The 276,213-nt window shown below is 50.8% G+C and overlaps 2 protein-coding genes across 15 annotated transcripts in view; one reads left to right on the forward strand and one right to left on the reverse strand.

The window, feature by feature from the left end:
• Positions 1-31,522: 31,522 nt before the first annotated feature.
• On the forward strand, positions 31,523-240,447 carry LOC119957119 (ELAV-like protein 2). 14 transcript variants are annotated; one of them, XM_038784827.1, is made up of 9 exons: positions 31,975-31,992; positions 162,382-162,471; positions 168,317-168,560; positions 185,374-185,477; positions 195,976-196,129; positions 202,466-202,691; positions 207,415-207,453; positions 223,081-223,188; positions 239,900-240,447. In XM_038784827.1, the coding sequence occupies exons 2-9, from the start codon at positions 162,451-162,453 to the stop codon at positions 240,225-240,227; spliced, it is 1,224 nt and encodes a 407-aa protein (XP_038640755.1). In that variant the 5' UTR covers positions 31,975-31,992; positions 162,382-162,450; the 3' UTR covers positions 240,228-240,447. The 14 variants fall into 14 exon arrangements, with proteins under 14 accessions (XP_038640749.1, XP_038640763.1, XP_038640762.1 ...); XM_038784825.1 differs by lacking the exon at positions 31,975-31,992 and adding an exon at positions 113,425-113,821; XM_038784828.1 differs by lacking the exon at positions 31,975-31,992 and adding an exon at positions 113,425-113,821 and having other exon boundaries at positions 168,320-168,560.
• Positions 240,448-263,982: 23,535 nt separating this feature from the next.
• Positions 263,983-276,213, reverse strand: part of prkcsh (protein kinase C substrate 80K-H) — a 71,598-nt gene continuing 59,367 nt past the window's right edge. The window contains exons 13-16 of the mRNA XM_038784587.1: positions 270,747-270,821; positions 265,919-266,018; positions 264,739-264,904; positions 263,983-264,330 (exon numbers count right to left, since the gene is read on the reverse strand). Of these exons, the coding sequence (XP_038640515.1) occupies positions 264,764-264,904; positions 265,919-266,018; positions 270,747-270,821 (316 nt within the window). The 3' untranslated portion in view covers positions 263,983-264,330; positions 264,739-264,763. The remainder of the gene's footprint in view (positions 264,331-264,738; positions 264,905-265,918; positions 266,019-270,746; positions 270,822-276,213) is intronic.

Consider the following 276,213-nt stretch of genomic DNA (forward strand, 5'->3'; position numbering starts at 1 on the left):
TACAAATCACTGCGGGTAAAAATGTATCCTATTGAATACCAGCATTAAACACACGCGCGGGCTTGTGCTCAGTGGAGAAAGAGTCATTCTGGGGTGACCAGGGATGCGATGCTGATTTAATTTTACCCCTCGGATTCCCAAAGGCACTTGAGGTCAATTTTCACGATGCAACCATGACGGAGGCTCACCTGAACGTAACCATTTGCTCACCCCGTTATTTCCCAAGGGTTTTGTGAGTCTCATTGCCACCATGTGTGGGGGTCTTTGCCCATTAAGCAATCAAACGGTGGGGGAAAGAGATACTTGAATAATATCTGTGCGCGAGTGACCATAAAGATTTGGCGGGGGTGTGGGGGTGGAGAAGATTCTTTCAATGGTAAACTTGCGCCGTGCTGGTACCAGAGGTCACATCACTGTGCCTGTGTCAATGCTCAAGTCGTGTTTTTCTATCTTGTAAGATAAGGATCATCTCTGGGGAAATGTTTCTCTAAGAGGAGTGAAAACAAAACGGATCTGCGCTGCTATTATACGCTTCACACACACACAATGTCTTAAGACTATAAGACCATAAGACATAGAAGCAGAGGTAGGCCATTCGGCCCATCGGGTCTGCTCTGTCATTCAATGGGATCATGACTGATCTGCTGTGACAATCCTCAACTCCACTTTCCCGCCTTATCCTCACAACCCTGGATTCCCTCACTGATTAAAAACCCGTCTCTCTCAGCCTTGAACATACTTAATGATCCGGCCTCTACAGCTCTCTGCGGTAGAATTCCACAGATTCACAGCCCTCTGGGAGAAGAAATTCCTCCTCCTCTCTGTCTGAAACAGGCGACCCCCTTACTCTGAGATTATGCCCTCTGGTCCCAGACACTCCCACATGGGGAAAGGACACAGAGCTCCACCCCAAATAAATCAAGTTTAAAATGTAGCCACCATTGTTATGTCAACAAATGCAGCAGCCATTTTGCACAGAAGGATCCACCAACAGCAGCGAAGCTATTTTTTTGGAGATCGTTAAGGGGGGAATATTGGCCAAGACGTCAACAGGAAAACTACCCCGTTCTTCTCTAAATAATGTCGTGCGATCTTTGATGTCCGTCTGAAGGGACAGCATCTCAATTTGCCACTCGAAAAACAGCACCTCTGACTGTTCAGCGGTCTCTCAAGGCCGCACCGAGGCATCAGCGTTGCCCATGCTTCTCTAACTCCCTGCAATCGCTCTATTCTTTGAGTAATCCTGATGACCCAAGGCCAGTGAGCACAATTGGCTGGACGGGAAGGGCATGGTCCAGGATAACGCCAAGAATGGGAGTTTGCTTCCCATTCTGGCTGAGGTAGATTTGGGATCTGCCTCCATACCTTCCCCATGCAGAGTAGTGCCCCTCAAGTTGTTAATAGAGAGATATATACCCATGGACGTGTGTTGACCATAGCTAATTAGAATATAGAACTTAGAACATTACAGCGCAGTACAGGCCCTTCGGCCCTCAATATTGCGCCGACCTGTGAAACCACTCTAAAGCCCATCTACACTATTCCCTTATCGTCCATATGCCTATCCAATGACCATTTAAATGCCCTTAATGTTGGCGCGTCCACTACTGTTGCAGGCAGGGCATTCCACGCCCCTACTACTCTCTGAGTAAAGAACCTACCTCTGACATCTGTCCTATATCTATCTCCCCTCAATTTGTGTGCTGCACCAGGGGCTGGTTTAGCACACTGGGCTAAATCGCTGGCTTTTAAAGCAGACCAAGGCAGGTCAGCAGCACGGTTCAATTCCTGCACCAGCCTCCCCAAACAGGCGCCGGAATGTGGCGACTAGGGGTTTTTCACAGTAACTTCATTGAAGCCTACTCGTGACAATAAGCGATTTTCGTTTTTTTTCATTTCATTTAAAGCTATGTCCCCTCGTGCCAGACATCACCATCCGAGGAAAAGGGCTCTCACTGTCCACCCTATCTAATCCTCTCATCATCTTGTATGCCTCGATTAAGTCACCTCTTAACCTTCTTCTCTCTAACAAAAATAGCCTTAAGTCCCTCAGCCTTTCCTCATAAGATCTTCCCTCCATACCAGACAACATCCTGGTAAATCTCCTCTGCACCCTTTCCAATGCTTCCACATCCTTCCTATAATGCGGCGACCAGAACTGCACGCAAAGGGCAGCACGGTGGCCTAGTGGTTAGCACAACCGCCTCACGGCGCTGAGGTCCCAGGTTCGATCCCGGCTCTGGGTCACTGTCCGTGTGGAGTTTGCACGTTCTCCCCGTGTCTGCGTGGGTTTCGCCCCCACAACCCAAAAATGTGCAGAGTAGGTGGATTGGCCACGCTAAATTGCCCCTTAATTGGAAAAAATAATTGGCTAATCTAAATTTATAAAAAAAAAAAAGAACTGCACGCAATACTCCAAATGCGGCCGCACCAGAGTTTTGTACAGCTGCAACATGACCTCATGGCTCCGACACTCAATCCCTCTACAAATAAAAACTAACACACCGTACGCCTTCTTAACAACCCTATCAACCTGGGTGGCAACTTTCAGGGATCTATTTACATGGACACCGAGATCTCTCTGCTCATCCACACTACCAAGAATCTTACCATTAGCCCAGTACTCTGTATTCCTGTTACTCCTTCCAAAATGAATCACTTCACACTTTTCTGCATTAAACTCCATTTGCCACCTCTCAGCCCAGCTCTGCAGCTTATCTATGTCCCTCTGTAACCTGCAACATCCTTCTGCACTGTCCACAACTTCACTGACTTTAGTGTCATCTGCAAATTTACTCACCCATCCTTCTACGCCCTCCTCCAGGTCATTTATAAAAATGACAACTAGCAGTGGCCCCAAAACAGATCCTTGTGGTACACCACTGGTAACTAAACTCCAGGCTGAACATTTCCTATCAACCACCGCCCTCTGTATTCTTACAGCTAGCCAATTTCTGATCCAAACTGCTAAATCACCCTGAATCCGATGCCTCCGTATTTTCTGCAATAGCCTACCATGGGGGACCTTATCAAACGCTTTACTGAAATCCATATACACCACATCAACCACTTTACCCTCATCCACCTGTTTGGTCACCTTCTCAAAGAACTCAATAAGGTTTGTGAGGCACGACCTACCCTTCACAAAACCGTGTTGACTATCCTTAATCAAATTATTCCTTTCTAGATGGTTATACATCCTATCTCTTATAAACCTTTCCAAGACTTTGCCCACAAAAGAAGTAAGGCTCACTGGTCTATAGTTACCGGGGTTGTCGCTACTCCCCTTCTTAAACAACAGGACAATATTTGCTATCCTCCAGTCTTCTGGCACTATTCCTGTAGACAATGATGATATAAAGATCAAAGCCAAAGGCTCAGCAATCTCCTCCCTAGCTTCCCAAAGAATCCTAGGATAAATCCCATCCGGCCCAGGGGTCTTATCTATTTTCAAACTTTCCAGAATTGCTAACACCTTCTCCTTATCTAAAGTACTCGAACTATAGCGTTTCCAGTCAATATTTGGAAAGTTAAAGTCCCCCATAACAACTACCCTGTTACTTTTGATCCTATCCAGAATCATCATTGCAATCCTTTCCTCTACATCTCTGGAACTTTTCGGAGGCCTATTGAAAACTCCCAACAGGGTGACCTCTCCTTTCCTGTTTCTAACCTCAGCCCATACTACCTCAGTAGACGAGTCCTCATCAAACGTCCTTTCTGCCACCGTAATACTTTCCTTGACTAACAATGCCACCCCTCCCCCTCTTTTACCACCCTCCCTGAGCTTACTGAAACATCTAAACCCCGGAGCCTGCAACAACCATTCCTGTCCCTGCTCTAGCCATGCCTCCGAAATGGCCACAACATCGAAGTCCCAGGTACCAACCCATGCTGCAAGTTCACCCACCTTATTCCGGATGCTCCTGGCGTTGAAGTAGACACACTTTAAACCACCTTCCTGCCTGTCGGTACACTGCTGCAACCTTGAAACCTTACTCATGACCTCACTACTCTCAACCTCCTGTATACTGGAGCTACAATTCAGGTTCCCAACCCCCTGCTGAATTAGTTTAAACCGCCCCCCGAAGAGCATGAGCAAATTTCCCCCTGCTTGCTCACCTGCTTATTACAGAAAATGTATCAATGCCGGTGAAATAATATTAGGCCTGGTGCGTTGGACTCCAGCCTCTGAATCATTAGGCTATGTGTTCAAGGTCAACTCCAGAGATTTCGGCATCAACCTCTAAGCTGAAATGCCTCTGCAGTACCAGCAGTGTACCACGCTGACCAGATGCCATCTTTCAGATTAAACAAAGGCCCCAGCTGACCCCTTAGCACATCAAAGATTCTCGTCCACTATATCAAAGAGTTACCCACACTAGTCCTGGCCAACAATTATCCCCACAGTGAAAACAGATTAACTGGGCCGTTAGCAAATTTGTAGGCGGTTGCGATCTAAAATATAGGCGAGGTGGTGGTCGAGCGATATTGCCACTAGACTTGTATTCCAGAAACCCAGGGTAATGCTCCGCGGTTCAGGGTTCAAATCCCACCAGGGCAGATGCTGAAATTTGAACTCGATAAAAATCTGGAATTAAAAGTCTAATGATAACCATGAAACCATTGCCGATTGTCGTAAAAACCCATCTGGTTCACTAATGTCCTTTAGGGAAGGAATTCTGCCGTCCTTACCCACCATAATACTTTCCTTGACTAACAATGCCACCCATCCCCCTCTTGTACCACCTTCTCTGAGCTTACTGAAATATCTAAACCCCGGAACCTGCAACAACCATTCCTGTCCCTGCTCTATCCAGAGCCACACAGCAAATGGGGTTGATTCTTAACTGTCTCCCTCTGAAATGGTCTAGCGAGCCACTCAGTTCAAGGGCAATTAGGGATGGGCAGCAAATGCTGGCCCAGCCCAACGATGCCCACAGCCCAAGAACGAAGTAAAACATTTTTTTAAACTAAATGAATAAAAATGGTTGTGATATTACACAGCAATTGTTACACATTAAAGGTGCTCCTGGCAGTAAAGGGCATTGGGATGTCATGAGGTTGCGAAAGGTGCTATTTAAATGCAAGTGTTTCTTTAAGTGTGAGACAGGACGATATATAACAACAACTTCCGCTTCAATTCCTACAGCGCCTTTCACATAGTTGCGATAACCTTCATGAGGACCAGGGGGCAAATTGCTGATTGACCTCCGCTTGGGCTTCATAGAATACCGAGTCCCCCATGGCGAGCAGGCTTCCGGCTGGGGCCTGTTAGCGGGACCTTTACATGCAGCTCCCAGACCCGCACCGACATTCCCAATAGTCCTGAGCTGGGATGTTTGTTTTGTGTGTGGCGATAGCGGCTTTATTTTCAGTTTAAAATAAGCCAGTTTGGCCTTTAACCCCCCCTTGAATTATTACAATAGTCAAGGTGCGAAACACAACGGGCAGATTTGACATTTTAGGGAGGAATGGCACATTCCGCAGAATATTTGGCGTTGGGTTAATAAAACTGGTTAATTGGTACAAAGTGCTGCATTCATCCAGGCCCTACACAGAGGTGAAGCAGAACAGAAATATAATTTTGGCTTTCTAAAAAAAAAAATGTAAACATGGGATGCGGGTGTCGCTGGCATTTGGGACCCCATCCCTAATTGCCCTTGAGCTGCGTGGCTTGCTAGGCCATTTCGGAGGGCAGTTCAGTCAACTGCACTGCAGTAAGGACAGCAGACTTCCTTCCCTCAAGGACATTAGTGAATCGGATGACAGTCAGCAACGGGTTTCATGGTGATCATTCGGCCTTTTAATACCAGATTTTGGCTGAAGTCAAATTTCACCATCTGCCGCCATGGTGGGGTTCGAATCCGGGCCCCCAGAGCATTACCCTGGGACCCTGGAGTGCGGCACTCTTGGCACAGTGGTTAGCACTGCTGCCTCACAGAGGGACCCGGGACAGATTCCAGCCTTGGTGGCTGTCTGTGGAGTTTGTACTTCAACCCCGTGTCTCTGCGGAGTTTCCTCCCATTTCCTCCCACAGTCCAAAGATGTGCAGGTTGGGTGGATTGGCCGCGATAAATTGCCGCTTAGTGTCCAGGGATGTGCAGGTTAGGTGGGGTTATGGGGATAGGGTGGGGTGCTGTTTCGCAGTGTCGAATGGCCTCCTGCCCTGTGTGGATTCTATAACATCACTACGTCACCACCTCCCCTCATGCTCATACTAACAAACAAACTAGGAGCTGGAGTAGGCCAGTCAGCCCTTCAAATCTGCATCACGCCTTCCCCAATAACCTTCCACCGCCCCCCTCCCCCATTGCTCACCAAGAATCTATCCACCTCTGCCTTAAAAATATCGGAAGACTCTGCTTCCACCGCCTTCTCAGGAAGAGAGTTCCAAAGACTAACCACCCTCTGAGAGGGAAAATCCGCCTCGTCTGCCTTTTAAGAGGACGAGCCCTTAATTTTGGACAGTGACCCTTCGTCCTGGTTTCAGTCGAGACTTTAAGCAAAGGCCCCGTGTGACCCCCCTCAGTCGTATAAAAGATTCTAACGCAATTACGTTAAAGGGAAACCAATGAGGCACTATCCTGCCCAATAATTGTCCGTGAGGAAAATGAACAAAAGCGGACGCTGGAATTCTGAAATAATAAGAAAATAAAATGTTGGGAACACTCAGCTGGCCAGACAGCGCCTGTGGAGAAATGAAAATGAAAATCCCTTATTGTCACGAGTAGACTTAATTGAAGTTACTGTGAAAAGCCCCCAGTCGCCACATTCCGGCGCCTGTTCGGGGAGGCTGGTATGGGAATCGAACCGTGCTGCTGGCCTGCCTTGGTCTGTTTTAAAAGCCAGCTATTTAGCCCAGTGTGCTAAACCAGCCCTTAAGCAAGAAACAACTATGGCGATGAAAGGTCATCGGACCCGCACCATTAACCCTGTTCTTCTCTCTCTCTCTCTCTCCTCAGATCCTGACTTTCAGCATTTCTTTTTGTGTGTGGTAAATCTATTTTCCATCGAACTTGAAACTTTCAGCACCAAGGACAATTCCTGACCAGCCTCTGAAGCCAGTTCAACTGCAAATTCACGTGAAAGACACTGAGCCAGCAGTCTGTAATGTTTACAGGCAAAGGCTGCGTTTAACAACATCAGCTTCTCCCTCCCTCCATCGCTGTCAATATTGTGGGGTTGGCAAGATGCCTGTGTTGGTGATTGAGATATAAACATTGGCCAGGAAGCTTTCCCGCCCTTCCTCAAAATAGCGCCGTGAGATCTTTTACGGTTCGCTGAGAGGGCAGACGGGCTCTCGGTGTAAGCTCCCATCCAAACACTCACACTTTCGGCAAAGCAGCACTCCATCAACGCTGAAATGGAGAGTGGGCCAAAATTAGGAGTGGAGTCTCTGAATCTGCTGTCTCCTCAGTGAGAGTGTGGCCGTCTAGCCACGCCGACCCCTTAGAAACATAGAAAATAGGAGCAGGAGTGGGGCCATTTGGCCCTTCGAGCCTGCTCCGCCGTTCGCTGTGATCATGGCCGCTAGATCTCAACGCCACACTCCCCACACCCCTTCCCGCCTTTAGAGTCTAGAATTGGGCAGCAGGGTAGCATGGTGGTTAGCATAAATGCTTCACAGCTCCAGGGTCCCAGGTTCGATTCCCGGCTGGGTCACTGTCTGTGTGGAGTCTGCACGTCCTCCCCCTGTGTGCGTGGGTTTCCTCCGTGTGCTCCGGTTTCCTCCCACAGTCCAAAGATGTGCGGGTTAGGTGGATTGGCCATGCTAAATTGCCCGTAGTGTCCTAATAAAAGTAAGGTTAAGGGGGGGGGGTTGTTGGGTTACGGGTATAGGGTGGATACGTGGGTTTGAGTAGGGTGATCATGGCTCGGCACAACATTGAGGGCCGAAGGGCCTGTTCTGTGCTGTACTGTTCTATGTACTCTAATTCTATTTTTTTTGCCTTCTTAAATATATTCAGCGATTCAACCTCCATGGCTTCCGTGGTTGAGAATTCCACAGGTCCACCACTCCCCGAGTTAAAGAATTTCTCTTAAACTACAAGGAACCTTAATGTGGAGATAGTGGTCACTTTCCTTTACTTGACAAGATTATTTTCTTTTGTCATTATGGTTCTACTTGCTGACCCTTGATAGGGGGTAACTCGTATCGGCATTTAGTTCCACGTTGCCCATTGCTCAGGTGTGAGGCACAGCTCGTGGGTTCTCAGAGGCTAGTCGACCTGGAAGTGCGGCAGCCAAGTGCCGTTCTGACTTTTACAGAGTGCACTCTCTAAGGCATTGATCCTTAGATTAACAGGCACCGGAAGCTGCAACCCTAGCTTTGTGTGAGAGCAGATTTACTACCTCAATGTTGTTGATAATAAGCTATTTAGCAAACAGAGGCACATTTGTCCATTGGAAATTTCAATCAGCTTTGATTTGCATTTAGACAGGGCCAAAATTGAAGGTAGCCTTTCGTGACCTACTGTTTTTTTTTGGATTGTTCTCATGCAGCCCTTCTTTAGGAATATAGGACAGAATAGAATAAAGCTTTATTATCCAGGCAGAACTGAACATTTGTCTGTCGTGAGTCAAAAACAGTAAATATTTAATGTATACCGACACTCGTAATTGTGCATTTATGACATACGTCCATACCATAAAACATACACCAGCTTTTCATTCCTATAGCACCTTTTGCATCCCCAAGGCACCCCCACACAGCCAATAAAGGACTTTGGAGGTGGAGCCACTGCGGCAACGCGGCAACCGATTTGTGCACAGCAAGCTCCCACAAACAGCAAGGGGGTCCTGATCAGATAACAATGTGTTTCAGCTACGTTTCCTGAGGGATCAGGCGTTGGCCTGGGCCAGACCGGGGCAGAACTCGCCTGCTCGTCTGTGTGGGATCTTCCTGTGCTCAGACAGCCAGCCCCGTTTCCCCACGTGGCAATGTTTTCTTCAGCTGATGATTGGCGAGGAAGCATTTTGGCATTAACGTGAAGCCCTGGGTGAGTCCAAACGCTGACTTTCTTTGTTAATAAGAGGCAACACAATGCACTGATTATGATCCCGAATACTATGGCACTGTACCTTTAATAGTGCATCATTTTGCCACATACTTAATTCATTGCCACATGAGTGTACGTCTTTCCATATTTATCTCTCATCCAATACTGTGAGACACTCGTCACTGCATTCCCTCCATGAGCTCACTTCCTCCTAACCCTATAACTACTTCCTTCCCTATAGCCTTGTACGTACTCTGGGTTCCTCCAACTCCACCGCCTTGCGCTACCTCAATTTTAATCGCTCTTCCTGCCAAGGCTCTGCGGTTGGACGTTCCTCCATAAACCTCGCTCCTTTAAGATATTCCTTGAAACCAACCCTTCTTGGCCAATATTTGGTCACCTGTCCTCGAACACCAGACACAGGAGCAGGGATAGATCATCCGGCCCATCGAGCCTGATCTACCATTCAATCCCAACATGGCCGACCTTGGGTCTCAACTCCACTTACCCGCCCATTCCCCGTAATCCCCTTCATTCCCCGAGAGACCAAAAATACGTCTAACCCGGCCTCAGATGTATCTCAATGATGGAGCGCACACAATCCTCTGTGGTGGAGAATTCTAATGACTCACAAACCTTTGAGTGAAATAATTCCTCCTGTTCAGGTACACAGAGGTACACTTTTGTGACTTATGGGGGGAAACCGGAGGAAACCCACACAGACACGGGGAGAACGTGCAGACTCTGCACAGACAGTGACCCAAACTGGGAATCGAACCTGGGACCCTGGCGCTGTGAAGCCACAGTGCTAACCACTGTGCTACTGTGCTTCTTGGAATGGATTACGATATTAGAACATAGAACATAGAACAGTACAGAACAGGCCCTTCGGCCCTCGATGTTGCGCCGAGCCATGATCACCCTACTCAAACCCACGTATCCACCCTATACCCCCAACAACCCCCCCCTTAACCTTACTTTTTAGGACACTACGGGCAATTTAGCATGGCCAATCCACCTAACCCGCACATCTTTGGACTGTGGGAGGAAACCGGAGCACCCGGAGGAAACCCACGCACACACGGGGAGGATGTGCAGACTCCGCACAGACAGTGACCCAGCCGGGAATCGAACCTGGGACCCTGGAGCTGTGAAGCATTTATGCTAACCACCATGCTACCGTGCTGCTCCGAAGTGCAAAGTGCAAAATAAGCGCAAGTTTCCGTTAATGCTGTTAGAGCCAGGAGGCTGTCCCTCCTCCCATATGGCAATGACCACAATGTGTGTCTTCTTGCTCAAGGACAAATCTATGATTCAAAGCCCAGGAACAGGGGAAGCTGCAGTATTATGTGACCATCAATTATAACCCAGCCCGTTGAAGATCAAATTGCCATTAAATTATCTTCCTCCCCAACCCCACCCCCGCCTTCACCACACCTGAGACCTGGAGTAACAAGAGACGCGTCTAGCAACCAGCGGGCGGGAAACTATTTGGGGATTTTCGTTTTTGTGCGAGTGGACGTGGTCTGTCAACAGGATGGATTCAGGCAGATCATTCTCTGGGGAACAGTGATAGGGGACAGTGTGTGGATGTGACAGAAGCATGCAGGAGTGAGACAGAGAAGTTTGTGAATATTCTCTGGTGTGCCTTTGTAAAAATTATATCTCACAGGACAACAATATTGGAAATCCTTGTGCTGAAGGGAGACTTTTTGCCCAAGGTTTATTACTTGTTCTGTCTTCACATTATTGTAATCTAGGCTGTTTAATGCATTGCAGCCCAGGAAACAATTAATACGATTCTTCAACGTATTGGGGCCCCATCGAAGTCGCACTTCTCGACTAGATTTCTTCACTGGCCACACAGGGACTGTGACAATTCAGGGAGCTTTTAGATGTGTTCTGTTCGTGTGTGAGCTGCTGACTTGCTGGGGGGAGTTGATGGGCAGCACAGTAGCTCTCAGTGGTTAGCAGGGTCCCAGGTTCGATTCCCGGCTTGGGTCACTGTCTGTGCGGCGTCTGCACCTTCTCCCCGTGTCTGTGTGGGTTTCCTCCGGGTGCTCCAGTTTCCTCCCACAGGTCCCGAAAGACGTGCTTGTTAAGTGAATTGGACATTCTGAATTCTCCCTCCGTGTACCCGAACAGGCGCCGGAGTGTGGCGAGGAGGAGATTTTTTCACAGTAACTTCATTGCAGTGTTAATGTAAGCCTACTTGTGTCACTAATAAAGATTATTATTATTATAGTGTAGTTGTATTTAACTAGACTGGCAATGCTCCGGGGTCCCAGGTTCGAATCCTGCCCTAGCAGTTGGTGAAATTAAAAACCCATCTGGTTCACTAGTGAATGAAGATCGCTTATTGTCACGAGTAGTCTTCAATGAAGTTACTGCGAAAAGCCCCTAGTCGACACATTCCGGCACCTGTTCGGGGAGGATGGTATGGGAATTGAACCGTGCTGCTGGCCTGCCTCGGTCTGCTTTGAAAGCCAGCGATTTAGCCCAGTGTGCTAAACCAGCCCCTCTGGGGAAGGAAATCTGCTGTGACATTCTTGGTGCTCCCAGTTTTTGTGCGTGAATGGCGACAGGATTGGATTTGCCTGTTGATGCCAACTGCAGACAGCAGTCACCCCCTTGACTCAGGCACAACAAATGGGTGTGGACTAGATTCACTGGAATAATACCAGAAATAACCGTGGGAGACGGCATCCGGGTTGAGGACATTTCAACACCGAGTCAGCACAGGGTTTGGGTTAATTTACAAAGAAACTCCGCATAAACCTGGCTGGCAATCCTTTGGGTTGAAAAGATTGGGAGATGACCTGCTTGAGGTGCTCAAAATGTGAAAAGCATTTAATAGGGCCAATGTAGAGAAACTATGTTCATCAAAATACTGTGGATGCTGGGAACTCTCAGCAGGTCTGGCAGCATCTATTAGGAGAGCAAAAGCGGGTTAACAATTCGAGTCCTTTGGCTATTTGTCAGAACTGAAGAGAGTTTGGGCAGCACGGTACCATGGTGGTTAGCATAAAATGTTTCACAGCTCCAGGGTCCCAGGTTCGATTCCCGGCTGGGTCACTGTCTGTGCGGAGTCTGCACGTCCTCCCCGTGTGTGCGTGGGTTTCCTCCGGGTGCTCCGGTTTCCTCCCACAGTCCAAAGATGTGCGGGTTAGGTGGATTGGCCATGCTAAATTGCCCGTAGTGTCCTAAAAAGTAAGGTTAAGGAGGGGGTTGTTCGGTTACGGGTATAGGGTGGATATGTGGGTTTGAGTAGGGTGATCATTGCTCGGCACAACATCGAGGGCCGAAGGGCCTGTTCTGTGCTGTACTGTTCTATGTTCTATGTTCTAGAGGGAGAATGAGAAACTATTTTCACCTAGTGATGTTGTCAGGAGCAATGGGCCAGTTTGAAAGGGGCCCTTTAATCAGATGAGGCCTTCACGTAGAAGGCAGCAGGAATCTGGAACGCTCCTCTACCAAAGGGCTTTAGTTTCTGGGGGAGTTTTCAAGACTGCACAGATATTTTATTGGTTAAGGGTGGCCAGGATTGAGGTGCAGAGTTCCGCCACGTGGAGGAATATACGGAAGGCCCGGAATGACGTCCTTCTGTTCCTAATGTTCCTGAATGCAGAATGCCCTGATCTGCCTGGGGAGGGTCTAGTCAGGAACTCAACAAGACCCGGGGAGCTACAGCAGAGCAAAATGGGTGGGGTTGGATTGGGGGAGGGTGGGCGGGGGTACCGTGAAAGAGGAAAGCAACAGGAGAGGCTCTGTTCCTAACATCTGAGGACTTGCGACTTTGCTTTTGTACGTGTCAGATGAACCTTAAATCGTCCGCAACAAAAGGTTGGACAGCTGCTTTGCAGTGCTGAGGGGTGGCCGGCTTCTCAGCCACGTGCAGACAGACGCACAGTGAGGAGGGAACTCAGTTACGGTCCTGCACTCACAGAATGAAGCAGATTTGAACGTCTCGTGTGAAAGCCCGGGCGGCCGCAACCTGCAGCGTCGCGCGCCAGGGCTTCGGGCCCAGCCCCTCCGTTGCCACGGACCGTCTAGACAGAATCTGGTGCTTGGGTGTATTCAGAGTCGCATTCAGAGATTTCCCCGGCTGTCAGCCGGTCCTCTGCAGCAGTGAGGCAAGGACAAGGTGACTGAACAACAGGAAGGGTATTTAGTATTCATGAGCTGCTGCAATGCCTATAAAAGAGGGCCGAACAGCACGTCAGACGACAGGGAAACAGGGCCAGGGAGCCTTGTATAATCAGTGCAGTAAACAGCACTTGATATGCATGTGTACCTACTCTGTTCAGGAGCACAAGGCAGCCTGATCAAACCACGCACTATAAACACTGGCAATTGACGGGTAAATATGACTCTATATACACACAGCTAATGGGTAAAGATTGTCTGCTCGAGCACGCGCTCCCCTGTGTCTCCGTCAATCCTCTAGTTCTCTGCAGTCATCAGTAAACTTCGGCGTGCCTGCTCGCAAGGCAAGTCTGCCTTTATTATTTTCAGCCCCTGCTGGATGGGCCAGGCTCACTCTGGCCCCCAGCCAAAACGAAAACTTGACAATGGAAGCGCGGAGGATCTTAGCACAATGTGCAGCCTGGCAGCAGTCAACCGCACCCCTCGCGACTCAGACACCAGGGACAACAGGCGTTGGGGGCGGGGCGGGGGGGGTGGTGACGGGGTGTGGCTGGAGGAGGGGAGGGGGTGGGGATTGAGCTCTTTTAGCGAAAGGTATATTTGCAAAGAAGCTGCACATTTCTCCCACGTCTGCTCCTCCCCAGCGTGTCAGCCAGGGTTCAGGGGTCAGTGCACTCGCCTCTGGGTCATGAAGTTCCTGGTTCAAGTCCCACTCCAGGATCCGAATGCAAAAAGAAAAAAATGTAACGTTGACGCTACAGAGCAGTACTAAGGGCGATCTGCACCGTTGGACATGTTGACCTTTAGACAAGATAGTGAACCAAGGTCTGGGCTGTTAAGGGTTAACATCTGAAGTGCCTGATACTGATGTAAATCTGAGGTAATGACCCCCGACTCGGTAACAAATCTTTGAAGGGAGGCAAAGACCAAACTCATTCAGAGTTCGAGTGTGCGCCTGGCTATAAATAAATAACAATCTTGTTAACAAACAGCAGTCTTGAGTAACTTACTTGAAATGAAAAATGAAAATGAAAATCGTTTATTGACACAAGTAGGCTTCAAATGAAGTTACTGTGAAAAGCCCCTGGTCGCCACATTCCGGCGCCTGTTCGGGGAGGCTAGTATGGGAATTGAACGGTGCTGCTGGCCTGCTTTTACAGCCAGCGATTTAGCCCAGTGTGCTAAACCAATCAGGAAAGTTGACCAACTACAAAGAAACCTGAAGACATGACAAAATATGCATGCTGTACGCTTTTTTAAAATTCATTCAAGGGATGTGGGTGTCACTGGCTAACAGCCAGCACTGGGGAGGTGGTGGTGTTGTGGTATTGTCACTGGACTAGTAAGCCAAATGATGCTTCTGGTGACCCAGGTTCAAATCCCGTCACAGCAGCTGGTGAAATTTGGTATTAAATATAAATCTGGAATTAAAATCTGGGCAGCACGGTAGCATTGTGGATAGCACAAATGCTTCACAGCTCTAAGGTCCCAGGTTCGATTCCGGCTTGGGTCACTGTCTGTGCGGAGTCTGCACATCCTCCTCGTGTGTGCGTGGGTTTCCTCCGGGTGCTCCGGTTTCCTCCCACAGTCCAAAGATGTGCAGGTTAGGTGGATTGGTCATGATAAATTGCCCATAGTGTCCAAGATTGCCCTTAGTGTTGGGTGGGGTTACTGGGTTATGGGAATAGGGTGGAGTTGTTCACCTTGGGTGGGGTGCTCTTTCCAAGAGCCGGTGCAGACTCGATGGGCCGAATGGCCTCCTTCTGCACTGTAAATTCTATAATTCTATGAAAAGTCTAATGGTGACCATTTTTAATTGTCATAAAAACCCATCTGGTTCACTAATGTCCCTTTAAAGAAGGAAATCTGCCACCCTTACCCAGTCTGGCCTGCATGTGACTCCAAACCCACAGCAATGTGGTTGATTCTTAACTCCCCCTCAAGGGCAATGAGGGATGGACAAATAAAGAAAAAAATTATTGCCCATCCCTAATTGCCCTTGAGAAGGTGGTGGTGAGCCGCCTTCTTGAACCGCTGCAGTCCATTTGGTGTAGGTTCACCCACTGTGCTGTTAGGGAGGGAGTTGCAGGATTTTGACCCAGCGACAGTGAAGGAACGGCCGATACATTTCCAATTCTGGATGGTGCGTGGCTTGGAGGGGGAACTTCCAGCTGGTGGTGGTGATCCCATGTGTCTGCTGCCCTTGTCTTCCTAGATGGTACTGGTTGTGGATTTTGAGGAGTGCCACACTGTTGTCTCTCAGGTAAGGTGAAGCCGAGGGCTGGCCTTCTCCCCCCCCCTCAGGTGGATGCAGAGCACCCCATGGCACTTGGTAGTATTTTGAAGTGGAGCAAGGGAGGTCCCTCCATTGCCCTGACCAACATTCATCCCTCAATCAACAGCACACTAAAAAGCAGATGAGCTGGTCATTATCACATTGCTCTGTATGGGAGCTGGCTCTCCGCAGATTCACTGCGGCACCCCCCCTGCCCTAAATTACAACAGAGGCCTTGGGATCCCTGCTTCCCAGCTGTGAAGTGAGACAAATCTCAGTTTAACGTCTTGTCTGAAAGACAACACGCCCGACAGTGCAGCACTTCCCGGGGGCAGCAATGGGAGTGTCAACCCTGCCTTGCTGATCAGGTCTCTGGAGTGGCACCAGAACCCTGGACCTCAATCTTCACCATTTCCCCCAGGTTGGCCAACCTACACACCAATGGTTCTAGAGGAGCGTCCGTCAGGATGTAGGATTGGTAACGTCAAGAGCGGAACCTGCCTCACAAACACATCTCCTCTGATCAGACAAGGTTAACGTAAAAAAACAACTTGAATGGGGTACTGTAAGAACCATCAATGGAATGGTGTCTTTTTCCATCCATGTCAGGGCCATCATTTGTTGCCCATTCCTTGACCTGAGTGGCTCACTGAACCATTTCAGTAGGGGGCAGTCAAGAGTCAACCACATTGCTGCAGGGTCTGGAGTCACATGTAGGCCAGATCGGGTAAGGACGGCAGATTTCCTTCCCTCAAGGGGGCGTTAGTGAACCAGATGGGTTTTTACAACAAACAATGACAGTTTCAAGTCCACCATTCCTGACACGAGTCAGTAAATTCCGTATTTATTAACAGAAATTAAATTCCCCCCATGCTGGGATTTGAACCTATGACCTCAGGGCATTTCAGGCCTCTGGATTACTGCTGCAGCGACATGACCATCTTTCCACCATCTCTCCTGAGTGGCTCGTGAAGAAGAGAAGACAAAAGGAAGTATAAATATTCAGCTTTGCTTGGGAAGACACCTTTTATGGTTTCTCTCACATAATATTTCATATCTATATATAATTCCCCCAATCCCTCACCGCTTTGAGCAGCTCAAAGCGCCTCAGACATGAATTACTTTTGCATCATTATCTTGGGAGAGATTCCAGTAAGTGCCACTAACGAGACGAAGGGCCAGTTAATCTGCTTCTTTTTGCTGGTGCGTTGGGTAAGGGGGAAATACTAGCCAGGGCACAAGAGCAAATTCCATGTTCCTCTTCAAAGAGAGCCAAGAGATCTACAATATATGGGACAGGAGTGCTGAGCCGTTGTGGTTAAAGAAGAGCTGAAGGAAGGCACATCATTCTGACATGACTGTAGTGAAGAGAGCTCCCCACTTGCAGAATTTCAGGACATCATACATTTGATACCAGCTTTGGCCACCTATCGGGCATATTCCCTGTGGAATACTTTACAAGTTACCAAGCAAGAAGGCCCTAAAATGTAAATCATCGGATCCCTTTTCCATTATGTAAAATAGTGCATTACTTTCCAGGCGCGTGGATTGGGAATGTAGGGAGCAGATGGGGTCCAGCCGATCCCTTGGGCCTGCTCTGCCATTCAGCTAGTGGTTAGCACAGTTGCTTCACAGCTCCAGGGTCCCGAGTTCAATTCCCGGCTTGGGTCACTGTCTGTGCGCAGTCTGCACGTTCTCCCCGTGGGTGTCCTCTGGTTTCCTCCCACAGTCCAAAGATGTGCGGGTGAGGTGGATTGGCCAACCTAAATTGCCCTCAGTGTCCAAAAAATGTTGGGTGGGGGTTGCTGGGTTACGGGGATGGGGCGGATACGTGGGCTTCAGTGCTCTTTGTGAGGGTCGTTGCAGATTCAATGGGCCGAATGGCCTCCTTCTGCACTGTAAATTCTATATCCCTTGGTATCATCAATATCGAGAAATCTACCCGTCTTCGCCTTGAACATGTTCACGGGGCCTCACGGTAGCATGGTGGTTAGCATCAATGCTTCACAGCTCCAGGGTCCCAGGTTCGATTCCCGGCTGGGGCACTGTCTGTGTGGAGTCTGCACGTCCTCCCCGTGTGTGCGTGGGTTTCCTCCGGGTGCTCCGGTTTCCTCCCACAGTCCAAAGATGTGCGGGTTAGGTGGATTGGCCATGCTAAATTGCCCGTAGTGTAAGGTTAATGGGGGGATTGTTGGGTTACGGGTATACGGGTTACGTGGGTTTAAGTAGGGTGATCATTGCTCGGCACAACATCGAGGGCCGAAGGGCCTGTTCTGTGCTGTACTGTTCTATGTTCTATGTTCAATGACTGGGCGTTCGCACACAGCTCTCTGGGGTAGAGAAGTCCAAAGATCCACCAGGATGTGGATGCAGTGACAGTGAAGGAACGGAGATCTATCTTACACTCCAATTCCCGTGCAAGAAAGGTCAGCGTCTATTTGCCTTCCCGCGTTCTTGCTGCACCAGCTCGCTAACTTGCTGCGTTCCCGGTATGCGGTAAGGCACTGTTGGGTCAGGCGATGTCAGAAGGAAATTTAAATTGGCAGAATAGGACTCAGCAGAGCTCAATTCTAGGCAAGGTCCAATGAAAAGTGGCCGTGCCTTCAGGTAGCAAGTGAGTGTGAGAGGTGTGGGCGGGGGCCAGCGAATCACGCGCACATGTTTTGGGGGTTGTGAAAAATTGGGAAGATTCTGGGCGGGAGTGTTCGCGGTCTTAGCCAGGATAGTGGAGGAGGAGATTTCATAGAATTTACAGTGCAGAAGGAGGCCATTCGGCCCATTGAGTCTGCACCGGCACTTGGAAAGAGCACCCCACCCAAGCCCATACCTCCACCCTATCCCCATAACCCAGCAACTCCACCAAACACTAAGGGCAATTTGGACCCTACGGGCAATTTAGCATGGCCAAACCACCTAACGTGCACATCTTTGGACTGTGGGAGGAAACCGGAGCACCCGGAGGAAACCCACGCACACACGGGGAGAACGTGCAGACTCCACACAGACAGTGACCCAAGCTGGGATTCGAACCTGGGACCCTGGAGCTGTGAAGTATTTGTGCTAACCACAATGCTACCGTGCATATTGGTGGCGATATTTGGGGTCTCAGCGAAGTCAGAGCTCATGGAGAGGAGGAAGGCCGATTGCGTGGCCTTCGCCTCTCTGATTGCGAGGAGCCGAATTTTACTGGAGTGGCGGTCGGCATCGCCACCGGGGGTAGCAGCCTGGTTGGGTGACCTGTATGACTTCCTACGGATGGAGAATATAAAGTATAAGTTAAGGGGCTCTGCAGAGTGTTGGGTGGGGTTACTGGGTTATGGGGATAGAGGGGAGGTGTGGGCCTGGGTAGGGTGCTCTTTCCAAGAGGCGGTGCAGACTCGATGGGCCGAATGGCCTCCTTCTGCACTGTAAATTCTATGAATAATGTCCTGTGAAACAAGAAAACAAACCTTCCAAACACACGGCCTCTGACATCTAGAAGGCACATAGGAATTAGGAGCAGAATTAGGCCATTCAGCCCTTCTAGCCTGCTCCGCCATTCAGTCAGATCATGGCTGATCTCTTCCTGGTATCAAATCCACATCCCCGCCTGTTCCCCATATCCATTTAACCTGTGTTTATTATAAGAAATATATCTATCTCCTTCTTGAAACCATTTAATGACTCCGACTCCGCCGTACGATGGGGCAGTGAGTTCCACAAATTCACCCCCCTCTGCGAGAAGTAGTTCCTCCTCATCTCAGTTCTACATCAACTGTCTCTCAACCTATATCCTTGGCCTCTAGCTCCAGGTTGCCCCAAGGACAAGGGCAGCAGACACATGGGGAACACCACCACCTGCCGGACTCCTCCATCATCACACGCCATCCTGATTTGGAAATATATCACCGACCATTCACTGTGGCTGGACCAAATTCCTGGAACTTTCTCCCTAACAGCAGTGTGGGAGTACCTACACCACTGGGTACTGCAGGGGTTCAAGAAGGCGGCTCACCACCACCTTCTCGAGGGCAGCTAGGGATGGGCAGCAAATGTTGGCCTAGCCAGTGATGTCCACATCCCAGGAACAGATGAACAAAAAAGGTCATAGGAAGAGAAGTGGTCTTTGGTCGATGGGCTGAATGGCTTATTTCTGTGGTGTAATGGTTCTGTGACTCATTTAACCCCTCACAGATTCACCACCCTCAAGCCTGTACTGCCATTCAATTAGATCATGGCTAATCTATATCTTAACTCTATCTTTTTTTAAAGTATATTTAGAGTGCCCAATTCATTTTTTCCAATTCAGGGGTAATTTAGTGTGGCCAATCCACCTACCCTGCACATCTTTGAGTTGTGGGGGGCGAAACGCAGGCAAACACGGGGAGAATGTGCAAACTCCACACGGATACTGACCCAGAGCCGGGATCGAACCTGGGACCTCGGCGCCGCGAGGCAGCAGTGCTAACCACTGCTCCACCGTGTTGCCTAACTCTATCTTAAACAACCCAAACAATATCCCAAGAGTCTAGCCAGCACCGTTGCGAAGAATGCCGAGTGGATGGACTTGGCTGTTCTTAAAGCATTCTGTAATTATATTATTCGGAAAATGTGCCGAAGTATCGAACAGGAGTGGGAAATAAGTAATCAAATTGGCAAGGGCAGACTCAAGGGGGAATTAATTGAACACATTGAAGATTTCTTCTTGGAGTATGATGTTTTGGAACCAACCAGGTTGCAGGCTGTTTTGCATTTGGTATTGTGCAATGAGGAGGGATTAACTAATGACCTCCTAGTTAAGGATGCTCTAGGGAAGAGTGATCATAGCATGATAGAATTTTAAATTCAGTTTGAGGGTGAGAACGTGCAGTCCCACGCTAGTGTTAAACAAAGCTAATTGACAGATTTGGCCCTAGTGGACAGGGCAGGAATACTAAAAGGTCGGGAAATCGATGAGCAGCGGCAGTCGTTTAAGGAGATATTAAATTCCTCCCAACCAAAATATATTCCAGAGAGGAAGAACGATTGGAAGAGAGGGAGAAAACATCCATGACTAAGCAAGGAAGTTAAAGATAGCATTAAGACAAGAACTAAAGTGTACCATATTGCAAAGGCCAGTGGCAGGCTGGAGATCTGGGAAACTTTTAAAGATCAACAAAGTAGATGTGGAGCGGATACTTCCTCTTGTGGAACAATCTAGAACAAGAGGTCATAGTTTTAGGATAAGGGTTAACAGATTTAAAACAGAGACGAGGAGAAATTATTTCTCGCAAAGGGTCAGTGGAACTCACTACGCGAGGGTGTGGTGGATGCCGGGACATTTAGCAAATTTAAGGTGGAAATAGACAGATTTTTAATTAGGAATGGGTTGAAAGGTTATGGAGAACGGACAGGAAAGTGAAGCAGCGGGTAAGAGGAAATCAGCCATGATCGTATTGAATGGAAGAGTGGGCTCGAGGGGCTGAATTGCCTAATCCTGCTCCTGGTTCTTATGTTCTTATGTATGATCCTCTTACACTACATAAATAAAGATTCGCGGGTTGGGGGTTGTGTATGCCTATGCATTGAGACTTGTGGTAAGGGAAGGAGAGATAAGGCTTAACTATGGAGGTCTTCGCATTCAAATAACCTGCCACCGCCCCTTACCCATCCCAGCTTCGCAACCTGTTCTGGGGAAGGGGGAGTGCCTACAACAGGGAGCAAAGGTACATACGCACCCGTGTGCAGAATTGGAGCAAGGAACAGGGAGGGGAGTTAGCTCGCGCTAACCGTTGGCTGCCACTATTGGCCGCTCTGCAGTTCAGCGGGGACATTGGTTGACGCTACCTAAGCAAACCTCCTGCATTTATTCCACGGCAAAACACGGGTTTTCAGAAGCTCAAGGCCTCGCTTTCTTTCTCAAGCCAACAAGAGCGTTCAACCCTGCCGCGCCATGGGCAGATACTCAGACCAGAAAGTGTTATCATTTATCAACAAGATAATTAAATGGAATATTTGGAGCTGGAGCGTATTCAGCAGGTTGAGCAGCCAAGATGCTGAGCTTGTTGCTAAAGGAGCTCCCTGGATCATTTACATTGCATCAGGGCCATCAGTACAAGCATCAACAGCCCTGGTCATCAACAAAGGTTTTGTTTAGGCTTCCGGCTCTCTTAATGGTAATGTCAGCATTGTTTGATGCACCAGCATAAATCTCCTGGTCAAATATTCGCCAGGGCCTGACCTTGCGGCACGGTAGCACAGCGGTTAGCATCGTCGCTTCACAGCTCCAGGGTCACAGGTTCGATTCCCGGCTTGGGTCACTGCCTGTGCGGAGTCTGCACGTCCTCCCCGTGTCTGCGTGGGTTTCCTCCGGGGGCTCCGGTTTCCTCCCACAGTCCAAAGATGTGCAGGTTAGGTGGATTGGCCGTGCTAAATTGCCCTGAGTGTCCAAAGTGGTTGAGTGGGGTTACTGGGTTGCGGGTATGGGGCGGAGTTGTGGGGTGCTCTTTCCGTGGGCCTTTGCAGGCTCGATGGGCCGAATGGTCTCCTTCTGCACTGCATGTTCTCAGGGTCCCTGAAAGACCTCCATCAGTGTTTCTCTTTTTTGGTTCAGTTGCGACCACTGTCCGCCTCTCATTCAGAAGGCCCACCCCAGGACTTTGGTGCCAAACCTGGGCAGTTGCTTCAGTGCGGTGCTGAGGGAGTGCTGTCAAACCAGTCCGTCCAGGTGGGTGTCAGCGACCCCGTGACCTTATCTGAAGGGTCTACGCCTAATATGTATCTCACAGCCAGTGCCATTAAAACCAGACATCTTTGGGGTTTATCTAACTGCTGATTGCCATGCTTTCCACAAACCCACGATGGCCACACTTCAGGAGTAATTTATTGGCCGTGGAATTCTGCAGCCCAGGAAAAGCGCCGGAGAAATGCTGAGTCATCCTTTCAAGGAGGAACAGAAACGGTCAACCATGTAAAATGGTTGCCACCTGGCAACCATCCAGAACTGAACAGGGCTATGAGGGTAGACCTATCAGGAAGGTTGTGCCGTCTTGAACTCCGTTGCATGTCTTCCGCGAGTTTATAAACCATCCATTTGAGGGGCAGCACAGTGGCACAGTGGTTAGCACGGTTGCCTCCCGGCGCCGAGGTCCCAGGTTCGATCCCGGCTCTGGGTCACTGTCCGTGTGGAGTTTGCACATTCTCCCCGTGACTGCGTGGGTTTCGCCCCCACGACCCAAAAATGTGCAGAGTAGGTGGATTGGCCACGCTAAATTGCCCCTTACTTGGAAAGAAAATGAATTGGATATTCTAAATTTATTAAAAATAAATAAATAAATAATCCATTTGTGGCTTCAATAGCTATTGCTTACACCAATCAAATGCCCCTTGGGCTTTTGCCATCTGCCCCTCGGGCGTTTGCAGGAAGTGTGAGGGGGAGGGGTCTCGCAGGTGGAAGGGTTGGTCCTCCACAACGCAGCCAGCACTGTCATCAGCTGTCCTGTGTACAAGCCAGGAGGGAGCACATTGGCTGCTGCACCTGTCCCTCAGCCAATCCAGCATAACCACTTCAGCCAATGACGAAGCTTCAAGGTACAGGAGCAGAACGATTACGTCGCCGGACTAATAACTCTGAGGATTAGCGGCTTGCAGACATGAGTTCAAATCCCACCAGAGGAACTGGGGATTTTGATTTCAATCAATTAGATAAAACTTGAAGAAAAGAGCGAAGCCAGTAATGGCGACCCATGGTAGGGTGCTTTCTCAGATGGGCTGAATGGCCTTCCTCCTCCACTGTAGGGATTCTATGGATTCTATGGTCCATGTCTTCCTTCCCTCTGGCTTCTTCCCTGTCCGAAGAAGGAGAGCGAATTGGCATTGCGAGCGACGCGTGTCGGGATGGGAGAAGCCTGGGCCTTCTCCTGCCCCTTCTGGGCCCTTTGCAACTCAGACCGTCCAGATCATGGAGAACATCCGACGGCTAATTACCGATACCACAGCTCCGGTGTCGAGCCCCGTGTCAATGTGGTGTTCATTCACATTCAATGCCATCTGTAATAGCGCAGTCCTGGGGGGCTGTAACACAATGCAACACCTGGTATCTACCCTCCTGGTGCTCGACCCTATATGTTTGGCCTCTAGGGCTGCAGTTATGCCTGGGGGGTTGGTGGGGAATGGCGCCTTCACGGGTGGCCGTCATCCGGGTGCTCCGGCTCAGAGGAGTTGCCTCGGCTGCTCCCGGGTGCGTCATGGCTGCTGCCTTGATTCCTGCGGTCGGCCCTGCTTTGCGAGGACTCACGTCTCTCGGGCCTGGTCGTGGCTGGTCAGCGGTGGCTTCTGTGACTGATGTTCAGGGCCGCCAGGCCCTTGCAACGCGTGGACTCCACGCTCTACACTCTCCTGGGAAATGGCAATGTCTACCGCCCATTGGAGGGTTAAGTGGGCCTCCGTAAGGAGTTTACTCTGGGCGTCGGAGTCTCGGAGTCCACAGGCGGAACAGGTCCCATAGTGATTTGGACAGTGCGGCTCTGAACTCAAATAAGGCAGCCAGCGTTCTCAAGCGCGCCAAAAATCTGACAGTGCAGCACTCCCTCGGTACTGACCCTCCGACAGTGCAGCGCTCCCTCAGTACTGACCCTCTGACAGTGCGGCGCTCCCTCAGTACTGACCCTCTGACTGTGCAGCACTCCCTCAGTACTGACCCTCTGACAGTCCGGCACTCCCTCAGTACTGACACTCTGACAGTGCAGCACTCCCTCAGTACTGACCCTCTGACAGTGCCGCACTCCCTCAGTACTGACCCTCTGACACTGCAGCACTGCCTCAGTATTGACCCTCTAACAGGCAGCACTCCCTCAGTACTAACCCTCTGACAGTGCAGCACTCCCTCAGTACCGACCCTCTGACACTGCAGCACTCCCTCAGTACTGACCATCTGACAGTGCAGCACTCCCTCAGTACTGACCCTCCAACAGTGCAGCACTCCCTCAGTATTGACCCTCTAACAGTGCAGCACTCCCTCAGTACTGACCCTCTGACAGTGCAGCACTCTCTCAGTACTGACCCTCTGACAGTGCAGCACTCCCTCAGTACTGACCCGCTGACAGTGCAGCACTCCCTCGGTACTGACCCTCCGTCAGTGCAGTGCTCCCTCAGTACTGACCCGCTGACAGTGCCGCACTCCCTCAGTACTGACCCTCTTACAGTGCAGCATTCCCTCAGTACTGACCCTCTGACAGTGCAGCACTCCCTCGGTACTGACCCTCTGACAGTGCAGCACTCCCTCGGTACTGACCCTCCGACAGTGCAGCGCTCCCTCAGCACTGACCCGCTGACAGTTCAGCACTCCCTCAGTACTGACCCTCCGACAGTGCGGCACTCCCTCAGTACTGACCCTCTGACAGTGCAGCACTCCTGAATCCTGTTGCCTCGAGAATTAATTTGCTGCATAATCCTGGCTTGAGTTCTCGAGTAAACTCCCTTGAGTTTATCACTTTGATGAGTGATCTGATTGAGGTGTTGTACGGAGCCAATAGGTTGATATGGCCAAAGTATTCCCTCAGGGGGGGAAAGTCCAGGACAAGGGGATGCACTCTACCCAAATTATAGCTCCATTGTTCGAGAACAAAACCAGGAAATATTTCATCCCTCGAAGTGTAGTCAAAATCTATGGGTGTGATTCAACAAAAAATTCTATTTTCAAGCTCTCAAGTGGAAACCTCTCTACCCGTAGCCAAGTAAAACTCTCGACCATCGCGAGAGCCTCAATCCGATCACCTCACAATCATCTCCTGGCTCGGGAAGAGTCGTCCGGCCTGTTTAATGTTCCCTTCACGCCGCTCCGGTAGCAGAAATCCCGGGGGATTTCGGACACGTTACAATCCTGCATGATGTCCGCACGGTCTTGAGGCAGGGAGCTGAAGCGTTCAGCTTGAGATTGCCGATGACTGCAAGACGCTCGGTGTGTACAGTCAATACCCTGCCTCTGAAGTGCACACGGGGCACAAAGGATTGTCTGATCGCTGTGCAATCAACATCGATTGATTGTCACTCTCTCCAGACGTCGCGGCCTCTGTCAGTAGACAGAGCAGTAAACTGAACCACTATTCAACTCCACCACACGTTAATGCAGGCCAGCTCTAAGCCGTGGCCTGGCATTTGGTACCTTGTGCGCTCAAAAGTGCCTACTTGCTCAGGATGATCGCCGCATAACCAACCGACCTGGACAATCCGATATAATAAAACAACTGAAGAAACGTAGAAATATAGAAAATAGGAACAGGAGGAGGCCATTCAGCCCTTCAAGCCTGCTCCGCCATTCTTCATGATCGTGGCTGATCATCCAACTCAATACGGGCAGCACGGTAGCATGGTGGTTAGCATAAATGCTTCACAGCTCCAGGGTCCCAGGTTCGATTCCCGGCTGGGTCACTGTCTGTGCGGAGTCTGCACGTCCTCCCCGTGTGTGCGTGGGTTTCCTCCGGGTGCTCCGGTTTCCTCCCACAGTCCAAAGATGTGCAGGTTAGGTGGATTGGCCATGCTAAATTGCCCGGTGTCCTAAAAAGTAGGGTTTGGGGGGGGGGGGGGGGGGGGGGTTGTTGGGTTACGGGTATAGGGTGGATACGTGGGTTTGAGTGTGGTGATCATCGCTCGGCACAACATCGAGGGCCGAAGGGCCTGTTCTGTGCTGTACTGTTCTATGTTCTATGTAATAGCCTGTCCTGCCTCCCCCCCCCCACCCCATGTCTTTCGATCTTCTTTGTATCTAACTCCTTCTTGAAGACATAGATTGAGCCCGTTAGGATTGTTCTCACTGGAGTTTAGAAGAATGAGGGGGGGGATCTCATAGAAACCTATAAAAGCCTAACAGGCCGAGACAGGGTAGATGCAGGAAGGATGTTCCCGATGGCGGGGGCTGCCCAGAATCTGTGGTCACAGTCTGAGGATACAGGATAGACCATCTCGGACTGAGATGAGGAGAAATTTATTCACCCAGAGAATGGCTGTGGAATTCGTTACCACAGGACGTAGTTGAGCCCAAAACATTGTATGTTTTCAAGAAGGTGTCCGATATAGCACTGAGGGCGAAGGGGATCAAAGGATATGGGGGGAAAGTGGAAACAGGTTCCTGAGTTGCATGATCAGCCATGATAGTAACGAATGATGGAGCCGGCTCGAAGGGCCGAATGGCCTCCCCCTGCTCCTATTTCCTATCTTTATGCACTCTAATATTCCGTACAGATGTTACATGAAACAAGTATCAATTTATACCAAAAACACAGTGCGTAATCTTCCCAAGTGTTCCTCAGCAAGCTCTTGTGAGGACCCCATCTCTGATTAGGTATGTCAGTAAGCCCCTCTAACGGATTTCAATCCATGCCCACGGTGCCCACGCCAACTGATCATAGTACAAACTGATGAATAGCTACCAGAAAATATCCAGCAGGTCAACCGCTGGAGTGTATTGAAAATTGCATTGTGCATTTTTTTCCACTTGGGGCTACCATACATGCATGTACCAGCAGAGGGAGTCTGCTGGGAAGAGCTAATAAAGAATCAGCTAATGTATTTCTAATTCTAACTGTTCCTGGTTGAATATGTACCCGTTTCTATCTTTGGAGAGAACAGGGAATTTAACTTATGAGTTCATACTCGGTTCCAAACCGAAAGAGGGCGACTCTGATTAATTGCCGTAAGGGGCATGACATGGTTGACGAAAGAGAAAATGCTGGAAACTCTCAGGCAGCATCTGTAGGGAGAGAAAAGAGCTAACGGTTCGAGTCCAATGACTCTTTGTCAAAGCTCTCCTTTATGACATGGTTGATGCCGAGATAGTGAGGATGAATTTTACCCATCCTCGGGAGGCAGGCTGTGAGGTGAATTGGTGAGGGAAGAGCGAGGGTAGGAGAGTCTATTGTCTTCATGCCAAGATACCTTCTGGACAGCGAGCATGGTAGGTTGCACTCTCGCCCAGAGGTCAACTGAATAACCTAAGTGACCAATCAAGGGGCTCCACCCACCACCACTGGTATTTTGCCTCCAGTTGGCTGAACCAATTAGCTGCTACTGGCGAATTGTGGCCCTGCTTCCCACAGAGCACCCCGCTCCCCCCCCCAATTCAGAGCAGTCGACGCGCACACTCTGTCACACACGGAATGAAACACACAGCGCTGCAGCCCCGGCCAATGGCAGGGCCCCATCTACAGGGGTGACTGTCCTGGCGGGGACAACAGTCAGAGCTCTGATTGGTGGACTCCCCCTTCGAGCGGGAGAACAGTTTGCCAGGCGCTGAGAGGAGGTGGAGACTTGAAGAGATTCAGACGTTCCTGAATTGGTGTGAAGTTCCTGGACTTTCGCTGGGTAAAGGTGCAAAGCAGCAGCCAGGTTTCCGGCATTCGACCTGGCGGGCAGCCTGAGGGGAATGTGAGGTCGCTCCGACCTGACCTCGGGGTGTGAACCTGCGAAGCCTTCAGCGAGTCGAGGAGGAGGCGCTGGCCATCGGCCGTTGAGGGGAGCAGTGGGGCGAGTCTTGGCCCAGCTCAGTTGGCTGGACGGCTGGTTTGTAATGCGGAGAGAGGCCAGCAGAGCGGGTTCGATTCCCGTACGGGCTGAGGTTATTTATGAAGGCCCCACCTTCTCAACCTTCCCTCTCGCCTGAGGTGTGGTGACCCTCAGGTTAAATCAGCACCAGTCAGATCTCCCCCCTCAAAGGGGAAGGCAGCCTATGGTCATCTGGGACTATGGTGACTTTATTTCACTTTACATTCGTTCCGGTTCTTGGTCTTTGGTGACACTTTCCTACTCGTTCCTATTCTCCCATGATTCTCCAAGACAGCAAAAATCTGTCCATCCTGGTCTTAAATATAATCAGCAGTGGAGCATCCACCACCCCTTGGGGAAGTGAATTCCAAAGATTCACAACCCTTTGATGAAATTTCTCCTCACCTCAGTCCTAAATGATTGGCCCCAATATTCTGGAAGTGTGGCCCTGTGTCCTACATTTACAAAGAAACATCGAAAATAGAAGCAGGTGGAGGCCATTCGGCCCTGCTCTGTCATTCCTTCTGATCATGACTGATCAGCAAGTTCAATACCCTGATTCTGCCTTGCCCCCATATCGCTTGATCCCATTAGCCCCAAGAGCTATATCTAATTCCTTCTTGAAATTCCACGACGCTTTGTCCTCAACTACTTTCTGTCGTTGTGAATTTCACAGATTCACCACTGTCTGGGTGAAGAAATTTCTCCTCACCTCAGTCCTCAGGGTTACGCTTTATCCTCAAACTATGACCCCTAGTTCTGGACTCCCCCACCGTCGGGAACGTTCTTTGTGAATCCACCTTGTCTAATCCTGTTAGAATTTTATAAGTTGCTATGAGATCCCTCCCTCTCACTCTTCTAAATTTCCTGGTCCAGGGGAGACCGTCCAACCTGTCAAGCCTCCTTCCCAACCTTGTATGGTTCACTGAGATCTCCTCGCAAACTCCGGACAGCGTAAACCAGCGGTGGGTAACCTGCGGCCCATCAGGGTTCCGAGTGCGGCCCCACCAGACGTTTGGTTGACCGTTGCCCAGGCGCAGGGTCGCCGCATTCCGCTGATTACCGCCCGTGTAGTTTTTTTCCTACCGGTCTGACTGAAGTGATTCACACGTGAAGCGAGGGCGAGTGGAGTGAGGAGCGAGCTGATTGCTCACAACATCGACTGTGAGAGCTTTGTGCGCTCTCTGCGTCCAATGTCTAAATAATTATATTTTTTTTCCCAGTTGAAGTTGATGGCAATTCTATTAATATAAAAATAATTAAGTGTTTTTGATGATTCGTTATGAAATATTCAGCGTGTATTAAATGTATTTAATCTTATTCACGGGGTCATGGTTAGTGAACTAGCCCGCCTCCAGCGAACGGCGCTCGGGCATGAAACATGCGGCTGGGGGCCCGGACAATCCAGCTCCTTGCAATGAGGACCGACAAGCCTTTCACCCTCTTAATGTTTTGCTGAGAGTTTGCCAGAGGTTCGGCCTATATTCTTCGCTTGTAGCTGCAGAGACAGAGGATGCGCCAGTGATGAATTTCCCAAATCCTCCAGATTCTAGAGCAGTCCCAGCAGATCGGAATTCGGTTATTCCAGAAAGGTGAGGAAAAATCAGGGAAATAATTGCATCCCTTTGTGGCCCCCTTCAGGAGGCTCAAACAAGGGAAGCCAATCAGAGGGTGAAGCCCATCCCTCTTCCCCACCCAGCCTGGCCAGAGTCACCTAGGCAGCCGAGAACCGGAGATCCGAAGCAGGCCTCCCACAGCTGGGATGTTAGATGTTTTAAGGGAACGTGCGCCTCTTATCCAAATGAGTTGAGAAGGGATGCAAGCGTCTGAGAGAAGCTTAGTGCCCTTCTTGAGCACAGCATTGTCCCTCGTACTTCCTGCTGCAGGTGCCCCTGACTCACCGAGATCATTGTTCAACTCGATGGTTAGTTCAAGAAGGGATAGGCTCACGTCCACCGCCATTTTGTGGCGGTTTCACCCTTCTGTTCAGTTCGGCTCCCCTTTTTATTCAATGGGGGATTTGCATTTATATAACACCTTTCGCAGCCTGGGGACGTCCCAAAGTGCTTTGGGCCAGCCAGATGCTTTTTGAAGGGCAGCCACGATTGCAAGGCAGGAAACGTAGCAGCCAACTGGCGCGCACCAAGATCCCACACGCAGCGACACAGCAAACGGGCAGATCATCTCCACACGTTCCGGATCGCAAGGAGCTTTCGCGAATGGGCCTTCTCGATTTTCGTTAACCGGGGTCATCCGCCACACGGCAGGGATATTTGGCCTTGTCCAGGCGAGCGGGAAATAACTACCCCTGGCTCTGTTTGGAAATCGTGGGATCCTGGAACCCCTGCCGTGCGGAAAGAGGTCATTCGGCCCATTGAGTTTGCACGACCCTCTGAAAGAGCGCCCTGCCTAGGCCCGCGCCTCCACCTTATCCCCGTAACCCAGTAACCCCCTAACCTAACCTTTTTTGGACACTACGGAACAATTGATCATGGCCAATCCGCCTAACCTGCGCATCTTTGGACTATGGGAGGAAACCGGGGCACCCGGAGGAAACCCACGCAGACACGGGGAGAACGTGCAGACTCCGCACCGACAGTGACCCGAGGCCGGAATCGAACCCGGGTCCCTGGCGCCGTGTGGCCGCAGTGCTAACCGCTATGCCGCTCAGGTAGCTGGGGATCTTCTACTGCGGGGTACAGAAGGGCGGAGTGGGGGAGCTTTAGTTTAAATTGCCTCCCGAAAGCCTGCACCTGCGGTAATGCGGCACTCTGTCAGTACCGCGCTGGACAATCAGCCCCGATTCGGAGGCGCAAACTACAAGGACCTTGTGGGGGGAGGGGGTGACAATTGCAGGCAATTGCTGGTTCAAATGCATCGTACTGGAGAAAACCAGTAAATCCTATCACCCATCTGCCCATTATATCAACCTGCCAGCTCCCAGCTGTGCATGCGGCTGGGCCCGGGGAGGGGCAGGGTTGGAAGTGAAACGAAAAGAGTAGCACTTGAGGAAAGGTCAAAATGTCATTGGTTTGCGAGGCAGTTCGGCATCTCTTGGAGCAACGCGAAAAAAGAGCGATTCACATCGGGAGCTAGAGGGAGAAAAAGAAGCTGTCGAGCGAACATTCCCTTTGTGCACTGCACTGTGCGAGATTGTGCGGGGAAGTGTGGGGGGGGGGGGGGCTGCTGGGGGCAAGAAACCATTCTCGCTGACCTTAGCTGAAGGAAATCTCCCCGGCTTTGTGTTACTTAGCGAGGGCTGAGTACCAGGAGGGCTCCTCCGAATGCCTGCCGAAGCATCCTGCTGTTCAAGCTCACAAACGGCAGGGCAACATTTTGAGAATATCTATAGCCTGATTCTGAACACTGAACGGTCAAATGGCTTGCTGAAGGAAATCTGCAGTGATTTCCACCAGCCCCCCCCCCCCCCCCACACACCCCCCTCCACCCTTCCTCCTTCTCCTCCCCGACCGGCCACCCCATCCCTCCTTTGCCCCTGCATCTCTTTGTCTTTCTCGCTGCATCTCTCGCCTATTTTCTTCCTGTGTGTCTCTCTCTCTCTCTCTCTCTCTCTATCTCACTCTCTCTCTCTCTCTGCTTCTCTCAATCTCCCGTTCCCGGGGGTATTGCTGCAACTCTCTCTCTCTCTCTCTCCCTCTATCAGAATAGCGTCTGCCGTGAAAATGAACAGATGCTCACACCCGAGAGAAGAATTTCCTCTTGGTGCATACAAGGTACAATTCGAGATTTTTGCTCTGCGATCCAAGAGCTCCGGGCGGGCGAGTATTTTGGAACGTGGCAGCCACCCACCGCCACGGGTAGAACCGGGGCACGTTTTCTTAGAGGGGGTTATTTTTTTTTTTTCTTTTACACGCACGGGCCGGGAAGGGGGAGGATCGGGTTGGGCTGAGGTTGTGCGTGACTGCACAGCAAACCAGCTGACAGTCGAGAGCCCCTTGATAAATTGTCAACTTGGGACCTGGGAGGTTGAAGCAAGGTGTTCCTGCGAGCACTGAGCTCATTGCTTTGCGAGCTATGACGTTGGCACAGTTTGATCGGAGGGAGAAAGCTCTGGTAGGTGAACGGCAACTAGATTATTTTCTGTCGTTTGTCTGGCGTTGGCTGGGGGGTGGGGGAGGGGGGGGGTGCGCGGTGCTGATGGTTAAGGGGGCCGGCTGGGTGGGGGGGGGGGGGGGAGGGCGCGGGTGGCTAAATCTCTTTCCTCGCTGCCTTCGGCCGGGAAAATTGCGGCCTGTCTCGCGGGCGGGCGACGGGGCAGCCCCCCCCCCCCCCCTCCCCACCCTGGACAAAGGCTTTCAATCTCGCCTTATTTTTTTTTTTGTTTCTCTCAACTACACGCGCTCTGCGGAGCAGCGTCCTTCAGGATTTGGCGGCAAGGGCTGAAAGGTGCCATCTAGTTTCCTCGGGGAGGGGGGGGGGGGGGGGGGGATGGGGAGAGGGCAAGGTTTTGCCGCACTCGGAAAGGATCGGCAATTTTTCAGCATCGACGAGACAAAAAAAATCGGCTCGTTCTCAGTCGCTGGAGGTGATTTGTGTTCCTCTTCCTCCCCCCCCCCCCCAGCTCGTTAATGTAGATATGATGTTCGAGCAGTCGCAATGTTGAATTGGGGGCTCCCTCAAAATGGTAGGAGGCGATGTGATTGGTGGGGCTCTAATGGGGGGGGGGGGGGGGTGCACAGCCAGGAATGATATTCGACAGCTCTTGACAGACCCGGCTGAAATCACTGCAGTATCTTATCTTCTGCTGACGAATTGTCAGAAATCAGTAATCTTGTATTGTGCCCGTCTCCTTTTATTAGTCGGTTGTCCTAACCCCCCCCCCCCCCCCAACCCGCCTCCCTTCTTTGCCACCCACCACCCCACCTAACCCCCCTTCACCCAGGGACACGATTTTCCTTTTTAATTAGCAATGCTTTTCCGGAGCCGGTCAGGAATCTCCGGCTTGCCGGCAGAAACGCCCCGGGGCAGGGATGAATCCCCCCCCCCCCCCCAACACACATTTCTCGGCTGTCTCCAAGCGTTCCGGCGTGCCGCAGCCTTTCCGAACGAGCTCTTTCCTCGGGATGAATAATTCAAAGCCTCAAAGGTCTCCGCCCTCCCCCTCCCCGGTCCCCGAAGGACAAGAGGAGAAAAATAAAAACAAACCGGCATTGTGGAAAGGCTCCGGGTGGAAGAGCACGGGGTCGCCACGTTAGATACCGTTACCCCTGGCAACGCTGAACCGTTCTCTCCCGCCTCCCTCCCCTAACCCCCGCCGAATCAAGAGGATTATCCCTCAGCACGCCTGCAACGTCTCGTTATCACTAGTCTTTCCTACGTTGAGGTGATGTCGCAACACGGTGAACGAGGACATTAGTCTTTACAAAGAGTCACCCGGACCCGGAACGTTAAGCTCCCTCCTCGCTCCGCAGATGCTGTCAGACCTGCCGAGATTGTCAGGCATTTTCTGCTTTTGTGACGAGGATTGACCTGGGCGACCCGAAGTTCCATCCAGCCCAGGAGGATAGTGGGTCTGACTGCGAGCGACCCCCAGTGAAGTGAGTTCGCACCTCCTTAAACCCATAACTCCCCCCCCCCCCCCCCCCCCCCCCCCCCCCCCCCCCCCCCCCAACGACGGAGGCCAGGAGCCATTGGCCCCTATGCCGGCGGTCCGCGGGAGCAAATACCAAATTGGCGTCAATCCCTCTCTCTCCGAATTCCACCCACCGCCCCCCTCCCACCCCCATCATCAATGCGCCGACCGCTGCCTGGACTGCCCCTCCCCCCCCCCCGCTCCCTCCCTCAGGCAAAGCGGGCGCCAATGGCACTCGCTGGCCAGATCTTGTGGGTAGGTCCAAGGATGTCGAAAATGGAAGCCCCTCCCCCATTAATGCAGTTGACACTGAGGCACGTTGTTGGGACCTAAAAACACAGAAATGTAGAAAATAGGAGCCGGAGTAGGCCGTTCGGCCCTTCGAGCCTGCTCCGCCATTCAGCATGATCATGGCTGACCCTCGACCTCAATCAAATGAAATGAAAATCGCTTATTGTCACCAGTAGGCTTCAACGAAGTTACTGTGAAAAGCCCCCAGTCGCCACATTCCAACGCCATACTCCCGCAATCTCCCCAGACCACTTGACCCCTTTAGAGTATAGAAATCTATCTATTTCCTTCTTAAATACATTCAGTGACTCGGCCTCCGTATCCTCTGTGGTAGAGAATTCCACAGGTTCACTGCCATCTTAGTGAAGACATTTCTCCCCATCTCAGCATTAAATGGCCTATCCCTGTGTCCTGAAACCGTGACCCCCCATGTTCTAGACCCTCCAGCCACAAGAAACAAAGTCCCCGCATCCAGTCAGTCCAGCTCTGTCAGAACGTCAGACCTTTCAAGCAGTTAACAGAATCATCGCACCCCTACAGTGCAGAAGGAGGCCATTTGGCCCATCGAGTCAGAACCGGGCTCTTCGAAAGAGCACCCTCACCTCGGCCCACGCCCTCGCCCTATCCCAGTCACCCATTGATCACGGCCAACCCACCTAACCGGCACATCTTTGGACACTAAGGGGCAATTTAGCATGGCCAATCCACCTAACTTGCATTCTTAATGAGTAGAGGGGGCGCTGTACCCCACCTGAGCCAAAACTCAAACTGCAATCCTTTTATAAATAAAATACGTGTACTAAGTTGTGGCTTGCATTTATCTAGTGCCAGCCGTGACTTCAGGACAGCTGCGAGCATTTTACAGCCAATGACGTACAGAGGTAGTTTAGGCATGGTGAAACCTGGCAGCCAATTTGCGCACAGCATAATCCCGCATAATGGCCAGATATTATTCACGTTGGTCAGCGGATAGATATTGACCAGAACACCCGGGAGATCTCCACAACGCCAGCCCCCACCCCACCCCCCTGAAGAGTGCTGTCGATTGAGGCAAGGCCGGCAGGTCAATAGGGCGATGTTATGAAATGTTCGCGTCCATAATCGTGGTACCACTCGATTAGGGGCGGGTTTAGCACAATGGGCTAAACAGCTGGCTTGTAATGCAGAACAAGGCCAGCAGCGCGGGTTCAATTCCCGTACCGGCCTCCCCGAACAGGCGGCAGAATGTGAATGTGGCTTTTCACAATAACTTCATTGAAGCCTACTTGTGACAATAAGTGATTATTATTTTTTTTTAAACTTTTTCACATGTATTTCCCCCAGAGATGCTGTGTTAGTTATTGGGGCAGACACACAACACCACCAGGACCCCCAAGCACCATATCTATTCCCTTGATCCGTGAGCCTAGCCAAGTGACGTATGGAGGACATTCAACGTCAGAAGGCTTCGCAGCCTAATAATAATCTGGAGTGGGGGTTCTGGGCGGGTGGGGGCACTGCTCAGACCAGAGATAGGGTTGCCAACTGTGACAAAAGGTTTCATCGCATGATTTGGCCCACCCACCCTCCAGCCATTATAATAATAATGATAATCGCTTGTTGTCACAAGTAGGCTTCAATGAAGTTCCTGTGAAAAGCCCCTAGTCGCCACATTCTGGTGCCTGTTCGGGGAGGCCGGTACGGGAATTGAACCCGCGCTGCTGGCCTTGTTCTGCATTACAAGCCAGCTGTTTTGCCCACTGTGCTAAACCAGCCCCTTTAACCTGTACTAATACCATGTTATGGTGCAAAGTCCCGTGGATGCTTTGGAGAGGATGCAGAGGAGATTTACCAGGATTCTGCCTGGACTGGAGGGCATGTCTTATGAAGAAAGGTTGAGGAAGCCAGGGCTTTTCTCACTGGAGCGAAGAAGGCAGAGGGGTGACTTAATAGAGGTGATGAGAGGCATGGATAGAGTGGATAGCCAGAGACTTTTCCCCAGGTTGGAAATGGGCTGTCACGAGGAGATATAATTTAAAGATGATTGGAGGAAGGTATAGGGGAGATGTCAAAGGTAAGTTCTTTACACAGAGAGTGGTGAAGTCTGAGTCATTAGGGACATTTATGCGACTCTTGGGACAGGCACATGGACAGCGGTAAATTGAAGGGGTGTAGGTTGGGTTGATCTTAGATTGGTATAAATGGTCGGCACAACATTGTGGGCCGAAGGGCCTGTACTGTGCCGTACTGTTCTATGTTCTATGTTCCCCCAGCCGCATATTTCTTGGAGATGCGCCATTCGCTGGCGGCAGGGATCCATATTCCCATTGCTTGTGAATGGGATTTCCCAATGAAACAAACCCACGCCGCTGGGAAACACGTGGGCGGGGTTACATTTCCGGGAGGAAACAGGGATCCCAACGGTCGGAGAATTCTGGCCAATAATGATTTGTGCAGTCTCAATAAAAATCTGTAAACTCCCAGTCTTCCGCCCGATACTGGAGAGTCGTAGGACACTGGTAGCTCCTGATCTCGCAAGGTGGTGGTGACCAGCTCTATTGGGGCCGGTTTAACTTGCTGGGCGAGACAGCTGGCTTGTAATGCCGAACCAGGCCAGCAGCGCGGGTTCAATTCCAGTACCAGCTTACCCGAATGTGGCGACTAGGGGCTTTTCACAGTAACTTCATACTTGTGAGAATAAAAGATTATTATTATTCTTTCACTCTGCGGGAAGGGTCAGAGCTGACCCTCCTCCACAGGGGACAACCAAGACTTAATGCCCTCTTGTTCCAGGGAAGTAGAGAACCATGGGTGACTGCACTCAACCCTTAAAAGAACAAGGATGAAGATAACGTTTGTCAAAGCTCCGACATCCCGGCTCAAAACATTCGCTCCCATCCCTCCCCGCAGATGCTGTCAGACCTGCTGCGATTGTCCAGCACTTCCTGTTTTTGAATCAAATTCTGTCCTTGCTTTATTGAGGAATGTTATCCGGGCCTCGAGGGCCTATTTCCATGACCCTATCCGGTTAGCGGGAGTCCCGTATCCAATCTGGCTACCACACTCTCGAAAGGGTGCCAAGGCCTTGGTGAGGGTTCAGAACTGCCTGAAGTGGCTCATTCTGGGGGGGCACGCTTGTCTCCGAATCTTCAGGCTGTGAGATTAAAGCCCCACTCTCGGGTTTGAGCAGGGAAATCTAGGCCCGCACTCCAGCGCAGTACTGAGTGAGTGCTGCCCTGCTGGAGGAGCCGCCTCTGGGATGAGAAATTAAATCCAAGGCCCGACTATCATTACTTCGACAGGATCCAAAAGATCCCACGGCACGATTTTGAAGAGGTGCAAGGGGGGGGGGGGCGTTATCCCTCAATCAACACCACAAAAAAACGATGGGTGTTATTTATCACATGAATGTTTCTAGGAGCTTGTTCGCAACATGCCTGCTACCTGGCAACAGTGACCACACCCCATTGGCTACGAAGCAGTCTGGGATTTTGGGAGATCTGATGGTCATGGAAGGCGCTATATAAATGCAAGTCTTTCTTTCTGAGGAGATTTACCGGGGGGGTGTAAGAGGTTCGTTCTGCAGTAGGGTGTGGGGGGTCCTGGGTAGGATGCTCTTTCAGATTGTCGGTACAGACCTCATGGGCTGATTTGGCCTCCTCCTGCACTTCAGGGATCCTATATTCAACAAAATTCTCAGATGGGGGTGGGTACTGTATTTAACTGTACTCGTGGAGGTTAGTAACACTTGAGTGCAACTTCCGTGGCCTGAGGGTCAGCTGCCTCCCCTTTTGTCGGGCAGTATGGTAGCATAATGGTTAGCACTATGGCTTCACAGCGCCAGGGTCCCGGGTTCGATTCCCGGCTTGGGTCACTGTCTGTGCGGAGTCTGCACGTTCTCCCCGTGTCTGTGTGGGTTTCCTCCGGGCGCTCTGCTTTCCTCCCACAAGTCCCAAAAGACGTCCTTGTTAGGTAATTTGGACATTCTGAATTCTCCCTCTGTGTACCCTAACAGGTGCCGGAGTGTGGCGACTAGGGGCTTTTCACAGTAACTTCATTGCAGTGTTAATGTAAGCCTACTTGTGACAATAATAAAGATTATTCTGATTTGTTCGAACCAGGGAGGTGGTTCTGGCGATGTTGGATTAGAAACACATCAACAATTCCGGAATGGTTAGCTTTATCGGGTTAATGCGCGGAATGTTACCTCACGTGGCTTCGGGAAATTTCTGCTCAGCACATAATTAGTGCTTTAGTCACCAGCAGCGGCTGGATAAATAGATCTATGTAAACAATTGTTTGTTCTGAACTTGTAAATATTACATGACGGAGGCAATGTTGTTCTGGCTCCGCCTGGTTCTCTCAGCGTGACACACTTCCTGAAGTAAAAAAAATAATAATAAATCATTTTTATTGACACACCTGCCCAATTTGTGATCCATTTATATTCAAACCGTTTACTTCTTCTTTGGGGGGGAAAAATAAATGGTGGAACTTAAGAAATTAAAAGCAGAATCAAGGGTCGATCTTGAGGGCAGAACTTCCCCTTTCTTTGTTCTGCTTGAGTGCTTGGGCCACGGCGAGAAAAGCGGCGTCTCTATCGCCAGGCCGCACAGACTGGCTTTTCTCGCCACGTTGTCCAACACTTAGAAGAAGACGATTGCTGGAGGCCCCGTCCGACGCCATCATGCAGGTGGGGCGCGGTCTGAGAAAGATGGCAACCTCGGGGGTTCCAGAGATTGAGGTGCCCCCAATCTCCAGTTTAAAAAACAAGAGGAACCCCCCAGGACGCCCCCCCCCCCCCCACACACACACACGTGGAAACCCCCCCCCCCCCACACAGACACACAAAAATACACAGCAACACCCCCCCACCATTTACACACATAGATGGTCAATTCCCGACCTCAACACCCACAGGGCCCCTCCCACGTACATTGAAACCCCCCCTCCCACATACACTGCAGAACCCCTCACACCCAAAGTTCTCCCCAGAGGAAGCTCCTCCCGCCATTGCCCCCGAGCTCCTGGCATTGACCTTCCCCCCAGCACTACCCCTGGCATTCTGGCACTGCTCCCCGGCACTTCACCCTGGCACAGCTCCCAGCATTGCCTCTGGCATTCTGCACTGCCCCCCGGCACTTCACCCTGGCACTGCTCCCAGCATTGCCTCTGGCATTCAGGCACTGCCCCCCGCCACCACCCTGGAATTGTTCCCCAGCACTGCCCCCCTGGTGCTGCCCCGGCATCTTGGCACTGCGCCACGGCATTACCCCCAGTGCTGCGCCTTGGCACTGCCCCCTGGTACAGCCCTCCCCCCTGCACTGGCCACCTGGCATTGCACCTGGCATTCAGGCACTGCCCCCCAGCACTGTCTCCGGCACTGCCCCCTGGCATTGCCCCTAGCATTGCCTCTGGCATTCTAGCACAGTCCCGGCGCTGGACCCTGGCACTGCCACCTGGCATTCTGACCCGTCCCCAGCACTACCCCTTGCAATGTGTATAAATAGTTCCACATATTTCACTCAAGAGACAGGCAATAAAGGGCAGCACGGTGGCACAGTGGTTAGCACAGCTGCCTCACGGCGCTGAGGTCCCAGGTTCGATCCCGGCTCTGGGTCACTGTCCCTGTGGAGTTTGCACATTCTCCCCGTGTCTGTGTGGGTTTCACCCCCACAACCCAAAGATGTGCAGAGTAGGTGGATTGGGCAAACTAAATTGCCCCTTAATTGGAAAAAAATAATTGGGTAATCTAAATTTTAAAATAAATAAATAAATAAAAAGAGACAGGCAGTATAAATAACTTCGTCAAAATACTGTTCTTACAAAAATCTCAGAATTTGTCTTTATCACATTTGGAAGAAATGAATATTTGAGACAGTTACCAGGTAGGCTGACAGCTCGTGCACAATGGAAATCTGTACTCAACTTGCTCGACCTGCCCTTATAAGCTATAGCTTATTGAGTATCAGCTCCAGGTAAAAAAAAAAATCAAGCCCAGGCTTGTGGGGCCTTGAAGTAAAAATGTTCACTAAGTTAAAATAGAACTTCAGACTTACATTTAATTAAGGTATTATGTGCCAACCATACATTTTTAATGCCTTGTCAGTGTTACTGACAAATTAGTTCATGTCTAGCTCTCAGGTTTCTGAGTTCAAGTCCCGCTCTGGCACTTGAGCACAAAAATCAAGGCCGGCACTCGAGGGAGTCTGAATTGTTGGAGGTGCCATCTTTTAGATGGGGATGTTGGAGCAAAGTTCTGTCTGACGCCTTGTTCAGATGTGCACGATAACATGGCGCCATTTCGAAGAAGACCAGGGGTGTACTCCTCAGAGTCCTGGCTTTGAGATATATGACGATCGCGAAAAACACTACAGCAATGCAAATCTTCTATTTTTCTTTATTTTGGACATTGGCAATTTCAGTTACTGAAAAAAAAAAATGATGGGCAAGCATATGTTCAACAGATGATTTGAGTGATTTGACTCGTTCACTGTACAATATCCCACACGGGACTTGCGGATTGGGAACGATTATCTTCCCTGTGGTATTCAGGGAGTACGAGCTCCCTGCCGAGGGGCGGGAGGCGGGGGGGGGAAACTCCATTTGGCTTTGTACAAAAGGTCGGCCAGCAAGGCACCGACGAACGGGAGACTCGGTATGGATCTACCAGGAGTTGTACATAACATAACTGTAAAGTAAGCAAAGTTCTTCCTTCCTCTTATTGAGAGCCTCATCTACCTCCTCTTTCGAGGTTGGCTGTTTCAAAAGTTATAATATAGCATTCTTCATTTTTGGATCTATTTTCCTCACCTTCAGGCCACGTTTTAGTTCTGAATTGGTGTTTTATTCTCAGCATCTGCGCTGTAATGTTCTATAATGTTCTATATTCTATAAGAGCGAGTGTGGCAGGAGAACTGAAACCAAAATTGTGATGTTGCATGCTTTACGGTGACATAACAGAAAGTGCTTGCAGATGCAACGCTCTTAGTAAATCGCAGATATGTGGGGAGGCAGTGGCGTAGTGGACTAATAATCCAGAGATCCAGGGTAATCTCTGGGGACCCAGTTCGAATACCACCAGGGCAGATGGTGGAATTTGAATTCAATAAAGAAAGACCGGGTATTAAAAGTCCAATGGTGACCATTGTCGATTGTCAGAAAAACCCATCTGGTTCACTAAGCTGTTCCAGTACAGCTCCAACACTGGCATCTACCCAGCAAAGTGGAAAATTGCCCAGGTGTGTCCTGTACACAAGAAACATTACAAATCCAACCCAGCCAATTACCGCCCTATCAGTCTACTCTCCATCATCAGCAAAGTGATGGAAGGTGTTATCAACAGTGGTATCAAGTGGCACTGACTCAGCAATAAACTGCTCATGGACACTCAGTTTGAGTTCCGCCAGGGTCACTCAGCTCCTGACCTCATTACAGGCTTGGTACAAACATGGACAACAGAGCTGAACTCCAGAGGTGAGGTGAGAGTGACTGCCCTTTGACATCAAGGCAGCATTTGACCGAATATGGCATCAAGGAGCCCGGGCTAAACTGGAGTCAATGGGAATCAGGAGGGAAACTCTCTGCTGGTTAGAGGCATACCTGGTACAAAGGAAAATAGTTGTGGTTGGAGATCAATTATTTCAGTTCCAGGGACGCCATGTGGCGCAGTGGTTAGCACTGGGACTGCGGCGTTGATGTTCCGGGTTCGAATCCCAGCCCTGGGTCACTTTCCTTATTGAGTTTGCATATTCTCCCCATGCCTGCATGGGTTTCACCCCCACAACCCAAAGTCGTGTTGGTTAGTTAAATTGCCCCTTAATTGGAAAAGAAAAATAATTGGCTACTCTAAATTTATAAAAAGAAAACAAAAACGATCTCAGCTCCAGGACATCACTGCAGGAGATCCTCAGGGTAGTGTCCCAGGCACAACCATCTTCAGCTGCTTCATCAATGATCTACCTTCCATCATAAGGTCAGAAGTGGGGATGTTTGCGGATGACCGCACAATGTTCAGCACCGTTTGCGACTCTTCAGATAACGAAGCAGCCCACGTCCAAATGCAGCAAGACCTGGACAATATCCAGGCTTGGGCTGACAAGTGGCAAGTTACATCCATGCCACACAAGTGCCCCCTCCAGGAGAGGATCTAACCATCACCCCTTGACATTCAATGGCATTACCATCACTGAATCCCTCACATCCTGAGGGTTACCATTGATCAGAACCTGAACTAGACTAGTCATATAAATACTGTGGCTACCAGGGCAGGTCAAAGGCTGGGAATCCTATGGTGAGTAACTCACCTCCTGACTCCCCAAAGTCTGTCCACTATCTACAAGGCACAAGTCAGGAGTGTATTGGAATACTCTCCACTTGCCTGGATGAGTGCAGCTCCAACAACACTCAAGAAGTTCGACACCATCCAGGATAAAGCAGCCCATTAGATTGCTCCTCCCTCCACAAACATTCAAACCCTCCACCACTGACGAAAAGTGGCAGCTATGTTTACCATCTACAAGATGCACTGCAACTAGGGGATTTTCACAGTAACTTCATTGCAGTGTTAATGTAAGCCTACTTGTGACAGTAATAAAGATTATTATTAGATACTCACCAAGTTTCCTTGGACAGCATCTTCCAAACCCACGGCCACTACCATCTAGAAGGACAAGAGCAGCAGATACCTGGGAACCCCACCACCTGGAGGTTCCCCCTCCAAGTCACTCACCACCCTGACTTGGAAATATATCGGCCATTCCTTCACTGTCACTCAAACTCCCTCCCTAACAGCACAGTGGATGTACCTACACCTCAACGACTGCAGTGGTTCAAGAAGGCAGCTCACCACCACCTTCTGAAGGACAACTAGAAGTAAATGCTGGTCTAACCACATTCCGCAAAATGAATTTTTAAAATAATGTTCTTTGTGGAAGGAAATCTGCCGTCTTGACATGATCTGTCCCACATGTGACTCCAGACCCCACAGCAATGTTGTTGACTCTTAAATGCCCTCAGGGATGGGCAATAAATGCTGGCCCAGCCAGCGACGCCCACATCCCATGAATGAATAAATAAAAAGATATATATGTAACTGCGGCGTGCAATCATTTTAGGGTTTGGATGAGTTAACCGAGTTACTTTTAATGCACAATTGTCTCTTCACATGGACACTAATTCCATCCGCAAATCGTGAACTGAGGGCTGGGATTGGATCTGCTTGGAATTCCAGCCACTGAGCCCTCAACATGCTGTAGTTCCAATGGATAAACTAGAATAAAGACTTTTTTTAAAAGCCTTATATCAATTATTCAGAGCATGGAGATAGATTAAACCCTTGGTGACAGGGGGCTCCTGATTTACATTGACGACTGGGGAAAGTGTCTTGTCATCCAGTAGCAGAAGAACCTTGAGGGCTTTTTGTTTTTCAGAAAGGAAGGTAGTTTTCATGAAAGCGGAGCTCCAGTTAAACTCGTTCAGCCAATGTTTCACTGCAAGCACAGTACGGGCAATTGTTTTTTTTTTAACCATTGGGAATTATTCTTTGGCTGTTTAGCTGGAAGGAAGGTGTCCGTGGTCTATGCAATTGTCCACACGCTTGTACCAGCAATGATGGGGGACTCGTCCACCGTTTTGTTTTCTTAGTAACTGAAATTGCCAATGTCCAAAATGAAGATGGAATAATTAAGGATTTGCCTTAATGTAGTCCTTTTCAGGATCAGCGGGCGTCTCAAAACACTTTAAAGCCAACAAACTATTTTGACATGTAGTTTTTTTTTTTAAACATTCATTCATAGGACGTGGGTGTTGCTGGCCAGGCCGACATTTATTGTCCATCCCTAATTGCCCTTCAGCAGATAGCGGTGAGCCGCCTACTTGAGCCGCTGCCGTCCCTGAAGTGTAGGTACTCCCTCAGTGCGGTTAGCGAGGGAGTGCCTGTGTTTTGAGCCAGCGACTTTCCAAGTCAGGGTGGTCTACGGCTCAGAGGGGAACAACGCAGGCGATGAGGTTTCCATGTCCTTGTCATTCTAGATGGCAGTGGTCGTGGGTTTGGAAGGTGTTGTCCCAGGAGGCTTGCTGAATTCCTGCAGTGCATCCTGCAGATGGTACACACGGTCGTCACTGTGCATCGGACGGAGTGCATATTTGTAGACGCTGTGTGAATCGGGCGGGCTGCTTTGTCCTGGATGGTGTCGAGCTTCTTGAGTGTTGTTGGAGCTGCACTAATCCAGCCAAGTGGAGAGTATTCCTGACTTGATGCCTTGTAAATGGTGGACAGGCTTTAAGGGCAGCACGGTAGCATTATGGATAGCACAATCGCTTCACAGCTCCAGGGTCCCAGGTTCGATTCCGGCTTGGGTCACCGTCTGTGCGGAGTCTGCACATCCTCCCCGTGTCTGCATGGGTTTCCTCCGGGTGCTCCGGTTTCCTCCCACAGTCCAAAGATGTGCAGGTTATGTGGATTGGACATGATAAACTGCCCTTAGTGTCCAAAATTGCCCTTAGTGTTGGGTGGGGTTACTGGGTTATGGGAATAGGGTGGAGGTGTTAACCTTGGGTAGGGTGCTCTTTCCAGGAGCCGGTGCAGACTCGATGGGCCGAATGGCCTTCTTCTGCACTGTAAATTCTATGAGAATTCTATGAGAGTCAGGAGGTGAGTTACTCGCTGCAGGATTCCTACCCTCTGACCTGTCCTGGTAACCACAGTATTAATAAGGCTGGGTCCAGTTCAGTTTCTGATCAATTGTAACCCTCAGGATGTTGATAGTGGGGGGATCCAGCGACGGTAATGCCATTGAATGTTAAGGGCCGACGGTTAGATCCTCTCTTATGGAAGATGGTCATCGTTTGGCACTTGTGTGGCACGAATATTATTTGGTGCACAGTCACTTAGTAGCGACTGTTGCAATGTAGGAAATGCAACAGCTGACAAGTGTTCAGCATAGCCACTCAAAACAGCAAGGATAATAATAACCAGATAATCTGTATTTTGGGGCGTTAATTTCCCAAGTTTAAAAAAAAAAAATTTAGAGTACCCAATTATTTTTTCCAATTAAGGGGCAATTTAGTGTGGCCAATCCACCTACCCTGCACATCTTTGGGTTGTGGGGGCGAAACCCACGCAGACACGGGGAGAATGTGCAAAATCCACACGGACAGTGACCCAGAGCCGGGATCGAACCTGGGACCTCAGCGCCGTGAGGCGGTTGTGCTAACCACTAGGCCACCGTGCTGCCCAGAAATCCAAGTATGAGGAGGCAGCACATGGGATAATCTCAACAAACCTGGCATCTGTGTTCGAGTGGTGCAGAGTGTGCGGCGAGGGGGCAAAATGAGGGATGGGGCTAGGGATGTACCGAAGGACAGTTGCGCGCACAAACCTCAGGCTGCTCAATGCACTGCACAGAATTTCCAATACAGAAACAGGCCGTCCGACCGTGGGTGTTTAAGCTCCACTTTCTTTATTCTCCGAAGGTCCTGGGTCCGAGCCCCACGCTGGAGATTTGAGCTGGCACGGAAGGAATGGAATGCTGCCCTGTTGGAAGTGCCGCCCGTTAGGTGGGATATATAAGATCCCGCAGCACTACTCTCCTGGTGTCCCGGACAACATTCCTCCCCCAAACAGTGTTGCAGGACGAACGCTGTGAGGAGTCAGCTGAAATCAGAATGTGTTTATGGCAAGCATGCGGAGGGTTGGGGGGGGGGGGGGTCTTCAACGAACAGAAGACCCTCAAAAAAATTTACTTGCAGCAGATTAATTGATGCAGCAGTTATAATCGCATTTATTTTTTATTATTCTTTCATGGGATATGGGCGTCGCTGGGCGGGACCAGCATTTCTTGCCCGTCCCTAATTGCCCTTGAAACTGAGTGGCAGGCTGGGCCACTTAAGTTAAGAGTCAGCCACATTACTGTGGGTCTGGAGTCGCATGTAGGCCAGACCGGGTAAGGACAGCGCCGGCTCTAGGGTTGCTGGCGCCCCGGGCAAGCTGAACTTCATCGCATCTTGGGGAGGGGGGGGGCGGGGCCGAGGGGGGGGGGGTGGGGCCGGGGGGGCGGGGCGGACACGCGGGGGGGGCGGACCCGAAATGGGGGCGGACCCGAGGGCGGGGCGGGGGGGCGGACCCGAGAGGGGGGCGGACCCGAAGGGGGGGCGGACCCGAGGGCGGGGCGGGGGGGCGGACACGCCGGGGGGCGGACCCGAGGGCGGGGCGGGGGGGCGGACCCGAGGGCGGGGCGGGGGGGCGGACACGCCGGGGGGCGGACCCGAGGGCGGGGCGGGGGGGCGGACCTGAGGGCGGGGCGGGGCGGGGGGGCGGACCCGAGGGGGGGCGGGGGGGACTGAGCGGGGGGGGGGGCGGACCGAGCCGGGGGGCCGCCCTGGGGGCGGGCGGCCACCGCGCATGCGCTGGTTGGCACCGGCTCAACTGCGCATGCGCGGGTCCCAAGTCTCTGGCGCCCCCGAGCACATGGCGCCCCGGGCGACGGCCCGAGTTGCCGGTGCCTTGAGCCGGCCCTGGGTAAGGACGGCAGATTCCCTTCCCCAAAGGCCAACCAAATGAGTTTTTAACGACAATGGGTGATTTCATAGTCCGGGTTCCAGATCGGTATGCCGTGGTGGGATTCGAACCCGGGTTCCCAGAGGAAAACCCTGGGTCTCGAGAAAACGAATCCAGCCCAGAAGCAAAAAAAAAACCCAGTAAAAACAGGGAAGTAAGAATACTGACCTGACCTGTTTTGTTTTTTTTCCTTCTGGAAGCGGCAATACCACTGTGCCACCGCCTCCACATGGCCCTCTCCCACTCCATCAACATATCCCATCATTCTTTACTGTCCCGCTTGTTTGCCTGAAGTCCCTTCAAATGCGTCAGTTCGACACCATGAATGTCACTGCCCACATCTGACGTGGTTTCAACGTTTGCAGGTAAGCGAACGTCGGCAATTGATGAGGTTGTTGGTCAGCGGCTTCAATTGTCGCTAAATGATGGTTTAAAATCGTTTGCGGGTGTAGGGTGTCGCACCCGAGCACAAGTTAACACTGCCGCACCCCAGAAGTCTGTCAACATAGTGAGGTACTCACCCATCCCACGTCCTCGATGGGCTGAATGGCCTCCTTCTGCACTGTAAATTCTATGTCTATGTCCTGGTGACAATTCTCCCCTGTCGGGATTCTCCGTTGCGCCCCCACGCCCGGGGATATCCCAACGGCCTGGGGCTGCCCACAATGGGAAAACACCATTGGCCGGCTGGAGGGACGGACAATCCCGCCCCCTATCTCGACCCCGTCAAGCCCCTTCCTCTCCTCTTTTCCTGAGGAAAGAGCCCGGCCTGTTCCGGCTTTCCGGATAATTCATCCCTCTCACTCTTGGAAACCCTAGCAAGGCTTTTTCTCTTGCCTTTTCTCCAGAAACTCCGCGTTGTCTTTGTGATGCCAACGTGCATTTCTGTAGCGCCATTAACCTAGTAAAAGGCCCCAGTTAAGGCACTTCACAGGGGTGTTACCAAACACAAGTGTGACGCTGTGCCAGAGAACGAGGTTTTCGAGCAGGTGACCAAAAGAAGGTTCTCGGAGCTTCCAAAAGAAAGAGCAAAGAGACTTGCATTTATATAGCACCTTTCACCGCCTCAGGATTACTCCAAGCTTGACACCCAGCGAGGTGCCACTGTTGTAATATTGGCTTGGCAGCCAAATCTCTGACAGAAATCGCCCACAAACCATGGAATCCCTCCAATGGAGAAGGAGGCCACCCGGCTCATTGAGTCCACACCAACCCGCCCCCCCCCCCCCCCCCCCCCCCCCCCAAAGAGCACCCTGGTCCACTCCCCCACCCTATCCCCGCAACACCGTAACCCCACTTAACCTGTTCATGTTTGGACACCAAGGGGCAATGGATCATGGCCATTCCACCTAACCTGCACATCTTTGGACTATGGCAGGAGACCGGAGGAAACCCACGCAGACACGGGGAGAACGTGCAGACTCCGCACAGTCACCCAAGGCTGGAATTGAACCCAAGTCCCCGGTGCTGTGGGGGAAGCAGTGCTGACCACTGTGCCATACCAAACGGTAACATGATATTGACCATACAATTGTGATGTCAACTGATGGATGAAAATTGGCAAGGGATAGTGGAGTTCGCACGTTCTCCCCGTGTCTGCGTGGGTTTCCTCCGGGTGCTCCGGTTTCCTCCCCACAGTCCAAAGATTTGCAGGTCTGGTGGATTGGCCAGCTTATCTTCAATCTTTCACTCTTGAATCTTTTACCCAAAAGAGCCTAATTTTCACGTCACATCTGAAAGGTTCCATCTCCGACAGCGCAGCGCTCCCTGAGTACTGCACTGGAGTGTCAACTTCGATTGTGGTGCTCCAAGTTATCAGAGAGGGATTTGAACCCACGATCTCCTGATTCTGGAGGTGAGAGTGCCACTAATTGAGTCGCAGCTGACAGGATGGAGGGATGGAGCGATGAACATTGATACATAGTATAAGCTGACTATTTTATTAATGTTTCCCACTGTATGTCTTGTATATATTATATATAAATCTAGGTGGTGTTATGTTCCAAGTAACTAGTCACTTGGTGGTACAGAATTTGAGTATTGCTGAAAAGAGACATGCTGTCGAAGCTTTTGATCTTGCACTCATCAGGACAGATGCACGAGTACCAAATTTCAAACGGAGCAACAATTTAGACCGCGTGAAAAAAGGACGATGTTTGGGTGGAAAGTAGACCTGATTGGTTGAGGCATTGCCAGGGAGTTTTGACCAAGGAACCATGAGGGGGCAGGTTTAGCTCAGTGGGCTAGACAGCTGGTTTGCAATGCAGAACAAGGCCAGCAGCGCGGGTTCAATTCCCGTACCAGCTGAGAATTCTGAATTCTCCCTCCGTATACCCAAACAGGTGCCGGAATGTGGTAACTAGGGGATTTTCACAGTAACTTCATTGCAGTGTTAATGTAAGCCTACTTGTGACAATAAAAGAATATTTATTTATTTTGTCCCTCCGACTCTTGTTTAATTCAAACAGGGTGGAAAGTTAAATTCCCAAGTAAGATAAGTTGAATAGACATGCCACTTTTGAGAGAAAGTTGTCGGTAACAGGGTTAGACAGTTACCAGGGGCTATGTAAATCTGAAATACTGCTTCCATATTAATGGCCAGCAGGTCCCAGCAGTGAAGAATGAAACATGTATCAGTGTCAGTTTTGCGTGCCTTATAATGTTATTGGTGCAAGATGATAGAGTGATAAGCTGGGTATATCAGATTCATTAGCGAGCTGGGCGAAATTCTAGTACCCATAACCTTCCCCCGCATAGACGACTAACACGTTATTCATATTTCTTCATCCCTACACCAGAGCTCATCTGTCAGAGCAGATCCTTACTAGGAGGCGGAGAAAGCTTAGAGTCATTCTGCTCATTTTTACTCTTCACCTTCCTGCTGCCCTCCCACACAATCACAATAATTTCAAAGACTACAAGAATCTCTAATCCATTAGGCAGTTAAAAGTCAACTGCATTGTTGTTGGTCAACAATGTAGACCAGTGTTCGGAAAACAAAGATAGTTTTAAGGGATTCATACTTGTATTAGTAAATATTAGAAATAAGGTATGGATTTAAGTGGATTTAATTTAATGTTTCTTTGCTTAGAAAGGTAAAACCTATAGTTAGGTTCATGCTTGACAAAGGTGTTTGTATGTGTGGGGGTTGGTTAAGTTCCAACTGTGTTTCTATTGTGCTTAGAGAGGGCTACGGCGTGAAGAATAAATAGGTCAATAGAGATATGCAGGCGTTGCTCAGCAACTGAGGCCTTATATGGTAGAGAAACTTTAAAGTTTTTGTTCAGCTAATTTGATTGCTAGAAACAGTTGGTTTTAGATGGCTAGAAAGACAACATGTCTCTCAGCCTTGCTAGATGAAAACCCATACTATGGAGTAATGGTTAAGAAAACAGATGCCGGAAATCTAAAGTCCAACTAGTTAAGGAAACTAAAGAAACGAAGAGAAGTTTCCAAGAAGTTGGGAGTTAACGGAACAGAGGAAACTGGGAACCTAAACAGATTACTGTTCAATAAAGTCACAGAGAGTTGAAGCGTCATTGGATCGTGAGAGGCCAGAAAGAAAGGTTTATGATAAATTACTACGGTTTGGGAGGCATTTGAAATTACTGTGGAATTCAGTGGCTGGACCTCAGAGTTTGTATAAAAGTCTTTAAGACAAAGGAAACCGGAAGGGTGGTGTGTCAAACCGGAAAGCGAAACATTGATGGAAGCAGCGGAGGGAGAGCATCATTTAAAAAGAAGATTTGAAAGTGTGACTTTTGAAAGCGTAATTTTAAATTGTCTGTGTGGAAGGGTAGTTCAGTGTGACAAGATTTGTCTGTGCGGAGTCTGCACATCCTCCCCGTGTGTGCGTGGGTTTCCTCCGGGTGCTCCGGTTTCCTCTCACAGTCCAAAGACGTGCAGGTTAGGTGGATTGGCCGTGGATAAATTGCCCTTAGTGTCCAAAATTGCCCTTAGTGTTGGGTGGGGTTACTGGGTTGTGGGGATAGGGTAGAGGTGTGGACCTTGGGTAGGGTGCTCTTTCCAAGAGCCGGTGCAGACTCGATGGGCCGAATGGCCTCCTTCTGCATTGTAAATTCTATGAAGATGGCTCCTGGTATGAGAATCATCCGGGGGGGGGGGGTTGAGGAGAAATTCGCAGACATTCACTTGGGTTCAGGGAAGAGTGCCACAGACATCTTGTGTGTTTAAAAGGGGCTTTGTGTGTTGCTGAGACCATTGTAGCTTAAGATATGCTTTGTAATCCATGTTAGTCTGTGTGTATTTGTTAAGGTGGACATAAAGGAGTATTGTATTATAATCCAATTTTTCGTGTTTAATAAATATTTTTTTCTTGTTGTTTAAATCTCATTAGCGTTCCTGTGATTCTGTTCCTCCGTGTTTTTTTTTTAAGTTAACATTACGGTTAGGGTACCATTCTGGAATCTTCTCATCCTGTTATTTATTTATTTTATTTTTCCAATTAAGGGGCAATTTTAGCGCGGCCAATCTGCCTACCGTGAGCAAATTTGGGTTGTGGGGGTGAGACCCACGCAGACACGGGGAGAATGTGTGTTTCCCGTCCCCTTGGACCATCAGCTGGGAGCGTGACACCAGCCCTGGGTTCGACAGCAGAGTTCCATTAGTGAACCAGGTGGATTTTTTTTTTACAGCAAATGGTAGTTTCAAGGTCACCACGACTGAGATTGGCTTTATAGTTGCTGATTTTATTGACTGAATTCAAACTCCATGGCAGGATTTGAACCCGTGTCCCCAGCGCGTTAGCTTCTGGACTACTAGTCCAGCGACTGTCACCACTACGCCACCCTCACCCCCGACCCGTCAACCTTTTTGGTCCAGCGAAGCTATCGTTCTGGTGAAGCTGCGTTGGATCCTCTCCCATGCTGTACATCTTCCCTGAGATGAGCTGCCAGAACTGAACGCAATACTCCACAGAAAGGGTGGCGCAGTAGTTAGCACTGCTGCCTCACAGCTCCAGGGTCCCGGGTTCAATTCCGGCCTCGGGTGACTGTCTGTGTGGAGTTTGCACGTTCTCCCCCATGTCTGTGTGGGTTTCCTCCGGGTGCTCCGGTGTCCTCCCGCAGTTCAAAGATGTGCAGGTCAGGTGGATTGGCCGTGATGAAATGCCCCTTAGTGTCCAAAAGGTGAGTCAGCATTTCCCTTCGAAGCCTGTCAGCGTTCAGACACGATGGCCTTCCTTTGTGTTCTCGGATTCCACGATACATTCCCTGCTCCCCAGGCTCCACTATACCATAAATAAGTACTTGGACACTGAAACTGAGCGACGGTGTGTTGCATTATAGTGCGCACCCTTAGAAACCGAGTTAAGATAAATTGATCTAATCAGGAGCCCAGCCATTGAGATAAGAGTTTTAAATTAGCTCAATAAAACAACAATGAGACAGGGGACTGATTGGGTGGCTCAGTACGTTAATACGCCATCCTATCACCTCACAGACTTTGGCGTATATTTAGCCAAGATTGGCAGGTTGAGTGCTTCGTTGTTGGCTTTAAGTGCTTGTGTTCAAATTAAATGGGTCGCCTCCACTCCGTTCCAAATGAATGTGTGCCCCAGTGCACACTGGGGGCAAGTAACGGCACTGTTTCTTTGACTATCCTTACATATTAATAAGCTAACATAAGCAAATGACTATTTTCACCAGTAAATAATTCAGGACTGTCGGAGGTTACAGCAGGGTGTTAATCGGCTGGAAACTTGGGCGGGGAGATGGCAGATGGAGTTTAATGCCCCAGAAATGTGAGGTCATGCCTTTTTGGAAGGTCTAATACAGGTGGGAAATATACAGTAAATGGCAGAACCCTTAAGAGTATTGACAGGCAGAGAGATCTGGGTGGTACAGGTCATCGTGCCACTGAAAGTGGCAACGTAGGTGGAGAAGGTAGTCAAGAAGGCATATGGCATGCTTGCCGTCATCGGTCAGGGCATTGAATATAAAAATTGGCGAGTCATGGTGCAGCTGTATAGGACCTTAGTTAGGCCACATTTGGAATATAGGGCGGGATTCTCCCGTACCCGGAGGGGCGGGGGGGGTCCCGGCGGGACGGAGTGGCGGGAACCACTCCGGCGTCGGCCCGCCCCAAAAGTGCGGAATCCTCCGCACCTTCAGGAGCTAGGCTGGCGCCGGAGTGGTTTGCGCCCCGCAAGGCCTTTGGCGCCATGCCAGCCGGGGCCGAAGGGATTCTGCCATCCGGCGTGGGTCTGCGCATGCACGGGAGTGTCAGCGGCTGCTGATGTCATCCCCGCGCATGCGCGGGGGGGGGGGGGGGGTTCGCCTATGCGTTGGCCATCGCGGAGGCTGACACGGCTGACACGTGGGAAAAGACTGCCCCCACGGATCAGTGGGCCCGATGGTGGGCCAGGCCACCGTGGGGGCATCCCCCAGGGCCAGGTTGCCCCATGCCCCCCCCCCCCCCCCCCCAGGACCTGCAGAGCCCACCCGTGCCGCCAGGTCCCGCCGGTAAGGGACCTAGTTTAATTTACGCCGGCGAGACTGGCAAAGAACCAGCGGGACTTCGACCCATCGCAGGTCGGAGAATCACCGGGGGAGGGGGGCCGCTGTGAGCGGCCGCCGACCGGCGCGATTCCCACCCCCGCCGAATCTCTGGTGCCGGAGAATTTGGCGGCCGGCGGGGGCGGGATTCACACTGCCCCCCGGCAATTCTCCGACCCGGCGGGGGGGGCGGCGTGAATCCCACCTATAGCGTTCAATTCTGGTCGCCACACTACCAGAACGTTGTGGAGGCTTTGGAGATGGTGCAGAAGAGGTTTACCATGGTGTTGCCTGGTATGGAGGGAATTAGCTATGAGGAGAGGTTGAATAAACTCGGTTTGTTCCCACTGGAATGATGGAAGTTGAGGAACGATCCGATAGAAGTCTGCAAAATTATGAGGGGCATGGACAGAGAGGATAGTGGGAGGCCTTTTCCCATTCCCAGGGTGGAAGAGTCAATTAGTAGGGGACATAGGGGCGAGGGGAAAAGTTTAGAGGAGATGTGCGAGGGAAATGTTTTTACACATAGGGTAGCGGGTGCCTAGAACTCGCTTCTGGAGGAGGTGATGGAAGCAGGGACGATAGTGACATTAAGGGGCGTCTTGACAAATCCGTGAATAGGATGGGAATAGAGGGATATGGATTCCGGAACTGTAGAAGGTTTTAGGTTAGACAGGCAGCATGGTCGGCACGGGCTTGGAGGGCCGAAGGGCCTGTTCCTGTGCTGTCCCTTTCTTTGTTCTTTGTTCTTTGACTAAAGGCTAGTAGTGGAGCACAATTACCAAATGAATGAAAGGAGAGGTTCATATATATTTTACGTAGAGAGTTGTTAGGGTAGGGATTGCCCTACCAGAGTCAGTCTTGGAAGTAAATTCCATAACGGCAGATCAAATTGGGTAATTATTTACAAAAGCAACATTCAAAGGGGTATTGGAAGAGGGCTGGGAAATGAAACTCATTGGATCGCTCTTTTAGGGTTACCCTGCACGCAATGGGCCAAATGGTCTTCTGTGCTGTAAAATTCTCGGATTGGATAAATTGTTCTCCAATAATTCAGATATTTAATGAGCGACCCCTTATTTTTAAACAGTGATTCCTCATTTTCGATTTGTTACCTCTAGACTTGACTATTCCAATTCCCCCTTGGGCGGCCTCCCATCTTCCACCCTCCAGAAACTAGAGAGCATCCATAATCCACCACCATTGTCCTAACTCGCACACGTCATGTCCTTCTGCAACCCGCAACCCCTGTGCTTGCTGGTCCGCTAGGCACAGGACTCAGGAGGCTAGAGTAGGCCATTCAGCCCTTCGAAGCTGCTCTACCAGTCATAAGAGGGTTCATCTAGTTGTGCCTCATTTTCCTGTCTGTTCCCACCCCCACCACAAACCTTGACTCCTCGTCTATTAAAGATCTGTTTGACCCATGCCTTGCATAAATTCGATGACCAGCCTCCACTGCGCTCTGAGTTAGAGAATTCCACAGTCGAATGACTCGCAGAGAAAACAAAATCTCCTCATGTCCGCCTTCAAGCGGAGCGGGCTCATGTTTTTAAACTGTGTCCCTGGGTTCTGGACTCCCCCAACAGAGGAAACACCCTCTTATTATTTACCATAATCAAGTCCCCTTGGGCTCATCTGTACTTCAATCAACACGCCTCTCATTCCTCTCACCTTTAGCATCGGCCCCCAGTCCACCAATGCCTCAGATTAACCTTCGCATCCTTGTTTTCCAAACCCTCCGGGGCCTTGCCCCACCCCATCGCCGTAACTCTCTGAGATCTCTGTGCTACAATTCCGGCCTCATCCGTGGTTTCCGTCGCCCCATCATTGGTGGCCGTGCCTTCCGTTGCCAAGGCTTAACGCTCTTGAATTCATCGAAACATAGCAACGTCGAAAATAGAAGCAGGAGGAGGCCATTCAGCCCTTCGAGCCTGCTCCGCCATTCATTATGATCACGCCTGATCATCCACTCAGTGACCTGTTCCACTTCCCGCCTCATATCCCCTTCGGCCCAAGTGCTATATCGAAAACTTCTTGAAAACAGACAAAACGTTTTGACCTCAACTGCTTTCTGTGGTAACAAATTCCCCATTCACTCTTTGGGTGAAGAAATTTCTCCTCACTCAATCCTAGATGGTCTACCCCGTGTCCTCAGAACCCCTGTGACTCCCCCAACCATCGGGAACATCCTTGCTGCATCTACCCTGTCTAGTCCTGTTAGAAGTTTGTACATTTCTCTGAGATCCCTCCTCCATTCTTCTCAACCCCTGCGACTATAATCCCAATCGGCTCAATCTCGCCTCATATTCCCTCTGTAGACCTCACTACCCTCTTTCCTAAAAGCCTATCTCTTCGGTCAGCCTGGCCCCCACTATTGCCCTATGAGGCTCAGTATCAATACGATTCGCTCCTGTGAAGTGTTTCGGGGTGTCCACTGCAGTAAAGAGGCTAGGTACATACAAGCCATTGTTCTGTCACATAGGGCATAGATTGAAAGAATCTCAACAGTTTTGCAGTCAGCCTGCAGGTTCGACACTTTGGGAGCTGGCTCGCTAACCCGCGTCTGATACACGATAAAAATGGCCTCATGTGATCCGCAAGGCCAGATCTTCACCTTGAATCAAGGAAACGCGGGTCGATTGCACTGTGGCAGCTAAATAGCGCAATTTAAGTTTCTATGCATTTCTGCTACAAAATTGTCCGCCAGGATTGAATGCCGGAGAGAGGAGTGGGATGGATATTCTGGCTTCTAGTCAGATATAATTACAGTTCACAGAGCTTTCCCTTGGCAAGTTAAGTATGTGAGCTAGGAAGGACAAAAATCTAGAATGTTACAATATATATATGATACAGGATATAACAGTTTAGATTTAGGCACTTCCAATTCAAAGGTTTTTGATAATTATTTATATTTTGACACTTTGAGTGAGTGTTTTGTATATTACCAGCAGTGATCCCATTGTCCCCTCTGATTGTTAGGAGTTAGCAGCTGGTGGAACACTATCATGCGGGACAGGCTCGAGGGGCTGAATGGCCTACTCCCGTCCTATGTCCAACACACCAACCTCTTTGGTGTACGGCTAGCTGTAATATGGGTTCTTGTGTTTAAATCCTCCTGTACATTTTGCCTCTCCCTACCGCTGCAAACCCCCTCCAGCCCTCCCTCAACCTTGCCATGAAGCGCCGAGCGGTTACAAGACGGGAAAGGGCCATTCGGCCCGTCTGCTCTCTGTGCCCCCTCCCCCGCCTTCTCCCTGTAACCCTGCACGCTCTTCCTTTTCGGATAATCGTCAAATGCCCTGCTGAAGGCCTCGGATGCAACCATGCTCCTCCGCCCTCGGACAGCGCATGCCAGACCATAACCGCCCGCTAGAACCCCCTTGCGTCTCGTCCATCTTCCCTTCCTAGTTAACACTGTTGCGGAAGTCACCCTTGTCTTAATCTGAAAGGCCGACGCATTCCAATACACCATCTGATACAATCACAACCACTAATGGCTTCTTCTTCCTCAGAAACATGTAGCAAATATCCTTGCCTGTAACATATACCCTCAACAATGTAGCTAACATTTCACACCTGTGCAGTCACTGTTGCCATCCAACAAGACCGTATCTAGAAAACATTACAAAGATCCTCACTGTAATGCAGTTCTTGTTAAAGCTCTCTTAATTAAAGACACACTGCTTTCAACTTCCTCTTTTTTTTTAAATGTTAGAGTACCCAATTATTTTTTCCAATTAAGGGGGCAATTAGCATGGCCAATCCGCCTACCCTGCACATCTTTGGTTGTGGGGGTGAAACCCACGCAACACGGGGAGAATGTGCAAAACTCCACACGGACAGTGACCCAGGGCCGGGATTCGAACCCAGGTCCTCAGCGCCGTAGGCAGCAATGCTAACCACTGTGCCACCGTGCTGCCCTTTCAACTTCCTCTTTGACTGTAAACATAAAACACTGGCCACCACGGAGCATACACCACACACGAGAGAATGACTTTCACTGTGACATTGCTGGACATAATCATGTAAGTAAATGTCGCTGTACTCCCAGATGACCATAGGCTGCTTTCCCCTTTTGAGAAGGAGAGCTGGCTGGTGGCGATTTAACCTGAGGGTCACTACACTTCAGGCTAGGTGTAAGGTTGAGAAGGCAGGGCCTTCATGAATAACCGTGGACATATATCTATTGTAAACCTCAGGTACACACTACAACAAAGGATATATTTATCTGTGTTACTGAGTCCTGTTGACAGAAGAGAAGTCATTTATTATGCTCCCTACCTTTCTCTGTTAAGACACCCATAAACAAGCAACAACCTGCATTTATATAGCATCTTTAAAACTTTGCAAGTTGCTTCACTGGAGCAGTCCCCTCCAAATATTAACATCATCTTCTTCCATCGAGCAAAAGTCTGAGAACATGCACGAACAGATGCAAAAGCAGCTTCTTCCCCGCTACAACCAGACTCCTAAACAACCCTCTTATGGACTGACCTCATTAACACAACACCCCTGTATGCTTCATCCGATGTCGGTGTTTATGTAGTTATCTTGTGTGCCCTATTATGTATTTTCTTTTACTTCCTTTTCTTTTCATGAACTTAATGATCTGTTGAGCTGCTCGTAGAAAAATACTTTTCACTGTACCTCGGTACACGTGACAATAAACCAATCCAATCCAATCCCTACCAAATTAGGAGGTAGCAGGTCAGAGGAGCAAACGCATGGTTAAACAGGCAGGGATTGAGGGGCGGCTCAATGGGGGAGAGAGAGCTAGTGAGGGGGAGAGGATGGATACGTAGACGTCTTGAGCATAGAAGGAGGCCATTCGGCCCATTGTGTTCGCGTACTTGGAGGGTCACGATGTTGGAAAGCTGGAGTGAACTTGTCTGGCTTTCAAATGCAGCGTTATAGACGATTTGGTGGGATATAAAGTTCTAGCTATGTGTGAGCTACTGTTTATTCTCTGTTGAGTTGAAGAGAACGTGTAGATGGAATAAACGTTGGCATTTTGTCAGGAAAGATGAGAAAAAGATGTTTCAAGGGGGCACAATGAAGGGATATCTAATTGTAAACAATAAAAATATATAGCAAATTCTGTTGTGAATATTGGCCCCTCATCTAAAGTATATCAAGAGGAAGCATTGTGAGAAGGTGCTTTTGAGGAGGCGGTGGGTGTCGTGATATTGTTGCTGGACTAATAATCCACACGACCTGGGAATCCAATGAACTGGGGATCCATGGCAAATGGTGAAATTTGACTTCAATTTTTTTTTCAATATCTAGAATTAAAAGTCTGTTGATGACCGTGAACCCATTGCTGATTGTTGCAAAAACCCATCTGGTTCGCCAGCGTTCTTGAGGGAAGGGAATCAGCCATCCTTACCTCAGTCTGGCCTACATGGCACTCCAGATTCACAGCAAATGCCCTCTAAAATAGCATAGCAAAGCATACAGTTAAGGGCACGCAGGGATGGCCCACATCCCAGGAACGAATAAAAGCAAAGGTTCACTGTCGCGCATGTAGTGTGGAACGTCTTCCCAACACACTACAGGGAGGCTTAATAAAAGACGGCTGAGCCAGAGAATGAAAAGTTTGCTAATTCACGTTGAGTTATGTCAGACAAATTGCCATAGCTTTGGGGGGAGCCATTGGCTTCATCCTGCGTCTTCTGTGGCTTTGTTTAAGCCTCCATCAGTCCACATCTCATTGTCGTCCATCCTTCTTATATTTCTTCTTCCTCTCCTGTGCTTGCCCTCAATTTCTCCTTCAATTGTTGCCAGGGCAAGGCTATCCAGGTCTTCGTTTCCCATGTCCGTACTTGGTTATATCTCTCTAACTATACTTTGCAACCCAAAAGAATTCCTGAACTTCCCCTCTTCAGCTGACCCCGCTCATATGTCTCTCTCTGTCCATCCAGCTGATTTGGAGCATCCTCCAACATACCCACATTTCAGAAACTGCTCCCCTCCTGTCATCAGAGGGCGGCGCGGTGGTGCAGTGGTTAGCACTGCTGCCTCACAGTTCCAGGGAACCAAGTTCAATTCCGGCCTGGGGTGACTGTCTGTGTGGAGTTTGCAATTTCTCGCCGTGTCTGTGGGGGTTTCCTCTGGGTGCTCCGGTTTCCTCCCACAGTCCAAAGATGGGCAGTGTTAGGTGGATTGGCAGCGCTAAATTGCCCCTTAGCGTCCAAAACTTAGTACCCAAAGGGTTACGGAGATAGGGTGGAGGCACGGGCTTCAGTAGGGTGCTCTTCCCAAGGGCCGGTGCAGATTCGATGGACCGAATGGCCTCCTTCTGCACTGTGGGGACTCTATGGTCCTATTCTATGATCCCTTTCCTCTGCCTTCAAAGTCCAACTCTCACATCCATGGAGGGCAACACTCCGCACTAATGATTATAATGGATGTCTTCCAATGCTTTGTGTGGATGCTTTTAAACTTCCAGGCACGTCCATGATGTCTCTTATCGTAGAAGTTCTAACCTGCGTTTCATTCTTGGATGTAAATTCGGTCATAGAGTTTACAGCACGGAAAGAGGCCCTTCAGCCCATCGTGACTGCAAGGGCCATTATTGAGCCTGGGGATTTGAATTTACCCCCGCCTCTATCGCGCTGCCCTCCAACTTAGCTTTTCCATTGCTCTTTAGAGCTATACGTTGGTCTTCGCCTCCAATATTTACAGACAAATGCTTATTGTTATTACTACTGAGGGGCCTAAGTCGTAGGGAGGGAATTGTTGTTCAAATTTCCGAACATGCAATTTTCAGATCGATGGAGTTTAGAAGGATGAGGGGGGGGGATTTGATTGAAACTTACAGGATACTGCTGAGGCCTGGGTCGAGTGGACGTGGAGAGGATGTTTCCACCTGTCGGAAAATCTTAGAACCAGAGGACACAGCCTCAGACTGAAGGGATCCTTAAAAACAGAGATGAGGAGGGATTTCTGCAGCCAGAGGGTGGTGAATCTGTGGAACACTTTGCCGCAGAAGGCTGTGGAGGCCAAATCACTGAGTGCCTTTATACAGAGATAGATAGATTCTTGATCAATAAGGGGATCAGGGGTTATGGGAGAAGGCAGGAAAATGGGGATGAGAAAATATCAGCCATCATTGACTGGCAGAGCAGACTCAATGAGGCGAGTGGCCTAATCCTGCTCCTGTGTCTTATGGTCTGATGATGGGAAAAAAAACCCCTCAATCCTTTTTCTTAAACCTGCCCTCCCCTTCCCCGGTTTTGCTCCCGGCTGTAACCCTGGACATTGAAAGTTTTTCCGGAGACTCCAGCCGACTTCCCTGGACAGTTAGGAACAGGATTTTATAGCGCACAGCACCTTCATCCATTGAGACTAGGGAGACAACCCGACCTTTAGCTTTGTAAAGAGCAGTCTGGGGGGGCTCGGTCTTTCGAATTCTCCAGCCCAGAGGGCCACAGAAGCTCAGTCACTGAGTGGGTTTAAGCAGAGATTGATAGATTTCTGGTTGACAATGAGGTAAAGGGTTATGGGGACTGTGAGCGCAATAGGCAGTGAAGTCTCCGATCAGCCGTGATTGTACTGAATGGTGGAGCAGTCTGGACGGGCTGAATGGCCTACTCCTGTGTCAGCATTCCTAAGCTGCAAATTCATTTGTAACAGTTGTCCGTACGAGCACTCAGAGTTCAGAGTGCGTTCAGTAACCAAGGCGTCGGACCCCACCGGTGACCTCTGCACCTCTCTCCAGCCTTGCTTACGGATAAAGCTGCGGCAGGGCACCCGTGGGGGCTTCGCAGATGCAGAGAAACATAGAACATACAGTGCAGAAGGAGGCCATTCGGCCCATCGAGTCTGCACCGACCCATCTTAAGCCCTCACTTCCACCCTATCCCCGTAACCCAATAACCCTCCTAACCTTTTGGACACTAAGGGGCGATTTATCACGGCCAACCCACCTAACCTGCACGTCTTTGGACTTGTGGGAGGAAACCGGAGCGCCCGGAGCAAACCCACGCAGACACCGAGAGAGCGTGCGGACTCCGCGCAGACAGCGACCCAGCGGGGGAATCGAACCTGGGACCCTGGCGCTGTGAAGCCACATTGCTATCCACTTGTGCTACTCTGCTGCCCTGATCTGCTTGGGAGAGGCAGGGGGTTGGGGGGGGGGGGGGGGGGTGATGCAGGGGGAGGGGGGGGGGCAATAATTATTTCATGTGTAAGCTCCATTTAAGAGCACTCTCAACGAATGTGTAGCCTCTGCAAACATTAAGCAACTATTCCATGTGTCATCGTTATACGTCACTGGAGGGAGGGAGAGGGTGGGGGTGGGGGGGGGGGGTATGGCTTTTATAAGAAAGAATCTTAACAGCAGGCGATGTGCTCTAGGCCGAGATGCCCAGGCAACCAAAACAAATAAATAAATAAGAGCTTTTACGTGCGAGCCTGTGCTGCGAGATGAGCTCGAAATGATAATTCACGCTGTCGGGTGACTGACTGCGGCTCATTGTGAAATCCCCCCCCCCCCACCTTCGCCGCCCCGTCTCCTTAGAAACAGTCAGGTGTGTCACAACACTGCCCACCCCCCCCCCCCCCCCCCCCCACCCTCCCTCCCTGAGCTCGCCATGCTGACATAGATTTGTCCCATTTATTAGTCTGGGTTGAGAGAAGCGACGCGGACGGTGAGGGTTGGGAGTCGTGGAGGAGGTCAGGGTGGGCGGGGGGGGAGAAAAATTGCCGGACGAGTCCTGCGCCCGCGTCGATAACATTGCGGCGGGGATGAGCCGATCGCGATTCTTTGCGCTCAGGTTTTTGGGGAGCGTTACCACAGGTGTATTCGGGGGGGGGGGGGGGGGTGGTTCTTTCTTTCTCTCTCTCTTTTTTCTTCCCTCCTTTCGATTTTCTCCCCCCCCCCCCTTGTTTTGTTTCATCATTGTGAAGCTCAGGAACATCAGAAGCTCGGCCATTTGTCACAGCGAGAGTCCCCTCAGGCGCGTCATCAATTATTCATGAGACTCTTGAAGCAAATGCCAAGAAAGATAAACAGGAGGAGAGGCAGAACTGGCTCGCGGACCCATGCTACGGCTGTGACCAGTATTTGTAGTCGGGGAGGGTGGTGGTGGGGGTGGGGGGGGTGGGGGAGGGATCATGTATATATTATACGCAACAGCACTGATTGTCTCCCAGATTTCAAAATCCAACTTTTTTTAAATCTAAGTCACCTTCCCGCGTTATTGATATCAATTGCTTGTTCCTGTGATTTTTTTTTTAAAAACCACAAAGCAAAACGCAGGGATAAAGCTGGCAAAATGTTCCCTGGAAGTCCAAGGAAGTCAGCCTAATCGGATAGCTCTCTCAATTAGCTGTCAGAGGCTCCATGCGACAAATCGGCCCCCACCTCTGGCCCACATCAGGGGCATTGCTCCTTGCTGGAGGGTGGGGGTGGCTGGGTTTAAAGAGGGCACGTCTCAAAGAGACTCTTTGTGCTCCGTTCACCTCTGCAGAAGCACCCCCTGCGAAACAAAAGTTCAGAATTCAACAAATTCTAGCCTCGAATCAGAGCTGGACTTCTTCCACCCTCCCGTGTCCGCGTGGGTTTCCTCCGGGTGCTCCCATTTCCTCCCACAGTCCAAAGAGGCAAAGGTTAGGTGGATTGGCCGCGCTAAATTGTTCCTTTAGTGCCAAAAAGGTGGGTTACGGGTGGTAGGGTGGAGGGCGGGGCCGGGGGGCGGGTCGGGGGGGGGGGGCGGAGGGGGGGGCTGGAGGGGGAGGGGCCAGAGTGAGCCCGAGGGGGGGGGGGGCGGAGTGACCAACCGGCAAGCCTGGATCCATGCGCCATGTTGTGCGGGGCGGCCTGAGGGAGGGCGGCCACCGCGCATGCGCTGGTTGGCACCGGCCCAACTGCGCATGCGCGGGGACCCGAGTCTTTTACGCGGCGCCCCTAGCACATGGCGCCCCGGGCGACTGCCCGAGTTGCCGGTACCTTGAGCCGGCCCTGCTTACATTAACACTGCAATGAAGTTACAGTGAAAAGCCCCTAGTCGCCACACTCCGGCACCTGCTCGGGTACACAGTGGAAGAATTCAGAATTCTCAGCTGGTACGGGAATTGAACCCGCGCTGCTGGCCTTGTTCTGCATCACAAACCAGCTGTCTAGCCCATTGAGCTAAACCAGCTCCTGGTTCAGTAAGGGTTGGTGCGGGACTCCATGGGCCGAATGGCCTCCTTCTGCACTGTAGGGGCTCTATTCTGTGGACCACCATGGGGTCTGCTGTGACTGTAAAACCAACGTGTATACAGACGAGACAGCAAGCTCATCTTCACCTGGACGACGATATGTTGGCCGGATTTCTCCAGCCGTTGGGATTCCCTAATCGCCGCCGGCAGCGCCACCCCCGCCCACAGGGTTTCCCAACGGCGTGGGGGCGGCTTCAATGGGAAATCGCATTGACGAGCGGCGCGTGACCGGAGTATCCCCAGCCCCTGGGTTTGGCGGCTTGCCTGAATGCAATGTTGCTAACAACATTGAATGGCCTTCGCGCCGTTGGGTTCCTCCATTTCCGCCGTAGGCGATGCCGCGCCCAGGCGGCCCGTCTGGCGAGCAACGGCGATGGCCATTGACTTTAGCAGGAATGATCCGATCCATCTCGTCGCGGGAAATCCGCTGCCCAACTCGTTTCTCTAATCATGTATTCAGATTGACACAATATACAACGCGGCGCTAATAAATGCCAGTCTTCCCTTCTCCTCTGAGGGAGCCTCCATAAACAACAACTCACATTCATACGGCATCCAACGTCGCAAGCCGCCTCACGGGAGGTGAGTCAGATAGAATTTCACACCCGGCCCACATGAGGAGATGTTCAGCTACGGTCAGAGATACCTGAAAGAGAGGGGGAGGGGGGGGGGGGGGAGAGAGGTAACAAGGCGGCGCAGCTCAGCAAAGTAGAATTCCAAAGCTTAGGGACCCGCGCAGCTTAAAGCGCCATCGCCAATGGTGGAGCAATGAAAATTGGGGAGGAGCAAGAGACTCGAATTGGAGGAGCCCGGGGATTCCGGAGTGGCGTGGGGCTGGAGGGGGGCACTGAGGTAGGGAGAGACCAGGGACACGGGGGGGGGGGGGGGGGGGGGATTTCAGTTCAAGGATATGGATTCTAAAACTTGAGGTACTGCCAGACCATGAATGTAAATAGCCCCGCAATAGATTTTGATGACTCTGGATCTGATGTTTTGTTTTGGGGGGGGCAGATCTAATGGGGGTGTACAAGATGCAAAAAGGTATGGATATAGTAGACGTGAAGCTGCTGCTACCTCTTGTGGGGCATTCTAAAATGAGAGGGCCTAATCTGTGGAATTCGCCGCCCCAAGTGCGGTGGATGCTTGGGACAAGTGAGTAAATTTAAAGGAGTTAGACAGATTTTTAATTGGTAATGGGTTGAAGGTTATGGGGAACGGGCAGAGTGGAGTAGAGGCCAGGATGGGATCAGCCATGATCACATTGAGGTGTTAGGCTCAGGAGGCTAAATCCCGCTCCTAGTTCATGTTTTCGAGGGAGGAGATGCTCTTGGCTGATTTCGCAATCCATCTCTTGGCCTGTAGCGTTGTAGATAGCAGATGAGGAACATATCAGCCTGATAGAATGGCGGAGCAGACTCGATGGGCCGAATGGCCTAATTCTGCTCCTGTATCTTATGAACTTGTGAAATACAACTGCTCCTGCCCCCACAGCAAAAAAGACTCTCTAATCTCCGCAGCTGTGCCTGACTGTAAGTCAGGGGCCCATCACGGTAGCATGGTGGTTAGCATCAATGCTTCACAGCTCCAGGATCCCAGGTTCGATTCCCGGCTGGTCACTGTCTGTGTGGAGTCTGCACGTCCTCCCCGTGTGTGCGTGGGTTTCCTCCGGGTGCTCCGGTTTCCTCCCACAGATTCCCAAAGATGTGCGGGTTAGGTGGATTGGCCATGCTAAATTGCCCGTAGTGTAAGGTTAATGGGGGGATTGTTGGGTTACGGGTATACGGGTTACGTGGGTTTAGTAGGGTGATCATTGCTCCGGCACAGCATCGAGGGCCGAAGGGCCTGTTCTGTGCTGTACTGTTCTATGTTCTATGATCTATTTACCCAATGTCCCCTCCTCGTCTTGCAATGAAATTACAGGGGACAGATTGTCATACGAGGAAGGCATAGCTGAGATCAATATCATTATGGTAGTAGCTTAGAGCATCGATGTTAGCAACGGGCATTCGTTCTCAAATGTGTTCCCTTCGGTCATAAACATCTCTCTGCCTTCTTTCCCAACATGCTGACTCATGTCCACCACCACACCCACCACCCCCGTGATCTCGCACCCAATTGGTCAGGCTTCGTACGTGGGCCTTGGGCTGAGCAAATCAAATTCATAGTAGCAGTGCTTAGCACAATTGCTTCACGGCTGCAGGGTCCCAAGTTCAATTCCCGGCTTGGGTCACTGTCTGTGCGGAGTCTGCAACGTTCTCCCCGTGTGTGCGTGGGATTCCTCCGGGTGCTCCGGTTTCCCTCCCACAGTCCAAAGATGTGCAGGTTAGGTGGATTGGCCATGCTAAAGTGCCCTTAGCTTAGGCGGGGTTACTGGGGTTATGGGGATAGTGTGGGGGTGTGGGCTTGGGTAGGGTGCTCTTTCCAAGAGCCGGTGCAGAATCGATGGGCCGAATGGCCTCCTTCTGCACTGTAAATTCTATAATTCTATGATTAAACATCTGCCGGTTCTGCTGTACCGGGTTGGGGGGGGAATCGCGATCAGGCACAGGCAGCTCGTCCAATCAAAACCCGTTGCGCAGGAAGCTGACAAAGCCGGGGTATTGCAATGAATAATGCCTCCTTGTACGATATTAGTAATGGGGCCAGAGCGAATTGGGCAATCCCACGAGTGAGATAGGGAGACTGCTTTTACTGTAATCATTGCAAACGGCCTATTAATTTTCAGCAGGAACTATCTAAAGCCGAAGAAGATGTGAAGCTTTGGGGAGTCAGCAGAATGATGGGACGGGTTTTAACTCGCTCTCTCTCCCCCCCCCCCCCTCTCTCTCTCTCTCTCTGTCAAAACTGACACAGACATGACTTGCTGAATGGTTTTGTCTTTACCTGAATGCACCATGGCGTCATCGTCAAATTTACGAACCGCCGTGCATCTGTTGTCTGATTCCAACCTACATTATCAAGGGAACATCTCCTTGTGTCAAAGAGCCGTTGATTTTTACAGCAAAAAGAGGCCATTTGGCCCATCGTGCTGCACAATTCTCTGGTTCCCAGCTACACGTTCATACTCAAGGATTGGGGAGAAAGGGAGGCACTCAACAGAGAGAGGATTAAGAGCGGCAGAGAGGGCAGACCATGAGATGAAAATGAAATGAAAATGAAAATCGCTTATTGTCACGAGTAGGCTTCAATGAAGTTACTGTGAAAAGCCCTAGTCGCCGCATTCCGGCACCTGTGCGGGGAGGCTGATAGGGAGAGGGTAGCGGTTTAGCGCTTTTTAAAAAAAAAATCTGGGGCGGGATTCTCTGTCCTGCCCATTTTCCAGCATGGCGCGCCCCCTGCCAGCAGCGGGATTGTCCATTCCCGCTGCCGGCCAATAGGGTTTTCCATTGTGGGCCACCCCATGCCGTCGGGAATGCTGTAGGCGTGGGCGCACTGCCGGCTAAGCGGAGAATCCTGTCGACGGAGAATCCCACAGCTATTCCTCCACTGGCCTGAGCGCAGGGGGGGGGGGGGGGGGGGGGGGGGGGGTGGCCATGAAACTGTCACCAATCATCAGAAAAGACCGCCTGGTTCACTGGTGCTCTGCGAGAGAGGAGGAAATCTGCCGTCCTTACCCGGTCTGGCCTACACGTGAGGGAGGCCGAAATAGGGATAGAGTGAGAGTGAAAGAAGGGTAGAGAGAGCAGTCCGGCTTCCCCCCCCCCAACCCAACCTGGCGGGTTGTCCGGCAGCAGCGGCAGCCCGCCATCGGCCGGCGGCAGGATGTTCCGCCAAAGGCCGAGGCGTCCTCCGCGGCTTGCGGGTAGTGCCATCGGAACACCCGCCACATCTGCCATCGGGGAACCCACCGCGGGGTAATCCCGGCCTGTGTGCGCGGGGGCGTGTGAAGAAGAGAGAGAGAGAGGTAGAGAAGAGGGGAGAGCGGGTGGGGGAAGGGCAAAAGAGGGCAGGGGACAAGCAGAGAGAAATGAAAAATGAAATGAAAATCGCTTATTGTCACGGGTAGGCTTCAATGAAGTTACTGTGAAAAGCCCCTAGTCGCCACATTCCGGCGCCTGTCCGGGGAGGCTGGTACGGGAATCAAACCGTGCTGCTGGCCTGCCCGGTCTGCTTTAAAAGCCAGTGATTTAGCCCGGTTAGCTAAACCAGCCCCAGAGCGAGAAGGCCGGAGAAAGGGACGGAGAGAGAATGTCAAGAGGGAGTGTAAGGACGGGAAGAGAGAGGGGAAAACAGGAATGTGGGAAAGCCGGGGGGGGGGGGGGGGTGGGGGGGGGGGGGGGGGGGGGGGGGGGGAGGAAGAGAGAAAGCAAGAGCTAAAACAATCAGAAGGATAGACGCGCTTGTTTCTCCCTATCATATTGTGCCTGATGGATTGTTACAATACTGGAGGTGTACTCAATGGGTGGTGTTCAGCTGACTGTGATACCCATTTAGGGCTAGATGCACGATGACATCTACCCTGACAGAGCTATGTGTCGCCTGTCAGCTCTGAACCTGCGGCAGTACTGAACAGGGGAAACAACGCACGGTCCTCTAACAATGCAGTTCCATGCAGTCCACTGAGGGTGAACTGATCGCACCCTAACAGGATCGATCAAAACACCTGTTGTACAAGCCAGCCCGTCACTACCTTGTGTATATTATTTATTCGGCAATTATGACAATAATTACATTGGCAATGAAAAAAAAAAACAGCAAATCTTTTTTGGAGAAGATCCATATTCCAAAATAATAATTATCTCGATCAAAACAGGGATTGTAAAGAATTTCTCAAGGCTGCTTACGGCGCCCGCTCTCGTGAAACACGTATCGTAGGCTTCGTCACCGTCTGCAGCTCCACCTAACTGGGGTGGAACAAGTTAACAGGAGTCCTCACACTCTGTAACACAAAGCCTAATTAATTTGCCAGAAAAAGAATGTTGATTTGTGTTTTACGCCGGGATGGTTTAGCGTTGCTTAAAGAGCTTACAGTGATATATTTACTTGCCTAGGCAGACAAGGGAGCTGAAAGAATCTTTAAGAGATTAGCATTTCCAATCGCAAAGAGGCAAATGCAAATCGAGCTCGCAGCAGTAAAAAGGGATGATGCTTTTATCGGTCTCCTTATAAAGTAGGTTCTGCTTTCTGCCTTTTATTTTTTAACCTCCGCCATCTTATACCGACAGCAACTCGGTAAGAAATATATTTGAGTTTGTTAAAATAACCCACCAAATGTCCACTGTCGTGTTAGGTGCACTGGTCTAACACTGGCTGCAACTGGATGCAGCTTAGATCAGAAAAGTACTCCAGACTTTGAAGTTAGTTCAATCAGGTGTATTGAATTAATAGCACAGTTAGCACAGTTCTCTGTGAGTTCGACTCTCTGCTAACTTAAGTGTGGTTACTCTGACTGACTGAACCAGACCAGCTCTTAGCCACGTGGTGGGGGTGTGAGATTGTAACAACACCCTTGACTGACTCTCAAAATGGAAGCATGCGTAGATTCAAACCGCATTGAGTAGGCGATGTAATTACTCTCCGATAAAAGGGACCCACTATATTCTTCGACATAATCCTACTGCCCTGATGAATAATGAGGACGGTGCGAATGTGCATTCAATTAGGGCCTTGGGCCTTGAGCCCCCCGTCCCGTCCCGTCCCCGGCTGTTCAGGACCAGGAATCCGGCAGAGTCAGGTTCAATCGGGGCTTTCAAAAGACCTGGATCCCGACCTGAAGGGAAAGGTTTTTCAGGAAAAAAAGGGAAAATGTGGCACTAGATGAGTTGTTCTCGCAGCGTGCCGTCATTGACGTGATGGGTCGAATGGCCTCCTTCTGGGCTTCCGTGATTGTATCCCCACCTCAGACATCACTGTCCACCCTAACCAACGTTCCCGTAACGCCCCTGGATTGAACCCTGCGATTCTCAATCCAACTCTATCATAGAACATAGAACAGTACAGCACAGAACAGGCCCTTCGGCCCTCAATGTTGTGCCGAGCCATGATCACCCTACTCAAACCCACGTATCCACCCTATACCCGTAACCCAACAACCCCCCCCCCCCCCAACCTTACTTTTATTAGGACACTACGGGCAATTTAGCATGGCCAATCCACCTAACCCGCACATCTTTGGACTGTGGGAGGAAACCGGAGCACCCGGAGGAAACCCACGCAGACACGGGGAGGATGTGCAGACTCCACACAGACAGTGACCCAGCCGGGAATCGAACCTGGGACCCTGGAGCTGTGAAGCATTTATGCTAACCACCATGCTACCCTGCTGCCCTATCGTACCATTAACACAGAGAATCAAGCAGGCAGTCCAGGGTTACAAATAGCACTGGGCAATAAATACCAGTCTTACCAGAGTCATCAACATCCCAAAAGACAAGTGGATTTCTTGCACATTTTTATTGGCATAGTGACCTTGTCACTGTTGAACCATTTTATTGTGTGAGGTATTCTGAGACATTTTCGATGGACCTCCTTCTGTGTCATAATCAATACCGGCGATCAATCAATATACTTTTATCGTCCTAAGGGAAATTCAACGCAGGTATAATCTTTTATGCATAACCAAAATAAGGAAGATCATTGCATCAGCAATACTCCAGCCCGTCTCACTGTAATCCAGCACCAATATCACAACCAGAGTGTGTGATAGAAAGAGGGGAAAGTCACAGAGAATCTATACAATCCCCACAGTGCAGAAGGAGACCATTTGGCCCATCGAGCCTGAACTGACCCTCTGAAAGAGCACCTGACCTATTCACTCTCCCCGTGATCCCAACCACTTGCACATCTTTGGACACAAGGTACAATTTTGCGTGGGCCACCCACCTAACCTGCACATCTTTGGACTGTAGGAGGAAACCGGAGCACCCGGAGGAAATGCACGCAGGCACGGGGAGAAACACCACACTGACATTCACCCAAGGCCGGAATCGAACCCGGGTCCCTGGAGCTGTGAGGCAGCGGTGCTAGCCACTGCGCCACCGTGTCACCCCTATGAAAAAGCCTTAGGGCTTCATTCTCCATCCTGACACTGATACCACCAATGTGTATGGGTGTGGCTAGGTCCTCCAAAGTCTCGCTTGCATCAGGGATTGGTGATGTATTGGGAGGGGAGGGGTGGTTTGGGAAGCTCTCCGCTCCTGGGTAGGGGCGGCCTGTCGGCAGACACCTGGACAACCTTGGAACCCGTTCGCTCCTCTGCACCGGAAGGCTCGAGGGCCAGGATGAGTGCCTGCTGATGATGGTGCGGCCTGCCCTTGCACAGGGCTATCCTGGCCCAAGGCCCCCAGTCGATGGGCAATGTCTCCGGCACAGCAACGCCCATTTCCCAGGCCACGTGGTCACGGTCGTGGCTACAGGGCCGAGACAAGGCATAAAGGGGGATGTTTCCTTGGTCTTCACCCAGTCAGCACAGCATGCTGCAGCCCCTAACGCCAGTAGAACTGCCCCTTGCCGTATTCACATGGTCACATCTGGTTTTGCACACCGGCACGCAGTGAGGCCACAGAATAAAACTCCATTTATCCCATTAGGCCCGGCATTAATGTGGCCAATCCAGGCGGATATTTTTAGTTGCTCGTGCAATTCAACCTCTCAAAGCCTTCGCCTGGCGACCAGAGGCTGGTAATTGTCTCTCCGTGGCAGAGAGCAGCTGTTCACAGCAAGCAGGGTGTAAAACCCATCCTGTGATATGTGGTCATGCAGTATCCTATATAAGGCAGAAGGATTGCAGAGAAACACTGGGTGGGTCCCAGCATCCGGGGAGGCTGCAGAATTCTAGGCACCGCTCACTCAGTTGCGGTAATCTTCACTTGTGGAACAGCATCGCAGAATGGTTGCAGCACAGGAGGCCATTTGGCCCGTCCAGCCCGGGCTAGCTTTCTGCAAACGCAAATTAGCTTGATCCACTCCTTGCCCCGCCTCCCCTCTCGCCCGAGCATTGTAATATTTGTTATCCCATTGAGCTGTGTTATTTTCGAATGCACTCCTCCATCACGCCCACTCTCCATCGCTTTTCCGCAGCACCTTCCCATGCAACCGCAGACGGTGTAACACCTGCCCCTTTACCTCCTCCCTCCTCACCATTCGAGACCCCCAATATTCCTTTGAAGTTCAGGACTGTTTCACTTGCACCTCCTTCAATTTGGTCCTCTGTATTCGTTGCTCCCAATGCGGTCTCTACAGACCCATAGAATCCCCACAGTGCAGAAGGAGGCCACTTGGCCCATCGAGTCTGCACCGACCCTCTGAAAGTGCAGCCTACCTCGGACCAGTCCCCCGCCCTAACCCAGTAATCTCGCCTACCCTGCACATCTTTGGGAGGAAACCGGAGCACCCGGAGGAAGCCCACGCAGACACGGGGAGAACGTACAAACTCCACACAGCCTGTGGCCCAAGGCCGGAATCGAACCCGGGTCCCTGGCACTGCGAGGCAGCAGTGCTAACCACTGTGCCACCATGCCTCCCTTAATGGCCTGCGCCTCCTCTCTAGTGGGGACACTAAACGCAGACTGGGTGACCACTTTGCAGAACGCCTTCGCTCAGCCCACAAGCCCGACCCCAAACCTTCCTGTCACTCACCATTTGAACTCAGCCCCTTCCTCTGATGCTCACATGTCCATCCTCGACTCACTGCGCAACCTGGGGGCGCAGCATCTTCTGGTTGGACACGTTACCCGCCCTGGGACTCAACGTTGAGTTCGACAACTTTGGATTTTGACTTTTCTCCACCATCTTAAACCCCACCCCCCACCTTTTTTTAAATATCCCATACATGTTTTGCCTCAATGCAAACACCCCTCCTCCTCACACACCAGGCCACTTGTCTTTTATTCTTAAAGTTGCGACTTTTTATTGCAGTTTCTACATTCTCCCTCCTTTCAGTTCTGATGAAGAGTCAAAGGACTCGACTCAGTTAACTCAGCTTTCGCTCCATCCAGATGCTGCCACACCAGCTGAGATTTTCCAGCATCTGTTCTTGTTTCAGATTTCTGTACCCCCAGTATTTATCTTACTTCCCAACGGTTGGCAATAGGTAGAACGTACAGCTCAGAAACAGGCCCTTCGATCCGACTAGTCTCTGCTGGTATTTGTGCTCCACACAAGCCTCCTCCCTCCCTCCCCACTTCATCTCCCCTATCCATATCCTTCTATTCCATTTTGCCTTCATGTGTTTGGGATCGGGAGTTCAGGATTCGGGTCTCTGCCGCCATTTTGGTGCAGGCGGAGCACCTCTCCACCTCTGCGAAAATTCAGGCCTTGGCCTCCATATCTAAGGTCGGTGGCACAGCAATGGTTCACCAGACTTGTTTTTGGGAAGGTTGGGGGTTCACCACATTGGTTGTTGGGACGGAAGGGTTGTCCTACAAAGAAGAAAGAACAAAGAAAAGTACAGCACAGGAACAGGCCCTTCGGCCCTCCAAGCCTGTGCCGACCATGCTGCCCGACTAAACTACAATCTTCTACACTTCCTGGGTCCGTATCCCTCCATTCCCATCCTATTCGTGTATTTGTCAAGAGGCCCCTTAAATGTCACTATTGTCCCTGCTTCCACCACCTCCTCCGGCAGCGAGTTCCAGGCACCCACTACCCTCTGTGTAAAAAACTTGCCTCGTACATCTCCTCTAAACCTTTCCCCTCGCACCTTAAACCTATGCCCCCTAGTAATTGACCCCTCTACCCTGGGGAAAAGCCTCTGACTATCCACTCTGTCGATGCCCCTCATAATTTTGTAGACCTCTATCAGGTCGCCCCTCAACCTCCGTCGTTCCAGTGAGAACAAACCGAGTTTATTCAACCGCTCCTCATAGCTAATGCCCTCCATACCAGGCAACATCCTGGTTAATCTCTTCTGCTCCCTCTCTAAATCCTCCACATCCTTGTGGTAGTGTGGCGACCAGAATTGAACACTATACTCCAAGTGCGGCCTAACTAAGGTTCTATACAGCTGCAACATGACTTGCCAATTCTTGTACTCAATGCCCCGGCCAATGAAGGCAAGCATGCCGTATGCCTTCTTGACTACCTTCTCCACCTGTGTTGCCCCTTTCAGTGACCTGTGGACCTGTACACCTAGATCTCTCTGACTTTCAATACTCTTGAGGGTTCTACCATTCACTGTATATTCCCGACCTGCATTAGACCTTCCAAAATGCATTACCTCACATTTGTCTGGATTAAACTCCATCTCTCCGCCCAAGTCGCCAAACGATCTAAATCCTGCTGTATCCTCTGACAGTCCTCATCGCTATCCACAATTCCACCAACCTTTGTGTCGTCTGCAAACTTATTAATCAGATCAGTTACATTTTCCTCCAAATTATTTATATATACTACGAACAGCAAAGGTCCCAGCACTGATCCCTATGGAACACCACTAGTCACAGCCCTCCAATTAGAAAAGCACCCTTCCATTGCTACTCTCTGCCTTCTATGACCTAACCAGTTATGTATCCACCTTGCCAGCTTACCCCTAATCCTGTGTGACTTCACTTTTTGTACCAGTCTACCATGCGGGACCTTTTCAAAGGCCTTACTGAAGTCCATATAGAGAACACCCACTGCCCTACCTTCATCAATCATCTTTGTGACCTCTTCAAAAAACTCTATCATGTTAGTGAGATACGACCTTCCCTTCACAAAACCATGCTGCCTCTCACTAATCCATCCATTTGCTTCCAAATGGGAGTAGATCCTGTCTCGAAGAATTCTCTCCAGTAATTTCCCTACCACTGATGTAAGGCACACCGGCCTGTAGTTCCCTGGATTATCCTTGCTACCCTTCTTAAACAAAGGAACAACATTGGCTGTTCTCCAGTCCTCCGGGACATCACCTGAAGACAGTGAGGATCCAAAGATTTCTGTCAAGGCCTCAGCAATTTCCTCTCTAGCCTCTCTAGTTCTGGGGTAGATTCCATCCGGCCCTGGGGACTTATCTACCTTAATATTTTTCCAGACGCCCACCACCTCGTCTTTTTGGATCTCAATGTGACCCAGGTTATCTGCACACCCTTCTCCAGACTCAACATCTACTACAATGAAAAACTGAGTAAATTGGGCCTATAATCTCTGGCGTCGAGGAGAATGAGAGGCGATCTCATTGAAACATAGAAGATCCTGACGGAATTTTACAGCGTTGACACTCAGAGATTGTTTCCGCCAGATTGGAGAACATAGAACACAGGGGCGCGGTCTTGGGATAAGAGGCCAATCATTTAGGAGCCAAATGTGGAGAAATCGCTGAACTCCGGAGGGTGGTGAATCTTTGGAATTCTCTACCCCCAGCGGATTGCTCCATCGTACTTGGGGCTGGGGTTGACAAGATTGTTGATCTCTCACAGGAATGTGTGGAGTGGGGTGGGAAAATGGAGACCAGGCCTCCAGGCTTAGCGGTGGTCTTACTGAATGGAGGAGCAGGCTTGAGGGGCGCGGGGGAGTGGGGGGGGGGGGGGGGGGGGTTGGCGAATGGCCTCTTCCTGCTCCCAATTCCTGCATTCCGACATTCAGGCCGTGAAGTAAAGAACTTCCATCGCCATTATCGCCCAAAGTGCACATTTCAGACACTTTGAGCATACCGAGTCTGCACTGGAGCCCTGCGCTCGTTTAATGGAGCACTGAGGGACCTCTTCATTATTCAACGTGTGAAATGAAAGGTTCGCTAAATTATACAGTGACATAGGGGAAGGAAACAAGAGCGACTTCTTCTATATCTAACGTCTCCCCCCCTCCTCCCCCCCCCGCCACCTGCACCGCCTCTTGGAGCTTTCTTTCATTTTTGTTGACACCGGGCCAGAGGGTTTCACAGTATTTACTGAAAATGTGCCTATTATTAGAGGCACTAATTAGATACGGATTTCAGCGGAAGAGCAGGCAGATTTGTCATATCTGGAACAATCCGTGGTCGAGCTAAAATGTTTTAAACCTGGGAGTGAGAGAAGTGCGGAGCGTCTGAAAGATCCCAGAACTACGCTTGATGATTGGAGGAAAAATGGGGGGGGGGGGGGGGGGGCGCGGGACAGCAAATGCTGGTCAAACCCACAGTTATTGCCCGTCCCGAGCTACCCCGCAGCTGGTGGCAGAGGTCCTTCTCGTCATGAACCCCACCCCCACCAGCCCTGACCTCTTTTCTACGTCATTCAAGGCCTTCACCCCCCCCCCCCTCCCCCCCACCATCACTGGGCTCGTCTTCAGCTGCCTGAATCTTGTGTTCTGGAATTTCCTCCATAAACTCCCCCCCCCCCCCCCCCCCCCCCCCCACCAACCCAGTTCAAAAGCCACTCAAGCACTCAACTTTTCTTCCTCGATGTGCACTTCTGACAGCAAAATAGCTTTGCTCGTTTTACCAGATTAGGCGCTGTTTTAAAGGCCAGCGGCTGTTAGCGTTGTGGCCGGTGACCCTTTGGCGGAAGGGATGACCCATGTACCCCTTGGGAATTTAGGTGCTGATTTATGACCGGGAGGTCAAGGACATGTGGGGGAGTGTTCACACCGAGCCATTGTAGCTGACCGATGTGTTTCTAACTTGCCATTTTGCTACTTCTCGGTTATCCCAAAGCACTTTGCAGCCAATGAGGTATCTTTTTGTAATGCCGTAACCAACGTAACTTGGGAAACGTGGCTGCCAACTAATGCACAGCAAGATCCCACAAACAGCAAGGTGATAAAGGCCCATCTTGTCACTGAGGTGAAAGCAGAACACGCTGGCTGAACTCGGCAGATCTGGCAGCATCTGTAGAGCGATAAAATCAGAGTGAACGTTTCGAGTCCGCGCGACTCTTTGTGGTGCCCTTTGAGGGCAACACAGCAGAGTAAGGGTCAACTGGCCTGGGGGGCCAATTAGGACTGAGAGTGGGTAATCGCCCCAGGGGAGGTGAAGTCCTCTCTTCAGCAGAGAGATATGTAGAGAGAAAGTCTGCAGCTACTGGCAATTCAGTAAAAGAAATTACAGCAGTAATGCATTTAATGTGGCAATGCTCTTAAAGCAGCGACCACAAAAAGAAACAATGGGCAGGAAAATTGGAGAAGATCCCAGATAGAGGACAACTCTCAATAAAGGTCCATAAGCAATGAACACCTCAAGGAAGAGGCAACACAAGACCTGAGAGCAGACCTCAAGGAAGAGGCAATGGAAGACCTCGGATAGGAGGCAGTAGAAGACCCTGGAAAGGGGTCACTGAAAGACCCGAGATGGTGGGCAATGAAAGATCCCATAAGGGGGGCACTGAAGGAGGCAATAAAAGTGAAACAAGTCAACACATTGTCAGAGACAGATCCGATTAACAGTGGAACCAAAAGGATTGGACTGAAGTTAAGACGAGTAGAAATGAAAGTTCCATTTGCGAAATGTGTCTGTCCAATAAGAACATGATGGATTCCCCTGGGCATAAACGCAGAAATTAAAGACTTCAAAAGAAACTAGAAGCTATTGAACATGAAGAGGAATCAGCAAAATAGAATTAAAGCTCCAGGGAAGACATAAAACAATAAGATGAAATGACTGACAGCAAACTTGTAAAGAAAGTTGCAAAAGTTGACAAGGTGAAGTTAAGAAGAAGAATTAATGAGACAATGGAGAATAAGCTGCACTCCCATGAAAAAGCGACTGGAAAATAAGAACAAGTCCAAAGAAGAATCGAATCGGGAAGAATAAGAGCGTGAAGAAGGGAAGTTTGGCGATGAGGAATTAACTGAGGAGGTAAAAACAGTGAAATTGACAGTGAGAATCAGGCATTCAGACAGAGAGAGAAACTGAGATTGCAGTGCCGGAACAAGATTGCTGAAATGGTCACACTCATGTAACAGCACTAGGAGCAATATGATGACTATGGTGAACGCGGAAGGAAAAGAGTGCCCCCACGGCACAGGCCCGCCCGCCGATCGGTGGGCTCCGATCACGGGCCAGGCCGCCATGGGGGCACCCCCGCAGGGCCAGATTGCCCTGCACCCCCCCCCCCCCCAGGACCCCGGAGCCCACCCGCACCGCCTGGTCCCGCCGGTAAGGTAAGTGTTTTGCTTCACGTTGGCGGGACCGGCATGACAGCGGCGGGACTTCGGCCCATCGCGGGCCAGAGAATCGCCGGGGGGGGGGGGCCCGCCGACAGGCGCGGCGCAATTCCCGCCCCCGCCGAATATCTGGTGCCGGAGACGGAGACTTCGGGGGACGGCGGGGGCGGGATTCACGCCGGCCCCCGGCGATTTTCCGACACGGCGGGGGGTCGGAGAATTCCGCCCGAGATTCCAGACGGTGTTATCAAACCAATCAGTGGAACATTGCCGTTGAATAAAGTTTGTACATCCAAAGGAAAGGTCTTCACAAAAATTCCTTTTATGAAGAAGACAGAAACGCGGTGAGAAAAAGCAAGACGGCTCGGGTTTCCGCCATGGGCACAACTAGCGATCGTGGCGCAAACTGTGCCCAAAAGGGGCACCAGTTTTGAGAGAAACCTTCCTCCTAGTCTTTGTTCAGACCTATTTGCGTAACAGAGTGCATGAAACTTGCCATGAATTGGCACGGCCGGACAATGCTATCTTCAGAGTGGCAACCTGGATCTTGCCTAAGGCAATAAAAAATGTGCTTGTCTCAAAAAAAAGAAGCAACTTTAATCAGAACGTCTGCTCCGCCATCTGTAAGTAACCCAATTTTAAATAATGGGAAATGACTTAACGAAGCTAGACAGAACTGTTTGCTCGTTATCTTGGAGTTCCTTAGTAAATGAAGGAAATATTCAAAGGCTTTTAAAACGCGCCTGGGTGTCCTCGAAGCCAAGTTTAATTTTAAGAACTTTCTCAAAGTGGACACCCGCAGTAATGATTAATGTCAAGGGGGGGGGGTGCAATTACATGGCAGAACCGATTTCAAAGATTCTTTTTTCACAGAATCCTTCGATGCAGAAGGAGGTCATTTGGCCCATCGAGTCCGCATCGACTCTCCGAAAGAGCACCCCCCCTCCCCACCCCCCTCTACCCATTACCCCACCTAACCGGCACATCTTTGGACTGTGGGGGGAAACCGGAGCACCCGGAGGAAACCCACGCAGACACGGGGGAGGGGGAGGGGGGGTGGTACTCATTAAACTGCAGCAAAGGGTTAGGGATCGGATGAATTGCTGGTTTGGGTCAAATGCGTTGAAGGAAACTGCCACAATCAGGACAAGACCCCAGGCTGATAAAGTACCATGAGAAATTAAAAATCAAGAATTGCTTTCTGAAAGAGCTGGACATGCCATAAGGTTGTGGTAGAAAAAAAATGGCACGGGCAACCTATACTCACCCATTGTAGATTTACAGTGTTTAGCCGGATATTTTAGCCTCACTCTCCATATTTGACATGTTGGCGCCCTCTTGGTCGGAATCTTTGTTTAACTCAATTGAGAATAAAAACTCCGCCACCTGCCCATTTCACCACCCACTTGGTTGTTAGGTGACCCCGGTGCCCTGGTTGTCTGTGTTAGTTACTGATCTATACCAGCGGTGAGCAACCTGCGGCCCGGGAGGCACATGCGGCCTATCTGGTTTCTGAGTGCGCCCCCCCCCCCCCCACAACGAGACATGTTGTTGACCGTTGCCCAGGCGCAGGGCCGCCACATTCCGCTGATTTCCGCCCGTGTAGTTTTTTTTCCTACCGGTCTGACTGAAGTGATTCCCGAGTAAAGCGAGGGCGAGTGGAGTGAGGAGCGAGCGGATTGTTTTGTTTTTACCGTTTGAAGTTGATGACAGTTCTATTAATATAGAAACTATTAAGCATTTTTTATAACTCGTTCTGAAATACTCAGCCTGTATGAAATGTATTTAACCTTATTCACGGGATCACGGTTAGTGTACGAGCCCCGATTTCAACCTTGCGGCCCACTGAGATGCGGCCCACTCACTGGCCCAGGTTGCCCACTCACTGGCCCAGGTTGCCCACTCACTGGCCCAGGTTGCCCACTCACTGGCCCAGGCTGCCCACTCACTGGCCCAGGTTGCCCACTCACTGGCCCAGGTTGCCCACTCACTGGCCCAGGTTGCACACTCTCTGGCCCTGGTTGCCCACTCACTGGCACAGGTTGCCCACTCACTGGCCCAGGTTGCCCACTCACTGGCCCTGGTTGCCCACTCACTGGCCCTGGTTGCCCACTCACTGGCCCAGGTTGCCCACTCACTGGCCCAGGTTGCCCACTCACTGGCCCAGGTTGCCCACTCACCTGCACAGGTTGCCCACTCACTGGCCCAGGTTGCCCACTCACCTGCACAGGTTGCCCACTCACTGGCCCAGGTTGCCCACTCACTGGCCCAAGTTGCCCATCACTGGCCCAGGTTGCCAACTCACTGGCCCAGGTTGCCCACTCACTGGCACAGGTTGCCCACTCACTGGCCCAGGTTGCCCACTCACTGGCACAGGTTGCCCACTCACCTGCACAGGTTGCCCACTCACTGGCCCAGGTTGCGCACTCACCTGCACAGGTTGCCCACTCACTGGCCCAGGTTGCCCACTCACTGGCCCAAGTTGCCCATCACTGGCCTATGTGTAAAGGAACACTGAAAAGGCACCTTTGTCCCAAACTTGCAATTCATTAGCCTGAACCTGTGTCCTCTTGACCCAGAAGTTGGCTGATCGAATTGCTCCCGACAAGTTTATTTCCTCCATTCAGCCTCAAACCTGCACAAAGGCGGCATGAGGTGTGCTGTGGGTAAATGGGGCAGCTAGAGGGACAAATGTAGCTAACTAATGAGAGTTGATAGAGTCCATAGAATCCGTACAGTGCAGAAGGAGGCCATTCGGCCCATCGAGTCTGCCCCTCAGAAAGAGCAGCCTATCTGGGCCTAGTTACACTATCCCTGTAACCCTACCTAACCTTTTGGACAATTATGGGACATTTTAGCGCGGCCAATCCACCTAACCTGCACGTCTTTGGACTGCGGGAGGAAACCGGAGCACCCGGAGGAAACAAATGCAGACACGGGGAGAACGTGCAAACGCCACACATCCAGTCACCCAAGGCCGGAATCGAACCCGGGTCCCTGGCGCTGTGAGGCAGCAGTGCTGATCACCGTGCCACCCCATTATACCCAATGAAAAATGAAATGAAAATTGCTTATTGTCACAAGTAGGCTTCAATGAAGTTACTGTGAAAAGCCCCTAGCCGCCACATTCCGGCGCCTGTACGGGGAGGCTGGTACGGGAATCGAACCGTGCTGCTGGACTGCTTGGTCTGCTTTAAAAGCCAGCGATTTAGCCCAGTGAGCTAAACCAGCTAAACCAGAGTGAGCTAATGCCGCCGGAATATTCAAAGACCCAGCCTCCCTGTGGAAGAGAATTCCAAACGCTAACGGGCCCTCGGCGAAGAAGGAATTCCTCCTCGTCGCCAGATAGAAGTGTAGCTTAGGTCACGTGCCAACTTCAAGGGCACAACATGGGAGCAATGGGGAGGGAGATAAGTGGCAGAATTTAGTCATTCGAACGAGCGCTAGGGATCAACAGTTAATGCGTAGAAATAGCTTATATAATTACTCAGATGAATATATATTACTGATATACAACTGGTGCTCACTTGCTTCTGGAGTCTCAGCTGGTCCTTGAATCAATAACTTAATGGAAAATGTGTTTCCCTCAGGAAACACAAACGCCACTAAGAAATCTCCCTCTGTATTGACTGCGCCTTATATGCTCGAAGCAGTTGTTGCCAGGCAACCTTCTAATGTTATAACCCAGGTTCTCAGTGTATTACTCTCTACTTGAACTCATTCGTTCCTGAGGTATTTTGGAATGCCTTGCCTCGCTCAGCCGTTCATTCCTGTTATGATCACCCCCCCCCCCCCCCCGCCCCTTCTGACAGTTGACCTTTACCGACCTGGAAGCCATTTTGCCTTGAAATCTTTGGCCCTGTCCCCGGTGTAGGGAAGAAGGCCTTGCATTTATATACGACCTTTCATGATGAGGGGAGTGGGTGGCGGAGACGGTGGCACAGTGGTTAGCACTGCTCCCTCAAAACACCAGGGACTCGGGTTCAATTCCAGCCTTGGGTGACTGTGTAGAGTTTGCACGTCCCCCCCCCCCCCCCCCCCCCCCCCAAGTGTCTGCGTGGATTTCCTCCGGGTGCTCCGGTTTCCTCCCACAGTCCAAAGATGTGCGGGTTAGGTGGATTGGCCACGCTACGTTGCCCCTTGGTGTCCAAAGATGTGCAGGGTTAGGTGGGGTTACGGGGGTAGGGCGTGGTAGTGCGCCTAGGGTGTGCTCTCGGAGGGGCCGAATGGCCTCCTTCTGCGTTGTAGGGAGTCTATGATCATACGATGTCCCATAGCACTTTCCATCCAATGGTGTACTTTTGAAGTGTAGCCACCCTTGCAATGCCTGTAGTATAACGGTGTCGGGCAGAGCAAGGGTTAATGTGGGGCTGGGGAATCGATACTGCACAGATGGTGCAGTAGAAAGTGACATGACCTTAGACTATGCGTAGAGGAAACTGGAAGAAGCCAGGATGGGGACAGCTCCCGTGGGGATGTGTATATTTATAAGTTGTGAATAAACACATAATGTTCAACCATACAGGCCTCCAGACCTCTCATTGAGACACTGACTAACCCTTCTAACGATGTCCTTCTCAAGGGCAATTAGGATGGGGAATCGCAGGCCTAGTCAGTGACCCTCATCCCATGAAGTTAAACAAAAGTGGCAGCCAATTTGCACACAGCAATGAGATCATTTGCTGCTCTAGTTCTTCCCCCTCACAAGGCGGACTTTCATCTGTTGCCATAGCAACATTTTGCCTGGAACTGGTCGCTAGTCTGTAGCCAGAGGCTTCCGACTCGAAGGGCAGCGCTCCGCATCAAACATGGCCGCCAGGAGTCTCTCCCACTCTTACCGCCAGTCACTGGCGTGTGCTGGAAGGATTTGCAGGTTGGCACTCAACCCGTTTGGCCGCGTTGCCAATGTGTCTTAATGACCAGGTGATCTACATTGGCAGTGTCGGATTGAGGGAGAAATGTTGGCCAGGGATCACTCGCTCCACCTTGAGTTGAGTGCCTCAAGATATTTTATGCCTATCTGAGCCGGTGGATCGAACCCCAGTTTAACGCCAAAAGAGGGCACCTCTGGCAGTGCAGCGCCCCCTCAGTTCATCAGCAGAATGTCAGCCTGGATTGCTGCATTCGAATTGTACAGAGCAAACATGGCCCCATACCCTTCTTACTCAGAGGTGAGTGGGAAGACCTCAGGCGTCACAACCTAAACCAAAGAATGATAAGTCAAACTGAGAAGCCACTCACCAGTGGCGATGTCTGACCAGTAATGCTCATCAGTTCATTATTGTTCCTGTGCCTCAACCAGACCCCAATTGTATTAATAATAATAATCGCTTATTGTCACAAGCAGGCTTCAAAGAAGTTACTGCTAAAAGCCCCTAGTCGCCACATTACGGCTCCTGTTCGGGGAGGCCGGTACAGGAATTGAACCCACACTGCTAGTCTCGTTCTGCAATACAAGCCAGTTGTTTAGCCCACTGTGCTAAACCAGCCCCTATTAGGACACTAGACAAAACCCCAACAATTTTCTGATTCGTAAACTGTGTGGAAAGGATACTTCACTCCAGGAGCGATTCCACGGACAACCAGGGGTCTTTTATATCAAAACAAACTTTGTTATTAACACAAGGATTAACCCCCTTCACATCCAAGGCAAAAACAGCTTTTCAGTTAACAGTTCAACGGGTTCTAAAAAAAAAGTAAAAGAAAGGTCTTTGAGCTCACTTTAACCATCTCCTTCTAAAATTTCAATTAAGCAAAATCCACACACACACGGGTCAAATGCCTCTTGGTAATAAAGTTAACACTCGGTGGCTTACAGAGTTATTCATAAAGTCCTTGGGACAGAAGCTTTCGGAAGCCATTCTGAGAGACAAACCTCCTTTCCTCAGAGTCCAGAGCAGAAGTCTAAAAATGAAACAAAAACAACCGACACAGGGCAGGGCTGAAAATGAAACTAAAAACAGCAGACACACGACAGGGCTGAAAACAAAATTTAATTTTTAAAAAAATATATATATGTAATATAATAAATGCCCTGTGGCATTAAAATATTTACTTTCGGTATTTAAGATGTGAGAAATAGATGATAGATTAGATTGGAGAAATTATTTCCGCAAATGGAGGAATACTCTCCACTTGCCTGGATGAGTGCAGCTCCAACAGCACTCAAGAAGCTCGACACCATGCAGGACAAAACAGCCCCTCTTGATTCCTTCCCCTTCCACAAACATTCACTCCCTCCACCACTGACGCAAAGTAGCAGCCGTGTGTACCATCTACCTTCCAAACCCACGACCGCTACCATCTAGAACAGTCATTTTCAAACCCAGGGGGTGGGTGGGTCGCGAGCAGGTGTCGGGGATTTCACGGGGACATGCATTGCGTCATTCCCGATCACGGGATGTACTGCCCAACGGCCGTGACCGGCTTTCGGAACGCCGGCCGTCCCACGCTTGCCTGCCCCCTCAGCAGCGCGCAGGCCCAGGGCCCAGCGGGGGGCAGACTGTCTCTTCTGCTATCAGTGTGCTGACCCAGGAGCAGATTGTTTTTTAAAATCAGTGCAGTCTCCTGCCTCGAGCGACGGCAGTGAGCAGGTCACGCGTCGCACACTGACGTCACGTGCCCTGGGCTGAAGACGGATTCCTCAATTTTGTTAGCAGCAAGCAAGCAAGAGGACTGAAGAATTTAAAATGTACAATTTCGTAATGAGGCAGAGAGAGCCAGAGACACACGTGGGCCAGAGTCTCACAGCTAAACCTGCTGGGTAGAGCGGTTCAGGGGAATCCACAGCAGGACAAAGCAGTGCTGGTGTGAGCTCCAGCGCCTAACATTGAATGACAAAGCAAGCGGGATCGTGAGGGCCAAGCAGGCCACATTAAAGTGAAAATGGTGGATCGCAAAGTTTGGGCGGCGTGGGTTGCGAAGGTTGGCCGACGTGGGTCGCGAAGGTCGACCGGCGTGGGCCGCGAAGGTCACCCAGCGGCAGTCCCGAAGGGGGCCGGTTGTTGAAAACATATCCCTGGCAAAAAAGGGTGTGAAAAACATTGCTCTAGGAGGACAAGGGCAGCAGAGGGATGGGAACCCCACCACCTGGAGGTTCCCCTCCAAGTCACTCACCACCCTGACTTGGAAATGTATCGCCGTTCCTTCACTGTCAATGGGTCAAAATCCTGGAACTCCCACCCTAACAGCACAGTGGGTGTACCTACACCACATGGGCTGTCGGGGTTCAAGAAGGCGGCTCACCGCCACCTTCTCATGGGCAATTAGAGATGGGCAATTAATTCTGGCCTAGCCAGCGAAGCCCTCATTCCTTGAATGACGAGGCCATTGAGGAGTAAATCAGGGAACACTTTCCACACAGACAAGTTGATAGGAATCTCCCACAAAAAGCTGTGGATTCTGAGAGACAATGCGCAACTGAGTGGTAGAATGTTTCAGGTAAGGGTACTAATATAGGGAGAAAGGGTGGGGAAACGGAGCTGAGTTGCAGATTGTAGTGCGGAAGAGAACACATATCCCACACCTAGGCCTCAGTGCAGTGTTGGACAGAGCAGTGTGCGGAAGCAAGCTTGGAGACAGCTCCTGATTTGGACATCTACTGTACCTATGTATAGAGTTTCTAAATTAACAAATACTTTCTGTTGAGCTACCCAAGATTATGCATACCTTAATAAGACCCACCAAGCCACGCCCAACACCTTACAATACAGATTAGCCTCGACCTAATTGAATGATGAAGCAGCCCGAAAGACTAAATGGCTTATTACTCCAGATGAATGTTCAATGACCCATCTGCCCTCTTAGATGGACACCAAAGATCCCATGGCACTAGTTCGAAGAAGAGCAGGGGAGCTCTCTCACCGGTGTCCTGGGCAATGCTTATCCTCTCGAGCGACATGGCTACGAGCGGGGTCACCCGGCCATTCGCGCTTGCGCTGTTTATGGGAGCTTGCTGTGCCTAAATTGGCTGCCATATCACAGCGGGTGACTACCGTTCGCAAGTAGATAGTCGGCCGCAACGTGTTTTCAGACACCATGATGTTGTGAAAGGTTTTATTTTTTTTATAATGCGGCCGGGGTAGGGAGGGGTGAATCTATCTGATAATGTGCGAGAGAACCAGAGGCGTAGAGATCATAAAATCGCCTCACAAAGGGTTGGCGAGCGATCGGGTTAATGTCTGTGTACAGCCACTCGCTTGCTCAAAAAGCCATCAATGCAAATGAAAATCTATGACTTTCTTCATATAATTTGCAGCTGTGGTAATTGTGTGTTAATTCTTTAATTGTTAAATTGCTTCCTTTCAGTTGCAAGATTTGATTGCAAATTGTGGGAGGAAACATACGCGCGCGCACACACACACAGGCACTCAGCATGGGGGAGGATCTCGTTCCGGTTTTCTGTGTTGGGACCCGAGATGTGTAAATGAGACTAAAAAGGCAGCAACCCCCTTTTTCTTTGACCTACATATTATTCTTCGAATCTCGACAGCCAGCAACTGAGAAAGCCTGGCCAATTAGTCCAAGCTAGCAGCCAGAGCGAATCTGGGGCAGCGCAGACTGGGGCGAGGATATCTGGCTGTCTGCAAAGGAAAAAGAAAAAGTGCCCGAGGAGCTGGGGAAGGGACACGAACATCCCCTGCTCACTCACAGGGCGAGGGCCGAGTCTGCACCCGAGGACAATATGGCATTATTCACATTTCAAGCTCATTGTGCACACCTTGATTAAGCTCTTTCCCTCCCCCAAGTACCCTTCCCCCTTCCTAGTGAGTCTAGGAAATAAAATACAAAACCCACCCCCTCCCCCCCCCCCCCCCCCCCCCCAATAAATTGCATTTATACAGCGTCTTGGACCATCCCAAAATGTCTCAGTGCTTTGTGGCCAAAGAAAGCCCTTTGTGATGCATGTTGTAATGTAGGAAACGCAACAGCCAATTAGAGCCTCGAGCTCCCACAGACAGCACTGAAATGTTGACCAGTTTTTAAAGTGATAATATTTCGGGACATTTATTGACCGGGACACTAGAGAGTACTCCCCTACCCTTTGCTGAAAAGAGCGACATGTTTCGCTGAAGCTTTTCATCTTGCACGTATCAGGATAGACACAAGAATGCCAAATTTCAAAGGATCGCAATAGGGATATGTTGAATCATTGAGCCTCGGTTGAGGTTGCAAGGAGGTTGGGGAACCTACCGCGCCCCATCGCTTTTTGCATGGCAATGCCAATTAGAGTGGATTTACCAACTAATCAGCACCCTTTCTCTTCTGCGGCATAAGTTGTTGTCATCGTTCAGACTTTGGCTCTCTTGCCAAATTCATGATGAGTGCAGGACCGAAAGCTTCGGCAACACTTCCCTCCTTTTTAAGTTGGATACTGCCCAGCGACTGTTTCCCTTGTCCTCTTCGAAATAGCGCGGGAGGATCTTTAATGCGTGTATGAGGTGGGGGGAGCGGACAGGAGCACAGTTTCACGCCCCATCCAATAAGGCAGCACATCCCGCAAAGCAGCATTCCCCGCAGTAGGTAAAGGAAAGCCGCCATAGTCCCAGAGGACCAGTGGCTGCCTTTCCCCTTTGAGGGGGAGGGGGGGGGGGGGTGCGAGCTGAGTGGCGGTGAGTTAACCTGGAGGGTCACCACACCTCGGGCGAGGCGGAGAAGGCGTGAATAACCTCAGTCAGTACGGGAATTGAACCCCCGCTGCTGGCCTCGCTCCGCATCGCGGAGCAACCGTCCCGCCAAATGAGCTAAACCGGCCCCCCCCCCCCCTCCAGATACACCCTCAGTGCCGCCTCTCCTATAAGCGCAGTTCCCAGAGGCCTCGCCTCATGTGACAGCCTGGAGGACAAATCGACAAACTGTTTAATCACACCAAGCGAGCCATGCCCGCCCCCACCACCCCCTCCAACCAAGCCCCCCCCCCCCCACCCCCGGATTTGAAGCACGGTGATTGGATTAAAAACAAGGAACAGAAATCCCCTCCACCTTTACCCACCCCGCTTGATGCGAAAAGTTAGAGAATGAACAAAAGATGCAATTCAGGGATTTGCAGTGAGGACTTTGATGATTATTTTTATTTTAGGCTTATTTGCATTTGTAAAGCCATCTCAAGGCGTGCTGCCAATCAATCTCTCCGTGAAGTGTCATTTCTTATCACGTTGCTTGCGGGAAGGCAGCGATCTAACGATTTCTAGCTCAGATTTCACCGTCTCCAACAGAAAGCCTCGGCAACAATGAGCTGATAATTCATCAATGCCCAGCTCTCTTTCTGAGCTAGTGGTTAACTGCAACGAAGAATCCCTCTCCTACATAAAATCAACTACCCCTGCAACTACACCTTTTGTGTGTTCAACACCATATATAAACTCGACTGGACATCTACTGACAGGAACACATGTCCAAGGCTCGGGGGAAAGGACAGAAGAGTGGGACAAGTTCTTTCAAAGAGCTAGGATAGACACAACGGACTGAATGGCCTTCATCCGCGCTGTCTGACACGATGAAGCCTCTTTTTTTGACAATCATAGATTTGTAGAATCATAGGATCCCTACAGTGCTGAAGAAGGCCATTCGGCCCATCGAGTCTGCACCGATCCTCAGATAGAGCACCGCAGCTAGACCCACTCCCCCTCCCTATCCCCGTAACACCGCCTAACTTGCACATCCTTGGACATACTGGAGGCGAGATCTTGGGTGGAGTGGGTAGCATCCCTGCCTCTGGGTGAACAGCTCCAGGTTCCAGCCCCACTCCACGACTTGATGGCCACGCAAGGTGAGGTCATGAGGCGGTCAAACAGGTTGGTTACCAGCCTGTCAATCCTTCCAGTAGGCCCACCGGCGGGCGGTAAGGGCGGGAGAGGCTCATTCGGCCCATCGTCAAGCAGGCCTTAGGTCAACTAAATGGAAAAGGGGTGGCACGGTGGTTAGCACCGCTGCCTCACAGCGCCAGGGACCCGGATTCTATTCCTGGCTTTGGTCACTGCCTGTGTGGAGTTTGGACGTTCTCCCCGTGTGTGTGCGTGGGTTTCCTCCGGGTGCTCCGGTTTCCTCCCACAATCCAAAGATGTGCAGGTTAGGTAGATTGGCCATGATCAATTGCCTCTTAGTGTCCAGGGATGTCAAGGTTATGTTATGGTGGTATAGGGATAGGGCGGAGTTGGCATGGGTAAAGTGCCGTTTCGATGGGTCGGTGCAGACTTGATGGGCAGAATGGCCTCCTTCTGCACTGTAGGGATTCTATGATTCCACGATTCTATGATCTCCTTCACCTGATTGTACCTGAACTCCATGGAGCATGTACCGGAGGAGGAGGTCTTTACTAAAGCAATCCAAATATAGTCCCAAAGCCCTGTTCACTCCTGCCTCAGTTTTAAATATTTATCCCCTTTTTTTCCCCATAAAAGATACAAGGGTGATGATTCCTCAGCACCGATGCCTTAAGCAGAAAAAAAATGGATTCCCCCTATTCACTCAACCACTTCACAACACAGTCTCCGATCAGCAAGTTGTTCTCCAGGGTGCCAGCACCCAGAGGCGAAACCACGCTGGCAAGACTGCGCTCCCTCAGTAGCGCATTGAGCAGCAGAGCGGGGGTAGGGGGGGTGGCGGGGAGAGGGGGTGTAGGGCAGCCTGGCACAGAGGCGTTCGTCGCTGCCCTGCTTGTTCGATTTGCGCGCTCCACTTTCTTGGCAGCCAGCCCTTGGATCCCTAACAGTAAACACACCTAAACGCCTGCTCAGACAGTCAGACACCAAGGCAGGAGTGTCTATTTGTGAAACACAAACATCTATTACCTGTCAGAATGTATTTTTAGACAAGCGTGTTCAGATGATAGAATGAAAATAAAAACCTGCTGGACTCCGAGAGGCACCCATCAGTGTACATGCATTACCCACCTTGCTGCCTGAACCAATACCACACTGATTTCACAGGAACACAGGAAGGAACATTAACAACAGGTTGCATTCGTATAGCACCTTCCGCACAGCAAAGCATCCCAAGGTATTTTGCAGGAGCTGTTATCCAACAAAATGTGGCGACGAGCCAAATTGGGATTGGCAACCCGTAGTTTGGACCAAGAGGTTTCAGTGAGTGTCTTGGAGGGGAAGAGGGACGTTAGGGAGTTATAAGTACACACAGATATTTCGGGAGAATATTTCGGAGCTTGGGGCCGAGACAACCCGGTGGAAGCGACGGAAGTAAGGGATGTGCGGAATTGAAGGAGCGCAGGGAGATCTCAAATGGTCATAAGGCTGGGGGAGGTGACAGAGGCAGGGAGGGGGTGAGGCCCAGTAATCGAGGAAGAGAGTATTTCGAATCAAGGCGTTTCTGGATTGGGGCGCCAATGTTGGAGGAAGCCATTCAGTCCATTGGGTCTGTCCCGCCATTCAATAGGTCACGGCATCGACTGACCCTCCTTTCCTCCATATCCCCTTGATAACCTCACTCAACAAGCGATCTCAGTTTTGAAAGCTCCAAATGTCTCCTGGCGTACACATCACCGTGTGGCCCCTCTGGATGGATGGAGGATTCACCGCTGGGCTCCATCTTGCTGAAATAGTGAACGGAATGGGCAACCGGCCTTCGTCGCCGTCCGGTGACTCTTGGGGAAAGGTGGGCGTGCAAGGACATCGGGATCGGAATTTGAGATTTGGATGTGGTACCGTTCCCTTCCTTCACCCCCCCCCCCCTCCCCCTCCCCCGCACCCGTCTCCTGAGTGCCCAGGCTCACTCAAGAGCAACATTGGGCAGCAGGGTAGCATGGTGGTTAGCATAAATGCTTCACAGCTCCAGGGTCCCAGGTTCGATTCCCGGCTGGGTCACTGTCTGTGTGGAGTCTGCACGTCCTCCCCCTGTGTGCGTGGGTTTCCTCCGGGTGCTCCGGTTTCCTCCCACAGTCCAAAGATGTGCGGGTTAGGTGGATTGGCCATGCTAAATTGCCCGTAGTGTCCTAATAAAAGTAAGGTTAGGGGGGGGGATTGTTGGGTTACGGGTATAGGGTGGATGAGTAGGGTGATCATTGTTCGGCACAACATTGAGGGCCGAAGGGCCTGTTCTGTGCTGTACTGTTCTATGTTCTATGTTCTAAGACAGGCCCGATCCCTCCGATGAGGTAGCGAGGGCTGCTGAAACCATCCAGAGGAAAGGAGAAGAAACCTTTCTTTTCTTTTGAAAGGATAAAATATTCTTGCACTGAAACTCTGATGAGATGGGGATGGTTGGGGGGTGGAGGGGGGGGTGGTGGGGGTGTTGAGTGAAGAGAGCAAAGCAAAGAAAGTCTGAAAATGAGATTGCGCAATACCATTGGATAATTGTGCAAGCTGTTTATATAGAATCAAATTGTATTTATGGCACAGGACCAGGCCATTCATCCCATCAGATCCATGCTGGTGGTCCACACAAACCTCCTCCCCTCTCATCTTGTCTTCATTGCCTTCTATTCCTTGCGCCCTCATTGGTTTATCTAGCTTCACCCTAAACGCACCTATGGTATTCACCTCAACTGTACCCTGTGTTACGGGGTCCCACATTCTCACCCATCCCTGGATAAAGACATTTCTCCGGAATTTCTGATTGGATTTATTGCCAAACATCTGATATTGATGACCTCGCGTTGTGCCCTCTCCCACGAGGGGAACTATCAGGCAATGAAATGGGACTACTCGCAAGGGCTTTTTGAGGTGCTCGGGGCGTCCGTCCGAGTCGCACCGGACACCATCCAGGGAATGGCTTTGGCGCACCGAGCCATCAACGGCCACTGTGAGTCTCTATCCCCGGCGGATCATGGTGTTTATCCGCTGCCATTTTGGAGTTGGGACACTTCAATCAACGGCCCTCTCTTCACCTCCCACCACGGAACACGTGTCCAACAGCTAGAATGGCCCCACCACCACCAAAGGCGAGCTAAAGGGATCGTCAGCCTCCTGCAGATAGGTTACTGGTCGGTTTCCTCTGGCTGTCGCCCTGATTCTACAAGTGTTTGGCGCTCTCTCTCTCTCCCTCTCTCACTGTTGAAAGTTCCGACGGTCTGCAGGGAGCGAGGTGGCAGGTGCTGGAGGTGGAGTTTTTTTTTTTTGCTGGCTTCATGGCTTCTGCACCAATTAGCTGCTCCCAGACTTGGATGCACGAGCAGACATTCCCCTTGGAATATAGTTTGGAGAATGAACACAGGGTGGGGAGTGGAGGGAGGGAGGGGGCGTGTCAGTGGGAGAAGGGTTCTCAGTAACCTGTTTGGAGGATATAACTACCAGCATGTGAAACTCGGGGCAGTGCTACGTCTGTGTGGTTGCGATGAAGCATATTGCTGTCACGCGTGAGTCCTGGTTATCAGAGAGAGTTGGCAGGTGAGTGATGAGGTGCAGGAGAGCTGGGAATGGGTGGGAGGTGGGGGGGGGGGGTGTGCGGCGGTGTGATGAATTTAACAATGTCCCAGGCTGGTGTTGTAATTGGCAGGATGTGACATTTGAAGATGCATTCACTGACCTTGACCGCTCGTGTGAGGTCATTGAACTTTTTACAGCACCGCATCCAGGCCCTCAGAACTTGACTCCTGGCATTGACCTCCCCTGACTACCTCACCCGAGTGTGCCTGGGTGCGGGGTCGGGGAAGATTGGTGGACAATACGGTAGCATGGTGGTTAGCATCAATGCTTCACAGCTCCAGGGTCCCAGGTTCGATTCCCGGCTGGGTCACTGTCTGTGTGGAGTCTGCACGTCCTCCCCGTGTGTGCGTGGGTTTCCTCCGGGTGCTCCGGTTTCCTCCCACAGTCCAAAGATGTGTGGGTTAGGTGGATTGGCCATGCTAAATTGCCCGTAGTGTAAGGTTAATGTGGGGATTGTTGGGTTACGGGTATACAGGTTACGTGGGTTTAAGTAGGGTGATCATTGCTCGGCACAACATCGAGGGCCGAAGGGCCTGTTCTGTGCTGTACTGTTCTATGTTCTATGTTCTAATACGGCTGACATGTCCAGCCAGTTGACAGCGTATTTATCAACGGCTGGCATTCCAAAGTCATCGGAATTGATCGCAAGCACAAGGGTGTGCCTCTGCATTCCAATCAACCGGCACTGATTAATTGTGCATGCCAATCCCTGTGCCCATTTTCAAGGACTTTCAAACGTAGTCAATCTCCTTGACATCTTCCCTGTCCAGCACCCTTCCAGACAGGTTAGCCTCCAGAGCTTATGGTTGTCAGCAACCGTTTCCCATTGGTCCACATCAACGTCCGGCCCTCTTCATTCGCAACCTGCGGGTGACCTTGTTGCGGTGGTCTGGACGCCCAGCAGGTTGTGACCCAGGATCCAGTTCACCATTCAGTAGGTCATCCCCTGATGGGACACTAATAGAGTGTACGCTCATAGAGTTAACACACTCCAGGGCCTCTGAGTTAAGGTGCACTGCAACACGGTGCTGAGATGGTGCAAAACACGTTTCTCTCCTCCCCTCCCCCTACGCCACCTCCTCAAACCGAAGTAAGCCACGAGGCTGTGAAGGTCAATGCTGGCGTGACCTTTTCATCTTTAATCCGAGCCTGGACTCCAGACACCACTTCAGCCCATTTCGGAGGTTCGGCACGGCCTGCTAATTCAGCCCAACGTTCCCTCATGTCTGGCTGTCTGTCTGGTGCAGGAAGGTCAGCTGGAGATCCAGCCCAAAAACATCTCCCGGAAGAAGCCTCCTGTCCGGATCTACGAAGGAGAGACCTGGAGCGCTGTATTTCGACAATCTGCACAGAACTAGCCCCTCGCAGTTAGATCACCTTCCAAATGACACTTTGCAATTGCAGATTCTGTCTTCAATAAATATCCCACCAAATGAGCCACTGAATGCTCCAGAGGGAGACCATTTGGTCCATCTCATCGTTGCTGGCTCTTCAGAGCAATTGAGCTGGATCCAATCCAGGCAGACAATGATGGGGCAGCAGGGTAGCATGGTGGTTAGCATAAATGCTTCACAGCTCCAGGGGTCCCAGGTTCGATTCCCGGCTGGGTCACTGTCTGTGTGGAGTCTGCACGTCCTCCCCCTGTGTGCGTGGGTTTCCTCCGGGTGCTCCGGTTTCCTCCCACAGTCCAAAGATGTGCAGGTTAGGTGGATTGGCCATGCTAAATTGTCCGTAGTGTCCTAATAAAAGTAAGGTTAAGGGGGGGGTTGTTGGGTTACGGGTATAGGGTGGATACGTGGGTTTGAGTAGGGTGATCATGGCTCGGCACAACATTGAGGGCCGAAGGGCCTGTTCTGTGCTGTACTGTTCTATGTTCTATGACACTCCACTCAATCCTCCCCTCATCCTTCCTCATCAGCATGACCCTCTATTTCCCTCAAGGGCCTGTCCAGCTTCCCCTCAAAGAAATCTACATGGTTCCAAGATCATGAGGGAACCAGGCAAAGGCGAAAAGGGGAAAACTAAAGCCATTGGTGGAAGGATTGTGGATAAAGACACGCAGAAAAGTAATTGGCTCGTTAGTGCAGGAAATGGAACTAAGTGCTGCCTCAGCGGGGTATTCGTTACCGAGGCCCAGAAATGAAGCAGAGTCCCATTTAATAGGGGTCATTCTCGGCGTGGTCAATGCTGCGAAATACCCGGCTAAACAGGGTCAAAGTCAGGATTCTTGGAAGTGTGGAGGAACAAAGGGATCTTGGGGTCCACATACGTAGATCCCTCAAAGTTGAGACCCAAGTTGATAGGGTTGTTAAGCAGGCGTATGGTGTGTTGGCTTTCATTAACAGGGGGATTGAGTTTAAGAGCCGCGAGGTTTTGCTGCAGCTTTATAAAAACCTAGTTCGACCACACTTGGAATATTGTGTCCAGTTCTGGTCGCCTCATTATAGGAAGGATGTGGATGCTTTGGAGAGGGTGCAGAGGAGATTTACCAGGATGCTGCCTGGACTGGAGGGCATGTCTTATGAAGAAAGGTTGAAGGAACTCGTGCTTTTCTCACTGGAGCGAAGAAGGCAGAGAGGTGACTGGATAGAGGTGCACAAGGTGATGAGAGGCATGGATAGAGTGGATAGCCAGAGACTTTTCCCCAGGGCAGAAATGGCTGTCACGAGGGGACATAATTTTAAGGTGATTGGAGGGAGGTATAGGGGAGATGTCAGAGGTAGGTTATTTACACAGAGATTAGTGGGTGTGTGGAAGGGGCTGCCAGCAGAGGTGGTGGAGTCAGAGTCATTAGGGACATTTAAGCAACTCTTGGACAGGCACATGGACAACAGTAAATTGAAGGGGTGTAGGTTAGGTTCATCTTAGATTAGGATAAATGGTCGGCACAACATCGTGGGTAGAAGGGCCTCCTTCTGCACTGTATGTTTTTGTTTTTTTTTAAATTTGGCGGCAGGTAGGGAGGTTTCCATCCTGTGCCTCCTTCGCTGTTTCTTTAGCCATTGGCTGGGGAGGGGCTGGCGATTCAGGTCATTGAAGTTAGCGGCGTGATTTCAGAAACCTGGCAGTTACACATGAAGCAAGGCCAAGATCCAAAGATTGTAAGAGAGAGGGGGAAGTGAGGAAAGAAAGGCAGGAAAAGTGAGAGAGGTCGAGAGAGGGAGGGAGAGCCAGAGAATGAGAGAGGGAACAGAGGGAGAAAAAGAGAAAGGAAGTGAGAGAGAGACAGAGAGACAGACAGACAGAGAGAGCGATGTGGACAGAGAGAGACAGACAGACAGAGAGAGCGATGTGGACAGAGAGAGACAGAGCGACACAGACAGAGAGCGATGTGGACAGAGAGAGACAGACAGACAGACAGAGAGAGCGATGTGGACAGAGAGAGACAGACAGACAGACAGACAGAGAGAGCGATGTGGGCAGAGAGAGACAGAGAGACAGACAGAGAGCGATGTGGACAGAGAGAGACAGACAGACAGACAGACAGACAGAGAGCGATGTGGACAGAGAGAGACAGACAGACAGACAGACAGAGAGAGCGATGTGGACAGAGAGAGACAGAGAGACAGACAGACAGAGAGAGCGATGTGGACAGAGAGAGACAGAGAGACAGACAGAGAGCGATGTGGACAGAGAGAGACAGAGAGACAGACAGACAGAGAGAGCGATGTGGACAGAGAGAGACAGACAGACAGAGAGCGATGTGGACAGAGAGAGACAGAGAGACAGACAGACAGAGAGCGATGTGGACAGAGAGAGACAGAGAGACAGACAGACAGAGAGCGATGTGGACAGAGAGAGACAGAGAGACAGACAGAGAGCGATGTGGACAGAGAGAGACAGAGAGACAGACAGACAGAGAGCGATGTGGACAGAGAGAGCCAGAGGTTTATACCTTTATAACCCTGTTTTTCCCTTTACTCACTCTATTTCCAGAATTCTCACTTTCAGGGTTGCAGTTCTCGATATTTCTGCTCTATAATTCCACTCTGATGAAATCCTGTGGAGGGAGTGATAATGGATGTTTAATGCGCGTTTGTCCATTAACAAATATGAACATAACAGATTGATGGCTTTTTACGTTTCAATTTTATTTTCCATTCTGAAATAGTCACTCCAAGAATTCCCTCAGGTAAAACTGTCTGTCATACAAACGGGATTACCCGGAAATTAGCATTCCTTCGTCCGCAGTTTGTGTTCGTTCCTGGTGCTTCTGCCAGGTGGGGCGGACAGTGTCCAAAATGATCGCTTTCCGCCATGACCGTCGCCTTGAAATCATCACCAGGCTCCCGGGAGGTGGTCGATAGAATCCCTAAAGTGCAGAAGGAGGCCATTCGGCCCATCTGCACCGAACCTCTGAATGAGCACTCTACCCAGGCCCACTCCCCCCGCCCTATCGCCGCGACCCCACCTAACCTGCGCATCTTTGGACTGTGGGAGGAAACCGGAGCACCCGGAGGAAACCCACGCAGACACGGGGGAGAACGTGCAGACTCCGCACAGACAGTCACCCGAGGCTGAGAATCGAACCCGAGTCCCTGGCGCTGTGAGGCAGCTAACCCACTGTGCCACCGTGTCGCCTGCCAACCAATGGTTATTCTATTGCTATATCGCTGATATCTGCTGATCCTGAATGGTCTTGGCAAGGCGGGCATGGGAAGGATGTTTCCTCTTGTGGGTCAGTCCAGAGCTAGGGGGCAGTGTTTTCAAATGAGGGGGTCGCCCTTTTCGGACAGAGACGATGAGAATTATTATCTCCCAGAGGGTCGTGAGACTTTAGAACTCTCGGCCTCAGAGGACGGTGGGGGTCGAGGGTCGCTGAATATTTTTAAGGCGGAGGCACATAGATTCTTATTGGGCAAGGGGATCAAAGGTTAACGGGGGGGGGGGTCGATAGGAATGTGGAATTACAAACACAAACTGGTTTAGCACAGGGCAGGGGCTAGTTTAGCAGACTGGGCTAAATCGCTGGCTTTGAGAACAGACCAAGGCAGGCCAGCAGCACGGTTCAATTCCAGTACCAGCCTCCCCGAACAGGCGCCGGAATGTGGCGACTAGGGGCTTTTCACACTAACTTCATTTGAAGCCAATAAGCGATTTTCATTTTCAAACAGATCAGCCACAAACGTATAGAATGGCGGAGCAGGCTCGAAGGGCCGAAGGGCCTACTTCTGCCGCTATTCCGCATGTACGTCAGTAACACCCCGAGGGGGCAGACTATTGGCTGAAGGATTTTAGCCACCCACCCCACCAACAAAGAGGAAAATTTAATCTTGCGAATTACTCCCAGGAAAGGAGGCCATTCGATCCATTGCATCTGTGCATGGTGAGCATTTCTTTTTGAGTTATTATTTATTCTTTCATGGGAAGTGGGTGCCACAGGCAAATCGCCCAAAACTCATTGACTGCACACCTAGTTGGTTTAACCTCCCCTCGTAACTCAACTTCGGGAGCCCAGCTGTCGTTCCAGAAAATCTTCATTGCCCCCCATCCGAGGTTAAAATATCCTCCCTAAAACGTGGCGCCCAGAACTGCTCACTGTATAAATGCAAGATGTCTTTTTACTAACTCTGGGATGAATAATACCGAGGATGGGGGAGGGGTGGGGGACACGCATGACAAGGCACTTTACCCCCCGGAAACGATGTCAGGGGTGGAGCCAACATGCTACACGGCCCGCCCACCCCCCCCCCCCCCCCGTCATAAAACTCTGCGGAGGGGGAGGGCACAGACTGATGAGGGCCGAGGGGGATCCCTGCCCTCCGGAGCTCCCTCCGGCCCGGCAGCGCCAGTACAGCGTCGGTGGCCGCAATCGGAACTGCGGGAGAAGAAGCCAAACAAGGACGCATGGATCCGGGAGTAAATAAGTCGGCGGGATTGGGCAGGGAAGGTTTGGGCGTGGGCCGGGGTGGGGAGCAGGTAGGAAGGAAGGTGTCCTGGAGAGGGTACAGAGGAGATTTACCAGGGTGCTGCCTGGACTGGAGGGCATGTCTTATGAAGGGGGTAAGGGGGGGGGGGGGGGGGTGAGGCACCCGCAGTCAGCAAAGAGCAACCCCCAAAGAGTGACCCCCTCCCCCATCCCTTCCTTCCCGTCTTTGAAGCAATTCAGTGAAAACCCTCTCCCACCCTGAGGCCCACGGCAATCAGTTTATGGTGCGGGCAGCATATTATCGCAGTCAATCAGCTTGATAGCAAGCCTAATTGAACCTAGAGCAATCATTTGAATATGGCTGGCGGGCTGCTGATGTTGATGCCCTGTCCCTATGTTATTGGGGTGAGCTCGGTGAGGTGGGGGAGGGGGTGGAGGGAAGGCCACCCACTGGAAGCCCGCCCGCATAAAATCCAACCCTCCGGGTGCGAAGAGAGTTCCTGGTAATTATTCTCCTTCTTCCTCTGGGGTGGATCTTCTGTCCGGGCTCACTGGTTGCCGAGTTACCAAGGAAAGGTTATACAGCCTTCCACTATTTACCCTTTCAGCATTTCATAAACCACGCTGTGGGTTATCAGAACATGATTATCTTCAGCATAGAAGAGGTTGATTAAAGAAGAGACAGCGGGCAGGATTCTCCAATCACTGACGCCGAAACCGCGTTCGGTGATCGGCCGGAGAATCCACGTTTGCGCCAGAATTTGGGGGGGGGGGGTGGTGGATGCCGCTCTTGCGATACTCCACCCCATCAAAAACGGCGTACTCGGGGAGTACACCGCACGGTGCCTGGACGACCTCAGGATGTCACCTGAGGCCCTCCCCCAATGCCCCACCCCCGAAAGGCCTAAAAATCCGCAGGTAAAGCCGACTTAAAGCCTGAAGCTACGCGGCTGCTAGCCCTCCGCCGGACGGCGGATCGGTGCAGCTGCTGCGCCGTATTTCTCTGGCGTAGAACACCACTGTTCCCACGGCGACGTTAGTACTTGTTCTGGAAATTGGAGCATCCAGCCCAATGGATGGGTTTCTCTGCCCCTCCGCATGTTCCGGCAGCTGGCCAATGGGGTTTCCCATTGTGGGTATACCCACGCCATCGGGAAATCTGCGTTAGTGAAACAACCCCCTCCCAACGGAGTATCCAGCCCAATGAGGGATTAGCTACATTGAGGGATTTAGAGGGACTATGGAAATGTCGACCTTCTCAAGGTAGAAGCTAATTTAGTTGGGATGTCCTTTTGCTGTTGCTATTGTTTTGAAAATCCATTGCAGTGCTCAAACATCAACATCCCTTCGCTCTCCAACGAGTTGAATCATCCTTGCCTTGTCAAGTTTGATAACTGACTCACCTGCATGAGGAAGCGTTCCTTTACACAGCATGGAGCACGCCTCGCTTTGAAGGGGGGATGAGCAATGTACATCTCTGAAATGGAGAGTGCAGCAGGAAGACGGAAGAAAGGAAAATGGGGGTGGGGGGGGGGGGGGGGGGTTAGGAATATTTAAGACAGAGATGAGGAGGAATTTCTTCTCCCAGAGGGCTGTGAATCTGTGGAATTCTTTACCGCAGAGAGCTGTAGAGGCCGGGTCATTAAGTATGTTCAAAGCTGGGAGAGACAGATTTTTAATCAATACAGGAATTAAGGGTTATGGGGATAAGGCGGGAAAGCGTTGAGGGCTATCATAGACTCCCTTTAGTGCAGAAGGAGGCCATTTGGCCCATTGAGTCTGCACCGACCCTCCGAAAGAGCACCCTACCCAGGTCTCTGGTCCCACCCTGTCCCCTAACCCGACCTAACCTTTTGGACACTAAGGAGCAATTTAGCATGGCCAATCCACTGAACCTGCACATCATTCGACATCGGATCATTCATGGTCTCGTCGAATGGCACAGCAGACTCAATGGGCTGAATGACCTACTTCCGTTCATACACCTTGTGGTCTTACAGTCAGAGAGAGAACAGCGGAGCAGGGAGAGAATGGGGTGAAAGTGAATAGCAAGGTGCAAATAAGATGGAAGATGGGTGCTGGTTAAATCTTTCATTGATCACTTAACATTGTCCATAGATCTCTGAAGGCGGGAGGACAGGTTACTAGGGCGGTGACAAAGGCAGATGGCACACTTGCCTTTATCAATCGAAGCATAGATTACAAAAGCAGGGAGGTCATGTTGGAGTTGTATGGAATTTTGGTGAGGCCACAGCTGGAGCACTGTGTGCAATTCTGGTCACCACATTATAGGAAGGAAGCACTGGAGGGGGTGCAGAGGAGATTCACCAGGATGTTGCCTGGGATGGAACGTTTAAGTTAGAAAGAGAGGTTGGATAGGCTTGGATTGTTTTCTCTGGAGCAGAGAAGACTGAGGGGGGTGAGCTGATCGAGGTGGACAAGATTCTGAGAGGCACGGACAGGGTGGATAGGGAGCAGCTGTTTCCCTTAGTTGAAGGGTCGGTTACGAGGGGGACACAAGTTCAAGGTGAGGGGCAGGAGGTTTCGGGGGGATTTTTACCCAGAGGGTGGTGAGGGTCTGGAACGCACTGCCTGGGAGGAGTGGTAAAGGCGGGTTGCCTCACATCCTTTAAAAAGCACCTGGTGGAGCACTTGGCACATCACAACATTCAAGGCTATGGGCCAAGTCACCCAACAAGCACGTCTTGCGGGACTTGTGGGAGGAAAGCGGAGCACCCGGAGGAAACCCACGCAGACACGGGGAGAATGTGCAGATAGTGACCCAAGCCGGAAATCGAACTGGGACCCTGGCGCTGTGAAGCCATAGTGCTAAACACTTGTGCTACCGTGCTGCCCCTGATTAGATGGGCGGGTCACGGGTGTTTTTCATGCATCGATGCAGACTCGATGGGCCGAATGGCCTCTTCTGTGCTGTGTGCCTCTGTGATTCTGCGAACGTGCTATTTTAACTTATCCCTGACCACGGGTTTTGTTGCCCCTGCTCCAGTCCACGTTTTCAAAAGCCATCACATTTCTCCCTCCCTTCAGCTCTGAAGGCGAGTCTGAAGAGTTATCTCAGGACGGAATTCTCGGGCCGTCGCGAACCGCTTTTCCCGCCGGCAGCCCACGCCCGCCTACGGGTTTCCGGGCGGAGTGGGGTGGTTACAGTGGGAAGTCCCATTAACAGGCAGCGGGGAGGTAGAATCCCACCACCGGCGTGCAGCGCGTTGCTGAGAGACACGCGTGTCTGAGGAATCAGAGAACCCCACCCTCTGTTTCTCTCTGTACAGATGTTGCCAGCCCTGCTAAGCTTCCCAGCACTGTGCGCTTTTATTTCAGATTTCCCGCATCAGCAGCTACTTGCTCTCTCGGCTATTATAAGTATCTGTTTTAACTTTTATTCCCAGCATTTGAGCAGCTGAGGTATTGAGTCACATTAGTGATTATTTCAGTGACATATCGTGCGAGGTGGAAATCAACGGAAAATCAGTCCGATGGATTTTTCCCTGAATTTGGCTGCAGTCCATCATTGACTGCAGGATTCCAGGAAGCTTGCTTTCTGTGCAGTTCCGGGATATATCTCAGTCCTCCACACAAATGCGGTGATCCATCAGGATTAGATCACAAAGCAAGGATGCTCTCAGAGTCCTTATTCGTACCTCCCTCCTCGTCACCCATTGCCCCGCTCTCTCTCGCGGTGTTGCTCACTAAGATCTGAAACCACCTTCTTCGACCACTGTACCCCGTGTGACGATGGTGCACCCACAGTGATGTGAGGCAGGGAGTTTCAGGAGCGCCAGTGGGGTAGTACACCGGAATCGGGATGGTCTGCAACTTGGTCGAGAGACTGAGGAGATGTTGTTGCTCCCATGCCCTGCTGGCCTTCTCCATTGAGTGGGACAGCCCTGCCATTTTTGGCTCCAGTCCTTAGATGTTAGCGAGGAAGACTTTGCGGAGTTGGGTGTTCTGCTGTCGTGTTCTACTCACAGGAGTCAGATATGGGGCCAGACTAGGTGAAGATGGCAGGTTTGGTAAACCAGTTGAGTTTTGAGGACGATTTGATAACTTCAAGGTCACTATTGCTGACAGCAGCTCAAATCTTTCATTTTGTAAGCGACACCAATGGGTTCCATCTCCATACTGGCCGTGGTCCTTCATGGAGGCCCTGCATCCTCCATTTGCCCCACTCATGCAGAGTGGTGCCAGGGACTATTTTTAACCAATGGTGTTCCTCTCTAATGCAGAGAGATGTCTAGGTTACTATGTTGGTTATGGCAAATTAACTCATTTTCTTTTTATTCATTTATGGGATGTGGGCTTCGCTGGCATTTATTGCCCATTCCTAATTGCCCTTGAGAAGATGGTTGTGAACCACCTTCATGAACCGCTACAGTCCATGTGGTGTAGGTACATCAACTGTGCTGTTAGGGATATAGTTCCCGAATTTTGACCCAGCCACAGTGAAGGAACGGCGATATATTTCCAGTAAGAAGTCTTACAACACCAGGTTAAAGTCCAACAGGTTTGTTTCAAACACGAGCTTTCGGAGCACGGCTCCTTCTTCAGGTGAATGAAGAATGAAGAATTCACCTGAAGAAGGAGCCGTGCTCCGAAAGCTCGTGTTTGAAACAAACCTGTTGGACTTTAACCTGGTGTTGTAAGACTTCTTACTGTGCTCACCCCAGTCCAACGCCGGCATCTCCACATCATGATATATTTCCAAGTCAGGATGGTGATTGACTTGGAGGGGAACCTCCAGGTGGTGGGGTTCCCAGGTATCTGCTGCCCTTGTCCTTCTAGATGGTAGTGGTCATGGGTTTTGAAGCTGCTGTCTAAGGAACCTTGGTGAGTTCCTGTAGTACACCTTGTGGATGGTACGCACGGCTGCCACTGTGCGCCGGTGGTAGAGGGAATTAATTTTTGTGGGTGGGGTATCAATCAAGCGGGGCTGCTTTGTCCTGGATGGTGTTGAGCTTCTTGAGTGTTGTTGGAGCTGCACTCAACCGGGCAAGTGGAGAGTATTCCATCACACTCCTGACTTGTAGAGAGTGCACAGGCTTTGGGGAGTCAGGAGGTGATTTATCCATCATAGGATTCCCAGCCTCTGACCTGCTCCTGTAACCACAGTGTTTATATGGCTGGGTCTAGTTCAGCTTCTGGTCGATGGTAACTCTCAAGATGTTAGTGGATGAATGAGCAATGGTAATGGAAGTGAATGTCAAGGGGCATTCATGTGAAGTCAAGTTCTAAAAGTGCCAGGGCGGCTTTTGAACAAACGCTTTCAGGATTATTAGCCCAGGAATCAAACATGTGGCATCAAGGGACAAGAAGAAGATCGGTTGGCAAGCTGGCTACAAAATAGGAAACAGAACGTAGAGGTTAAAACTAGCCTGGCAAATGGTGGGAACTGACCATCCACAGGGAATGGGGCCTCACGGTAGCATGGTGGTTAGCATCAATGCTTCACAGCTCCAGGGTCCCAGGTTCGATTCCCGGCTGGGTCACTGTCTGTGTGGAGTCTGCACGTCCTCCCCGTGTGTGCGTGGGTTTCCTCCAGGTGCTCCGGTTTCCTCCCACAGTCCAAAGATGTGCGGGTTAGGTGGATTGACCATGCTAAATTGCCCGTAGTGTAAGGTTAATTATTGGGTTGGGTTACGGGTATACGGGTTACGTGGGTTTAAGTGGGGTGATCATTGCTCGGCACAACATCGAGGGCCGAAGGGCCTGTTCTGTGCTGTACTGTTCTATGTTCTATGTTCTATGAATCAGGGGCTAGGATCGCGATTGTTCACCATTCTCATAGTGTCCTGGGGACGTGGGTTCAAACCCCACCACGGCAGCTGGTGGAATTTAAAATCAATTGGTAAAATCTGGAATCGATGGATCGTCTCAGTAGTGGTTGTAAAAACACATGTGGATCACCAATGTTGATAGCGAAGGAAATCTGCCATCCTTACCTAGCCTGGCCTACATGTGACTCCAGACCCACAGTAGTGCGGCTGACCCTGAACTATACGCCCCAAAAACACATCGAACTCAAAGTCATGAACTGGTCTGGCATCTGCTGCGTCTTGCCGAAGAGGTTTACGGAATTCCACCACACTTTACCCGACAAAGTCTTCCCGAGCCTCTCTCCTGAATACCCCGGCTCTTGATCCTGTGGGTGGGCCTCTCACATCCTGGACTCGCACCAGCGGAAAAAAGGGTTTCTCAATTTACCGACAAATCCTTTGTGACAACGTCAATCGAACCACCCTGTCACCTTCTTTGTGCAAGGGGACGCAAACCTAGTTTATGTAGGGCTGGACTCTCCGATTCCCCCAGCCCCGTGTTTATCAGCGGCGTGCCATTCGCTGGCGGCGGGATTCCCTCTTCCCGTCGCCTGTCAACGGGATTTCCCATGGAAGCCACCCTCCCACTCCGACAGGAAGCCCGTGGGTGTGCTGTCGTCGGGAACAGACAATCCCAACAGCTGGGGAATTCAGGCCGTAACCTCCCCTCAGAATTAGTACTGGGGCTCCCCTCGCTTGCCCCACTGCAGCGACACAACGACATCAGACAACAGACCCTCAAACCTGCCCCCGCCATTTAATAAAACGATGGCTGATCTGATTGCGGCCTTAACACGACATTCCTGCCATCCCAAAAAACTCCTTCCCCAACTCAACCTTCAATTCATTCAATGGGCGGCAAGGTGGCGCAGTGTTTAGCACTGCTGCCTCACAGCGCCAGGGACCCGGGTTCGATTTCGGCCTTGGGTGACTGTGTGGAGTTTGCACGTCCTCCCCGTGTCTGCGTGGGTTTCCTCCGGTACTCCGGTTTCCTCCCACAGTCCAAAGATGCGCAGATTAGGTGAATTGGCAATGCAGATGGTGGGCGTGGTGAGTCCATAGAATTCCAGCCAAGGTTACTACCTTGACATAATTTTTTTTTTTGGGGAGGGGGGTGGTTTATTTTAACATTTGCTAACCACGAGCGACATTGTGGTTGGAAAATGGGGTCATGTTTTGGATGGAGTAATGTACTATTCTGCTGCTAAGATCTGTAACATCCAAAGATGTGCAGGTTAGGTAGATTGGCCAGGCTAAATTTCCCGTAGTGTCCTAAAAAGTAAGGTTAAGGGGGGGGTTGTTGGGTTACTGGTATGGGGTGGATACGTGGGCTTGAGTAGGGTGATCATTGCTCAGCACAACATCGAGGGCCGAAGGGCCTGTTCTGTGCTGTACTGTTCTATGTTCTATGTAACCAGTGAATGTCTTTAAATGCACGTCTTGAGGTCAATGAGAGACAAAGGGCTGGATCTTCAGCGGAGTTGGGATCGGAGGCCGATGTGGAATTCTGCCACTAGCGTGCTCGCAGGTTCTCCGCCTCCATCCCGCACCCGGGACATTTTTCCCGGAGGCTGGAGGGGGCAGATGGTGGCAGGGTTACTCGCCTGCCTGGCGGGTGGGCCAATTGACCCAATTAAAGGCCTAGTGTCAAAGGCTGATTGGAATTCTCCACTCGGCCTCCGGGTTGCCAGGAGCAGCAGGGGGCAGTGTAGCTGCCTGGAGGCTGCCTCCCAGCCGCAGACCACACAGGGTGGCCGTACCGCAAAGGACATTCCCAATAAAATGTTTGAAAAAGCTCCAGAGGGCGGGCCTCAATTTTGAAGCGCCCTCTCGTTCTTTAGTGTTACGCTGATCGGGTTGATTTGGTTAATGATAAGCCGATGGAGGGTATTGATTGGCTAAGGTACCTCGGGTGCATATAAAGAGGGACTGCTGGGAACACTGGGTTGGTGCGTTGATCGGAGGCAGACCTATGTTACGCTGCAATCTGTAAATAAGCCGACTATCCAGAAAGGGATTTGTGTCTCGTTTCATATTCCACCATCTGGCGCGGGGTCCAATGATCCTGCTTTATTTACCCGCCACGGTATCCTACTGCAGCTCTAAAGCGGAAAAGCCTGCGATTGGCTCTCCATCTTCGAAAGTCCATTGGGTAGTGAACCCATCCACTGATCATTCATTGGCCGAATGGGGGAAAAATCACTTCTGAGTGAAAGTTGCCCACGCAATGCACTCTTGTGATTCCCCCCATCTTAGCCTGACGCTGGGGTTCAGAAGCCTCCGGGGAAAATTTGGCCCTAAATGTATTTGAGGCTCCCTTAGCTTCCAATAGAGGGCGTTCTCTGGTGCTTGCAAAGATTTTCTCATTGAGTGTGAAGTCCCTGTTTTTTTTTCCCTTTTGCGTTTATTTAAATGGAAACAATTTATCCCCGGGATGGAGGTGTGGTGGGAATGTCACTGAGCTGGTCTTCCAGAGGCACAAGTTAATGCCCCAAGGCCACGGTTTCAAATCCCACCCTTCTGGAATTTAAATTCCATTAATAAATCTGGAATTGAAAGGTGGCCTTAGTGCTGGTGACCGTGAAACTATCGTGGAATCCATAGAATCTCTGCAGTGCCATTGGAGTCTGCTGGGACCCTCCAAGTGAGCGCTCTACCCAGGCCCACCTCACTGTCCACCCCGCCCTATCCCCGTAACCTCACCTGCACATCCCTGGACTCGAAGGGGCAATTTTAGCATGGCCAATCCACCTAACCTGTTTAGCTCACTGGGCTAAATCGCTGGCGTTGAAAGCAGACCAAGGCAAGCCAGCAGCACGGTTCGATTCCCGTAACAGCCTCCCCGAACAGGCGCCGGAATGTGGCGACTAGGGGCTTTTCACAGTAACTTCATTCGAAGCCTACTCATGACAATAAGCCATTTTCATTTTCATTTCATTTCATCTTTGGATTGTGGGAGGAAACCGGAGCACCCGGAAGAAACCCACGCGGACACGTGGGCGAACATCTGAACCCCAAACAGACAGTCACCCAAGGGCGGAATCGAACCGGGGTCCCCCGGCGCTGTGTAGCAGCAGTGCTAACCACTGTGCCGCCCATCATAGATTGTTGCGAAACTGCATCTGGTTCATGATTGTTCTGAAGGAAAATAAATCTGCCCTTCCTACCCGGTCAGGCCTACCTGAGACTCCAGGCCCACAGCAATGCGGTTGAGCAAGCCACCCAGTTCAAGGGCAATTAGGGATGGGAAATAAATGACCTTTCCCAGTGACGTGCGCATCCCATGGAAGAACAAAGACAAAAAAACACATTGTTTTGTAGGAGCAATGGATTTGAAAGTCCAGGAAAGAGCGAGGCCTATCCAGTTCACCTTCTATCATGCTGATAGCTGTACACGCAAGGATAATGTTGTTCACTTAAACACGAGGAATCACAGAATCACAAAATAATGTAGCAGAGAAAAGGCCCTTCAGTCCATCGAATCTGCACCAACACTTGAAAAACACTTAACCTACCTACCTAATCCCATTTGCCAGCACTTGGCCCATAGCCTTGAATGTTGTGACGTGCCAAGTGCTCCTCCAGGTGCTTTTTAAAGGATGTGAGGCAACCTGCCCCTACCACCCTCCCAGGCAGTGCGTTCCAGACCGTCACCACCCTCTGGGTAAAAAAGCTTTTCCTCAAATCCCCCCTAAACCTCCTGCCCCGCACCTTGCACTTGTGTATCCTCATGACTGACCCTTCAACTAAGGGGAACAGCTGCTCCCTATCCACCCTGTCCAGGCCCCTTTTAATCTTCTATCAGGTCAATTTTCTCTGCTCCAGCGAAAATCAATCTTCATCAAGTCTTTGCGTGAGCTGTACAAAGAGTACACCCGGAGTCACTGTGAGCAGCTCTGGGTACCACACCTTAGGAGATCTTGGAGGAGAGTGTAGATTCACCAGACAGACTCTGGGTTCCAAGGGTCAAATCATGAGGAAAGAGAGTGAACAATGTAGATAGCGGCACTTGGGGAGAATGGGATCAAAGGCTATGGGGAGAAAGCAGGATTAGGCTATTGAGTTGGGTGATCAGCCATGATGGTGATGAATGGCGGAGCAGGCTCGAAGGGCCAAAGGGCCTCCTCCTGCTCCTATCTTCTACGTAGCTATGTATCTATGCAATCAAGATTGTGCTCCCGAGAATTCAGAAGGCTGAGATGATTGAGACATTAAGGGGAGCGGATAGATGAGGTGGGAAATCTAGGATTGCGGGACAAGGTCTAAAAATTAGAATCCGACCTTTCAGGGGTGAACTATTTCCGCTCACAAAGGTGGGAGAGGGTCGGAACTTTCTTCCACAAATTGCAATTTGCACTGGATGAATTGTGAATTTCAAACTGTGATTGACTGACCAAAACAAGGTTATTCAGCGATGGGGGCGTGGGCGAGTAAGTTAGCCTTCGGTCACAGATCGGACATGATCTCATCGAGTGGTGGAAAAGGCTCAAAGGGCTGAATGGTCTCTGTCAACCTATGTTTGTTATTGGTCTTCGATAGACCCAGGTACGACAAATGGCGCAGTTGTGGAAAGAGCTTTGGGAACCAAAAGAGACCATTTTATATTCCCAAGCAACCCACACTTGCCACAGAGGGGGCTGGTTTAGCACACTGGGCTAAATAGCTGCCTTGTAATGCAGAACAAGGCAGCAGTGCGGGTTCAATTCCTGTTCCAGGCGCCAGAATGTGATGACTAGGGGCTTTTCACAGTAACTTCATTGAGCCTACTTGTGACAATAAGCGATTATTATTATTGTTATTATTACTTACCATAACTCAAGCCAATTCGGCCAACTGCATACAAGGACAGGGATTTAATAACATGTAATGCACAGTGGATTACCTCGATGTAGCTGGTCCATCCCTTTAATATCACAAAGTCTAAATTGATGTTCAGTACAGGCAGGTCAGGTCATCTGGAGCTCAATTGCACGTTGGCCAGCGAATTTTGCAAGTTCCTGAGGGGTCTTGACAGGGTGTGCGTGGAGAGGATGTTTCCTCTTGTGGGACAACCGAGAACTCGGGGGGTGGTGGGGGGGGGGGGAGGTTCCTGTTTAAAAATAAGGGGGTGGCCCATTCAAAACGGAGATGAGGCAAATGATTTTCTCCGAGGGTCTTGGGTCTCTGGAATTCTCTTCCTGAAAAGGTGGTGGAAGCAGAGTCTTTGAGTACTTTTAAGGTGGAGGTGGATAGATTCTTGGTGAGCAAGGTGGTGATAGGTTATCGGGGCTAGGCGGAATGTAGAGTCGAGCTTACCTTTAGATTTGATTACGTGGTGGATGAGGCTCAAGAGGCTTAATGGCTCACTCCTGTCCTTCGTCCGTATGTTGTCATCAGTTTTGGGCTGAAATCTCACTCGGGGCCAGTAACTTTAAGATTGTTTTTTTCAATCTGTAGCGTGGAAAAACGAAGCACAAGATATTCAGTGGAAGATTATATAGTGGCGGTGGTATTAGGTTGGATTCTATCACCGAAGGCAATCTTTGCAGAAAGCTTTGCAAGCGAATAACGGCTGCAACATCGGCAGAGGTTTATCGAAAAATAGCTCGCCGTTTGTTGGTCGAGGACTGCTCACTAAAGGGGCAGGTGCTAAGTCGCAGGGGCGCAACTTTAGAATGGGCCCAAGAACAGACTGCCTCCCCAAGCCCACATCGCAGGCTATCAAGGTTGTCCATTCAGGCTGGGCCTAGTCTTGGAGGTTTGATCAAATGGCCTCTCAGCTTCCAATTTTCCCTACCCAGTCTTTTTAGTCCACCCACCTCCCCCCATCACTATTCCTCTGATCACTAAGGAACAGAAAGAAAAAGCGTTCGAAATGAAAGTGAAAGAAAAAATCATTAGGAGCTGGATTCTCCTTTGCGAGTCCGCCCCGCTACAGCTGCTGGCGAGGGCGGAGAATTTGGGCCTCGCTGTTCGCTACCGGCGGGATTCTCTCTTCCCGACGCTTGCCAATCGGATTTCCCCATTGAAACCACCCCACGCTCCAGGAAGCTGCTGATTGGACCAGGGAATCCCACCGCCAGCAAACGGTCGCGGACCCCCGCCCGTTATTTCGCTTTTTCCGCCAGGGTGTTGCTCGCAGCAGGGTCCGGGAGGTGAACTTTCACTTCCTGGAAGTTCCCAGGCAATCCTGCCGGGTTGGGAATACTGCCGTGGGGTGGACATGTCTGTTTTTGGTGGGGAGGCTGCTGGGAGCAGTGGGCAGTGATCTCGAGCGCGCCGTTCCCGGTCACGTGATGTGAGCGCGGGAGCGGCTGGGGTTTCCGGCAAGCTCCGTCTCCGCGCACCTTTTAATCCGTCTTCTCATCCCGCTGCACATTTCACACTCGCTGTTTCTGAGGCTGCGCTTCGCTTGCACCCTGCCCCTGGAAGTTCCTGATTGGCCAGTTTTTTGCGAGGAAGAGCCGAGATAAAAATGTTAAAATCCTCGTTTGTTCGTGGCGGGGTCGGAGTGGGCTGGGGCGGGGCCCAGCTCGTAGGGTGACGCGGTGTCCACGGCCGGGCGGGAAGTCCCCCCTGAACCCGGTCCCTAGCGAGCGGTGGGAGATGAGCCCCAGGTTGAGTTTGAGAATTGGCTCTTAATTTGGAGACTGGAATGCATCAGATTCGATGGAGCACAACATATCCTGTTTTCGAGGCCAAGGCCCAGTCAGGCCCATCGACCACTGGTCCTATAACGTCCTACTCTCAATGCTCGTCGTGAGGGGTGAGAGGTGGCCGAATGGCTCCTGAGGAGCACTCGGTGATCTGCCCTATCCTAACCTTTGCCCTCTCGCGTGAGGCCCCTTTATCCTGCACTTCACTTCACCCTGTGGCTCTATAATTCTGATTGTTACTCCCTGGTGATCGTGTTGCTGACTTTGTATTGTTGACTGTTCTCCCTGTAGGGGGAGTGCAAAGTGTGAGCGAGATGGCCTGTGCCATTGATAATCCTTAGCCTCTTATCCTGTGTCAATAAGATAATTTTGAGTCAGTTATTGGAAGCGCGATTTGTGCACTGTTTTTACACCTTTTGGTGATTATGTCTGACAATCATTGTGGTCGGAGGGAGGAGAGTGTTTTTTTTTGTCACCTCTTGTCTCGTTTATAGAGGACGAGTGGAGCTGGGGCGTGATGAAGGGTAGGTGGGTATGGTTGGTAGGGTTAGTTCAGTCCTCACTGATATTGAGGATAGCCCCCCCCCCCCCCCCCCCACCGCCCCCCCTCTCCCCACCAGCAGTCAGAGCTAATCCATTCACTTTGGATTTGTATATTCATGGAATTAACAATCCATGTCTTCATCCTTCTTTGGCCTGGGCAGAGCCTGTATCCTGTCCCCTTCTTGAGATTGAGTTTCCCCTTTCCTCCGTTTAGGTCCCTCTTCGTTGCAGCTGTATACAACCTTAGTTAGGCCACACTAGTGTTCAATTCTGGTCGCCACACTATCAGAAGGATGTGGAGGCTTTAGAGAGGGTGCAGAAGAGATTTACCAGGATGTTGCCTGGTATGGAGGGCATTAACTATGTCGAACGGTTGAATAAACTCGGTTTGTTCCCACTGGAACGACGGAGGTTGAGGGGCGACCTGATAGAGGTCTACAAAATTATGAGGAGCAGAGACAGAGTGGATAGTCAAGGCTTTTCCCCAGGGTAGAGGGGTCAATTACTAGGGGGGGCATAGGTTTAAGGTGCAAGGGGCAAGGTTTAGAGGAGATGTAAGTCAAGTTTTTTTTACACAGAGCGTAGTGGGTGCCTGGAACTCGCTGCCGGAGGAGGTGGTGGAAGCTGGGACGATAGTGACATTTAAGGGGCATCTTGACAAATACATGTATAGAATGGGAATAGAGGGATACGGACCCCGGAAGTGTAGAAGATTGTAGTTTAGACGGGCAGCATGGTCTGCGCAGGCTTGGAGGGCCGAAGGGCCTGTTCCTGTGCTGAACTTTTCTTTGTTCTTTGTTCGTGCTCCTCCCCCTGGGATATTGTGGTGGTCGGGTTGTTGAGGGAGATTACTCTGGATATCCTTTGTGTCACGGTTGTCGCTTCGATCTGGGCTGGGTGTCCCTTCTTTGGGAGCTCCCGCCTCCTTTTCTAATCTTCATCTGGGTGAGCATTGTCCAGGCTTTTGCCCTGATCTGGCCCAGTGGTTTGGCGGTGGGGGGGTTCCGCCATTACCCCGGGGAAGGGGGGATTCGACCCTCCCTCCCCAGGTGTCTAATTGTTGAGCGTCTTAACATTCCTCTTCTTCTCGGTCAGGGACCCCTTTCTTGGGCGGCGCTGGAATAATCTTCCTCTTCCAGTGCGTAGCCCTGGATGGAGTTGGGAAGGTGCAGGCTTGATGGGGGTGTAGGTTTTTAGGCTGTGCCGGGGGCCCTGTGGGGTGGAGGTTCCCATGTGTCAGTTGGTGCTGGACTGGGCCAGGCACGGTTGTTATCCTGTTGCCCCTGGGGGCTCGGGATGTTCCTCTCTGAGGGTTTTGGCTGGGTGGGGAGGGGGGGGGGGGGGACCCTCCCGGGATGCTGGGGTTTGTTTCAGTGGTACGAAAGGGCCTGGGGATGGGTTGAGTTCTGTGCTTTGGTGAGGGGTCGGGCCTCACCCTGTTGATGACGAAGAGGCCTACCCTACACTTCGCTGGTGGGTCTCGTCATCTGGTGGGATAGTTCTGGCAGGTCTTGTTATTGTTGCCGGACCTCTCTCCCCTCCCCTCTCTTCATCATTTTGGTTCTGCCCTGGGCCTGTTTCGTGGCATTCCGTTGCGTTGAGCAGCACGTGTGTGTGTGTGTAACGCTCCGTAGATCTGGGGTTTCCTGGTAATTTTTTTTGTCTTTGCTGAGGTGGGTATGACAAATCCGCTCCCGGCCTTCTAACTGGGTGGAAAAGGTCTGCAATTCGGGAAGCGAAGGCCGTGTTGGGCCGTGCTGGCGCGACTGGGCTTGAGGGCGATGTACGTCGGTGCACACCCAATCGGGGGGGGGGGGTTTATCTTGATTTCCGGCGATGATTGCGAGGTTGTGCAGCGTTGGGGGGGGGGGGGGGGGGGGGGGGGGGGTTAGAGCGCCATTTTGTCATGTCATGTTTTACCGATCCGACCCTGTTTCTCCCTCTGTCCCTGGTGGGGTGATAGGAGCGTCTCGTGTTCCATGGTTGTATTAAGCCAGTTGAGATGTTGCTGCCCTGTTCCATGCTGTGCTCCTGTGGTTTGATCCGTTTATGTTTGTTTTGTACCTCCCTTGCTTTATGGTGATGTATTATTCTGTAGTTCTGTCGTGTGATTTCATAAAATGTAAAAAAAATTCAAAAAGCGGCAGCGCTCACGTAACAACAGACCGACCAAACTCATGCGCCATCGCCGCTGGGAGCTTACTGAGGGGGTGCATCCCAAGATGTGCAGGTTAGGTGGGTAATATGGGGATAGTGCGGGGTAGTGGGCCGAGCTACGGTGCTCTTTCAGAGGGTGGGTGCAGACCCGATGGGCCGAAACGTCTCCTTCGGCACTGCAGGGATTCTACAGTTCAGTGGAATCACCCTCAGCTTCTGCGGGCTGGCACGTGGCCGAATGAACAGATTCCACTGTCGAGCCTCGCAGGACCTCGATGACGAGTCAAACGCCCCTGCCGTCTCGGTAGCACCTTTACGCTAGTATCTCTGAAGGCGCAGGGCGTAGATCAAACCGTCCGGGTCCAGACCTTGCCCCCACCCCCAACCGCCGCCCCCCCCCCCCCTCCCCACCCTCAAGCTGCGTCAACCTTGGCGTTCCCCCTCAGTCAATGCCAAACACCCTCTACCCACCCCAACTGTAGGCCCCAGAAACTAACGACTAACGCATCACCGCATTTCGGGGAGGGTGCCGAGCGAAGAAAATAAAGCCCACCGCGATTTCTTGGGCGCCCCGTTGAATAATTACGACGCCCCTGTCTCACGTGGGGGTGGGGGTGGGGAGGGGGGGGGGGGGGGGGGGGGGGGGGGGGGTCGCTTGATTAAATAAAAATGTGTGAAAATGTCCTTTCGTGCATCTACACCGAAGCACGTACACACAATGCGGAGGCGCACACACACACGCTCACGCACACGCACACACACAAAAAAGAACTCCACACTGCAGGTGGAACGAGAACTACTGCATCCCCCATAAATCAGTTGGGGTCGGAGGCAGCGAGGGAGGGTAGTGGGGAGGGGTGGCGAATGTTAAAGGCAGGTGCCGTCACTGCTGCCTCCATGAGGCGACGGCCAATCAGGCTCCACACTCCCCCTAACAGATGGGCAGATAAAAAGTGCAGAGGCACAGTGCAGAATCATTCAGCCTAAACCTCGAGGGCAGCGACAGCAGCGAAAGGAACGGCTGTAGGGACTATCAGCATCCCAACCTCTTTTTTTTTTATTTTGAGTCTGTGAGGGTGCACGCGTGTGAGTGAGAGAGTGTGTGTGTGTGTGTGTGTGTGTGTGTGTGTGTGTATGTGTCGTGTGCACGCACGCGCCAGTGTGCAACACTTTATGTGCATCGGAAACCATTTGAAGACAGAAGAGAAAATAAGACCTTAGCAACTGTGCTCCTCCGGTACATATTTCATCCTCCCCCCACCCCCCCACCCCCACAACCACCCCCAAGAAGATTCAAGGCTCTACGGGATTTAAAGAAATCGCCTCTCTGCACATTAAGAATGGTCACTGTAGGTATTTGGATTTTTTTTTTTCCCTCTTTCTTCGGCGGGTTCGATCCTCCCTCGTCCTTTCAGTCCCTCTCTTGTTGTCTTTTGTTTCTGTGGCAATGCTACTAAGATGTGTGTAAGAAGGCTTTTGTGTGTCTTTCTGATGTAAAATGGCCCCGCGCTCACTCTCTCTCTCTCTCCCTCTCTGCCTCCCTCTTTCTCTCCTCCTCGAGGGAAGCTGGGTGGGTCTCGAATCTCCAAGGACACGAGACGCACAGAGGGCAAAGGGGGAAGGGGGGGGGGGTTGCTTCAGTGAACGCACCCCCCTCCCCCGAACTACCCCCCTCCCTCCCTCCCCACCCCAATCACCCCCCCTCCCCCTCCCACACCCTAATTCTGCCTGCCGGTGGATTGCGAAGTCTCGACAGCACCCCTGCGATGGAGATATCGCCGTCTTTTTTTTTATTGCTGCTGATGTGCCTCGATTCTCCATTTGGAAAAGGGAGGGGTACATTGTGCGTGTTGTTGAGGGTGGGGTGAGGGGAGGGGGGGGTGATGGGTTGGCGTGAGGGGTACCAGCCCGGTGTCTGTGCAGTTTACCCCACAAGCCCACCTGGGACCATTTTGCCTCAGCCCCAGGTCGAGCAATTTGCAATGAAATCCTCGGTACTCCTGAAGAGACAGGGAGGCGGTGATGGTGAGGGGGGTGCGGGGGGGGGGGGGGGGGGGGGGGGGGGGGGGGGGGGGGTGTATCAGAGAGATAAAAATAGGTGCCAACGCCACGATTTCTAATGCATCGGGCGGCAGCTTGTTCAATCCCACGAATCAAGCACAAAGATGAGGAACTGCAGGAATTTCTGTATCAAAGGGAATCAGATTGCCATCGGCCAAACGTTACGGGAACTAAAAGCCCGCAGTTGGGTCCCCCCCCCCCCCCCACCTCCCACCAAACGCACAGCATCAGAGATCCATTCTGTTCAATTATTGCAATGGGCGAGCGATCTGTGAGGGATCCTCCTTATTCAGCCGGTTAACGTTGAGCAAAGATTAAAGGTTCCAGTGAGCAGCAAGACAAAAGAATGCCTTTTGATTTCGAAATTCGATAATAATTTGGCTGCTTCTCCAACCAACCAGCCAACCAACCCTTCCTCCCGCTGTGGGAGATTGCTCCGGATCCAAATTTGAACATTCCAGGGTAGGTTGTACCGCATCATTCCCCCCCCAAAAAAAAACAAATTTGAAATGTTTAGGAAATTGAACAGGCAACGATAAAAACCGTCGGCTGGAGCGTTGCGGTCCCAGAATATTGCAATCTTAGCATCTGGAGAAGTGACTGGGGTGGTGATTTACTCAGGCTTATTTATCACAGGCAGCCATAAATAGGGATTGGTTTAATGCCTGCCTCTGAGATCTGACGCACCTTCTAACAAAGCCGCAATTTTGCTTGCTCGCAACGCTTCCGTTCCCCCCCCCCCCCGCCCACCCCACCCGCTCTTCCCCTCCTCTCCCCCCCCCCCCACCCTTACACTGCCCACCCCTCCCTCCGTCGCCAGCCTCACCCCTCCCTCCGTCGCCAGCCTCACGCCACCACCCCGGCCAACCACTGTGGAAACGTGATCGGCGGCTGAGGAATTGTCGGAATGCAAAATGAGCAGGTCTGACTGTAGCGGAGGCTCCTCTCTCTCTCCCTCTCTCTCTCTCTCTCTCTCCCGTTGGCATGAAAAGGTTTTATTTTTTTTAATTGATGCAAATTTGCGTTCGCCCTTTGCAAATCAGACCCGAGACACAGGGAGGGATGCTCGCTCCAGTGCGAGGCTCAATTGCAAATGTCCACGCACTTTGCTGCGGGGGAATCAGCGGCGGCCATGCGTGGCACGTCGATGCACGGGGAGGGGGTGTCGGTGTGCACCTCCCCGCCCGTGGGGGTCCCTTCGAACGGTGGGAAGGCCCAGATTCATTTCGCCTTTTAAGTCAGTTGGGTGGGTTAGAGGTCAACTGGTGGATCTGCTGCTCTTCCTGTTGACCCACGACCCCTTGCTCCCACCCGGCTCTCTTTCCCCGCAACCGCACCTGTTTCCCCCCCCCCCCCCACCCCCACCCCCCAACGTCACCAAAGCGAGGCTGTGCCCCCCCCCGCCCCCCCCCCCCCCCCCCCCCCCCCCCCCCCCCGCCTCAACCCAGTCTGAATGAGGAGTAGGCCAGGGATGCAATCACATCTAGCTCCGTGAGAAAGGTGGACAGGTTGAGGGTAGGGTGGGTAGGTGGGGGTGTCCTTCGGAGGGGAGGAATTGTGGCGGCGACAGTTCTGAAGGGAATGGATTGTGAAATTAATTCAAGGCGGCAACGCCTTCCCTTTAAACTACCTGCTTTGGGGGGGGGGGGGCAAATGTCCGTCAGCGGATTGAGGCCGCAGGGCTGTGCCCACCTCACGGCGACACCACGGGGACCACCGGGGTGGCATCTGCCCTGGGGTGCGGCCACCTCCAAAATGGGATGATGCCATTGAACGTATAAAGGTTGACCATCAAGAAAGCGAAGCCGTATAATTCTCTCCCCTCCCATTGTCGGCAGCAGAGCGCTTATTCATTTATTTACCGATCTGAAAACTATTCGGACTGTCCTCCTCAAATCCCATATTTAATATTCTCCCTCGGGTCGAGCCATCCCCTGTAGGGTCTCACCTCTGCTGTCTGACACAAGGCAGAGTTCGTCATTTGAAAGTCAGGCTGCTGGTTTTGCTTTTCGCTTTGGGAGGTGTTGGGGGCGAGCGTCGTTCCTCTCCCATCAGCTTTAGTCACAAATTAATTCAGTCGCCCGTTGGTCGAGACGCTAATGAGAGTCAGTCAGGCAATGGCTGGCACCCTGTCAAGAGGGGCCGGTTCGATGCCACGGCCGGCCAAAGACGACGAGAGTCACATTTGTTTTGTCCGCAATTATCATTGTTTATATATAGAGGCCATCATTCGAAAACAGAAACTGGCTGAAGGAATAGTGGAGAAAGGGGTGAATTTAAACGTTTTTTAAATCCTGTTTCGGAAGAAGAAATAGCTCTTTGCAAAAAAAAGTAGTAGGTGACAGATACAAATCAGTGACAGATACTGCTTTCCTGCAAAGTTAAGCATTTTGTCCTTGGAAGCCAAGCAAAAATGTTTTAGCAATTGTACCCTCACCAATATCTCTTACCCCTCAAACAAAATATTCAAAACATCATTTTGTTTGCCCTTGGGTCTCCCTCCCAGCGAAGGCAATGAGACAGTGAGCCCTGTAAACCGGGCTAATGGCTGGGGTTACTGGTACCTTCGGTGCCAGCGTTTGAAAGGGGTATGACCTTTTTCTTTTTTGCCTGCTCCTTCGCCAAATGCCCCGGCAGCAGCTCAGGCACGCTGGTGTCAGGATGCAGGCTGCGTTTTGTACGATCGGAGCGTATCGAAAGGAGTCACGTCCGTCTCCCTTCTTCGCATTGAAACAAAACAACAACAACAAAAAATAGTAAGGCAGCGAAGGCAGAGCCATTCTCACTTGACCTCATTACACAGTTCTGTTTGGCTATAGTGTATTCCACTGCTGACAGCTTTGGGAAGGGGAGAGAGAGACAGAGAGAGAGACAGAGACAGAAAGTAGAGGGAGCCAAGCTTTTATTCATCGCTGGCAATAAATGCATGTAGCAATTGGCGCACCTGTATTACCGCAGGTACTTATTCAAGAGGGTTTTTCGTGGCAATGAGCCTGGTGCTTATTTCCGACAATTGCCTCATCTAAAGACTTATTGAGTTAAGTAAATAATTGGCAGGATAAGGAGCCTGCGATGCAGGAGATGGACTGCGGGAGATGGGAGGGAAACAGAGGCCATTTCGACAACAGCAAAGAAAGCTAAACCAGTCCCCTGTTTGAATTTATTTATGCAGAGTGTTTAGGCAGAAGAAATCGCTCGGAATTTTTACATTCTTATTCTGGATTCAGATAAGGAATGCATCTGCTGAAGTTAGTGGTATTTCCCAGACACCCCCACCACTTAAAAGAGGGGTGTTTGATTTAATTAATCCCCCCAATTGATGGAATTCTTATAGTCTCTCGTATATTCACATTATATATATATTTCATTTTAAAAATAACCTATCCCACTGTAACAACTCCGGCTCCAACACACTATACACCTACCCTGGTGCTTCTGCCTTGCCAATGCATGTTGATTGATAACAGGCCAAATGCACTAGAGATCAGCCCCAAGATGGGCCTCCCACAATCTGTGAAAAACAAAACCCAATCGACAAAATGCCCAAAGGTGCCACCCAGGAAGGGGCGGAGGGGGAACAGGCAAATAGGAATACCGGTCCCAAATGGTCTTGTATACCAAAATGCGAAATCAGTAAAACAGGGAAATACGAATAGTGGTCCCAATTCTTTTTTTATCCCTCTGGGCACCTGTATGGGGTGTCGACAGTAAAGTCTTAATCCCAAATCTATTCCTTGAATCAGCCTCACCGTGTCAAAAATCAAGGATGGGAAATTTCTGTTCGACGGGCGCAGGTGAATAATTATTTCCTTCTGAATTTTAAAACAGGGAGGCACGGTAATGTAATCTGTAATTATTAATCCGCAGTCACAATAGGCGATGATTATTTTCGCGGCCTATTGTATTTTTGAGATGTGAGCAGAATTTCTCTCCCCCCCCCCCGCTTTTGCGTACCCTGAAACAATAACCCAGAAATGCAGGCGACGCTCGCTTGTTCAGGCTCTGCGCTCTCAGGGGAACACAACCAATGGGAAATTGGCGCTTGTTTGAATCCCTTCTTGTCGTTATTCTTCCCGACTAATCACAGGCTCCGATTTACTCATTTTATATTGTGGGTCTAACCTTTGAGGGAATCCACGGGGGGGGGAGGGGAGGGGAGTTGGTGGGGGTACCTGCCCATGCGGTTATAGACAAAGAGGCCTAAAGGTTCTTGGCTCCCACCAGCTCCTTGGATCTCCCGAGCCAGATAATGGAGCAGGTCACGTGGCCAGCAAGCTGCCTCCCTTATCCCATTGGTCCCGTGACATAAGAACATAAGAACCAGGAGTAGGCCATCTGGTCCCTTGAGCCTGCTCCGCCATTCAATGAGATCATGGCTGATCTTTTGTGGACTCAGCTCCACTTTCCGGCCCGAACACCATAACCCTTAATCGCTTTATTCTTCAAAAAACTATCGATCTTTACCTTAAAAACATTTAATGAAGGAGCCTCAACTGCTTCACTGGGCAAGGAATTCCATAGATTCACAACCCTTTGGGTGAAGAAGTTCCTCCTAAACTCAGTCCTAAATCTACTTCCCCTTATTTTGAGGCTATGTCCCCTAGTTCTGCTTTCACCCGCCAGAGGAAACAACCTGCCCGCATCTATCCTATCTATTCCCTTCATAATTTTATATGTTTCTATAAGATCCCCCCTCATCCTTCTAAATTCCAACGAGTACAGTCCCAGTCTACTCAACCTCTCTTCGTAATCTGGGATTATGCTCTGGGATTAACCTAGTGAATCTCCTCTGCACACCCTCCAGGAGCAATAACATGCGCCCAATGAGAACCCAGGAGGACAAAAATGGCTGGTTTAGCACACTGGGCTAAATCACTGGCTTTGAAAGCAGGCCAGCAGCACGGTTCAATTCCTGTACCAGCCTCCCCGAACAGGCGCCGGAATGTGGCGACTAGGGACTTTTCACAGTAACTTCATTGAAGCCTACTCGTGACAATAAGCGATTTTCACAAAGCAGGGAAATAAGAATTCTCGCCCCAACTGGCCTTGCATACTTTAAAGTGGGACACCAGTAAAGGAGGGAAATAGGAATACTGGCCCGAACTGTTTCTTCCTTCGTGAAGACGTTTGTGATATTGTTGACTGGTCTTCAAGAGCTCAGAGTCCAAAAATGGTGGCGACAAAATGCAGAATTCTTGAGGCATCCATTGGCCGATCTCCGGGCCACACAAAACAGGGCTTGCGACGCAAACGTTGCGTTTGCTAAATTAATTAACATGGCGGGAGGGGGGGTGGGGGAGGGGGGGGGGGCGCTCAAAGTGCGCAATTCCGACAGGCATCGGACCCAACACACCAACCCTTGCCAAAAAGGAATGGAGTCCTTGTCAACGAATTCAATGCTGTACGTAGCTCGTGAGGGATATTTTTCCCCGATGTAATCCCGCACGCTCACGCGCAGGTCACGCTTTCAGAGCGAGGGGCGTCCTGCGAGAAAAAAGCTGGCCTTTTATCAGTTGCGTGTGACTGCCAGACATTGTTTTTAGCTTCAGTGCGTGTGAGGGGGTTTTGTGATAATAGAAGCTATCGCCGTCTGGTATTAAGCAACAACTCAGAATTTGGGCGCAAGACGAGTGAAAGCTCAATTGTTAAACCACAGAACCTCTGACTCATTGTGTACATTTTAATTTATTTTTTTTTCCTTCCCCCAGCAGAGAAAAGTAAATGAGTTTCGACAATGAATGGCCCTTTTCTGATTCAGAAACACAAGGTCACGCCTGTTTTGTCTAAGAGCTAGCTACATTTGCTCTTCTTTAAAAGGATTCGTGTGTCTCATTTTTGTTTAAAAATCTCTTCACCCCCAACACACCCCCCGCCCCCCCCCCCCCCCCCCCCCCAACCCCCACCCAGGTCCCCGTAGAATGATCAGCCACTTAAAACGAGAGGCGCATACACCAACCTTTACACTGCATTTGCCGGCTCTGGGAATCGACCGAGCATTTTTGTTTTTTTTTTAAAAAGCTTCTCACTGCACGATCTGCAATCATATCAAATCGAAGATACTTTGAAAAGAAAACCCTCCAAAATCCAATTGAGGTTTACAAATTGGGGGGGGGGGGGTGGAACGGCACGGCGGCGCAGTGGTTAGCACTGCTGCCTCACGGTGCAGAGGACCCGGGTTCGATCCCGGCCCCGGGTCACTGTCCGTGTGGAGTTTGCACATTCTCCCCGTAGTCTGCGTGGGTCTCGCCCCTCCACAACCCAAAAGGCATGTGCAGGGTGGGTGTGGATTGGCCACGCTAAATTGGCCCTTAATTGGGGGGGGGGGGGGGGGGGGGGGGGGGAATTGGGTGCACTAAATTTTTTAAAAATAAAGAAAAAGGTTTGTAATCGGGTTTGGAGCATAGATGCGATTGGATTAGTTTATGCTTGTTATGATTTTGGAGGAAGGGTGTGGGTTTGAGAGGTGGTGGGGGGGGGGGCTGTGGATGGGGGCAGGGGTGTCCTGGTCAGGTGGTCAGTGGACAACGCCACCTATTGGCTCCCCGGTTGACACCCCGATCCTTCTTCTCCACTGCAGGGCAGCCACAGTGGCTGGTATTCGAGTGCCCTTTATGGAAGGCCGCTGGGTGAGCAGAAAGCGAAAGCTCGCCGGGCGGTTTCACTTTCCTGGCGCTGCCTGCTCTCCATGGACCAGCATTCGGGGAACCCTGGATGGAGCTTGCGAGGGCCGCCAGTAACGACGAGGCAAATGGAGAAATGGGGGGTGGGGGGGGGGGGGGGGGGGGGGGGAGAAGAGGACAGGAGAAGAAAATAACGCAGTGCTACGCAGACTGCATTCGAATAGTGGGACGCCGGCCTTAAAGGGCCACCCTCCTCGATTAATCTCACTTGCCGGCGAGGGAGGCGTGGAAATGCATCGTAGCGTCACTTGCACAGATGAGACGGTTCTCGAGAAGGACACATTACTCAGCTCCGCCCCCCCCCCCTTTAGTTGTAAAAGGACAATGTCTCTTTAAAATGCGCATGTTTTACCGCAGCATCTGTAAATCTGAAAGGCAAAGATTCAGTCAGCAGGGTTTCAGTTCTCTGTCGCTCATTCGCTCAGTTTTACTTTCCCAGTCCCTGTTAGCTTGCCCCGCAGGGGGTGGGGGGGCCAAGCCCGCGTCTTAAATCAACCCCCCCCCCCCCCCCCAACCGCTGCCTGTGGAGATCGGGCTCCCAGCCCCTGCCACACGTGACAAGCTGGGGTGAGCCTGCCTTTCGAGCGTCAGACCAGCTTGTCCTCAGCCCCCCCCCCCCCCCCCACACCGAGACGCTCCGAGCCCTCCGCGCCCGTCGGGGTCCCACCGGGCAGGCATCGAACTGCCAACCTGCCGAATGGTCCCGTGGCCTCGTCTCAGGACAACGCGGGGGTGCGTCCGCGATGATGCCTGCCTCTCTCACTGACGGGAAAGTTCCCTCCGTTGGGGAGCATGGCCGTGCGCGAAGCCCTCCACTGGCGAGCACAGACGCAGCATCCCCCCCCCGTCCAACGCTTGTTAAAGTCAAAAATGAATCCGGGGAGGGGGGATAAAAACCCCGCAAACCGGTAGCGTCGTGGACAGCGTTCACCCACTGGAATGTGCGACCTCGCCCGAAGTGATTGAAGGCTGCCTTTGTGGCAATGAGTACGGTGTTCGCCATAAACAATAGAATCGGGGGCAATGCACTAACAGCAGTCCCAGGATGTTACAGGGGAGCCCACATGTACCTCCAGAGTCAGGAGCCCATCACCTTCATGAAACAAAGCTTTTCCGACTAACACTCTTCCCAGTTCCAAATGGCTGCCTTGTGGTCCTGGAGTCTAAAATGGTGCCAGCACGCATCGCATGCACCCATCCAGCAATGTTAGAGGTTTGATTAAGTGCTTGAGGGGGGGTACGTAACTAATAGTACTCCTTCGCTTCAGAAAATGTCAGCGTGGCACGTCTCCACCTTTACTTTCTGATTACATTTTCGCTTGCACAGATTAGCCGGGTGCCTGTGATAGAGAGGAGCTCAGAGCAGTGAGGCAGTCAGGCCGGACGCCAGAACTGCCGAACTGATCCATCAAGGGGTACAAATTCTGGAAATACGTCAGGATGCTGGGAGTTCAAAGCAGAACCAGGCCCCCAGCCAGAGCCCGCTCGGTCTGACACCCCTGCTCCATTTGTCATTGTCCCCGGGCTTGAAGAAGAGAGTGCCTCTGCTCGTGCATTCCCCCCCCCCCCCCCCCCCCCCCCCCCCCCCCCCACAGCATCTTCTTATTGTCTTCCAACTTTTCGGCCCAGTTGACGTTCTGTGGGGCCTAGCCTCTCCACCGAACCCCCCCCCCCCCCTCCCCTCACAAAGGGGGAAAGATAAAATAGGCTCTGTTTGGCCACTACCTGCCTTGGGTTTTAAACATCCCAAGAATAAAAGGAACCTTTCTATGGATTCCACACGGCAGAGGGGCTGGGTGTATCGTGTCCCAGGTTTGATGATACCCATGTCAAAGGGCATTGCCTCAAGGCAGTCCAAACTCCACAGATGCGTCGTCGTGGGGCGATGCGTCGTAAAGGATTCATGCTCAAGTGAGTTCATTAGGGAGTGTGTAGCGCGAGGGGGGTTGGGTGTTGGGGTGCGGAGGGAGCGGGGGGGGGGGGGGGGGGGGGGGGTGGAACTGTATAGGAAGGTCGCACGCCACTAGGTTTCCAAACACAGTGGACGCAAGGTGCGTCACCCCGGGCTGATGCGTCAGGTCGATTTGATTTCAATGCGTCAGGGAACAAGACGTTTTCCCCTCACATCAGGGTGCCAAGCACGTGCTGTCTTTGAGCGACTGAAGAGTCCTCCTAGCTAGGGCTGCCACTTAGTTGATGAAGTTAAGCAAGACAACAGAGTGACACAACATCCCGTCACCTTCCAACTGCAACCAGTTAAAAAAAAACATAATCACAGATGAATGTGGTATGGAGTAGGAATTATGGTTTATATCTGAATGGTTATATTAATCATTTGTGGCTTTGACACTCACGCTGGACGGTTGTCATGGCGGTAACACCTAAACGAGTAAAAACGTTTTTCATCCTCTTCCATAATTCCCCTCAACTGACGCACCCCACACACCACCAGACCCCTGCTTCACGCTGCTGCTGAGGCATCCGGTACACACCGCATCCATTGCTTACCGTGCGGCAACTTGTTAAAAGTAAACGCCGACAAGCTGAGGTGAAAGCTGGCCGGCGTGCATGCTGGTATGGGCTGAATGGCCTCCTTCAGCGCCGTGATGGCTCTGTGGCCTGACCGGCAAGTGTAGTGTGGAACAGGCGGGCGCCGCCCAGTGGCCGAATCGCTCGGGGTTGAGGGTTGGGGATGTTGGGGTTCAATTCGGATTTATCACGCACGCATGCTCCCCCCCCCTCCCACCCCCCACCCACCCCCACCCAGTGCAGTTCCAGACAAAGCTCTGGGGCGGGATCCTACGTCCCTTCGCACCCGTTTTCTGGTGCGGCACCCCGCCCCCCGGCGTCAGCGGGATTCTCCGTCCCGCCGGCCGGCCGGCCAATGGGGTTTCCCATTGCGGGCACCCCCACGCCGTCGGCAAATCCGCGGGCGCGAGTGCGCTGCCGGCGAAAGAGAGGATCCCGCCGATGGAGAATCCAGCCCCTGATCCCGTGCCTGAGGACCCCAACGCCCCATAGCACGGACTGAGAGGCTTCCTTCTTCAACAAGCCCTTGGAGAGGGCGTGGAGGGGTCTTCGTAGACTAGCACCAGGGATGCTCAAGCTTAATATTGTGGTGTCGCTGGAGAAGCTAGGATTGTCCACCTTAGAGCAAGGAAGCTTAAAGGGACACTTAATAGAGGTGATGACAATTCCAAGTGGTTTTCATGGGCAGGCGGGCCCATAACCAGAGGGCATAGATTTAAGGTGATTGGGAAAAGAGCCAGTGGGGAGATGATTTCTTTAATCCAGTGAGTTGTCGTGATCTCGAATGCACTGTTTGAAAACTGGCTGAGGAAGCAGGCTGCAAATAGTGCCTTTCAAAAGGATGCGTGCTCGGAAAGGGGAACTTTACAAAGGGACATGGGGGACGAGTAGGGCAGTGGGACTAATTGGGTAGCTCTTTCAGAGAACGAGCACAAGCTCGATGGGCCGAATGGCCTTGTTCCCCGCTGAATGATCCATTGGGCTCGAGGAGGCGGCTCACCACCACCTTCCCAAGGGCCACCGTGGATGGGGGGGGGGGGGGGGGGGGGTGAATGCCAATGTCGTTCCTGATCTGAGAATAAACCAAAGCGAAAGTTTCAGGGAGCGCGGTTATGAGACGGCAGGGAATGTGCGTCAGGGGTGAAGGAAATAGTTGGCACATCTTTTCCAGAATCAAAATTACCTCGACCGGATTGATCGTTCAGTACACACCACCCTGCACGTGGATATCCCTTAGCTAAACCACCCTGTGCCTCCCTCATGGGCAGACGAGGCCTCGATCTAATGCCTTATCCAAATGAAAGAGTATCTCTGACAATGCAGCACCCCCTCAATGCTGCGCTGGGCTAATTTGTGCTCAAATCCTTCGAGTGGAAATTGAACCCACGACCTTCAATCTCAGCGAGGCGCGGGTAACCGTGTCTGCCTGGGTTTCCTCCGGGTGCTCCGGTTTCCTCCCACAGTCCAAAGATGTGCGGGTCAGCTAAATTGCCCTTAGAGCCCAGGGATGGGCAGGGTTAGGTGACGTTACAGGGATAGGGCGGACAGGGGAGGAGTGGGCCTAAGGTAGGGTGCTCTTTCGGAGGGCCGTTGCAGAGTCGATGGCCCGAATGGCCTCCTTCTGCCCTGTTGGTTTCCTTAAAGAGTAATCCCGGAGCCCCAGCTGACAACCTGAGGTGGCGGTGTTGGGAGTGGTGGTGGGGCGGGGAGGGAAGGGGACAAATTGTGAAATAAAACGCGGGCAGCGCGGGGGCACAAGTGGACAGCACTGTGGCTTCACAGCGCCGGGGGTCCCAGGTTCGATTCCCCGCTGGGTCACTGTCTGTGCGGAGTCTGCACGTTCTCCCCGTGTCTGCGGGGGTTCCCTCCGGGTGCTCCGGTTTCCTCCCACAAGTCCCGAAAGACGTGCAGGTTAGGTGGATTGGCCATGACAAATTACCCTCAGTAACCAAAAAAAGGTTAGGAGGGGTTACGGGGATGGGGTGGAAGTGAGGGCTTAGGTGGGTCGGTGCAGACTCGATGGGCCGAATGGTCTCCTTCTGCACTGTATGTTATATGTTCTAAAACACAGTCAGACTTTGTTCATTTTTATCCGCCATCCTCATTGCAGGAATAATGGTATCGCTGGTGCCATCAAACGGTCTGTACAGTTTAATAGCACAGTAGGTGTGATCAGCCCCCACAGCTTCACTAGATTCATCCCACAATGTGTCACACTCAAACACGCACACTGTAATCCGGAGGTGAACTGATTGTCTCCAACATTTCTGTTCAATCATGCAGAACCATTGTAACAGAAGCAAAGTTAAAGAAACCATCATTCTATGAAGAAATATATATATATATGCATCCATATACATACATATGCGCGTGTGTGTGTGTGTGTGTGTGTGAGACAGATAGTGTAATTGTCTTGGACAGTGACTATTTCAGTAATTCTAGACCGTAATCACTGTGAAGAGATTCTTTTCTCTCAAGGGAGAAATGAAATAGGTTTTGTTTTGTTGCTGAACAATCTGCGATATTGGACACAGCAATTTCAGTAAAATTAACATTCTTTTGCCGAATCTGCTGTCAGTTTAGCATCTGACAAGGTTCAATCATTCCCTATTTGGGGAATTCGATTAAATGAACGTCGTGCTTCTGTCTCCCCTTCGCAACTGCCGAATGTACCACGTATTCGACAACCCTGCTGTGCAATTCGATAGCAGGCGGTTTCGGGGTGTTTTTTACATGGCTGGAAAAAGTACCGAGAGCGTTTCATTCCAGGTTTTCCGTCTCTTGTTTTTTTTAAATCCCTCTTTTGCCCTCAACGTTTCCCTGAGGGTGCAGCGTGTATTGTTACAGCTGCTTTGTCACGTCTCGCAAGAACAGCCGATCGTGGCTGGCGAATAATTTTGAAGCGCGTTGCCCCTTGTTATGTGGCCGGACATTGCCAGTTTACTTTCCGCAACCATCAATGTGACACGCGCTCGCCGGTCTGTTTATTCAGGGTGGTGTTTGTTACGGGAGCAATGTCGACCTCAGCGCCCGTCAGGAGGTTTCAGATCCACACGAGTAATTGGAAAGGGGGCTCGGCCTTAAGATGGCGGCTGCATTGTGGTAATGCCACTGGGTTGGCGGTCCATCCCAATCCTTCAGGGACCCGGGTTTCAACCCCAGCACACCAGCTGCAGGAACGTACATTTAATTAAGTCACAAATCCCCGGGATACAATCGAATTACTTGACGTCACCGGGTGGCTGTAAACTTTAATGTTCCTTCGGGAAGGGGGTCTGCCATTCTTACCCCATCTGGCCGACGTGTGGCACCCCAGCCCACAGCAATGTGGTTGACCCTTAACTGCCCTCTGAGGTGGCCACTCGTTTGTACCAAATCGGAGTGCAGGGGGGACAAATAAAAACAACGTGGGGGGGTACCTACATCACCAAGACAGCAGCGGCTCACTGGCACCTCCTCTAGAGCGATCAATGCTTACCTCATCAGCGACACTCGCACGTCAAGTGCGAGTAGGCAAAATAATTAATCTCCGGCCCCGCGCTGCTGTAGATTCCGCAGGTGCTGGCCGCCTGGGATGCCTTGTCCGATTGCACGGGGGGAGGGGGGGGAGAAAGTGGTGGCAGTATTCCTGGGTGTGAGAGCCAAACTCACTGGCTTGACCCAATCTTGGTGGCACCTCATTGTCAAAACCCGAAGGCCTCAAGGCCAGAGCTTCTCGTTCAAGCTGACACTTTGGTCCGGTACTCAGGGAGTGCTGCACTGGTGTCAGAGGTTACCCCTCTCGGGGGCTGTGGGAGGGGGGGGGGGGGGGGGGGGGGGGGGAGTTAAACACTATCCTTCTGCTCAGATGAACGTTTTCAAAGGGGTGGCCCAGACGTGCTTGGCAGTTTGACATCCTCCTGTGCAAAGTCATTCTACAATTATTTGGTCACTTATCTCATTGATGTTTGTGGGAGATTGTGTGGCCAAACTGACTTCATGTTCGCCCACATACGAACATAGAAAATAAAGGCAGCAGGATGCCATTCGGCCCCTTGAGCCTGCTCCGCCGCTCATTATGATCGTTGCAGATTATCCGACTCAGTAACCTGCTCCCGCTCGCGCCCCATATCATTTGATCCCGTTAGCCCCAAGTGCTGTATCTAACTCCACAATGTTGTGGCCTCAACTGCTTTCTGGAATATCGAATTCCACAGGCTCACCACCCTCTGCCAATCATAGAATCCCTACAGTGCAGAAGGAGGCCATTCAGCCCATCAAGTCTGCTCCCACCCTCCAAAAGAGCACCCTACCTAGGCCCACTCGCCTACCCTATCCTCATAACTCTACCAAATCTGCACAACTTCCGACTGCGGGAGGAAACCAGAGCACCCGGAGGAAACCCATGCAGACACGTGCAAACCCCACAGGCCAGAATCGAACCCGGGTCCCTGGCGCTGTGAAGCAACAGTGTTAACCACTGTGCTGGGTTAAAAAAAATCCTCATCTCAGTCCTAAATTGTTTACCCTATATCCTTAGGCTGTGACCTCCCCCTGGTTCTAGACATCCCCGACATCAGGAATATCCTTTCTGCATCTACCCTGTCCAGTCCTGTTTGAATTTTATAGGTTTCTATGAGATTTCCCCCCCCCCCCCTCATTCTTCTGAACTCCAGCAAATATAATTCTATCCCACCCAATCTCTCCTCATACGTCAGTCCCACCATCCCAGGAATCAGTCTGGTAAACCTTCGCTGCACTCCCTCTAGAGCAAGAACATCCTTCCTCAGATAGGAAACTAAAACTGCACACAATACTCCAAGTGTGGCCTCACCAAGGCCCCTGTATAATTGTAGCAAGACATCCCTGCTCCTGTACGCGAATCATCTCGCAATGAAGACCAACATACCATTTGCCTTCTTTGCCGCCTGCTGCACCTGCATGCTTACCTTCAGCGAGTGGTGTACGAGGACACCCAGGTCTCGTTGCACACTCCTCCGCTCTCAATCTCATGAGAACCGATTGCCATATAAACCCATCTGAAATGAAATGAAAATCGCTTATTGTCACGAGTAGGCTTCAATGAAGTTACTGTGAAAAGCCCCTAGTCGTCACATTCCGGCGCCTGTCCGGGAGGCTGGTACGGGAATCGAACCGTGCTGCTGGCCTGCTTGGTCTGCTTTATAAGCCAGCGATTTAGCCTTGTGAGCTAAACCAGCCCCATCTGCTCGCTAATGTGCCTTTAAGGAAGGAAATCTGCCGTCCTTACCCGGTCTGGCCTACATGTGACTCCAGACCCCCACAGCGATGCAGTTGTCTTTTATCGCCCCCCCCCCCCCCCCTCCGAAACGGCCTCGCAAACCACCCAGTTCAAGGGCAATTAGGGATGGGCAACAGACACCGGCCTTGCCAATGGCGCCCACTTCCCATGAACGAATAAGGAGAGCGACGGATCAGACATTTGACAAAACAAACTCCTGGTGCGATGAGAATGACAACCATAAGAAGCAGCGTGAGGACAGAGAAAGTTCCGGAGCTTCGCTGATTGACAACGAAGATCTGAGGAAAATATTTCCAGAACCTTCCCTCAGCAAGCTAAGTTAAATCAAGTCCACGGTGACAGAAAAAAGGCTGTGATAGGACCAAGGACCCAAGAGCTTTCTGTCATGTTTATATTCTGCCCATTTAATTTGTCTATTTGTTTATCTGGTCAGAGCTAGACAAGAGGCCTTAATTCTGGTAACCTAGGTAACCATGGGTATCTGCTTCCTGTTAAAAATCCAAATGACGCTACGTCCTATGGAAAATTAATTCCCTCCGACGCATTAAATTTATAACAATTCGTCAATAAAGTCTTGGATTCATTGTTGACCCTCAGTTCTTCAATGAAAACAGATCTGGAACGTTTCGCCTGAAAGGGCGGAGGAAGTAAATTCAACTGGAACTCTCAACGGTGAATTGGATAAAGACTTGGAGGGGAGAGATTTTGCCTTGGGGCAGACGGGGAGAGCAGGGACAGCCTGACTGATTGGCCAGCTCTTTCTCGGAATCAGAACAGTCACAAAGGGCCAAATGGCCTCCTCCTGGGCTGTAACGCTCCGTGAGCCGGGGTTGGTAGGTGGTGAGAAAAGCGGCCCGTGGGATTTTGAGCTGAAACGCTCGAAGCGATGAACTAAAAGGGCAAAACAAAATAATGAAGTGGAAGGTGCGAGTTCAAAGCTTGGGGTGGGGGGGGGGGGGGGGGGGAGACGAATGCAAGGCTTCAGGCACCGGAACCCCAGGCAGCCGTGGGCGTGCCACAGATCGAAGCAGCCAGTCGCGACTGCATCATCCTCGCAGAAAACAAAAATGATGTTTTTCACCACCTTCGAAAGGTGCGATTCCCTCGCTTCTGGGAATGTTGAAAGACATCCGAGTTGGAAAAATCTATGCCCTTGTTTCCAACGCAGCTCTTTCCTGCCTTTCTCATCCCTGGCCATAGGGAAGAGTGGCTTTGAAACAACTGGGCCCATAAAAAAAACAAAATGCGAGGAGAGAAAAAAGGCCAATGGTATCTCAGCGCGCCTCACACGCGGACTCAGAGATATTTACATGAGAGCTGAGCTAATAAATAGGCTTATTTATTTAAAAGGCTGAAAGTCTGACCTAAGCTGCAAATTGTATCCACTTTGGACTCCTGCCAAAGGGTTACTTACAGTAAGAGCAGAGGGCAGGAAATAATCTCATTGTAATACAGTCTAATGTCGTTGTATTATGGATCCCCTTAATAGGCGTCAGCCTTGATTCAGTGCAAGCCGTTGAGAGCCTGGAGATAACCCAGGCAGACCACCGCCACGCGGGACAGCGGGAGTGCCACGCTGGCAGAGCGCCCTTCTTTCAGCCGAGGTTAAAAGCCCCCCCCCCAATCACCATCCCCCGCCCCCCATCGCCAACTCCCCCGCGTGCCACTCTTCGACAACGAGCAGGCGTCATTTGCCTGGCACCCCTGGCAACATCGTTTCTAACACCCCTCCCCCCCCCCCATCCTCCCTGATCCCCGTACCCAGTAGAACAGAGCAACGCCACGTTCACCCCACGGGCATTTCTGGTGGGATCCTACTGTGCACAAATCGCCCGCCCACCTTTGCCTGTGGAGGAACACTGACCGCGATTGAACTAAATGGGAGCAAAGTCCCATAGCACACGATAAAACGGCACTCGCGTTAGACAGGGGGCGTCAGCGGCCGAGCCCACGCATAGCCCCGTTTTGTACCGAGGAGGTCTGCTCGCCGGAACATCTCAGCGTGGCGAGAAATTGGGACGCCGTCTTTAAATGGTGTCCTGCACTCTGGAGCCCCCGAAGCCACCCCCGACCCTTCTCCACAACGGGCGGGATTTACATCGCAACGTCTCGCGAGACCGCGTTAGATAGCGTGAGGCGTCGCGAGCCGGGCAGATCCCGGGAGCAGGGATCTCCCGGCTTCTACCGGCCACGCTGCACCCGAAAACCACGGTGGCTGCACGGCAAAAGTAATTTAGGGTACAGCAAAAACCACCTGGAAATCCTGAGGGTGTGACTACGGGATGGAGAAGCAAGCCTTTTCTAATCTATAAACTACATAGGACACCGACTGTCCTCTCAGTTAATCGCAGGCCTCATTCCAATGGGTCGCACACAAAAGGAAGGGGAGCTGAGTTCAAAACCAGCCATGGGAAGAGGAGAGGGGGGGGTGTTCAGGGCAGGGCGGGAGATCGAAGAAATTACTAGAAGATATTGGACTTTGATTTTGGGAGGGCTGGAGAGAGGCAGGAAGATGGACTTTCCGGTTCACAATCCGAGGGCAGACATTTTGGTTCAAACTCAATGATTGCCGACATTCGACCCCCCAGATCCTCCCGGTGAGCGCCAGCTGCTGGGAGGATTGAGGAGTTGCCTGGGCAATGACCCTTTCCCTCCCCACCATCGTCCTCTCAAGGAGAAGGCGACTACGAGCGGGAGATTGCGTTTTCTCATTTGGGGTCGTCACTCAGCGCGTTTGCTCCCTTGGAGTGGTGCACCCACCGAGCTGACTCAACCAACGCCCAGGAAGGTGGCCCAGGCCCTCCGACGGCTCAATCGCCTACTTGTCCCTGCGCAGCCGCCGCCATTTTTACCTCAGTCTTAGCGAAGAAGCACTCAAATGCGGCTAAGCAAGAATTATTTGTCGGGCGGTGGGACAGGATCTCGGGTAAAGTCCCAACTCAGTCGCACCAGGCCTCGTCCGTCAACTCTGAGGGGAGGAAAAAGATCTTTCCGTGAGGAATTACGAGATTCCTTAGACAGAACAAGACCCCTTGACAAAAATTCATTTAAAAAAAAAAGAGATTGTCACCTTTTCAACAAAAAAAATGGGTAGCTGTTTTAATTATTCAACTTGGGTGTTGGAACAAATGTCATGTCAAATAAGCACCAAGCAAAGTATGAAACATTTCAAGAGATTTTTTTTGTGTGTGTGTGTGTTCAAGGTCCTCGCCTTCTGTTCAAAAAGCTGCAAATTCCCTGGTGAAATCTCCCCAGTGGATGGGGCCCATCAGAGGCCTGCGCTCCGCCTCCCACTTTCCATTCGCCTTCCCCGATGCCTTCTCTCTATTATATCCACGGAGCTTAGGGCTGCAGATGCCGGTTCTGATGCGTGTAGTACAAATAGGATTAGACAAAACAGCTGAACGTGCTAGGCAGGAGCTGGGAGAGAGGAGGGGAGGGGAGGGGGGGGGGGGGGGGGACTAAGCCAGAGGGGGAGAAAAAAAGGCAGTGAAAAGGTTGCCAAGGCAACTGGCCTTTGGGGGCAGAGATCTCGAATAGGGGACAGGTGGCTGTCATGTGGAATGATCGAACAGCGATGCCCTGATGTATTATTGTGGCTGTTGTCCCAGTGGGGCATGGTAACCGAGGCTATCCAACAGCATATGCTTCCGCTGTCGAACACTATAGGATTAGGCCTTAAGGGCATTTATTGGTTATTTGTTAGCGAGGGAAGTCTGGCGTGTTGCATATTGACATGGAGTCAATTGAAACCAAACGGAACGTTGGTAGCTTCCCCCCCATGTAAACCTAACTGGCTGCCTCATAGGCAATGTGCGAGTGATACCCCGCAGGGTAGATCCTCCGGGGATCGGACACAAAGTCCTGACTCTCCTCCTCCCGCGCAGCCGATTCCTTCCATCCCACTCTTACCTCGGGAGGACTGCGCGTGAGGAAAGTGATTGGTACTGGTGGCACCGTGGCAGTAAAGTGGGTGAGATTGAGATTGGGGCTATTTACCCTGTAGCAGTTTGAAACGCAAGGATGATACCGGGAGTGAGTGTGGGAATACGTATCAGGAAAGGATTGACTGGCCGGGCCTCTCTCGTTCCTCTTGGGAAAGAAAGGTGGTGTGGGGTCGGTGTGGGGGTGGGGGGGGGGGGGGGGGGTGGATTGTGCTGGAGTTGAGGTGATGTGATGACCTAACAGAAGTGTTTAAAGTTCTGAAATGTTTTGATAGGGTGGACGCAGAGAATGTTTTCTGGGGGGAAATGGGGGAGGAGCTTAAGTAGAGGCCGCATTAAAACGTCACCGAGAAATTTAATCGGGAATTCAGGAGAAACGTCTTTACCCAGAGAGTGGTGGGCATGTGGAACTCACCACCACAGGGCGTGGTTGAAGCTGCTGGTATAGGTCGGAAGATGGTGGCACAATATCGCCGGACCTATAACCCAGAGGCCCAAGCTCTGGGGATACAGGTTCAAATCCCACCCCGGCAAATTTGGATTCAATTAATTTTTTTGAAGATCTAAAATTGAAAACCGGGGCTGGATTTTTCCGCCCCGCCCGTCGTGCGAGCGGGACGCGGACCATGTAAAGGTCCATTGAACTCGGGCGGGAATGTCCGGTTGGCGGACAGGCACGGCCGGAGAATCCCGCCCCTTAGTCTCAGTAATGGTGACCATCAAACATCGATTGGCATAAAGACCCATCCGGTTCGCCAGTGCTCCTTCAGGGAAGGAAATCTGCCGTCCTTACCTGGCCTGGCCTACACGTGACTCCAGATCCACAACAGCGGTGCGGTTGACTGTTAAATACCCTCTGAATTGGCCCAGCCGGCCAACTCAGCTCAAGGGCAATTAGGGATGGACAACCGATGCTGACCTGGCCAGCGAAACCCACATCCCCTGAAAGAAAAACGTTTTTAAATAATGGATTCAAAGGAAGCTCAACAGATATGGAGAGAGAAGGGAAAAGATGGTGACAATGGTAGACGTGGATGAGGAAAGATGGGAGGAGGTTCAAGCAGAGCATAAACACCAGCATGGGCTGCTAGGGCCGAATGGTCTTTCTCTGTGCTGGATGTCCTGTGTACGGAGTCCCAACTGACGCATCCAAAACTAATTTAGGTTGAATTCGGCAGCACAAAAACAGGCCGTTTATCCGAACAACTCCACTCACGCCTCCCCACCCCCCCCCCCCCCCCCCCCCCCTCCACCCCTGACGTCATCTACCCTATCACCAAATCCCGTCTATTCATTTTCCTCTTGTGCACCTATTCCTGAAATGCATTTTTGTTGGAGCCGGTGACCGAGTTAGTGGGAAAATTCAGTACTGTCGGCGAAACCTACCTTGGAGCTGTTAGTCTGGCTCCTCCGCACAGCAGGGGCGTACGTCACACCCAAAGGACTTGTGTTTTCCTGCACAAGCTTCATTCAACCACTGCGCGTGGCCCCTGTGAAGTTGAGCTAAGCACTCACCCGACTGTCAGTCACGTCAAACATTTTCAAGTCAACCTTCCATTTCACGTCAATGCTAGTGATGATAAGCATGTTGGGAATAACATTCATAATAGCAGTAAATAATAGTTAGTTGTTTGGTGGTGCAGAACCTGAGCATTGGCAAAAAGAGAGGCAGGTTGAAGCTTTTCGTTTTGCACTCATCAGGAAACGTCGCCAAAAAATACCTGTGCCGGGGGAAAACAGCAATTTGTACTGTGTGAGAAGAGACTGCTGATTGGTTGGCAAGCGGACTCTGATTGGTAGAGGCATTGCCATGGAGATTGCACCAGTTGGTGGTGACTGACAGCGCCAGGGTCCCAGGTTCGATTCCTGGCCTGGGTCACTGTCTGTGCGGAGTCTGCGTGGGTTTCCTCCGGGTGCTCCAGTTTCCTCCCACAACCCCCGAAAGACGTGCTGTTAGGTGAATTGGACATTCTGAATTCTCCCTCCGTGTACCCGAACAGGCACCGGAATGTGGCGACTAGGGGATTTTCACAGTAACTTCATTGCAGTGTTAATGTAAGCCTACCTGTGACACGAATAAAGGTTATTATTATTATTACATTCCCGGAAGGCTTGGCAGAGCCGAGGCTGCTGGATGTTTCCCGTGACTGAATAATCCAGAACTAGATGGTCATATTCCGAGGATGAGAGATCGGCCATTCTGAACTGAGATGGAGAGAAATTTCTTCACACCGAAGATTTTGAATCTTTTGAATTCTCTACCCCATTGGCCTGTGGTCCCTCAGTTGTTGAGTTTTTTGAAAAGGAAATTGGGACGTTACCTGTAGGCAGTCAGCGCAGACACGTGTGCCAAATGGCCTCCTCCTGTGCTGTAACCGCTTGAAGACCCGTGTGCGGCACGGTGGCACAGTGGTTAGCACTGCTGTCTCACAGAGCTCGGGTGACTGTCTGTGTGGAGTTTGCACATTCTCTCCGTGTCTGCGTGGGCTTCCTCCGGGTGCTCCGGTTTCCTCCTACAGTCCAAAGATGTGCAGGTTAGGTGCATTGGCCGTGCTAAATATTGCCCCTCAATACTCATCTTCTGGGCTGAAAATCTTCTGTAATCTTGGCCAATATCTATCCCGCCAAAAACAGGTCGAAAGGAGTCCAAGGACTCTTTATCTCAGAGTTAGCACATGCAGGTGTTTGCTTATTCTGTAATACTTATTCTCGGGATGTGGGTGTCATTAGCAAGTCTGGTGTTTAATGCCATCTTGAGTTGCTCTGTAAAGGTGACTTCTTTTCGAGGTACTGCACTCTAGTATTTATCGTAGCGGTGTTATTCAACAGGCTGGGTTGTTCGGCTACTTCAGATGGGCGATGCGGGTCTACCCTATTGACAACATGGCCACCAAGCCCTCTGCCGTTCATGATACCAATCCAGGAGCGCTGTCATGTTGCCTGGCCAGATGGGAAAGGCCCTGCTTTCCCTCCCCCTGATTTCCCCCTCCATGATGGTCACAGGGTTCAAATCACCCCCTCCACAAGAGCTGCCCATTGCTCAAACCTCATTTGACATCCGCCGGGGTCCACACTTCAGTTTCTCGATGGGTCGCTAAGCTGTGGAAGGGGAATTGGTCCTGAAGGTTGGCCATCCAATGAGGGCACTTGGGCGCGCACCCAAACCGAACGGCAACTGTTGAGCGCATATTAGAGTCACCACGATTCAGCTTGCCTGTATCATTGACCAGTGGCATTGTGGTATTCTCACTGGATTCCTATTCCACAAGACCCAGGGTGATGCTCTTGGTTCAAACTTCGAATCGACTAAAAATCTAATTAAAAGTCTAACCACGGCCATTGTCAATTGTTGTAAAAGTCCCACCCAGTTCACGAATGCCCTTTGGTGAAGGGTATCTGCCAGCTGGTCTGACATACACAGCAATGTGGTTCGCTCTTTAAATGCCCCCTCAGGGACAATTAGGGAAGGGCAATAAATGCTGGCCCAGCCAACAATATCCACATCCCGTGAAGTTATCTAGCAAGATAATCAAGCTTCCTCCTCCATATCTGCCTCCCCCACCCAGCCAATATTCCCCCCCCCCCCCCCCCCCCCCCAAATATCTTTCCTGCCTCAGTTAGCCGATAACATCTGCAACTATGCATCCATCAGACAGTGAGAGCAAATTCAACTTTTAGGTTAGGAACATACACATACTCTTACCTCGCTATGGTCTAGCTTTTGCCAATGAAGTCAAGAGGGTAAAAGAAGCCACTTTTTTTGGAAGGAGTTCAAATGCTCACCGGATGTAGGGGGTTGCGGGGCAGGAGGTGGGCTCGCTTAATAGAACATAGACCATTACAGCGCAGTACAGGGCCTTCGGCCCTCGATGTTGCGCCGACCTGTTGAACCCTTCTAAAGCCCATCTACACTATTCCCTTATCGTCCATATGTCTATCCAATGACCATTTGAATGCCCTTAGTGTTGGCAAGTCCACTACTGTTGCAGGCAGGGCATTCCACGCCCTGACTACTCTCTGAGTAAAGAACCTACCTCTGACATCTGTCCTATATCTATCTCCCCTCAATTTAAAAAAAATAAATAAATTTAGAGTACCCAATTCATTTTTTCCAATTAAGGGGCAATTTAGCGTGGCCAATCCACCTAGCCTGCACATCTTTGGGTTGTGGGGGCGAAACCCATGCAAACACGGGGAGAATGTGCAAACTCCTCACGGACAGTGACCCAGAGCCGGGATCGAACCTGGGACTTCGGCGCCATGAGGCAACAGGGCTAACCCACTGTGCCACCGTGCTGCCCTTTCTCCCCTCACTTTAAAGCTATGTCCCCTCGTGCTGGACATCACCATTCGAGGAAAGAGGCTCTCACTGTCCACCCTATCTAACCCTCTGATCATCTTGTATGCCTCAGTTAAGTCACCTCTTAACCTTCTTCTCTCCAACAAAAACAGCCTCGAGTCCCTCAGCCTTCCCTCATAAGATCTTCCCTCCATACCAGGCAACATCCTTGTAAATCCCCTGTGCACCCTTTCCAATGCTTCCACATCCTTCCTATAATGCGACGACCAGAATTGCACGCAATACTCCTTCAAGCAATCTAGATGCAAGAGGGGACTGGGAACGCCCCGAGCGAACACTGACCTCTTACCATTTGTCTACCTTTGCAATAAAATGTAACACGGCGGCACCCCCTTTTACCGAAACCAACGCAGTGATCCAAGCAGAGGAAGGTGAGAGACAGACATGACTCGAAGCGAGAATAGATCTAGCAATATAATGAGAGGAGGGCTCTACAAATGAACCAAATATGTCATAGCAACGAGAGTAGGTTGATGTAGCACTCATTAACCTAGTACAGTTGCGCGACGCACAGGATTCATCTACCAGGCTGAGATATGTGCAGATTACTGACTGGCACAATAAACTGCAAAAAATAACTGCCCTTTCAAACGCCCTTAATAGTGGTGTTCAAAATTGTGAAGAGCTTTGATCGAGTAAATTTTCCCAATTATGCTCCGCGTCATGGAAATTTCTTTGAGGAATACCATTGAGAATATGGCTTGACATTTTCCGCACGGAGAGCTGTAGCCACTGGTAAAAGAATTGTTTCAGCAGTAGGCACAGATTTGAGATAATTGGCCAAAGATGCAGAGTGGGGGAAGGGGGAGGGGGGAGGTGAGGCGTCTGGAAGACGCTGCCTGTAAAGGGGATGGGAGAAGACCCAATAACTAACTTTCAAAATGGAGCAGGTGATGTAAAGAGAAAGAAATAAGGCTTGCAGTTATGTTGTGCTTTTTTTTAAAACACGCTATTGGGGGGGGGGGGGGGGGGGGGGGGATTGTCAAGGCCTGAGAGGAAAGGTGCAGGAGATGTGGAACTAATTTTTCCGAAAGAGGCAGCATGAATGGACACCTACGAATCTTTGAGTCGAGGGGCCTAAACAATTTGGTTTTCGAAGTTTGAAATTCAGCTTGGGTGTAAACCAATGGGTCGGTTTCTCCAGCCCCTTTCCGCCAGAAGGCGACCCCTAAACATCGGGCGGGATGGGGTTACTCAGGGGGAGGGGGGGCGAAAATGGAAAGTGTCGTCAACATCGGCGGGACTGGATGATTCCGCTGCCGGCCAATGGCGAGCCGGCTCCACCGCTGGCAAACATGCCGCGGAGGAGACGGGGTGGAGGGGGAGGGGGCGGTGTGGGAGGAAAATCCCACCCGATGCTTTTAGCAACGTGTGCGCTCAGCTGCCCCCACAAGGGGTAGCACGGTAGCATTGTGGATAGCACAATCGCTTCACAGCTCCAGGGTCCCAGGTTCGATTCCCAGCTTGGGTCACTGTCTGTGCGGAGTCTGCACATCCTCCCCGTGTCTGCGTGGGTTTCCTCCGGGTGCTCCGGTTTCCTCCCACAGTCCAAAGATGTGCAGGTTAGGTGGATTGGCCATGATAAATTGCCCTTAGTGTCCGAAATTGCCCTTAGTGTTGGGTGGGGTTACTGGGTTATGGGGATAGGGTGGAGGTGTTGACCTTGGGTAGGGTGCTCTTTCCAGGAGCCGGTGCAGACTCGATGGGCTGAATGGCCTCCTTCTGCACTGTAAATTCTATGATCTATGAAAACATTGCCGCTAGGGCATCAACCGGCCCAGCGGGTAGCAATTTTGCTTCTGCGGCAGAAGCTTGTGGGTTCAAATCCCTCTCCAGGGACTTATGCACAAGATCCACCAAGACGTCGACTATTTTGTCAAAGAGTAGGAATGTTAAACCCCGATGTCCCGGCCAATATTTATCCCTCAATAAACATCCTGCAAACAGATGATCTGTGGGCAGAGCAGTGGCACGGTGGTTAGCACTGTTGCCTCACAGCGCCAGGGACCCGGGTTCGATTCCAGCCTTGGGTCACTGTCTGTGTGGAGTTTGCACATTCTCGTGGCAAGGCTAGTGTCCACCACTTGAGGAGTGAGTGACTGGCCTCTGCTTGAGTCGCGATGTAACTAAGTGGCTTGCTCGGCCACTTCAGGGGACCGTTTAGAGTCAGCCGCATTGATGTGGGCCCGGGCGCCCCATAAATACAGTAAGGTCCTGCAGTTTGCGACTTTTTCTTTGCCGATCTTCTTCACCGAAGAAAACTCCTCGTTCACGCGATGGCTCATCACGGCTCCAAATCTTCGCCTATCCCCGATTTAAGCAAGCCAAAAACAATGGGCGGCGGCGGATTCCCCGGCGGCCGAATGGGCGAGCCACGCAAAATGTTGTAGACATTGGCGGGACTGGGAAATCCTGCTGGCAGCCAATGGTGAGAGCCCTCCACTACCAGAAAACAGGGCGCGCGGGAGCGGTAGGAGGTCTTGTGACCAGCCGGCTCTTTCCGCGAGATGTTCTTCTTTATAAGCAAGAGGAAGTTAGTTAAATCGTGGACGTTTCTCCCAGTGATGACTGTCCGCCTCTTTGGCTGCTCACGCTGGGGCCTGGCAACCAATGAGGCGCCCTGCTGTCGGGACAGCTTCTTGCCAGGATTACAGGCTGTCTCCACGCTGGACAATGACGTGATGCTGTCCATAACCTGGAGAGAGGGAGAAAGAGAGGGAGTATAGTCCTTTAAACTCCACTTTCTCATCTCTCTTCCTGTAATGGTGGAATGGAATGAATCAGCGCGGGGCTCAGGCCGTGCTTTTGGCCTTTTTGTCGTGAGAAAACGAGCAAGAAAATAGATAAGGGGGAAGGTGAGGGGGCGACCGGAGCGAGATCCTCGTGTAACGGTGAAAGGGTCAGCCGGTGTCTTCTGTACAGGAAAGTCTCACAGCGAGAGGGACAAAAACCCCGATTAGGCGTACAAACTTTGGGAAGACAGACGCATCAAATTCAGTCCCATTATAAATAATTTTTATTTATTTGTTTATGGGATGCGAGCGTGGGATGCGAGAGTCAACCCCATTGTTGTGGATCTGGAGTCACATGTAGGCCAGACCGGGTAAGGGCGGCAGATTTCCTTCCCTAAAAGCATTAATAATAATAATCGCTTATTGTCACAAGTAGGCTTCAATGAAGTTACTGTGAAAAGCCCCTAGTCACCATATTCCGCGACTGTTCAGGGAGGCCGATACGGGAATTGAACCCACGCTGCTGGCACGGTTCTGTATGACAAGGCAGCGATTTAGCCCACTGTGCTAAACCAGCCCCTACGAGTGAACCGGATGGATTTTTTAAAAATAAAGTTAGAGTACCCAATTATTTTTTCCAATGAAGGGGCAATTTAGCGTGGCCAATCCACCTACCCTGCACATCTTTGGGTTGTGGGGGTGAAACCCACGCAGACAACGTGCAAACTCCACACGGACAGTGACCCAGGGCCGGGATTCGAACCCGGGTCCTCAGCGCTGTAGGCAGCAATGCTAACCACTGTGCCACCGTGCTGCCCCCAGATGGGTTTTTAATGACCATTGGCAATGGTGGTTTCACGGGTATATGAAAATAAAAATGAAATGAAAACCGCTTATTGTCACAAGTAGGCTTCAAATGAAGTTACTGTGAAAAGCCCCAGTATATTCCAGAATGGTAGGACCTCGCTGTATAACAAAGCCAGTTATGGTCAGTATATTTCTTTCCCCAACGCGAGTGAATCAGTTGGATTTTTAATGACAATCTGAAGTCAACACGGCCTCCACCAATGCCGGTTTTCATAAGTTCAAAACTTTAAAAGAAATCTGCCTCTTAGCTTTTTAAGATGGAAAAAAAAAAGGACAAATTGCTCACTATTTCCTGAGGACTTTCCAGGTCGGCCCTCCCATTACGGCCACCCCTCGCTGCCAGGAAATGTGCGGGAGGGGGCTCCCTTCCGGCGGGAACGGAGAACCTCACTGCCAGAGAGCGGTCGCAGAATTCCGGGCCAGTAATAGAACGACAAGAGTCGCCCCTTTATGATTAACAAGCAAGACATTCTAACTGATTTATTGCCTCCTAGGGCGTTGCCTGCACATCCCGTCTGCTTCGGCCAGAGAGCAGATTGTTCTGCATTCTGAGCTATTTCAGATTGAGGATCAATGATGCTCCAAGGCAGGTTGCTACGGGATGGGCGTTGCTACCTGAAGTGGTGGGGGAAATCAGATTTCACAGGCGCTTTCAAAAGAGTACCTGAATAGGACGGATTCGCAGGGTTGCAAAGAAAGCTGCTACGATTAAGGTTTGAAGAACAAGTGAAAGATCCTGGGCGGGATTGTCTGGTCCCCCGGCCGCGTGTTTCTCGTCCGCGTGCCGTTCGCTGGCGGCGAGATTCTCCACTCCCGCCGCTGGTCAATGGGATTTCCCATTGGAGCCATCCCATGCATCCGGGAAACCTGTGGGTGGGGGGTGAGCTACAGGCAGGAACAGGGAATCCCAACGGCCGGACGATTCTGGCCGTTAAATGGAGTTGAAAACCCTACTCGTTAGCACGGTGGTTAGCACTGTTGCTTCACAGCTCCAGGGTCCCGGGTTCGATTCCCGGCTTGGGTCACTGTCTGTGCGGAGTCTGCACGTTCTCCCCGTGTCTGCGTGGGTTTCCTCCGGGCGCCCCAGTTTCCTCCCACAAGTCCCAAAAGACGTGCTGCTAGGTAATTTGTACATTCTGAATTCTCCCTCTGTGTACCCGAACAGGCGCCGGAATGTGGCGACTAGGGGATTTTCACAGTAACTTCATTGCAGTGTTAATGTAAGCCTACTTGTGACAACAATGAATACTTTACTTACTTACTTTGCTCTATCAATGATCTTTTCGATATTTTAACCATCTGTTTGAGGTGTGTAAAATTATGAGGGGCATAGTTAGGGTGGATGAGCACTTGAAATATCACAGCCATACAAAGCTATGGTCCAAGAGCTGGAAAATGGGATTAGAGTAGATGAATGTTTGATGGCCAGCATAGTCACGATGGGCCGAAGGGCCTCTTTCTGTGCTGTAAAAACTCTATTGGCGGGATTCTCCCAACGGGAGTCTAAGTGCCGACGCCGGAGTAAAAACCAAAAATGGTGCAGGGATATAACATTGCAGGTCGAGGGGCAGCACGGTAGCGCAGTGGGTTAGCCCTGCTGCCTCACGGCGCCGAGGTCCCAGGTTCGATCCCGGCTCTGGGTCACTGTCCGTGTGGAGTTTGCACATTCTCCCCGTCTCTGCGTGGGTTTCACCCCCACAACCCAAAGATGTGTAGGCTAGGTGGATTGGCCATGCTAAATTGCCCCTTAATTGGAAAAAATGAATTGGGTACTCTAAATTTTTTTTTTAAACGTTGCCGGCGGAGGAAAGGAGGCCCGCCGACAGAGAGGCTGGCCCGCCGATCAGTGGGCCCCGATCGAGGGCCAGACACCATCAGGTGCCCCCCCCCACCCCAACAGGTCGCCCCCCGAGCGTTCCCGCAGAGTTCCCTCCGGCAGCGATCAGGGGTGAACGGCGCCGGCGGGACTCTGTCGTGTCGGAGCGGCCACTCGGCCCATCTGGGCCGGAGAATCGGTGGCCCTGCCGATTCCAGCGGCCCATGGCCGGCGCTGCGCCAAACGCGCCGGCGCAAATGGCACCGATTCTCTGCACCTTAGAGAATTGTGCGCCGGCGTGGGGGCGCGTGGCCCGGTTGCTCCGATTTGGCGCAGGGCTCGGAGAATCGCCCCCCTGTGACTCTATCTGTAATTTACAGAATCACAGAATGGTGACCGCTCACAGGGAGGCCATTCGGCCCGTAAAATCTGTACCGGTCCTCTGAAGGAGTCATTCACCTGGTGCCACTCTCCCTGTAGCCCTGCACATTCCATTTCAGATAATAATCTAAATGCCTCTTTGAAATCCTCGATTGTCCCTGCCTCCAGAACGCTCTCAGGCAGCGCGTTCCAGATCCTAACCGCTCACTGCGTGAAAAGAAATTATCTGCCTATCACCATTGCTTCTGTTGCCGACTGCCTCAAATACATGTTTTCATTCCTTTCACCAACGGTGAACAGTTTCTCCCTGTCTACTCTGTCCAGGCCCCTCATGAGTTTCTGCATTCTCTCCAATGTCGTCCTCCTTCCTAAAGTGTCCAGAATGGGACACAATACTCCAGTTAAGACTGAATGAGTGTTTTACACAAGTTTGAAATAGCTTCCATTTATTTTTAAAGAGTCTTTTAATAAAGCCCAGAATGCAGCATGCTTTATTAACCATGCACCTTAAACATATTTTGCCACCTTCAATGATTTACGACTACCTCCTTTCAAATTATACACTCTACTTTTCATTGTCTCTCCATTTTACTCCTGGAGCTTTTCTTCCATGAGCTGTAACTTTGTTCACAGGTATATTGCGCAGCACTTTATCAGGTGCCTTTTGGAAGTCTAGGTATACCACATCAACAGGGTTACCCTCATCGACCCTCTCTGTTACCTCCTCAAAAAACGCACGATGGTTAAACACAATTTGCCCTTAACTTAATTTAAGGTTGGCTTTCCTTGCCCACATTTGCCCAAGTCGCTATCAATTGTGTCCTGGTTTTTCGTTTCTAGAAGCTTCCTTCCCCATCACCAAGTATAACTGACTGGCCTGACTATCCATTCTTTAACAAGGATGCAATATTGTCAATTCTCCAGTCCTCTGGTACCAGCCCCGAGTCTGAGGAAGGCTGGAGATTTATGGCCTCCACAATTTCCCCTCTCACTTACCTCTGTATCCTTGGATGCCTCTCATCTTATCCCAGTGCCTTATCAACTTTAAGTGCAGACACCCTATCCAAAACCTCCTCCTTATCAATTCTAGACCTTTCACGTGTCTTTCACAATGACCTGCACAGCATCTTCCTTAAGACAGACGCAAAGGATTAATTTAATATCTCAGCTATTCCCTCGGCCTCCATGCATAAATCCCCATTTTCGTCCCTAATCAGCCCCACTCCTTATTTTACCATTTATCTGCCTGGTTCCCAGTTGTATTGTAGACCTGACATCTTTTTCCTTCTTCATCTGAATCTCTTTCTCTTTTGTCATCCAAGGAGGTCTGGATTTGTTGCCCCAAACTTTCCCCTTCAAGGGAATGTACCTTGACTGTGCCTGAACTACCTGCTCCTTAAAGGAAGTCCACAGTTGTTGCAGTTTTGCCCACCAATCTTCGATCCAAATTCATCAGAGCCAATCTTACCTCATTGACATCGACTTTCCCCCAGCCCAGTCCATTGTTCTCACCCTGGATTGCTCCTTGTCCTTATCCATAGCCAACCTAAACCTAATGATCACCCTCCCCTAAATGTTCCCCTGCCAACAATTAATCCACTAGACCCACCTCATTCCCAAGAAGCAGGTATGGCAGCGCCTCCTTTTGCACTGGACTGCAAACACACTGCTGTAGTTTCCTGAACACACTCCGTGAACACTTCCCCCTACTACTATTCCAGTCTATAGTTGAATAAAGTCCCTATTAAAAATACCCTATAATTCTTGCACCTCTTTGTAATTTCCCTGCAAATTTGTTCCTCTACAACTTTCCCACTAGTTGGTGGCCTATAGACGACATGGAGCAATGTAACTACACCTTTTTGTCCTACAACATTAGCTAAACAGATTCTGCCCTTGACCCCTCTGGGACGTCCCGCCTTGCAGCACTGCAATGTCCTCCTAAATCAATACCGCCGCCACTCATCCTTCCTTAACACCGTGCGTCCAGGAATATTCAACACCCAGCCGTGCCCTTCTTTGAACCAGTCATCCGTTACAACGGCATGGGGTGACTTCAATGGGAATCCCATTGACAGGCGGTGGGAAGAGAGAATCCCGCCACCAGCGGACGAAGCACAGCCGGGAAACACGCAGCTGGGCGACCGGAGAATCCCGCCCCGCATTTCCACAATGCAATCTGCACCTGTAACCCACCAGTCTTATTTACCACACTCCGGGCATTTCAAAAACTTGTACAGTAGCCCAAATTTAGACTTTATTACCCTCCCCGAAGCCACCTACCAACTTATTATCTCCTTACAGAGTACTACCTATCTCTACCAATATCCTCTCCCCTCTGATAGTAACTCCCGGTTCCCACACCACTGCTAACTTTAGGGGCTGGTTTAGCACAGTGGGCTAAACAGCTGGCTTGTAAGGCAGGACAAGGGCAGCAGCGCGGGCTCAATTACTGTAACGGCCTCCCCGAACAGGCGCCGGAATGTGGCGACGAGGGGGCTTTTCACAGTAACTTCATTGAAGCCGACATGTGACAATAAGGGATTATTATTAACTTTATAAACATGAACAGTAGGCAGGACGGTTTGGTGGCAGGGTCACCACGTTCCTGTCCCATTTCCTGTAGCGTTTGCCCTTGTCCGTCAATGGTACACTCGTCAAGAAAACAAAAATGAATGGGCTGAATTTTCCAGCCCTTCCCGTTGTGGGGGAAGGTGGGGGCGGGGGGGAGTGTTGGGATCTTCCGGTCCTACCGATGGTGACTCCCCCCTGTCATAATATACATCCATGTATAAATGGAGCGCAGTCAGGCAGCGATTGACACACAGGATGACCAATGAACACATAGAACACAGCAGCCAATCAATAGACAGGACACGACCACTATAAAGCCAGAGAGCACCAGTTTTCCCGCTCTCTCGGGATCCAGCCTCTGAGACAGTCAGAGCTCGTGAGCAGCAGCCAGGGCAAACACCATGTGGTAGTCAGTAAGTCTGGTCAGGTTAGCCTCAGGTCCCCAGTCAAGTCAGCATAGTGTCAACCCACAGTTGAACATGTGAAATAGTTAGATGTTAAATAAAATCGTGTTGCATCTCATCAAGTGTTGGAAGTCTGTCTCTCGCTTCTCTGCATCAAGCGCAGTCCACATCGATCCAGCCTGCTCAACACATCACCCCCGTCCCGTCACAGCGGGGTTTCCTGGCTGCAGACGATGCGGGCCACGCCAAACGGCGTGGGCATGACCAGGCGGGTGGCGGCGGGGGGGGGGGGGGGGGGAGGGGGGCAAGAGAGAAAATCCCGCCCCAATGTCTCCTTGCGGATCTGAGTAACTAGTCTCTAGAATTGAGATGGGATTGGATTGGGATTGGGGATTCTTCCCTTTCCACTCTCCCGATTAACCACCCACCGGAAAAATGTTGGTCTGGTATTTTTTTTTTCATATTTCTCCGGGGTGTTGAGCCCTCGGTGCGAAAGAAACAAGAAAAACAAGAATCCAATTAACAACTTATGTCCTATTTGCGAAAGTGCAGCCCACTTCCCACTGTGGAGGTGAAACTGCAGAGGGGAAAAAAAAAATCATTATTAAATGCAAATGTGCTTCTATTTGGGGAAAGGACCTGGTGACTTGAGTTGCGAAGTTGTTCTTTGCCAGTGTTTTATGTACAGAACGAACCCTGACAGCAGCAGACCTGAAACTGTCATATCACAGTCTAGTGAAATAACTGTCGGCTCTAATTGGGCAATTTCAGCATGAAAGGCCCCAAGGATAAAAAGCATGGATGGATGGGAGGTATACTGGAGGGCTGTGCTCAGAAAGGAGAGGGGGGGTGGGTGGCGGGGATCAGTACACAGTGCAGTCCAAATTTATCATTTGACCCAAGCCGCAGCTTTCGTTTGAAAAGCTCGCATGAAGAGCAAGGTGAAAATGTGTTTCCCCCCCCTTTCCCGGCACTGTCTCTCACCATCATGACGAGCGAACACAAGATATATCTTTATTTTAAAATGCGTTAATTTATACAGGCTGCCCCCGGCTAAGTTTGAGAGTTTAACATTGGGGCTGCTGTCAAACGAAAGCTTCCAGATCCCAACACTACAAACAGGTGAAGTATGAATCAAAGCAGAGCAGATCCTGCCATTTCAAACATCTTAGATCAACCCCATGATAGAATGTAAAGGAACTCAACTGGGGCAACAGGAAGGGAAGGGGGGGGGGGGGGGGGGGTGATCTGTGACTGGCCTCAGATTATCTGGGCTTGGGAAACGAAGGGAGGCGGGAACAGATAGACTTCCCGCTGCTGATTGCTTTGGTTGGGAAGGTTTGATGTGTGTGCATGTGTGTATGCATGCGTATTCTTGTGTGTATGCCTGTGCGTTCCTGTATGTATGTGTGTGCCTGTACATGTGTGTCTGTGCATGTTGTGTGTCTGCGTGTGCCTGTGGATGTATCTCCATGTGCCTATGCATCCATGCGTGTCTGTGAGTTTCTGCATGTGTGTCTGTATGTGTGCCTGAGTCTGTGCTGTGTGCACATGTGTGTGCATGTGTGTGACCGTGTGCATCTGTATGTATTTCTGTGGATGTCTGTGTGCATCTGTGTGTGTGTGCGTCTGTGTGTTTCTGTGCGCACGTGTGTTGTATGTGATGTGTGTGTGTATGTTTACATGTGTGCACCTCAGGATGCAACGCAGGTTGAGGCTCAATCTACTCAATCTCCTCATGATAAAACAGTCAATCACCACAGCAGGGGTTATGTTGCAAAAGGTGGCCACAATTCTCTTAAGGTTGCAGCCCAGTGTGAGTCAGGACTTCCAGGATAGGAATAAACCAGAGCAGTTGATAGCAGCTGCTCACACCTATGGAATTAATGAAAATGAAAAATGCTTATTGTCACAAGTAGGCTTCAAATGAAGTTGCTGTGAAAAGCCCCTAGTCGCCACATTCTGGCGCCTGTCCGGCGAGGCTGGTACGGGAATTGAACCGTGCTGCTGGCCTGCCTTGGTCTGCTTTCAAAGCCAGCAATTTAGCCCTGTGCTAAACCAGCCCCTTAAATAACTTGAGGCACGGTGAGGCGTGACAATCCTTGATCATGTGGATTTATCAGTCTGTCGCATTGCTGAGTTCCGTCTTTCTTTCTAGCCGATCTAGATATTGCTGCCATCCCTGCTCAGCTCTCTCAGAGGTGGCGCCAAGCACAGGGCACAAGTGCCAAGAGCTCAGACCCTCTTTTCCCTGGTCCAACTCCGTCAGTTGATAAAAGTGAGGGGCAGAGCTGAGGAAGAAAAGGCGGAAGAGCATGAGGTAGTTCCTTCGTAGGAGCGTCACACCTCACTCAGGACCTGGTCAGCATCAGTGCCTCCGACACATCTCGCCATGCATCGTCTCTTGGACTTGCTGCGAGGCCTTGAATGGGTGAGGGAGGAATTTCTCAGAATTCCCATCTCCCAGATTGAGTGGATTTTGCAAATGGATCCGGCTTGTGGAATCCAGATGGTTTCAGTGTTTCTCTTGAGGTTGAGCAAAGTGTATCACAATTACGTGGGACAGGCTGGATGGCTCAAAGGCCCTTTACCCATCCCGCCATTCTTCATATATTCATACAACGGAGGCTGAAGGCAGTTTTGGCATTGTGTATGTGACAGGGTTCTAGAACAAGGGCCGTGTTCCTTACAGGAAAATGATAACACCAGCCGCAGAACTGGTGGGATTCTGCCTTTGCCGTGCTTTCATTTCGGGAGCGATGCACAATTACCTGAGCAGAGGAACCCTTTGTAGATTTCTAAAAACCACCTTAAGGAAACTCATTGAGGATCTCGTGATCATTAATATAAGAAAACCACTGGCAAAAAAGAAAAATCAGCATTTCGCTCCAAATCATAAAGACCATTTGAGTCGCCGTTCTTTACTTCTCACTTCCGTTTCCATTTCGCCTTCTGCTAATTTAACGTAAACATTCATCTTTTGTTCTATTGACCCCAGTTATTTGAAAGTAACAGTTCCCGTTTGCGATTTCTGTATCATTTAATAGTTTAATAGTCCCCTCTGAACTGCCGTTTTTGTCTCTTATCTCCCACTCCAATGCATCTGTATTTTCACAGCCTCTTAGCAATGGCACAGTAGGAGGCCAGTCAGGCCCCCATGTCTGCGGCAGTTCAATTAGTCCCACCTCCTATCCCAGAGCAATTTCCTCCACCTCTAAAGATTTGTTTCATTGCCCTTTAGAATCCGGTGCTTCCTCCAACCTTCCAATGAATGGGTCTGGAGTCACGTGTAGGCCAGACCGGGTAAGAGTGGCTGACTCCCGTCCCTGAAGGACATGGGTGAACCAGATGTTTTTTTCACAACAATGGACAATAGTCGTCACAGTCACCAGCTTTCAACGCCAGATGTATTGAATTTATATTCCACCAGCTGGTGGGATTTGAACCCATGTCCCCGGAGCATTAGCCGAGGCCTCTGGGTTATTAGACCACTATCCCACCATCTCCCCTGAAAGGTGGATGGCAGGAGCGGGTTACCCACCCTTCCTGACACTTGAAATAATTTCTCACTATCTACTCCATCAGTCCATTCCCCCCCTCCCCCCCCCCCCCCTCCCCGCCCCCCCCGGGTGCCGATCCCAGCCTCCACATACCTGAAAGCCTCTCAACCCTGGTTCACTCTCGTATGCGCTGATGGTGAACAGATATATGACATGTGTCTCAATATACCTGTGGGGTGGTCAGCACTAAGTCAGTCCTACTGGATTCTTGGCCTGTCCATCAGCTATGGGACAGCCATCAGGGGTCCAAATCCACCCCCGATAGGCCCGAGAAAGATGAATAAAGTGACAAATAACACCCCCTAGTCAGAGAACAATCATACTCCAAGCATTAGTACTCAGCCCATTTTGGTCTTTGAATATTACTTTCAGACATTTGAGGCAAAGCCAGGGCAGCACGGTGGCGCAGTGGTTAGCACTGTGGCCTCACGGCGCCGAGGTCCCAGGTTCGATCCCGGCTCTGGGTCACTGTCCGTGTGGAGTTTGCACATTCTCCCCGTGTTTGCGTGGGTTTCGCCCCCACAACCCAAAGATGCGCAGGCTAGGTGGATTGGTCACGCTAACTTGCCCTTCATTGGAACAATGAATTGGGCACTCTAAATTTTTTTTTTAAATAAAAATTCGGGCAAAGCCAGGATTGCCCATCCCTAATTGCCCCTTGAGAAGATGCTGGTGAGCCACCTTCCAGAGCCGCTGCAGTCCTCTGTCGTGTAGGTACACCCACTCTGCTGTTAGGGACGGAGTTCCAGGATTTTTCCGAGTGACCGTGAGGAACGGCCGATATATTTCCAAGTCAGGATAGTGTGCGGCTTGAGAGGGAATAATCTTCCCTTGTGCCTCCTGCTCTTGTCCATCTATATGTCAAAGATCACAGGTCCGTCCCGGCAGTCGGCCAATGGGGTTTCCCATTGTGACCATCCCAACGCCGTCGGGAAATCCGCGGGAGTGGGTGCGCTGCCGCCGATGGAGAATCCCGCCCCACAGCTTTCCAAGGTGCCACCAAAGAAATCTTGGTGAGTTGCTGCAGTGCATCCTATAGGTGGTCTACACAGCTGCCACTTGTGCCGGTGTTGGAGGGAGAGGACATTTAAGGCAGCGAATTGGCCAATTAAGCTTCTGCATGGTGTTGAGCATCTCGAGTATTATTGGAGCTGCACTCATCCAGGAAAACTCTTGTCATCTAATTTCTTCCTTGGGGTGGGGGGGGGGGGGGGGGGGGGGGGGGGGTGAGGGTTGCTGGCCCGGCCAATATTTGTCCCCCATCCCTAACTGCCCATGAATGAAATGAAATCAGACTAGAGCTGTACCCACTATTGGTTTCCAATATTGCCGGGCATTCAGGGAAAAACACCCCCTTGATTCATGACATCAAAAATATGACATCTCTACTCTCCACTTCACACCTCTTCTTAAAGCTGTCCCGATGGAGCCCTTTTGCATTAATGTGCTGTAATCAGACAAATGGGGAATTCCCCACTTGTCCAGGCACAGTTAAACACATGAAGCAGTCAGTAGTACCGCATTTATCAAATATGTCCTCAACTAGTCAATGGGCCAGCCAAGAGCATGTATATTAACAGCTGCAAGATCCTTTGCTCTCGCTCATACCCCACAAAACTTGACGTACTGCCTGCTGCTTAGACTATAAGATATAGGAGCAGAAGTAGGCCATTCGGCCCATCAGGTCTCCGACGCCATTCAATGAGATCGTGACTGATCCGATGTGATAATCTTCAACTCCACTTTCCCACCTTACCCCCAGAACCCTCGATTCCCCGACTGATTAAAAATCTGTCTCAGCCTTGAACATACTTAACGACCCGGCCTCTACAGCTCTCTGCGGTAAAGAGTTCCACGGATTTACTACCCTCTGAGAGAAGAAATTCCTCCTCATCTGTCTGAAATGGGCGACCCCCTTACTCTGAGATGATGCCCTCTGGTCTTGGACTCTCCCACAAGGGGTAACAACCTCTCAGCATCGACCCTGTCAAACCCCCCCCTGAGAATCCAATATTTCTCAATAAGGTCACCTCTCATTCTTCTAAACTCCAATGAGTACAGGCCCAACCTACTCAACCTCTCAAATAACAAAGAACATTACAGCACAGGCATTTTGGAAGGTCTAATGCAGGTTGGGAATATACAGTGAATGGTAGAACCCTCAAGAGTATTGACAGTCAGAGAGATCTAGGTGTACAGGTCCGCAGGTCACTGAAAGGGGCAGCACGGGTGAAGAAGGTAGTCAAGAAGGCATACGGCATGCTTGCCTTCATTGGCCAGGGCATTGAGTATAAAAAGTGGCAAGTCATGTTGCAGCTGTATAGAACCTTAGAGAGGGTGCAGAAGAGATTTACCAGGATGTTGCCTGGTATGGAAATGAAATGAAAATAAAAATCGCTTATTGTCACGAGTAGGCTTCAATGAAGTTACTGTGAAAAGCCACTAGTCGCCACATTCCGGCGCCTGTCCGGGGAGGCTGGTACGGGAATTAGCATTAGCATTAGCTATGAGAAGACGTTGAATAACCTCTGAGAAGAGGGGCAGCACAGTGGTTAGCACAATTGCTTCACAGCTCCAGGGTTCCAGGTTCGATTCCCGGCTTGGGTCACTGTCTGTGCGGAGTCTGCTCGTTCTCCCCGTGTCTGCGTGGGTTTCCTCCGGGTGCTCCTGAGGATGTGCAGGTTAGGTGGATTGGCCATGCTAAATTGTCCTTGGTGTCCAAAATTGCTCTTAGTGTTGGGTGGGGATGGGGTGGAGGTGTGGACCTTGGGTAGGGTGCTCTTTCCAAGAGCCGGTGCAGACTCGACCGGCCGAATGGCCTCCTTCTGCATTGTAAATTCTATGATAAACTTGGTTTGTTCTCACTGGGACAAAGAAGGTTGAGGGGCAAACTGATAAAGGTCTACAAAATTATGAGGGGCATAGACAGAGTGGATAGTCAGAGGCTTTTTCCCCAGGATAGAGGGGTCAATTACTAGGGGGCATAGGTTTAAGGTGCGAGGGGCAAGGTTTGGAGGAGATGTGCGAGGTAAGTTTTTTTACACAGAGGGTAGTGGGTACCTGGAACTCGCTGCCAGAGGAGGTGGTGGAAGCTGGGACGATAGTGACAGTTAAGGGGCATCTTGACAAATACATGAATAGGATGGGAACAGAGGGATACAGACCCTGGAAGTGTAGAAGGTTTTAGTTTAGACTGGCAGCCTGGTCGGCATGGGCTTGGAGGGCCAAAGGGCCTGTTCCTGTGCTGTACTTTTCTTTGTTCTTTGTTCTTGGAACAGACCCTTCAGCCCACTAAGCTGCACCAATCCAAATTTCTTATTTCGACGGGCAGCACAGTAGCACAAGTGGCTAGCACTGCGGCTTCACAGCGCCAGGGTCCCAGGTTCGATTCCCCGCTGGGTCACTGTCTGTGCGGAGTCTGCACATCCTCCCCGTGTGTGCGTGGGTTTCCTTCGGGCGCTCCGGTTTCCTCCCACAGTCCAAAGCCGTGCAGGTTAGGTGGATTGGCCATGATAACTTGCCCTTAGTGATCAAAAAGGTTGGAGGGGTTATTGGGTTACCGGGATAGGGTGGACGTGAGGGCTTAAGTGGGTCGGTGCAGACTCGATGGGCCGAATGGCCTCCTTCTGCACTGTATGTTCTATGTTCTAGACCAACTACTTATTGTCCAAACACTCTGTATCCCTCTAATCCCCAACCGTTCGTGTGTCTATCAAGATATATCTTAAACGTTTGCTATCGTACCTGTCTCCACCACCCCCACCGGCAACGTGTTCTGGGCACCCACCACCTTCTGCATGATAAACCTTCCCCGCACATCTCCCCTGAACTTTCCCCCTCTCACTTTGAACCCTGTGCCCCCTTGTAATTGAGTTTTCCACCCTGGGAAACCGCTTCTGACTATTCACCCTGCCTGCACCTCTCGTAATCCTGTACACCTCAATCTGGTCTCCCCTCAGCCTCCTCCTTTCCAGCGCAAACCTCAGGAGAAAATCCCGCCATACCCGGGATCAGATTAGTGAACCTTCTCTGGGATGCCTGCAATGTTTATAACAACATACCTTTGCTGGGGGAGGTGACGGCGTTATCCAGAGGCCCAGGCTTTTCCTCTGGGGTACAAGGGTTCAAATCAAGTTAGGATTCAATTGATCAAATCGGGACCTGAAGGCCCATTTCAGTAATGGTTACCGTGACACCATCATCGATTAGTAGCGTTAAAAACTCACCTGGTTCACCAATTCCCCTTCGGGGAAGGAAATCTGCCGTCCTTACCCGGTCTGGTCTACGTGAACCCACAGCAAGGTGGCTGACTCTGAATTGCCCCCCCCCCCCCCCCCCCCGCCCCCACCCCCCGCTGATACGTCCTCGCAAACCGCCCAGTTCAAGGGGCAATTGGCTGGCCCTCACGTTCCGGCCTCAAGAGTACACCCCGAAATAATTCTTGTTTCAAAAATTCGTCAATCGCTCATCCCTGGTTGAATTGGTGTGCGTTTGTCTTCAAACGGGCAGCACGGTAGCACAGTGGTTAGCACAATTGCTTCACAGCTCCAGGCTCCCAGGTTCGATTGCCGGCTCGGGTCACTGTCTGTGCGGAGCGTGCACATTTTCCTCGTGTATGCATGGGTTTCCTCCGGGTGCTCCGGTTTCCTCCCACAGCCCAAAGATGCGCAGGTTAGGTGGATTGGCCATGCTAAATTGCCCTTGGTGTCCAAAATTGCCCTTAGTGTTGGGTGGGGTTTCTGTGTTATGGGGATGGAGTGGAGGCTTGGGTGGGAAGCTCTTTCCAAGAGCCGGTGCAGAATCGATGGGCTGAATGGCCTCCTTCTGCACTGTACATTCTATGAAAAAAGGGAATGAATGGCAGGTCTGCTATCGAACCGAGCAGTCAGTCTGAATACACCCAACGCAGGCTGACCAAAGCTGTCCCCGTAACAATCCCTTCAGCTTCAAAGATTTGAAGTTCGTCCCTTGATCCTGCACCAATACTCTGGTAACACTGAGTGCCGAAGGGGCATTTGTAAACCCATGAGTTAACAGTCAGAATCACGGTGTCGAGCGCTCGCTAAAATTAAAGCGACTATTAATGGAAACTGGGGGAGGACTGGTGGCTGTATAATAAATATATACATGTACGCACACCAGAGGCTGACATTTGTGGTACTCCCAGTAAAAACAGCTGAGTTAAATTACCTCAGCGTGTTCAGCAATCAGCCGGTTGCATTTATCAGAAAATGGTGTGTGCGTGGGGTTTTTATTCTGGAGTACGCTGCCCTAACATTGCTGCTTCAGCCTGGCCGAGCGAATTAGGTCCCAGGCTGTGGAGCTGGGCCCAAAAACCATGGCGTCCGGGACGTCGAATTGCCTCCCATCCCCCCACCACCCTAGGCCTTAACGTTGCTCTCTGCCCTCCTTTGCAAGGAAGGGAGAGAACCGTCGCCAGTTGTGGCTCTCCGTCAGAATCTTTTAAAAACAGGCCGTCTTGGGGCCCCTGACCCCAAAGGCCATTTCAAAGAGCAGGATTTGATGTTTGTGTCCGGGGTTGTGGGCTCACACGGGTGAGCCTTCCAGAAGCTCTGCGACGGGGATGGAGCACAAACATGTCCCTCAATGAGGAATTGCCAATGACAAAATGGGGAGCGATTTCATGACTCGGCGGGGGGGGGGGGGGGGGGGGGGGGGGGGGGGATCATCAATCGGCCGTCTTAACACTTGGCAATTTTGTTTTTCAAGGAGGAATTGCTGACTTATTACAAATTAAGTTTACCCCTGGTGATTCTTCAAATGATATTTATGGCGAGCAGCAGGCACAGAATAGAACCAAGCCATTGTTATTCAGGATAGAGACTAGCACAGAATGGGCAGAGCCATTTCTATTGGGGGTGGGGGGGGGGGGGGGGGGGGGTGGAACTGTAATCATTTGTTCCAAATATGTCAACAGACACGTTCTTTTATTGCCCTGACTCCTCGGTCTATTGGAATTAAGATGTAATGTTGTTGTAGTTGTTTTTATTTTTAGAATATCTCCACGCCCATGTACTGTTTTATTTTTAACCCTTTGGGGAATTAGTGAGGGAAGTGGTGGAAGGATTTCCGAGCGGCTCGTTGAACTGCGTTGAATGCACTTTCTGTGGCCAACAGCCCCTGGTGTTGGACACGTGCGCGCAGTTCCTGCTCCAGCAGTAGGGGCGCTACCCTACGAGGCCTTCCACACGACGCAACGTATTGCCTCTGACTTTCCCCGGTTGCGTTTCACAGCCTTTCTCCCTCCCGCTTTATTCGGCCAGCCCTTCACTTGGATTTCCCCGAGGGTTCGTGCCCCGGTCACGTCTGCCAGCGCTTTGCTCTCATGCTTTTTGACAGCCTGGCATGCGCAAATAATTTCTTCAAGTCAGGGAACCGAGACAAATGAGCAAAGACCGACAGCGCTGGCGAAGGATGAGGCTAGTCAGGAAGAGAAATGTAATGCCTCCCCCTCATAGCGTGTTCCGTAGCAGGGGAGGGGGCTCCATTTAATCAGACGGAGCATTCCCACCTCCTCCCCAATTAAATCCAGGTATCGGCTCATGGTTGGCCTTCCCTCCCCAATTGAGGCCCTTAAGTGGACAATTCAGGGCCTCATCCAGTCGCCAATATTAACCGAACAGAGAGCAGGGGAGGGAATAGGGGTGCTCATCATGCAGGAAGTACGTCAAGCAAAGGGTTGTTTTCAAGGGCTCCCGGGGTGGTCCCTCAGGCAAAGGCACTAAGTGACTGATCGAGAGACCCAGCATCGGGAAGCGGGACCCCACTAAGAACCACCACCCCTTCCCCCGGCAGCTCCATCACTCAACAGCAACTTGGGATGCCGAGGGGGTCCAAGGTTGTGGTTGGTGTCCTACCAGTGGCAACCACCTTCTTCTCCGCTGGCGCTGTTCAGTAGAGCCGCTGGTCTCTGATTGGCTGGAAGCTATCAGAGGGCAGGACCTCTACCCTAGGGTCCTAGATCCCAGGGTAAGGTCTGCCCCCCCCCCCCCCCCCCCCCCGCCGCCTCCCGGCCCGTTCAGTGCTCGAGTGGAGCGGTGAGCCTTTGCTAGACTATGCGACGGAGGCCTCTTTCCATCTCTCCAGCCAGCAGGCGAAGTCCTCCATGCTCTCAACATGCAATCCAAGTCTTCAGACTTAAGACTTGAGTCTTAAAGGCCGACAGACAATTCCTAAACCTACATTTATCCTTTCTTTAAAATATTCATTCACGGGTGCCAGTTGGGAAGGCCAGAGATGATTGCCCATTCCCAATTGCCCCTAACAGGATGGCGATGACCGGCCTTAGTCAATCCATCGGGATTGCACGGCCATTATTGCAAAAAAGGCATTTGCGTAGTGCTTTTCAGGAGCACATGGTGTCCCAGAGTGCTTCACAGCCAATGAAGTGCTTTTGAAGTGCAGTCACTGTTGAAAGGTGAGAAAGGTTTAGGGTGACAGCGGTGTAGTGATAATGCCACTGGTCCAGCAGTGCGGGGGTTAAAGCTAGTGCCCTGGGGACATGGGCCCCGCTCCTCACCACGGCAGCTGATGGAATTTAAATTTGAGTTAATAAAATACGGGATTATAAAGCGCGTCTCAGTAACGGCGACCGCCATCCATCGTCGCAAAGTCCCGTCTGGTTAACTCACGCCTCTTCAGGCAAGGAAATCCTTACCCAGTCTGGCCTACATGTGACCTCAGCAACCTGGCTGGCTCTTACCTGCCACCCAAGCCACTCAGTTCAGGGGCAATTAGGGATGGGCTACATTAGGGATGTTGGCCTTGCCAATGACGTCCACATCCCGTGGAAAAGTACAGGGGGAACAAACCCCATTGAAGACCCTTTGGGACATTGTGCATTGTGTCTAAATGCACGTATTTCCTTTCCAATAAAAATCTGGAATTAAAAGTCTAACGGTGACTGTAATGAGCTCCAATTGGCTTTATTGGTTGGCCAATGGAGTATGAGCTCCCTCAATGATAGCTCATTGAGGGGGCCCATATAATCACCTGTGTAGGCTTTGTGAGCCAGTCTTAAGTTGACTGGACTGCTAGCAACACTGTTTGTAGCTGCTCCTGTAATATCGTTATTGTAAATAAATATTGGTGTGGTGACGGAACTCCTGCCTCCCGTGGATTACTACAGTGACCATGAAACCATTGTCAATTGTCGTAAAAACCCAGCTGGCTCACTGGGGAAGGAGATCTGCCATCCTTACCCGGTCCGGGATTCTGTTGTTCCCCTCTCCAGACTTGCGCACTATTATTTCCAATTTATTGTATGGGGAGAAAATGATTCTTAATAGCAGCATAGGAACGGGTGGAGACCATTCAGCCCCTCAAGCCTGTTCTGGGCCCGCCCTTCATTCAGTGAGATTGTGGCTGGTCTGTATCTCAAACCCATCGATACTCCTCAGCTCCATTACACCTCGATCTAGCAAAACCCTATCGCTCCTTCAGATGTCAAATTATTAATTGAGCAGCAACACAATGCTCTTTGGGTGAGAGAGAAAGAGAAGAGTGTGGGGAGGAGAGAGGGAGAATGAGAGAAATGAGAAAGAGGAGAGAGAGAGGAGACAGAGGCGAGAGATATAGGGAGAGGGGGGAGAGGAAGGACGAAACAAGAAAGAGAGAGGAGGGAGATGGAGAAAGAGTAGAGAGAGGGGGAAAAGAAAGGAGATAGAAGGAGGCTGAGAAGAGAAGAGAAAGAGAGGGTGAAAGAGAAGAGAGAGAGACAAGAGAGAGAGAGAAGAGGGAGAAAGAGAGAAGGAGAGACAAGATTAAGAAGAGAGAGGACAAAAGAGAGAAGAAGAGAACAAAGGAGAGGGATGCAAGATAAAAGAGAGTAGAGAGAGGTGGGCAAGAGAGGGAGAGAGAGAAGAGAGGAGAGAGAGGGAAGGGAGAGGGTAGATAGAATAAGGGAGAAAAAGGAATGGGAGAGAGGGAGGAGAGTGAGAGAGGAAGGAGAGAGGATGGAGAGAGTGAGAGAGGTGGAAGGGAGAGGAGAGATAAAGAGAGAAAGAGGAATGGGAGAGAGGGAGGAGAGTGAGCGCGGGAGGTGACAGGAGGGAGAGAAGAGAGAGAAGAGAGAGGAGATGAAGAGAGAGGACTGCAATTCTGCCATGTTTTGTGTGAGGAAATATATATCTATCCTAACCCAATCCTTGAACCTCATGGTGAGCTAGAAACAATTGTCCAATTGGGCCTTCCAGTTTGAGCGGCAATGTTCCAGATCCCTTGCCTTGCTGACCGTTTCCTGCCTTGCCCTGGGAAAATACAATGTCCCATCTTGTAAACGTGTCGCTGTTTTGCAAAACTGAATTCACTTCCAATTTCATCCAAGGCATCGCTTCGACCCCAGAGGCGGTGCGGGGTTGTCCCTGGATTAGTAATCCATAGACTCAGAGTAATGTTCTGGGATCTGGGTTTGGTTCCCACCATGACAGCTGGCAATAAAAATCTGGAATTAAAACTCTTAACGATTGTGGTTAAAAACCCATCTGGTTCACTAATATCCCTTTGGGAAGGAAATCTGCCGTCCTTACCCGGCCTGGCCTACATGTGACTCCAGATCCACATAGCAATGAGGTTGACTCTGGAAGGGTCCAGCAAGCCACTCAGTTCAATAACGGATGGGTAAAAGCCCATGCCCGGTCACATCCCCGTGAATCAAATAAATCCCAGAATTCCCTCCCTATCAGCGCTGTGGGTGTGCCTACACCGCATGGACTGCAGCAGTTTAACTAAGCGGCTCACCGTCACATTCTCAAGGGCATTGAAGGTTGGGCAGTAAATGCCAGCCTTGCTAGTGATGCCCAGTCACAAATTGGAGAACAGAGCAACCAATTGCTGCACAGGAAGCTCCCATAAAAAAAACAATTTGACCAGGGTCTGGATAATTATTTTCTAGCGGTGTTTGGTTGAGGGATGTACGTTGACACAGGAGGAGCCCGGAATAGTGATCTTTTACCGGAGAGGTTGGGGGGTGGGGGGGGGGAAACGGGGCCTCAATTTAATGCTTCATTCAAAAAGATGCCGCCTTCCACCGCACAGCGCATGCGCCTAGTGCTGGGATGAGGCGTCAGCCTAGATTTGGTCCCCGGGCCTCTGGGGTAAGGCCGAAACCCAGATAGGACTCGGAGGCAAAGGTTGCTGCCCATTGAGCCATGGCTGACCTGTAAACCACGGCGCCGTCATGACAACAACAAAAAAATGGCCTACGGGCGCCCCAATTGCACTTGCTGCCCCGATAAACACACCGGCCTCCCAACCATCGTTGCTGTGACATTAGAAAAACAAAGCCAGGTTGTTTGCAAAACAGAAGTGTTTCGTAACCGTCATCTGAACCCCATGATTAGATTACCGTCTTGAAAACACGCTCTGGTGTTGTGCCTCTCCTTGCCTCCGCAATGCTTCACTGATTACATGTGGGAGCGTTATTCATATTGAAGTCTTCATCTTTTTGCTTCCGGCAATGGTTGTCCCATCCATTCCTCACAAGTACGCCCTCGGTGAAAGATAAATAACATGCCGCTGATTTATCAAGAAACAATTTGTGATGAGTTGCTGGGGATACACTCGAGCACGTTATTTTTTTTTGAAAGGAGTTGCCGATTTCCCAACACGGTCATGCGGTGGATTCTGAGGTCACGCTTGACGTTTCTAATGGGTCCTCCATTTTTCCTGTTTGTGATTGGTATTTTTGCTCTTTCTTTTCTGCCTGAACCAACCCACTTGGCACCCAGAAGTAACTGCTGGGCGTTAAAATTCCATCCAGAGGCTCGTACGCCCAAAGCCGCAATTAACGCGGATGATGTGATGTATAACGTTGCTTAATATCTACATTAATTAGCCACACTCCAAACTTGTTTGTAAACTGATAACCCATTTTCCTGTTCTGCCTTCCACCGCCCCCTCTCTCCCTCCCCCCACTTTCCTCCTAATTACAGGCCCTAACTCCTATCATCTCTCCCAAGTGTGCTCGCCAACAAGCCTGGCGCATAAACGCCAACCGATAGATCTCTGTCCACTCCTGGGTTCCAAATGTGGTCTCCTTGTGAACGACGTGCCTGATGCCCCCTCACTCCCTCCCCATATACTGCAGACACATGAGCAGTGATGCGAGAATCCCACAGAATGTCGTACTACTAGTTCAACTGTAGGTCATTCCCCCCTCCAACATTCTACCAGTGACGCCACTATGTCTGTTGGTCTCTCCCTCTTTCTCTCTTCACCCCCCTCTCTCTCTCTCTCTCCCTCTCTATCTCTCTCTCTCCCTCTCTCGCTCTCTCTCTCTTTCTCTCTGTCTCTCTCCCTCTCCCTCTCTCTCTCTCTCGCTCGCTCTCTCGCTCTCTCCCCCCCTCGCTCTCTCTCTCTCTCTCCCCGCTCTCTCTCTTCCCCTATCCCTGTCTCTCTCACTCCCTACCTCTCTCTCTCTCTCTCCCTCTCTCTCTCTCTCTTTCTCTCTGTCTCTCTCCCTCTCCCTCTCTCCCCCCTCGCTCTCTCTCTCTCTCTCCCCCTCTCTCTCTTGCACTCTCTCTCTCCTCCTATCTCTCTCTCTCCCGCTCCCTACCTCTCTCTCTCTCTCCCCTCTCTCTCTCCCCCCTCTCTCGCTCTCTCTCTCCCCCCCTCACTCTCTCTCTCTCCCGCTCTCTCTCTTGCACTCTCTCTCTCACCCATCTCTGTCTCTCTCTCTCGCTCCCTACCTCTCTCTCTCTCTCTCTCCCTCTCTCTCTCTTTCTCTCTGTCTCTCTCCCTCTCTCTCTCTTTCTCTCTGTCTCTCTCCCTCTCTCCCCCTCGCTCTCTCTCTCTCCCGCTCTCTCTCTTGCGCTCTCTCTCTCCTCCTATCTCTCTCTCTCTCCCTACCTCTCTCTCTCTCTCTCTCTCTCTCGCTCTCTCCTCTCTCTCCCCTAGCTCTCTCTCTCCCTACCTCTCTCTCTCTCTCTCTCTCTCCCTCTCTCTCTCCTCCCCCTATCTCTCTCTCTCCCGCTCTCTCTCTTGCGCTCTCTCTCTTCCCCTATCTCTGTCTCTCTCTCGCTCCCTCCCTCTCTCTCTCTCCTCTCTCTCTCTCTCTCTCCCCCCCCTCTCTCTCTCTCTTTGTCTCTCCCTGCTTTCTCTCCCCCATCTCTCTCTCTCCCCCCCCCCCCTCTCTCTCCCCCCCCCCCCCTCTCTCTCTCTCTCTCCCCATCTCTCTCTCTCTCCCCCCCCTCTCTCTCCCCCCTCTCTCTCTCTCCCCATTACCTCTGTCCACCGGCCATCGCTCATGCATTGTTTCAGACAATGGGGGCTGACCATTGTGTTATGTCGGCCGAACCTTTGAGCGGTAATTCATCCGTTGCATTTGGCTCCTTTGCAAATTATTCTCCTCCCTTTCTCCGCTTGAGGCCTCATCACATTGTAGACTTGCCACGCCCAAAATGAGGAACGGTAGACCACCCCCTCTTCCCATCCAGCCTTCACAAGATATTGCCCTGCATGGGAGGAGGCAGGGCCTCTAGCCCAGTCACGGGTGGGATACCACAGAGTGCCTCTCCACTATTTTCACCCGAGTGGTCATCTTGAATGCTCATCGGTGTGGGCAAGCCCTTTACCCTCAGGGCCATCACAGCCAGGACTAAATCAGCTCTCGTCTTGACGTTTAACCACACACACACACACACACACACCCAGACCTCAAGCTGGGCCATTGAGCAGAAATCGGGAGCAGGACCCTGGCTGATTTTCCCATCCCTCTTTTAGGGATGCTGGGGAGAATTGTGCCTCCCTTTCCACCGTCTTGGCTGAGATCAAGTAAAGCACAGAGCGGGGATGGAATCTGGGACTTTCCTGGTACGTATGGTTCAGCTTTCACCGGAATAAACTCACTGAGCCATCGGATATGATGACTATTAAATGAATGACGAGTTCAGTAACTTAGTCAGCAGATAGCCAGCCACTCCGAATGGTAACCCGAGAGTCGGGTCGTCATAATTCCTCACCCAGAGGAAGCCAAACTCTCCCCTAGCAAGGAACAATGTGCGCCAGTGGCACTTTTAGAATAATAGAATCCAAAAGCATTGGAGGAGGCTGTTCGGCCCTCGGTGGACTGTGTTGGTTCCATCATGGTGCTACCCAATTAGTCCCCTTCCCCTCTTCCCTCCCCATAGCTCTGCCTGGATCGCAACTCACCCCGGGAAGAAAAACAATTCTCGCGCCGCCGTTCGTTCCGAATATATGAATTAGGAGTAGGGGTAGGCCATTCGGCCCGTCAAGCTTTCTCCGTCACTCAGTGGTTTGTGTTTCGTGTCCCATATTCCTGTTGACCCCCCCCCCCCCCCCCCCCCACCCTCTGATAACCTTTGAACCTTTGATTCCTTAGCCTGGCAGGAATGGGCGGCACGGTAGCACAGTGGTTAGCACTGCCGCTTCACAGCGCACTGGATCCGGGTTCGATTCCCGGCTTGGGTCACTGTCTGTGCGGAGTCTGCACGTTCTCCCCGTGTCTGCGCGGGTTTCCTCCGGATGCTCCGGTTTCCTCCCACAAATCCCAAAAGACATGCTTGTTGGGTGAATTGGACATTCTGAATTCTCCCTCCGTGTACCCGAACAGGCGCCGGAATGTGGCGACGAGGGGATTTTCACAGTAACTTCATTGCAGTGTTAATGTAAGCCTACTTGTGACAGTAATAAAGATTATTATTATTATCTACCTCAGCCAATCAGCTTGGTCGGTATCCCTGGGCTACCAATCCAACCTGCTGCTAGAACTAGATTTTCCTTGTTTACGCCATCAAAACTCTCGATGAGTTTGAGCACCTCTATTGCATCGCCTCTTAGTGTTTTCCATCCCAAGCAACTCATTTTAACGACCCGCTCCCTGGCTGAACTCTGATCGTAACCGGACACGTCAATTCCATTCATTTAACAAGGGGTGACATAGGGCAAAGAAACATACAACCCACAGAATCGCTACAATGAAGAAGGAGGCCATTCAGCCCATCGCATCTGCACCGACCCTCTGAAAGAGCACCCTCCCTAGGGTCAATCCCCTGCCCCATCCCCGTAACCCCACCTAACCTGCACGTCCATGGACACCAAGGGGCAATTTAGCGTGGGCCAATCCAGCCAACCTGCACATCTTCGGGACTGTGGGAGGAAACCGGAGCACCCGGAGGAAACCCACGCAGACACGGGGCGAAGGTGCAGACTCCGCACAGTCACCCGAGGCTTCAAAGGGAAATCCCATTGACAAGCAGCAGGAAGATAGAATCCGGCCACCAGGGAACGGCGCACTGTGAAATACGTGGCTGGGGGCTCAGTGAATCAAGAATAAAAATAGGGCACAACCTATTCAGTGACCACAAGCCAATGGCCTTGACTATTGGGAATAATAGCCCCTTTGAAATGAGCAGGCAAAGCATGAGCGGGCTGTTGGTTTGCATTTCCTGAAACACGCCAGGTCCAAAGTGACAAAACCATATTCCGTTGGAAAGACCAAGCATTCCAATGGACCAGTGACCCCCCCCCCACCCCCCCCCCCCCCCACATCCCCACCCCACAACAATTCACATCAACCAATTACCCACCAGTTCCCTCCATCACTGCTGTATAACGGAAAATCCCCACTAGACCGCCATCTTGGATTTCCTTGCCATTCCCGAACCCCTGAACATCACCCAAGGTTTTCCACGATGGAGCGTTTTTTTTTCCCAGGTTCACCAACGCGCCGCGCCCAACGCCACGCTCATATTCCCCTCTCGTTCCTCGCCACAGACGAGTGGTTTTATTCATGAAACTTTCAAAGCCTCGGGGGTCTGGGGGTCCTTTAGACAGCGCTTGGTGAGCAAATCTCATTGCGCAGCTGTTGGTGGAATCTAACTGACCCGAGATGCCTCAAAAAGGCCAAACTCCTCACTCTCACCTGTACTAAAGACCTTGAGGGAAGGACGGTTTCGTAGGATGAGGTGATAGAGATAAGAAGTCGGAGCAGGGAGTTGGACCGAGTCCGCCAGCCCGTAAGATCACGGCTGATCTTATTGTAGCCATCACTTCGCCTTCCAACCTGTCTCCCCCATAACCGTTGACTCTCTCTGTCAATCATAAATCTGTCTAAGTCAGCCTCGAATGGCCCAGCCTCCACTGTTCTCTGTGTCAGTGAGAATTCCAAAGGTGGTGGGATCCTCCTCGAGAAGGAATTTCTCCTCGTCTCGGTCTAAACTGTGTCCCCCCCAGTTCCAGATTCCCCCATCCATCCTGCCAAGACCCGACCTCCAATCTTAAGTTCCAATGCGATCATCTCTCAGTCTTCTAAACTCCGAGTGTAGCCCCAGCCTGCTCAACCTTTCCTCGTAGGGAAACCTCTTCATCCCGGGAATAAACTTAGTGAACCCTCTCTGAACTGCTTCCAAAGCAGGTATTTCCTTTCTGAAGTATAGAGACTAGACCTGATCGCAGTACACCCAGTACAATCTCAACAATGCCCTGCACATTTATAAGAATACTTGCCTATTTTTATACACCATTCCCCCTCACAATAAAGGTCAACATTCCATTTGCCACCCTGGGTAGCACGGTAGCACAAGTGGCTAGCACTGTGGCTTCACAGCGCCAGGGTCCCAGGTTCGATTCCCTGCTGGGTCACTGTCTGTGCGGAGTCTGCACGTTCTCCCCGTGTCTGCGTGTGTTTCCTCCGGGTGCTCCGGTTTCCTCCCACAGTCCAAAGATGTGCAAGTTAGGTGGATGGGCCAAGTTAAATTCCCCTTGGTGTCCAAAAAAAAGGTTGGGAGGGTAGCACGATGGCGCAGTGGGTTAGCACTGCGGCCTCACGGCGCCGAAGACCCAGGTTCGATCCCGGCTCTGGGTCACTGTCCGTGTGGAGTTTGCACATTCTCCCCATGTTTGCGTGGGTTTTGCCCCCACAAACCAAAGATGTGCTCATTAGGTGGATTGGCCATGCTAAATTGCCCCTTAATTGGAAAAAATTAATTGGGTACACTAAATTTTTTTTTAAAGTTTGGGAGGGGTTGTTGGGTTGCGGGGATGGGGTGGAATGAGGGCTTAAATGGGTCGGTGCAGACTCGATGGGCCGAATGGCCTCCTTCTGCACTGTATGATCTATGTTCTAATCGCTTACCGAGCCTGCGTGCAGCCTTTTTGTGACAAGGATACCCAGGTCCCTCTGTACCGCAGCGTTCTGCAACCTCTATTCTTCCTGCTGAAGTGGACCACTTCACGTCCTCCCGCATGATATATTCTCCATCTGCCAGCCTTTTCCAGAATTCCCCTCATTCCCAAAGCAATTCCTACCTCGTCCAGAAACAGAATACCGCAGTTGTTGGAAAAATGAAACAAAATCAGAAAGGGCAATAAAAAAGTAAACCTTGGCCGGCCTGGTAGCTCCTGTAGAGATAGAGAGAAATAGAGTTAACCATTCCAGGTCAGCGGCCTTCTTTCAGGGTCTGTGAGAGGTTGAGCCGACAGGTCACAGACTTGACAGGTCAACACAGATGGTTACTGCCTTAACTGCTCCATTTTATTTTCCATAATTTCTTCATTTAATTTGGCTTTCCCACCTATCTTTGTGTCACCAGTGACTGCAATATGGTCGGTCCCTTCATCCAAATCATTAATGTAGATCACAAATAAGTGAGGTCCCGGCGCTGATTCCCCGGCCTCCACTAGTTACATCTGGCCAACCTGAAAAATGGCCTATCTATCCCAGCTCTCTGTTTCCTCTTTGTCAGCCAATCCTCTATCCCTGCTAATGCATCACCCCCCACTCCGAATGCTTTGTTCTATGGGCAGCACGGTAGCATTGTGGTTAGCACAATTGCTTCACAGCTCCAGGGTCCCAGGTTCGATTCCTGGCTTGGGTCACTGTCTGTGCGGAATCTGCACATCCTCCCCGTGTGTGCGTGGGCTTCCTCCGGGTGCTCCGGTTTCCTCCCACAGTCCAAAGATGTGCAGGTTAGGTGGATTGGCCATGCTAAATTGCCCTTAGTGTCCAAAATTGCCCTTAGTGTTGGGTGGGGTTACTGGGTTATGGGGATAGGGTGGAGGTGTTGACCTTGGGTAGGGTGCTCTTTCAAAGAGCCGGTGCAGACTCGATGGACCGAATGGCCTCCTTCTGCACTGTAAATTCTATGATAATTCTATGATGCCAACTCTGCTCTGGAGATTGCAGGTGTAATGTTCAATGCAACCTTTTTGCATGTGCCTGTCTCAACCGAGGGGAAACTGGGCCAATTTACTTTGAGAGCTTTGCCCCCCCCCCCCCCCCTCCCCCCCACCAAGACCAAACCTCCATCTTATTTCTACAGGACCCACACCCAGGGATGAACCAACACCCATTTTCAAAGTCGCCCTCCCCAAACCTGCTTCCTTAAGCAGCAACTGAAACAAATAACACAGGGCTGAATACTGATGCACATTAAAGTCTGTCAGCTTGACTCAGTTGGGAGCACTGGGGCCTCTAATGGGAAGGCTGGCAGATCGGTGCAGTACTGGGGGGGGGGGGGGGGGAAATGCTGCATTGTCAGAGACACCCATTGATGGCGAGATGTTAAAATAAAGCCCTATTTCCCTTCTCCGGTGGATATAAAAGGACTCCACAGTTCTACACAAAGAGAAGAGAAAGTTCGTCTGGTGCCCTAGTCTAAATTCTTCTCAACCAACATCAGCAATATGATTAAGTTGTAACAGAACGATTAGTGCTGTTTGTGATGTGCCCCAAATGCAAAATCATAGAATACAATCCCTACAGTGCAAAAGGAGTCCATTTGGCCCATTGAATCTGCACCGGCCCTTCGAAATAGCTCTCTACTTAAGACGATGCCTCCAGCTTAACCCTGTAACCCCAACTAACCCTTTGGACACTAAGGGGCAATTTAGCGTGCCCGATCCACCCAACCTGCACACCTTTGGACTGTGGGAGGAAACCTGAGCACCCGGAGGAAACCCACGCAGACACGGGGAGGACGTGCAAACTCCACACAGACAGTCACCGGAGGGCGGAATTGAACCCGTGTTCCTGGAGCTGTGTGGCAGCAGTGCTAACTACTGTGCCACCGTGCCTTGTTTGCCTCCATGCCAACAATCGCTGCATTTCCAAAGAAATTCACACAGTTTTAAGTCACTCCAACATGCTCCTCCAAAATACAATGTCTTGACTGATCCATCACCTCCTTAACCAGTTTCCGCTCCAACCAATTCCCACCCCGACTGACATAGTTGAGACAAACAACCAAGAAGATTAAGTTAATGGGTTGTGGTCTTTTAAGTTCCTGGCATTGTGACTCACCACCCCTAGCTGTGCAATTGCCTCTTGGGGGCCCCCTTTAACAGGACAAAGGTCAACTGGTGTCAACACTACATTGTTCAATTTAGTTAGCAGGACCTCAGCAGACATTGCCAATTACTTTGAGAGACGTGCTGTCCAATATTTTTCGAAGCACAGATTTTAGGACATCACCTCCGAGCTTCCTCAATCCTCGGTTTCACGGGTAAAAGCGGCGTGGTGCGTCAAAACGTGAGGAACGCCATTGGGCCCGTTTTGGATTTCCAAAGCTGGCTCCAATCTCATTCTCACCGGGATTCGCCGGGTTTTATTTCCCAAGGGGCGGACGGGGTTTCGGGGTTGGAGGTTTGCCCGATTCGGGCCTGGCTGAAGTTCACGGCCTATGTCTTTCTACTTCAGCAGATAATCAGCACTATGGAGACTCAGGTAGCAAATGGTCCAACAAGCAACAACACATCCAACGGCCCTTCCCTCAACAGCACAAACTGCTCCATACCAATGATGGCCGGGCCCTCCGACGACAGCAAGACTAATCTCATCGTCAACTATCTACCACAGAACATGACGCAGGAGGAGTTCAAGAGCCTCTTTGGCAGCATCGGGGAGATAGAATCATGCAAGCTGGTCCGTGATAAGATTACAGGTAAAACAAACAGCGCTGCGCGGCGTTCATACGCAGAGCGCGGTTTTCTTGTCTAAATCTCTTGGCGACAAGGGACGAGCGCTAATCTCATTCCCTGACTCTCCCTGCACCTCACTGCTCGCTGACATGTGGCCTTGCGAGATGGAGGGGACAGGTCCATCCCAAAAGGTCACATCCTTCGCATCGCGACCTATCGTTCAAAACTGCCGCCTCGCAGATAAAGCCTGGCGGTGGAAGGCGCCAGTGGGCAGAGTTGGCAATGGACAGATACTGGGCTGTAGGAAGCGCCTCTGTCCGTAACTAAAGGGAAACCTATGGTATCCGTGAGGCAGACTATGGTCCCACAGCCTCATACCCCCAAATGAGTATAAGCACTAGGAGAAGGGGTAGGCAATTCAGCCCCTCCCAGCCCGCTCCGCCGTTCACTACCATCATGGCTGATCTCCCCATGGCCTCAACCCCACTTTCCTGCCCGTTCTCCATAACCCGTCAACCCTTTACTAATTAAAAATCTGTCTATCTCCTCACTGTCCCAGCATCCAGCACACTCTGGGGTAGCGAATTCAACAGATTCACGACCCTTTGAGAGAAGTAATTTCTCCTCAACGCTAGTTTAATTCTGCTGCCCCTTATCCTAAGACTATGGCCTCTCGTTCTAGATTGCCCCACAAGAGGAGGCATCCGCTCCACATCTACTTTGTCAATACCTTTTATCATCGTCTATAGCTCAATTAGATCTCCCCTCATTCTTCTCAACTCTTAAAGGCCTAAACTGCTCCATCTCCCTGCACAAGACAAACCCCTCATAGAACATACAGTGCAGAAGGAGGCCATTCAGCCCATCGAGTCCGCACCGACCCACTTAAGCCCTCAATTCCACCTGATCCCAGTAACCCAATAAACCCTCCTAACCTTTTTTTTTAGTCAATAAGGGCAATTCATCACGGTCAATCCACCTAATCTGCGCATTTTTGGACTGTGGGAGGAAACCGGAGCACCCGGAGGAAACCCACGCATATCTGGGGCGAACGTACAAACTCCGCACAGTCACCCCAGGCTGGAACTGAATTAGATTGAGGGGTTTTCAAGGTTTTAGCGTGGTTACAGTGAGGCAAATGATACTGAGGATTAAAGGATTAAGTTCTGAGGTCAGTTTGTATCAACTTGGTTTAGATAGTTGAGCAGCGGTGCTGAAATGCTTAAAAAATGATAATAGGGTAAATTCAGAGGAACTATTTCCTAGGATGAAAGAACCCAAAACAAAGGAGGGGCAATCTTAAAATTCTAGACCTTTCAGGGGTAAATGTATGACACACTTTTCCGTACAGTAGATGGTGGGTACTGGGCCAATTAAGCTTCGCAAAGCTGAGATAAACAGATTAATGCTGGTGAAGGGTGCAGTGGGAGATAGTTGGATGTTGAGTACATGGAGTTGGGAGTACAGATCATCCAATGAATGGCGGGCGAATCAGGCTCGAGGGGCAGAATGGCCTCCCCTGCTCCTACGTTCCAGATTGGCAAAACGCTGCCAGGTGCCGTACTATCCTGCGTCTAACTCCAACAATGCTACCTAACCTAGGAGTGCTGATTTCAGCACTGCCCGTTCCAACGTTAGCAAGTCAAATATAAAAACCTGTCAAAAAGGCGGTCAACATCAGTCACATGTCGGTTTAGTCAACTGAATCAATGAACAGAACAGAGCTCAGGAGGATGGGATGCTGAGACACAAGAAGGAGGAGCAGGAGTAGGCCACTCGGCCCCTCGAGCCCTGCTCTGACATTCATTCAGATCACAGCTTATCTGTGGCCTCAAGTCCACATTCCTGCCTGCCTCACCCCCCACCCCGCCCCATCCCATAACCCGAGACACCCTTATTAACCAACTCAGCCCATGACTATATTCAATGACCCAGCTGCTCGCTGGGCGAGTGAGTTCCATAGGTGAACGACCCTCTGACATTTCCTCGTCATTTCAATCTCGAATTGGAGATCTTTTGTTTTTGAATTGTGGTCCTTGGTTCCAGGCTCTCCCACAAGGGGAGGCATCCTATAAGGGCCATAAGATGTAGGCGCAGAAGTGGGCCATTCAGCCCATCGAATCTGCTCTGCCATTCAATGAGATCATGACTGATCTGAAATGATAATCCTCAATTCCACTTTCCCGCCTTATCCCCGTAACCTTGGATTCCCTGACTGATCTGTTTAGCTGGTTTAGCTCACTCGGCTAAATCGCTGGCTTTTAAAGCAGACCAAGCAGGCCAGCAGCATGGTTCGATTCCCGTACCAGCCTCCCCGGACAGGCGCCGGAATGTGGCGACTAGGGGCTTTTCACAGTAACTTCATTGAAGCCTACTCGTGACAATAAGCGATTTTCATTTTTTCATTTTCATCTCAGCCATGAACATATTTACCGACCCAGCCTCCATCCCCTCAGAATCCACCTTGTCAAGTCCCCTCAGAACTCAACGTGCCTCAATAAGATCACCTCTCATTCTTCTGAACTCCAATTAGCGTAGACCCAACCTGTTCAACCTTTCCTCGTTATTTTTTTCTCATTACGGCAATTCATGTTTCTTTTATATTGAAAGGCAAATAACATTAGTGTTCTAAAATTTTAAAATTATACAGAAAAATATTTACCCAATTTCACTCGGATATTTAAATTCCTCAAAGTTTAAGAATTCCTTTTCTTTTTTTTTTACAAATTTAGAGTACCCAATTATTTGTTTTCCAATTAAGGGGCAATTTAGCGTGGCCAATCCCTCTAACCTGCACATCTTTGAGTTGTGGGGGTGAAACCCACGCAGACATGGGGAGAATGTGCAAACTCCACACGGACAGTGACCCAGGACCAGGATTCGAACCCGGGTCTTCAGCGCCAGTGATGTCCACTGTGACACATGCCGCCCCAAGTTTAAGGATCCCTGACAAACACTTTCTCGATTTGAGACACCACGGTGGCACAGTGGTTAGCACTACTGTCTGACGGGACCCGGCTTCAATTCCGGCCTTGGGTGACTGTGTGGAGTTTGCACGTTCTCTCCGCGTCTGCATGGGTTTCCTCCGGGTGCTCCGGTTTCCTCCAACAGTCCACAAATGTGCAGGTTAGGTGGATTGGGGCAGCACGGTAGCATTGTGGATAGCACAATTGCTTCACAGCTCCAGGGTCCCAGGTTTGATTCCTGGCTGGGTCACTGTCTGTGCGGAGTCTGCACATCCTCCCCGTGTCTGCGTGGGTTTCCTCCGGGTGCTCCGGTTTCCTCCCACAGTCCGAAGATGTACAGGTTAGGTGGATTGGCCATGATAAATTTTTTAAAAAGAAAAGAAAAAAAAGTTAGGTGGATTGGCCAGGATAAATTGCCCTTTAGTGTCCAAAAGGTTATGTGGGGTTACTGGGTTACAGGGATAGGGTGGAGGTGTGGGCTTATGTAGGGTGCTCTTTCCAAGGACCGGTGTTGATTCGATGGGCTGAATGGCCTCCTTCTGCACTGTAGGGATTCTATTCTAAAGACAGAGGAGTAGGTTAGACCACGAGGGGATGTTCAGGAATCAGCCGCATTGCTGAGAGAGAGAGAGAGGGCCAAGTGGTGAAATTGGAAATGTCGACTCAATAGCCTTGTCCTGGCACCAATTGAAGGAGAAGCAAAATGGGAAGGGTGAATAATGGTTGAGACTGAGAGAAGAAGCCAGCGGCCTCACAAAGACGGCAGCAACGATGAACAAACGCTGACGGCAGACCCATGTGAAATAAGTTCTAAATGACAGAGAGCTTCTCAGCACGTGGCAGCGGTTTAATCCCACACAGGGTCATGTTTCATTACCCAAACTGATTGGGAATGATCGCTACTCTCTATCAGATCATTGCCCGGTAGTGTAACTGCTGTCTGTACCTGTATACATTCGACAGCCATTGCTTCATTCACTATAACAAATTGGCTGTTTGACCGGTAAAATCCTTTCCTCTCCATCGGGCACTTTTTAACATTGGTAAGTCCCAATTTTACTTGCAGGTATCAATAGAATTTTTATTCCTCCATGGGATGTGGTTGTTTTTGAAAGGCCAGCATTTGATACCCATCCCTGATTGCCCCTGGAGTGAATAGGGTACTAGACCATTTCAGAGGGGCACTTAAGAGCCAACCGCATGGGCGTGTGAGTTTGGAGTCACATGTAGGCCAGACCGGGTAAGGACAGCAGATTTCCTTCCCTGAATGATATGAGCCAACCAGATGGACTTTTACAACAAACAAAGAGAGCGACATTCTCGTCCTGAGACGGCTGTTCATTTCCAGATTTTTATTCATTTAGTTTAATTTCCACCAGCTTCCTTGGCGGGATTTGAACCTTTCTCGATTTGAGACAACACGGTGGCATAGTGAAGAGCAATAGCATTCGCCTGGGCCTCTGGACTATAAGTCCAATGACATTACCGCCACACCATTGACGACCCAACATTATTACTGCTAAATAGGATTACTGTCATTTTCCAGGTCCAAATTTGGACAGAGGAATTGAATCATGGCTTCGAGTCTGAGGGCAGCATGGTGGCACAGTGGTTAGCACTGCTGCTTCAGAGCACCAGGGGCCCCGGGGTCAATTCCGGCCTCGGGTGGCTGTTGCGAGGAGTTTTCACCTTCTCCCCGTGTCTGTGTGGGTTTCCTCCGGGTGCTCCGGTTTCCTCCCACAGTCCAAAGATGTGCAGTAAGGTGGATTGGCCATGCTAAATTGCCCTTTAGCATCCAAAGATGCACATGTTAGGTCGGGTTACAGGGATAGGGTAGGGGGAGTGGACTCTAGATAGGATGCTCTTTCGGAGGGTCGGTGCAGACTCGATGGGCCGAATTGCCTCCTTCTGCACCGTAGGGATTCTATTCTATGGAATATGTCTCGTTGATGATGATAATTAATTAAGTACTCCAGTGGTGTTAGAACTTCGCTAGCCCTGTATCGTGAAGCTCTGGGAGAAAAGTGGGAACCAAATTAAAAGGCGGACCTTGGGTCTCCTGTTTGCCTCTTAGGAATTTCCACTCGAAAACTGGACTGATGATCCTACGGAACGGCGGAGCAGTCTGGAAGGGCTGAATGGCCTACTCCTGTTCCTAGGTCCTAAGGCTCTGTGGTGCTACGCTGCGCTTGGCAAAATCAGCAACCGCTACTAAATGTAAATGTCCATTTGCGTGGATGATCTCACGGCTCAATGGTCGGGCATACTGCCATAGTGACAGGCCGAGTCGTCGTTTGCTTCATTCTGAATAGTGCCAGGCGCCTTCCCAACCTGCAGAGGGAACAAGAAGAATGGATAGTTTTCCCAAACTCCACTCCCTGAACTACCGATGCCTATTTACGCGGCAGCGTTGGCTAGCCTTGCTTCCTTGTCGCGGAATAATCCAAATGGAAAACTGCTTGGCTCCTCATACCAGTGCTCCCGCTTTTGAAAGGGCTATCCCTTTAGGACTGAGTTAAGGAGGAACTTCTTCACCCAAAGGGTTGTGAATCTATGGAATTCCTTGCCCAGTGAAGCAGTTGAGGCTCCTTCATTACATGTTTTTGAGGTAAAGATAGATAGTTTTTTTTGAAGAATAAAGGGATTAAGGGTTATGGCGTTCGGGCCGGAAAGTGGAGCTGAGTCCACAAAAGATCAGCCATGATCTAATTGAATGGCGGAGCAGGCTCGAGGGGCCAGATGGCCGACTCCTGCTCCTAGTTCTTATGTTCTTATCCCACTCCCCAACCTCACCCCCCCCCCCCAACCCCCGCATTTTCCACCCCCATGGCAAATATAAACAGCCCGCTGTGCTTAGAAACAGAAAAAAATCTCATTCCTGATGCGCGATCAATGACTACTAAAGCGAGGTTGTAGTACAACTGAAGGCTTTAATAAGCTAGATGTTTCCCCCATGTACAGAAAGGAAGCTGCTGGGGCGGCACGGGCTCTTATACCCCGCCTTGCAGGGCGGAGCTACCATACAGGCTCGACCAATAGAAAGCATACATTATCTACCAATGGTGTTCCAGCATTACTAGGTACCGTAATACCTCTACACAGACTACCACTATCCCCCCCCCCGCCTTTGCCAATCCGGTCGCTGACCCTCCTGCCAGATTTTCCTCATTAAATATCCCAGAACCCTGCGTGATTTTCGTTTTAATTTAGTAACGTCGTCTGGGGGGGGGGGGGGGGGGGGGGGGGGGGGGGTATATGTTCCAGCAGGATTACCCCTTTCGTGAATGGATTTCATTGATCGCCATTTTCCTCATTCTGTCTCCTGCGAGCCCGTCTTCTGAAAGAGCCAGTGAATTTTTTTTTGCAGACTGATTGACGTCAGCTGGGTTGCAGCTGGTGGTACCGGTATTAGGGTTATGACCCCCCCCCCCCCCCCCACCTCGCCAACCCCCTCACCCCAATCTCAAGCTCTCCCAACTCGCTATCGTTAGAAACATATTCAAGGAGTCGTGATGCTACAAACCGAGGCAATGTTACGCCAAGCCAGGCAGACCCCAAAAATGGCCAAGATGTCTAATCATCAGAAGGATGCAGCGCAGGCGTAACCTTGCTGAACTTTCCGAGGTTGCTGAGCTGCAGAACTCCATCACCAAACCTCCTAGGCTCTCTCCACATTTCTCTCCTCCCTTACGCCGGTCCTTAAGCTGACCTCTCGTGTGTCCATATACCTCCTAACTGTGGACTGAACCTGCACATTAACCATTAGAGAATTGTGAACAAGGACTCCCAAGTCCCTTTGTGCTTCTGGGCTTTCTGATTATTTTTGTTTTTACCATTTGAAGTTGATGACAGTTCCATTAATATATAAATGTTGCATTTTCTATAACTCGTTATGTAATATGGTGTGTATTAAATGTATTTAACCTTATCCATGGTGTCACTGTTGGTGAACAATCCCGATTTCAATCTTGCGGCCCACTGAGATGAAGGAGGTTCACTCAAGCGGCCCACTCACTGGCCCAGGCTGCCCATCACTGGCCCGCGTTGCCCACTCACTGGCCCAGATTGCCCATCACTGGCCTGCGTTGCCCACTCACTGGCCCAGGTTGTCCATCACTGGTCCAAGTTGTCCATCACTAGCCCAGGTTGCCCATCACTGGCCCAGGTTGCCCATCACTGGCCCAGGTTCCCTTCACTGGCCCAGGCTCCCATCACTGGCGCAGGTTGTCCATCACTGGCCCAGGTTGTCCATCACTGGCCCAGGTTGTCCATCACTAGCCCAAGTTGCCCATCACTGGCCCAGGTTGTCCATCACTGGCCCAGGTTCCCATCACTGGCCCGGGTTGTCTATCACTGGCCCAGGTTCCCATCACTGGCCCAGGTTGCCCACTCACTAGCCCAGGTTGTCCATCACTGGCCCAGGTTGCCCATCACTGGCCCAGGTTGCCCATCACTGGCCCAGGTTCCCATCACTAGCCCAGGTTGTCCATCACTGGCCCAGGTTGTCCATCACTAGCCTAAGTTGCCCACTCACTGGCCCAGGTTGCCCATCACTGGCCCAGATTCCCATCACTGGTGCAGGTGTCCATCACTGGCCGATAACCTAAAGCAATATTCCTCCTTGCAATTTTGTGATCATTTAGGCATCAGGCTTCAGAAAGCCCAGAAGCACAAAGGGACTCCTTGTTCACAATTCTCTTAAGGTTAATGTGCAGGTTCAGTCGGCAGTTAGGAAGACAAATGCAATGCTAGCATTCATGTTGAAAGGGCTAGAATACAAGAGCAGGGATGTATTTCTGAAGCTGTATAAGGCTCTGATCAGACCCCATTTGGAGTATTGTGAGCAGTTTTGGGCCCCGTATCTAAGGAAGGATGTGCTGGCCTTGGAAAGGGCCCAGAGGAGGTTCACAAGAATGATCCCTGGAATGAAGAACTTGTTGTATGAGGAACGGCTGAGGACTCTGGGTCTGTACTTGATGGAGTTTAGAAGGATGAGGGGATCTTATTGAAACTTACAGGATACTGTGAGGCCTGGATAGAGTGGACGTGGAGAGGATGTTTCCACTTGTAGGAAAAACTAGAACCAGAGGACACAGCCTCAGACCAAAGGATCCTTTAAAAGAGAGATGAGGAGGAATTTCTTCAGACAGAGGGTGGTGAATCTGTGGAGGCCAAATTACTGAGTGTCTTTAAGACAGAGATAGATAGGTTCTTGATTAATAAGGGGATCAGGGGTCATGGGGAGAAGGCAGGAGAATGGGGATGAGAAACATATCAGTCATGATTGAATGGCGAAGGAGATTCAATGGGCCGAGTGGCCTATTCTGCTCCTATGTCTTATGGTCTTATGTTCTTATGGTGCGTCCTGTGCACAAGAAACAGGTCAAATCCAACCCAGCCAATTACCGCCCTATCAGTCTGCTCTCCATCACCAGCACAGTGATGGAAGGAGTCATCAACAGTGATATCAAGCGGCACTTACTCAGCAATAACCTGCTCACGGACGCTCAGTTTGGGTTCCGCCAGGGTCACTCAGCTCCTGACCTCTTTGCAGCCTTGATTCAAACATGGACAAAAGAGCTGAATATCAGAGGTGAGGTGAGAGTGACTGCCCTTGACATCAAGGTAGCATTTGACCGGGTGTGGCATCAAGGAGCCCGAGCTAAACTGGAGTCAATGGGAATCAGGGGGAAAACTCTCCGCTGGTTGGAGTCATACCCGGCACAAAGGAAGATGGTTGTGGTGATTGGAGGTCAATCATCTCAGTTCCAGGACATCACATTCCTCAGGGTAGTGTCCTAGGTCCAACTATCTTCAGCTGCTTCATCAATGACTTCCCTTCCATCATAAGGTCAGAAATGGGGATATTTGCGGATGACTGCACAATGTTCAGCACCATTCGCGACTCCTCAGATAATGAAGCAGTCCATGTCCAAATGCATCAAGACCTGGACAACATCCAGGCTTGGGCTGACAAGTGGCAAGTTACATTTGTGCCACACAAATGCCAGGCAATGACCATCTCCTACAAGAGAGGATTTAATCACCACCCCTTGACAGTCATTGACATTACAGTTGCTGAATCCCCCACAATCAACAACCTGGGGGTTACCATTGAACAGAAGCTGAACTGACCCAGCCATATTAATACTGTGGCTACCAGGGTAGGTCAAAGGTTAGGAATCCTAAGATGAGTAACTCACCTCCTGACCCCCCAAAGCCTGTCCACCATCTACAAGGCACAAGTCAGGAATATAATGAAATACTCTCCACTTGCCTGGATGAATACAGCTCCAACAACACTCAAGAAGCTCAGCAAAAGTAGCCCACTTGATTGGCACCCCTTTCACAAACATTCAAACCCTCCACCATCGACGAACAGTAGCAGCCGTGTGTACCATCTACAAGATGCACAGCAGTAACTCACCAAGGTTCCTTAGGCAGCACCTTCCAAACCCACGGCCACTACCATCTAGTAGGACAAGAGCAGCAGATACCTGGGAACCCCACCACCTGGAGGTTCCCCCTCCAAGCCACTCACCACCCTGACTTGGAAATATATCAGCCGCTCCTTCACTGTCACTGGGGCAACATCCTGGAACTCCCTCCCTAACAGCACAGTGGGTGTATCTACACCTCAGGGACTGTAGCAGTTCAAGAAGGCAGTTCACCAGCACCTTCTGAAGGGCAACTAGGGATGGGCAATAAATGCCGGCCTAGTCAGCGACGGCCACATCCCATAAAAACCTAACCCGCACGCCTTTGAACTGCGGGAGGAAACCGGAGCACCCGGAGGAAACCAACACAGACGCTGGGAGAACGTGCAAACTCCACATAGACAGTGACCCAAGGCCGGAATTGAACCCAGGACCCTGCTCTGTGAGGCAGCAATGCTAACAACAGTGCCACCGGGATAAATGGGCATAACCCAATCAGATGCCCATTACCCACCCACTCGATAGCCAATTGTATTGTAGCCTGAATAATGAGGAGAATGAGTGGCCACAGTATCCATTCTGCCTGATGCCAAAGATGAGTTTCTATCCCAAAATGTGTGAGGTTGGAGAGAAAACCCAAAGATGAATATTGGTCTGAACAAATTTGGTCTTAATTTCTCACCTCTTGCACATCCCATAATTGCTTCACCTACTTCAGTTTTGATGGTGTCTCCCCCCCCCCCCCCCCCCCCCCCCCAGCCCCCTCTCTCTCCTTCTCGAAGAGGCTCCTTAAAATCTATATCTTTGGCCGAGCCTTTGAGCTAATATCTCCCTTCCTGGCTCGGATTTTGTTCGTGGGCAGCACGGTAGCACAGTAGTTAGCACAGTTGCTTCACAGCTCCAGGGTCCCAGGGTCGATTCTCGGCTGGGTCACTGTCTGTGCGGAGTCTGCACGTCCTCCCTGTGTCTGCGTGGGATTCCTCCGGGTGCTCCGGTTTCCTCCCACAGTCTAAAGAGGTGCAGGTTAGGTGGATCGGCCACGCTAAATTGCCCCTTAGTGTCCAAAAAAAGGTTGGGTGGGGTTGCGGGGATAGGGTGGAGGCCTGGGCCTTGGGTGGGGTGCTCTTTCCAAGAGCCGGTGCAGACTCGCTGGGCCGAATGGCCTCCTCCAGCGCTGTAGATTCTATGATAACATTCCTGTGAGGCACCTTGGGAATTTTCACCACGTTAGAGGGGATATATCAATGCAGGTTGTTGCTGTTATTCAAGGCAGCAAGGTCTCCCTTTCAGTCCCAGGTCAAGCTCACCCTAGATAGTCAGTTCCCCCAGGTTGATGAATCCCTGGCTCTCTGGTTGAATAGCTAGCTCAGTGCGCCTGTATATCTCTGTCACACCCCTTCATTTACTTTTAAAACTTTTCCCCGGCTGGGACAGAGCTGGTAACAATACCAATTGACACCTTGGCAGGAATTATAGGCATGCTGTGCTCAATAATTAGCACGGTTGAAGAACAGATTAATTTATGCATTAAATGCAATGTCCCGCCCGTGAGCTATTGTACCAACTGTGTCAGCAATGGAGCATCTCTGACTGTAACTGGGGTTGTTTTGTCAAACACAGCACCGCGCACACACAACAATATACCACATTTGGATAGGATCAAAGCGGTTTTCTTGGAAAATAATGGTGATCTAAGAATGGCGTGAGGAAAATATATATTTTTTATTACCCAAGTAAGTGGCATCTGGAACATAGAATGCAGAAGGAGGCCATTCGGCCCATCGAGTCTGCACCGACCCACTTAAACCCTCACTTCCACCCTATCCCTCTAACCCCTCCTAACCTTTTTTGGTCACTAAGAGCAATTTATCACGGCCAATCCACCTAACCTGCGTGTCTTTGGACTGTGGGAGGAAACCGGAGCACCCGGAGGAGACCCACGCAGACACGGGGAGAACGTGCAGACTCCGCACAGACAGTGACCCAGCGGGGAATCGAACCTGGGACTCTGGAGCTGCGAAGCCACAGTGCTAATCACTTGTGCTACCGTGCCGCCCAATGCCTGAATGTGCTGCCTGAGAGTGAGATGGAGGCAGGTTCAACTGTGGCCTTCAAAAGAGGGCGAGGTGAGCACCTGAAGGGAAATCATTATTTAATTAGCGAAGGCAAATTCCCAAGTGAAAGCCTCCTCGTTCGCTGAGTAAGTTGATTATTCTGCCATTTAATGCAGAAAAGGGCCATTCTGCAATAATGTGAAGCATCATCTGTGTCACTCCTCCATAGGCACACTGGGAGGTTTGTAGCATGGACCACTGAATGGGTTGTTCAAAGCCTAACGTTCGACAGATGAAGTTTGTCACAAGAAACTTAGGGCGGGATTCTCCGACCTCACGCAGGGTCGGAGAATTGGCGGGAAGCGGCGTGATTTCCGCTCCCGCAGGTCTCCTAATTCTCCCGCCGGTAAAAAACCGGCGTTGTGCAAATCCCGCCGGCAGCCTGTGAAAACAGCTGGCGCCGGCGGGATTTCATTTTTTTTAAACTCACCTTTAAATCTCCGGCCCGGATGGGCCGAAGTCCCGCCGCTGGGAGGCCTTCTCCCGCCGCCGAGGTGTACACCACCTCAGAAACGGCGGACTCAGCGGCGCGAGCGGGCCCCCGGGGTCCTGGGGGGGGCGGGGGGCGATCGGACCCAGGGGGGTGCCCCCACGGAAGCCTGGCCCGCGATCAGGGCCCCCCGCTCACTCCGCGGGGCAGTGCCGTGGGGGCACTCTTTCTCCTTCCGCGCCGCCACGGCCTCCGCCATGGCGGACGCGGAGGAGAACCCCGCATCGCGCATGCGCCGGCAGTGAGGTCAGCGGCCAGCTGCCGCTGACGTCACTGCCGGCGCATGCGCCGACCGCCGAAAGCCTTTCGGCCAGCCCCGCTACCGACTGCGCCGGGTGTTTGCGCCAGTCTACCGGTGCAAACTGCTCCGGCGCGGGGCTGGCCCCCAAAGGTGGGGAGAATTCCCCACCTTTGGAGGAGGCGCGACCCCTGAGTGGTTGGCGCCACTCCCCTACGCCGGCACCCTCCGTCACGCCGGGTAGGGGAGAATCCCGCCCTTAGTTTGTGATTCACCCTGTTTCCTAATCCTTGATCCAGAGACTGTCATAGAATCATAAAACCACAACAGTGCAGGAGGAGGCCATTCTGTCCATCGGGTCTGCAACCCACCCCCCCTCCCCCCCGAAAGAGCACCCTACCCATGTCTGCTCTACCCTATCCCCGTAACCCCACCTAACCTTCACATCCCTGGACACTAAGGGGCAATTTAGCACGGTCAATCCACCTAACCTGCACATCTTTGTGTGAGGAAACCGGAGCACCGGAAACCCACGCAGACACGGGGAGAACGTGCAGACTCCGCACAGACAGTCACCCAAGGCAGGGATAGATCCTGGGTCCCCAGCGCTGTGATGCAGCAGTGCTAACCACTGTGCCACTGTGTCGCCAAGCTGGTCGATCTTGCTCAGAAAGGGTGCTCCATACGGAGTACCGAGGCGGGTTGAATTGGTCATCGCGAGGTACCATTTCCCAACTCTGAAGGTGCCGAGGGGTTGGGGAGAGCGCGGGAGTACGCGCTGAGATAGATGATCAGCAATGGCCATGTTGAATGGTGGATCAGGCTCGAGGGCACGAACGGCGGGGCTCCTGCACCTATGTTTCTACGGCCAGAGCGGAGCAGGATGGCTGGTTTCAACAAGCCTGTGGGTTTCTGTCAGTGGGTGACGCGTGTGTGGCAGAGCGATGTTCGTGTGGGCAAGAAGCGGGGGAGGGGTGTTGAGCGGAGATTTCCAGTTACGATACTTCGCAGGGCAAGTGGGAATAGCTGAGTTGTTCTTGCTGAGCGCTAGCACGGACACAACAGGCTGAATGGCCTCTTTTTGCACTGTAGCCATCCTATGATTCCACAACACTCATGACAAAATAATACACATCTCGGAGCGAATACAATGAGAATAAATAAGGATTGGATAAATAATCAAGAGATTTCGGCCATGGGTAACTCTGGAAGTGATTGCATCAGGATTATCCTAACATCCTTGAATCATTCCCAGTTATCCGTGATTCTGTGTGCTAATTACACAGCTGTGTAAATACTTCACCTAAAATACATCCTACAATCTATTTTCCGAACACGATGTGGTCCTTGATCATCGTACAGTGGGGCAGGCGAACAATGGGGTCCTGATTTTCACTCTGTGTGACTGAATGGGTTTTGAGTAAGTTAAGTGGTGGTGGGGGAGCACCCTTTCTGAACAAGATCGACCAGCAAGGTGGCACAGGGCCCAGACACAGGGCCGCCCCCAAAATCCAACTCAGTAAGTTTGCTAAACGTTGAAATTTACAGGCGTTGAGTAGCGTGTCGGAGCGAAGCTTCAGGTATACATTCCCAGAAAAGCAGCAAATACACTGAATTCTGGGAGGATTTGATCAGAGCAGCAAATCTTTGTCTCACAGCTCTGAAGATTGTCATATCGCCACGGCAACAGTGCCTCCTCCGGAGGTCCCCAGCACCATCGGTGCCTGCCTTCAGCCAATTCGATTCACTGAGTTGGATGATCAGCCATGGTCGCGATGAATGGCGGAGCAGGCTCGAAGGGCCAAAAGGCCGCCTCCTGCTCCTATCTTCTATGTATCTAAATATTGTGGCTACGAGAGCAGGTCAGAAGCTGGGAATCCTGCGGCGAGTAACTCACCTCCTGATTCCATCCTCCTCCTTAAACATTTGTTTCTGCCACCATCGACACACAGTGGCAGCCGTGTGTACCGTCTACAAGATGCATTGCAGCAACTCACCAAGGTTCCTTCGACAGCACCTTCCAAACCCACGGCCCAACCATCTAGGACTTGTGTTGCCCATCCCTAACTGCCCTTATGGTGATGAGCTGCCTTCTTGACCACATCCCCACAGTGCCCCCAGCCACAAATAATGTCCCCCACCCCACCCCCCGCCCGAGGATCAGCCCTCATCCGACTGAGTCTGCAGCCGCCACGCCGAGTTTCTGACACGTGTCAAAGCGGCGCCGTCCCCGATTTGGCCGGGAATTCGGATTCTCCAGCCGGTCGCCAAACGTGATTTTGCCGTTGGCGACCGGGGGATACAGCCCTTGATCTTTTACCTCTGGGTAGAACCCTCAATTCGAGGGTCGCTAAGCCATGGCTTCTGTCTTGATTTTAGTACCAACCATGCGTGGAGGCTGGCCCCGCATCCATACAACTCATAGAACCCTACAGTGCAGAAGAAGGCCATTCAGCCCATCGAGTCTGCACCGACCCTCCGTTAGAGCACCCAACCTTGACCCTACCCCACCCTATCCCCATAATCCTGTAACCTAACCAATACATTGTTGTGATGTGGAGATGCAGGCGTTGGGCTGGGGTGAGCACAGTAAGAAGTCTTACAGCACCAGGTTAAAGTCCCAACAGGTTTGATTCAAACACGAGCTTTCGGAGCGCAGCCTGAGGAAGGAGCTGCGCTCCGAAAGCTCGTGTTTGAATCAAACCTGTTGGACTTTAACCTGGTGTTGTAAGACTTCTTACAATACATTGTTGGACTGTGGGAGGAGACTGGAACAGCCGGAGGAAAACCCACGCAGACACGGGGAGAACGTGCAGACTCTACCGCAGTCAGAACGGTTATTCAACCTGTGCTATTGGTATTATTCTGATCCATAGGCTAGCCCTCTAGCCAACTGACCTAACCACCCACACTCCCCTCCCCCCTCCCCTCCCCCCACCCCACCCATTTATAACTAATCAATTGATTTTTTTGGTAAATGTTCAATTTTTTTAACGGTCTGTCTGATTTTTCTCACGAACATTTTGCGCGATGTCCTAAAGACTAATTTCTAATTGCTGGAGACCACAGGGGAATCCAGAAAGGTTGGCAACCCATGAGTACCACATGTCTGCAGATGAGGACCTCCTAGCAAAGTGAATGGTGGTTTAAGAGTGTGGCACTAAGGGATAGAGGTGTCAGTCCTCCTCCGCATTGTATGGTGCAATCGTGAACCCCACTCCTTGCAAAGAGAGTTTGCGATGTTGCCATAACCTGATAGGCTGGAGAGGTTGCGGAGGAGATTGCCCAGGATGCTGCCTGGGCTTTAGGGTCTAGGAGCGATTGGATAGGCTGTTTTCCGTTGTGAAGGTTCAGATGGAACTGGATAGAGATGTATAAGATTACGAGAAGCATTGATGGGGTGGATGGGAAGGGACTTCTACCATTAGTGGAGGGGTGAATAACCCGGGGGGCATAGATTTAAGCCAAGAGGTAGGAGGTTAAGAGGGGAGTTGAGGAAAAACTTTGCACCCTGGAGGGTGGTGAGAGTCTGGAAAAGGTGGTTGAATCAGAAACTTTCGTAACATTTAATAAGTATTCACTTGCACTGCCTCCAGGGCTGTGGGGCGAGCGCTGGAAAGTAGGATTAGTGTATTCAGATCTTTGTTGACCAGCACAGACGCAACGGGCTGAATAGCCTTCTTCTGTGCTGTAAACGTCTACGAATCTTTAGCTGTCACAGAGCAGTCCGGAAAGGACAGCCAAATGAATGATTTATTGCCAAAAATAAAGTTCCAGTCGGGCCCACTCTGACGCTCAGCTCCTACCGGGCCCGCTTTTAAGGACGTGAGTTAACTATCCCGCTGACTGGGGCAGCTCGTATTCCGCGAGGCTCAAGGGGAGATTAATCAGGTCATCCCGAGAAGGTTACAGCAGAATCTATGTATCTAGGAGCTTCCTTCTTTGATCATTCTTGCACTCCCTGCTGGGCAGCATGGTAGCACAGTGGTTAGCACAGTTGCTTCACAGCCCAAGGGTCCCAGGTTCGATTCCCGGCTTGGGTCACTGTCTGTGCGGAGTTTGCACGTTCTCCCCGTGTCTGCGTGGGTTTCCTCCGGTTTCCTTCCACAGTCCGAAGATATGCAGGTTAGGTGGATTGGCCATGCTAAATTGCCCTTAGTGACCAAAAAGGCTGGGTGGGGTTACTGGGTTACGGGGATAAAGGGGATAGGGTGGAGGCATGGGGCTTAAGTAGGGTGCTCTAGGGGCAGCACGGTGGCGTAATGATTAGCACTGCTGCCTCACAGCGCCCAGGTCCCAGGTTCGATCCTGCCTCTGGGTCACTGTCCGTGTGGAGTTTGCACATTCTTCCCGTGTTTGCGTGGGTTTCGCCCCCACAACCCAAAGATGTGCAGGGTGGGTGGATTGGCCACGCTAAATTGCCCCTTAATTGGGAAAAAATGAATTGGATGCTCTAAATATATATAGAAAAAGTAGGGTGCTCTTTCCAAGGGCCGGTGCAGACACGATGGGCTGAATGGCCTCCTTCTGCACTGTAAATGTTATGATTCTATGGAACCTGAACCCTCTTCATTTTTTCTGTCTCTTCTAGGCCAGAGCTTAGGATACGGTTTCGTCAACTATGTGGATCCAAACGATGCAGAGAAAGCCATTAACACCTTAAATGGGCTCAAGCTGCAAACTAAAACTATCAAGGTAGGCACAGCTCTTGTCATCTCTTCGTGTAGCACCCTCATTCTCCGAGGGTTGCAACCCGTGCTTTACAGCATAATAATACTCTGGGGCAAGGCCCCATCAAACGGCTATCGCAACCAGTAACAGGGATTTAACTCAAACTGCTGGTGTTCTCCTGCGCCTCACTATCTAGTCAACTAGCCAACTGAGTTAACCATCCCCCTGCGTTTGATGGATTTATGGAGCAGCTAAAGTCCTATATGAGGGAGAAGGATATATTGATAGGGTTTGAGATGAAGTAGGGGTTGGAGGAGAATTGTGTGGAGTGTCAATACCAGCATGGGCTATTTGACGGAATGGCCCGTTTCTAGGCTACATACTGTAGGGGAGATGGTGGCGTAACATCTCTGGATTTGGAAACCAGAGGGCGAGGCTAAAGCTCTGGGACGACGGGAACATAAATCTGGATTTAAAAGCCAGTCTCAGTAACCGTGACCATGAAACTATCATCGAGTGTCGTAAGAACACACCTGGTTCACTAACGCCCCTTTAAGGAAGGAAGTCTGCCGTCCTTACCCGGTCTGACTTACATGTGACTCCAGACACGCAGCAATGTGGTTGACTCTTGGTTGCCTCTCTGCATTGGCCTAGCCAGTCGTTCAGTTCAAAGGGCAATTAGGGATGGGCTGTGACGCCCAGGAGGAAAGAATAAAGTAAAAAAACAAACCCTCCCCATTCTTCTGTCTGCATGAAGACTTTTTCTCCAAAAAATAAAGGTTTATTTGTCGGGACTTGTTCGTCCTGGCTCCTGTCCCTGGCAGCTTTCACCAGGCACGGTAACCACCTCAGTGTCTCCCCACCCTCTCTGCTTCTCTCCCCCACCCCACTTCCCCAACACCCACCTCTCTCCAAAGTCCTGTTTTTCCCCCAACCCTGCGCCAGGCCAATTCAAATTTCACGTCCTCAGAATGGTCAACTTTTGTTGAGCAAGGGTAATTCAGGATCATGGAACCAAAGTGGGCAGGTGGATTTGAGATACGGACTGTGCCACAATCTCATTGAATGGAGGGACAGGCCCAAGGGGGCCAAAGGCCTCTTGTCCCTGGCCTTGACCCAAATAGACATTACTGTTGGGAAATATAATTGGAAAGTATCCTGATGGTGGGGTACCAGTTGCCTTAATCATTAAATATGCCACACTACACATCACAGATGTAAGTGAAACAAAATAGGTTCTAGAACTTTCCAGAAAGTCTCCGCAAAACATTGATTGCTGCGCGCCCCCAGTACCAGCTCAATCCTTTGTCAAAATGGCAGATGTGACCCCAATTATATCAATGTGGCCGTATTCGCAGACTGGCACTAGAAAATAAGAAGTCTTACGACATCAGGTTAAAGTCCAACATGTTTGTTTCAAACACTAAGCTTTCGGAGCGCTGCTCCTTCCTCAGGTGAAGGAAGGAGCTGCGCTCCGAAAGCTAGTGTTTGAAACAAACATGTTGGACTTTTAACCCGGTGTTGTAAGACTTCTTACTGTGGTCACCCCAGTCCAACGCCGGCATCTCCCCATCGTGGCACTAGAGAGGGCACAGAGGAGATTCACCGGGATGTTGCCTGGGTTGGGGCGTATCAGCTGTGAAGAGAGGCTTGTTAGGCTGGAGTTGTTCTCCTTGAAGCGGAGAAGGCTGAGGGGGGGTGGGGGGGGGGGGGGGGGGGGACATGATCAAGGTACACAAAATTATGAGGGGCATATATATATATAGGGGTGCCTCACAGCGCCAGGGACCCGGGTTCAATTCCGGCCTAGGGTGACTGTCAGTGTGGAGTCTGCACGTTCTCCCCGTGTCTGCGTGGGTTTCCTCCGGGTGCTCCGGTTTCCTCCCACAGTCCAAAGATAGCATGTCAGGTGGATTGGCCACGCTGAATTGCCCCTCAGTGTCCCGGGATGTTCAGGTTAGGATACGGGATAGGGTGGGGGAGTGAGCCGAGGTAGGGCGTTCTTTCAACGGGTCGGTACAGACTTGATGGGCTGATGGGCCTCCTTCTGCACTGTAGGAATTCTATGGTTCTATGGTAGATAGGAAGAATAATTTCCCCTTCGTAGAGAGGTCAATACCAGGGGTACATAGATTTAAGGAGGGGAGATTTAGAGGGGATTTGAGCAAAAGCTTTTTCACCCAGAGGGCGGTGGGAATCTGGAACTCGCTGCCTGAAAGGGTGCTCGAGGCAGGAACCCTCACAACATTTAAGAGGCTTTTAGATGAGCACTTTGAAGTGTTGGCTCGTGTAGACTTGAGAGATGAACAGACACTTCCAACACTGATGAAGGTTCAACTCAATTTTATTAACAACTTCTAACTAACTAACACACAATGACTGTGGTTCTCTAAACGATGCTAACTTGAACGAGACCTAAGCCTTGTCCGAACCAGTTGATTCTCTCAGCACGTGGTGTGAGTCTGTGCTGGGCTGGATGAGTTCTTGTTACACTCAGAGGCAGCACCCAGAATGAGCGGGAACCGTGGTGCCCTCTGACTTTACAGTGTGTGTATTCTAACTGGTGATTGGCTGCTGTGTTTGTACATGTTGATTGGTCCATCAGTGTGTGTCTGCACCATGATATACTGGTGTATGTTATGACACACTTGAGATGCCAGAGCGTAGAAGTGATGGTTAATGGGATCAGAATAGATAGGTGCTCGACGGCCGGCACAACCTCGATGGGCCGAAGGGCCTCTTTCTGCGCTGTTAGAAACTCTGTGACTCGAAATATATATCACATCCCCTCCCTTCCCCCCCCCCCGCCCCCCCCCCCCCCCGCCCCCCCCCCCCCCCTCCACCCCCACATGTCCCACCCCCCACACCCTGCCACCTCAGCTTGGACTACAATGCTCGCCAACATGTTCAAAATTGCAGCTTGACAGAACAGGGTGGGAGTGGAGACTCGGGGTTGGGTGGGGGGAGTGGTTAGAGAAGAGTAAGGCAGCACTGCACAATTTTACCCTCCTCCATCCCCCCGGCCTTACTCCGCTGGGGTAGGGGAGGCGGGATGGAGGGTGGGGAGAGTGGGGGGTGGGGGGTGGGGGGGGGAGAGAGGGAAAAGAGTGTTGAGAGGAGGGGAGAGAATTAAAATGGGGCCCACGGGGTACCTGTCAATTAATAATCGCCCACTGGGGAGGGTCACGGCCTGAAGAATTTTCCCGCCGGACGAGATGTGGAGGGCCGGGGGAGGGTGGGGTGCCAGGGCGCGGGTGGGGTGGGGGGGGGGGGGGCGGTACCGTCATCCGCAGAACGGTGACCGCAGCCCCGGGCCGAGTCAACAATTTTCAGTAGGCAAAACAAGACGCACAAACGTCTCCGAGGGATTACGCAAAAGAAAAAAAACTGAAGAAGCATAATTCCTCGGAGGATTTATGCAAGAGAAGAAACTGATGACTATGGATGCGGTGAATAAGTCGCGCAGGCATCTATTTATAATGCAGTCAGAGGGAGACGGAAGGTTCTGGTTCTGTGCTATTTTTGGGGGGAGTGGGGGGGGGCGAACAAAAGGTTTACAGCGAATGCCACAGATCGTCAGCGAGCTGTCACAGAGACTCCGCAGCAACTGCGCTGGCTCCAGATTTACTTGGGCAATTATCATTTATTTGATTTCAGCGTCTTTCCGTACGAGCCTGGGGAGTGGGGAATGGGGTGGAGCTACAAAATTGCATGACTTATTCTTACAGAAACCACAGAGAATTTGACAGGCACTAGACTGCGGAGGAGAGGCTGTGAGAGCCTACCAGAAGAGTTAAATAGTATTTTCAGCCCAGAAATAGGCCACTCTGCACAACTGTGCTATGCTAGTGTTTATTCTGCACATGCGAATCCTCTCTATTTGTCTAGCCCCATCAACATACCCCTCTATTCCATTCTTCCCCGTCCAGCTATCTTTTTAATATTTCCACGTTCTGCCTCTCAGCTACCCGGGTACAAGTTCCACATTCGACCCTTCTATATCCACCCACAAGCGTGTCACGGTTAATGCAGCTCAGCAAATTAACAAAAGGGCTGGCGTTCATATGGCGCCCACCACGAACAATTGCCCCAAGGTGTAATGCATTGAAAGTGGCTTTCTGAATTTTGTCCACTTGAGGCTACCGTACACACTTGTACCAGCAGAAGGAGTCTGCCAGGATGAGATTTTTATTGTTAAAAAGGCTCCCTGTTTAACGGATCGTGGATGTTCAGTACCCCTGCCGGGACATCTAACTGCTTCTGTGCTGGGGAGGACGGGAAACCAAGAGGTCTGTAGGGGTTTTTGAAGGTGAGAGGTGTGGAATGAACTTGCATTTGCTTAGCACCTTTCCCATCCTCCGAACATCCCGAAGCGCTTTTTGACCAATGAAGTATTTTTGAAGTGCAGCCCCTGCTGCAATGTGTGCACAGCAAGATCCCACAAGTGGCAATGAGATAAATGGTCAATTCAAAATACCAGTGGTCTCTTCTTCGAAAAGTGCCATGTGACCCTTCATAACCATCTGAGGCGGCACCTGGAGGCCTTAACTTAACGTCTCAACCGTCAGGGTGCAACTCTGTGCAGTTTCACAGAGGTAATCGGTAAGGTGATCAAAGGCTCGGTCCGAGATTCGGGACTTAAGGAGCATCTTAGAGGAATTATACAATCCCTACAATGCAGAAGGAGGCCATGCGGCCGTTGAGTCTGCACCGATTCTCTGAAAGAGCATGCTGCCGAGGCTCACTCGCCCGTCTACCCTGCCCTATCCCCGCAAACCTAGCCTGCACACCTCTGGACTTGTGGGAGGAAACCGGAGCACCCGGAGGAAACCCACGCAGACACGGGGAGAAATGCAGATTCCACACACACAGTCCCCCGAGGTCGGAATCGAACCCGCGTCCCTGGCGCCGTGAGGCAGCAGCGCTAACCACTGTACCACCGTGCCGCCAGGAAGTGAAGAGTTGGAGAGGGTGGGGGGACAGGTTTAGGGAAGGAACTCCAGAGCGTAAGGTCCCAGACAGCTGAGTGAATGGCTGCTAAAGCCAGGGCATAGGAAATCAGGCATGATAGAATGTGGAACCTTGTACCCATGTGGGAGGAGCGTTGGCCCAGTGGTTAGCACTGATGCCTCACAGCGCCAGGGACCTGGGTTCAATTCCAGCCTCAGGTGTCTGTGTGGAGTTTGCACTTTCTCCCTGTGTCTCCCTGGGTTTCCTGCGGGTGCTCCGGTTTCCTCCCACAGTCCAAAAATGTGCAGGTTAGGCGGATTGGCCATCATAAATTGCCCCTTAGTGTCCAAAAGGTTAGGTGGGGTTACGGGGATAGGGTCGGGGCCCCGGGCCTAGTTAGGGTGCTCTTTCCAAAGGTCAGTGCAACCCAATGGGCCGAATGTGCTCCTTCTGCACTGTACAGATGCTATGATTCTACGGTTGAGGTCAATGGCTATGAAGCATTTCAAGGAAAGCTGGATGGGGATGAATGGAATGGAGAGATACATTGATGGGACTGGACAAATAAGATCAGAAGAGCCTCATGTAGAACACAAGCACCAGCACAGCCCAGATGGGCTGAATGGCCTATTTCTGGGCTGTAAACTCTATAATTGTGCCGAGAAGGTTTACGAACAAATCAGAAGGGGGGGGGGGGGGGGGGGGGGGGGGGGGCGGGGGGCACCGAGATCTCGGAGGGTTGTGGGGCTGGAAGAGGTGACAGAGTTAGGGAGGGGACGGGTCAGGAAGGGATCTGAAAGGCAAAGATGGTCATTTCAAATCGGAGACGTTGTTGGATGCTGTTGGATTCAGTGTAGGTCAGCGAGTGCAGGGGGGTGATGAACAGGGGATGGTGAGAGTTCAGGTGGTGGTTTAAGAAAGGTTCACTCGCTCTCTGGACTCGTGCGTCTCTGGACTCGTGCGTTGAAGGATGGACACTTTTGGGGAAGTACTGGAGAGCGTGGAGGGCCGACATAGGCCAGGCTGAGAAGATGGGAAGGCCAAGGGAGGGGTGAGGGCGAGCGTAGCTTGCCCTGAGGGGTGGGAATGTATGGAACAGGTTGGAAAGATATCCCGCCTTTCATGAACGCACTAAAAAGCACATTGCCCGATGGTTAACCCTTCACTGGTTTGTGGGAGTTGGCTGTGTGAAAATTGGCTACCGCACTCCCTACATTCCAAAAGCGACGACACGTCCAAAGCCCAAAGGTCACAAAGGAGACACTGCACGAACAGAAGCAATTTTCCTCCTTTTGAGAAAAATGAGCTGTCTTCTTTTAACACTATTTAGGGTTGTGTCACAATTCAGACAGGGTTACATTCTCCTCAAAGCGACAGGCCAGATTTGGCGAATTAGCCTAATCCTGTCACAATCCAGGCCAATTTGGAACAGAAGGGCTTTTCAGCGCTCGCCCATTGTTCTCTCAAAGCTGTTAAGCGTCCTCCATTTCACATATGCTCGTGCCCACGTGCGAGAAAGCAAGCCACAAATCACCCAATAATGAATGCCTCTAAATGGCTGGTGTGCATTTCAGTTGCCAGGCATGTCAAATCCCCTTTCTGCGCTCCCCAGTGACAGGATCCTCCCCGCGGTGAGTCAGCCTCGCAATTAGCTGCTCGAAGCGGCAGATGGGACCTCCGTCGGATCTGTTCCGGACTTCTGGATGCCAGTCAATTACAATCAGACGAAAATGGGTAGCTTGACCCGACTGTGTGCGTTGCGGTTCCTCAGTCTGAGGGATGTTGTGGAGAACATAATGTGATTTTTTATTTTTTTTGGTCTGGTTGCTCTGATCCGAAGGAAAGTGGGGGAGGGTGCAGACCGTGTTGTTTTTTTTACCCCCCCCCCCCAACAAAAACAATTTGCATTTATATCGCGGTGTCCCAGACCACTTAAACGCCAATTAATTACTCTTTCAATGTAGGAAACAGCGCCGTCGATTTAATAATAATAATCTTTAGTGTCACAAGTAGGCTTTCAGTAACACTGCAGTGAAGTTACTGTGAAAAGCCCCTAGTCGCCACATTCTGGTGCCTGTTCGGGTTCACTGAGGGAGAATTCAGAGGGCGGGATTCTCCGAGCCCCGCGCCGGGCCAGAGAATCGACGCAACCGCGCCACGCTACCCGACGCCGGCACGCGATTCTCCGAGGAGCAGAGAATCGCCGCCATTTGTGCCGGCGCGTTTGGCGGGTCGCGGGTGGAGCGGCTGTGCGGAAACGGCACCTGTCGGCGCCGTCCACACCTGCTCCCAACCGGCGGGAACTCTGCGTGCACGGTCGGCGGGCGGCCTGTCGGGGGGAGAGGGGGGCTCCTTCACCGGGTGTCGGCCTCCGATGGGGGTCTGGCCCGCAATCGAGGTCCACCGATCGGCGGGCCGGCCTGTCCAGCCCCGACCCTATTTTGTTACATGGCTGGCACCGGAACCCCCGCGCCACGTTGCGTCGGGGCTGGCGCGTTGAGGAAGTCCCCCGCGCATGCGCGGGTTGGGGCTGCGCCATTGCGCATGCGCGGGTTGGGGCTGCGCCATTGCGCATGCGCGGGTTGGCGCCGGGACGGGAGGCTGGAGCGGCGTGAACCGCTCCAGGGCTGTGCTGGCCCCCTGTGGTGGCCAGAATCGGGAGAGCCCGCGCCCCTTTCGCAAAACGCGACGGCATTCACGTCGGCGCGGACACTTCGGCGCCTCCCCATTTCGGAGAATCCCGCCCAGAATGTCCAATTCACCTAACAGCACGTCTTTCAGGACTTGTGGGAGGAAACCGGAGCACCCGGAGGAAACCCACGCAGACACGGGGAGTACGTGCAGACTCCGCACAGGCAGTGACCCCAGGCCGGGAATCGAACCTGGGACCCTGGATCTGTGAGGCCACGGTGTTAACCACTGTGCTACCGTGCTGCCCCCTGTGCACCGCAAGCTCCCACAAACAACAATGAGCTAAGTGACTAGATAATCTGTTTCTAGGTGTTGGTTGGAGGACAAACGTTGGCCCAGGGCGTTGGGGAGTACTTCCATTCTCGCCTCCAAAATAGCGCCATAGCTACCTTTTTCTTTCAGCCAAGGCAGAGCCCAGGTTTGATGCCTCATTATCAACAGCACCCCCCTCCCCCCCCCCCCCCCCCCAACAGTGCTGCCTTCCCTCAGTGCCGCACAGGGAATGTTAGCCTGGCTCAAGCCCCCTGGAGTGCGATTTTGCGCATCCACCACCTTCAAGATTCAGAGGGCACAGAGCCACTCGCCGAGCCACAGGCCGACACCTTTAGTGGGAGGCCTGAGAGAGAGAGAGAGGGAGAGTGGAGGGGCTCAGCATTTTCAATGTTGACATCCTGGGACAGAATGAACCCCATGGGGGGAGGGAGGGGGGGGGGGGGGGTCCTCAGCTGCGAGGATTAAGAGAGAACGTGTGAGCCGAGTATCCTCCGGGCCTTGCGAGAGAAGAGAGACATCTCCAGAGGGGTGGCATTTGATGTCTTGTCAACGCCAGGAAAAGGTTAAAACAGTGCAAGAAGGGAAGTCTGACTAACAGAAATCACGAACGCCAGATCGGAGGGAGAGAGAGAGACACCGAGGAATTCTCGCCTTTCAGCACAAAATACAGGAAAGGTGGGGGGTGGGGGGGGGGTATCATTTCAAGATTTTGTAAGTCAAGAAATGTGTTACACTAACTGAACAGAGCCAGTTAGAGCCAGGAGGTAAAGAGCATCTCAAATTTTAATCCTCATTCGCTTGACGTCGAAGTCAGGCAGGGGGCTATCGCAGACAATAAGTTGCCAAAGATAAGCTTTGGAGCCTTGGAAGAGCCAACATTTTAGGCCATGGACTGGTGGTGTTGGTGAATAAGGCAATGGCTGGGCGATAGCTTCCCGATTATCTTCGTTCTGACAGGCAACCAGACAATAGGAGCGATTGCAGGCGGCCGATTTGATTTATAGTGGATGCGGAATATAAACTCGCCAAAATGGCCGACGTCTCTCCTCAGGGCGACCTTTAACCTGTCCTCTCCTCCACCCAAGAGCCCCCAAACATCCCCCCCCCCCCCCCCACCATCATTTTTCAAGACCATCCTGCTTCACCCTCAGTTGATTTTTATCTTAAAGACGCGGCGGCCAGGTCTTTGACAGAGAAGATGTTCAGGAGGTTGCCATGGAGACACAGTTCCCTTAAGGTTAATTTACGAAACATTTTGTACCCCGTCTCCTGGGGGTGCAGCCGTAATGACTGCCTTAGTGCACCTTTCTCTGTCATTTCATGTGCGCTGGATTAACCGTGCATCCCTTCAAGAAGCCAGTTTGCCTGACAGATGGAGGAGCTGCATTATTGCCATGGCAAAAATTAGCTTCAGAATTCTCCTGGGACGGGGATGGCTTGTGTAGTGAATGTGAGAGGGATTATGGGTAGGTCACTGCAGCAAGACTCCGCTACACAATCTGTTCTGTGTAGCAGGCAATTAATGGCTTGTTTTAACAGGATCAGGAGCATCAACTGAAAAAGAGATTCCATAACCTATTTTTCTCAATATGTAGTAAGGCTTTTATTAGGATTTAGCCAAGGCTTTTAAAAATTTGAACGGATGGTTGTAATAATTAGCCTGAGCAGCTTACAGTTGGCTATGGACTCAAATGGCTCCAAATCCTTTGTTTAAAAACATTACTGCCGTGAGTTTCCCAGTAATGTCGAGGTGGACTGGCCGAGAGGAGGGACAGACTGGAGGGGCTGAACGTCCAGCTCCAGTTCCGGTGGCGCTAGATACAGCTGGCAAAAGCCACTGGGCTCATCCTTGTGAAGGCCAAACTAGATCATCCCCCCCCTCAACGCAATATTCAGCAGTCTCTTCAGCAACACGCGGCTAATGCCTCAGTTCCAAGGGTTGGCCGCTCTGTCTGATATCGGTCACGCATGGCCCTTTCTTCGCCATTCACCTACGCCACCAGTCCATGGCCTTAAAAAGGTGACCTCTCAAGGCTCAGGACAACACGTTAATGAGAACCAAATGTAGCAGACATTCGACCGTTGCTTCGCCGATACGTTCCGGTCTTGCACCCATCAGGCCTAACTCAAGAAACCGCGTTTCAGAACGATCACAAGAATTTCTGACCGCAGGACAAACGGATCCCCCTTTTGCTTTCCCCATGGCAACGCCTCGGCCAATCAGAGTCGACTTGCCAACTGATCAGCTCCTGCGGTATAAATTGTTGTGAGCTTTTGAAATTTGGCATTCTTGCATTTGGTCTGATGCGTAGAAGATGAAAAGCTTTGGCAGCACCTCCCTTTCTTCTCAACCATATAGCGGTCTGGCTAGTAAATCATCTGCGAGCTTGCGGACGCGGGTGGAAACTTTAAAGGTAGGGATAACTGGACCAGGGTGTGTGGTCTAATGTGATTACTCACGGGCAGAAGACCGCCCTCTGACACAGCATCGTACAAACTGAACGCACCGTTCTCAGTGAAAGCCCAGGATCAACGAAAATTCCAGCTTTTGCCTTCCTGCACTTTTGAACCAGCCACGTTTTTGAATGCCACCGTTTCCACCTTCCAGGTTTCCTACGCCCGGCCCAGCTCCGCCTCCATTCGAGATGCCAACCTGTACGTCAGTGGGCTCCCCAAGAGCATGAGCCAGAAAGAGATGGAGCAGCTCTTCTCACAGTACGGCAGAATCATCACCTCGCGCATCCTCGTCGACCAAGTTACAGGTAAGGCCCACGTTCTACCACCGCCAGGTTGCCAGTCAATCAGCACAACTTGAGGTGGTTAATCCTCACCGCCGTACATGAGACATCCCGACAGTCAAGGACAGGGGAAGCACCATGGATTCAGTCTAACCGGTGCACCATGCTACCATAGTACGATGCACTTGACAAACCCCGAGTGACCTACAGAGTATTATTGTCCCCCCCCCCCCCCCCCACCCCCAGCAAATCCTGAACCTAACCGATCAACGTAACCCTTCTAAATTCTGACAATAGATCTCTTGTTTAAACTACTATGGCTGGCATGGATTCAGTGGCCGTCTTTGGTTTGTAATGATTCTACGAGCCGAATTTCAGCCACAGAGGATATTTCCCCACTTGTCAGACACCTTGGTGTAAAACACCAAGGGCGCACACATTTTTCCCTCGGGGTGGGGTCCGTTCTGGGATAATGTCATGACCACCATCCCTGGGAGCAGATTCCAGATGGCCACAGGGGCGGGCGAGTCCTGAGGTGAGTTGTTTAGAAGGCCCACCTTGGTTCTCTGCAACTTTGTTCCAGTCATAGTAAAAACAGGAAGGCCCGCAGCCCTCACCTGACCCTACCCCTTCCACCTTCTCTCCACTGCCCCTCATATCTTCCATGCCAAACTCAAGCTTCCCCCCCTCCCACCAACCCCCACCCAACCCACCTCCCACACCCAGCCACCCACTATTCCCCTTGGGTGTACACCTGAACACATTAGGCATGTTTGGTTCCAGGCCCAGACCAATAAAAGCACCAGCTCGGCAGGGGGTTCTGTTTTGACAGCTGAAGTTTTTTTTTGATTGTTTCAGTGATTATGATAAGTTGTTCTTTATTCTGATCTCTTCTGTCAATGTCTCAAAGTTCTTTTTTTTAATAAACATTTTATTGAGGTATTTTTGGTATTGTAACAACAACAAAATAAACAATGTACATGAAACTATAAACATAGTGCAAAAGCCATCCCCCTCCCTTACAGGTCCCACCTTTATTAACCCCCTACTCTAAGCTAAACTAACCCCCCACACCCCCCCCCCCCCCCCCCCCTTCTGCTAACAATTAATTTTCCGCGAAGAAGTCGACGAACGGTTGCCACCTCCGGGCGAACCCTAACATTGACCCTCTCAAGGCGAACTTGATTTTCTCCAGACAGAGAAAGCTAACCATGTCCGATAGCCAGGTCTCCAACTTCGGGGGCTTTGAGTCCTTCCAAGCTAATAGTATCCGTCTCCGGGCTACCAGGGAAGCAAAGGCCAGAACGGCTGCCTCTTTCTCCTCCTGGATTCCCGGGTCTTCCGACACCCCGGAAATCTCCACCTCTGGACTCAGCACCACCCTTGTTTTTAACACCGTGGACATGACATCTGCAAACCCCTACCAAAATTCCCTAAGCTTCGGACATGTCCAGAACATGTGGACATGGTTCGCTGGTCCTCCCGCACATTTTGCACATCTGTCTTCCACCCCAAAGAATCTGCTCATCCGGGCCACTGTCATGTGGGCCCAGTGAACAACCTTGAATTGTATCAAGCTGAGCCTGGCACATGTTGCAGATGCGTTGACTACTCAACGCGTCCGACCATAGACCATCCTCTATCCCTTCTCCCAGCTCCTCCTCCCACTTGCGCTTCAGCTCCTCGGTCTGCGTCTCCTCTGACCCCATACGTTCCTTGTAAATATCAGAGATGCTCCCTTCTCCTACCCACCCTCTGGAAACTATCCTGTCCTGAATCCCCCTTAGTGGTAGGAGCAGGAAGGTTGACACCTGTTTACATAGGAAGTTCCGCACCTGCAGATACCTGAATTTGTTTCCCGTCGCCAACCCAAACTTCTCCAGTGCCCGCATACTCGGAAAGCTCCCCTCTATAAACATATCCCCCATCCTCTCAATCCCTGCTCTCTACCATATCCGGAACCCCCCGTCCATCCTTCCCGGGGCAAACTGATGATTATTACAGATTGTGGACCAGACCGATGTTCCCTCTGCTCCCACATGTCTCCTCCATTACCCCCAGACTCTCGGGGCCGCCACCATCATGGGGCTGGTGGAGTACCATGCCGGCGGGAATGGCAGAGGCGCAGTTACCAACGCCCCCAGACTGGTGCCCTTGAATGAAGCCGCCTCCATATGCTCCCATGCCGATCCCTCCCCCACCACCCACTTCCTGATCATGACTATATTCGCTGCCCAGTAATAGTTATTAAAATTTGGCAGCGCCAGCCCGCCCTCTCCCCGACTCCGCTCAAGCATTACCTTCCTTACCCGCGGGGTCTTGCCCGCCCAAACAAAGCCAGAGATCACTTTGTTGACCCGATTAATAAAGGACCGCAAAATAAAGATGGGGAGACATTGAAACACGAACAGGAATCTCGAGAGGACCGTCATCTTCACCGTCTGCACCCTCCCAGCTAATGACAACGGGAGCGCGTCCCACCTCCGAAAATCGTCCTTCATTTGGTCTACTAGTCGGGCCAGATTTAATTTATATAGCCGGTCCCATTCCCGCTCCACTTGAATGCCGAGATACCTAAAGCTTCCCCCTACTAATCTAAACGGCAGCTCCCCCAATCGCCTCTCCTGTCCCCTCGCCTGGAGCGCAAACATCTCACTTTTCCCCATATTTAGCTTATACCCTGAAAACCGGCCAAATTCCCCTAGAATCCTTATAATTTCTTCCATCCCCTCTATTGGGTCTGATACGTACAGAAGCAGGTCACCTGCATTGAGCAAGACTCTGTGCTCCACCCTCCCTCCTCCGGACCAACCCCTTCCAGCCCCTTGAAGCTCTCAGTGCAATTGCCAACGGCTCTATAGCTAGCGCGAACAGCTGTGGGGAGAGGGGGCGTCCCTGCCTCATCCCCCGGTGCAGCCTAAAATAGTCCGATGTTGTCCTATTCATCTGTACACTTGCCACAGGAGCCTGATACAGCAACCAGACCCAGTCAATAAAGCCCCGCCCAAATCCGAACCGTCCCAGTACCTCCCACAGATAATCCCATTCTACCCGATCAAAAGCCTTCTCTGCATCCATTGCGATCACTACCTCCACCTCCCTACCCTCCGGGGGCATCACGATCATGTTTAACAACCTTCTTACATTGGCCACCAACTGCCTACCCTTAACAAACCCTGTCTGGTCCTCCCCAATAACATCCGGAACACAATCCTCAATCCTGGAGGACAAAATTTTAGCCATAAATTTACCATCCATATTCAACAGGGATATCGGCCTGTAGGACCCACACAGCTCCGGTTTCTTGTCCCGCTTCAGAATCAGCGAAATCGTGGCCTGTGGCATCGGTGGGGGCAGCACCCCTCTTTCCCTTGCCTCATTGAACATCCTCATCAACACCGGTCCCAATATCCCAGAGAACTTTTTATAAAACTCCACTGTGTACCCGTCCGGCCCCGGGGCCAACTGCGTGGCCTTCAGACCCTCCACTATCTCTTCCAGCCCGATCGGGGCCCCCAGCCCTTCTACCAGCTCCCCATCCACCTTCGGGAAATTCAGCCCCTCCAAGAAGTGCCTCATCCCCTCCGGCCCCATAGGGGGTTCTGACCTATACAGCCTACTGTAGAAATCCCTAAATGCCTTATTCACCCCTGCTGAATCTCCAACCAGGTTCCCATCTCCGTCATTTACTTTCCCCATCTCCCTGGCTGCCTCCCTCTTTCTAAGCTGCTGTACAAACATTCTGCTGGCCTTCTCTCCATACTCCTAGATCACACCCCCCTCGCCTTTCTCAGCTGCTCCACCGCCCTCCCTGTGGTTAACAAGCCGAACTCCGCCTGTAGCCTCTGCTGTTCCATTAAAAGCCCTGCCTCTGGGGTCTCCGCATACCTCCTATCGATCTGTAGTATCTCCTTTACCAGTCAGTCTGTCTCTGCCTTGTTCACCTTCTCCCTATGGGCCTGTATCGAGATCAGCTCCCCTCTCACCACCGCCTTCAGTGCTTCCCAGACCATCGCTGCTGAAATTTCCCCCGTGTCATTGACCTGCAGGTAGTTCTGAATACATTTCCTCAGCCGCTCGCACACCCCTTCGTCAGCCAAAAATCCCACATCAAACCTCCAGTGCGGGCACTGGTTACTGCCTTTACTAACCTGCAGGTCAATTCAGTGCAGAGCATGGTCTGAGATTGTGATCGCCGAGTACCCCGTGTCCACCACCCCTGCCAATAAGACCCTGCTCAAAATAAAGAAATCAATCCGGGAGTACACTTTATGCATGTGTGAGTAGGAGGAGAACTCCTTCACCCTCGGCTGCCCAAATCTCCATGGATCCATCCCCCACCCACGAAACCTTTTAGTTCCTTTGCCATTGCTGGCACCCTGCCCGTTTCCAGCTTGACCGTTCCAAGCCAGGGTCAATAACTGTGTTGAAGTTTCCTCCCATGACCAACCTGTGCGAGTCCAGGTCCGGTATTTTCCCGAGCATCCTCTTTATAAGCTCCACATCACAATGTCTCAATGTTCGTTGGACAGGATTAAGAGGCATGAAGCGTTGGAAGCCTATGCTATCGATACTTTAATGTTCTGTCCGATTGCAGAGTTGTAAGAACTTGTCAAAAGAAGAATTCTGAATGGTTTCTGTATTTCCGCCCCCCCCCCCCCTCTTCCACCACCTCCTCAGCAGTTCCCCACTTGCCATTGTAATAACTTGGCTCATTGGTAATGCACAATGTACATACTGGGTGAATGGTCATGGGAGGGGCATGGAATTGGCATTGACTTGCCATGGAGAGTATGACGGGCCATGGGGGGGGCGTGGCTGGGGGTTCTCGGGCAAGATCTTTCGAACGCACCTTTCAAAAGGTTACCGAATCCAGACAATGGTTCACGACTCCTCTGAGGGGCCGTGGAGAAGCTGGCTCGGGCTCCACGAGAATTGCGAGGCTTTGGGAGACAGAGCTGGCCAGGTTGGGAGCACAGGCTGCAGTCTCGCAGCCCCTCACCCTTATCCCGCACCGGCGGAATGGCTGGTGCCGAGAAGGGGGTGGGAATCGCAGGACGGGCTGCCACTGGTCTCCTGACACCAGAAAAACCCAATCCTTTCTGACTCAGTGCTACCGCTGTTGTTAAATTTATATCCCCTCTTTCCACTGGTCAAATGATGGCGCGCTGGGGTTTTATTGGGGGGACTGAATGGGATCCATCTGGCTTTCAGAGTTAGGGATGGGCTCTGAGAGGCAAGCCTTTCTGGCTGATACTAACATTGTGCGGGATTTTCCGCACACCCCCCCCCCCCCCTCCCCCCCCCCTCCGCGGTGGCGGAGAGATCTTCCAGTCCCTCCACTGTCATAGGGGTTTCCCACTGTTCACTCTGGACCTGCCTCATTTGTGGCCTGCTAAGCTGTGCCTTGTGCTGATCATTCCATCAGGTCCGGCACGGGGGGGGGGGGGGGGGGGGGGGGGGGGTGACTGGGAGAGCTCTCGGTGGCTGTGGGACAAGTCCTCGGCCAGCTGGAGACTTCAGAACATCCCAAAGCACGTTACAACCCACGATGCACTTTTGGCGCGCAGCCAGTGTTTCAATGACGGGGGGGAAGGCAGCCAATATGCGCACAGGAAGATCCCAGAAGCAGCAATATGACAATGGTCACATAATCTGCATTAGGAATGATGGCTGAGTAAGGCGGCACGTTGGCGCAGTGGTTAGCATTGCCGCCTCACAGCGCGAGGACCCCGGTTTCGATCCCGGCTCTGGGTCACTGTCCGCGTGGAGTTTGCACATTCTCCCGTGTTTCCGTGGGTCCCGCCCCCACAACCCAAAGATGTTCAGGGTAGGTGGATTGGCCGAGCTAAATTGCCCCTTAATTGGGAAAGAAGAGAAGTAATGCTGGCTGAGTGATAAATGTTGGCCAGAACATCGGGGGTTTGAAATAGTGCAGCGTGATTTCAGACAGAGACTGGACTTAAGGCCTTGTCACAATGACAGCACCCACCGACAGTGCAGCACTCCCTCAGTGCGGCTCGAGGCAGGTCGGCCTCGATTCTGTGCTCAAACCTAAAGCGAGACTTGGGCCCACAATCTTCTGACTCAGAGGTGAGAGAGACAGAGGGAGAGTGTGTGAGAGAGAGAGAGAGTGTGTGAGAGAGAGAGAGAGAGAGAGTGTGTGTGTGAGAGAGAGAGAGAGAGAGAGTGTGTGAGAGAGAGAGAGAGAGAGAGAGAGCTGGCCACAGAGCCCAGTGGAAGTCACGAGGAATAAGTTGGAAAGAGATTTTTTGAAAAGCAACATTGTACTGTGCGTAAGCAAATTCCAGTCAGCGAACTGCAGACAGGTTATCGTCGTTCTGTCTTTTCCCAAAACAGGTGTCTCTCGAGGGGTCGGTTTCATCCGATTTGACAAGAGGATAGAGGCAGAGGAAGCCATTAAGGGGCTGAATGGGCAAAAGCCCCTGGGAGCCACCGAGCCCATCACAGTGAAATTCGCAAACAATCCCAGTCAAAAGACTGGCCAGGCGCTGCTGTCTCAGCTGTACCAATCGACAAGCAGACGATACCCTGGTCCCCTGCATCACCAGGCACAGCGATTCAGGTGAGCCACGCACTGATCAGAGACGCCAGTGGCACCTCCACCTCGCCCTGGGCTGCCGGTGTCCGAGGCGGCCCAATGAATTGTGGGACTCCAGTCCTCCGTCTTTCTGTCAAGTTGGCGGGGTTGACCTGAATTCCCGCAAGGCATTGCGCCTGATGAGCCTTGGGCAACGAGTTGGCAGAGGTAGAACGTGCAGACAGACCCATGACTGCTGAATTGCTTCACCACAAACTTAGTTTGAACGGGTTTGGCCATTTAGTTAAAATGAAAACTGAGGGGTTTAACAAGTGGGTTATAATCGTGTTCAACTGGGCGGCACGGCGGCGCAGTGGTTAGCACTGCTGCCTCACGGTGCCGAGGACCCGGGTTTAATCCCGGCTCTGGGTCACTGTCCGTGTGGAGTTTGCGCATTCTCCCCGTGTCTGCGTGGGTTTCGCCCCCACAACCCAAAAAGATGTGCAGGTTAGGTGGATGGGCCGCGCTAAATTGCCTCTTAATTGGAAATAAATTGGGTACTCGAAATTAATTTTTTAAGAAGTAATCATGTTTAACTGAAACCCAAACATTTTGAAGAGAGTCAACATTTCTTGATGGAAGTCCTCAGCTCCCAGAAAGCTTAACCAGAGTCCAACTCTTTCGGAAGTTAATACGAAACCGGACATCGTGAATTTTTACACCAACTGGGTTTTTGTTTCAGTAGCAAGTTTAGAGTTTTACTGGTTATTGCCACCAGGTCAGCGATGCCTCTCCCAGTCGCTTGCATTTATTTACTCCTTTGACGCTAATGTCCCTGACGCCACCCAACGTTTTCAATCCAGAACCCGTTGAATCTGAGCTCCTCGGTTAAGATGCCAGTTCACATTCAGAAGGCCGATTGGAATTGTTTCCCACCCGTCCATTCACAGACTGTCTACTGCACCGGATGGAGCAAATATCTACGATAGAGACAAGCTGGGTGACAGAAACATGGGAGGGTCCCGATACAAGGCTTACCCCCCGCCAAAATGAAACAGCAGGGAGAAGAATTGTCCTGGACCACTGTGCCTTCCCTCATAGAATCATAGAGAACAGAAGAAGACCATTTAACCCATCATGCCTGTAGTGTTCAGTCGCTCGGTGTTTGACCATTTGCGTCTGATTACTGTTGATGCTCACTGCACTTGACTGGTTAAAGCCCGGGTGTGGACACAGAGATAAGCAAACAGGCACTAGAGAAGGAGCCAGAAGCTTCTAGAAGCATGATGGAGGCATTTGGAAGCATTGTATGAAACTCTAAGTCGAGTTCCTGCAAAGTTTGAAGCTGGTGTCATCTCTGCACTGGTCTGAGGCAAATCGAACATATCAAATACACAGAAATGCCTTTGCTGGTTTATTTATTCTTTCAGACCAGGTGAGGATGACAAATTTCCCTCCTTAAAGGGCACCAGGTGGGGTTTGAACGACAACCAATGACAGGGCAAGCTTTCAATTCCAGATGTTATTAATCAAATTTAAATGCCACCAGCTGGGGTTTGAACCAGCACGACCCCAAGTTTGGGCCTCTGGATTATCAGACTTCACCTTTACCCCACCGCCAACCCCTCCCCCAAAGACAAGGGCTAAAAGTTACTTCCAGCAGGATAAATGGTATTATTCCAATTTACATTTCAGCAACACATTAAACGTAGCATTGTCCCACAAGGATCGCAATACATTGGCATGCTTGAAGGTGAAGTGTCCACTGCTGAGTACAGATGAATAGGTACTCTGGAATGTTGACAATTAAACCCTGATAAAATGTGAAACGTACATGAGTGCACCAACATACAAACCAGATTTCAGTCCCAGTCTCTACCACACCCAGCTGGACATTAAGGGAAGTGCAGCTGGAGGCTCAGAGGAATAATACAATGACTGTATTACTAAATTGGCAATCGAGATTCATGTCAGCTTGAGAACTAGAATTGTGTTTTTTTTTTAAAAGATATCATCAGGAAAGATACCATTATTGGTAACGCCCTGGGAAAAAGTTACATCTTTATCCCAACTGGTTTGCATTTGGCCCCAAAACCCAACACTGATGGGGTTGACTCTTTACTGTCCCCGTGAAGGAGCCAGCATAATTACAGCGCAGGAGGCCGCCATTCAGCCCGTCGTGTACGCACCGGCTCTCTGAATGAGCCAATGCCCTCAGCGCCATCCTCCCCCTCGCCTGCTCTCCGTAACCCTGCGCAATTCTTCCACCTCGGGTAATCATCTAAATCCCTCTCAAAAGCCCTCGGTTGAACCTGCCTCCTCCACACTCTCGGGCAGCGCATTCCAGATCCTCACCCCCCCCCCCCCCCCCCCCGCCCCCCACCTCGCTGAGCGACAATGTTTCCCCTCCTGTCACCGTCGTTTCTTTTCCCAGTTACCTTCAATCTCTGCCCCTCTCGATTCTTCCACCAATTTTTCCTCCTGTCCGCTCTGTCCAGACCCCTCATGGATTTGAGCACCTCGATCAGACCTCCTCACGACCTTCTCCAAATAAAACAGTCCTAACGTCTGCAAATCCCTTTGCGTAACTGAAGCCCACCCACCCACCCCCCCATCCCTGTGACCGTTCTGGTGAATCATACCTGCAGTCTTACTAATGACCTTTCTGAAGTATGGTCTCCTGAACTGGACACGATACTCCAGTTGAGACTGAACTAGTGTTTTATGCAGGTTTAACATAACCTCCTTGTACTCCATGCCCCCAGCAATAAAGCCTAGGATGCTGTATGCTTTATTAATCACGCTATCAACCTGTCCTGCTGCCTTCAATGTGTTATTCTTTATTCTTTTATGGGATGTGAGTGAAGCTGCCAAGGCCAGCATTTGTTGCCCATCCCTACTTGCCCTTGAACCTAGCGGCTTGCTAGGCCATTTCAGAGGGCAGTTAAGAGTCAACCACATCGCTGTGGATCTGGAGTCGCATGTAGGCCAGACCAGGTAAGGACGGCAGATTTCCTTCCCTAAAGGGCATTAGTGAACCTGATGGGCTTTTGTGACAATCATTACATGGTCATCATTTTAATTCCATCTGCCATGGCGTTGATTCAAACCCGCGCCCCCGGAGCATTATTTTGGGTTTCTTGGATAGCTAGTCCAGTGACAGTACCACTCAACCACCGCCTCCCCTTATACACCCGGATTCCTCTGCTTTCGTATCCCCTTTAGAATTTATTTTATATTGTCTCTCCATGGTCTCCCTGCCAAAATGAATCACTTCCCATTTCTCCGCATTGAATTTCATCTCTTTTTTTTAAATTTAGAGTACCCAATTATTTTTTCCAATTAAGGGGCAATTTAGAGTGGCCAATCTACCTATCCTGCACATCTTTTGGGTTGTGGGGGTGAAACCCACGCAGACACGGGGAGAATGTGCAAATTCCACACAGTCAGTGACCCAGGGCCGGGATTCGAACCCGGGTCCTCAGCGCCGTAGGCAGCAATTTGAATTTCATCTCTGCCAATTGTTCAACCAATTTGACTATGTCCTTTAGAAGTTCCGAACTATCCTCCCATTGACCCATGGGAAATTTCACAACAAACATTTCTCCAGTCCAAAAACATACATTCTGTTTCCTGTCACTCAGCTAATTTAGTATCCACGTTGCTACTGTCCCTTTTATTCCGTGAGCTGCACCTCTGCTCACAAGTCTGTTGTGTGGCACCCTATCAAATGCCTTTCAGAAGTCCATGTGCACCACATCGGCAGCATTCCCCCCATCGGCCCTCTCTGTTAACTCTTCAAAAAAAAAACTCCAGCAAGTCGGTTATCGGCCGGCTGTTTGAGGAAGCGGTTCGCCGTCACCTACTCGAGGTGAATCAGGAATGGGCAACAAATGCTGAGCTTGCCCAGGATGCCCACATCCCGGGCAGGCTTTTCCAGTCCCTCCAATGGCTGGCATATCGTGGGCGAGGCGGGAGCATTTGCAGAGCAGCCAGAGGACGTTGGGCCACCCTCCAAATATTCCCATCCCGCCTGTGTAGATGCCCGACACAGGTGGGATTGGGATTGGGATTGGGATCCCCGTGCCGCCCCGAGACTGAAGTGTGGAATGGAAAGATAGATCCTGGGTAGACTACAATCCTGTTTTTCAAAGGAAAATTAATAGGAATCTTACATTTGCATTGGACGTAAATTTTACCTGAAGTCAACTATGCATTTAATAGGGAGTTAGACACTGAGCTCGCGCCTTACACTGCTATTCAATATCAATATGATGCTCTCGGTATTGCATCTATTGCAATATTGAGTCCCAGTTGGTACAAAACTGAACTTTTTTTTAAACTCCGTTCTTGTGAACTTATTTCTTTTTTTAACTCCATTCTTGGAGAGTGACAAAATAGCTACACTATACACCCAGACATGCAATTGGCAAGAAGCAATTTGGCAGAATATCATTGACGAACCCATTTTGATTTTACAAATTCTCCCGCTGTACATTCAGTAATCGAGTCAAACCCCCACAGATGCCGTCTGACATACTATGTCGCCTTAATTCAGCAGTCATGTTAATCTTGTGTTTCTTTGGTTATAATTGCAAAACGTGTGCAGTTGGATTTGTTTCACTGTGTGTTATGACATGTGCCTGATGCTGTGTATCTGCTATTGCTGTCTCTCTCTCTCTGTCTATCTCTCCCTCTCTTCAAATAAAGGCTACTGTTTCATAAGTACTAACATCCGCCCTTCCTTCCGTCTCCCTTTCCTTCACAGACTGGACAATTTACTTAACATGGCCTACGGCGTGAAGAGGTAATTAATGCTCCAAAACAAAGGGTTAGAATGTAATGTTCGCCCAGTCAAATGTACAGGACTGCAAAAGTTTACGTTGATCTTTAGAATAGTGGCTATCTGGTATTGTGTAAGTGTTTGGCAACAGGCACCATTTTTAATTATTATCAGTTATTTTAATTGCCGCATGCTAAACCCATCCTTTCTTCATCTTCCTGAAACTTTTTGCCTCCTGAAGATATTTATCTAAATCCCTTTCGAAGGTCACAATTGAATCTGTTTCTGGATACTGTGTTCTAAATCTCAACCACTCCGTGAATATGTTTGCTTTGCGATATATTTGTGCCCCCTTGTCTTGGCATTCACTCCACTGCGTCTTTCACCTTCGATCGGTGACTCTTCTTCACCCATCAGTTCCGACTCCTTCACTCCCTACTTGCAAATTCCTTTCAGCCGCTGGTGTTATGTTTAATTGGAATTTGCTGTTGGTCGAATCAGAAAGGTATTACGTACTCCTTTCCATGCCGCTCCCCCCCCCCCCCCCCAACCAAACCCTCCACCAAAGCTGACCCAACAATTATGGGCTTAAAGGGAAAATGTTAACAGTTGTGGTAAAATGCTTAATCGCTGAGAGTGGTACAACACTGTGCTGACATAAGCGTAGGGGTGGCAGGGTGGCACAGTGGTTAGCACTGCTGCCTCACAGCGGCAGGAACACGGGTTCAATGCCGGCCATGGGTCTGTGTGGTGTCTGCACGTTCGCCCCGTGTCTGCATGGGTTTCCTCCGGGTGCTAGCACTGTGGCTTCACAGCGCCAGGGTCCCAGGTTCGATTCCCTGCTGGGTCACTGTCTGCGCGGAGTCTGCACGTTCTCCCCGTGTCTGCGTGGGTTTCCTCCGGGTGCTCCGGTTTCCTGCCACAGTCCAAAGACGTCCGGGTTAGGTGGATTGGCCGTGATAAACTGCCCCTTAGTGTCTTAAAAGGTTAGGTGGGGTTACGGGGTTAGGATGGAGGCTTGGACTTAAGTAGGGTGCTCTTTCAAAGGCCGGTGTAGACTCAATGCATCGAATCGCCTCTTTCTGCACTGTAAATTCTATAATCTAAGATCAATGATTGGGAAGTTGTGCTTCAAGCTAAATGGAAGCTCAATTAAACTGGAAGGCCAACTACCCTTTTCAGAGAAGCTTAGAACAAGCTACTCTCTGTAACACCATACCCGCTCTGGTCCCTCTGACTTCCCCTCATACCCCAATCGCAACCTGCTATCTTAAACAGCTGGGCCCTACCCTAAATAGGCAGACTAGTCCTTATTGGAGATCACAGATTCCCACCCTGGACAGAGAAGGCAGGCTTTCCTTTCAATTGGAGTTTGATGAACCCTTTCTGTCTCCCCAAGGCGATGGCAAATGGGTCTGCCCTGGCGCGATACACGGCACAGTCCCTTCGAAAAGCCCAGTGCATATTCCACAGGTTGTGAACTCACGAGATCGATAGCCCCAATTCTACCAGCTGGATATTGCGGCTAGCCCCAATTTTCTGTGGTAAATTCCAAGCATTTGTGGATCATTTTGTAATCAAAGCACAGAACTTTGGGCGAACAAAGCCATTCGGCCCCTCAAACAGAGCCTATCTACTCATATTCCCACCTCTCCATGTCCTATTCACATTCACGTTGGCGTCCCATTTTTTATTTTGAATGATGGTATGACCTCTCCTTGCAATCCCCCTGCGAATAACTAGCCGTGTGAAGAGGCGTCCTCTAACTTGCACCCTCCTTATTCCGATAAAAGAAGGACTGAAATGTCTGTAAACGTTCAGCGCTGCTTCGCCCGTCGATGGGAAGGGTCCAAAAGCATTGACCCTTAAATAACGTAGTGGAGAAGGAGGCCACTCGGCCCATCATGCTCGCACCAACTCTTTGGAAGAGCCAGCCGGTTAGGTTCATCTGCCTACTCATTTTCCCATGGTTATCCCAAATCTTTCCTGCCTTATAAATCGATCCAATTACCCTCTGGGAAGTTGCAATTGAATCTGTTTCCCACCACCCAGCGATGGATTCCAGATCTCAACAACTGATCGGGTTGGGGTGGGGTGGGGTGGGGTTGGTTTCTCATCTGACCCAAAGCCAACTCTCTTCAATCTCAGTTTGGACAACCCACCTGCCACAGGAAACGGTTCCCCCCCCCCCCACCCCTCCCCTTAGCTACCCTCTCGAAAACCCCTCACAATATGGACTCTCGATTCGATCTCTCCCTCGACCTGTTCTGCTCCACAAAAGGAAAGATTGACCCCAGCTTCCTTGTGACTGGCCTCATCACTTTGACAGATGTTAACAGTTACCCACCTGAGGGTAAACATTTACATGATCACATCGGACAGGAATGACTGGATTGCTCTTTATCCGAGCCAGGTGTCTCAAGTCTCTTTTTTGTTCCTCCACCCAAACAAATACGAACTACATCTTTTTTTTGGGCATGGCAACATGTTGTCATTTGTTTCAATGCCTGGTCTGCCAACAGCTTTCAATTTTGTCGGGCAGCACGATGGTACAGTGGTTAGCACTGCTGCCTCACGGCGCCAAGGTCCCAGGTTCGATCCCGGCTCTGGGTCACTGTCCGTGTGGAGTTTGCACATTCTCCCTGTGTTTGCGTGGGTTTTGCCCCCACACCCTAAAGATGTGCAGGGTAGGTGGATTGGCCACGCTAAATTGCCCCTTAATTGGAAAAAATGATTTGGGTACACTAAATTTTTTTTTTTTAAAGATTTCAATTTTGTTTTGCCTTCCTCCTCTCCTTTATCCGCTAGGCCCAGATTTTACTGAAGCGCCCACACTATTTTATTTGACTAGTTCATTAGTCTGCAGCTTCATTCGCAGACTGTTCCCCCACCCCCACCCCCTGCCCATTGCATGCCCATTCTGCTTCTCCTTGAGCATGCCTACTCATTTTTAAGATGATAGATTGTATCAATGTGCTGGGAAAATGTTGTCCGGGTTGAACCCCAACTGGCTCCATGTTGACAGATTGGGTAGAAGTGCTCTTAGCTGAGTATGTTTCTTTGAGGACACCAATACAGACAAATTGTGAGTGGTGATGATGTTGTCCATGGGTGTGGTGGGAGGGGTGAGGTGGGGGTGAGGTATGGTGGGGCGCAAGGAAGAACTATTTTGAGCAACGCATCATAAACCACAAAATCAAACCTGTGCAAAGCCTCAATATTACCTGCCACTGTCTTACGTCCTTCCAACACATTCCAACGTGAACTATTTGACAGTATGTTTATGGGTGGCATGGCAGCAGTGGTTAGCACTGCTGTCTCACATTCGCAGGGACCCGGGCTCGATTTCGGCTTTGGCCGACTTTCTGTGTGGAGTTTGCACTCCCTCCCCATGTCTTGCGTGGGCGGGAGCTCCTGTTTACTGCCACAGTCCAAAGAGGTTAGGTGGATTGGCCTTGCTATATTGCCCCTAATGCCCAAAGATATGCATGATAGGTTGTGTTATGAGGATAGGGTAGGGGAGTGGGCCTAGGTAGGGTGCTCTTTAGGTGGCATGGTGCAGCCTTGAAGGGCTGAATGGCCTCCTTCTGCACCGGAGGGATTCTATGATTCAATGTACAACTGGAACTTGAAGTCTGGCTATTTTCCATTTCTGGAAGAACATACTCTTGGAATCTTAATTGGCGAGAGCAGTTTATCTAGTCATTATTTGTCGCACCTCCACGGGACTATTTTGTGCCACGTTACTGTGACTGCTGTCCTGAAGATAATTTGTGGTGGAATGGTTGTGCTAACCCTGAGAATGGTGATAGGGTTTAATATCGGGGCAGGCTCTTTGATTCAGTGTGGGTCCGCGGGCGCAGCTCCAGTTTCTGAGTGGATAGGGTTTGGATTCAAGGTCCACTCCGGGTAATTGAGCACAAAATTCAGACTGACCCTCGAAGGCAGTGCCCTGGTTTCCAAGGCTGCTGTCCAAGGTGCTGACTAGCAGCCTCCAGGTAGAAGCGAAATATCCGTTTTTAAGGAAGAACTGGGGAGTCCTCCCATCCAATGTTTACCCTCGGCCAACATCAATCAGGAAAAACAGGATTGCGAGGGAGTTTCCACAACGCCCCACCCCCCACCCCGACATGTTCTGCAAAGACAGACGCAACTCGACACCAATAGCTGTCTGTGGCATCTTTCTTTAAATAAGTTTAGAGTACCCAATTCATTTTTCCAATTAAGGGGCAATTTAGTGTGGCCAATCCACCTACCCTGCACATCCTTGGGTTGTGGGGGTGAGACCCACGCAAACACAGAGAGAATGTGCAAACGCCACACGGACAGTGACCCAGAGCCAGGATCGAACCTGGGACCTGGGGTCTGCAGCATCTTGCGCTTCTCGCTCGCCCATCCCAACACCCGGGACGGTGCCACGGGAAGGGGAGGGGTGGCCTTCGGCAGGATCGGAAGACCCCACCAGCGGGGAAGGGTCAGAGAATCCCGCCCATTATCTGGCCCTTTTCAAATTGCTGGGATCCTGCTGTGCGCAAGTTGGCTGCCGCGTTTCCTACATCACAGCTGTGACTGTGCCTCAGGATAAATACTTGATTGGCTGTCGAAGCACTTTGGGACATCTGGCAGTCATCAGCAGGACTGAATGACAATCACCTTCTGATCAAGAGTCACTCTTTTGGGGATTTAGCGGGGGGGGGGGGCGATTTGAATGGAGAGATACCCTTTCTACCATCAACCCTCTCCATTTACCCAGTCTGGGACCCGGCAGCGATACATGCTGGCTTCCCTGCTACCCTGGAAGCTGACTTGCTGTCGAGCCAACAAGTCCTGGAGTGGGACCTGAAGCCAAGGCTTTCGGCCTCCCGAGACGGGGGTGGAGGGGGGCGCCCCACCCAACTGGCGCAGTTCCCTTTCAGTGGTGGATTCGACATTGAGTCTGCAGACCTTGGGGGTTCAGCTAATACGAAGAGCTTCATTCAGGAGACGTTAACACTACAGGCTGCGCTGTTTGACTGGTTTAGCACAGTGGGTTAAATAGCTGGCTTGTAAAGCAGAGTAAGGCCAGCAGCATGGGTTCAGTTCCCGTACCAGACTCCCTGAACAGGCGCCGGAATGTGGTGACTAGGGGCTTTTCACAGTAACTTCATTTGAAGGCTACTTGTGACAATAAGCGATTTTCATTTTCATTTCATTTCATTTCTCCGGCCCTTCCCGCCAGGGGGACGTTCCGGTTCCAGAACAGGTCAGCCGCACAAAAAAGCCGTGGACGTCAGTGGGGGGAAGCGCAAAATGCCGCCAATGACCGTGAGGTGGTGGTGAAGGGTTGGGTGAGGTGGGGGTGAGTTATGGAGGGACGCAAGGAAGAACTATTTTGAGCAACGCATCATAAACCACAAAAACAAAGTTGTGCAAAGCCTCAATACTATCTGCCACTGTCTTACGTCCTTCCAACACATTCCAACGTGAACTATTTGAAAGCATGTTTATAGGTGGCCTGGCAGCAGTGGTTAGCACTGCTGTCTCGCATTGACAGGGACCCGGGCTCAATTTCAGCTTTGGGTGACTCTCTGTGTGGAGTTTGCACTCCCTCCCCATGTCTTGCGTGGGCGGGAGCTCCTGTTTACTGCCGCAGTCCAAAGACGTGCAGGTTAGGTGGATTGGCCTGGCTATATTATCCCTAATGTCCAAAGATGTGCAAGATAGGTTGCGTTATGGGGATAGGGTAGGGGAGTGGGCCTAGGTAGGGTGCTCTTTCAGTGAGATGCTGCAGCCTTGAAGGGCTGAATGGCCTCCTTCTACACCGGAGGGATTCTATGATTCAATGTACAACTGGGACTTGAAGTCCGGCTATTTTCCATTTCTGGCAGAACATACTCTTGGAATCTTAATTGGCGAGAGCAGTTTATCTAGTCGTTATTTGTCGCACCTCCGTAGGGACTATTTTGTGCCACGTTACTCTGACTACTCTCCTGAAAATAATTTGTGGTGGAATGGTTGTGGTTACCCTGAGAATGGTGATAGGGTTTAATATCGGGGCAGGCTCTTTGATTCAGTGTGGGTCCGCGGGTGGAGCTCCAGTTTCTGAGTGGATAGGGTTTGGGTTCAAGGTCCACTCCGGGAAATTGAGCACAAAATTCAGACTGACCCTCGAAGGCAGTGCCCTGATTCCAAGGCTGCTGTCCAAGGTGCTGACTAGCAGCCTCCCGGTAGAAGCGGAATATCCGTTTTGAAGGAAGAACTGGGGAGTCCTCCCGTCCAATATTTACCCTCGGCCAACATCAATCATGAAAAACAGGATTGCGAGGGAGTTTCCACAACGCCCCACCCCCCAGTCCGACATGTTCTGCAGTGGCAGACGCAACTCGACACCAAGAGCTGTCTGTGGCATCTTTCTTTAAATAAGTTTAGAGTACCCAATTCATTTTTTCCAATTAAGGGGCAATTTAGCATGGCCAATCCACCTACCCTGCACATCTTTGGATTGTGGGGGTGAGACCCACACAAATACGGGGAGAATGTGCAAACTCCACACGGACAGTGACCCAGAGCCGGGATCGAACCTGGGACCTGGGGTCTGCAGCATCTTGCGCTTCTCGCTCGCCCATCCCAACACCCGGGAAGCTGCCACGGGAAGGGGAGGGGTGGCCTTCAGCAGGATCGGAAGACCCCACCAGCGGGGAAGGGTCAGAGAATCGCGCCCATTATCTGGCCCTTTTCAAATTGCTGGGATCCTGCTGTGCGCAAGTTGACTGCCGCGTTTCCTACATCACAGCTGTGACTGTGCCTCAGGATAAATACTTGATTGGCTATAGAAGCACTTTGGGACATCTGGCAGTCATCAGCAGGACTGAATGACAATCACCTTCAGATCAAGCGTCACTTTTTTGGGGATTTAGCGGGGGGGGCAGTTTGAATGGAGAGATACCCATTTTACCAGCAACCCTCCCCATTTATCCAGGCTGGGACCCGGCAGCGATACATGCTGGCTTCCCTGCTACCCTGGAAGCTGACTTGCTGTCAAGGCAACAAGTCCTGGAGTGGGGCCTGAAGCCAAGGCTTTCGGCCTCCCGAGATGGCGATGGGGGGTTCCCCACCCAACTGGCGCAGTTCCCTTTCAGTGGTGGATTCGACATTGAGTCTGCAAACCTTGGGGGTTCAGCTAATACAAAAAGCTTCATTCAGGAGACGTTAACACTACAGGCTGCGCTGTTTGACTGGTTTAGCACAATGGGTTAAATAGCTGGCTTGCAAAGCAGAGTAAGGCCAGCAGCATGGGTTCAATTCCCGTACCAGCCTCCCCGAACAGGCGCCGGAACATGGCAACTAGGGGCTTTTCCCAGTCACTTCATTTGAAGGCTACTTGTGACAATAAGCGATTTTCATTTTCATTTCATTTCATTTCTCCGGCCCTTCCCGCCAGGGGGACGTTCTGGTTCCAGAACAGGTGAGCCGCACAAAAAAGCCGTGGACGTCAGTGGGGGGAAATGCAAGATCCCGCTGACGACCGTGAGGTGGGGGTGAAGGGTTGGGTTACGTGGGGGTGAGGTATGATGAGGCGCAAGGAAGAACTATTTTGAGCAACGCATCATAAACCACAAATACAAAGTTGGGCAAAGCCTCAATACTACCTGCCACTGTCTTACGTCCTTCCAACACGTTCCAGCGTGAACTATTTGATAGCATGTTTTGCGGGTGGCATGGCAGCAGTGGTTAGCACTGCTGTCTCGCATTCGCAGGGACCCAGGCTCGATTTCGGCTTTGAGTGACTTTCTGTGTGGAGTTTGCACTCCCTCCCCGTGTCTTGCATGGGCGGGGGCTCCTGTTTACTGCCGCAGTCCAAAGACGTGCGGGTTAGGTGGATTGGCGATGCTATATTGCCCCAATGTCCAAAGATATGCAAGATAGGTTGCGTTATGGGGATAGGGTAGGGGAGTGGGCCTAGGTAGGGTGCTCATTCGGTGGGATGGCGCAGCCTTGAAGGGCTGAATGGCCTCCTTCTGCACCGGAGCGATTCTATGATTCAATGTACAACTGGAACTTGAAGTCCGGCTATTTTCCATTTCTGGAAGAACATACTCTTGGAATCTTATTTGGCGAGAGCAGTTTATCTAGTCGTTATTTGTCGCACCTCCGTAGGGACTATTTTGTGCCACGTTACTGTGACTGCTGTCCTGAAGATAATTTGTGGTGGAGTGGTTGTGGTTACCCTGAGAATGGTGATAGGGTTTAATATCGGGGCAGGCTCTTTGATTCAGTGTGGGTCCATGGGCGCAGCTCCAGTTTCTGAGTGGATAGGGTTTGGGTTCAAGGTCCACTCCGGGAAATTGAGCACAAAATTCAGACTGACCCTCGAAGGCAGTGCCCTGATTCCAAGGCTGCTGTCCAAGGTGCTGACTAGCAGCCTCCCGGTAGAAGCGGAATATCCGTTTTGAAGGAAGAACTGGGGAGTCCTCCCGTCCAATATTTACCCTCGGCCAACATCAATCATGAAAAACGGGATTGCGAGGCAGTTTCCACAACGCCCCACCCCCCAGTCCGACATGTTCTGCAAAGACAGACGCAACTCGACATCAATAGCTGTCTGTGGCATCTTTCTTTAAATAAGTTTAGAGTACCCAATTCATTTTTTCCAATTAAGGGGCAATTTAGCGTGGCCAATCCACCTACCCTGCACATCTTTGGGTTGTGGGGGAGAGACCCACGCAAACACGGGGAGAATGTGCAAACTCCACACGGACAGTGACCCAGAGCCGGGATCGAACCTGGGACCTGGGGTCTGCAGCATCTTGCGCTTCTCGCTCGCCCATCCCAACACCCAGGAAGGTGCCACGGGAAGGGGAGGGGTGGCCTTCGGCAGGATCGGAAGACCCCACCAGCGGGGAAGGGTTAGAGAATCCCGCCCATTATCTGGCCCTTTTCAAATTGCTGGGATCCTGCTGTGCGCAAGTTGGCTGCCGTATTTCCGACATCACAGCTGTGACTGTGCCTCAGGATAAATACTTGATTGGCTGTAGAAGCACTTTGGGACATCTGGCAGTCATCAGCAGGACTGTATGACAATCACCTTCGGATCAAGAGTCACTCTTTTGGGGATTTAGCGGAGGGGGCTCGGTTTGAATGGAGAGATACCCTTTCTACCATCAACCCTCTCCATTTACCCAGTCTGGGACCCGGCAGCGATACATGCTGGCTTCCCTGCTACCCTGGAAGCTGACGCTGTCGAGCCAACAAGTCCTGGAGTGGGGCCTGAAGCCAAGGCTTTCGGCCTCCCGAGATGGCGATGGGGGGTTCCCCACCCAACTGGCGTAGTTCCCTTTCAGTGGTGGATTCGACATTGAGTCTGCAGACCTTGGGGGTTCAGCTAATACGAAAAGCTTCATTCAGGAGACGTTAAAACTACAGGCTGCACTGTTTGACTGGTTTAGCACCGTGGGCTAAATAGCTGGCTTGCAAAGCAGAGTAAGGCCAGCAGCATGGGTTCAATTCCCGTACCAGCCTCCACGAACAGGCGCCGGAACGTGGCAACTAGGGGCTTTTCACAGTCACTTCATTTGAAGGCTACTTGTGACAATAAGCGATTTTCATTTTCATTTCATTTCATTTCTCCGGCCCTTCCCGCCAGGGGGACGTTCTGGTTCCAGAACAGGTGAGCCGCACAAAAAAGCCATGGACGTCAGTGGGGGGAAACGCAAGATCCCGCTGACGACCGTGAGGTGGGGGTGAAGGGTTGGGTTACGTGGGGGTGAGGTATGGTGAGGCGCAAGGAAGAACTATTTTGAGCAACGCATTATAAACCACAAAAACAAAGTTGTGCAAAGCCTCAATACTACCTGCCACTGTCTTACGTCCTTCCAACACATTCCAATGTGAACTATTTGAAAGCATGTTTATAGGTGGCCTGGCAGCAGTGGTTAGCACTGCTGTCTCGCATTGACAGGGACCCGGGCTCGATTTCGGCTTTGGGTGACTTTCTGTGTGGAGTTTGCACTCCCTCCCCGTGTCTTGCGTGGGCGGGAGCTCCTGTTTACTGCTACAGTCCAAAGAGGTTAGGTGGATTGGCCTTGCTATATTGCCCCTAATGCCCAAGATATGCAAGATAGGTTGCGTTATGAGGATAGGGTAGGGGAGTGGGCCTAGGTAGGGTGCTCATTCGGTGGTATGGTGCAGCCTTGAAGGGCTGATTGGCCTCCTTCTGCACCGGAGGGATTCTATGATTCAATGTACAACTGGAACTTGAAGTCCGGCTATTTTCCATTTCTGGCAGAACATACTCTTGGAATCTTAATTGGCGAGAGCAGTTTATCTAGTCGTTATTTGTCGCACCTCCACGGGACTATTTTGTGCCACGTTACTGTGACTGCTGTCCTGAAGATAATTTGTGGTGGAATGGTTGTGGTTACCCTGAGAATGGTGATAGGGTTTAATATCGGGGCAGGCTCTTTGATTCAGTGTGGGTCCGCGGGTGGAGCTCCAGTTTCTGAGTGGATAGGGTTTGGGTTCAAGGTCCACTCCGGGAAATTGAGCACAAAATTCAGACTGACCCTCGAAGGCAGTGCCCTGGTTTCCAAGGCTGCTGTCCAAGGTGCTGACTAGCAGCCTCCAGGTAGAAGCAAAATATTCGTTTTTAAGGAAGAACAGGGGAGTCCTCCCGTCCAATATTTACCCTCGGCCAACATCAATCAGGAAAAACAGGATTGCAAGGGAGTTTCCACAACGCCCCACCCCCCAGTCCGACATGTTCGGCGATGGCAGACGCAACCCGACACCAATAGCTGTCTGTGGCATCTTTTTTAAAATAAGTTTAGAGTACCCAATTCATTTTTTCCAATTAAGGGGCAATTTAGCGTGGCCAATCCACCTACCCTGCACATCTTTGGGTTGTAGGGGTGAGACCCACGCAAACACGGGGAGAATGTGCAAACTCCACACGGACAGTGACCCAGAGCCGGGATTAAACCTGGGACCTGGGGTCTGCAGCATCTTGCGCTTCTCGCTCGCCCATCCCAACACCCAGGAAGGTGCCACGGGAAGGGGAGGGGTGGCCTTCGGCAGGATCGGAAGGCCCCACCAGCGGGGAAGGGTCAGAGAATCCCGCCCATTATCTGGCCCTTTTCAAATTGCTGGGATCCTGCTGTGCGCAAGTTGGCTGCCGTATTTCCTACATCACAGCTGTGACTGTGCCTCAGGATAAATACTTGATTGGCTGTAGAAGCACTTTGGGACATCTGGCAGTCATCAGCAGGACTGAATGACAATCACCTTCTGATCAAGAGTCACTCTTTTGGGGATTTAGCGGAGGGGGGTCGGTTTGAATGGAGAGATACCCTTTCTACCATCAACCCTCTCCATTTACCCAGTCTGGGTCCCGGCAGCGATACATGCTGGCTTCCCTGCTACCCTGGAAGCTGACGCTGTCGAGCCAACAAGTCCTGGAGTGGGGCCCTGAAGCCAAGGCTTTCGGCCTCCCAAGACGGGGGTGGAGGGGGGTTCCCCACCCAACTGGCTCAGTTCCCTTTCTGTGGTGGATTCGACATTGAGTCTGCAGACCTTGGGGGTTCAGCTAATACGAAAAGCTTCATTCAGGAGACGTTAACACTACAGGCCGCGCTGTTTGACTGGTTTAGCACAGTGGGCTAAATAGCTGGCTTGCAAAGCAGAGTAAGGCCAGCAGCATGGGTTCAATTCGCGTACCAGCCTCCCCAAACAGGCGCCGGAACGTGGCAACTAGGGGCTTTTCACAGTCACTTCATTTGAAGGCTACTTGTGACAATAAGCGATTTTCATTTTCATTCCATTTCATTTCTCCGGCCCTTCCCGCCAGGGGGACGTTCTGGTTCCAGAACCGGTCAGCCGCACAAAAAAGCCATGGACGTCAGTGGGGGGAAATGCAAGATCCCGCTGACGACCGTGAGGTGGGGGTGAAGGGTTGGGTTACGTGGGGGTGAGGTATGGTGAGGCGCAAGGAAGAACTATTTTGAGCAACGCATCATAAACCACAAAAACAAAGTTGTGCAAAGCCTCAATACTACCTGCCACTGTCTTACGTCCTTCCAACACATTCCAACGTGAACTATTTGAAAGCATGTTTATAGGTGGCCTGGCAGCAGTGGTTAGCACTACTGTCTCGCATTGACAGGGACCCGGGCTCGATTTCGGCTTTGGGTGACTTTCTGTGTGGAGTTTGCACTCCCTCCCCGTGCCTTGCGTGGGCGGGTGCTCCTGTTTACTCCCACAGTCCAAAGACGTGCAGGTTAGGTGGATTGGCCTTGCTATATTATCCTAATGTCCAAAGATGTGCATGATAGGTTGTGTTATGGGGATAGGGTAGGGGAGTGGGCCTAGGTAGGGTGCTCTTTGGGTGGGATGGTGCAGCCTTGAAGGGCTGATTGGCCTCCTTCTGCACCGGAGGGATTCTATGATTCAATGTACAACTGGAACTTGAAGTCCGGCTATTTTCCATTTCTGGCAGAACATACTCTTGGAATCTTAATTGGCGAGAGCAGTTTATCTAGTCGTTATTTGTCGCACCTCCACGGGACTATTTTCTGCCACGTTACTGTGACTGCTGTCCTGAAGATAATTTGTGGTGGAATGGTTGTGGTTATCCTGAGAATGGTGATAGGGTTTAATATCGGGGCAGGCTCTTTGATTCAGTGTGGGTCCATGAGCGCAGCTCCAGTTTCTGAGTGGATAGGGTTTGGGGTCAAGGTCTACTCCGGGTAATTGAGCACAAAATTCAGACTGACCCTCGAAGGCAGTGCCCTGGTTTCCAAGGCTGCTGTCCAAGGTGCTGACTAGCAGCCTTCAGGTAGAAGCAAAATATCCGTTTTGAAGGAAGAACTGGGGAGTCCTCCCGTCCAATGTTTACCCTCGGCCAACATCAATCAGGAAAAACAGGATTGCGAGGGAGTTTCCACAAAACCCCAGCCCCCACCCCAACATGTTCTGCGATGGCATACGCAACCCGACACCAATAGCTGTCTGTGGCATCTTTTTAAAAATAAATTTAGAGTACCCAATTCATTTTTCCAATTAAGGGGCAATTTAGTGTGGCCAATCCACCTACCCTGCACATCCTTGGGTTGTAGGGGTGAGACCCACGCAAACACGGGGAGAATGTGCAAACTCCACACGGACAGTGACCCAGAGCCGGGATCGAACCTGGGACCTGGGGTCTGCAGCATCTTGCGCTTCTCGCTCGCCCATCCCAACACCCGGGAAGGTACCACGGGAAGGGGAGGGGTGGCCTTCGGCAGGATCGGAAGACCTCACCAGCGGGGAAGGGTCAGAGAATCCCGCCCATTATCTGGCCCTTTTCAAATTGCTGGGATCCTGCTGTGCGCAAGTTGGCTGCCACGTTTCCTACATCACAGCTGTGACTGTGCCTCAGGATAAATATTTGATTGGCTGTCGAAGCACTTTGGGACATCTGGCAGTCATCAGCAGGACTGAATGACAATCACCTTCTGATCAAGCGTCACTCTTTTGGGGATTTAGCGGAGGGGACGGGTTTTGAATGGAGAGATACCCTTTCTACCATCAACCCTCTCGATTTATCCAGGCTGGGACCCGGCAGCGATACATGCTGGCTTCCCTGCTACCCTGGAAGCTGACGCTGTCGAGCCAACAAGTCCTGGAGTGGGGCCTGAAGCCAAGGCTTTCGGCCTCCCGAGATGGCAATGCGGGGGTTCCCCACCCGAGTGGCGCAGTTCCCTTTCCTGTGGTGGATTCGACATTGAGTCTGCAGACCTTGGGAGTTCAGCTAGTACGAAGAGCTTCATTCGGGAGACGTTAACACTACAGGCTGCGCTGTTTGACTGCCTGTTGCCCGCGCAAACGGCCGGTGAGGTCGCGCAATCGTTCTCTTAAAGTGCACTCCCTCCCCGTTCAGCTGGAAGGCTGTGAGGAACCACTCAAACCATTATGAACACACAACACCTTCTTCCCAGTGTGCCAATGTGGTTTATAGAAAGAAAGACCAAGCATTGCAGACAACGTGTTGTCGAAATGCAACATCGACTCCTTGCTTTTGTATTTGTTGGCCTTTATTTGCCGAGTCCGGAAAGCCATTTGCCTTTTTGGCCCGTGCATGCCGGATGATCAATTTATCTGTCGTCATCGTCAGTCCACTCCATTGAGAAACATAAACCCTTACATTCGGCTGCACAGAATCTGGCTCAATACGGCGGATATGAAACGTGTGGATTGGTGGAGGTGTGGCACCCGCCATGTTGTTGGGGCGGGAGCAGGGGGGAAGCCGAACTTCCACAATCCAAGCCAGGCTGTTATGGCATTGTCATTCGTGGGATCTTGCTGTGCGCCGATTGGCGTTTCCCACACCGCCACGGAGACGACGCTTCGCAAATACCTCACCGTCTGCAAAGCGCCTCGGGCCGCCCTTGACGCCATGTGAGATGCTGCGCGAAGCCAGCAATTTCTCCGGTCCTTCCCTGCCAGGGGGAACGTTCTGGTTCCAGGACAGGTGAGCCGCGGAAAAAAGCCGTGGACGTCCGTAGGGGGGGAAGCGCAAGATCCCGCCGACGAGCCATCTCCGGCATCGAAAACACGCCGTGGCGGAGGAGGGGGCAGATAACCCCGCCATTTTTTTCTCTCTCAATCAAAGCCCTTCTCCGTGTTTTTCATCCTCCAACTGATCGTGAAAGACTTATGCATAAATGTTGGGATTGTTACACTCTCGTGCATTTGAAAACCATGGATCGGAACTGTACAACTTAAAGGCACTTTTTGCGTGCTTTTAGTGACCATTTGGTTAATTTCATGTTTGTACTTTCCAATCATGTCCTTTGGCTCTCGTTGCCAAGTACAACCAATTTAGATTTGCCGTGCGTGAAGAGTTAAGGTTAAGTCTGGAATAAATGTCAATCCAGCCTGTGACCCATTAAATGCTTCATATTTCATTGTGGAAGACCCCTGTCTGTTGCGCCATTTCCATTTTCCATGTTGGGTAAACGGATGGTCTTGTTCGGCAAGGTTTGGGAATCGGAAACGTTGGGCACAGTTTTCCCGGCTGGGCGAAGGCGGGTTCCACAAAGAGCCAGTGGGAAAAACACACCCCTTCAAATTGACCGCGTCCGGGACCCTGACAGGTCCGAGCACTCCTTGTGGCTTTCCCTAAAGCGGGAACATTCGCTTTATACACTTTTATTAAATCGATAATCAGTAACTTAAACGAATGGGGGGTTGGGGGGTGGCAACAGCCCCTGGTGGGGCACTGTAACTCAAATAGAACGTCAAAAGGAAAATTAATGAATTCAAATTAAAATGTTATTAGGGCGGGTGGGGGTGGGGGGGGGGGGGTTGATGGTGCACCCCAGCCCCCGCAGCGCCCACCGGTCGCGGAAGGCTGGAAGCGTGCCGATGTTCCCTCTCCAAGGTCACCCGGTCAATGTAGCCACAGTAGAGGGGCAGACAGTCGGGTCGGACGACCCCCTCGGCCGGGTCTCTCTTTATATGTACTCGGGGTGCTTAAATAATCAATGCTTTTCACCTGTGTATCCTTAACCTTGATACTGCAATGAACATAACAGTCACATCCCCCCGCCACGCGCCATCTGGCAGGAAAGTAATTGACGTGATTAAAAAAGGCATTTTGGAGCCTTTTTAAACTTGAATCGCTTCTTTTCCCAACAGCGCAGGCCCTCTTCCCTGCATCTGCACAGCAGGAGGAGTTACTTCAATGACTGACAAGCTGGAAAGCCTCCGATCATTAGGACTAAAGACCCTCCCACCAACGGATAGGTGAGAGGCTGCCGTGCCAAGCACCTCTCTCAGTGAGTGCTTCCACTGTTTGGCGGGTGATCGCCAACATCCCGGGGGACGCGTCACCTGTCGAGCACCTCGCTGACCTTCGGCTGCACTCCTCTGCTGCCAACCTTTGACCCCCCAGCACGGGGGAAGCTGCACCTACCCCTTCTGACAAGGGTGAGGAACAAAAGGCCATACGTAAGCCAACAGCTCCACCAGTATGGGCAGCACGGTGGCGCAGCGGTTATCACTGCTGCCTCACAGCACCAGGGACCCGGGTTCGATTCCTGGCTTGGGTCACGTTCTGCCCGTGTCTGCGTGGGTTTCCTCCGGGTGCTCCGTATTTTCTCCCACAGTCCAAAGATGTGCAGATTGGGTGGATTGGCCGTGATAAATTGCCTCTTAAGTGTCCAAAAGGTTAGTTGGGGTTACTGGGTTACGGGGATAGGGTGGCTTAGGTAGGGTGTTCTTTTGGATGGTCGGTGCAGACTCGATGGGCCGAATGGCCTCCTTCTGCACTGTAGTGATTCAATGATTCTGGCAAGAGCACCAGAATCGTCAGCTATCGTCCCCTCTGCCACCTGCACCCCCCACCCCCCCCCAACAAGGCAGATGGAGTGGAACACAAGATCCAGCAGGAAGGAGGCTCAGACCCTGATACAGGGTCTACAGACGGGCATCGGAACAGGAGTAGGCCATTCGGCCCATCGAGTCTGCTCCGCCATTCAGTACGACCATGGCAAATCGGGACACTCTAATGTATTTTCCCACCCACTATCCCACGATCGGCTCTCCTGAGAGGTGCGAGCACTGTAGTGCCCCTCAGTCTCGCACAGGTGGTCACCCATATCTGCGCTTGCTTCCTCGCTGGGTGGGAGAGCCTGTCACCTTGCTCCTGTCCTTGGGAGAGCTCACCTCACTCCGGATCCTCGGATCGCACAGCAGGGCGCCCAACACGAGCAAGAAAACCCCAGAGAGCAGTATTCCCGCAGCTTTAAATATCCCAAGAGCGGGTGAGCCCTTGCAATCCATCCTGTAGTCCCATGAATTAGAAATCCTACCTTTTTGGGCGACGCAGTGGTTTAGCACTGCTTCTTTAATCTTCTTTTTCTTTTAAATATAGTGTACTCAATTCATTATTCCAATTCAGGGGCAATTTGGCGTGGCCAGTCCACCTACCCTGCACATCTTTGGGTTGTGGGGGTGAAACCCACGCAGACACGGGGAGAATGTGCCAACTCCACACGGACAGTGACCCAGAGCCGGGATCAAACCCGGGACCTCGGCACCGTGAGGCAGCAGCGCTAACCCACTGTGCCACCGTGTTGCCCTGTGGTTAGCACTGCTGCCTCATGGCGCCGAGAACTCGTCTTCGATCCTGGCCCTGGGTCACTGTCCGTGTGGAGTCTGCACGTTCTCCCCATGTCTGCGTGGGTTTCCTCCGGGCGCTCCGGTTTCCTCCCACAGTCCAAAGACGTGCAGGTTAGGTGGATTGGCCGTGATAAATTGCACCTTAGTGTCTAAAGGTTTCGATGGGGTTACCGAGAAGAGTGGGCTTACGTCGGGCCATCTTTCCAAAGGCCAGTGCAGACTCGATGGGCCGAATGGTCTCCTTCTGCACTGTAGGTATGATTCTCCCCATTTCTAAGTGGGGTTCACCCACAACCCAAAGATGTGCAGGGTCGGTGGATTGGCCACGCTAAATTGCCCCTTTAAAAAATAAATAAATAAGAAATAAATCCGCCCTTCGACAGAACAAGTTACAGCATCCGCTTGGCGCTGGGATGGGGACCATTGCTCTGGGTACAAACAAGAGCTGAATTCAAATTTTATTTTCTTCAAATATTTTTATTCAAGGCATTTTCAAATTATTCACAAAGCGCAGAACACATTTAGAGCTGAGTTCAGGGGTATTGGCAATCTTGCTTCCTGCGTTACATAGATCTGCAGCTCAGCTCTGAACAATGCTGAATCATCTGTTATTAACATGGACAGAGTGAAGACGCTATTCTGTAAAAGGACTTACCGTGATATTTTCTCCTGCATTCAGCCATAAATAGATTGCTCTCAAACTGTTTTATCAGTGTCGCAGGCCGGTGAGTCATACTCTGATTTTTTTTTCCCCCCCCCTATTAACTCAGGCGTCCTTGAGCTTCTATTGTCTCCCTCCTGCTCCATTGTCTCGCTGCTGTGGTCCTCCCCTCACCCACCCACTTCTGTTTCGGATGAGTCAATCACTGGCGATCAGTCCGATTATAGACCTGCGGCGCCTGTAATCCTCTCTCAGTAAAATGACACAAGTCGGGTTTGAGCGTTCCTCCCAGAAGCCAGTCAATCGGGGCTCGAGTGGACTAGCATGGTTCGGATGGGCCCAATGGCCTGCTCTTGCGCTGTACGATCTTTCCACTCTGCGGTAACGGCCTGATCAGCGGCAACTGCAATTAGCCGTTGTGTTCTGCTGCTTCGGATAACACAGGCTGCTACTTGATGCAGTCTTAACTAAAGGATGCTCCAGACTCTGAAATGAGTTCAACGTGTTTATTGAACTATTAGCACAGTTCTCAAATGAGTTCGACTCTCTGCTAATCTAACTGCAGTAACTCCGTCTAACTGTACCAGCTTGCTCTAAGCCATGTGCTGGGGTGTGATGCTGCTGATCAACCCTTGTCTAACTCTCTAGATGTCTTGTCTGTGGAAAGAGGTCGGGTGTGAGTGCCTCATCCCTTTTATAGTGTTTATGTCATGCCCCCTTGTGGTGATGCCACCTCTGAGTGTCCTGACTGCCCATTGGTTGTGTCCTATTCTGAGTGTTCATTGGTTGCATGTTTGCATATCATGACAGCCGCAATGGTTCAGTCCTTCGTTCCAGGGATCCACTATCTCTGAAAAGCATTTGCTTTTATGCAACAACCTCTTACGTATCACAGACACTCTCGGTGCAGAGTGCAGACGATGGATTTGAAGGCTGCAGATACGCAAAAGTATCCAACTTCAATGGAGTTCTTCATTTTCGAAGTATGTTGCCACACAGATTGGTTTCCACCATTGTGCCCCCAACAGCTCAATGCTGCTGGCCCAAACAATTACTTCTGAACACTGGAATGCTCTCTCTTTCTCCCGTACAAGAACCACTAGATTGTTGTTCGACCCATCAGCAATACTGCTGTCTCCAGCCTCCTTTACCCTATCTCCATGTCAACCTCAACTCTCCTCCACTGCATAATTAATACGGCTCCCCTGAACCCTCCAAAAATAGACCCGGGGGATGGAGGCCACCATTTTCTTTTATTCCTTCAAAGGGATGTGGGTGTCACTGGCTGGGCCAGCATGTGTTACCCTATCCCTAATTGCCCTCAGGAAGGTGGTGGTGAGCGGCCTTCCTAAACCGCTGCAGTCCCTGAGGTGTAGGTACACCCCCAGTGCTGTTAGGGAGGGAAGTCCAGGATTTTGACCCAGCGACAGTGAAGGAACGGCCGATACATTTCCAAGTCAGGGCGGTCTGTGGCTCGGAGGGGAAGTTCCGTGTGATGGTGTTCCCATAGGTCTGGGGCCCTCGCCCCTCTACGTGGTAGAGATGTGGGGTTGGACGGTTCTGTCAAAAGAGCCTCGGTGAATTACAGCAATGCTTCTTGTTTTTGTTTACTCATCGCCAGCATTTATTGCCCATCCCTGGGGGCACTGAAGAGTTTGCAGGTGGGTCCAGAGTCACATGTAGGCCAGATCGGGTAAAGACGGCAGATTTCCTTCCCTAAAGGACATTAATGAACCAGATGGCAGGATTTGAACCCCGGGTCTCCAGACCATTAAACTGGGTCTTTGCAATACTAGATCAGCGATAATACCACTACGCCACTGCCTGCCCAAGATGGCTTAGATGTTTCACACGGCTGCTACTGTGCGTCGGTGGTGACAGGAGGGAAGGTTTATGGTGGTGGTTGATTGTTTTGACCTGGATGGTGTCGAGCAACTTAAGGGCCATTGGAGCAAGTGGAGAGTATTCCATCATCCTCCTGACTTGTGCCTTGTAGATGGTGGACGGACTTTGGGGAGTCAGGACGTGAGTCACTCTCTGCAGAATTCACAGCCCCTGATCTGGTTTTGTAGCCTCAGCATTCATGGGGCTAGTCCAGTTCAGTGGATAACCCGCAGGCTATTGATCGTGGGGAATTCAGCCATTCGACGTCGAGGGAGACGGTTAGATTCTCTCCTGTTGAGGATGATGACCATTGTCTAGCATGAATGTTGCTTCGACTTACCTGCTCAAACCTGAGTGTTGTCCGATGTTAGGGGGCAGCACGGTAGCACAGTGGTTAGCACAGTTGCTTCACAGCTCCAGAGTCCCTGGTTCCATTTCCGGCTTGGGTCACTGTCTGCACGGTGTCTGCACATTCTCCCCGTGTCTGCGTGGGTTTCCTCCGGACAGTCCAAAGATGTGCAGGTTAGGTGGCTTGGCCACGATAAATTGCTCTGAGAGTCCAAAAAAAAAGGTGAGGTGGGGTTACTGGGTTACGGGGATAGTGTGGAGGCATGGGCTTAAGCAGGGTGCTCTTTCCAAGGGCCACTGCAGACTCGATGGGCCTTCTGCACTGTACATTCTCTGAAAAGCTCACTCATCCAGACTAGAAAATATACCTCCTTCAATCACATTCTGAAACTCGAAGCTTGAAGGAAGATGTTTGTTCGTCCACCACCCAACCTTGGACTGCTGTATTTACTTATCACTCTTTGTGCCTATCTTTAAATGCTCTTGAACCAGTTTTAACTCGATGTCAACAGTCCTGGTTTACCTTGTAGCAATGCTCTGGATTTATCTGCATCATTTAAAATCACGTACACTTCTACAATATTCCCCCTCAGTTGCCTTTGATCTTGGCTACTCACTCCGGGTTCTTCAATCTTGCATCTTCAATTTAATCCTTCGATGCCAGAGATCAGTTTTGCCGCTGTGCCCAGCGTCGGTTTCATGGTTTAATGACTGGCCAGTAGTTAAGGTATTGCAGACACCGAACACTGAACAGTTCTGGCAATGATGTCTTCCAGCTTGTACTCAACTGATCTGGCAATATCATTCAGCATTCTGCTTATTGTTCTCCACGGCGATTAGCATTTCGGCTGCTGAACCTTCCGTGGCACCTAGATGTTTCACGTCGTTTTATCTGTTCCCCTCCTCTTTCAGCATTCAATGGCACCAATTTTCCCTCCCTGTTGTCGCATTTTAGATGCGTTTGGCCTTGAATATCCTACGACTCTGCTTTGCACTCGTGTGCATTTTGCCTACTTCCTTTGCAAATTCTCGACATGTAAAACACTTCCCATCCTTACCCAGCCCCCAGCATTTTTGCTTCGCGTTTCCAAAACCCAATCATATAACCCCCCACAGCGCAGAAGGAGGCCATTCGGCCCATCAAGTCTGCACCGACCGTCCGAAAGAACACCCCCCCACCTAGGCCCCATCCCTGCCCTATTCCCCCACCCCCAACTAGCTTTTGGACACTAAGGGGCAATTTTAGCACGGCCAGTTCACCTAACCCGCACATCTTTGGACTGTGGGAGGAAACCGGAGCACCTGGAGGAAACCCACGCAGGCACGGGAAGAACGTGCAGACTCCGCACAGACAGTCACCCGAGGCCGGAATCGAACCCGGGCCCTTGGCGCTGTGAGGCAGTAGTGCTAACCATTGTGTCACCGTGACCATGCCGACCATTCCAATAGGGAGCGAGCAGGAAAGGCTCTGTGATGTCCTGAGATTGTGAAAGATGCTATATAACTGCAAGCTTATGTTTCTCCATCGAATCAAGTACATGAAATGGTCTATACAGTACTAATAAAACTGGCAACCACCACATCTGGTCTACACTAATAAAGCTATCAACCACCACAACATCTAAGTTATCCGCCAAGACGCACACCTCTGAATTTGGATATATACCATCTGATCTTTCATTGTCGCTGTGTCAAAAGCCTGAAACTCCTTGCAAAGACGAGCAGTGATAGCACCTTTGCCACATGAATTGTAGAAGGCCCACCACCAAACCTTCTCTGGGATAACTATGGATTCCCACTTGATTGGCAACCCATCCACAAACATTCAAACCCTCCACCACCGGTGCACAGTAGCAGCCGTGTGCACCATCTACAAGATGCACTGCAGCAACTCACCAAGGTTCCTTAGGCAGCACCTTCCAAACCCACGACCACTACCATCTAGAAGGACAAGAGCAGCAGATCATAGAATCATAAAATCCTTACAGTGCGGAAGGAGGCCATTCAGCCCATCGAGTCTGCTCCGACCCTTGGAAAGAGCACCCTACCTAGGCCTATGCCCACACCCTATCACCCGTTACCCACCTCACCTTTTGAATTCTATGGGGAAATTTATCATGGCCAATCCACCTAACCTGCACATCTTTGGACTGTGGGAGGAAACCGGAAGACCGGAGGAAACCCATGCAGAAATGGGGAGAACGTGCAAACTCCGCACAGACAGTCACCCGAGGCTGGAATTGAACCCCGGTCCCTGGCGATGTGAGGTAGCAGTGCTGACCACTGTGCCACCCTAAGATACCTGGGATCACCACCACCTGGAAGTTCCCCTTCCAAGCCGCACACCATCCTGACTCGGAAATATATTGTCCGTTCCTTCGCTGACACTGGGTCAAAATCCTGGAACTCGCTCCCTAGCAGCACTGTGGGTGTACCTACTCCACATGGACTGCAGCGATTTAAGAAGGTAGCTATCGCCAATAAATGCTGCCTAGCCAATGAAGCCCAGGTCCCTTGAACGAATAAATAGAAAAATGTTGGCCTTGCTCGCAATGCTTATTTCTCAAGAATATTTTTGTGGGTTAATTTTAAATGCTGGTTTGAATTTTCTTCTGGTTAAATGTGGCACATTGGTTAAATGGGCGGCATTGCCAGAGATACCACATGTTGGACGAGATACCAAGCTTGTGTCATAGAATCATGGAATCCCTACAGTGCAGAAGGAGGCCGTTCGGCCCATTGAGTCTGCACTGACCCTCTGAAAGAACATCCTACCCAGGGCCATGCCAACCACCCTATCCCCGTAACCCCACCTAACCTTTTGGACACTAAGGGGCAATTATCATGGCCAATCCACCTAACCTGCACATCTTTGGACTGTGGGGGGGAAACCGGAGCACCCGGAGGAAACCCACCCAGACACAGGGGGAACGTTGAACCATGAACGTTCACCTATTAAACAACAACAGCTGAAATTCAAAACTATCTGATGGATGTAGAGCACTTTGAAACATCTTGAGATGCAAAATATTTCAATTAAAACAACAATATCTAAATAATGGTGTACCCCACGGAGCGTGCGACCGAATAAATATGAGAAAAGGATAGATATTTATCTCATTCTTACCCTTTTGGACATTTAACAAATTAATCTTGCTCATGATTTGCATTTAAACACAAAGTTATACGCAACACAGCCCATGGAGCAGTTTCGACATTCTTAAGAAAAATTAGTTTTCGCCCCAAACAAGTGCACCGAGGTTAAAGTTTTATTGTAATACAAGGCTTGTTGCAGCTCACTGAAATTTCATATTGATCCCTGTATGTTCAGAGAGAACTTTAAGTGCCTCCTGCGAATTGAATTTCGTTTGCTATCTCATCACGGTAGCACAGTGGTTAGCACTGTTGCTTCACAGCTCACAGGTCGATTGCCGGCTTGGGTCACTGTCTGTGCGGAGTCTGCACGTTCTCCCCGTGTCTAAGTGGGTTTCCTCCGGGTGCTCCGGTTCCCTCCCACAAGTCCCGAAAGACGTGCTTGTTAGGTGAAATGGACATTCTGAATTCTCCCTCTGTGTACCCGAACAGGCGCCGGAATGTGGCGACTGGGGGATTTTCACAGGAACTTCATTACAGTGTGAATGTAAGCCTACTTAATAATAATAATAATCTTTATTATTGTCACAAGTAGGCTTACATTCACACTGCAATTAAGTTACTGTGAAAAGCCCCTAATCGTTCGGGTACACGGGGGTAAATTCAGAATTCTCAGCTGGTACGGGAATTGAACCCGCGCTGCTGGCCTTGTTCTGCATCACAGACCAGCTGTCTAGCTCACTGAGCTAAACCAGCCTAAAGATTATTATTATTTATCAAACATATCTTGGGATCGCTGGGATTTTATGCTTGGTGTATCAGTTCTCCAGAGGAGCTCTTCATGGAGTTTTCAGCTTGATGTTCCTGACTGGAGCCATTAGATGGGCTCGAAGTCTATTCCCCTTTGCCCAATCCATCAGGATTGAGACAGGTGGGATGACCATCTCTGCTTGTTCGGAATAACAATGGGACAAGGGTTTTAACAGGTCCCCAGTGTGGTTCTTAGTGAGCCCACCGTCCAAAATTACTTTATTGTCGCTCTGTGCCTTCAAGGGATTGCCGCATGGCATCCCCAGGAAGAAAGTGTGTCATGCGATCCAGTTTTAGTTTCACTTTTGCTTTCGGCAGAGCACACACGCACAGCTCTGCTGCTGGTAAATTTAAGCTTTCTGTCGGTGCATGATGGTTCACCGGTGCTTAGAACTACTAAACCAGGGGTGGGCAAACTACGGCCCGTGGGCCGCATGCGGCCCGCCAAAGGTCTTTATGCGGCCCACCAAGTCATTAAAAAAAAAAAGATTTAAAAATTTTTTTTTTTTAATTTTTTATTATTTTTTTTAAGGTTAATGGAGGGGCTGTTGGGTTACTTACTGGTATAGGGTGGATACGTTGACTTGAGTAGGGTGATCATTGCTCGGCACAACATCGAGGGCCGAAGGGCCTGTTCTGTGCTGTACTGTTCTATGTTCTATATGAGGCGCCCAGAATCATAACCGGGTGAAGTAATTATTTTACTTAATATACTATGCGGCCCTTTAAAATTGTGAATTTCTGAATGTGGCCCTTGCACGGAAAAGTTTGCCCACCCCTGTACTAAACGATCCCGCAACTTGGTTACCCAATTCCTTATGAGTGATTGGTGCTTTTTTATATCATTATAACACATGGGACAGCGATTTGCTGCTAATAGACATTGAAAGGCAGATCATCCACTTGGCACTCCAGAAACCAAACCTGCATTGAGATAGTTTCTTTCACAACCTCGAGATTATGCCAGTCAACTTTCCGGCCGAAAAGCACATTTATTTTTATGTGTTTTACTCGAAGAAGCATGAGGGTCGATCTGTGCACAGCAAGCTAATAACAAGATAGACTGTTCACGCACTAAAATAGCAAACATACTGTGGATGCTGGAATCTGAAACAAAATAGGGAGGATGCTGGAAAACTCAGCAGATCCGGGAGTATCCATAGGAACAGAGTTAACAGGCACGATTCAGCTGCCCAGTTGCGCGCGGTGCAGATCCGAGCCCCAAATCAGGCTCCGGGTGGGCCGATCGCAAGTCGCCCGGCTCGGTCCACCAGGCGCGATCTGGATCACTCCCTCGCTGGTCGAGATCCAGATCTCCGTTTGGTACAGGTGATACCGTGGCAATCCCCCAGGCACTTGGGCACCGTGGCACTGCCAGCCTGGCACCCTGGCAGTCTTACCCTGGCAATTTTGGACACTAAGGAGCAATTTAGCATGACCAATCCACCTAAACTGCACATCTTTGGACTGTGGGAGGAAACCGGAGCACCCGGAGGAAACCCACGCACACAGGGGGAGAACGTGCAGACTCCACAGGTGCCAGGTTGGCACTGCCAGGGGCCAAACCCAGGAGGGGACCTTGACTGATGGGGTGGTGAAGGGGGGGTTCACGAGGGTCCTCCCCAAGGTTAGGGTGGTGAGATAGAGTCAAAAAAGCATGGGAGACCTGAAAGGAGGGGGGGGGGGGGGGGTGAAGAATGTAGCTGCTGGGCAAGATGGTGCGCCGATCACTGGAAAGGAGCCTTTCCTGCTGGCTGGCTTCAACAGGACATTCCTCGAAGAAACTCCCCGAGGCCAAAAAAAAAAGGCAACGTACCATTGGATATCGGCGCGCTTCTCGGTGATGGACCCCACTGAACCCACCATTCAGCGGACATTAACCTGAGTCCGCTGAACTGCGCCCAACGTTTCGAGCACGCGCGGCCCTCCTTCAGAACTAAAGAGAGGGGGAAATGTGAACGATATATAAGAGGGGGTCGGAAAACTGGAACACGGTGATTAATGGGAGCCGGGAGAGATTGCAATAGAGATGTAGCAAAGCTGAAGGACAAGTGACAGATGGCCCGGGGGGGGGGGGGGGGGGGGAGGAACAAAAGTTTGGCATGTTAAAAAAAAAGGCAAAGGTGGAGGAGAAGGGTCACAGTCTAAAGCTGTTGAACTCAGCGTTGACCCTTCAAGCAGTTTTTTGGGGGATGAATGTTAATCAACACCCCCCATGGGGAACTCTCCTGCTCTTCGCCAAATTGTTCCATGGGATCTTTTGCATCCGTTTGGGATGGCCCCAGCTCAACATGACATTTGGGAGGCCGCCCGTTTGACAATGCAGCACTCCCTCCGTACTGGGAGGGTCAGACTAGATTAAGTGCTCAATCCTCTCGAGTGGACCTGGAACCCAGAACCTTGTGGCTCAGAGCTGTGAGCTTCCAAGTCTGAGAGGTTCGAGGCCCGCATTATAAATATCCCGTGATTTACTTTAAATTAGATCAAACTTGGATTAGATTGATTATTAATCCATCTACCTTAAACAGTCAGGGTTTCAGGTGCTAGTGCAAGAAATGGAAAGGGGGCTGAGGTTCGACGTTGCCCCCCCCCCCCCCCTCCCCTCCCCTGGCAGTTGGGTCTTCAGTCGCGAAGATCAGCACATGGATAATCTGATTTTAAATAATTACATCAAGGTAGCGCGACGCACCCGCCATCCTGAGAGTCAACGCTTAACCCACCTTCACCGACCCCGACAGGCCCGCTGCCATTTTACGCTCAATTGCGTTGCACAGCCCTCCAGCACCCTCCTGGCACAGCGCTGCAGTGGCCAGAAGAGGTACAGCAGTACCATGCCTGAGACTCAGTCCCGGCTCCGTGGGGGGTAGGGGAGGTCCTAGATGGTTGGGAGGAGGGCGATTTAAGTGTCAGGGATAGGTCAGGAGGGGGGGCTGGAGCTCTCAGGTCCTGTTGAGGGGATTGGGGAGGGGGGGGGGGCTCACCAATCTGAAGGGACCCTCATATTGAAGTGTTCCCCACCTCCACCCTTCACCCACGCAGCACGGTGGTTAGCACAATTGCTTCACAGCTCCAGGGTCCCAGGTTCGATTCCCGGCTTTGGGTCACTGTCTGTGCGGGGTCTGCACGTTCTCCCCGTGTGTGCGTGGGTTTCCTCCGGGTGCTCCGGTTTCCTCCCACAGTCCAAAGGTGTGCAGGTTAGGTGGATTGGTCACGCTAAATTGCCCTTAGTGACCAAAATTGCCCTTAGTGTTGGGTCGGGTTACTGGGTTATGGGGATAGGGTGGAGGTGTGTGGTTGGGTAGGGTGCTCTTTCAAAGAGCCGGGACAGACTCAATGGGCCGAATGGCCTCCTTCTGCACTGTAAGATTCTATGAGATGGAAATTTTCATTTCGGCACCCTGCTCCAACTGGCATCTGCCAGCCTAAAAATTGGGGCGGGGCTGGAGATGGCCGTGAGGTGGACACTTAATAGGGGCAAGTGGACAGCACGGTGGTTCAGCGGTTAGCACTGCTGCCTCACGGCGCCGAGGACCCGGGTTCGATCCCGGCCCCGGGTCACTATCCGTGTGGAGTTTGCACATTCCCAGTTTTCCCAGTAACTTCACTGCCGTGTCAGCCTACTTGTGACAATAATAAAGATTATATTATGACGACCCACATGTCTGACTCGTCCACAGCAGAAGACATGGATAATCGACAACCTAGCGTGATTCGATGCGCTGGTCAGATGTTACCTCTCATTCCTTTTTTTGAATAAATTTAGGGTACCCAATTCCTTTTTTTCCAATCAAGGGGCAATTTAGCGTGGCCGATCCACCTAGCCTGCACATCTTTGGGTTGTGGGGGCGAGACCCACGCAGACACGGAGAAAAGGTGTAAAGTCCACACCGAGAGTACCCGAGGTCGGGATTGAACCCGGGTCCTCGGAGCCATGAGCCTGCGGTGCTAACCACTGCGCCGCCCTGCCACCCCGGTGGGTCAGATGTTAAGTGGCACAAGTGGCATGTTTGGTTTTATGGGGAATTCCTGGGCAAATTGTACAGTAACTGCGTTTATTTTTCTGGTGCCTGCTCACGCGTCATCAGATTCGATTGAATTTGATCGGACTGCTCATCGCAATGGGGTTTGAAGCTTATGATTTCTAAAGTACTGTTGGCCTGGCAGTATATAGCATTGTACCCAGTTATTAAAGTGCAGGCTTTTCCTCAGGTCTACGTTATCCACTCAACTGGCCTCGGAGGTGGCATTTGAAGTGTTTGTGAGGGACTGTAGTTTCCTTTCCCTGATCCCTTTGCACAGAGGCCATTCACAGATTATTCACTCCCACGCCAATTCCCGCTCCGAGCTAACAGCTCGAAGTACGTGACCTTGGTCTATGCTCTGTAATTTTCTCAGTACCGAGAGCTATGGATTAGTCAAGATCAACCGTGACATACCCGACGCTTGAATTGGGTGAGGCTCACGTGGCCCCTCGCCACATCAGTGTCAAACAATCCCTCATAAATCCGATGGGGAATTCAGGATAAACATCTTATTCCCCAGAGAATGAATTTGGATTTTGTTTATTGTCACGTGTACCGAGGTATAGTGAAAAGTATTTTTCTGCGCGCCGCTCAAACAGATCATTAAGTACATGAAAATAAAATAAAAGAGAAGAAAATACATAATAGAGCAACACAAGGTACACAATGTAACAACATAACCCCGGCATTGGGTGAAGCATACAGGGGTGTAGTGTTAATGAGGTCAGTCCATAAGAGGGTTGTTTTGGAGTCTGGTGACAGCGGGGAAGAAGCTGTTTTTGAGTCTGTTCGTGTGTGTTCTCAGACTTCTGTATCTCCTGCCCAATGGAAGAAGTTGGAAGAGTGAGTAAGCCAGGTGGGAGGGGTCTTTGATTTTGCTGCCCGCTTTCCCCAGGCAGCGGGAGATGTAGATGGAGTCAATGGATGGGAGGCACGTTTGTGTGATGGACTGGGCTGTGTTCACGACTCTGAAGTTTCTTGCGGTCTTGGGTCGAGCAGTTTCCATACCAGTTGCACCTTTTCTCCATGTCTGTGTGGGTCTCAACCCCATAACCCAAAATATATCTGCAGCCAGATAGGGTGCTTTCTATGGTGCATCTGTAAAAGAATAGTGACAATATGGAACTGGCTACCGCAAGGAATGAGGTGGAATTAGGCAAAAGCTTGATAGGTGCAGGCGGGGGAAAGGAATAGAAGAACATGTTGATAGCATCATATGAAGAGGGGTTGAGAGGAAGATTGCGTGGAACATGAACACCAGTTGCACTTTATGGGAGAGACTGGAACTATGGGATATAGGTTAAAAATGAAGAGTCTCTCATTCAAGATGGAGGTGAGGAGAAGTGTTGTCTCTCGGAAGGTCCTGTGGCTCGGATTTTCCGGCCCGCCTGCAGGCTGAAGCTTCCAGTCCCGCAGAAGGAAGGCACCAGCGGGGGGTTCCCCGGTGGCCCGGCCCGAAGGCAAGGCAAGCGGCCGCCGGACTCAGCGGTGTCCCGTCGGCAGCCAAGGGTGAGCCACTTCCTGCGCTGGAAAATCCCAGCCTGAATCTTGGGAATTCTCCCCCCCTACAAAAAAGCGACGGAGGCAGGGTCCACGAATCTTGAGTAACAACAAGGGAGTCAAAGGTTATCAGGATGGGTGGGGGGGGGGGGGGGGGGGGGGGGGGGCAGGCAGGAATGTGGCCAAAGGTTATGGCGGGGGCAGGGGGAATGTAGTCAAAGGTTTCTGGAGGGGTGCAGGCAGGAATCTGGTCAAAGGTTTGGGTGGGGGGGGGGGGAATGTGGAGTTGAGGCCACAATCACATCAGCCGCAATCTTAGTGAATGGAAGGGCTGGCTCGAGGGGGCCGAATGGTCTACTGGTATACAGAACTGGCTAGGTCATAGAAGGCAGAGAGTAGCAATGGAAGGGTGTTTTTCTGATTGGAGGGCTGTGACTCGTGGCGGGATCAGTGTTGGGGCCTTTGCTGTTCGTAGTATATATAAATGATTTGGAGGAAAATGTAACTGGTCTGATTGGTAAGTTTGCGGACGACACAAAGGTTGGTGGAATTGCGGATAGCGATGAGGACTGTCAGAGGATACAGCAGGATTTAGATCATTTGGAGACTTGGGCAGAGAGATGTCAGATGGTGTTTAATCCGGACAAATGTGAGGTAATGCATTTTGGAAGGTCTAATACAGGTAGGGAATATACAGTGAATGGTAGAACCCTCAAGAATATTGACAGTCAGAGAGATCTAGGTGTACAGGTCCACAGGTCACTGAAAGGGGCAATACAGATGGAGAAGATAGTCAAGAAGGCATACGGCATGCTTGCCTTCATTGGCCGGGGCATTGAGTATAAAAATTGGCACGTCATGTTACAGCTGTATCGAACCTTAGTTAGGCCACAGTACAGGACGGGATTCTCCCGTACCCGGCGGGACGGAGTGGCGGAATCCTCCGCACCTTCAGGGGCTAGGCCCTCCCCGGAGTGGTTGGGACCCCGCCGGACGGCGGGATAGGGCCTCGGCGTCACGCCAATCGGCGCCGAAGGAACTCCGCTGGCCGGCGCGAGTCGGCGCATGCACGGGAGTGCCAGCGCGTGCTGGCATCATCCCCGCGCATGCACAGTGGGAATCGCTTCCACACCGGGAATGGCGGAAGACCACGGCCTCCGGTGCGGAACAATAGAGGGCCTCGACCGCAGGCCAGGCCACCATGGGGGCACATCCCAGAGCCAGATCCCCCGCAACCACCAAGAACCCCGGAGCCCGCCCACGCCGCCAGGTCCTGCCGGCAAGGGAGCTACTCTAATTTACGGCGGTGGGACTTCGGCTCTTTGCGGGCTGGAGAATTCGGGCGACCCCGGCGCCCACTGAGTCACGCCGGACCCCGCCATTCTGTGAGGTGGGTGGCGCGATTCACGCAGGGCCGGTTTTGGGGGGCTGGAGAATTAGGAACACAGCGGGGGCAGGATTCACGCCGACCCCCGGCGATTCTCCCACCCAGCGGGGGGGTCGGAGAACCCCGCCCATAGTGTTCAATTCTGGTCGACACACTACCAGAGGATGTGGAGGCTTTAGAGAGGGTGCAGAAGAAATTTACAGGGATGTTGCCTGGTATGGAGGGCATTAGCTATGAGGAGAGGTTGAATAAACTCGGTTTGTTCTCACTGGAATGACAGAGGTTGAGGGGCGACATGATAGAGGTCTACTAAATTATTGTTTTTTTAAAAATTTGAGTACCCAATTATTTTTTCCAATTAATCCGCCTAACCTGCACATCTTTTGGTTGTGGGGGTGAAACCCACGCAGACACGGGGAGAATGTGCAAACTCCACACGGACAGTGACCCAGGGTTGGGATTCGAACCCGAGTCCTCAGCGCCGTAGGCACTGTGCCACTGTGCTGCCCTAGGTCTACAAAATTATGAGGGGCATAGACAGAGTGGATAGTCAGAGACTTTTTCCCAGGGTAGAGGGTTAAATTACGAGAGGGCATAGGTTTAAGGGGAAAGGTTATGAGGAGATGTACGAGGCACGTTTTTTTACACAGAGGGTGGTGGGTGCCTGGAACCCCCTGCCGGAGGAGGTGGTGGAAGCAGGGACGATAGTGACATTTAAGGAGCATCTTGACAAATACATGAATAGTATGGGAATAGAGGGATACGGACCCTGGAAGTGTAGAAGATTTTAGTTTAGACGGGCAGCATGGTCGGCGCAGGCTTGGAGGGCCGAAGGGCCTGTTCCCGTGCTGTACTTTTCTTTGTTCTTTGTTCATTGATTGGTAGTTTTTTATGGATGATCTGTTTCTGTGCTGTTGGCCCGACGCATCTTTGTCCCATCACCTAAAACAAGCGAGCCACTAATTCACCAACAACCTCAAACGCAACCTCAACACCAAATTCAGCTTTGGTGCCTTGCCAATGTCAAATATCACGGGCTGGATTCTCCGCTGGGCGAGATTCTCCGATGCGCCGGCAGCGCACCCACACCCTGGGATTTCCCGACAGCTGCCCACAATGGCCTGGCTGGCGGGACGGAGAATCCCGTCCAACGTTCCCGTACAATTGATCGCTGCTTTGCCAGCAGCATAGAGGCAGAAACCACTGCAATATTCGCGACGCTCCCTGTTGTAGGCACCATATTGACGAATTGTGGGGTTGGGAGGGGGTGGAGGGGGGGGGGGATCTTAACATGTGCGAGGGGTGTTGATGTGAGAAGGAAGTTGACCGATATTCCTCGGATGATGGGGATGATGGGCCCATTAGATGCTGCACAGTGACACGCTCCTACTCCCAGATAGAGTTGCTGAAGAAGCCCCCCCTTCCCCTTGCCCCCAGTGGTATCTGCAGCATTGGGACTGTACCTCAAGGGAGATCTGCTCTATTCTGATTGTCTATGAGTGACGGGGCGGGAGATCTATGACTGGATAAATGACTAGTGAATCAGCAGATGCTGTTTTATTGTGTGTATGTGCAAAATGGTTGAAATCCTGATTCACACCCAAGCAGCCCTCTCTCTCTGTCCACCAGGTTCTCTCCGATCACCATCGAGGGGATGACGAGCCTCGCCGGCGTGAACCTCTCAGGCCCCACGGGCACCGGCTGGTGCATCTTCGTGTACAACCTCTCCCCCGAGGCGGACGAGAGCGTCCTCTGGCAGCTGTTCGGCCCCTTCGGGGCGGTCACCAACGTCAAGGTCATCCGCGACTTCAACACCAACAAGTGCAAGGGTTTCGGCTTCGTCACCATGACCAACTACGACGAGGCGGCCATGGCCATCGCCAGCCTGAACGGATATCGCCTGGGCGACCGCGTCCTACAGGTCTCCTTCAAGACGAGCAAAACACACAAGTCGTGAAGGTGCCCAGCGGAAGGGCACCAGAGAGAGGAAGAGAGAGATAAATAAACACACATACATGCGCGCGCGCACACACGGAAGCACCCTCCGCAACATAAAACAAACAAAAAAACAAAAAAAAGGTAAAGCAAAATAATTAGTACGCCACCAAACACAGATAGACAGACACACACGAACATGCAGACAGCGACAGAACAAAACACACAATTTTAAAAAAAAAGATCCATTAATATACCTGGGCTTACAGAGAAAACAAAACAGACTTTTTGAAGAGCCAGTGTTAGCGTTATATTGATACAAGACATCTTACAACAAATAACGAGGAAGCAATTTCATAAACAACTTTGAATACTTTTTTCATAGCTCTTACTATATGAATATAATACGTATAAAACATTACTACGCAGGGGGTTTTAACCCAGCCTAATATTAATAATAATACTTATAACTACCTTCCTTGAAGGTGATTATCTCTTGTAATAGTGGGCAGAACAGAAAGCTGGGAAACAGAACGTTTCACAAAGGCCCATGTTCAGGAGTGTCGTGTGGTTGCAATTGATATATAAAAGAAAAAAAAATCTTTCCAAGGGGAATATTTATGAATGGCAGCTCCTAATTAGTTTACCTTTTTTTTCTCTTTTACCTGTTCCTTCCACGGTTTTATTAACTAAGATCAACGAAGAAAAAAAGGCAAGTGCAATATCGCCCGGCAGAACGCTGTAAAAGCTCTGTCGGACACTGAAGTGCATTACGGTAGATTAATTGTCCAAATGTCTTTGCTAACTTTACTCGCCTAACTTCTGCTGCGTGTTCTGCGTCGTGAGGGGCACTTCCCACTTTTGCAAGTCGGGGCCAGGAACTCGGGTGGCGAGCTCAGAAGGTTTGCGTGCAGACTGTTTCCGTGTGACCTTACCGGTGGAACTGGCCTGTCGTTGGCTCGATACTTGAGACACAGATTGTCGTGTCGCGCTGTCTGTCGGAGTGGCGCCCACTCCCGGGGAAGAAAATTTGGGGATGGGCAAAGCGGGCATGTCTCCATTTGGGAGTGGGCTGCGGCACAATCTAAGGGACTGCCACTGCGAGTGAAACTATTTCCCAAATGGGGCAGAGTTCTCCTTTAACAAAGCAATTTAGTCATCGGATTGCAGAAGTGACAGCAACTCACAGCCAATCTGATCCTCGTTTTAGCTTCTTAAAAGAAAAGTGGAAAATCTTGAAAACATTGAAACAACATGAAGGCGTCCACCAAAGCGAATAATGCATGTCACAGAGGAGAGCTATGAGGGTCAGTTGTAAGGTCGGGTCCCTTTTTGCTAGCAAGTGTTTTTTATAAGAGACATTTGAGACTGCAAGTTGTGGAGTTTGATTTATTTTGCCGTCTAACTTTCTTGAACTCCTCTGGTTGTAATCTATTCTCTCTGGTTACCAATTTTAAGCCAATTCTTTAGATTACCAGAGACACAGCGCCTCCCCCATTGGATACTTGTGTGTCTCCTTATACGAGAGAGAAGGGGGGTGGAAGTGTTGTGCAGCCTGCTAGGGAGAATCGCTCAGTCTCTCTTATAGGAAAATTTACCGCGCCCTTGACTGACTTGACCAGTCTCACTTGAAACTCCAGCCACCGTCACCCCAGGGCTACCAGGCTGCGACCCACGTCCCGCACGGTGATGCTTACCTTCCTCTCCCGGTCTCCCCTCTAACTGGCTGACTTGGCATCATTCCGAGATGGGCGGGGTTGGGAGGGAGGGGGGGGGCTCCACTTTCCAGTGAGTATCCATATGAATTCCTATCGGTCTCTTCTCATTGTCGAAGCATAAATACCAAAAGAAGTCATGCTAAATCCAATAGCGATGTTGAAGATGAGAAAGGACAAGAGTTTGGCCTCCATTCTTCATGGAACAGCCAGGACACATTACAGGAAAAGTGATAAGCCCCATCTCATGCTCTCATCTTAAAACATGATATTCATTGTATCCTCCCTGGAGTAAAGCCTGCATGATATCCATTGGGAAGCAAATCCAAGATCTTTTGACCCTTTGTCAACAGGTTCGACCAACACGTCGACCCAATATGTTATTTTTTTTTTTTAATTTAGATTAGCCAATTATTTTTTCCAATTAAGGGGCAATTTAGCATGGCCAATCCACCTACTCTGCACATTTTTGGGTTGTGGGGGCGAAACCCACGCAGACACGGGGAGAATGTGCAAACTCCACACGGACAGTGACCCAGCGCCGGGATCGAACCTGGGACCTCAGCGCCGTGAGGCGGTTGTGCTAACCACTAGGCCACCGTGCTGCCCGACCCAATATGTTATGGTGAACATTATAATCCACATTTTCATACATGAGGCACGGTGGCACATTGGTTAGCACTGCTGCATCACAGCGACAAGGACCCGGGTTCAATACTGGCCTCGTGGGGACCGTCTGTGCGGAGTTTGCACGTTCTCCCTGCGTCTGCGTGGGTTTCCTCCGGGTGCTCCGGTTTCCTCCCACAGTCCAAAGATGTGCAGGTTAGGTGGATTGGCCGCGCTAAATTGTCCCGCGCTGTCTAAAGATGTGCAGGTTGGGTGGAGTTAAGAGGTTCCGGGGATACGGTGGGGGAGCGGGCCTAGTTAGGGTGCTTTATCGGAGGGTCAGTGCTGATTCTATGGGCCGAATGGCCTCCTGATGCACTGTTAGGATTCTATGAAAATTTCTAATTGAAGCAATCGCCAATAATGGGGAGATCCCGGGGGCACTGCCGAGCATAGTCACTCCCGCCCCCTCTCTTCCCCCCCCCCCCCCCCCCCCGGGGGCACTGCCGAGCATAGTCACTCCCGCCCCCCCCCCCCCCCCCCCCCCCCCCCCGGGGGCACTGCCGAGCATAGTCACTCCCGCCCCCCCCCGCCCCCCCCTCTCCCCCCCCCCCCCCCCCCCAATCAAAGGTTACATCGGTTTAGGTGCCTGTTTAAAGTTAATCTTCCTAGGGGAGACAGTGGCGTTAGTGGTTACTGTCACTGGATTAATAACCCAGAGGCCCAGGGTAATACTCTGGGGAGCTGGTTTCGAATCCCATCAGGGAAGTTGGTGGAATTTGAATTCAATAGGAATCTGGAATTAAAAGTATAATACTGACCATGAAACCATTGTAGATTGTTGTAAAAACCCATCTGGTTCACTAAAGTCTTTCAGGGCAGGAAATCTGCCGACCTTACCCGGTCTGGCCTACATGTGACTCCAGTGTGCTTGACTCTTAAATGCTGTCCCAACCAGCGACGTCCACAACCAATGAAGAAAAAGAACATTTTAGCCCCTACAATCTGAATGATCCCTCACACAGTCAGATGAATCACGCAGTCGGGAGCTGTGGACAAGGTGGTCCACTCATCGTCCCCCGGTTGCTGGTCAGAACCCACAGCTCCTCTCTGGGTATTTTTCAACGCTCCCTTGAACCGTAACTCACCTTGTGCCAAAAACAATCAACGTCATGCAAATCAAAATGAATAATGCCAAGGTACTCCCATTCAGTATTGCCTGATTAACACAGTGAATATAAATGTTTCTTATATGTGCACTCCATACACAGCACATGCACTAGCTCCTACAATGGTCAGTGCCGTACTGCTTTCCTGCCCAACTCAACAGCTTCCATCGTAGAGCCAAGCAGAATACAGTAGTGGGTGAATCACCGGCAATCAATGGGAGAAGCCAAACTCTAAAGCTGAATCCAAACCCTAAAAGCAAGTACAATAGTAATGGCTAGTTCTAGTACTTTATGCAACAGTTAGCTGCTGGTATGCAGTCCTCCCAAACACTTAAGGCGCTGCATCATGCCCTGTTTCCCTACCACCCCTCCCCCCCCCCCCTCACCTTGCCCTGCTATACCTTTGGTACCTGGTTGGTAATCTGGCAGAACCGATTGCTTCCCCCAACTCTCACCCCGCCATCCCCATCACCTGAGTTCCACCCTGGCGAAACCTGCTGGATGAAAATTGGGTGGGTTCTAACAATAAGTTGGCAATCTTCCTCCCTAACAGCACTGTGGGTGCACCTACGCCACATGGAGTTTGGCGGATCGAGAGGGCGGCCCGCCACCACCTTCTCGAGGGCAATCAAGGATGGGCAATAGTGGGCTGCACGGTGGCGCAGTGGTTAGCACTGCTGCCTCACGGCGCCGAGGTCACAGGTTGGTTCCCGGCTCTGGGTCACTGTCCGTGTGGAGTTTGCACATTCTCCCCATGTTTGCGTGGGTTTCGATATGCAGGGTAGGTGGATTGGCCACGCTAAATTGCCCCTTAATTGTGAAAAAATGAATTGGGTACTCTAAATTTAAAAAATAAAGGATGGGCAATAAACGCTGGCCCCACCCCGTGAAGGATTTAGAAAAAGATCTGCTGCTCCTGGGGCACCATTCTCTCCAACCGTGAGCAATGCCACTGGAGGTTCACCATGCTCGGAAAAGCAGAACATGAATTCCCTCCTATTAGTTTTGCCTTCTTACATTCGTGCATTCCCCGACCTGCCACCCACCTCATCATCCCTTCACCGTATGTCATGAACTGAGGCGGTTCAAGGAACGTGATACGGCAACATTCCGATTTCTTCCAGACCACAGTCTCAAAGGAAGCTGTCAGAAATTCTCTTGAACGTTTGACAGTCACCCATGCGCAAGGTGTCTAATACACCCAGGTAGCAAAGAGAGCTTCGCCTTCCAAAGGCGTTCCATCTTCGAACCATCCACTATTTTCATACTTTGTGCGCCCCATCACTGATGAGGTGACAATTCCAGTTCACTCAGTGCCAGCCCAGAACCTGCACTTTCCCCTTTATATGTGAGTCATTTTTACGGTGATAAATGTGGTTAAAATAGAATAACCTCAGGGGATTCATTTCCGTTACAACCCCTATCTCATCTCTCTGTCAGGATGGAGATATCAATTTTTATATGTGTCGGAAGACAAGAGAAAACTAATGAGTGCAGAAATGTATGACAATCGAAGGTTTTGTTACTAATTTGGGAATATTTCTATATTGACATGTAGGAAAGGCTAGATCCTGAAAAGGGTATCTTTGCTTGTATGCATCTTGTGTGAAGATGTACCTTGCACATATATATAAGGTTCTGGCAATAGATATCTCAGTTTCTCGGTAAAGGTACAAATTTTTTAACAGGGTTTCAAGATTTTCCTTTAACTCTTGCATTGATGTTTAGTGAGTCCATCCTGCGCTTTCCCCATCTCGTGCTCTCATCTCCTAAGAGTTCCTTGAGGCAGGAGCCTTCCCAACCACAATTGTATTGACAACTGGAGGGTCTTGGGCAAGGCCCCACCCCTCCCACTCCATCGTTGCAACTCTGGGCCCGAAAGTATTTGCGTCAGTACCGACCTTGGACGCTCTGGGCCGAGGCGGTGCGAGGTTGAGAGGAAATAGCGGCGTCCGTCGCCTACCATTGTGGCCGCATGTCAATTTCTACGTCGGGTACACCCGCTTCATTCCGGTTTGAAGAGTTTGCACTTGGAACTGAATCCATGTTGGATTCTCCACAGCAAATCTGCAGCTTCGGTGTCAGACTTTGGATTTGCAATTCTGCAATAGTGCATGTGATGCAGACACTACACAGCATTATTATTGTACACAGTCCTTCGCTATAACACTCCTTTCATCTCTAATAGCCCACGGATCTTTTTTTTTTCTATCAGGGAAAATTAATAACTCTCTCTGTGACACCCTAATACCCCACAGCCTCACACATAACACCTCCATCAGCGAACCCTCTGTATGATACAGATATACCATGACCACCGCTAATTCACACAGTTTATGTGCCCATATTAATAGGCGCCATATCAAACACCCCATTTCTAAAAGGCTCATCAGTATATAACCCTCCGTGATATGCTCTACGATGTGACAAACATTCATTGAGAATACGGATGCAGCAGCACGGTGGCGCAGTGGTTTGCACTGCTGCCTCACGGCGCCGAGGTCCCAGGTTCGATCCTTGCTCTGGGTCACTTGTTCACGTGGGTTTTGCCACCCCCCCCCCCCCCCCCCACACAACCCAAAGATGTGCAGGCTAGGTGGATTGGCCACGCTAAATTACCCCTTAATTGGAAAAAATGAATTGGGCACTCTAAATTTATTTTTAAAAAGAAGAAAAAAAAAGAGAATATGGATGCCTCAGAAGTCTACATCCCTCACTTGCCGCCTTATTGCTGGGCGATTTTAGCGAAGAGACTGTGCTTTATTGACTTACGTCAGATGGAGAACTGCACATGGCTCGTCTGACTGCCAATGTCATATAGTCGTGGCAATTAACAACATCAACAGGCCAGCGAGCATTGCCATTCCTTACGGTTACTTATGGGATGCGGGCTGTTAGTTAAAGGCAGAACACCACCTCTCAGCCTTGCTAGTTTATCACCGTGAAAGAAGATCTAGATCATTGAAGACCGAGAGGCAAATATTTTCCACAGAACTGCTCCATAGTCACTCCATATCAGTGCAAGTTGACTTCCAGAGTTCTTTCCGTTGCCTCCTTCTACTTGGGTTGAACCTCTGGTTAGAAGGTGCTTGATGTAACGCCATTGATCAAAGAGATCTTGTGTAGCTCACTGTTTCTAATCATGACACCCCATGAGGGAGAACTCTGTAAAATAAATGCTAACAAGCTATCCCCAGAAGGCAAAATATAAAATTCAGGCACGCCAGTGATAGTACAGAAGATTTTCCTTCAACCGGTTATTTGTTCCTGGGCCAATTCAGCTCGGTGGTACTTGTGTGACCACATCCATCTGAATGTAATTAGGAGCTGGTATGAAAAGTGAACATAGTGACTTCCCCCCCACCACCAAACCGCCCCCCTCCCCCCTCACTCTACAATTAATGTCCCCTGTAGCATTTAGAGTCCAAAACATCTCTCGACCATGGATTTCCCCCTCCTTCCTATATATCTTCGAAAAATACCATTCGGAATAGAGTGGGTTGCCTTGTTGGAGAAACAAGTGTGTTGCGGGAAATTGTCAGGATCGAAAATGTTGTTGAGTCACACAAGTAGAGTGAAACCATGACCATTGCCTATTCTTGTATGAGTATGCCTTGCATACAGCTGCCAAAGACAGTTATAGAAACGGTCTACTATATTCATAACAACATACATGTCTCGAATAATCTTTTGAATGTGGAAGGACTGTCAAAAGAGAAACAAAAGGTATTAATGTATCGGGTTTTTTTAAAACAAAAGGATTCATAAGTGATCCCCTTTTTGATGTATCTTAAAAAATCCTGAAGACCTGCCGCAAGAACAGGATGCAGACTTCTATTCATTTGTCTCCCCCCCTTCCAAGCTCTTCCTATTTATTGTGATAGATAGATTATTGTAAAAAGTCCTTGTTTCCATGCTGGGGTTGGGAGGGTTCTAACAAACAACATTGGCGAAACATTTGATGACTTTTCATATTATAATAAATCTTGCCAAAGAGATGATCTCTTTGATGTGAATGGGTTTAAAAAAATCTATTTTTATAAAAAAGAAAAAGACCTCATTGAAAATTTTTACACAACCTTGATCGAGAAAAAAAAGAGAATATTTTGACAGGTTATGTTCTTTTAGTGGGAGGGGAAGGACAGTTTTGTCACGTGTGCTCCAGGCTGATAACTTTTTAAGACTTAAAAAAAAAAGGGAGCATGAAACACATTGTTTTCGAGCAAGAATTGTTGATACTAAAGTACTCTTAATGACAGGGAGCACTCTCTCAACAGTACAGGTTCCACACAGTGACATCATAACAGCTGACAAGGTTTAGTTGAGGCCTTCCTATTTAGTTACCACGACAGGTCGACATTTCTGAAGAGAAGATTGCCACTGGGAGGGAGTGATAAAAAAAAAAATCAAGTGACTCTCAACCCGTTGGCTTTGCCCGGGTGTTGGGAACCGGTTTGCTTCAACGAGACAGGCAAACGGTCAAGTTCCAAGCTCCCTCCCTTCATTTTGTTCCTTCACGCAGGTGTCCTGATTAAAAATGAATCGCACCCTTCTGCTCCTGGTGGATTCCTGAGACTCTTCCCCCCCCCCCCCCCCCCTCCCCCCCAACCCGGCGCACTGCAAAGTTATTCGTCGTGTCTGAAGGACTCGAGTTGTTTCTGAGGGACCCAACGGCTGCTTAAACGCACATTCCCTCGATCAACTTGGGCTGGAAGCATATGTGCCCCGTCTTCTCAACTTTGACCCTCGCCTGCGGTGTGGTGACCCTCTGGTTAAATAAACACCAGTAGGGCAGCACGGTGGCCTAGTGGTTAGCACAGCTGCCTCACGGCGCCAAGGTCCCAGGTTCGATCCCGGCTCTGGGTCACTGTCCGTGTGGAGTTTGCACATTCTCCCCGTGTCTGCGTGGGTTTCGCCCCCACAACCCAAAAATGTGCAGAGCAGGTGGATTGGCCACACTAAATTGCCCCTTAATTGGAAAAAATAATTGGGTAATCTAAATTTAAATAAAATAATAAAATAAACACCAGTCAGCCGTCCCCCTCAAAGGGAGCCTATGGACATCTTTACCTTTATATACAGAAAATGAAAAGCTCACTCACAGATCGATTTTTCCCTACTCGAAATTTATAGTTCACTTGCATTCTTGTAGGGAAATATCACGCTCCCATCTGGCATAAAGTTGAAATCGTGTTTCTTCACATTGACCATTCTTGCGGCTTTCGGCCGACGGCGACTGTTGACCGACAATTCTCCAATTGGCGTAGAGCACCCTGTCTCGTCACCAGTTTCAAAATGTCCCTTTGGAGTAGAGGAGGACCCAGCGGACAGGACGGGTTAGCCGCGCGGACCAGGCCTTGCCTGCTCAACCGGGCCCACCCTCCATACTGAGGAGGCTGCGGCCTCCTCAGACAGACTCTACCTCCACCTGCAGGCAGGGAGGTCAATGAAGACAAGGCGGCGTGTCACACCCTGGCACCCCTTGCCAGGTCTTCAACCCTCAGCTGTTTGCTGGTGAAGAGGGAGTGAGCATTTGGGACCTCTGGGACAGAGAGCGGCGGAAGGTGGGAGGGGTGAAACAGATCTAATGACTCAAAACCTGCCAACGAGGAACAAAATGAATGGAAAGCGTGATGAAGTCAAGTTTTTTTTTATTTCTTTTGAACAGAGTTGGCACTATTCTCTTCAATCAAGATTGTTTGATCATTTGTCTGAGGGCCTCAGTATATTTATTTATCTTTACCACCTCTTTGACATAAGTTGTTCTTCCTTCGTTGGGTGTGGTAGGTGCTAGTTGACTCTTTGTATGTTCCTAAGGCAATGTTTGCAGAAGGCCACAGGCGCAAAGCCCTGCCTAACCTTTCCCAAGCTGAACAAAGCACTAAAGGCTCTGTTGCGTTTGAAATTTAAAAAAAAAAATGCTTTTGATTTTCAATTTGGCTTTTCTTTGACCCATGTTGACTTTCTGTGGGGGGAGGGGCTTTCTTTTTTTTTTATAAATTTCCTCCCTCTTTCCCCCCCCCCGCCCCCCAAGACTTGACTATTGCCAAACTTGCAAGTTTAGTTTGCATTCTCACTATTTGTTTCCTTCTTTTTTCTTAATGTCAGATGTTTCTTTTGTGTCTGGAACTCTACGTGTAGAAGACATGGGTCTAATTTTGTTAGAATAGTTTTTAAAGATTTAAAAAAAAAGGGAGAAAAAAAGATTTTCTATTGTTTTAAAACCGTGTTAAGTGTATTGTATGAATCTGTGGTAGCTTACATTGCAAGAACAAAAAAAAAACATTTAAAAAAAAAAGCACCATGACCTAGGTAATATTTTGGCAAATAATAGCTTCTTGTAGCTTAACTTATTCAGAGGTTGAATATATATTATCGCACTGTAAAAGTCGTTCTGTGTATATTTATGTTCCTTTATATTTGCAAGTTTTAAACAAAAAAAACGACTTTAATTTTTACCAATAAGTGGTTTAGCTTAATTTATTCTAAAGGGAACAAACTTAAAGTTTGAGGAAGGCTCTCCCTAGTCAAGTACACTTTTCTTTAAAAGTGTATGTCGTGATTCATACGAAACAAAACTATTGAGTATTAGGAAGTTTCTTTGTGTGATAGTTGTTCTAAATTTGCTATTACTTTCGTCTTGTTAAACATTTTCAGTCTTTATCTAATAGTAGTGTCAATGGAATTTAACATGTTATTGCTTGCTACCTCTTTAGTTTTATTTTTTCCTCTATGCCAATCCTCTTAAGGCGCAATGGGTGAGCGGTGATGACCAAAAGGGATTTTTTTTTTTTTTGGAAAATGGAAGAAAAAAAAGGTCTCGGAGATATTTGTGGATGTTTTGTGGATGAGAAATGTCCGATTGACTGGACTATCGATGACAAGTTGTGGGGTGGAGTGTGTGTGTGTGTGCGTGGGGGGAAAGGGGGTTTGGGTGGGTGGGTGGGGGGGCGCAGGGTTCTGGAAATACAGTGAGCAAAACGGAACCCTGGACGGCGTGTGTACAAAGCATTAGTGAGGAGGCACAGATCCTTTTACTCTTTGATGTATTTAGTTGGGGGAGGGGTAAAAGTTCCTACGATCATTTAACTTAATATTTATTTCGATGGTAAATTATGGCTGATTTCATGTTGGAACAAACTTGCTAGTTTAGAGTATTTATTACTGGGAATACAAATGTGAAAGCTGTAAACATTTTTCATTGAATTGTTTGATTATTTGTACTTTTCATGCCAGACAATAAACTTCAGAATCTTATTGCAGAGCTTCATGCTGTGGTGTTGTTGTTTATGACCTCTTTGGCCCTGTTAAGCTTCCCTTGCAAATCAGGATGCACCATTGACAAAATACCTCTCCCTCCCCAGTTTTCCCGCCACCTCTTCATGTGAAGATGTGGAGATGCCGGCATTGGACTTGGGTGGGCACAGTAAGAAGTCTTAAAACACCAGGTTAAAGACCAACAGGTTTATTTGGAATCACTAGCTTTCAGAGCGTAGCTCCTTCGTCAAGTGAGTGAAGAGTGAAGAGGTAGGTTATAGAGGGGCTGGTTTAGCTCATTCAGCTAAATTGCTGGCTTTTAAAGCAGACCAAGCAGGCCAGCAGCACGGTTCGATTCCCGTACCAGCCTCCCCGGACAGGCACCGGAATGTGGCGACTAGGGGCTTTTCACAGTAACTTCATTGAAGCCTACTCGTGACAATAAGTGATTTTCATTTTCATTTCATACAAACACATATGTAGACAAAGCTAATGATGCATCATTCGTTTTGTCTGTATAAGGGTTTGTGTGACCTACCTCTTCACTCATCTGATGAAGGAGCTGCGTTCCGAAAGCTAATGATTCCAAATAAACCTGTTGGACTTTGACCTGGTGTTGTAAGACTCCTTACTGTGTTCATATGAAGACACTGGCCCCTTCGGAAGGGGACGAGGCTTAAGGTTTTCCCTGCAAGTTAGCAGCCTTTCCCAGACTTCATGGACCTGCTTTTAAAAGTAAGGGCTGGGAGGTGTTCTGTTTAATGCCTTGGAGATATGCAGAGATGATACACTCCAGGTTACGTGTGTCCACAGGAATGTACTCAACAGTTCAAAATGTCTGCCTTCCCATGCTTACATCTGCATGGCTCAGTAGTTACTCTTGCTATGTGACCACACCCGGACTTAAATAATCGCACACAGATACCAAACACACACCAACAGCTGAAGACTGCAGGGGAATGGGATTAACGTGTGTACAAGCCTGAAACCAGCAGAGAACCATGGACAAGTGTACCCCCACTGAACTTCACGATCATAGATGTCCCCTGACTCCCTCCTGAACGCAGCCCATTCCATTATTTGTCTGATGGGTGTCAGAAAGCCACAACCAAAGGCCTGTAGGAACTTAATACAGTACAAACTGTTTGGACTCTTTTATCAGCCTACTTTTAAGGTGTGGAGCTGCCGGCGTTGGACTGAGGTGGGCACAGTAAGAAGTCGTACAACACCACGTTAAAGTCCAACAGGCTTGTTTCGAATCACTGGCTTTCAGAGCGCAGCTCCTTCCTCAGGTGAGTCAAGAGGGGGGTTCCAGAAACACATATATAGACAAAGTCAATGATGCAACACGATACTTTGAAAGTGTTGGACTTCAACTTGGTGTTGTCAGACTTCTTACTAGTTTTAAGGTGTGTGATTTGCATGGAAAATCTGTGCAGCAAAGTAACTCCCCAAATGATATTTCAACTTCTCTGTGACATAAGACTTCACCCAATGTCACAGTATTGAACTCTGGCCAAGAACCTATTCACCGCTTGTCGTCTTTAATTCCTTCATGGTGTACCAGTATTGATTACAGGGCTGGCAGTGTTTGCTTATCCCAGAACTGAGTGCCTTGCTGGATGATTTAAGAGTCAACCACATTGCTGTGGGTCTGGGGACACATGTAGGCCAGACCGGGTAAGGCCGGCAGATTTCCTTCCCTGAAGGGTATTAGTGAACCTGATGTGAACGTAGAAACGTCGCTATGCCCCGGCTTTCATTCGGGAAACAAAATTAAAAAACCTCTGGATTACCCAATTGGGCGATGCTCAACTGTCTGCCCAATAGTCATCTTCCCACTCTGCCATCCTTACCTGGTCTGACCCACATGTGACTCCAGGCCCACAGTGAGTTGGCTGACTCCTCACTGGGCCCCTCTGGAATGGCCCAGCGAGCCACTGAATTCAAGGACAATTAGGAGATGAGCAAACAATTGCTGGCCTTGTTAATGATAGCCACATCTCGTAGAAATTAATTTGTTAAAACTCTATTTGGAATTATTAAACACAGGGCAGCACAGTGGCAGAGTCACGGCGCCCAGGTTTGATCCCAGTCCTGAGTCACTGCACATGTGGAGTTTGCACATGCTCTGCATGCCTGCATGGGTCTCACCCCCACAAACTCAAAGATGTGTAGGGTAGGTGAATTAACCACGCTAAATTGTCCCTTAATTGAAAAACAAATTGGGTACTCAAAATTTATTTTTTAAATAATTATTAAACACAAGTCTTTAATGAAAATCACACACACTCTTCTCTAAAGCCCTGATGATTTTTCTCCTGTGTTGCTTGCACCAGTGTCTCGGAAATCCATGTTTAATTCTGGGAGATCCCAAGCTAATCCTGGAGAGTTGTCCAGCCTTGTCTCGACTTGGTTTCGGCTGATATTCTGTTTTGTGATAGAAAGCAGCTAACCCAGCATGTTGGGTGTCAGGTTAAGGTTGAACAGACCTTCCTGTCGCTGCCATTTCAACTCACCGTCCTGCACTCACGTCCACATGTCCGTCCTTGGCCTGCTGTAATGTTCCAGTGAAGCCCAGTGCAAACTGGAGGGACAGCACCTCATCTTCCGATTATGCAAGTTACAGCCTTCCGGACTTAACATCGAGTTCAACAGCTTCAGACTGTGAACTCGCCCGTCCACCTTCACCCCATTTTATTTCTATCAATTCATTTTCATTTCTTCCTCCGATCCATTTTTTCCCTCACCATTGTCCCCCCCCCCCCCCCCCCCCCCTCCCCACCCCACTGGGGCCATCTGTTCCCCATCGCCCTTTGACACACTGCTCACCTGTTCTGCCATCGACACATTCTAATCTCTTAATGCGCCACTATCAGTGCCCTTCTCAATCATTATCACCACCATTTAATTCCTTTCCCCCCCTCCTTTGTCAATCTGGGAGGCACGGTACTGTGTATAGGGGCTGGTTTAGCTCACCGGGCTAAATAGCTGGCTTTTAACAGGCCAAGGCAGGCCAGCAGCACGGTTCAATTCCCGTACCAGCCTCCCCAAACAGGCGCCGGAATGTGGTGACTAGGGGCTTTTCACAGTAACTTCATTGAAGCCTACTTGCGACAATAAGGGATTTTCATTTTCATTTCATTCCCCCCTTATGCACCCCCACTACACCATGCACCCCCTACTGCACCCCCCCCCTTATGCACACCCACTGCATCATCCTGCGCCCCCCCCCCCAACATTATAAATCTGATCCTATTTCCAGTTGTCTCCAGCTTTGACAAAGAGTCATTCAGACTCGAAACGTTAGCTCCCTTCTCGCTCCACGGATGCCGTCAGACCTGCTGAGAAAGTCCAGCACATTGTTTTTGTTTTAAGGTTGGAGTGACCTTTGCGGCACCTCCCTCACACAGGACCTTGCTCGCGATCCCTCCCTCGGCCAGCGTGCTGCTCTATTTAACAGAGGAGCCTATCTCACGTCACTGATAATCAGATTGTCTTGCAGAGGCAGCTGCAATGGAAAATAAGGCTGAATTGGGAACAGAAATAGTGGGCTCATTACAACGAGAGAATTCCTTTCCAATTTTGAGCTCTATCTGTAATACAGCAGGGGAAGGGGGGAGTAACAGCGTGCTGTCTGCTCAACGCTACAGGCCATTGCCACTCAATTTGCATTTATATAACACCATTAATGTGGAATGATGTCCAGAAACAATTCACCGAGGGCAGTGATCAGGCGAAATGAACACTGAGCAAAGGAGGGTGTAGCAGGAGGGGTGGTTGAAAGCTTGTCTTGTATTAAGGAGGGCGTTAGTGACGAGAGTGATTCCGGTTTCGGGGCACAGTATCTTGACGGGATGGCTGGTAATGGCGGGGGCGAAGGGGCGGGATGGCTCAACGGGTCGGAGAATGCAAAATTCAGAGAAAGCGGGTGAGAGAAGGCACGGAAGGATTTGGGCAGGACTTCCTAAAATTAGGGCCGGGGAGTAACTTGAGCAAGCTGGACACACTGGGTCAAAGGTCGGCAGAGCTTTTGGGTGAGCTGGTCGGTGGAGGGTGGTAAGAGGGAGGCTGGAGAGCAAAGCTTCGGAATGGTCCACAGGCTCAATTTTAACTCCCAAGCGCATGGGCTTTCTGCAGGTTATAAACAGCAGGCCTGTTGAGTTTGAAAGTGACAAAGGCGACGGATGAGGGGTGCAGCGATAGGAGTGAAGCTGGGGCAGAGGCGAATAATATTGGGTGGCTGAAGTGTGCATTCCTCGCGATGAGGCTATTGGGAGCTCAGCTGGGGGCCAAGTGAAGGTGATGTCGCGACTCGTTCAAACGGAGGCAAGACTGAGGGCAACGGCGTCAGTGGAGAGGGCAGTGGGGATCTTAGACTTCCTAACTTGGGAATTTGTGGCACGCCCCAGACTGCATTGCGATGTGGTCGAGGGCAGTCGGTGAATGAGGAATAAGGTGAGGAAGCAGGGATGCCATCGAGAACCATCTACACTACAGCGACACACTGAAAATGTGGAGTCTTAACACTAGCGAGAGGGATAAAGAACATTATTTCAGAATGTAAAGATAAAAACATTGAATCTTAGAAACAATAGGCACATTACTGAATTGTGAATGAGAAATTAATGTAATTTGATGTCTTTTTAAATCAAGCACCATTGACATACAGGGTGGTGTTGGGGGAAGGAGTCCCATTGACCTTCACTGGACCAGCCTTTAACAGTAGCTACAAGAGCAGGTCAGAGGCTAGGATTTCTGCAACGAGCAACTAGCCTCCTGTTGTTTCAAAGCCTGCGCACCGTCTCTAAGGCACAAGTCACGAGTGTGATAAGACTAGGAGCAGAATTAGGCCACTTGGCCCATCAGGTCTGCTCCACCATTCAATCATGGCTGATATTCTCATCACTTCTCCTGCCTTTTCCCTATAACCCCTGATTCCCTCCTATTGATCAAGAGCCCATCTATCTCTGTCTTAAAGACACTCAGTCATTTTGCCTCCACAGCCTTCTGCGGCAAAGAGTTCCACAGATTCACCACCCTCTGGCTGAAGAAATTCCTCCTCATCCCCGTTTTAAAGGATCGTCCCTTTAGTCTCGAGATGGTGTTCTCTGGTTCTGGTGTTTCCTACTAGTGGAAACATCCTCTCCATGTCCACCCTATCCAGGCCTCGCAGTATCCCCGTCGGAGTATCCTGTAAGTTTCAATAATATCCCCCTCATCCTTCTAAACTCCGAGTACAGACCCAGAGTTCTCAACCGTTCCTCATACGACAAGCTGTTCATTCCAGGGATTATTCTAGTGAACCTCCTCTGGACCCTTTCCTAAGACAGCACAAACTCCCTTAGATACGGGGCCCAAAACTGCTCACTATATTCCAAATGGGTTCCAACCAGAGCCTTATACAGCCTCAGAAGTACATCCCTGCTCTTGTATTCCTCTCCATTGGCCTGGATGAGTGCAGCTCCAACAACACTAAACCACAACAGCATCCAGGAGAATGCAGCCCTTTGATAGCTTATACACGACCTCACTCCCACTATAGTCAGTACACAGTGGCAGCAATGTGCACCATCTACAAGGCGCACTGCAGCAACCTCCACGGACAAGGACAGCAGATACATGTTTGTACGTTCTCCCAGTGCTCCAGTTTCCTCCCACAGTTCAACTGTGCGCAGGTTAGGTGGATTGGCCATGATCAATTGCCCCTTAGTGTCCAGAAAACTAGGTGGAGGTTACCATGTTATGGGGATAGTGCGGGGAATGGGGCCTAGGTAGGGTGCTCTTTCGGAGGGCCGCTGCAGACTCGATGGGCCAAATAGCCTCCTTCTGCACTGCAGGGATTCTATGAACATTGGCACCAACAGGTTCCCCCAAAAGTTACACACCATCTTGACTTGGAAATATATTGCCATTTAGTTACTGGCGTCAGGTCAGAATCCCTTCCTAACAGCACTGTGGTTGTACCTACAAATGGATTGCAGCGACTCAAGGCAGCTCATCACCACCTTCTCAAGGGGAACAGATTCAGCCTTGCCAACACTGCTCTCATCCCGTGATCAAGTAAAGAAGACCCCTGGTTTGTACTCCACGCACTCCCCAACCCCCCCCCCCCCCCCCAAATCTACATTTAGTTACAATAACACATCTAACAGGGCAGTACATCAGGCCGAAGATTGATGGGGTGGTGAGGAGCTAGAGGTTGGGGAAACACATCCCAGCTCACTCATCCAAATCGTTGGCTGGTGAACTCCTGCTGGGGAATGAAACTTCCTTTTTATTCTTTCAATGGAATTGGGCGCCATTTTGCGTCCACCTCTCCCTCCCCCAGTACTCAGCACATGTCGAATGAGGAAAGGATCAGCCGCATGTACAATGTCTTCTGTGGGGACGGATCATTTATTGCCACTCTGACACTAAGAATAAAGAACAATACAGCACAGGAACAGGCCCTTCAACCCTCCAAGTCTGTACCGGTCATGATACCAAACCTGGCCAAAACCCTCAGCACTTCCTTGTGCCATATCCCTCCATACCCACCCTATCCATGTGTTTGTCAAGATGCCTTTTGAACGCTGTTAATGTATCTGCTTCCCCTGGCAGCACGTTCCAGGCACTCACCACCCTGTGTAAAAAAAAAACCTGCCTCACCCATCTCCCCTAAACTTTGCCCCACAGACCTTAAACCTATGCCCCCTGGTGACTGACCCCTCCACCCTGGGAGAGAGTGCCTGCCCATCCACTCTATCCACGCCCCTCATAATCTTGTAGACCGCTATCAAGTCACCCCACAACCTCCGTTGTTCTAATGACAACAGTCCGAGCCTCTCTCAGCCTCTCCTCATAGCTAACACCCTCCAGACCAGGCAACATCCTTGTAAACCACCTCTGCAACCTCTCCAAAGCCTCCGCACAGATGGTCTCTTGACTGAGGCATCAGAGTTGAAACAGCACCCAGACCTTCAGCAGTTTCAGGAGCGAGGGAAAATAATAGTGAACTTAATTCACGGTTCAAGATCGGCATTTTTTGGCAGTAATTTATTGTATGCCCATAAACCTCTATTAGATTAACTTTGGATCCCTTACAAACGTTCTGCATATGGCACATCCTGTATTTTCAGATCACGTACCCATGGTAACTCAGTTATTTTGCCTTTACTACGGTCGATCCCACGGGATGACTATCACTGATGCAGCGACAGTAATCAGTAGTTTTCCGGTGAGATGCTGGCGTTAAAATCCCCTTAGCAACAGTTGCTAATTTGCAACTCTACACTTGAGAAACCTCAGCAGTGAAAATTATACTTTCAAGCTCACGAAAACCAGTTTGGCAAATGATTAAAGGGTAAGGTGGAGCTGAGGGTTAAATGTTCAGGGAGCAACGGTGGGGGGGTCACAAAAGCACCAATCGCGATAAGAGTGTCACAACTAACGTAACTCCTTGGTTTTTAGGGTAACTTTTTAAAATTATTCTTTCACGGGTGTAGCTTTCACTGGCTGGGCCAGCATTTGTTGCCCATTCCTAATTGCGCTCGAAGCGAGGGCTGGCTAGGCCATTTCATAGAACTTACAGTGCAGAAGGAGGCCATTTGACCCATCAAGTCTGCACCGGCCCTTGGAAAGAGCACCCTCTCTAAGCCTGTGCCCCACCCTATCCCCGTAACCCCACCTTATCTTTTGGACACTAAGGGACAATTTAGCCTGGCCAATCAATAAGACATTGGAGCAGAATTAGGCCACTCGCCCCATCGAGTCTGCTCCGCCATTCAATCATGGCTGATATTTTTCTCATCCCCATTCTCCTGCCTTCTCCCCATAACCCCTGATCCCCTTACAATCCACCTAACCCGCACATCTTTGGACTGTGGGAGGAAACTGGAGCACCCGGAGCAAACCCACGCAGACACGGGGAGAAAGTGCAAACTCCACAGTCAGCCGAGGCCGGAATTGAACCCTGGACCTGTGAGGCAGCAGTGCTAACCACTGTGCCACCTTGCTGCTCACCCTCCGAAAGAGCACCCTACCTAAACTCATTCCCCACCCCTACCCCCACCTAACCTGGACACTAAGGGCCAATTTAGCATGGCCAATCACCCAATCTGCACAACTTTGGACAGTAGGAGGAACCCCAAGCAGACACGGGGAGAACGTGCAAACTCCACACAGACAACCAGCCAAGGTTGGAAATGAACCTGGGTCCCTGGCGCTGAGGCAGCAGTGCTAACCACTGTGCCTCTCCTTGTTTATGATTATAGGATTTGTCAGGGTAGAAGATGGAGAGAAATTATTTCCTCTGATCAAGGGAGTCCAGAACAAGGGGGCCTAACTTTAAAATTGGCGAAGCCAGACGGGAGCAATACCGGGAAAAAGGGTGGTGGGAAAAACTGGAATTTTCTCCCCATAAAAAAAATTGAGTGCTGACTTTTGGTTAGGCTAAATTCTGAAAAGTTAGAAAACGAACATGGGGAACCAGAGCTAAGGTACAGCTCAGCCACGATCAAACCAAATTGTGCAAGTGCCAAGGGGGTCATGGTCCCTTTTCCCCTACACCTCTGCAGTTTGACTATCCCCATTCAAACGGTGTAAAGCTGAACAGGCACCATTTTTTATTTGCGCTTAAAAACAAAACTACAAGCAATTTATTCCCCTGGTCACCGATGCCCTAAACCCCTGTGCGGAGTCTGGATCAGCAGCCCCTCAAGAGATCTTCAGCAACAGAAATTGCCCACTTACACTGGCGGGTAGAACACAGAAGCTGTACTTGTATAGTGCAGAAGGAGGCCATTTGGCCCATCGATTCCGCAGCGGCCCTTGGACAGAGCGCCCGACCCAAGCCCACACCTTCACCCTATCCCCGCAACATAGCAACCCCACCCAAACGCTTTGGACACGAAGGGCAATTTAGCGTGGCCAATCCACCTAACCTGCACATCTTTGGACAGTGGGAAGAAACCGGAGCACCCGGAGGAAACCCACGCAGACTCGAGGGAGAACGTGCAGACTCCGCGCAGACAGTGATCTAAGCGGGAATCGAACCTGGGACCCTGTAGCTGTGAAGCAACTGTGCTAAACACTGTGCTACCATGCTGCCCCGTACGTAGCTAGGTTTCCGCATTCGGCTCCGAAGCCACGATTTGTAGTTTTGTCGCTAGCTGTTCCTGCTTTTCCGGATGGCAGGTGATCACTTAAAGAGAAGGGCGATCCAAGGACTTACCCACCAGCTAGATGGGACCAATTACATTTCTGATTGGAAAAACAGCGAACAGATGGATCAATATTTCAATATTAGCTCACATGCCTTCTAACTTCTTTGTGCCCTTGTTGGCAAAAATACCCAAGACCTAAAGCTGAGTGTGCAAGTGATTTCTCATTGCTGAATACATTCATTCCCTTGAGTATTAAGCAGATGTTGGTGAAGTAAAGATATGTGTTGCATAGAGCAAGTACATTTTAAGTCTATGCAAGGAGTTCTCCAGTAAAATCAGTGCACGTGGCTCAAACGGCATCACGGCAGAGACCTGAGAGACTGAAATTTCTACATTAGAAACAGTGGCAGGTATAGGCCATTTGGCCCTTCCAAGCCCTGCGCCCCGCTTCAAGGTGACGGCCGATATTCCACCTCACCATCACCTGCCCACACTACCCTCGTACCCTTTAATTCACCAGCGAGGCCCACTATTTTGATCCAACCAAATAAACTAAATCAAACAAACTTGAGGGTCACTTATCAGGCGTACTGCCCCAAACAAAAACAAAAGGGATAGTGCCCCAAAGAAAAACAAAGAGCAAATGAAAGTCAAAACCTCAACCCAAAATGTGATTAAAAGGGTTGATGGAGCACTCCTGACCCTGGGGTGCCCGCCGTGCACGGAAGGCCTCGATGGTGCCAGTGGACACTGCATGCTCGTCTCTCCAGGGACACCCAGACATGGATGTAGCCGGGGAAGTCAGGTTGGAAAAGAAAAAAAAAAAAAAAAAATCGATCAATTCCTGTCTTGAATGTACGCAACGACTGGGCGAACACACCTTTCTGGGTTAGAGAGCTCCATACCACAACCCTTTCCTTCGAGCGAGGAGATTTCTCATCTCACTCTTGAATGACCAAAGCCTTGCTTCAAAGATTGGACCCTTGGATCGAGATTCCAGCTCGGAATCCGAGCGGCATCCACCTGGCCAAGCCACTTGTTGCGATGAGATCACCCCTCATTTCCTCTGAACCGGCGGGAATATTCCATTGAACATCACTGGGGTAAGGTCGGCACGCGGGAAAGGTCGGCACGTGGGAAAGGTCGGCAGGTGGCCTGTACACGGCAAGCTGTCTTGCAAAGCCGGGCATGGTGGTTGTGGGGTGGGGGGGGAGGGGGCAGGGGCAGGGTGGGTGGGGGTGAGGGGCAGGGTGGGTGGGGGTGAGGGGCAGGGTGGGTGCGGGTGAGGGGCAGGGTGGGTGGGTGTGCTTGCAGTGGGCTCTTTTGTTTTCTTACCACGGCAGCCATGGTGATAATCCCCTTATGAGTCGTGCACAGGATATGGGCACCGCTGGCTAGACCAGCGCCTGTTTCCCACCCCCAATTGCCCTCGATATGGTACCTTCCAGAACCCAGGGCTGTCCTAGACTCTCAAAGCACAGCGATGCTGCCTGCTGTACTTCACCAACCTGCAGCTGCTGTCGGTGAGCTGCTGTGACGGGAACAGAAGTGGCTCAGTCAGAAGAGGGAAGCAACGTCAATTAAGATTTACTCGTGGATTCCGAGGGCAAAACCGGTCACAAAACTTTCCTTCAATTCCAGCCTGGCCCAGTGCATCTCCAGCCTATTTGGCGGGATGGTGGCGCAGTGGTTGGCGCTGCTGCACAACAGCGCCAGGGACCCGGGTTCGATTCGGGCGTTGCGTTTGCATGTTCTTCCCGTGTCTGCGAGGGTTTTCCGCCGGTTTCCTCCCAAAGTCGTAGAAGATGCGGTTAGGTGGATTGGCCAAATTTGGCTAAATTGACCCCTCGAGTGTCCAACGGTTAGGTGGGGTTAACAGGAGGGGAGGGGGGGGGGGGGGTGCTGGGTACACTCAGTGGGCCAAATGGCCTCCTTCTGCACTAGAGGGGCTCTGCGATCTGTTTGAACGTGTTGGGCGGCAGTGCTGGCTGGCTGCACTTGCCAACAAGGCATCGCCGATTCCACCGATGGAAGATATTCTGTCAAACCAATGGTTTTGGGGCGGGGCAAGGCGAAGCAAAACCAAAACACACATTATTCTTTCCAGCTTCATCCACCAGTTTATTTTCCATTTGTCACCAGAAGATATTCATTTAACACCCGGAAATTCTAACTGGATCATGGCGACATGTGATTATAAATAGCTGACAGGGCAGACGGGCGCTGAAGAACTGGCAACACTGGAATTGCCTCTGGAAAGACAAGTTTGTATCGGGTTTTTAATAAAAATACAGTGATTGTATTCAAAAAAGTTTTAAGACACAATTGTTTGGTCGCAGACAAGGGCAGGAATACAGCAGCTGAGGGCGGCGACAGGTGCAGCAAGGCTCCTGGGCGGGGTGCCTGAATCAGAGTCACCTCGATAGCCGAGGCTGGGTAGGAAAGGGAACTCCGAGTCACACGGGAGCACGATTTGAGCCACAAACCACCAAAGCTAAATCCCGTTCGGCTGCAAGCTCGGGGTCGAGGGGACCGCCCATTTATTATTACACAGGACCGCCAGGTACAGTAGCAAAGAGGCAGAGAGAAAAGGTCACAATTGGCCCCTCGGGAAGGACAAGGAGGAAATAGACTTGCGCCGGAAAATCCTGTTTCAGTCTTCCTGAATCCGGCCAGCTGAGCAACACACCAAGACCCGTTGCCCAACTGCACTGGTCTCCCGATGAGGGACGACCGGGAGGTTCTGAGCACTTATAATAGGAGAGAGATTTGTGGAGGGAGGAGGGGGCAAAATGTTTCGGGAATGGAGAGGTGGAGGAAGAAAGAGAGAAAATAGTCTTCAGAACAAAATTAAACCACTTTTGCAAGACATTAGTTGGTAATACCATTTTAGGATTTTCACATTCAGGATTTATGTAACATTAACAGATTGTGGGACCTGGCTTCTTTGCGGGGCGGAGGAGCGAGGGACGAGGTCAAGAGAGAGCAAGTGACGAGTCCGAGGGCGAGAGAGAGAGAGAGAGAGAGCGCGAGGTACGAGGGCGAGAGAGAGAGAGCGCAAGGTACGAGGGCGAGAGAGAGAGAGAGAGAGAGAGAGCGCAAGGTACGAGGGTGAGAGAGAGAGAGAGAGAGAGAGAGAGAGAGAGAGAGAGAGAGAGAGAGAGAGAGAGAGAGAGAGAGAGAGAGAGAGAGAAAGCGCGCGAGTAACGAGGAAGCAAGGGATGAGGGCGAGAGAGAGAGAGCAAGGGACAAGGGCGAGAAAGAGAGGGGGAATGAGGGCGAGAGAGAGGGAGAGAGCACGGGGGACTAGGGCGAGAGAGAGAGAGAGAGAGAGGGAGAGCGCACAGGGGACGAGGGCGAGAGAGAGAGAGAGAGAGAGAGAGAGAGAAAGCGCGCGAGGTACGAGGAAGCAAGGGATGAGGGCGAGAGAGAGAGAGAGCAAGGGACAAGGGCGAGAGAGAGAGAGGGGGAATGAGGGCGAGAGAGAGGGAGAGAGCACGGGGGACGAGGGCGAGAGAGAGGGAGAGAGCACGGGGGACGAGGGCGAGAGAGAGAGAGAGAGGGAGAGAGAGCGTGGGGGACGAGGGCGAGAACAGTGGGTGCGAGAGAGGGGAGGAAGAAGGCCCAAGAGTGAGGGAGGAAAGAAGGAGCGGAAGAGGGGGATGAAAGAAGGAGCGGAAGAGGGGGTTGGAAAAGCAGAGGGGCAGAAAATTTCTTCAAACTATAATTCACAGAAGTAGTATACATAGAATCTCGAGCCTAGCCCTGAGCCGCGTTTCTTTCTAAAAATGCGACTTACTACCCACTTAGAGGAAGACCAATAGCCAATTGTGCTCACAGCAGCTCCAATCAGCCACATCATTGTCATCCTCTAAATTTCACAATCCAGCATTACAAAATGTCAACTTTATTTCAATCAATCTTGCAGAACACTGGTCGAAATTGGGTCCCATGCTGAGTCACCGTGTCTTACTGATTTGGGAAGCGGAGAGGAGGAGGTTGGGAAGAGAAAGACTGCGGCATTAAAAAAAAAGAGAGTTGTGATTTACGACCAAGTGACCAATGACGAGATGTCTCACCAGATGTTCCAGGGAGAGGGGTGGGGGGGGGTCAATTTTTAAAAAAATAAGGAGACTGGTCCGTGAGGGGAAAGGTGCCTGCTGGGTGAACAGTGCTTGCAGGCCCCAGAAAGACTCATCGCATTCGCTTCTTCACAAGGAGGCTCCAACAACCTAGACAAGACAGAATGAATATCGATCAGGAATCAAGGCAGGACAGAGCAAAGAAATTAGCCTTTCCTTTGGTTTATTAACACAAACACATGCGCGCGCACGCACACACACACACACACACGCGCACGCACGCGCACACACACACACACACACGCACACACCCAACTGTTTCCAAGTATCAACGCCAAGGCACTCTTCTCTCTCCTTCCTCCTCACTCTTCCCCCAGCCAGCCGTCATTATGAGGTGGGACTGGTGATCTGCATTTCATCAGTGAAAGCCACCTTACTCTAAAGACCTGCTTACCAATGGCGGCGGCGGAAGGAATAAGTACGAGGAGAAAGGGGGCCCCGGAAGGGAAACGGGTTGAGAACACAAGCACCCAATTCAGCAGTCTGAGCCGGGCTCACCTGTTAAGTCCCACTCGCCCGACTCTCACAGCTCGTCGTGGTCTGCGCCCTCCTCGTCGCTTTCCTCCTGACAGAAGGCCGGCGTCGAAAACTCCATCAGGTATTCACAGCGGCTGGGCTCAGAGGTAGACAACACCGCAGACTCTTTCCCACAGGACAGCTTAACCTGTCAGCGATTGAAACAACATTAAGGCAATGCTCCTGCAGCCAGACTAAAGGTTACATACCGGGAGGCTTCACCTTCTAATGCCTCTGTTCGCTCCCCGCTGGGAGTAAGCTGGGTGCAGTGGGACCTCTTCACCAAAGGTCAGGCATGGGTTCAAACCCTTGACCAGGATTTAAGCGCACAATTGAGGTTGATACTTCAGTGAATTACTGAACGGGTTATGCACTGTTGGAGCTAACTTGCAACAGCAGGGGTCCACAAATAGTAACAGGTGATTCAGGGAGGAATGTTGACCAGGAAGTTATCTGCTCTTTGTCAAATTACATCACCCGTATGGCGCAGAAACAGGCCATTCGGCCCAACAGGTTCATGGCAGTGCTGATGCTCCACACGGGCTGCCTTTCATCAATCCTTCTTCATCTCACCCCATCAGCACACTCATCTCTGCCTTTCTCCCTCAGTCTTATCATCTGTCCTTCCCCCCCCCCCCCCCCCCCCCCCCAACCACACACACTAAATGCTTCAATCTTTGCTTTAGCTTCTCCTTGTAGGGGCTTTGGTCAACATCCCAGCCTCCAAGCCAGACGTTCTGGGTACGGGCCACACCAGAGGACTTGATGGCCGAGGAAGGTGCATTCGCAACACGGTCAAAATGGGCAGAGTATGTTGACCTGCAAAGAAAATTCTTCCGATGCAAACCAATGGCAGGCAAGAAGATTCCTGGTCACCCAGTTGGTGGAAAGAACGCTGGAGCTTGTGTGTTCACCCAAACAGGCAGGCATGCGGGTGGGGACGACGACTTTGGTTTAATGTCTTATTCGACGCGCCAGCAGCTTAATCAATAGATAGTACTACACCAAGGCAATAAACTGGATTATCTGCTCAAGTCTAGGCAAAATGCTGCACTCAAAACCTCCCGTCCCGGAGACAGGTCCGACCAACTGTGAACTTTTGTGACACTGACGAGCAACAAAATCAAAGACTACCCCTGCCAATGACAAGAAATGTGCTCACCAAAGTAGACCTGCTCGGCCCTTGCCAGCAGCCTGTACCGTGCTCGTACTTCATCGCACTGAACCGATTGTTTTCTGAACCAGCCCACGAGCCCCATAAGCTGCAAGCAAACAGAACGGGAAAAATAACTTCCAACGGATCCCGAAAGCAACAAGCGCGCTTGGTGCAAAAGTCACAAAATTAATATCGGAGCAGAGGAACGGGAATAAGCTGTTCAGTCTTTGATTTCAACGGAACTGCTGAGCTATACGTCAACTGGGGTGGGGGTGTGGGGATGGCGAGGAGATACGAGAGCGCCGGTTAGCTCAGCTGGCTAGCGTGTGGATCAGATTAACACCCCACCCCCCCCCCCCCAGGAAAACCCGGAGGCAGCCCCCTCACCCTTGCCGCAGCAGCAGAATCAGTGCTCTGTGGGGTTCAGCAGAAGAATCATGAAGCCTGCCTTCGGGCGGAGAACTCGACGAGGAGATAAGACGACGCCTTAACACCACTTCCTCCAACCCTTGGTTCGTAGAAACGCAGAAAACAACAGGAGCAGGAGTTGGCCATTCGGCCCCTCGAGGCTGCTCTGCCATTCGACACGTCTATGGCCGATCCATTTTCTCAACGCCGTACTCTTGTGATGTCCCCATACCCCCCTTGAAGCCTTTAGCGTCTATGCATCTATTTCCTTCTTGTGACTTGGCCTCCACGGCCTTATTTGGGGAGAACTCCACAGGTTCACCCCCCCTTCTGAATGAAGACATTCCCTCGCTTAACAAAAGAAAAATCTATCCATCAGCTGATGAAGCCCCAGCAGCGAGCTCCAGATTTTAACCTCCGCTTCTGTGGGGTACTTTAGGTACTGAGAACCTTAGTTAGGCCACACTTGGAGTATAGTGTTCAATTCTGGTCACACTACCAGAAGGATGTGGAGGCTTTAGAGAGGGATGTAGAAGAGATTTACCAGGATGTTGGCTGGTATGGAGGGCATTAGCTATGAGGAGAGGTTGAATAAACTCGGTTTATTCTCACTGGAACGACGGAGGTTGAGGGCGACCTGATAGAGGTGTACAAAATTATGAGGGGCATAGACAGAGTGGATAGTCAGAGACTTTTTCCCCAGGGTGGAGGGATCAATTACTAGGGAGCATAGGTTTAAGGTGCGAGGGGCAAGGTTTAGAGGAGATGTACGAGGCAAGTTTTTTTTTTAAACACAGAGGTTAGTGGGTGCCTGGAACTCGCTGCCGGAGGAGGTGGTGGAAGCAGGGACAATAGTGACGTTTAAGGGGCATCTTGACAAATACATGAAGAGGATGGGAATAGAGGGATACGGACCTCGGAAGTGTAGAAGATTTTAGTTTAGACGGGCAGCATTGTCGGCACAGGCTTGGAGGGCCAAAGGGCCTGTTCCTGTGCTGTACTTTTCTTTGTTCTTTGTACTCCGTGACATCTATAAAATAACTACCAACCGGAACAAACATTTACCAAACATGCTTCCTCAGCCAGGGCGCCCCAAACCGTGGATCTCGACCGATCGCGAGCTCAGAGGCAGTAACGTGGAGCTCGGACGGAGTTCAGATACTTGCTTTTTATTTATTGGTGGGCACGATCTAATGGGTTGCTCTCAAAGGCCTGATTGCTACAACAACAAAAAAAGGGTCTGCAGAGAGGTAGGTGTTTGTTTTCTCTGTTGGATGTCTGCATTTCGTCAACACTCCCCCTACGCGAACGTTTAACTCCTGTTACTCCATCATCTCCCCTGTGTGTCAAGCAAACAAAGCCATTCGAAAGGGGTTCTCGGCAGGAGAAAATAAAGTTTGGGGCGGACTGTCCTAGACACTGCAGCCGGAGCAGCTCCTTCGCTTGACTATCCATAAATCAAACTGCAAAGCGCCCACGCGGACTATTAGGTCTGGCGAGGGAAGGACCGGAAACCAGGCTCCCAGCTTCGACCTCCCGAGGCATACCTGGAGAAATAAAGCAACGGAAAGTGTTGGAAAAGACGCAGCAGCGTCAAGACTTGGGACCTGCAGGACGAGGGGCGGGTGGGCAATAGGATTAGTTTGGGTTTTCTCCAGCAAAGGGCCAGCACAGAGGCGATGGGTTGATTGGCCTCCCTCCTGTAACGTGCACGTCCACAGCCAACCAGATGCTAATGCATTATCATTAATTTTTTTCATAATTACAGACTTCAGCAGCTGTTCTTTAGTTTCCAACTATAGGGCATAGGTCACAGTAAGTGGCAATGCTTTTGTCTCTGTGCTCATTTGGGCAATTTGAGCCTATTTTCGGTGCTTCAGCCTGGCTTTTCATTTTGAAGGTAGAATTTAGGGTGACAGCCAATCACCAGCATGCTAGCAAAGTGCTCAAAAACTAGCCCCCCCCCCCCCCCCCACGGGTTAGATTTAGCATCGATTTCATAATGCGTTTCATGTTAAGGCCCCTGTGCTTGAAATATCTAACAGGATCCTCTTTGTAAACAGCTCGGGAGATAATAGATTCCATTACGCGTCTCCCACATCAGCCGACACGAGTCACAGAAGCAGGAAGAAATCATTCAGCTTTAGTGACTGTTCAACTAAGGAATGATTATGAAAGAAAGTTATTAAATATTTAACATCCCTTTTCAAAGCAACTTTGAGATACCCGGGATATTTCAATGTCAGGGCATTGTTTTATTTTTTTTAAAAATAGGATTGAAACAGTAGTCGACAATACGAAAAATGGTAATTGCAACAAAAATGTAGCGGATTGATCTTCACTCTGCCCCGCCAAATATATACTCTTTATGTTTTCAAGATCTAAAGCAGCAGTTTTCTATACGGGCACCTTGGTGGGCGGTTGTTACTAATTACATATCACCCAAATGGCAGGCAAAAGGGAGTGCAAATTTGGAGCACTGTTAGGTGGAATTAATGGGGTATTTCATTCTCTCCCTAAATATCTTGTGCAGGGGCTCACCCTACACGGCTTGACAGAGGAGGTGGTCTACAATCGCGGGGTCGTCCATCAAACTCCGAGATGCTTCACTGCATTGTCGGGGTTTTTTTTCCATGGCTTCCCCACCCACCCCCGGAATCTCCGGACCCACAATAACGGCGGAAACAGGGGCCCGCAGTAGGGCACTCGGCACATCGAGCCTGCTCCGCCGTTCGATACGATCATGGCTGACCTTGAGCCTGGAACGCCATTTTCCCCTCCCGCTTCCCATCACCCTTAATCCCCCGGGACACCAAATATCCGTTTGTCCCGGCCTTCAATATATTCAACGATGAGGCACCCACCGCCTTTTGGACTCGAGAATTCTTTTTTAAAAAAATAAGTTTAGGGTACCCAGTTCATTTTTTCCAATTAAGGGGCAATTTAGCGTGGCCAATCCACCAAGCCTGTCCATCTTTTTGGGTTGCGTGGGCGAAAACCACACAAACACGGGGAGAATGTGCAAACGCCACACAGACAGTGACCCAGAGCCGGGATCGAACCTGGGACCTTGGCGCCGTGAGGCTGCAGTGCTAACCATTGCGCCACCGTGCTGCCTGCCGGGATAGAGAACTCTTAAGCATTCGCAACCCTTTCAGTGAACAAATTTCGCCTCACCTCAGTCCTTCGTGACTGGCCCTCTTCTCCGGAAGCTGTACCCCCGCCCCCCACCGGTGTTTTAGATTCTCCGACCAGCAGAAACAAAACTTCCATCCGCGCTCGTCAAGCCCCCTCAGAATTCTGCACGGTTCAATGAGACGGCCCTTCGTTCTTCTGTTGTTTGAAAGCTGTTTGTTCTCTGCTGCTTTTCCAATTCAGATGACAAATCATCAATCTGTCTATTCTAGCCGCAGATTCTGCCCAAGCTGCTGTGCGTTTCCAGCTGTTTAATTTTATCTCCGGTTGCCAGCTCTCAGGGCACGTTGCTTTCATTTGTGCCCCAAAAAAGTTTGGGTAAATGCACTGGACGCAGATCAGAGACGGTTTGCTACACTCACACTAGCAATGGGCGGGTCGTCTCTGGGGGGAAATTAGACAGGCTGGCCTTGTATCCGGTGGAGTTCAGCAGAGTGAGGCGCAACTTGATTGAAACACAAGATGCCGAGGGGTATTGACAGGGTGGATGTGGAGAGAATGCTTCCTCATGTGGGAGAAGTCAGAACTAGGGGGTCACTGTTTAAAAATAAGGAGTTGCCCATTTAAGACGAGATGCGAATCCCCCCCCCCCCCCCCCTCCTCAAGAGGGTGGTGAGTCTCTGGAACTCTCTTCCTCAAAAGGCGATGGAAGCAGAGTCTTTGGAACATTTTTCAGGCAGAGCCAGATGGATTATTAGCGAGGGAGGGGCAAAAGGTTATATGGGTGAATAGGCGGGAATGTGGAGAAGTCAACTCAGCCGCAGTCTTATTGAATGGCGGGGCAGGCTCGAGTGGCCTACTCCTGCTCCTTTCTGGCTGCCCCACAGCACCAGGAAGCCGGGTTCAAATCCCCCGGCCTTGGGTGACTGTGGGGAGTCTGCACGTTCTCCCCACAGGTTTCCTCCGGGTGCTCAGATTTCCTCCCACAGTCCAAAGATGTGCAGGTTAGGTGGATTGGCCTTGCTAAAATTGCCCCTCAAGTGTTCGAAGATGTGCAGGTTAGGTGGGGGTGTAGGGATAGGGGGGGGGGGGGGGGGTCGAAACACTCTGACCTGCTGGCATTCCGATTAACAAGCCAATCTCAGGCAGCTTCACCTCAATAGGGCCGTGCTGATGGCGCACTGTGCCAACGTACCAAAAAAACGCAACGTGCCGTAACACAAACACACGTGAAAGCAATGAAAACAAAGCATTAACGAACGTCCGCTCAACAGATCCGCAATGGTCTTACCCAAGACTTGTTTCTGAGCCCCCGTGTTTCGGTTTCTGTACCACTTTATTGAACGGACAGAGTCTGTAGACGTACCTGTAAGGAACGGAGAACCAGAGTTAAAATCCTGCACCGTTTCTAGCCGAGATGTCCACATACAGCCCCGACTCGCACCCCACCCCACCTCCCCTGCCCTCACCTTCTTGCTGACTGGTTTGTCCTGTCTGAAATCCGTCGGTCTGGAGAGGATTGTTTCGAAGCTGAGTGCACGAGTTTCAAATTAAAACACTCGCGGTCAAAGGGGACATTAAGATGTGTGTAAATTATTGGGAAAGATGGACATATAACCAGTCGCTCCGAGGCTCCATACTACACACTCAAGCAGCGCACCAACGTTAAAGCCAGAACACCTCAGCTCCAAGCAATTCACAACCTCTTATGCAGAGGACTTGATCCAACTTTACAGCGTTTAGTGACCAGTATCCCCGGCCAGAATGGAGATGATTAGGTATTCACACCCAGAGGATCCGCAATGCAGCAAGTAAAGAAGTATTCATTTTATGAACATAGATTGTTTAAGGCAGCTCTCCTCCGCTCACGTTGCATTTTGCTGGCACAATAACCCTGCCTCTACCAGTAGACTTTGCTGTAATTCTGGTCGAGAGTTCTGTTCACTCTGCAGTAGTTTGCACCGACTTTGTAAAAACAGGCCCCGCTTGCTGAGCAAGGAGACCCTGGGAGGCACGTTACTGTGTATAGGGGCTGGTTTAGCTCACTGGGCTAAATAGCTGGCTTTTAACAGACCAGGGCAGGCCAGCAGCACGGTTCAATTCCCGTACCAGCCTCCCCGAACAGGCGCCGGAATGTGGTGACTCGGGGCTTTTCACAGTAACTTCATTTGAAGTCTACTCGTGACAATAAGCAATTGTCATTTCATTTCATTTTCAAAATAGATCACTTGCCGTTGTAGGTCCTGCCACACGGTCCGTCCTGCCCGCTACCCATGGGCCAGCCCGGTGACGACACTGGGCATGTCGCAGGCAGTAATATTAATAAAGCAACATGACGAGTGACGCAACCTGATCCATGGTCTGCTAGAACATCCCCAGAGGCACTTCACACAACACGGGCTGGAAAGAGCATTTCCCCCCTCACCATAAAAAAGGAGGGTTAACTTACACCTACACAGCACCTCTCACATCCCTGGAACATCGCAAAGTGCTTTACAGCCAATAAAAGTACAGTTACTGTTGCAATGTAGGAACACATCAGCCAATTTACATACAGCAAGCTCCCCCAAACAGCAGTGTGGTTACTGCACAGCTATACTTTTTTTTAAATTGGAATTGGTGGAGGATCTTTTCGGAATAATGCCACGAATCCTGTGCGTCTATCTGGCAGAGAAGATGGGCTTAACGCCTCAAAGATTGCACCTCCAACAGCGCGACACAGCACTCATACCTGTGCACTGTCACCTCGGGCTTTAATGCCTCGAAGATGGTGTCTCCGACAGTGCAGCCCACACACTCTGGTGTACGTGCTCCGACGTGTCTGCGAGCTGAACAGAGCACCTCAACAATGAAGTAAATTAAACCCGCTTCAGCCACAACTTATTCATGGAGGGCAGCACGGTGGCTCAGTGGGTTAGCACTGCTGCCTCACGGAGCCGAGGTCCCAGGTTCGATCCCGGCTCTGGGTCACTGTCCGTGTGGAGTTTGCACAGTCTCCCCGTGTTTGCGTGGGTTTCGCCCCCACAACCCAAAGATGTGCAGGGTAGGTGGATTGGCCACGCTAAAATCCCCTTAATTGGAAAAAATGAATTGGGTACTCCAATTTTTTTTTTTTTAATCTTTATTCATAGCGCCAGGAATTGGACGTGTTTGCTCAGTCCCCCTCAGAGCTAGCATGCAAACACCTCACCTCCATTTGTAATCATAGCGTTAATCCTTTACCTCTGTGAGCAACACGATTTTTAAATTACAGAAAATAACTAGGAAACAGCTCCACGTTTTTTTCAAGTAATGCCGGGTCAGTTTCTTGGCAAACTTCGAAAAAATTAAGTTAAGGTGCCCTTGCGCCTTAAAAAAGCTTAATGTTCAATTTTCTCCATTTGTGAGGGTGAAATCGAAGAAACGATTTGCTTGACCCGCCACCTCTCCCCTCCTCCCACTGACAAGGTGGACCACCATGCTGACTAGGAACGTTCATCAGAAATAAATTCATAAAGACTTATTTTGAAAGCGGAAAACATTTTTATGGGTTCAGCTGGCCAACAGGTTTCCCTGCGTAGGATCGAGCGCATGGAAGGGGAAAGAAGGGTGATCGCTGAATGTATCGAGTTACCAGCTCCGGCATCCTCCCATCGGCCATGGATGCTGGATACATAGCAATCAAGGTAGTTTCCCTTGTTGGTGGCAGTCTGGCAAGGGCATGCAGGCCGCACATTACGCTACCAGGTGTCATGATGGGTTGTTGGTCTTCGGAATTGGGTGTCTGCTGCCAAACCGCAGTAAGCCAAAGGTCATTGTGGTGGCGTCACCGCTTTCCTCTGCCGTGGCCAGCGACCGACTCCGAGGTGCGATGACCGATAGCTGTGGGGCCGCTTGCAAACCCACGGAGCTTTGGGCACCTGCCGGCCTTGTGGCTCCGGTTACCTCAACGGACGCGACGCCATTAGGTAACGTGACCGTCTTTCGTCCTGCATGTGTGCCTAAGCCAACATGGCTACCTCTGATTGGTGAGTGCTAACAAGTTTGGGAGCCCTTTCCTTTGAGACCCACAGGGAAAGCAGCTTTGGTCAACGTCATGCTGACTCTCAGGGCCGAGCTGATGGTTTTGAAATGCCTGCGTACCCGGCCCTCTGTGGCAGGGACTGTGACACGTGGGCGACTTGCAGCTATCAAGGTCAGAAGCACAACAATTTCTATTCTTGCTGCCTGCGATATATTATGTATATACCCTGGCAGGATCAAATTGCAAACGCGGCAGTCCTCTCAAAGGCAACATGACAATTTTGTTCTGTTTTGTACAGCGCTGCAACAGCAGGTGGTCCTGGTAAAGGGACTTTGGTTTTCGCCGCATAGATATTGCTGACGTGAATATTACAGTCCTGAAGTTTCCACTCGGTTGTGTTTTCTTTCCCCAGCAGGATTCACCCAAAATCAGTTCAAGAAGAACGGGGTGGCACGGTGGCTAGCCACACAGGGCCACTGACTCAGGTTTAATTCCAGCCTCGGGTGACTGTCTGTGCGGAGTCTGCACATCCTCCCAGTGTCTGCGTGGGTTTCCTCCGGGTGCTCCGGTTTCCTCCCACAGTCCAAAGATGTGCAGGTTAGGTGGACTGGACACAATCGATGTGCGGGGGGTTACGGGGATAGGGCAGGGAAGTGGGCCTGGGTAAGGCATTCTTTCAGAGGGGTCGGTGCAGACTCTAAAACATAGCACATACAGTGCAGAAGGAGGCCATTCGGCCCATCAGGTCTGCACCGACCCACTTAAGCCCTATCCCCGTAACCCAATAAACCCTCCTAACCTTTTTGGTCACTAAGGGCAATTTATCACGGCCAATCCACCTAACGTGCACATCTTTGGACCGTGAGAGGAAACCCACGCAGACACGGGGAGAACATGCAGGCTCCGCACAGACAGCGACCCAGTGGGGAATCGAACCTGGGACGCTGGCGCTGTGAAGCCACAATGCTATCCACTTGTCCTTCTGTGCCGCCCTGTCCACAGTGTTATACACTTGTGCTACTCGATGGGCCAAATGGCCTCTTTCTGCACTGTAGGCATACTATGAAACACAAAATGCAAGCCACGCTTCCTTGATCTTTCCCATTCGCGCTAGTTATAAAACCAAAGCACCGGAATGCAGACTTGTCCGGAAAACCGGCCATAATCCCCGAATGAAACATCTGCCAAATGGGGAGTTTTCACTGATGGTTACAGGCTGTCAAGACGGCTGAAAGAATGAAGCTGGGTCCTTTGGGTGCGCAGACACAAATGGAAATGCTTTTGAGAATTTATTAACTGACCCAACTACAAAACAGCTGAGATTTTAATTTTTTTTTTTTTTAAAGTCACGTTCAGTCATTTTAAAATTAGTTTACTCACAGGTGATGGATCAACACAGCGATTAGAGACGTCATTAGCCCATTTTCAGCTGCATCCAAACAGCACCAAGTTACCACTCCACTCCTAAATATATCTCAGGGAATATGTTTGAAAATAACTAGTTTGGGAAAGGAGAATGACATTTACAAACACTGACTGTCCGCCAACGCTTTCATAGCAGATCATGCCCCCGACGATTAGTCAATGAGATTGAGCAGAACCCGGGAGTGGTAAAGGGAGAGAAACGAGTCTGAAAATGGATCGGATTCTAGACTGGGTCCAAAGCAGAAAATGAGCCCACAATCACTAAAAAAAAAAAAAAATTCTCAGCACACTAATCTAAAAAAGGAGATTTAACACTGTCTGTGCGGAGGCTGCACGTTCTCCCCGTGTCTGCGCGGGCTTCCTCCAGCTGCTCCGGTTTCCTCCCACAAGTCCCGAAAGACGTGCTTGTTAGGTGAATTGGACATTCTGAATTTTCCCTCCGTGTACCCGAACAGGCGCCAGAATATGGCGACTGGAGGCTTTTCACAGTAACTTCATTGCAGTGTTAATGTAAGCTAATCGGGCGGCACGGTGGCGCAGTGGTTAGCACTGCTGCCTCAGGGCGCCGAGGACCTGGGTTCGATCCTGGCTCTGGGTCACTGACCGTGTGGAGTTTGCACATCCTCCCTGTGTTTGCGTGGGTTTCGCCCCCACAACCCAAAGATGTGCAGGGGAGGTGGATTGGCCACGCTAAATTGCCCCTTAATTTTGGGGGGGGGGGGGGGGGGTTGGGTACTCTAAATTTATATAAAAAAAAGATTGCAAGCACAAACGTTACGAACGTTCAAGAAATACATTTGAAAAATTACACTTTATCTATCACAGTGTTCTCTTGCACAAAGATTAAGCAGATTTGTGTTTGCCCCTCTTCTATTTCAACGCCCCCCAAATTTTGTCAACTTAAAACAATCCGAGTTTAAGTCACCGCGTCTCGAGAGAAGTTACCGACAGATGGTGCAAGGGAGCTAGCCGAGTGCCATTAGGCCACAATAATAATCTTTTTTATTGTCACAAGTAGGCTTACATTAACACTGCAATGAAGTTACTGTGAAAATCCCCTAGTCACCACACTCCGGTACACAGAGGGAGAATTGAGAATGTCCAATTCACCTAACAGCACATCTTTCGGGGCTCGTGGGAGGAAATCGGAGCAGCCGGAGGAAACCCACGCAGACACGGGGAGAACATGCAGGCTCCGCACAGACAGTGACCCAAGCCGGGATTCGAACCCGGGTCTGCGAAGAACCTGTGCTCACCACTGTGCTACCATATCACCCCCAGAGCTGCATCACTGATCAAGGCATTTCGACCAAGAGTCCAGATTAATTCT

This window comes from Scyliorhinus canicula, chromosome 25, assembly GCF_902713615.1.
Source record: "Scyliorhinus canicula chromosome 25, sScyCan1.1, whole genome shotgun sequence".
NCBI lineage: Eukaryota > Metazoa > Chordata > Chondrichthyes > Carcharhiniformes > Scyliorhinidae > Scyliorhinus > Scyliorhinus canicula.

Excerpts from the sequence above, each read along its gene's own strand:
- LOC119957119 (XM_038784821.1), top strand. The coding sequence starts at position 31,602 with ATGAACAGATGCTCACACCCGAGAGAAGAATTTCCTCTTGGTGCATAC. Across the intron at positions 185,478-195,975 it reads TGCAAACTAAAACTATCAAG|GTTTCCTACGCCCGGCCCAG; the intron begins GTAGGCACAGCT and ends TCCACCTTCCAG. Across the intron at positions 202,692-207,414 it reads CACCAGGCACAGCGATTCAG|ACTGGACAATTTACTTAACA; the intron begins GTGAGCCACGCA and ends TTTCCTTCACAG.